This window comes from Pararge aegeria, chromosome 4, assembly GCF_905163445.1.
Source record: "Pararge aegeria chromosome 4, ilParAegt1.1, whole genome shotgun sequence".
NCBI classification, from domain to species: Eukaryota; Metazoa; Arthropoda; class Insecta; order Lepidoptera; family Nymphalidae; genus Pararge; species Pararge aegeria.
In genome coordinates, this window is record NC_053183.1 from 20,864,524 (window position 1) to 21,152,881 (window position 288,358).

Here is a 288,358-nt window from a genome sequence, read left to right on the forward strand (position 1 = left end):
TACCCAAGAACAGCTGAACACCCAAAAAAGTAAAAGCTTTCGTCTCTTGGATCATACGAAACAGGAATGAAACAGGAAGCCATAAAAAAAATATGAATCTTTAATATATAGTCTTCTGTGAAAGGAAATATACGGTAAACGGTAAACGTAAATGTTTTAAAAGCATGTTGTTTGTAGATACCTACATAGTTTAAAGGTGAAGCCTCAATCGTCGTCATCATCAGCCTATTAAAGTTCCACTGCTGGGCAGGGAGCCTCCCCTCTTATCCGAGGGAGGGTTTGTGAGTAGTTCAATGGCTAATAACTAATTAAAGCAGTAAGGAACCATCTCCTTGCGATTCCGACACGCACTTGATCAGGTTTTTTTTTTCAATTTATGCCCGCGCTTGGCCACAATCAATCTCAATATATCACAGTTATACCGTATAGCATTGATTAATAGCGTGTATCTGTAGCACTTAATTGTAGTGAAGTTGAATGACTTCTGTTTTCGCAGTGAGTTTTCATTTTTAGTGGAAAAGAACATTGAATGAAAATTTTATCTTTATGTACATATTTTATATGTAATGAAAGCATCAAAAGTGTGATCGACTTTGACTTTATTACTCTTAGGATTTTATAACTAGGTGTTAATAAAAAAATCGGACAAGACGAACGATTTAACATGTATGTTGTTCTAGTTGTAAGCTTCGTCGAGATACACACACCCACACGTACACAAACTTACACACACACATACACAAACACAGAATCTTGAAAACCAAGTAATTTTATAGATTATTATATACTTAAATATTATAATCTATATATCAATAAGTGGATCAAAAGCTTTGTACCCCTTTCTACGAAAATTGCGTGGACGGATGAGTATGAAATTTCCCACCCTTGTAGTTTATATAGAGATGGGAGATTTTTTTATAAGTTTTAACAATTATAGCTAGATTAAATTAATACGAGAAACATCTTATTAATTAAATGATTATGGTCGAATTTTTACCTGTGGGCGACCAGTAGTAATAATAATAAAGTATGAGCAAGCACTAAGCTCGAAGCACGTGCGGCTACACGTGTCTCGTTCTGAGTCACGTGATTTTAAACTTTACAAAAACTGATTAGAAAAGAGTTTAAAAAGTCTAACTAAGTAACTAACTAACTAACGCCAAAAAAATATTACAAAAATATTAGAATATATAAAAATAGTATATTCATTTGAACTGTATACAAACTGCTAGTAATATATTACATCAATGACAAACTATTAGACTTGTAGAACCAGACAGTTACTTGTGTAGGTTGATACGTCTCCTAAAAGCAAATTCAAGTTGTGTGTGATGTAAACCGGGGCAGTGGGACTGTATTAGACTCAACCCTAGAGCGGATTTCGCTCAAGATCCAGTCTTAACTGCAGGATATAACTGGGTCGGTACTTATAGTTTATTAAGATTACACAATCGACAATAATTACTTGTAAGTAGTATTTGTTTAAAAGTTGGATAGAAGCAGGCGTTACTTTGTGGAAATCCATGATATATTATGAAAATTAAGCTTTATTTGCTATACTCCGAGAAAAGCAGGTATGGTGTTATTTATGAATTATTCAATCCTTATACTCCACACCAAACAGATCTTCGGCAATGTACCCTCTACAAATCCTGTATATAAACATATCCTGAGGAAATTATAAATTACACCATACAGCTTCTCCTGCTTTTCGCGGAATATAGCAAATTGAGCTTAATTTTCATAATATTTGTTTAAAAGTACTAACACACTACTAACATAATATCTCGTAACACATGTACTTAATTTGCTTAGTTTGAAACAAAAATTATTCGCCACAGAGAAGAGCAAACTTTACTTTTGTAAATTATGAGAAGTAGGCAAACAAGTTTGAAATTAAAATTTACGTACGTTAGCCAATACGTTAGATATAGTCACTCCAGAAGCTTAGCAGCCCGCCCAGGTCGCCGAGTTCATGTAGTGACGCTGATGAGTGAAGGTGTGCTGCGCGTTGCTCTGCTACTCCTCTACATCGGAGCATTACGTTTGTCGGTGTTTCATCTGCCTCCATGCATGCCCTGCACAGAGGACTGTCGGTTATACCTAAAATGAAAAGGTATTTGTTTAATGGGCAATGCCATCTACTATTCTTAGTTTGATCCGGTTTAGTTGTAGTAGTTTGGCTGGCTGTTGGCATTTGCATTAGTCCAAAGCTTTTTATAAATATGGATATAGGCTTATAATGAGCCGGTAGTCTAGTATTTTACGACATAAGATCTAAATCCGATACAAACGGTAGTAGGTAGTAGTACACAAGCGCAAGTGCTGTGCTCTTACTAAGTTTCCAAAGGGACGTAGGAACATTGGCAATTAACCCGCTTTCCTTCATACTGCGTTGTCCTTAATCCGGGAAATTGCTTCGCTTAAACTTTGTTATGGCAGCTCGTGTACAATATACAGCTATGTGGTACGTATCTGGTGAAAACCTCTTCAGGAGCAATAGAAAATACTATACGAGTATAATATTAAAAAGAAAATTGTTAAAACTACCTATATTCTCGTTGGAGGCTACGGCCGTGGCTAGTCACCACCCGCTCGACAAAGCAGTGCCATCAAGCGATTTGGCTTTCGGCATGATGCCTCATGCCTCCTAGAAACCGATTAGGGATATGGGATACGATATATTATATACCATAACTCAGCCCGCTACTATCTTCGAGTTTAAAATCAACTACCACTGGGTGAAATTGCAGTCAAGAGCTAACTTGGAGTGAAGAAAGATTAATTTAAAAAATGCAGTAACCAATAAAATGTACAAAAAGCTAAATAAAAAATAATTCGGTAGATCCTAGGTAGGTGCAAGTAGGTACAAGTCATCGCGCGATTAATAACACTAATTCTACTTTCAAAAAAAAACACAAGTCAAAATTGGTTCGTCCGTTCGGAAGCTACGACGCTACAAACAATGCCACACACACACACGCACACACACGTCGTTGGTTTTTGCGTCGTGGGTTAACATAACAAATCTTCAGTGGGAAAAACACGAAATGCTGAGAAGGATAGACGGGCGCGCTGGTAGCGGCATACTCAGATGTTTTATTTTCCTAATTAGTATCTAATTATACTCGTATAAATAAATTAAGAATTTAACAAATGATAATTTTATCCTAAGAACTTTAGGTTTAAACTTAACTCTTTTATAATTTAGTTAATATATTTTATAACGTAATTAAAGAACGATTCCTATTTGAATAAAAACCTATTAATTCATCGTTCCCACCATGCCACCAGGCCACAAAATCGTTTTTGAAATGTAGTAAGTTGACTCGTTTTGGTATATATAAGAAATAAAAATCGGCTGAGCAAACAGCCGACTCGCCTGAGGTTATGCCATAAATAATCGGCATCGGAGCAACTACTGGAGTGCCGGATTCAAAGGATTAGTGAATAATTCCCAAGTTTCGAAGGAAAATAGTAAAAGGGAGTATGCGCGCCAATATTGAGGAATTATCTGGTTTAACAAGAAGTAAAACATTGTTTAATTGTTTTCACTGTGCATCCAGTTGCTACAGAATATGTTCTTAAGATAATTTTCTGCTGCTGAATTGAAGCCGTGCTTCCCTGTTGCGGGGCCCGATGCCGATCCCCGGCACGCAGTGGCGTGCACTTCATACATGCACAAATGCACTGCCTACCCTTAAATTTTTGTATAACTCATAAATGCGAAGGATTTTTCCATTTTATGCCATCTTTCTTCTTTATGCACGCCACTGCCGTCACGCCTATAATTTTTCACATTTTTAGTTCAAGCAATTAATATCAATTTAAGGATGAAGGCAAACATCGTGAGGAACACTCTGAGTCTGGTTTAAAATTCACAAGGGCATGCGATGGCTTCCAACCCGCACTGGACTAACTCGGTGGACTGAGGCCTGAGTCTTTCCCTACATATGTTAATGTACACAAATATACAGATTTGTCTGGCTGTGGTGGAAAAGCAAATTAAGCTTTTATATGATGCACTTCCGCAAGGTAACGCCTGCGTAAGTAGGTACACTCTAAGCGTTTTCTAATAGCAAATGACTTATGTTGGCTCTCCACGTGCGTACATGCTCACGCATATTCGAACTTTAGATTCCAGCCAGCATTGTCTCTTGCTACACTTTGTCACTTTGTCTCTAGTAAAATTATGCATAACCAACAAATTCAAGCCAAGGTGTCAGATGATAACGTACCTAAATCAATAAATGCTAGCTTTATAGGCCATTTCGGAAATTTATGGATTAAACCTAAGATTAAACATGTTTTTTTTCTACTTAAGGTAAGTAAGCTCAAATCTAAGACATCTTTATCATCATCCTTTGCATTTCCCACTGCTGAGGACAACATTCCTTCATCATAGGTAAAAGGAATATGGAAGTTGTAGGCTTTTTAATATTTACCACATTTCAACTTAAAACACACTTTAACCTCCCGTTAGAGTTTTCTTCTAATTAGATTAGCGTCAAAACGGACGGATATTGGAAGGAGACGTGTCAGCCTCAAGAGATAGCGTCGGAAGCGCAATATTACAGAGCAAACAGCAGCCAAATAAAAACTGGCCAACCTTCGCTGGCCGCTCGGATACCTAAAGATAAATAATCTAAGCTTGCTTGTCTAGCCAGTGCGTGTGGAGCCTGCATAACGTAGAATGGTTGCAGTCAAAAAAAGGGATGATGTAGGAAGTAGTGCTGCCGGCGACGCGAGGATAACACCAATTTCCGCGAAAGCCGAGAAATCACGACGTAGCGACGTGGCGAGCGACCACACGCCGCGCGAACGATCGCCTTTACGACCTCCGAGCAACGATTTAAGTTGCTTGTTTGTCATTTTCCACCTTTATGTACTTATACAATATATTTGGTAACGCAAGAATTTAATCTAGTTATAATACCTTCTAGGAAATAGTGTTGTCATCTAGTAGTCTTTAAATATTTATTTATTTAACTCTTTATTTGTACACCACTACACAGTTAGGAAAATAATGGATGAATACAGAGAAACACAAAGACTGGAGTAGAATACAAAAGCGGCCTTAACGCTCAGAAGCGATGCAGGCAATCTTAGGATTAGGACAGCAAGAGCGAGAACAAATAGGTGGTGTAAAATTATAAACCTACATTCAAATAACTACATACGGATACATAAACAAAAGATACACAAATAAAAAAAAGTGTGTGTTCTTATGTACACGCGTTAGCAGTTAGTTATTCTACGTTCGCAGAAATAGCGACACTAGAGCAATAGAAAAAAGGTATTGTTTGAATTATTGAAAGTCAACTGTCAAACCTTTTTAGAAAAACTAAAATGTTGACTATAGCTTACTTCATGGTGTCGGTTTTTTGTGACGGTGTGCACGAGCATCGTAAAACGCCAAAAGAAGTATAACTTCAAATATATATATATATATATATACATGTATATATATATATATATATACAATATACATGAAATTAATGAAAAAATTATTGCGCAAGATATTATGATTTAACTGCTTAAACAATATCAAGCGATTTTGCCTGTCGTATGATCGTAGGGAGAGCATTCCAAAATTTGATAGCTTTCACTGTGAAGGAAGGCTTACAAAAGTTTGTCTTGTGGAATGGCATGCTCAGTCTCAGCATTCGACATGATCTTAAGTCAAAGGGCGTTCCAACAAAGTTGAACTGTTCCTCCAAATAAGGAGGTGTTTTGGGATTAAATAACACACAGTACAGACTATAGTACTATCACTATAGTACATGCAGATCCCGATGACGGCGAATAGGGAGCCACTAGAGCTTTTGAGGAAATTCAGATACTTGGTCATACTAGCGCAGGCCAAATATGAACTGAAAAGCAAGATTTTGAAGACGCTCAAGTTTATTCAGTTGGTCCTCAGTAAGATTCAGATAGCTTGCGTCCTCATAATCTAGAATAGAGAGAAGGACAGAATGTGCCAACATAACTTTGGATACTTTTGGATCCTTAACATACCGTATAAATCGTAATTAACTTTCACGCCATTGAAATGTAAACGTAAGTGGATTATCCAAGTTGCCAACTTTAACCTGCTCTAAAACAAAGACCGCGTGCCACCTGACCACCTACATTCATTTTCCATGTGACCATTTAGAGCAATTGTTAGTGATAAACCAATAGTAGGTAACTACTTATATACGTACTTAGATTGAGAAGGTAGGGATTAAATAAGGATGTTGCTAATGATCAACTTGTTGATTATTTACGTTCTGACTCGAATACCTATCATACCTATAACCATGTTTTAATGTGTAGTTTTTGATACCAGCCTATCACACTGACTGGTAATTTCACTGAAACCAAGAAATAAGATAGATGGAACAAAGGTAATTGGTAGAGAAAAGGCTATTTTAGACAGATTTAAGGGCAAACAAAAGATTTTTGTTTAATTTGTACCACAATTCGGTATTTTCGTGCACAACTTGAATATTGTAGATCCCTGGCAAATACGTAAGTATAAGGTTTAATTGCAGAACGGCTAGCAGGAGATAAACAAAAAAAGCGCGACAAGAGGGAATAGGAGTTATTATAGTTGGATATTGTTTCCATTTGTAAGCCAATGCTCGTAGAGTTGATAAAGCTGTAAGAGAACATACAAGTTTATCCTTTTTCCGGGGAGTAAAATATCCCTATGCTAGCCGTGCTGTACAATGATAGTGAGTACGAAAACGAGGCTTAAGTACGAAAACGAGTTAAAAATTTGTTTCGGTACATTATTCTATGGAAAATTTTAGATCGGTACATATTGTTATCCTGTATCGCGTTGTTTAAAACCATTACGTGTTCTAACGACATAAGTACTTAAGTAAATAATAAATTTCAAAATAAAAAAGTACCATCACAACAAAACAATTTCGTCCGTTCATACAAATTAGCTGGAAAATCCCGACATCGTCACATTATCGTTCATTTTGCATTACATGAAAAAATAGCATGATTGGAATACAATGACTGCAAATAAACATTGAATAAGTACGGTATACTTACTTACCTACAAGATAATTAGCTATGATTTCTATTCTAGGCTCCCCTATTAGTAAATATACCTTATATACTTAACAAAAAGTCATGGAGCACAATTCACTAGTTTTTTGTACGCTTTGAAAAAAAATAATGGTGTCATTAATCTCAAACATATCGTGCTCTTATACAATAGCTGTGTGGTCCAAAAAAACAACATTAAAGTCAACTTAGGATTGTATTTTCGACGCAAAACCAGCAAAGAACTCTTGTTTGAAAAATGGCCAGTGAGCGGAACAAAAATTAGGATAGAGTTAGGATTTATAGGAAAAAAATATCATTTAAATAAAAGCATCATTGCAATTGCCCTCTTGTCTCCAGAAGTGATCCATACGTAATTAAAAACCTTACTTAAAATCGCCCTGATGGTGTTCCAAAAAAATATGTAACATATAAGCACATTAGCCTCATTAGCCAAACAAATATAATATTGTCTACACAGATTCAGAACATATAGAAACCGCGTACAAGACTAATATTGAAGCATCAAAAACCACACCACTTTTGTAGTGTTTCTAGAACAGGCGGTTAGTCACTTCATTCTATTTAGCAGTTGACAGTTATTATTTTACCTCTAATGTTCTAAAAATTTACCAAAAAATGGGGAAAATGAGAAAAGTTTGTGAGCTAGCAAAAATCTGCGGGTGTGAAGTGAGACGTGCGGGGAACTTTTTACTGTTTTTGGACACAATGCACTTCACGCAATTCTTTATTCCGTGATTCTGTGATGGTCTACGTACCACCATGGATACAGTAATTGAAGAAAATCTGAAAAGTTCTCGGTGCTATCCGTTGCATCATAAGTGGTAATTCGGTTTACAACAATCCTAAACTAAATTCAGTTCAGAAGTTCGCGCTACAAGTTACAGCTGAATTGTGGATGGCACTAATTTGATGGAAACTCCCTAGACTCAAACCTTTGGGGTTTAGCTTGCATATTCTAGACTATTTTTAGTAGCGTCATTTTGTAGGCGTCCGTTTAACGTCAAAAGTCATTTCGTTGCTCCCATCGCAGTTAATGTACTATTTTTTCTGTTCACCATTCATCATTGTTGCCGTACCTATTCATGGTGACCTGATTTCGTTACCAAATATGCCACATTATTTCAATATATTTACACTACGTGAAATACAGGCAATATACCTATTTCTATAGAGCGTAATTTAATACGGCACACATAATCGAAATTACTTATACTTACCTATTTTATTTTGATTGTTTACTTAGAATACAACGACTACTATTTTATTACGAAAGATTCGAACTTCGATACAGATAATAATTATTATTGTCGCCCTAAAAACACTCTGTCAGCTGTTATCCTGCGTTCAACGGCCTTCCTAGTGAATGGTAATTCACTAACAAAAATATTCTCGGAATTCGGATGTGGTAAAAATAATAGGTGCCATTATTATTATTCATTCATTTACCTAATGGACATAAATTCTCGATATGGGTACAGAAGGACCGAAAAAATTGTGCAGAGGTAAAAAAAAAAGCAGTAGTAAAAAAAATTACGTATTAAACAATACCAAGCAGACTTATGACTTATGTCCAGTAGCGAGTTTGTTTACTCTTGGTACTTTATAAAAGCGACGCAGTGCAAAAATTAACGTATCCGGTGCACTAGAGTGACATAAGTGGGTGATGAGTTCGGCCTTATTCGGTCAGTTGGAGTTGAGCTCCGAGGCGTACAGAAATAGTGACATTACGAGCAGCATCCAGACCACTTGGCCCCGTAGTAGAGACACCATGCTGTGTGTATTGTTTGCTAAACCTATACAGCAAATTAAGAACCTACGAGTATGTTCAAAAATATATATACCTACGTGCAACCTTAATATAACGTACCGCAATATAACGACTTCCTCGATTTAACAAATTCTTCGTAATCCCCTTGAATTGTCCATAAGAGTCAATATAAAATATACCTTTACATTGCGAACATTCTTTGCGTACAACCTCTTTATAACGAATTTTCAACTATGAAAAAAAAGTATGCATACCTCTAATTACCGAATTTTGCCAACTCAAAACCAATTTCCACAGATAATATAACTCTTAATCTTATAATGTGATTCATGTCTCGACATGTTTCGACACGCTTTTGTTTGTATAGTAATAATTGTTGTTTTGATGGAAAGTAATGTAAACACCTCTGCTCATCACTATTGTTAAAGATTTAAGTTAAAATGGCTCAGAAACGTAAAAGTTCTTTTACCTCTTTATAACGAATTTTAGACGGATATAACCTCAACATAACAAACCTCAGTTCAACGAATTACTTGATATTACGAATATTTTCTTGTTCCCCTCCGATTTGTCATATCGAGGTTGCACTGTATATGCAAATTAATGAAATTAGAAAAAAAAAACATTTTTAATAAAAAAATAATCATAAGCAAGTAATAAATGACGACCTTCTAAAATATATTGCTTTTCCCGAAGCCAAAGCCGCAGTTAATGCGTGAGAACTTCCCCCGGCACTTCACCATCAACTCCTTTATTGCGACAAACATAAATTGTTTACCAACTTCAATCATCGAAACGCAACCAGTGAAATACTTATTATTGTATAGTTCCGGTACCCATTCGTGGAATGTGTCAGTTTAACTTGAAGTATTGGTGCATCTCAAGTTACTTTAAAAGCAAAGTACCCCACAGTATTTGTTAAAAACCGTCACGAAAGCGGCCACGGGCAACAGCTAGTCTTTAAATGTCTTACAAAGGATGACGAGAATAAAAAGAAATGATCGGTTTAATAAAATATGGAAGCCCTACCGACAGAGGATGATCGCAGCTATTAATAGAGGTAGGGCAACATCTTTCAACGAACCGTCAGCTCCAGTCATACAAATGATGTGTACGACAATTATCTTGTTTGCTCCTCAACGAACTCTCAACGGATCTGTTTATTACGTACACGCACGAGTACCTGCCTACTGGAGCTTACTGTTTGTATACAGAGTTTTTTATTTTTATATCTAGCCATCTCCCCTGGTTATATTAAATACACACTCATTATCAGTTTCTATGCGGCATCGCACTGGAACACGCTTGGCGGCACGTCTTTGTCCATATTGTGGTAAGTAGCCATGGCCAAAGCTTCCTACCAAACAAGACTCGGAAAAATTATAGTGAGTTTACATACAAATCACTGCAGCAGTCATTTGTATGTAAACATAAATAAACCAAATTTCATGTGTTTTTGTTAAATTGACTTTGACAGCTGATCGGCGCAGTGGACAGCGACCCTTCTTTCTGAGTCCAAGGCCGTGGGTTCGCTTCCCACAACTGGACAATATTTGTGTGATGAACATGAATGTTTTTCAGAGTATGTGTGTTTATCTACATATTATAAGTATTTATATATTATTCATAAAAGATATTCATCAGTTATCTTAATACATGGGTACTGGTATCTTAACACAAGCTACGCCTACTTTGGGACTAGATGGCGATGCGTCTATTGTAGTACTATATATATATATATGAGTTATTAAGAAGGCAAAAGTGGGTCTAAATGGTTCGTGTGTTATTACACACGATAGCTGCGTCGCCAGTTCCATATTCTTGGCTGGACCTTGGCTGAAACACTATCGTATGTCTTCATAGTGCTGATAGCCTTAGCGGCTCGCACCTTTAACTTTTGGAAGCTATGCGAGTTTTAAGCAATTAAATATTGTGACTTGTTTTACGGTAACTAAACGAAAACATCGCGACGAAAATGCCTGAGTGCGCTCTATCCTCAAAGACGTGTGAGGTCTACCATTCCACATTGGCCAGCGTGGTATACTATGGCCTAAACCTTCCTTTTCTTGCAGGCGTCCCACGTCCTGCAGTAGGCCGAATGGGTTAATAATGACGATGAATACAAAATCAAAGTTACTAAATATTCCGTTAGTAGGTACGTACATATTGTAATCGGAATATATTGCAATCCATCACGCATATAAAGTTGCGGTTATTTATGAGTGCTGCGAGAGGATAGATGTAGGCTATTTAGGTTTACCTAATGACTGAAATGACCGGAACATTCCTATTATTTACGAACATGAACACACAGGTATTATTTGCACAAAATTACTGATTCCAATTTAAACTTAATATCAGTAGAGTGGTTTGTTTACGATGCAACTATCTTAGGGTCACCGCAGACAAGGGACAGGGCTTATGCCCTGACTCCTAACGTACCACCTTTTTCTAGCACCCATCCGTAAATTATATTCTTACATTATAATATGCAGAGAATAAAGAAGAAGCACGAATCTTAGTTTTTACAAATTTGTGAATTGGTCACACACAAAAGTCGATGAAAACAGTTAAAAATCTCTACCCAGCATCGATCAATTGTTACCGTCATCTTGTGTCTAGCGCCTAGGTACCATTTTGAACGAACAGACACGGAGGCCGGAGGGAGCAGTAAACAATGATGCGTGAATATTATACACGGACTTTTGTCAGTCTGATTGCACGGCTGTCCGACGGATGTACTTGACTTCGACGAGATGTAGGTCTGGTTCCGGACGGAGATATGACATACACTTGACAACTGCGTGAGTGACACAGAGAGACAGACATGACATGTCAGGCTGACAGCACATTCATTTTCACATTCGCGTTATCAATTTAATACGTAAGATTTTATTATGCGTAGTTAGTCTACAAAAAGACGTAAACTTCCTTCTCAGAAAGGCTTTTTAATCATTACATTATCATCATCATATCAAAAGTAAGGCCAAACAAATAAACAAACACACTTTTGCATTTTTTATATTAGTATTGATCACGTTTCCTAATGTAGTTCTTCTGGAGGCTTTTCCACACAATATACAAATATGTGTTTGTTATAATATACACATTATAATTTTGACATTAAGTTGCCACCAGCTCACCACTCAGCAAAAAAAATACGGCATCAGCTAGTTCCAAGTTGTAGATCTACGACCACGCAACAATAATTATAAATTCAAATTAATTTATTTCAAGTAGACCTAGTTTACGCACTTTTGAATCGTCAGGTCAATCTGTTTGTAGAGACTACCATCGGTTCGGAAGGCATATTCTTCCAAGAAGAAGCCGGTAAGAAACTGAACAGTGTTTCTCTTTCAACATCATCTGTCGTACGAGGGGTGTGCTTCCAAGCAATCACGGAGAAACCAATTTGAGGCATTTTTTTTTATAACCTGCAGTAAACCCTTCCACGTGAGAGCCCTTCCAATGCATTGTTATCATCATGAGGTAAGGTCGCGGTCAATGCAGTCTAACCTTGGAAGAAGAAGAAAAATTATGTCTACGACACTTATTTGGAATCGCACAAAACACGCGACAAACATACCCTACCGAAGTAGTTCGAACTGGCACTGCGTAGTATCGTAAATCAAAGTTCTTACATCTGGTGAACTTGAGCACGCGAGAAGCTGTTTCAAATTACTGCAACTGAAATACTTACATGCGATGTTGTTGCGCAGTTATATAAAATATGTAACGTCGAAGGCGGGGGAAGGTTAACAACTGTAGAGGTGCCTATAACAAAACTATATCTAATAAAGCGGGCTCCAAAAACGCAGCGTTGGTCGGCCCACAACGAGGTGGCGAGACGACATCAAACGAGTCGTCTAAAACTTGCAAGCATTTTGTCAGCAATAGAGTTATACAAATGTCGAATTCCTTGCCTAAATATGAAATGACTGCAGTATCACTGAATCAGTTCAAGAATAGACTGGACAAACATCAAAAAAACAAAGAGCAAAAGAAATTATATATACGCACCGGCGACAGCTATTCAGTCTATTATATATTAATAATAATAATAATCAGAGTCGCTGGGAGCCGCTGGAAACAAACGGCCATGGACCGTGGATTGTCTACAAGAGAACTATGTTCAGCAGTGGACGTCAATCAGATAAAGTGACGATAATGATAATGAGACCTCCAATTGCAAACCTCATCATTGCGTGTGAAAGGTTCGTGGCTATAGTTGAGGATCAAGGTTGTCGAGCAGGGTTAGGTTGTAATGAATAATTTATTACTAAAACATGATGTTAAACATCAAGGGCTGCTGTTCTCAAAATTAGGGCAAGGTGAAAGGAAAAATGGTAATCAACAAAAAAATGTCAAAAGTAGGCTAAGCGCTAACATAGTTAGTTAAATTGAAGGTTATCTGAGATAACCATATCACGCTATTCAATAAATAATATGAGACTCGGCCTTCGATCTGCCCACGCGGGGACATTGAAGGGCCGAAGGTCGTGTTAGGTGGACGCGATTCCGTAGAGCCAAGGGTAAGTTCACACAAAATTGTAACTCACTAGATTACATTAAATTATAGATAATCTATAATCTATTATTTTATAAATGAAGCATTATTGACATCGGTATATCTTGTTTTTTCTTGAGATGACAGCACGGAAGAAGTCACGAGTTTAATGTCGTAATGTATTTACAAAACAAAGAATGAACGTAAAGAGGAAAAAAATCCGTAACACATTATTTTTGTGAAACCTTAACCGGGAATATTTCTACCTCTCCGATTTTGCAACATTTCTCATTCATGCTCCGCTTCATCGTATCATGATGTTATGTCTTATAGTCTTCCTTGATGAAGATACTAGCTACCACAAAAAGGTTTCTTCAATGTTCCTGAGAGTAGCGCGTTCAGCAAAACAAACGTTGGTTTTCACATCCAATACGCACCGTTAGAAAGCCATTGCAAATGTCACCAGAACCCCGTGACCAACCCAATGATGCATCGCCCGGCCCCGTCGCTCCACGCATGAGCAGCCGCGGAGTTTTCTACGCGAGAAACCCGTGGCCTCAGTACAAGATTTTCGCGCTCGCAATCGATGAGTCGTTTTCGAGTATGAAATACTTGAACATCAAAGTAAAATGGATCTTTGTTTTATATAGTAATAATTGACGGATCAAGCCCATCTAAGGGTTAGTGTAAAACTATCACCTGTTAACGGAGCAACACTTCACAGGGCAAGCCAGGAGCCATACATCAATTTGGGGCGTTGGTGTTAAATCTCATGTACCTGAAATTACACCGACAACCATGCCCTTTGACCGGAATACTAGCAGCAGAAATAAGCATGGTGCAAGTACTTACCCGAACAAGATCTGTCACAAAAAGTCACTGTGTACTGCTACTAAAATTCATATGCATTTTTTTATAGGTCAAACATGCTTAGCATTAAGGACTACGTGGACGATTAAAATTATAGCTCTAACCAGGTTGCTTCTTTGATAGTTTTAAATGACAATGTAAGATGGTGGTAACAAAAAAACCAGCTAAGTTTGTTGTGGGCTTCTTCTTAGATCAGGGCGCATTTGGAACCCTCGTAACTTTAGTTTTAAGTTGACAAATTTAGTTATCGCCATCAACTCACTTCTATTTAACATGTAATTTGCGCATCAAAAGTGCCATCTATGTGCCTATTTGAATAAAGACATACTTTGGCTTTAGCTCTGGATTTTGACACAAGGTTTTGAAGCAAAAATCAGAAATACAGGCTACTCTAAAGCAAGTGTAATAAACCTATTTTTCTTTGACAATACAGAGTTTGATATGCGAAAACGACTACTCGATTACGAGCGACAAAATCTTGTACTTAGACTACCGGTATCAGCCCACACCGCACCGCGCCGCGTCGCACCCGCCACTGTGATGCGAAAGCGATAAATGGAGCGGCGCGGGTTGCGGACGCGTGGCGGGCCCTCACTCGCAAACTGCTGCAAGATGAAACAGAACCTACGGCACATGAGTACATGCGTGATATGAAAGTCTCTCTCTTTCCAAACTTTACAAGGTGCATGTCCACGGCACAATTCCTCTATCGGTTTAAGAAATACTTAGGCCTATTAATGGTGCGTATTATTATTGTCACATGTGATTGGCACCGAGTGGTGTTGATATATTGACGTATTCAGTTAGTAACGCAGCCATAAGCAAACATTATTGAAATACGACTGGTAGTACCTACGACTAGGTGCATTTGAAGCGCTGATAGCGCATTGCACATGCAAAGAAATCCAGGTGTCTATGCATTTCGTTTGTGTCATACTCAATAACGAGTTCACGTGCTTCTTGATGGGTACATCAATATCTACAAAGGATCTATAAAGGTGATGGATCGAGTACTCGTTTATTACTCGGTAACTGGGATACTCGGGTTTTTGATTATAAGGTACTCGTACCCAGCCGAAAGCTCGGCTTAAATGCCTCGTGATTCGGCTAACACGAGTCAGATAGTAAGGTACTGGGAATTTGTATAAAAGCTTTCAGTTTCCCTATTTTTTTTAGGTAATCGATAGGTTTAACAAGTGTTTTTTATTATTTTATTTATAGAAATTTATTCTCAGTTGCCGTTTTAAGAATTGTTTTAAAGTTAACTTACTAGGCAGAATAGTTCTTCTTTATGCTCACTTAAGAAAAAATCGAGAACGACACTTGCTTCCTGTATACGAGACTTACTTAACTTGCATAAGGACACTTGCACTATGTATGCGCGACTTACTTAATGTGCATAAACGACACTTGCTATCTGTATACGAAACGTACTTAACTTACATAAAAGACACTTGCACTATGTATGCGCGACTTACTTAACTTGCATAAACGACACTTGCTTTCTGTATACGAGACGTACTAAACATGCATAAAAGACACTTCTTCCTATATACGAGACGTATCAAAATTGCATGAAAGGCACTTGCTTCTTGTATACGAGACGTACTAAACATGCATAAACCACACTCGCGCACTGTATACGAGACGTACCAAACTTGCATAAACCACACTCGCGCACTGTATACGAGACGTACTAAACATGCATAAACCATACTCGCGCACTGTATACGAGACGTACTAAACTTGCATAAACCACACTCGCGCACTGTATACGAGACGTACTAAACATGCATAAACCACACTCGCGCACTGTATACGAGACGTACCAAACTTGCATAAACCACACTCGCGCACTGTATACGAGACGTACTAAACTTGCATAAACCACAATCGCGCACTGTATACGAGACGTACTAAACTTTCAAAAAAACACTTGCTTACAGTGTACGAGACGTACTTAACTTGCATAAAAGACACTTGTACTATGTATACGAAACGTACTAAACTTTCATAAACCACACTTGCTTCCTGTATACGAGACGTAATAAACTTGCATAAACGACACATGCTTCCTGTATACGAGACGTACTAAACCTGCATAAACGACAATTGATTCCTGTATACGAGACGTACAAAACTTGCTTGAAAGGCACTTTCTTCCAGTATACGAGAAGTACTAAATTTGCATAAACGACACATGCTTCCTGTATACGAGACGTACTAAACCTGCATAAACGACAATTGATTCCTGTATACGAGACGTACAAAACTTGCTTGAAAGGCACTTTCTTCCAGTATACGAGACGTACTAAATTTGCATAAACGACACATGCTTCCTGTATACGAGACGTACTAAACCTGCATAAACGACAATTGCTTCCTGTATACGAGACGTACAAAACTTGCTTGAAAGGCACTTTCTTTCAGTATACGAGACGTACTAAATTTGCATAAACGACACATGCTTCCCGTATAAACTTGCATAAAACATACTCGCGCACTGTATACGAGACGTACTAAACTTGCAAAAAAGGTACTTGCTTCCAGTATACGAGACGTACTAAACTTGCTTGAAAGGCACTTGCTTCCAGTATACGAGACGTACTAAACTTGCAAAAAAGGTACTTGCTTCCAGTATACGATACGTACTTAACTTGCATAAAAGACACATGCGCTGTGTATGCGAGACGTACTATACTTGCATAAACGGCACATGCTGCCTGTATACGAGACGTAATAAACTTGCATTAAATACACTTACGCCTTATATACGAGACGTCCAAAACGTGCATAAACGAAACTTGCTTCCTGTATACGAGACGTGATAAACTTGCATAAAATACTCTTGCTTCATGTATGTATGTATTCGAGACGTTTTCAGACAACTTAAGGAAGGTAAGATTTTTCTGAATTTTGTTAAGCCCTCTAGTGAAGCAGGCAGAAGCCAAGATACAGTCAAGAATAAGGAAATGGTGACGAAGCTAACGTGTGTAATATTACACGAACCATTTAGAGCCACTAAATAACTCAAAATCTATTTAACATAAACACATGAAATTTGGTTTACTTATAGAAACCCATTGAATTAACTAGAACCCCAACATTTATAAGCACACCTCAAACGGTTATTGAGATATTAACGTCTATAAATAGGAAAGCATCAGTAACCAAAGAATTTTACGATTTCGTAATAATATTATAGCGCACGCAATATTTTAACACCTAGCGCCTGTCACAGTTTCATAGCAAATACCTACTTACGTGTTTAATAATAATATATAATATTTAACAGAAAAGTATAAATAATAATTGACCGAACAAAGCTATGTTTTAGAGTTAGTTTCGGTGAAATCGCATTTGGTCCGTCCGTGTGTCAGAGCCCTTGTCACTTCCGAATTAAGGAACGTAGTAACACCAAAATCACAAATAATGTGTTAACGGTGCGTAGGTTGAGCCACACATCTAAATTGCAGTTTGCATCAAGTCTTCGTCGGCATACAGAAAGGCAATCAAAGCAAAGATGAAACAGTCCTTTGCAAGTAGGGTTGCCACGAAAACTACTTTCATTAAAACTTTCGTGAGCTATAAGTTTTCTCACTTCGCTTCTGGTTCGCGTCCGGACTGTTGATCCAGGTAGGATCAATTCATTCACATTAAGCTAGGCATGTTATCTTTATTTTTGCTTACTAGCTGTGCCCCACCATTCACTAGGGGTTCGAGCCATGTGCTAGCTAACTAAGGCAAACTTCCTTACTCCATATTGCATGCGAAAATGTGGTTGTTAGTTTGTCCTTCCTTTATGCCCTAACTTGGCAACCAAACAAATTGATTTTTTGCAAAGAGTCAGGTGAAAAGATAAAGGCTATATTCAATGCAACTTTTTATCCCAAGGAAACAAACCACATTGTAAAGAATTGTAATAAACGCGGTCAATAGCTAGTTGAGTAAATTATGTTGGCGTAAGTTAGAAGTGCGTGTTGGAGATCAAATTCGGTCGCATTGAAAGGAAGGCTGAAGCCCTAACCATGAGGCTAGTGTCCCGATAGGCTCTACTCGTACGTCCATTCCGATTTCCATACGCTAAACCTTTGAGTTACAGACACTTCAAATTGGCAGCCCTATAGAAGGTTCTCGTAGCTATCTCTCCGGGAGCATGCATAAAGGTACGGTGTCTGAACGACGGCGGTGTGGGGATCGATTCGCAATAAGTGGGAATCCGTGCCACGACTCCCGGCGCCGCCCGTGTAATAATGGAGCTGGTATATTGACGCTGCAGACAGCGAGGCTTATCTATAAACTTCACGTCGCTCAGCGTGCTATAAAACTGAACTAGGTATCTATGCTTGAGATTTCTAGTGCAATGAAACTATTCGCCAAAGAACCATGGTCGCAGGTAGGGCTGCATCGGTTGACAGATAAATAAATAAATATACTACGACAATACACTCATCGCCATCTAGCCCCAAAGCAAGCATAGCTTGTGGTATGGGTACTAAGATTACTGATGAATACTTTTATGAATAATATACATCAATATAATAGAATATACATATAAACACCCAGACACTGAAATACATTCATGCTCAATACACAAACATTTTCTAGTAGTGGGAATCGAACCCACGGCCTTGGGCTCAGAAAGCAGGGTTGCTACAAATTGCGCCAATCGGCCGTCAAGGACCGATGGATATTGGAGTCGAGCGGAGACCATGTACGTATTGGCGAACGTAGATTTTGTAGTCAACTTTCCGAAAGCAGCTCTCATCGACTGCATGCCAAAAGGTAGAATTTCTATTGCATAAAAAAAAGTATAGATGTCTTTTTAAATAGCGCAGGGAAAGCGATCTACATAGTCCAGCATACTGCAACTTAACTACTGTCGCTAGTTACTATATGTGGAGCCAGTGGACTGACAGACCTACCACAGTATGACATAATAGATACAGTACTTCGATGAGAGCTCGTGGTAAATGCCAACGTCTCATCGTCTAAACTGCGTTGGGAGAATATAATTCTGTATCAAACAGGCTACGTAACTCAGTCACTACCGAGGTCATTATGGTTCGTTGGACTTCTGTAAGACTCCGAAGTTCCGACTCTGCGTAAATATATACGTTCGAAATGATATTCCTCCAAATATAGGTAAGTTAGGTAAATCTTGGTTCCATTGCTATCAACATTAAATAAATATTACAATTTCTTCTTTTTTATAGCCTGTTAGCCTGTTAAGTTTCTTCATTCATTGTCATCACTCAAATGTTGAACTGTTGAATATATATTTTTTTAATTTTGATGGAGTGGGTTATCTTATAGGCCCAGGGCGCGGAGTATTTTAATATTATTGATTTAGTATGTTACTACTGTAAGCTTACTGAGTATTACCATGCTCGGCACGACCCGGAAATCAAACCGAATCCACAGTCGAGCATCCTAGACCAACGAGGCATTAATAGTAAGGTCAAACATATAACACACTTCATATAGCATTTAGAGTTACAAATAGCGTATAAATAGACAGGTCCGCATTATTTATGTATCGAACAATGGCAGGGAGATGCCGCGTGACACGATAACCCACTTCCTGCGCCAATCAATAGCGGCGCCGCGCGCTGCAGCCGCCGCCGGTGGGCAGGCCTAGCTGCAGGCGGAATCAGGATCGTAGAGGCACTGACCACACTAGTAAAACTACAAGACCTACTAACGACATGAACTTCCCTAGGTGGAAAGTGGCGAGTGTTGACACAGCATAAGATCGTACTAACCTGTTTCCTAATTTCTTTTTTTTTTATTCCACTACAAGTTAGCCAATGACTGCAATCCTACATAGGCAAATGAAGATGTTTAAAATGGCAACGGGCTAACCTGTTTTGGGTATTAAACCCCTAATCGGTTTACACGCGACATCGTACCGGAACGCTGAATCGTTAAGCGGCACGTCTTTGTCGGTAGGGTGGTAACCAGCCACGGCAGAAGCCCCCCACCCGACCAGACGACAGAAATTTTGAAATTGTAAATTCCAAAATCGTGCCTGCCAGGGATCGTGCCCGGGACCTCACACTTTGAAACCACAGGGCTTACAGCTGCGCCGGAGAGGTCGTCAGGGAAGTGTATGGCAGTTCAATGAAGCCCTGATTAGTTCCTATGCGGCATCGTACCGAACCACTAAATCGCTTGGCGGCACGTCACGTCTATACCGGTAGGGTGTTAACAAGCCACGGGAAAACCGTAAAAGAAATCTGGATAAATTCTGAAATTAAACTCCCAAACTGTTTACCGGGAATCGAACTTCGACTTAAGATCACAGCGCTTCCCACTGGGCCAGGAAAGTATACATGAACACTTTCACATATTTCAAGCTTAATTCATTTCGGAATAAAAAGAAGTATCATATATGCAAACACACAATACGGATCGATAGTCCGGAAAGTGGGTTGCCGTGCCACAGCCCGGCCTCACCGGGAGATGTCCCGGTGTAGTCAAATAAGAGTATCGCTCAGTGAGCCCGTAGTGGGCGACTCACCTCGCCAGGAGGGTTAAACTCTTCGTTTTTCTTAACATTAACATCGAAATCCTCATATTTATGTCCCAAATTAGTATTAACCCTCCTCCCATATGAGGGACTAGCAGCTGTTGCCCACAGCTTGTTGCGCCTTTTTTATAAATCCCACGGGAATCGTACATTTTTTCGGAACAAATCACTAAGTCTTAATCTAAGTCTATTGAAAATTTAATTCAAATTGGAAAATAACAAACATCCATACATCCATCCGTAAGTTACTGTAAGTTAATAAACGCTTTAATTTTACAACACCTTTAGTACAGATAGGTATACATTTGGCGGCCTTATAGCTTCGGAGCGATTTCGGTTAGATACCTTAAGAAAAATTGCATAAAAGACGGCTAAATAAGGACACATACTTGGTCTTGGTCTTTACTTTATTACGTGTGCGATATGTACCTTGTTACTACTCCCTGTTGCCTATACACAGCATTGAGCATTTGCCCCAGATTAATATGATACTACTAGTAGTGCCACTCAAATGTTTATTATTTAAGCAGTGCCACAATATGGAACCACATGACATCGCAGTTGCACATGTCAGTGACCACGCGGTTCTGCGATTTTTACACAGATGGCAGCACCCAAAAATTAATATTAAAATTCTACAATAGAGGTCAGTGGTATCACAGAATTTAAAATGGTAGGTACCTACCTAGCATTGATGAACAGGAACTAAACCCAACTAAATAGTACGCAACGGTGCGAAATTATCAGACACCTAACGTCTCAGTATTTTCTGAGGTTATAGTTGTTAGATTAGTTACTACTTACCAAAATTTTTGTGTGTAGACATAAAGATACTCCTTTGTATACACAGGCATATTACACGCCACGCCAAATTGACGCTTTTAACGAAATTAGGCGCGCAGCTGCGCTTCCAAATATATTTCTGATTATAGCGTGCAGATAGCTGCGGCTCAATCGCAGCTTGTGTATCATGCTACATATTTTACTGCATATTACCATAGCTCCTAACTCCTCTAATTATCATGGCAGTATAGATGTCAATGTCAATGTTACAGATTCGGTTGTGCATAAATCTGAACAAAGTTAAACTAAATTTACAGATTGTGTGCTGTCCTTTTCACAATGATTGTGACAAGGACAGCACACACAACAATCACATTTATCGTGATCATGCAGATGTTGAGAAATGTCAATTTAATTAATGCACAATTATTAAATACTATACAGAACTGGCGTCACTCTGTGAAAGGCTTTAAATCAGTATACTGTAACAACACTATAATTTTTGCGAAAGTTGTATATACTTGGTCCATATTTGAAAAGACATCCATGGTATATAGTGGTTCACATAACCACTATTACGCCAATGATGTCTTGCTTATAAGTCTTGTAATTTTCTCTGGTTTGGGAGGGTTCATCTGATGCTGGTTACCCACCCTACCGACAAAGCTGTGCCGCCAATCTGCTAAGCGTTTCAGGATGATGCAGCATAGACACCAATTGAAGTTCCATACTCCAAAAAAGCTTGCCCATTACAATCTTAAGACTGCATTATCACTTGCCATCAAATGAGACTGATGGACAAACTTGTGGATTAAAATATCTATATCCGTATTCATCATTTGTAACATTAGGGCACCAAAATACACCTGGTTTCCACCAATCTGGTTATTTAATTAATTATTTTTCAAGAGGATACAAGACAGTTATTCTAAAACTGTCAAAACATTGTATCAAAAATGTTATGTCTACATAATATTATTGTTTCCAAAATGAAAAACAGGCCTTTGGGTTTTGTTTTATTTTAGACTTATATTACAAAGGTTTAGATCCTTGATGGATACAACATCTGAAAAGAGGGAAAAAAAACATTATTAGTAAAATATGAATTAAGGCAATATAGTGTTCAATCTAACCAGGTGGTTCAAGGTGTGGCACTTTACTAGAACCACTTAATTGGTGGACAGGAGCCACCCGGACACACGAGTCTCAAGATAGTAAATTTCATACAAAAATTGAGGTGGAGTGACATGAATTTGCCATGTGTTGTTGGTTCAATTGCAAGCTTATTTCTGCTGACAAGCAGCTTTGCTGTGGACTGGCAATGAAGGGGGCAGTTGCTGGTGTAATTAAAAGCACATAAAGCTCAACATCTGCACTGCAGGTTATTGGGCACAGGGCAGCACTTTGTAGGATGTGTTTCTAGCATGCCATGCTAAGTGTTGCCCTGTTTATAGGCAATTTTTTGTCCATATACCATCAAATGGACCATCTGTTCAGAAAATTTGATCCAGCGTATTAATAGAAAAATATTTCTTACCACGCGTATTCTGTGTCCCATAGCTTGTGCAGGTAAGTTAGACTTGAACCTGGCACGAAGGCTGCCAGAGCTGCCGTGAGGCCGGGTCACTTTGCCCCAGATTGCACGCAGCTTAGTCTTCTTGCCCCGTGGCCCTCCGGGGATGGGAGTCCTCTTCTTTGCTCTGTATACATACACACACTTCTTGCCAGTGTAGAACATTGCATCTTCTCTGTTACGTGCACCTTCAACCTGGAAATATGAAACATAATTGAATATTTGCATAAGTTTATGAAAAGAAATATAAATATTTCATAACTTTATCAGTGAATATTTTGTCAACACTAGTTGTTCAGGTTTCAAATGTCATAAACCATCATTTAGAAATAAAATAATTTATTATTTTATTCCCTATAAATATTATGGATAGAATTGCTACCTTCATATTAATAATTTTAATAAAATACTGGTTGTACCCACCCATGCTTTGCTAAGACCCTGTTTCCCAAAGTAACTCAAGGAATAAATTATATACTTGAAACGCTTATAAGTTGTAACTAAGTGTAACATTTTTAAGTCAATTCAAGAGAATGTAATAGCTGAGTAAAAGTGTAAAAGTTAAGCAAACTAGAACATATTGAAGTTGATGTTGGTGTAGAATTTTTGAATAACAAATACTGTATTCTATAAAACTTTAACAATACTACTAATGTAATATTATTGTTTCTAGGTTAATTTTTATCTCATATTTCCGCTATATAATATATACGTATCTAAATTTTAGATACAGGCAACAATTACAACTACAAAAACATAACCTCAAAATTACATACTTTTAGGAGAGCTGTGTTTTCATGCTGGTTGCGAAGACCACGTCTGTACCCTGAGAACACTGCTTTAGCATACAGCCTTCCGTGGCGGGCCTTAGATGACACCTTACGAACGGCCTTTGGGGGCTCAGCGGGTGCTGCGGGAGCCGCCTTCGCTGCCTTCTCCTTGGGGGCTTTGCTTTTGGGCGCCTTCGCCTTGGGCGCAGTCGACGGCGCAGCGTCACTCATTCCTTAAACCCAACGTTAAAACCACTACAATAAAATTATCACGTATTGTCAAGAGGTTATGTTGACAGCTAAGATACAATTAATCTAAAGTTATCTCCATTCGAATCACCAATCCACTACTTTACATTCAGAGACAGTATTTAAATATTAATCGCACAACTGAAATGATCTATATTTTAAATAAATAAAAGGGGTTTTATTAAAATATCACAATTTTACTAAACTAACCGGACACTGTTTTGCTTGCAGAAATAAAAGAAAGAACCTGTGTTGCCAGTTGCAACCTAACAATTTAAGTCGTACTCAACCGGAATCATCCGACTCTATCCTAACTTCACTTCAAAATTGTTTTTTATACTTTTTTACTTCTAAAGTGTATGTTTGTTTCCTATGTTTTGGCCCAAGCGCCGAAATGGACACAACGGTATCTTTTTTTAACCGGAATATTAGCCAGGGCCCGTTTCCGCTAAACTAAAAAAATAACTTTTGTTACCTATGCATGGCTTATTAGCCAAAGATAGATTGCTTGGATTCTGGATGCAGGTAGGACTTTTTACCCGGTAAATGCTTTAAATACAGTGGAAATTTTATGAACAAAAGTACCAACACTTGCCGGCATATATAGTTTACGATAGTAAAAGCGATGGTCAAACCAAGGCGTGAAGTTACTGAACTGGGTATCGGAACCAGTAAGTTCTTGCTGTTTAAAAAAGTTTTGAGTAGATTCGATTTAAAAGCTGTTTTCTCAATAAAATACTTTCCATTAAGAAGGAAGAAAGTGATCATGGTCGCACTGACATGCAGTGCGATGATGATGAGTTTTAAAAAATTGGAAAAACGGGGAAAAATCTCATTCTGAGAACTCCCGAGGTGTGCGATGTTTAAGCGGTGAAAGTTACGCCAAGCCCAAAACTGTATGACGGAATTATTACTTTTCTAAACAAAGTTCGTCACAGAATATATCTTTAAAGGTTAACTCATATGTGAACTGAAGTTGCGGGGATCGCTACTAATTAAAGTAATGTAATTGACTCTGACCAACTGACTCTATGTGTGACATAGGTAATAGGTATGGTGCCTAAATGAAAAATTATGAGAACTGAGAAACTTTCGTTCCTAATAATTATTAAATTACACATGGTATCATGTAGCACCAATGGTAGCTGTTGGTGTTCGAATCAATTATGTAGAAAACTACTGAAATTGTTTTATCATATGGCAACTCTGAAGAGACGTCCTAAAATAATAGTTGTACAAACATTATACAACAGTAATTTTACCTTATTTCATTAATACTTACCTTACTTTAAAAATAATAACATTTTAAGTTACAAAACACTACATGTGTGTCGTTTTGTAAGCTTACAATTGGTTTAATTTTACAAGAATATTGACTATAATAAGAATTAAATTAATTGTAGTTTGACAGACTGACAGCTGATACCCCAACATGGTTATCTGTGAATTTGGATGACATTTTTAAAGTGTCTGATTTGGACCAATCAGAACAAACCACGAAAAGAGACGAAGCGAAGATGGATTGTGCCTATGTCAAATAATTAGTTTATCTCGAGACTGTATTGCTTTATTTCATAATTAGGTCTGAATTAATACAATTTTTAATTAAAACAATGGACTGTCTATCAAATATTAACTGGAACAAAGTCTCACCATGCCTAGTGTTATTAGTATTAGAAGTTTTATTAGAGTGTAAGTGGAAGGTTATATTTTTGTAATTATTTTCGGTTTATTCTCTTCCCTGTACTGTTAGTTAGTGAATTATGATATTGTATTGTGCCAAGGGGTCTTAAAATAGCTATTAATTGATTAATGAGTGGCGATATAATACTGTTTCCTAAAATAAAATCGAAGACAAAATCGTTCGGTTGACGAGATAGAATAAGAGCTTTGTGGTGATAGTTTCAGAATGCTCGTCACAAGCAGAGGTGAACAAGCATCTAGAGCTGGGCCGGGACTTCCTGGCCCGCGGGCAGCTTTCTGACGCGCTCACTCACTACCACGCCGCTGTTGGTAAGTAGACCACCTCAATCTAACAGGGTCTTAATAAAACAACCATTAACATATGGCGTTATTGTGTGTTGAAATATTTATAATCTATCGGCATTGAAAATAATAGAAATTTAAAATATCTTCAGTGTTTCATGCATGCATTAGTATTTCAAATCAATTCAGAAATACACCGCCTGGCTAAGTTTGTTGTGGGCTTTTGATACCAAAGCTAGTTTTGGAACCCTTATAGTTTGACTTGTAAGTTTATGAATTAAGCTATAATCATCATAATATTACTAACATGTACAAATTCTGTGTGTACACATCTCATTGCCTTCATTAGGGTACATTTGAATAAACAAATATTTGTTTTTTAAATTATTTGCAATAATGCATTAGTCCACAGTAACAATCTAAGCAATGTTATCGATAAGAAAGTTCATTTGTTGGTTTGTCTTTCCTTTTTGTTGCAATAGATGTAACTGTTTTTTTTTTTTTCAGTCTAAGATATAGCCAGTGAGTGACAGGCCACTATGTTACAGGTTTACTGATCCTCATCCACAAGCTATAAATTAATGTAGAATAAATATAAATATTCAACACCACCATATTACTACAGCTGCAGCCATTTTGTATTGAAGATTGGTATCTTTATAAGAAATACTCAGGCTTTCCATAATCACTTAGTATTAAAGTTACTATGTTGTGCTCTATTACGGACCAAACTAGAAACAAGTAGTTGCGTTGGACACCCATACAAAAGACTAATTTTAAATGAAGTTAGGTGGCCTTCCTGAGATACTGAAAGGATACCACCAATTTTCTTTTAGATTGATTTTTTTTAACTCCCTTGAGGTTAGACAGACTTGCAACCCGAGAGATCTACAGTGTTGTATAAGTGCCCCAGAAGCAAATAAATTTTCAAGCACTTCCATTCCATGTTCTCTGATTTAATTCAACATGTATAATGTTTAATGTCATCTTCCATTCATTTGTGTTATAGTTACCCAAAAATTATGTTGTTTCATCTAGTCAGTGTAAGTGGCCCTGCTGTGCTAACAAGATGTAGATAAAATAAATAAAAATGAAAAAAATAATATAAAACTACTCACAAAAATCACAAAATCCAAAGTAGGTCACTAAATCGTTTCTTTATTAGTAACAAGGTTAAGGTTGTTGTATGACATTATAACTAAGTAACTAAACATGAAAAGTAATGAACCTTGGAGCTAAATATGTTCAAGCTTTGTAGTTGTAAGTAATGGCCCATTGCCCTGAAAGGGCCCATGTAATCACTATTGTTATCTTTGTCTACAGTACATTATGCTTGTATGGGTTCAAATCCTAGGTCAGGCAGTAAATTATTTTGTATTTTTTATGTGCATCACAGTCTAATTTGCTAGAACCAATTATATTTAATAGTAAAAGCAACCTACACCCTATAAACCCTTAAACCCTCAGTCTTGCGAGAGATGAGACCAGTGACCAGCAGTGTGATAAAAATAGTTTAATGATGACAGTGAAATATTATTATTGTTACAGACATTAGTAATAATTATTTCTCAAAAATGACTTTGTACTGTATATTTATAATCTCTTCATTTTCAGAGGGGGACCCTCACAACTACCTCACATACTTTAAGAGAGGCACTGTGTACTATGCCCTCGGTAAAGCGAAATTTGCATTGCAAGACTTCACTAAGGTAAGATAAAACAATATTTATTAATACATTCGAAACTTACAAATCAAAGCAACACATATACAGTTAGTTATAATAGAATAAACCTCACAAATAAAAACTGTTTTTAAGCAAAACTAACCCAGTTTACCATTAACTAGACAGAAACATTAAGCATGGAGCTAAAGTACTCCGAAAATGAGAAACCCAATCTAAAGTGAAGTCACAGTGGTTCTTTTATTTTAAATAGTAATAGTTCACAGACAACACTGTTTGTGAGTGAAAACCCATCGCCTATACCAGAGCAACACTTTAGCCCTGCGGCAATAAATCTTAGACGCAGGTATTAAGCCTCATATGCCTGCAAATATATTATTTATGTTCTTGTACCCTGCATACCTTGTGTTTAGATAGCAATACTTTACATTTATGATCACTAATAATCAATAGATTATGAAGAGTAGCAATTTATAAACCAACTAAAAATAGAGATAACATTAAATATGCTGTGTTGCAGGTGTTGGAGATGAAGGCAGACTTCACGGCAGCGCGCCTGCACCGCGCCAACGTGTACCTCAAGCTGGCTCAGTACCGGGAGGCCAAAGAGGACTATCTGCAAGTCGTAAGTGTCCTCTTTGAACACTAACCATTTATTGCTTCATAACATCTAGGTAGCGGCTAATATAAGCTGTCAATTATCGATTTAAGCTGGGTTTGTTTTGGAGAATTCTGTTACGTTGGTAAAAGCGATGTAATTAAAGTTGTAAACTGATTGATTTGTAACTTTAAACGAAAACAAAACTGTGTCAGAAGCGAATATGGCATCCTCTATATAGTGTTTTTCTCAAACAAACGTAGACTACCTGTGTACATCTCAGTACATGCTTATACAGTTTATCTGAGTTGCGTATATATAGATCTGATGAATGTGGTAGCATTATTCTTTCAGCAGAAAGCATTCTTTGGGTAAATGATAAAATTATTATATTTTAAATGCAAACTAGAAAAAGCGCTGCCGAGCTGCTTAATTCGCGTGCGCGGACCGAATACTCCATCTTACAGAAAACGAAATACAGTACGAAAATACAGGTCTTTCCAAGATCTAAAAAACCTACAAGAACGCATTTTATCATCATTTTCAGGCATGAACATTAGTCCTTGCAATAAAAAGATTATTATCAAAACAATCCTGTGTAACCTTGCAATTTATAATAAGTTTTGGACGCATGGTTTAGTTTAAATAACGAATAATCTAAATAAAAATACATACGGGTTAGGTTATAGGCTATATGTCATTACGTTAAGACCAATGGGAGCATAGCACCAATGAAAATGTTTCATAATTGTGGGTGTTTTGCTCCTTTTGAGAGCTTCCGCTACGTGCGCTGCGTAAACGTTTAGAGTTTCGATAAAAACATGTATGGAAAACGATGTTCCCCTTTAAAAGTTTTAAAAAAACGTCCACCACAGCATATGCTTTCTTTTAAGGTAAGACTTATACCCGGACGTATATATTAAATCGCGGGGGACCGCAAGTATATATTAAATCCTAGTTGTATAATCGCATACCTTTAAAAATGTTATGTTCATTAAATAAAACAAAAATTGACACTCAATAAATTCATTATCACTGTGAAGTACGAACAATGTTATATCGATGTCATATTATGATAGGCGCTGTATCTGAACGAATGTTATTGTTTGGTGCAGAGATAAGGCTCTTGATAATGTCATTTTCATAGCATTGCAATTTCATACTCAATTAATAACCTGTGATTTCATCAGCTCATGTGTGTTCGTGCGATACTGATCAACCAATTTGGAACAACAAAGTATTTTACAACAATATTAAACTGTTGTACAACGGAAGTTGGTAGAGCGCATCCGTCAATGTATACACGTGAGACAATGTTTAAACTTGTATCAAAATTAAAGTAGATATTAAAGTTTTGGCTAGTGCTGTACAATTTGGCCGTTTAAACCGGCTATAAAATTTAACCAGGTTTATTAGTTCAACAGCCAACTAATTAACTTAAACTAACCAGTTAAATTAATTAACTAGTTAACCGGTTAAATCAGTTAACTAGTTAACCGGTTAACTGATTAACCGGTTAAACCGTTAATCGGTTAAAAAAAAACAAATTTTCTCACTAATATATTGAAAATTGTTACCCAGAATGATTAATTTGCAAAACATTTGTTAATAGTAAATAAATAATTTATTAGAGACCATTTTTAAACATCAAAAACAAATGATTTGTTACTATTCAAAATGACTCGATATTATTTAATAAATCTGGTGTTTATTTATTAAATATTAACAAATCATTTAATTATAAATATTAACAAATCCTCGGTCAATATTTGTAAACAAATCATATAATTATAAAATTATAAAATGTTTTAATTATATTTACAAGAAATTTCGCGATTTTGATACAGAAATATCAATAAGTTTGCTGATTGCGAATATAAGCAACTTCTTTTTTAACCGATTAACCCTTTAACCGGTTAATCAGTTAACCGGTTAACTAGTTAACTAATTTAACCGGTTAACTAGTTAATTAATTTAACCGGTTAGTTTAAGTTAATTAGTTGGTTGCTGAACTAATTAATCTGGTTAAATTTTATGGCCGGTTTAAACGGCCAAATTGTACAGCACTAGTTTTAGCTCACTTTAAAATAAAGTAACCCGCCAGGCGGAGATGGCAGTCAAGGACTTACTTGTAGCAAAAAAAAATGTGTACTTTAGACCACGCGACTGAACTAATACTTCTGTAGCTCCTTGTATGTGTATGTAAATATGTAAAAATTAATATAATTATATATCTATACTACTATTATAAAATGGAAAGACTTTACCCGTAAGATCCAAAAGTATAGGATCGATTTTAACCATTTCTTCGCCAAAAGTAAGCTAAACTATCACGAAGTAAAGTAGGCTATAATTTTCATAAATGAACAAATATTTTTACCGTCTCAGTTATGATAACGAACGTTTAATTTTATCAAATTATTCACAATTCATAACTAGTTATAATTTAAAAATGTTTTAAATATGATCATATTATTTTTATGCATATAACAATGCTGGCTGTATATCTGTTTACCTTTGCGCACGAAAAAAAAAGTCGTCTCGCCATTTTCCGTGATTAATATTTGGTTAATATTTTCGCTTTTTGGTATATTGTTAAAAATTTAAAGCGTTCAGTTTCAATTGGAAAGTAGAGCAATAGTGGATTTTACCCCGCCAGGAATAATAATTGAGGCACTAATCGCGAGTGAAAAGAATAACCCGTTTTGGCCTAATAAACTTTCATACTGTGGTAGCAGCACAAAATGGTCTGTTATTTTCTGAGAACGTATTTAGATATAAGCTTATCCCGTTTTCCTGGCAAGTGTTATGAAAATCGTCGAAATCACTTTAGGTACATTACTTGTTACACTTTCGGCTTCCTTAATACCGCCTCGATTGTAAAATGCAAAGTTACAAAACTAGATATTTACTATTACACATAACTTATACATGCTATTACACATAATTTACTATTTAAAAGAAGGACTTCATTTAAACAAAACATTTCTTATTAGATATTTTATACTATTTATTAAGTGAATTGAAATATTTCTTTTTAACCTACCGACATTTTTAAGATAATCTGATGTCGGATCGGATCGGATGAAAATATCGGTAGAACTACGCTTAAATTGAATGCCACACGTCCGTTTCGCACGTCCAATACATTCATATACATAAAAAAAAATGCATGTGTAAGAAATTTCTTTCTTCACCAACTTGTATCTCCGTCTCGATTTATGTCGCCTCGCACGTTTAAAAAATGAGCACGGCGGCGGTACTTCCCCGGTCGCGCTCTGTCGCAGAGCTCTACCACTACTAACGAAGCGAACTGCCGCCAGACGTACAGCGAGCCGCACAACGAGGAGGCGGCCGCCATGTTCCGCCGCGTGGACGAGCTGGCGGACGAGCTGCGCCTGGCGGAGGCCTACTTCCGCGGCCGCGACCACCGCGCCGCCGCCGAGCTGGCCACGCGCCTGCTCGAGGCGTCGCCCTGGGCGGCGGCGCTGCGCCAGCTGCGCGCCGAGTGCTACATCGCGCTGGTGAGTGCTCGACCTCACCCCGGAAGCTCAGCGGGCTTCACTGGGAAACAGTAAATGTTGTAAATGTAATACAACTATAGAAATAAAAGAAAAAAAAACCCCGACCCTACACAATGAAAATAGTTTTTAGTATTCTACTAGTAAAGCCCTTTCGTTTGATACCCATATTAAAAAATAAATAAATAAATATACTACGACAATACACACATCGCCATCTAGCCCCAAAGTAAGCATAGCTTGTTTTATGGGTACTAAGATGACTGATGATTAATTATATCAATAATATACATACGAGTAAATACTTATAATATATAGATGACACCCAGACACTCAAAAACATTCATGTTCAGCACACAAACATTGTCCAGTTGTGGGAATCGAACCCACGGCCTCGGCTCAGAAAGCAGGGACGCTGCCCTCTGCGCCATTCGGCCGTTAAAATATTGAGAGAGATGTGAAAAAAAATGTAATCCGTTTTTATTTCTGTTCGGGAAGTAGGATACCATTAATATAAATTATAACGCCAGTTAGCAAAACACGTGTACGTATGCAAGTAAAGCGCTCCGCATCTCAACGTTGAGCACACTGGGGACACGTGACAGGCCGTCTGTGTCCGCAGGACGACCTGTTCTCGGCGGTGTCGGACATCCGCTCCGTGAACCGCCTGCAGCAGGACTCCACGGAGGGCTACCAGCGCCTGGCCTCGCTGCTGTACCAGCTGGGCCACGTCAGCGACGCGCTCAAGGTAGGCTCACTGCACGCGTAGAGTTGTAGTAGGAAATTCGCTCGCTCGCAATCGAGGATTATTTTTAGAGTATATCAAATACTTGAACATCGGAGTGAAATGGATCTTATTTGTATCTGTTTAAAGTTCAAATTTGCGTAAAATTCCTCAGTTCTGGCTTTTGACAGAACTTTTGTTGTGGTTCATTTTACTTTGACTATACGGAGTTTGATTTGCGAAAACGACACCGTGATTGCGAGCGTGCAAATTTTAGACAAAGGCAGGGAGAATACGGCATCAAAGTTGGTCCGTCTGAAGGAAGTCACGAGTTACTCAGCAGAGTGAATTCCTGAAAACTATAACCGTCAATGTGACTTTAGCCCCACCATGGAAAATAGTACGAACCTCACGATCAGTGAATTGCACAGGATTCAGTGGTTGTTCTTTTATTCTATAAAATAATGCCTAGCATTGTCCATCTTTTAAAAAGAAATAAATAGATATACTACGACAATATAAAGCATGCATCTGTTGATGATTAGCTACCGAACACTCACTCGTGTTTAGTAGCCCGTATTACGCAGCAGTTGCATAAATAACCATCGCTACGCACACGTCGGCAGGAAGTGCGCTCGTGCCTGAAGCTGGACCCGGAGCACCGGCAGTGCTTCCCGCTGTACAAGAAGCTGAAGCAGGTGGACAAGCTGCTGCAGCAGTGCGAGCAGCAGGCCGCGGCGCGCGACTTCGCGGCCTGCCTGCGCAGCGCGCGCGCCGTGCTGCGCCTCGAGCCCGACGTCACGCTCGTGGTGCTCGAGGCGCGCAAGCACCTGTGCGCTTGCAGCGTCAAGGTGGGCCGCATTGTTTTTTATATCATTTATTCATTATTCAAATAGTACGGTCGACACCAATTACACTAATTACATACGCAGTAGATTTAAATAATACAGATTGAAACGAGAACAACAAAAAGCAAAAAAGAAAAAAATCATATATCATAATCATAACAAGATCATTAAGATAATTGAAATAAAAAAATTAGGACTATATTACAAAATATTGATTATGGTTGTAACCTACAAGGTGATCTTCGAAGCCTGTCTCTGTTTGGTACTGGAACTCCTAGTTGAGAAGAGCTGCGTATGTCGAAATTGGGCTCGTTTTTAAGTCACAATGAGACCATTCAAAAACGTATATACCTGGGGTCCTTTTGAAATCCAAAATGTCAATTTAACAACACATTTTCAAGGTTTACCAGGTGCTTAAAATCGAATATGATATTATTTCATAAACCAAAGATGGCTGCGAGATCAAATTGTCATTTTCAAGCTTTGCCGGATGGCTCATAAGGTATATAACATTATTTATGACAGCGGAGTCATAGTAAGAGGGTCCGTCGCTACCGCTCTTTGGGTACGCTTAAAGTATACCGGATATTCGGATCATTCCGGCCCGCGTGCATCTCATTATACACCCGCGGAATGATGCTAGTTTAAAAACTTTTCGCATCTACCCCATTTATGGTAAACTTTTAAAACATTAAAGGTAAAGTAATCACTTTCAACTGTAATTAAGTGACTAACTTACTTCAATATAAGTCGTGTACGCGATTTCTGTACATTTTTAATTCTGTGCCTTTTGCTTATTCGAGGCAAAGGTAATCCTAGTACAGAATTAGCTTGCTCGCAATCGAGGAGTCGTTCTCATACTATACCGTCGAAATAAAACGGACCTTATTTAAATCTTCTTAGAGTTTGAAAACCCGCACGTTTGATTTTAATTTCACAAATGTTTAAGACGTAGCGGAAGCAGGCAAATTGGAGTTTTAGTCCCATTGGCATAAGATCCATTTTAGCCTGCCGCTCACGTATATCGCGTGTTTCGCAGGAGGAGCTGTACGCGGACGCGTTGGCGGAGTGCGCGGCGGCGCTGGCGCTGCGACGCGAGCCCGCCACGCTGTGCGACCGCGCCGACGCGCTGCTCGGCCTCGACATGTTCGACGACGGTACGCGCACTGCGGCTCCGATGCACCGGGACATGAACCTGGCTTGAACCTTTCTCACTCTAAACGAACGGTGTATAAGGCCTTTCCGAAGCCGTCCGAGATTTCTAAAAGACGGATTGCTGATGGTCTCTTGCCGACGCGGCATTTCGACACAGGGTATATGGCAGACTCGATAACTTCTTCATGTCTTGGGTAATATTGGTAAAAAGATGAAAATCTGGCACCCTTGTAGGTCTGTCAAAATTCGGCCTCGCGGTGAATGTGGTAACTGATCTACTCCGCCGTCGATTATAGACATTATATTTACTTATCCTATGCATTATTGGGTACCAGCATAGTACCGAACACTTTTAAAAACTCCATCACCGGTATATAGGAGTCTTGTTCTGCCGCAACAATATTTCATTAAGCATATCCTTTCCATTAATTAAATCATGTATTTCCAATTTGGAACGCTCTATTTTAGTTAATCTCTAAATAATTAATTCAAATCCGTCGTAAGTTTTCTTTCCCGCCAAGCGATGTCGTCAAACTCGCGTCACCGCCATAGAGCATATAGTTTTGTTCGACAGTGTACTAAAGGCCGGTATTCCATTTTCAAAGCGCAAAGAGTATACAAACTGCGGTTCGGTGATATATTGAACTGGCGTGGTTGCAGCCATCCGCGCGTACAAGGAGGCGCTGGAGCTGGCGGAGGGCTCGCAGCGCGCGCGGGACGGGCTGAGCCGCGCGCAGAAGTTGCAGAAACAGTCCGAGCAGCGCGACTACTACAAGATCCTGGGCGTCAAGAGGTGAGCCCATCCGCAGTGCAGGACACAATTCGTATTTATTGCAGTAAAACACCATAAAAGTAAAACAGAAAAACAGCTTATTCAACAAACAAGCAAAAAATTTTAAATGTAAAGAGGCAAATTCTCCTGTCGATGTACCGACGCAATGAATTAAACAGACAACTTTTATTTGTCGCCATGAATCATAATAATAAAGTGTATAAATAAATTTAAATATAAAATTGCGTCAAAACGCTCGTATATTTCGAGAATCCGAGAGACTACGTGGCCCTCACGATTATAATTATTTTTTTAATACCCTAGCAATAAAATTCTTTATAACAATAACAATACCACTGTATTACAGTCTACTGATGTCACATGACTGATGAACAATCAATGTTGTTTGTTATTATTTGAATACACATGTCAATTTATTGAACGTGTAATGAATAAAAATTTAATTATGAGAATATTTTACTACTACAAGTGATATTTGTAATACAATCGAATACTTTTGGATTGTAATTTTCAGTTTTCTTTTGTTATTTTTTAGTTTTTCTTACATTGTTTGTTTGTATTTTTACTACAGTTGTAGTGTCGTTTTGTAGTAACTGCTGCAGCTTTAAGTTGCTAGTCACACAGAGTTTAATATGCATTGTGAACAGCTGTTGGTGTTCCTTTAATAAATAAATTCCCTATAATAAGGATGAGTGGGAATAGAGGAAAGAACTCGTCGACAACTGCGAGCAATAGTTTAGTAACAGAATTGTTACACCTAGTAGTATCTAACACATCAAGGTAGCCTTGTCAGTTATTTACACTGTAATTTTTCACACAACACAAAATTGCTTTGTCACCTGTAAGCTTTTGTTTAATAAATATTAGGCATTTTCTATTTGCTTAATTGTTTTCGGTCTGATTTGGCACATCGTCCGCCATCAAGTGAGATGGAATGGTAACGAATCACACAACATTGTTTTGAAATCAATTTTGATGAGATGGGTAAGAATATAGCGATGTGCGCGTGTGCGCAGGTCGGCCAACAAGCAGGAGATCGTGAAGGCGTACCGCAAGGCGGCGCAGAAGTGGCACCCCGACAATTTCCAGGGCGACGAGAAGAAGATCGCAGAGAAGAAGTTCATCGACGTCGCCGCCGCCAAAGAGGTAAGTCACCGGCACCCACCGCCTCGCAGCGTGTACGACGATAAACCCAGCTCGACACGGGGAACCTTCCAGTTTCATCAATGTCATGCCAAGATAAATTTAAAAAATAAACACATATTGTTTGAAATGGCGCGATGAACAAAAAGTGAAATCGTCTTGGATTTTTTATTGATTTTTCTGATTATCTTTGTACTCAATGGATATGAAACAAATTAAGTTCGACTCGGGAGCGCACCCTATTCTCGCGCTCTAGAAACGGATGTCGCGTGGGACTGGGCGGGTGTCACGTCTCGGTGTGCGCGCAGGTGCTGACGGACCCGGACAAGCGCGCGCAGTTCGACGCGGGCTCCGACCCGCTGGACCCCGAGGCGGCGCGCGGCGGCTTCCAGGGCAACCCCTTCCAGCACTTCCAGCACGGCTCGCCCTTCCAGTTCAAGTTCCACTTCAACTAGCCCCGCCCGCTGCGAGGACATTCTAGGGTAACTTTCAGACCCCGACGTCTCATACGGACCTCGAGGCGAGAGCGATAAAGCGTTACGTCTCATTGCTCCCTAACGGCATACCTATATCGCTGTGTCGAATGAAATCCTCGATTCGATGCCTTCTTTATTATTTACCGTGGTCAAAAAAGACTCGTGAATAAGGCAGACGTGCGTATAGCGGTATCGCTATCTTGTTTCTCTAGACCATGTTTTGGTGACGTCCGTATATGCGTCGGCACCGCTTTTCGAGGAAATCAAACTTTAAACAATCGTATCGTGACCTCGGTTCGACATAGTTGAGATTCCCAGAAACTAAGTTTAGCAGCGCTGGAAATACGACATAACGATGTTTTTTGCGTAAAAACACAAAAGAATAGTCCGTGTATTTGACCATTTATTGCTCGTCCAAATACAATCTCGTTAAGTCGGACCGAGGTCACGTTTTGTCTGATTTGTGATGCGAGTTATTAAGGTGATCGCTCGCATGAAAGATCGCTCCGAAAGACGGCGGAAGCTCTAGAGCGGCGGAAATCATAAAATCTGTACCCTTAGTGAGAATTAAACTCGTAGAGTCGCTTTTGAGTGTCCACACGTTATAATATCAGAGTGAAATGGGGCTTATACGCCTGGTTATACAGTCGTTATGTTACTACTCTTACACGGAATGTTTGTAGGATAAAAATAGTACATTATCCTCATCATTAGCCTTCTAACCTCCCGGTGAGTCCTCACTTAACACTGACACCCCGCCTTACCAATTTCTGTAACATTACTAATGATGACTGGGACCGCCGGCTCAATGTGCTGTTCGAAGCACGGGGTGGGGACTGCTAAGTATAAACTGCAATACTAACAACTAACAAAACTTCAGCTTGGTAGCGAGAATCAAACCTTGTCTTGATATAAATAGATAGATCGCTACCGGCCAGCGAGACACTATTAGGTACTTTAAAACAAGCAACATTTTTTACTCTGTCGTGACGGGTTTGGATTTCCGCAAACTATCGACGTTATTACATACGTTTAGTACGTAATATCGTCGAAAGTTTGCGAAAATCCAAACTACCTAAAATAATAAACCTAATTATCGAATATTAAATTTAGTAGTGCCATCCTTTTCCTACTCTTACCTGTTAAGGAGGATGGCGACTGATTTTATTATTCGATATCATTATAGATTGCATATAAATAGAAAAACGCGCCTGCAGACTACGATAAGTGTAAATATTGTACAGCCCCACTAACTATACATACGGAATATTCGGCATGCGAATCTAAGTCGGCCAGATTTGAATGTCACGTTTTTAAAAATCGATGGTGCATTAGCTTTTTATACTGAACATTCATGCTGAATGCATGGTGAATATTGTTCAAAGTGGCAAAGTAGAACCACTTTCCTCACAAAAATCTGTTCGAAAAACATATCGACTCATCTATATAGTTTTGTAGTACATATTTATATTATTTTAATAACTCAACACGTGGCTACTTTTCTATAATTTATTTAAAAAGTACTTCATTATTTAAAAGTGACTAGTTTGTTCGTTCGCACCCTTATTCCAGCACCAAAATAAATAATTAAAACGACTTAATATGTAAAACTAACAAAATTGTTACTTGCTGTGCAATACGGCCATATTAATAACTAACTATTTGGGAATGATATTTATTTCTATTCTAATAATGTCGAACTATTTATTGCGAGAGGCCATGACACATTGCCTTACACGTGTTTTATGAACATGAGTTATTTGAGAGGGATACTTATGCTATCGAGAGAAACTTCATCCTCAAAAGGTTCCTTGCCTTTTCGCCAGTTTAAAAGATAACTGCATTTAAAAGTGATTTAACATTCGTCAGTATCGACTCGAATTATTGAGCCTATCGTGTCAGGCACCCATATTTGGCGTTTAGCTCCTCACGATTCCTTTTAGTTTTCTGAACTCTCAGCTGTAAAATCAAGTGCTAAAATTCATCCATACTAGCACACGCAACATTTTTCAAACTTCCTAACTTTCCGGGGTTGTGCGTTTTTAACTTAATCTTTTAAAATGTCACATAACTTGCTTTAACTATATAGGAAACCATTTTGCGGAATCTTGCATGCGTGATAGTTCTACATAATGAATTAAAAGGCGGGTGAAGTCCACCAATCCGCACTTGGCCGGCGTGGTGGACTTAAACCTGAACCTCTCTTTGAGGAGACCCGTGCCCCGTGTTGGGTCGGTCATGGGTCGATTTCTTTATACGTCACATCACACATATCTTCCAATTTTCTCTACTCTCGGGAGTGATGGCTTTACAACGCATCTTTGCCAAGTTATAAAAGATAAAAAGCGAATCGATGCTAACGAATGTCATTTCACCACGAAGATTAAAAAAATCTTAATCAGAGTACAGGATCACAGATCCCTTTTATATAAATAAAAATACTTATATCGCTTTACATATGTTGCCAGTTACAAATCACGGATTGCTAGTCTCATAAGTGTGGTCACATATACTACTATCGCCTGAGCATTTCTATGCTGCACTGCATTTTTTGCACATGAATTTGTATAAAGTAGTTGCATTTGTAAGTAAAGGAAGTGTTGTAAAAGCGGAAACAAAATGCACTGTGATCGCCTGACCAATCAATAAGTAGCTCAAGCGATAGTGAGCTGTGTGGAGCCAGGCTTTATTCATTTAAATGGAATATATTTATCACAGAGTTTATGCATAATGTTTGTTTGATAAAAATTATAATGGCCAACCATAAATGTTCTGTTGTGCCGAAAAATGCATGTAAATAGGTTTATAAAAAAGGGAAACCGTATTTAACCGACTCCAACTGTATTATTATTTATTTTCTTCGTGAGCAGTTTTGAAGTCTCACTCACGCTTTGGTTTGTGCCCGAATCGTTTCGAGCTGGTTTCATGAGTTCGTTCGTTGGCTGCGACGAAAATAAAGCAAACACCGGCCTCAACACTTCTTCACACAGCAAATAGAAAAACCTTACTCAGTATAGGATCTTTGCAGCTCCGTCCGTTGGTAATAAAACTACCGTTCATTTGGAGTCGGTTGAATTTTAATTATAACTTATTCATAATTTGAGAGTTTTAATTTTCCCTTCGTTTTTTATTATTGCTAAGCAACGTTTGCGTATCGACCGGATAGATTGCGCTCGTAGGTAAGATTGAGCGATACCGCATTTCTGTTGCTGGGAGTTTTTTTTTTGTTATATATTTAGGTCACAATTTTCTCAATAGAATTTGTCCAGTCATTTGGTGCTCTCTCAAAACTATCATGGTAAACGCCAAACGACTGGACTCGGTGTAAATATATTATTCCAAAGTGCTTTTATAATAGTAATGGACGCGGTGAGTTTTGGAAGGTTCTTGAAAGAAGAAGTATGAAAGGTAAAACAAGTTTGAAATTACCAACTTATATCAAGCACCCTCCCAAACTTTTAGACGCCCGCTTGGAAAATAGAGCCAGTAAGTGGTGCCAATTTTGTTATTATTATCTCCTTGCGGTTTTTATTTACTGGCATCATGAAACAAATAATGCATATCGGCCAGTCAAATGCATTATTAACGTGCTTGTACTCAAATCCTATTTTGTCATTTGCTGTTTTGCTTTCTCACAAATCTAAGTTTTGACGAGGACAACACTAGCTCTAAAACTGTCAGTTTAGGATTTGTATACAGCTCCGTCGGCGTCACTAAGTGAGAAATTGTGAACTGATATGTAAAGGACAGTGCGCTATAAATAAAATAATTCAACGGTTTATTCCTTTATAAATATTTATTTAAATAAGTTATTTTGTTGAGAATCGACATGAAAACAAGATTGTAAATATTGTAGAATATAAGGATTTATGAGAAATTCGATTCTTTTATTTGGTTTACATCTCCTCTTTACGGTAACATAATTTATACATAAACATTTTTTAGAATCAGTCTTTTATTAGATTACATGCGATTTCAAACTCGACGTTTGATAAAAGATGTAAAGCTGGATATCGTACATAATGTATGTACCCTAGAGCCACCATTTTGGAAGAAATCCTTTAAATTGTAATTTGGAGCTTCACTTTGCCGCAGCACGGCTAGCACAGGTCGGAGACAAAGAATATTATTATAAATGTTATCCCTATACTATGACAAGGGATACAATTACTGTGTCCTTATCTATTTAAGCCCCTCCCACCAGCAATATCATCCTCTTCGGTCCTCCAGATAGATAAGGTGAGGGCAAAAAAGGTATAAAAAGTGATACATTTGGCGAATAATCACTTAACAATTACTCTTAAGTGTTTTCTTATGCCAACCCTATTAAAGATAAAATACCGACACGCGCATAGTACCTACGGTACGCGACGCTTCCGTAATCAAGTGACAGAAGTCCCTTGATTTTATTTTTGCATGTGGTGTTAAGGCTGTATCTGATTTCTATCAGTAATAACTATGGCAATAGTTTACTCAAAAACTATTAGCGTTTCAGTTTCACAGATGTCTCAGAGACAAAATAATATAGCTCTAAAACCTCTGAAGTATTATTTCGGTTTTCATTTACACGTTGTATGTTGGAATTCCGCAAAGTATCGGATTCTTAGCAATAGGTAGTAGTAGAGTTATAGTGCATCGCTGCTGGTCGCCCGCCACAATCTGGCGCTCCGGCCCGTGTCGCCGGCGAGGGCACGGGCGGCGCGCGAGATGTCGTTGGCGAGTCGGTCCGGGCGGTCGTCCCGCTGGCACACGTAGCGGTGCGGCGCCGCGCAGTCCTGCCCGCGGTACACGTAGCTGCCCCGCGTGGGGTCCGACACCAGCGCCAGGCAGCGCCCGTCGCCCGCGATGCTGGTCGAGTTGGTGCTGGTGGGCTCCACAGGCTTCGCCGAGTGCGACCAGATCCAGAGCAGGCCGGGGTTCAAGCCGCCCGTCCAGAAGTCTTCACCTGGATTATGGGCGGGCATTTTCATTATTGGTATGAGGTTATAGTTAAGTCGAAACTAAAGATGGAACCACACTTTTATGCGCTATTCTTTATTTATAGCCTGTATCATACCAACAGTGTCTCCAACTTAGTCGAGTAGACTATCAAGGATGATTGTCACAGTTATCAATTATATAGTTATCATTGAAACAGTTATTCAGTACTAATACACGTCAAAAGCAAAGAGTGTAAAGTGCATTCAGTCCCCCTTTCTAATTAAAATATCACTTGCCGTTCTTATAAAGTCTTTAATTTATTTAAAAAAAACGAGTGATCCTTAAGAAAATTGCAATAATGTATATCTACCAAAGTAGCGAAATGTTGCCTATAAAATTCATTACTTCGCGTACGCTAAGAAAACTATTAATGATACATAGCATCCTAATCCTAAGGTTGCCTAGCAGAGAACGCGATTATACGATAAGGCCGCCTTTTTTATATTACTGCGAACTTGGAGAGTTTGTTCTTTTTTGTTTATCTGAACTTGTTGTGGTGAATAAGTATGAAAAGGGTATTAACATACCTAATTATATTGTAATTTACTGTGAGATGGTGATAACATACAAAATTACCCGGCTGATTTGGAACTCTTGTAGCTTTAGGTTTAAGTTTGCGAACGAAGTTATCATCCACTTACAATTATGTAAACATATATTATGTACGAACGCTTCATAAGTGCCTGTGACAGGCCTATATGAATATATAATTTTTCAATTTAATGGGTTCTCGGCCTCTCAGCGTAGGATGAGCTCACCTCGGAGCGTCTTATCGGACAGCAGTTTGGAGTAGAAGATGTTCTTCTGCGCGTCGTCTGTGAGCTCCAGCAGCGCGGCGCGGGCCTTGCGGCACGCCAGCGACGCGCCCTTCCAGTCCAGCGCCGCGCGCGACCACGAGTAGCACGTGTTGCCCACGCGCGTGTAGTTCCCGGGGCACGGCTCTGCAGAAGGGAGCTCGGTTAAGCATAGGCACCAAAATGATTACAAACCAAAATGAATAGTAAAAATATTATAGCAATAATAATAATAAATAAAATTGCGATATTATACACAGTTAATAATAAGTAATAGTAATTATGTATCAAGTAATGTTACATTGCATTTTACGCCGGCATTAGGCACATGCCTAGAAACGAAAAAAACTAAATTACGCGGCCATGGTAAACCGGTATACGGCCAGGATCGTTCGCTACATAAAGTCTATATTAAAAATATAATTACGGAATATTTTAGTTTTAGAAAATTGAACGTTCATTTATCGTAAAAATATTTGTTCATTTAAGGAAATGCTTACTGTTTTTAGCCGCAAAGAATCAACGTATCACCTCGGCCAAATTAAAAATGGTTTATACATATAACTTGCAGTGAGGAACAAACTAAACTTAATCGGGTCATCGTAAATAAAGCACAAGTACGGTCATTTTAAATAAAGCACGCGCATGTAATGTCTTGGATCACGAGCCTTTTAGAGATGTAATAAGGCTACGAGTTGACGAACGCAGTATTGCCGATGGCACTGACGGTTACCCGGTTGGGACGCGAGCCCGGCCAGCAGGGAGTGCACGCTCTCCTCCATCTTGCGCAGGCGCTTCTCCACGAGGTCGGCGCGGTACACCAGCTTCTCGATGGCGCTCAGCAGGTACAGGTCGGTCTCCGTCACCTGCTTGCGCGCCGGCTCGTCCACGCGGTCCAGCGCGCCGGGCCGCTGCTGCTGCTGCTGCTGCTGCTGCTGCTGCTGCTGCTGCTGCTGCTGCTGCTGCTGGGACATGACACACATCTAACAATACCTCCCATGACAGCTTCGTGATCACGCTATGGCGAGTAATCTTGTGACATATCCTGTCTATCTTTGGCCATTTGTACTGCCTTGTAGAAGGTACGGACACCGGTTTCTCTTAGTTGATCTCCCCACCGAGCTGGCGATTGCCCCGGGGACGTTTACCTTCTACAAAGTTCTAAATTTCTTAATTCATGTAGGCCTATCACAGGCACTTATGAAGCGTTCATACATATATGTTTACATAATGTTTGTTATGTTTGTATGTTTACGTAAGGGGATGGTGATTACTTCGTACGCCAACTTAAACCTAAAGCTACGAGGGTTCCAAACGCGCCCTGGTTATATATAAACTTTGAACTTATTGAGCGACATCTCAAACATTTAATTTGGTAATTTGTAATAAAATAATATACAATTGCCCTTGAATGAATTAGCAATTTTGTGTAGCCTAGTAACCTGCACGAGTTTATTTTTGGTCCTAATATTTTTACAGTCCATTTTCTTTTTAAATTTTGTTATTTTTTATGGACATAAATTAAATTTGGAATTATATAAATACATTTCCAACCATAATAAACTTTTCAAATCCTCTCGTTTCACATCCTGTTATATGTGTAACATAACTAAGGATGCGCTGAAGCCAAAGTACATAGACGTGTTATAAATTATTTTCTTGACGCACAGACACGTAGTCTTCCCGTCTCAACGGAGTGATTGCGACTGACTGATGAAATAAAACATGTTCGAAACCTCGAGTGTGGTGTGACAGACAATATTATATTGCGCGGAATAAGAATGTAGTAAGCGCCAAATATTTGAATAGCTAGTAAATTTTTTTTTTTTAAATGGCTAATATGGGCACTGGATAATATTCATAGAAACTAAATATAAATAAATAAATAACGTTAATTATATCCCCTATATATTTTTTGTCACCTGCTTGTGCTAGCCCTGTAGGGATTTAAATATTAACGTTGTTCAAACCCGGGATCTCGAAGACCAAGCTGTTTATCTTATAACATAACATGTAATTATATTCATAAAGCTCGCTAGAATGTGTGTGTGACACTACCACCATGCTAAATTCTGCCGCTAAGCAGCATTGTCGCAATGCCGCTTAGCCTGGTCTGGTGAGAGGCTTAGACCGTGGCTAGTTACCGCCCTACCGACAAGTACGTACCGCTAAGCGATTTAGTGTTCCGGTGTGATGTCGAGTAGAAACCTATTAGGGGTATGACTACCATACTCCCTTACAGGTAAGTACTATCAAAGACTGCACTATCATTTACAGCCAGGTAAGATGCTAACTGCAGTCAAGGGCTAACTTGTAGTGGAATAAAAAAAAACTCTGAGAAGGCATGTTCCCTGCTATTCTAAGCGGAGTATGATGAGTCGGGAAGATAGTTAGTGCTTACGTAGCTCGGCTTGAACTTGTCCTTATAGGGCTTCGTGGGGCGGTTGACGATCTTGCCCCCGGCCGGCGGCGTGCCCTCCCACTCCTTGTACCCCTGCGGCGCGCGCATCGCGTGCGGCGGCTGGTTGGGTACCGGCATGGCGCCCGCTGCGTGCGGAGCGTGGCCTGGCGCTGGCGGTATGTGCCCGGGCGAAGAGGGGGCTGGCGGGGGCGGAGACAGGTACGGGCTGTCGAAACGCTCCGTCACGTAATAGCCCTTCGTTGACGGCAGCGCCATCACTCGACCTGGAAAAAAACCTTCAATATAACTCAGTGGCGTGCACAGGGTTTTGGGAGGGAGGATGGCATACAATTTAAAAATCCTTAGCTTTTATGAGTAAACATTTTAGGGAAGGCAGTGCTTTTGTGCACTATGAAGTGCACGCAACAGATGTCACTTGAGGTGCAAGTGTGCAGGGTACCGAGGTATGGTAATCGCCATTAACAAGTATCCTAAATGGAGTTCCCAACTTCAGTTATTAATTGGTAGAAATACCTTTACCTATTTCGTGATCCCGGTGAGTCCGGGAGGCGTTTTGCTAATAATTAGGTATGATTTGTAGTTAGAATTTCATTACCTTCGAACAGGGATATAAGACACTCAGGCTCTTTTATACCAGTTACACTAAAACAACCACCTGATTGCTATGACTGAGCTATAGATAAATCAATAAATAAACTACGACAATACACACATCGCCATCTAGCCCCCACAGTAAGCGTAGCTTGTGATATGGGTACTAAGATAACTGATTGCTTATATTTATTTTATGAATATAATATAAATAAATACTTATCATAACACAAACATTTTCTAGTTGTGGGAATCGAACCCACGACCTTGGACTCAGACAGCAGGGTCGCTACCCACTGCGCCAACCGGCTGTCAATAATATGGTAGAAATCACAAGCAACAGCATTATCTGTAACTCATTTAAATATATATATATACTTAGTCTCTGCAGGCACATTTAATTAAAGAAGAACAATATATGTACTGTACGAAAACGCATTGAAATAATATCAGTATAAAACTAACCTAACCTAACTTATTCTCCCGTTCTCGGTGTCAGGAATGCAAACCAAAAAGCCAAATTGGAATGACAAAAGTAATGTCTAACACTTATATATGTATAAAGCTGAAGATTTAGTTTGTTTCTTGAACCCGATGATCTCAATAACTACTGGTCCTATTTGAAAAATTATTTCTATGTTGGATAGCCCATTTATCCATGTAGGCTAAAGGCTATATCATATTATCACGTTAAGACCAATAGGAGCAAAGCAACAATGAGAAATGTTTTATAATCGGGGCTTTTGTCCTTTTTGAGAGCACCCCTTTAAAAGTTCTAAAAAAAGTCCGTGACAGCATAAAGTAGCGATGGACCGCTAGTTTAATATAAGTAAACACATGAAACAAAGTAGCGTACCATGTCGATCCGACTGTACTCGGGTCGATGTAGCCCAGTCCTCGAGCGCCAGGCTCCAGAGTCCGATCGGAGCCTCGCACGTGTCGTCTTCATCGGCTGGTATGGTGGAGTTTGAGGAGTTCACGCTGCCCACCAGCAGGGCTACACAGACTAGTAATATGGTCATCTGTAAAAAATAAGATCGACATTATGTGAGCAGCCGAATCGATATTGAGCCTCATGAGCGCTCTGTAAGCCTGCCAAACCACTGGCCGTCCTGTTTATTATAAAAATAAAAAGAGGGTACATTGCCAAAGATCTTTTTGGTGTGGAGTACAAGGACTGAAGAAATTATAATTACACCCTACGCGGACTATAGCAAATATAGCTTAATTTTCATAATATATCATGGACTTCCGCAAAGTAATGCCTGCTTCTATCCAATGTCCTGTTTATTTACTGATCTCTATATAGGTTCACACGTAGGAAGTTTCAGTTAAAATATCTTTCCGACCTAACAGACAAACAAAGGCTCTTGTATAGTTTCTAGGAAGTAGGTACGCACAAAAACTTGTAAATGTATATATAAGGATAAGGATAGCCAAGCAGATCAGAATACAGTTGTCATCACCTCTCCTCTTTCCGTGGGTATCGTACGAGGCGACTAAGGGAATATAAACAATCGACTTACTAGAAACGGATAAATTAAATATATCTGCTTAACGTCTGAGATAAGTGCAAAAATCCTTTGTGGGGATGGGTATATGCTTTTATAACACGATACCAAGGGTAATGTTAGATGTACCTTTACCAAAGTTTAAACAATGTATTAAAACACATTTAACCAATCGTGGTTACAACACGATTGATGAATTTCTTAACGACAAGGCTGCTTGGAAGCAGGCCACTCCGCTCATATCTCATAAAACAGAAGAAATTAAACTATAAACTATAATATTATGTTGGAAAGGAGCAATCTGCTGAGTTTCTTGCGACTCTTCTCAGTGGAATCTGCCTTCCGAACCGGTGGTAGAGTCACTACAAACAGACTGACTTGACGTTTCAAAAGCGCTTATAAAGTAGGCCTACTTGAAATAAATGAATTTTGAATTTTATAACTGAGACCGGGCAGCAGGGTGCTACTACTACCGTCTCTCCGTTGGGAGAGGCTTCTATTCCAGAAGTGAACTGTTGTGGGCTATTGATTATTATGAAGCAGTTAGCTACTTTCCTCAAATGGTCCCATATAATTACAAACCATGTAGTTAGGTACCAAGCTTTACGCAATCGAAAACATTACAAAACATTTACCACGTGTAGCAATGTACCGAATGAGCGGCCGTTATGACATAGTTATTATGAAGTTACTCGCACTAATAGTTGGGCACGTCCGTCGTCCACGGTCCATTCATCTCTTGGTTTCATAACAACACCTACTGAGTCATTCAAAGCACGAAAGTAGAACCGACTCGGCATCGACTACTTCGGACAATACCGGCGCGGATTTCGATTGCAATTCTGTGTCACATAATAGGATGTTAACACAACCTATATTGTGTTTGATTTATTGATGTGTTCACTTTTAAAACAGGTACCTAGCTAAATTATAGAATAAATTGATAGAGGTAGGAACTGGTGCATCGCTGCAGATTGCTCGATATGAACTTCACCAAAACCTTAATAACTTAAAGTGTATAAATGTGGTAACCTTGTCGAATTCCTCATAACTCTGCAGACCTATGTATTTTGTGATCCCGAGTGCACTGGAAAAGCTGCGTTAGTAGACCAGCTATAAGCTGACGACAACTAAGTATGACTGGCAGAGAATGTGGCAGAGAATGTTTACAGCTGTGACTAGCAGCAGGTCTCCATCGATTGATAACAAGGCCGAAGAACTATTCGTTCTAATAACATCATTAGCTATAGGTACAAACTACTGAAAATGTGAGAGAAGCCTATTGCATCTGTCATTTGGTGGATATGAACTTTTTCCGCAAGCCATGTTATATCCGCATCCTGCTCGAAGAGGCCGCGGGATAAGGATTCGCCGCACGGTTGTGTTTATGTCACCGCGATCGGGTCGCGAGGTCACGGCTGTGGCGAGTTGCGCAAGAGCGGAGAAAGTGCCGCGGCGGCCGCCCGCGTAAACAAGCACGATTTCACGATATCCGCTTACCAGTTGTCCGGGAATTTCTTTATGACTATACATCAAAAGGATAATGCTTTCGTAAAGCAATATTCTGCATCATCATCATTATATCAATACATTACCGGCCTTCTATAGGGTCTCTCAACGTGAGAAGGGTTTATGCCATAGTCCACCACGCTGGCCCAGTGCGAACATATTTTGCATAAGAGAACTAAAATTTCAAATACAAGTAACATTATCGAACCATCGCCAGTCCACTTCGGAATACAGGTCCCCTCCCAGAATAAGACGGGTTTAGCCACGCTATACTCTATCTTGCACAATCACAATATACACAGGGAAAGCGGGGCTCAGATAACTAGTTACTAGAAATAAGACTACCTTACAACTTGGTGCCTGCCTGCTTACTTGACAATGTACTAATTGTTTATTCCATGAATTTTCTTGCACAATACCACTACGTAGGTAATTATGTTATTTATGTATGAGGGTAATGAGAATATTATTAAATAGCATGGGGGTATGCATAACTGGCTCTACTGGAAAACAAATTATCTATTGGTAGGTATTGTTTTAAAAACACAAGGAAAATCTTTGTGGGACTAAGAATTGAGATACACGATTGTGTAAAGAATTTTTGAATTTAAGATGCATATTTAGCATATTATGTATTTTCTAGAGAATGCATTAAAAGTAGTTCACTTTATCGAAGTGACCTCTTAAAATTATTTATTGTAAAAGATAACTGTGATTCCGGATTTGCATAACTATTCGAATTCATATTTAAAGTTCATTTTTACCCTTGAGAAAAATAAAAATAACTTAACTAGGCGTTCTCAGATTTCCTGCCATCTCTAGATTTTATTTCAACAAGCCGCTTTCATAATGTAATAGCTAAAAAATAACATGTACATAAACGTCGTAAAAATATTATAATATATATTTAGGTACATCAAGGCTACTAAAGAATCAATTAGTTTCTTCGTGACTTTATTAACCACACAATTTCAACTCACAAACGATGGAATCATTAGAGAAAATGTTGATGCTGCTTCTGCCGACCTCTCGTCTTCAGAACCGGTGCAGTAGAGAGGTAGGGTTCCTACATACTTTTAAAGTACAGACTGGGCCTTATTAAAGTATACAGGCGTAGGTACTTCAAGTACATAAATAAATAAATAGAAATTAATTTGAAATAAGTAGATAGTCTTCTTTACATCTACGATCCATCGGGAAAATATCTTTACATATTAATAACTTGTGTGATCGATAAACGATACTAATATTAATTAGCTGCAGAGCACTATTGTTGAAATTAATAATCAGGAACATAATATTAATTACTTACGTTATTTGAATGTATAAGCAACGATCGTGTACGCTTCGCTGCGCACTCTCTCAAGTCGGGTACTTTTCCCGGGCGTCACACACGCGAGGTTTTGTCGACCACTCAAACACTACTGCTGACTGCAGCCATACGCCAGTCTAACGTGTGAGGACTGCGAGTGAATGTACATATCTTCACATCCTCACAGGCTTGCCGCAAATCAATCTAAGAGCCGGTTCTCAAGATAGGTTTAAAGAAATAAGAATAGATTGACCAGTATTTGGGAATCTGAGCTTAGCTAAATGTCGGGCGGTTTAGTCTTAGGTGTAGGCTTTAGTCGAATACTTCAAGTCGTCATTGTCTGCAATCTTAACTGTTGGTAATGCAGTCTGAAATGGCAACGGGCTAACTTTTTAGAGGAATCGCAGTTAGAAGACCCGTATGTCCTCATCGGTTTATACGCGGCATCGTACTAGAACGCTAAATTGCTTGGTGGCACGTCTTTGACGGTGCTTTTTTAATAGAAGCTCAGCATTCAGTTTCTAACCGACTACGTGGTTGTGAAATTTCTCCTTGTCCATGCTAAACCGAGCTATCTTCTCAAATACACTTATCTTCAAAAAATACACTTATTGTTCACCATATCGAAAGCAACAAAAACGCATTGTAGAAAGAAAGTGGAGGTACAATAGGCGGCCTTATTGCTTAAAAGCGATCTCTACCAGGCAACCTACCAAAGGACGTGAAGTTAAGAAGAAGGTTTTAGGGTGTACACAAAATAATATTTAATAAACATAAATTACCAGTTTTTAAATAATAATAAATAAAATAAAATGTACTTATAACAAAAAATATATACTTTTCCATATGTAAAAAAAAATCTGTAAAAGGGGTAAAAAAGTAAAAAGAATAAAAAGGAAATGATAAATAAATACACATACTACCACTAAGGTGGTATAAAGTGCTTTTAAGAAGAAGTATGGATAGGAATAGGTGTTGTAGGCGATCCATAATATTCAATAGTTTAATATTGTTTGTTAAAAACACACGCGTGTTGTATAACACTAACTTTCATCTGACGAAACCTCGCGACCCGCCGGAGAAAGTGGTCCATTCAGATGAAGTATCAAAGAATATTGCTATATATGTATATATGTATATTAATATAAAGCCACCGTCATAAAATGCCGGATCACATTTTTTTCAGAACTCTCTCAATATAGTTACCAAATGCAAATGAAACGAAGGTACACAGACGGACAGGCAAATTCACAATGTCACTTTTCTGGAGTTTGAGGGTAATGAAACTCGTCTTAGTCAACAGAACTTTAATAACAATGACATATCCATTAACACATATTAAATAATTTATAAATAGATAAGTAACAACAATTTTAACTAAATAATTAAGTATTGTAACGCTAAATTATTAGAATAACGTAATCACAATAGTCAGGGCGTTCCTTCACACACTGGCAGTGATTGTTTTACCATCGTTATTAATTAGCTAAAGAGAGTATTAGTACTCTGAAATAAAAAAAATGTGAAAAGTAGAAATCTTTGCTCATTGTACAATGTGCCCCAGAAACTGAACGGATGCGAATCTTCAACTGATTCCAGCACCAATTTTATAAAGATAACCTTTGAGCACGATCAGTAATTTTTCCCAGAATTATCACAGGCCTTGTAAGGGACAAGGCCTGTGGAAGGATTCTTAGAGCCTAGACCACGCTTAATGATTACTTCTGTATGTGTTGGACACAAATCTGTGAAAAACAGAAACACCAATTACCTACTTACCATCTTCGCAATTTCGTATTCTAATTTCAGAGCACAGTTAGTACGGATTTTGTTAATGTAAAAGGCAAAATCATTGTAAAAAACAAAAATCCTTCTTTAAGAATAATGTCTATGCCACTAAACTTTGGTCCTTCAATTTGATCCTATATAATGTAGGTATAGTGACATATTTGTTTCACTTAATTTAATTAAATATTACATTTGTATTCGTACAAAATTGACTAATATCTACAATATAAAACATAATTCTACACAACTAATGTATATTCTATTAACAATAAACATGTTTGAAATAAGAATTTTTATCTACACTTAAGAATCATAGAAAATAGTTTTGACATCTACTATTTACACATTTCTAATAAGTAAAATAACGACTTATAATAACGCGGGTAGAACGGGTCAGGAATCACTTTATATCTTTCGCTCAACGGTGTTTAATTATTTAAATGTTAGGAATAAATTAGATCAAATCATCAGTAACATCATCAGCGTTCCTTAGTCGCACAGGTCTTCTCTCTCATAGGAAACAGGAAAAACTCAATATGTAACATAGTTATATAAAAGTTTGTACATTCCGGGTATAGCACCTAGGACGTCAAGATATAACTAGAATAAAGAGGTTCAAAATATGTATATTATAACTTGAGGGAGAGAAAAGTGAAGAAAAATGTAGAGATCGGTTTTTTACATAGAATATTATTTTTACAAAAAATAGAGATCAATTGGGGAATGTTTTGAAGCTGCCCGAAGGTTGATAGAGGTTTCGAATGTGCGAAACGACGATGAAATCTTATTGTGTCTTAACTAAGTATTTCTTATCACCGATGTGTAGTCCCCCGCAGCACGCCAGCATGGCCAGCAAGGCAAGGAGACATATTTCCCCGGGGAAAGGATAAAAACTCCCCGAGCATTGGCGCACGGGTGGGAATAATGCACGGCCAGGGGTTGCCATCGGCCTGGCCCAGCTCCGGAAGGCGGTCACCGGTCAGAAGTACACCGTGAGGTTCATGTGATCCGACACGGCCGCGTTCGTGGCCTCCGCTAGCTCGCGCCGCTCGTCGCCGTCCTGCGCGTCGGATATTTAAAACAGATGCGGAAACATTTATTCATTTGGTAGAGGCAGCTGCACATATATCAAACAAATAAAATACGAAACCAAAATTAAACGGGTCACGGAATTCGGAAAAACTGTTGAAGGGTGCATAAGTATATTTCATAAGGAAACACCCTGTATAGAATATAAAATCAAAAGCATATTTATTTTTTCACACAAACTAATTCCAAACATTTTAAATGTTTGTTTATGACAATTGTATTGAAGATAAAAGACCGACACCGATACCGCTTTCTATCAGTAAAAACTATAGCAATGCTTTACTTAAAAACTACTAGCGCTTCAGGTTCACAGATAACTCTCAGTAATTAATGTACCTCTAAAGCCTTTAAAGTATTATTGCGGCTTTCATTAACACGTTGTATAACAATCTTTAGATACTATATACATAAGAAGGGACTTTTGGTCTCACTTCTCTAAAGCAACGGTAGACTACACCCTCGGGCTAAAAGAAATATTCATTTGAAAAAAATATGCAAAAAACAGAATTTCTTAATTCTGTAATTCAAAATATCAAAATGTAAATGGATATGAATTAATTTGAACAACAAAAAAAGAACATCTCCAGAGGCAGATAAGAAAAACAACTAAACTTAAACCATTATTAAAAAATTACATTGTCTTCATTTAATAATTTGGCAAAACGGCTATTTCTATCAGGACTCGGAATCGGTTTCAATTTGCAGGAAAATTTGGTTAATAACTGGTTTATCGTTTTACTGGTTAAATGATTAAACAAAGTATAATACTATAGGTTACCATTTTTAATTGAACGAATGGTTTATGCAAGTCACAATAGTCCCTTTGATTAATGCCTAGCCTAGTTTGTGATGCGTGTGCTAAAAAAATAGGTGATGGTAGACCCAGATATTAACTCCAAGACTGGCAATTTTAGGGATGGCAGATCTTTCATTAATAGTATTGTTGAAGCTAAATACCTAGTTTCTAAGCAGTAGGTTTATTTCTCAGGAATGTTATTCTTCCTTACTTATAACAAACTATTAAAGTATTAATTTTATAAATGATATCATTAAAGCCCACCAACCTGCATGAGAACAGTGGGGCTGTCCTCTATAACCCTGTTTCCCCAAGGTGTAAAATAACATAACTGGACCGAATCTTATACTGTATATTAAGCTTCTCTATAATTCATATTAATTGTTACCTTGAAATGACTCTACTACCAGTTCGAAATGCTGTCTTCGGCAGAGAAGACCACTGGCAAGAAACTCAATCGTTGCTCTTTTATTCAATCAGTTAAAACAAGACTTTTAACAACAATTACAACATTGTCGTATGTTATAACGCTAGGCCCTTTGATTTAAGACATATAAGATAGGTCAAAACACCAGCACTTTTGGAACAAGTTTGTATAGAAAAACCTGTCTGTAAAAAATAATGATAGGACTCCATATATTATGATACCCAAATAACCCAAAGGATATTAGAGATATACATATCTTATATAATATCAGGTACCACCATTAAGTACCAACAACTTTTAACAAATCCGTCACCAATATTTCGTTAAGTATACCGTTTCCATTAATTAAATCATCTATTCCAAATTTGTAACGTTCTAACTTCTATCACCATACTTCACTCAATATCTTTTTCTCAATTGATATTTAATTAATTCAAATCCGTGCTAACTTTTCTTTCCCGCCAATCGATCTTGTCAAACTCGCGTCACCGCCATAGATCACGTCCTTTTCTTTGAGAATCTAGTCTGTAAAGGCCATTATTCTATTTTCAGAGCACTATGAATATACTATCATTGAGTATACAAAGTATGTTCTGTTGTTATATTTTTCAGATTTATCCATAGATTTAGTGCTGTAATTCCCTATTCCTACTTCGCTGCAAATAACAAAAATGTTATTAATTACACATATTTTTAATTGATTTTTGTCGATTCTTATCATCTAATCATCCATATCAAGATGTTTAAATACAAAAAAACTTAATTTTTTAAGAATTTAAAAAGTGTCGGCACATTATGGGTACCTAACCCATAGTATGCCGACACTTTTGGTTAAGTTCACAGAAAAAGCATGCTATTTAAGAAAAATGATATGCTTGGAACAACTTATGACCATTTAAACGTTCTGACGCTTTAGATTACTCGTACTTATAGCATCGTGCGCAACAAATCACAAAAATAACTGAAAATGAAGATCGTAGGACCGGTTAATTTCAATCTATTGAGTTAAATGAAAAAGACGGTTTCTCTGTTCAAACGGTTAAAAAAACCGAAATTGAAACTTTATCCGAAATGATTCCAATACCAGGGTTGGAAAACGAAACTGATTTGAAATTTTTTCCGGTTTCCGAATCCTGATTTATATGACGTGTGGATTTAGTATTATTAAGTTGCTTAAGTAATAATGTTTGTAAGCTAGCTACCCGCTATAGCTTCGCACGGGTGCAATGCCGATACTTATTTGGGGCAGTTTAGAATAATAATACTTTTCCATAGTAGATACGTTGAGTTATTAAAAATTTGCCATGTAATCGCACCTAAAATATGTTTGTTACGACATCACATAACAAATCTTTGAGTTTATTTGCTTTTCTCTACTATAACATGTTTGCTTACCTCCTACTTATAAACTGCATTAAAATTTAGAATCCGTGTGAAACGGAAGCTAATTTGTTAGATACTTTGTAGAGATGCCACTCAGCCGGCGATGGTAAAAGCTATGCTGGGAGTATCTCTACGTAATCAAATGAAGAGATCTGTACCATAACTAGAGTTAACGGCATTACTCAACGAATCACCAAGATTAATGTTCAGATTGCTAGAGCGGGGCACAAAGCTCGGAGAACTGATGGACGTCTGGGTTCCAAGCTCCCAAGGTGCTGGAATGGCGACTCAACACCAGAAAACGCAGCGCGGCCCGACCGTGGCTGTTGGAACTCTGAATGTGCTATGTGAGCACGGACGGCCGGCGGTTGACGCGTCAGCGGACGCGGGCACACACCTGCGGCGCGGCGTCGTCCCAGCTCAGCTGCTTGACGCGCGCGGGGATGGTGGCGCTGGGCCACGCCACGCCCGAGCGGCCCGCCGCGCCGTGCAGGTGGTCGCTGAGCGCGCCGGGCGCGGGCGCGGGGCTTGCGGGCGCCACCTTGCCGCGCGCTGGAAGGCGCTGCGACTGTCGCGCCGCGCTGCCGTCTGCGGGCGGGACTGAGTATGACCGGTGCGACTGTCGCGCTGTACCAACCTCTCCGCGACAGTCGAACGTAACAATTATTTTAGTCACTATGCTCTGACCTATCTTGACGACCTACCTGGCGCAATGCTGTGAATTTAAGTAGTTGTAGTAGTGCGTTTTGAACCCTCCTAGCTTAAGGTTTAAGTCAAAGTAGTTATTGCCATCACTTCATAATTATTTAAACATCACACAGTCATAAGTAAGCATCATATACAAAATTGCAAATACGAGTATTTACAGACCCATAAGTTTTCCATATATTAAATGCATATTTGAATAAAAATATATCATCTAAAGCTGTGTGTCGCATAAAAACACGACAAGCAGTAAACGTCTGCGTTAACTTATTAAACAAATTCAAAAGAGCACGACAAGTGCCAATAATATGTATAGCAGTTCTCTTACTGAGCGGCTTGTCGAGCGGCTTGTCAGGCGCCCTGTCGCGGTCCAGGCTGCAGGTGGACGCGGCCAGGATGCTGCTGGCGCCGGCCGACACGCTCTGCAGCGAGCCGCTGCCGCCCGCCGCGCTGCCCGCCGACAGGCTGGCGGCCGGCGCGGGCGTCGCGCTCTTTTCCGGTGCCACTGCGACGGTCGCGCTCTTGTCTTTCACTTGCCTTCGGCGTCTGGAATCATGTAGAAAAAAGATAACCTTTACTATTTGCTTTTAACATACTTGTATCATTAGGCAAATTTTATCGCTGAAACTTAAATAATATGCTATTTTATAGTTTCCTAGTTTATTAGCCAGTGATTAAAATGCATGCAGCATTAGTCAGTAGGATCCAAGGAGCTGACTAGATGGAGGACATATTTTAGAGGTGAATTTAGCCTCTCGCTTTGCTACTTGTCAAGGAACATATAGCACAAATCACTTGTAACACTGTCATAATAAAAAAAAACTTGTGTCAAAAGTACAGTGCAGACAATTTTAACAAGTAGAGTAGAAGTTGTGTTTGCGTCCGAGGCGCACATCACATCACGTTTCCATATCGGTTGCCGATTCACAACGCAGGCGAATAGGCAACCTTACAGGTACAGTAACTGTGACAGAATGTGACGGGACTGTACTGCGGGCGCGCGTACCGGAGGCGGCACAGGTGCGCCAGCAGTGCCAGCAGCGCCAGCGCCAGCAGCGCCAGCGCGCACGCCAGCGCCGCCAACAGCGGCGGCCGCGCCTGCGCCTGCGCCAGCCGCTCCGGGATGCGCACCGACACCGGCACCGACGTCTGCACACATGCGACCCAGCCTTAGGCCCATTGCCCCCACGTTGGCTGAGGCATCGTGGTCAGCGTCCACGATGCCTCAGCCAACGGGGCATTATGAACATTTGTCAGACAATCAATAAATCAAGCGTCAGTTGAAAGACACAATCACTTATTGTTGGTACGGTACGGTATGGAGGGACACTCTTTTATACCAATAGTAGGTTAAAGCAATTATCGGGTTGCTAAAATTCTAAACATTGATTGGCGAAATCGGCCTTTAGTCTCCAGTGGAAGCAGCGCACTTTGAGTTTTTTTCCGCATCATCATCGTTACCGACCCAATACAGAGTTAAGGCTGTAGTTCACCACGGTGGCCAAGTGCGAATCGGTAGATTTCACACATCTTTGAGAGCATTACGTAGAGTTCTCAAGCTTGTGTTAGGAAACAGGTAATTACAGCACTTTATTTATGATACTCATTGACAGTATATTCATAGTGTTTTGAAAATAAAATAATGGCCTTTACAAGACTATCAAAGAAAAGGATATAATCTTTGGCGGTGACGAGAGTTTGACAACTGACAAGATCTATTGGCGGGAAAGAAAAATTAGCACGGATTTTATAATTAATTAAAATCCGTGCTAATTTTAAAAACAGATGAAGTGAAGTATGGTGATAGAAGTTAGAACGTTTCAAATTGGGAATAGATGATTTAATTAACTATATCGTAGTTAACGAAATATTGTTATTGGCAGAACAAGAGTCGTATGTACTGGTGATGGAGTTGTTAAAAGCTATTGGTACTATGGTGGTACCTGATATTACGTAAGATAAGTATATCTCTAATATGTTCTGGGTTATTATATATATACGGAGTCTTAGCATTATTTGATACGGACAGTATATGTAGCAAAGTTTGCTCTATACAAACAGCTGGTTCCAAAATCCTGGTGTTATAAGTGAAAATAGTAGTTGTGTTTGACCTATCTTATATGATTTGTATCAAAGAGTCTAGCGTAATAACATATGACAATGTAAAAATTTTGTGTATAAGTATTGTTTCAACTGATTAAATAAAAGAGAAACGGTAGAGTTTCTTGCCAGTGGTCTTCTCTGCCTAAGACAGCATTTCGAACTGGTAGTAGAGTCATTTCAAGGTAGCAATTAAAATGAATTATAGTGAAGCTTAACATACAGTATTTATTAGTTATTCATAAGAATAAAAACTTACTGCTAAGAAACTAGGTATTTGGCTTCAATAATACTACTAATTAATGAAAGATCTAAGTTCCATCCTGAACATTGTTAGTATTGCAGTTGGGTCTACCATCACCTGTTTTTTTAGCACGTGCAGATTTCTTCACGATATTTTCCTTCACAGTTAAAGCAATGGTTACTTCATAATTGCGTAAATTACAGTAAGTACTCGGAAAATTAGCGATGTATGGTGGGGATCGAATTCGGTCCTCCCTTTCGCCACCTAAATGCATCTTCCAATTTTGTCTTCGGTAACAAAATTGAAAGATACATTTAGATGGCGCAGCTGCATGTCTGAAAATATCATCTACATCCAAAATTGCTATACAAAACGATAGCTGCATCATATCCTTTTTCAAAGTCAAAGTCAAAGGTTGAGTACTAGTATTCGCATTTGATTTCGGTGAAGCTATGACGTTCTTTTGGAATACAATCCTCATCTCTACTCAAGGTCAAGTACTGGGTACATAAGAAGCCTCGTGCACGTGTGTCGGCACGAGCAGGGGTCGCACCTGGCGCGGCGGCGAGCCCGAGTCCACGGCGGTGGCCACCACGTGCAGCACGGACGCGTTGAGCGCGCGCAGCGCCTCCGCGCGCACGAACACCTCGCCCTGCGCGTTCACGAACAGCGCCCTGCAAGCACGAGCCGTCAGCACGGGGCCAGTACCGCCCCGGCTAGTTGGACAATAGATTATTGTCCTCATACAGAACGCATTTGACTTTAGGGCGTCAAGTCGTCATCGGTCAGCAACTATCGGAAAAGTTTCGGAATAGGGAGGCTGATATTAAATGAATCGTCGTCTGTTTTTGGCAGAGCAATGGAGAAACAATTCGAAGAATTCGTTTCGCAGAAGAAAGCTGTTTCTACCATTCGCATGTATGCGTAAAAATGCTTCATAGAAATACCAGCCATCGAAGCTGGAGCATATTTCTTTTTGTGATACAGAAAATAGTACACGCAGGCAGCTCGTGAACTCGGGACCTCGTAGTGCGTGGGGCGGAAGCGCGGCTCGGCACGGGGTTGACACTCACTTGGCGTCCGGGCCGCTGAGGTGCAGCGCCACGGAGTCCTGGCGGTCGCCGTCGAAGGCGTGCAGCGCGCCCACGCGCGCGGGTCCGGCCGGCGGCAGCTCGTGCAGCAGGAACTCGTAGTGCGCGTGGCGGAAGCGCGGCTCCCACTCGTTCACGTTCTGCACGGTGATGTTGATCCACGCGGTGTCGTTCTGCGGGGAAGCGACACAGTCTATTGATACTCTGTAGTTTTTTTCGAGTGATAACTTGCATCCGACATATCCAAAAATATCCAAAATTTTCAAAAACCACGACAAAATATCTCGTTCAAATCTTGGAATAACTTGGAAAGCTATCCTATGCCCATCTCCAGGCTAGCTTTACATATTTGTGATAAATTTCATTAATAAAAGAAACAAGCACACTTTCGCATTTAATCGCAGAATGAAGAAGAAGAATGGTGTCGATGCGTTCTTAGTAAATCTTGGATCTTACCGTTAAAATTATCTCTTGTGTAAAAAGAAAAATGGACCACGCTTACGTAGAAAACACCTATCTTAATTTGAAGGAACCCATCTTATTAGTAACAGAGAAAACAAAGATGGAAGGACGTTTAAGATATAAAAAAACAGATAAAGAAAGAGTGTTTTTCTTTTCTTGAGAAATTAGCTACCAAACAGTACAGATCCTTACGATGTCTTATATTTGATGATTGAAATCGGAACAACTAGATAAATAATCATTCTTAAATCACGAGCCTAACTAATTTTTAATATTCGCATCTGAAATGTAAAGAGTACACAACAGAAAAGTGTTTACGATAAAACATATTTTATTTCCTGTCCTAAGCAGAGAGTTTAAAAAAAAAAATAAAATTGACTAAAATGATTTCATTATAAAGAGACTGACTATTGTCATCAATGTTGATAACAATCAAGGACAACACGGTTATTAGGGAGAAAAAATAATTGAGGTCGTTAATTATCCACAGCAAGGGATGGATATGCTATGCTATGCTTTAGCGCCTCAAAAGATTTTTGTCGCCCAAAATCTACTTGTTGGAGAACAGTTTGGATTTCGCAACAATAGCTCTAAAACATAGGCATGTTTTATTTAAATAAAATTATTAATCACAGCCTAAACAAAGAAATACCTATTACAACTATATGTTTAATATAAGGCTAAAGTTTTTGACTTATTGAATCATAAAAAATGTTGGACAAATTGGAAAAAAATACGGTGTCAGAGGGAAGGCACGTGAGCGGATAAAGCCGTAATTAAGTGATAGAAAATTTAATATAGTATCAAGGTAATAAAATACAATAAGAGGGGTAGTATTCTATGACCCTTCCTTTTTCTAACTGATATTAATGACATTGCAAAGGTAACGAGCCAGCCTTATTGCTATTTGCGGACGATCCTTAACATTTTAAAATCACGCTTTGGAATATATAATTATTTAGCTAAGTACCTAATAGTGAATATAAATTAATTTTAAGGAACACAAAAACTATACAATTCGGTTACTCTTCCTATTACTCTGCCGATCAAGATTTAATATGGTGATACGAAAGTTAAAGAAGTTGACGCTTTAAAATTTTTAGGAATAATTCTTGACAAAAACAGTAATTGTAAGCTCACATTGATTATGATTATGTAAGTGTATGTGCGCACGGTATCAATACATGCGGCTTTGAGTGCATATTACGGATATGTACCATCCGTGTTTTTATAAGTGATGTTAGTTGAAATATTTAACTCTCGTGTAGCCAACACGAGAGTTAAATTGAAACAAATGATTGTCCTACTTTAATCCCTGTTTTCTGAATTCAAATGCTGGTAAGTCGAGTATAGGCGTTGCACGTTGTGCGATCACAAAGTCCCTCACCGAGTTGCCGTCCGTAACCATGACTTGGTAGTGGTAGCGCTCTGTCGTCTCGTAGTCCAGCGGCTTGCGCAGCAGCACTTCGCCCGCGCCGTTGATGGCGAACTGCTCCAAGAAGCTGCGCTCCGACACGTAGAACTGCAGCGGCGTCTGGAGCACCGAGCACGCTTTATCAACTCTATCAGCATTAACTTATGCGAATGGCAACCTTCCAGAAAAGTTACTTAGACGGAAACTATTATGGTAACCGACTCGAAGCCCTGCCTCCTCACCTCGTGCAGCGATCGGGTGTGGAGCGCTGTCAGCACGCTGCCCGGCGGCGCGTCCTCCGGCACCGACACCGCGTAGCCGCGCCGCGCGAACCGCACACCCGCGTCCGCCGCGTTCGCCGCCGCAGCGCGAGCCGGGCCTGCGGCTGCGGTGCGCCGCACGGTCACGGTCGCTAGAGCGTAGCGGTCAGCGTTGTCCACTTGAGTCGCCTGCCAATGGTTTGACGGGAAACCATCATTCATTTAACACTCTTGTGTCGGACTCGACACGGGTCGGCCTCCTACGCAGGCGCGGTGCTCTCACCTTCAGCACCACAGTGACGGGCAGCGCGTGCTGCAGCAGCGGCGGCGTGGCGGCCAGGGCGCCGCTGTCGCGGTCCAGGCGCAGCAGCGCCGCGCCGTCGCCGCTGGCGCTGTAGTACACGGGCGCGTTGATGCCCAGGTCGCGGTCGGCCGCGGACACGGGCCCCGGGGACAGCTCCAGGACCGTGCCCTGCCGGTGCAACACAGCCCCACGTGTGATGAGTGGACCAATTCAGACAGCCGACCGGCAACGACTGGGTCCGGCCGGTGCTGAATATGCTTTGGAGTTGTTAAAAATTCTAGGGATGAGATACTTCTGTAAGACGAGCCGGCCATTACTGTACAATAAATTGATCTTAATATGTCCATATGTTTTGAAATTTCGTTAAGCGCGACTTATTTAGATCCACATAGTGACATACAAAACAAAAATATCTGGTGTCGATCTTACATATTATGTGATCTTGGTATCTTGTTTGACTCTAAACTACTAGGTATATGATAAACGTGTTAATCAAATTGTGAATAAAGCTTCTAAGATGTTAGTGAGTATAAAGAATAAAATTAATTAATAAATAAAATAAATTGTTTTCGCCCACACTCATAGTACGATGGGATGGTAGCACGGGCACCATCGGAAAGGAATGCTAGTAGTTATTTCTTCATAAAAACCCAATACTATTCGATGGGCTGACCTCAGAATCGACCGAGGCAGTTAGCAGAGGATAATAGCAATGGGCACTCACGTCTTGCGCATTGTCCGGGACGACGGCGGTGTAGTGCTCGTGCGTGAACTGCGGGTTCTGGTCGTCCGCGTCCAACACCTCCACGCTCAGCGTGGTGTCGTTGTAGCGCGGCGGGGAGCCCCCGTCCTGCGCGCGCAGGCGCACCGTGAAGTTGCGCAGCGTCTCGTAGTCTAGCGCACGCTTCACCACCACCGTGCTGTCCAGCTCGCTTTGAAACCCCACGTACTCCTGCAATGTAGTTAGGTACTAATGTCAGGCAGTTTGGAGTGATTAATACAATTGTGGCATGCGGGCCGGGCTGATTGCAACACAGACACGAGTCATGGGGTGTACGTACCGAGGCGGGGCCCGGCAGCACGGAGTAGCGCACGGTGGCGTGCGGGCCGGGCTGGTCGGGGTCGTGCGCCGGTGCCGCCAGCAGCCGCGCGCCCGGCGCCGCCAGCTCCGACACGCGCGCGCGGTACGGTGCGCCGCGCCACGCCGGCGCGTTGTCGTTCACGTCCCATACGCGCACCGACACCGGCACCACGAAGCTCTGGGGATGTGGAGATGTAGTTTGCGAAAAACGATTCAAAACTAATGTTTTGGGAGACAGGGCCCAGGTTTTAGTTTTGTGATCCCAAAACTGTCTCCCTAGCCACCAAAAAGTAAATCAAGTGATTTTCATCCTTTACTTATACACATATACTTCGCTTCATATATGTCTCGATCTCTTCCGATTTTCTGCCGTATGATACGCAATTTACTTGGTCCGTCCAACATCTGTGGGTACGTCCGCTTGGCCTCTTTCCTTCGATCGATTAGAAGCACTTAAAATGAATGATTCAACAGTTTTTCTGGGCTTGACCTTAGATTATAAGCTTCAGTGGGGTACCCATATAGATATACTAGCAGGTATACTAAGCTCGGCTTCCTACGCCGTCAGGAAAATTAGACAGATTACTGACGTAGAAACAGAAAGACTTGTTTACTTTGCGTACTTTCATAGTGTCATGTCTTACGGGATATTAGTATGGGGCAAAGCTGCTGATGTTGGAACTATATTCATATTGCAGAAAAGAGCTGTACGGTCAATATATAAACTTAAATCACGTGAATCCCTCCGTGCAAAATTTAAAGAAATAGGTATCCTTACGGTAGCCTCACAATATATTTATAACAATATAGTATTTGTAAGACAGTTTCTTTATAAACAAAAAGTGGATATAAACAGTCGACTTACAAGAAATGGTCATAAATTAGTGACATCTGCATATCGTCTGCGGAAGGTGCAGAAGTCATTTGTGGGACTGAGTATACGCTTTTATAATATGATTCCTAAGGTAATTTTGGACCTACCAATGCATAAGTTTAAAGAATGTGTTGAAACACATTTATTACACCGAGGTTATTATACAATTGATGAATTTCTTAATGACAAGGTTGCTTGGAAGCATCCGGCTCCGCTTTCATCTCTCACAAGATAAAAAATGAATTTTAAAATGTAAATTGTTGATATTTACTAAAACATCTGATAATTATTATTAGTCCTGCATACATTGACGTTGCAGAGTTTGATATGCAAAAACGACTCCATGATTGCGAGCGAACAAATCTTGTACTTAGCCTACAGGCCTACCAAAAATCATGCTTCTGACTCACGACTGCTCCACAATAAACCCATGCGGTTTATCTGTGCATTGTACTCACGGGATCAGCGGTGTGCCGCCGGTCGCAGCGCACGTTGACGTACACGCTGGAGGGTCCGAGCTTCTCCTCGCGGTCCAGCGCTCTCCGCAGGGTGATGTTCTTGGAGCCCGCCGCCAACTCCACCGCGGCGTTCTTCTCCTGGATGTGCAGCGAGATGTCACCGCCCACCGCGCTGGGGTCGCCATTCACGCTTAGTGTACCTTACGATTAAAAATAACAACTAGAAACTAGCTCACGGTTTCTACATGGTACAATGTTTATTTTCAACATTCTAATATTAGCACACTTGGAACTGCTGCTTTTTGTAGAGGCTTTTGTAAGAGTTCTTAAATTTGTTAAAATAATCTACATTAGGCGCTAAATTTTGCGACCTCAGTGACAGAAAACCAAATATGTTTTTTCAGTACCTCAATAACAAGACAACTATTAAAATACATTATTTTTTGATCTTCAGTAGTGTTTTAACAGAATCTATAGAGTAATTGCTTATAGATGAGGTAAGGAGGTGAGAGGTGGATGATCCCAAAAATGATGACAATTTATAAGGATTGTAAACGTGTCTACATATATATTGCCCAATATAATGTTGATAAATAAAATAAATACAGTTGTTAAAACTTACCTATAATACTGCCTACTGGTGTGTCTTCACTTATGAAAAAGCTCTCTACAGCACCACCGTTCATCAAGTAACATCGACTATCCTGAATAGCTGAAAACATAACGGACATTAATTACTTATTACAAGCATTTTGAAAAACCTGTGCTTCGGAAGACCCAATTTCTGAAATGCCCATCAAGAAAAAAAAACTAAAAAAAACTAGTTGGCAATCAAAGTCAACACTAGATCTACTTTAGACAAAATACAGTGCCGTCGTTTTTTTTTAATTTGAAATGATTAATGATTTAGAGGTCGATTCCCTAAATTGTTAACTGATGAGCGTTTCAGAAACCGGGAGCAAAACTATGTTGGTATCTTATCGTAAATGCAGTACCAACATGTTATAAAGGTAATTAAATAAGTTAAAAGTGTGAATTGCAGCCAGTGGTGATCATAAAATACGTGTTCGTGACAAATAGCAACTAAAATATGTAAACCAAAAAAATGTAGAGCAAGAACAAAATCCGATTGGAAGTGCTATTAATCCGTGTCACGTTACGAATTAAGTTAATGGCTTCGTGAATGGACACCAACAGCCGTCAATAAATATAATGGATGCGAAAGCAGGTCATATTCGATCAACTATCAGAACTCTATTGGATTGAAATATCGGAAGGAGTTTTAATCATTATCTTCAAACTATAATCTGTCAGATGATAATAGAGTTACATAGCTTCCACAGCACGACGCGCTGCTTCCGGTTAAATTGCTGAATTTAAACCTTCTACTCTGTAGAATTTGACTTTTAAACCGGTAGTAGGAGTCTCAAAAAACTGACAGACCTGGCAATTCCAAATTGCTAATAGAAAAAAAATAGATTTTTTAAATTTAATTGATTAAAACAACTGAAGTTACATTATAACAGAAGGTCTGGTTTGAAGAATTGGAACTTGCATTAGAATCAGTAGAGTTAATAATTTAGTTCCTCGGGCGCCTAAAAAGCCAAGAAGAGGGACAAGCCCTCCCTAGCCTGGGTATACCCTCTTTAAACGGAGAAGTTCCACATAACCTTCGTCCTGCTCAAGGGTAGCCATAAAGATTTTCTACCAGGCCAAAAAGGGTTGATACTTCAAAACAACAGGATTATGAAATGTCCCGCAACGGAAGAATCAAAATCAGTTACCAAGGGAAGTGAATTGAGGTCGTTTAAACATCGGATTAATCTTTAACGATGAGAACATACAAATACTTAATACCTACACACAATGCTATTAAGACATTAGCAAGGTATTAAAAGCCTAATCATAATCACGATAGTTCACAATCAACAATAGAGTTTTCAGTTTTAACACAATGGCGTCAGTTGTATCTGAATATCATACAAACCAAATGATGTAGGATGATTAAGAGATAAGGTTTTATGCATTTTCATAGATGAATCGATGAAAATGGTTTAAATACTTATTTTTAAGACTTTTAAGTAATTTTATGTGGTTAATTCTTTTCTGCCTGTCTTTAGGTACTCTTGGATATATTGGTTAAATATTTTATGAAAATTGTTAAGACAAACAACAATAATTCATCGTAAAGTCAACATTTCGATGAGGGTTTATTTAAGTATTTCAGAGATAGAGGAAAGAACTCCTCAAGGGGCAGAAGCGTGTCACTCGCAATAGTTTAGTAAACAGTTCTTCGTTAGTTTTGATGTTAGTGTAATTTCATGTGGTCTACCAAACGTCTTGATTGGACACATCTAGCAATAGTTATAAATAACCCTCAGTTAAGTCCTTGAATTTGTTTGACGATAAACCTGATGACATATTGGAATAAGTAATGCTTATAGAGTTAAACGGTTGCACTTGAGTGAAATTTTTGTTCTGATCATCAGTCTTTCAGTCACGCCTGGCGGATACAAAATTCAAATCGAATCACTCGTAACCAAAAACTTTAGATTTAAAAGGGGATCAGGTGTCATATTTGGTAACTCTTCGAATAAGTCGCCAGCTGGTCGTTATGAAATCTCACAGGAATTTTGTTTATTTATTGCAAGTTTCCTACAGAGATGACAGGTTGACCGATAAGCAATTATCAGAAAAGCTGCTGAATAGAAGACAAGACGCTTGTTGGCACTAATAGCAAGTGTCGATCTTACATTGTGGCAATTAGTCAGCAGAACATTCGGTCAATCAAAATCTGTGGATCGCGAGGCCACCTAACGCGTGGTTTATACAGTGGTATAAGAACGTTTGCGGTGACAGGTTTTCCGTAGATATCAGTGAGGGCTCTATCGCCACCCTCCGTATGTATATTATATAAGTACGTGGAATAAACGTGTATGCGCCATGACTTCGGCGCTACCCCTGCGCGGTTCGTTGTGTGAAATCTGCAATTGTTGCTATTTGTATGCAGTTTATCATTGACAATCCATCAGCGTGTGACAATTAAAAACAGCAATTATGCGCGTTGCTATCTAGAGCGTACACAATCATAATAATTAAAACAAAAACTAGGTGTGATTAATTGAACCGTTTGATGCGGAGCGTATAGTGCGAGTTGCGTGATTACTGTGCGTTTGCAATTGTCATTTAACTCACGGCTACAAAACTGAAAGTAACACCTATTAAGATACAACCACACAGCACGAATATCCGCAGCAGAGCCGTAAAAGGATATCAAATTAACGTGAGAAATCAGCCACGAAGTAGTACTTCTTAAATTATTATATATGTATTAGTGCGGTACCGATATACGAATTATGTGAGGTGATGATGCTATGATGGTGGACTACTTTCGCAAACTTAAAATAAAACAAAAGCTGGTTTTTCAAACGCACCCTAGGATAAAAAGAAAGTCATAAAATCTGGTATTTTTTTTTAAATAACTTATTAGTTACCTTGACTACAACATTTAGTTATTAAAACATACTTAAAAATATTAATGAGAACCATTCCACTTAACCCATTTTTTTCGTATAATTAATACTTCATGTCATAATGGAAATAAAACAAGCTTATGTTAAATTTAGTATTTATTTATTTACTTGCGTCCACGCCTTTACATAGTCATGAGACCCTGTCAGGGCGTAGCAATAACAAACAGTTTGACCATTATAATTATTACAAATATACGATTTCAGGATTCTAATTAGTGTTAGTAGAAATATATTTGAGTAATAATAAGTTACTATTAGAGATCGTCAAGTTAATAAATCTATTTTAATATTAAATAATTGCTTAGCCAATGTTCCAAGGCTGCTTCATAAATTTTAGTTTTCCCTCGCGCTAATTAAATCTACGCTAGTGTTAAAAGAAGGATACTGTATGACAACTGTGTGAAACTAGTCAAACTGCAGAAAACCGTGCGGCTTCCGCAATGCACTGTGTCTTCAGTGCTTTTGAAGAAACGCATTCTGTCTTCTTTTAGCATAACCATTCCATAGTGGTTACAGAAATCTCTATCTTTGAGATAATTATAAAGAAAGCAAATCATACCAGACACCAGAGTAACATTACTCTCAAATCTCAAGTCAGGTCAACTTTCGGCATTTCCCGTGACCTATGGTCTTTTGATGCGCTGTGCGTGCAATTTGCGTATCTTCACACGGTTTGATAGCTAGGTACGTGATGTCCAAAAATTACGTAAAATGTCAAACCAATTTAATACTTTTTCTTCTTAAATATTAACGTGTGCGTGCAGTAATAGAGTAACTGTTATTTGTGTAATTAGACTGTTTTCAAGTGCCGCGGTTTCAAGTACTACAAGTACTCAGGTATACAATATAGACGTTGTTATGTGCATTGAGTGCAAAAAACTATAGTATTTTTATCAGTTTTGTGTCTACGATCTAAAAGGCTTACTTCGGGTGTTCCAAGTCCAAATCCAAAGTCAAGTAAAAGACACATAGTCTTTGAGCGAGACACACTCGATCCTCTGTGAGTAGGTACTACAGTACTACGTCAGTGCTTACTCTTTGGGTGCCTGCTGTAAACCGTAAGGGTTCTCGCTGACTCACCCCGAGAACGTATGGAGAGCGCTATTGCTGCGAGCGCGGGTGGCAGCGTTGATCCTGTACATCATTGCTAATATTCAATACTCTTACAAAATAATTATAATTTCTTATTTTAACACTTCAGTTACATTTTTGGAACTGATATAGGGAAGCAACTGGACTTAGGTACCTACATACATCTTCTTTTTGCGTAATTTGATACCTATATCGGTATATTAAAGTGTAGTGTCCATTTTATTTACGGTAATTGCAGGCGTTACAAATATTCTAAGTGAGACTGCAGCCAAAGGTGATGTGTCCTATATTGCAATGATAATCATGGCTGTACTGGATGCTTCGTAAGTACACTGTGCAGAATGACTTATTTCCCTCTTGATCCAAATAAGTAGGTCTGGTTTTTATGATATAATTGTAACTCTACGAAAATCACACATTTTGGCTGAACTCAATTATTATATAAAAAAGATCTGTTTTTATGCAAGATAATTTTATACAAGCAAATTATCTATTGTTGAATATCTTATCATAAAAAAGTACTTAGACGTAAAGTGTAACACTACGGTCAGCGGTTTCGCCCCGTAGAATCGGAATCGCAGCCATTTTGAATAGTAAATCGGCCGGAAGTTGCAGGGGGATTTATGGCGATACCATCGTCCGCTGCCCCACTTGTCTCGACACTCAACGCACCTGCCGTACACTGTTTCGATGAAGAAATTGCTTTCTTTCTCAATAAACGGAGAAAAGTCCAAGCGGTGCAATGGTTTTACCTCTTCATGATGTAAGGAAGAAAATATATTATTTGCCTCTATACCATTGCAGACACTTCAGAACGCATCGTATTCTGACTTTCTTCGGACACATGGCGTGACAATGTTTTATCGCTTCGTGCTACAAGCAAGGGCGGATGCTAAGAATAATAACAAGATGCTAAAAGTCAATGGAATAAGAAGAGCATGCGGGAGGTCACCCAAAGGTGCACCTTATACCTAGGTACTTCCTTTATATGAATGCATAAGAAACAATTAAGCCGTCGAAGGACGCCTGGCAATCCTAGGCAGAAGTAACTTTCTATACCTATAGGAAGTATGCTTAGTCGAAAGCAACATAATTGGATTTTTTTAAGATAAGAAAGTAATATGTAAACCCTCATACTGATATAATTGCGAAGGCTCAATTATTTCAATCAGTTTCTTACAAATAGTAAAATGTGAAGTGTCACCACGCCGACAACCGCCCTGATCTTACGCATTGATGTTTACATTAAAATTATTCTGATGCGACAAACCCACCGCATAAGACGTTGTTGAAACGTATGTCTTCTACTTTAGTTAATGCTAAGTAGGAAGGTACTTTCATTTTGGAAAATAATGAGCATTGAAAGTAGAGGTTGCGAGTAAAGTAATAATTAGACACGTCAATTTCGGAGTGCAAAATCATGGTATTTAATTTGGTCATATTGCGCCGACTGATCGGAAGTTACGTCTACAGGTGATCGGATAACGTAAAACAATAGACGTGTGATGGACGGTCTTTAGAGAGATCGTATCGATCGAGCTATTTCCGGATGGTGCAACTTTTCATTTGTCTTTTCTATTAATTCCTTACTAAGCTTTCTCTTACTATCCACATTAATATATCCACAATAAATTCAAATCAAAAGCCATAAAGAAAACAAAAAATATACATGTATTTCATAATTCATTTCGTATCATTTGAACTTGGATATGAAGGAACAGCCTCAGTATGTACGCAAAAATAAGTATTATTAAAAAAAAAAATAGTTATGGGAGTTTTTTATTATTGTTAACATTTAGGTATACCATAATATACAAATGTCTAATTTCGCAAAGCCTAAAATGAATCAGCAACGAATCCGGCACCATACCGAGATTATGTACCGTGTTTGTCACACTTCAACAGACCTAATCAAATACAAAAATAACCTTTCAAATGTCAGTTTTCGTGATGCCACTTTTAACACGTGTTCAAAGGTTAATGTACAAAGGAGCAGATCCTTTAATAACTAACTAAATAAGTCGTACACACTGACCATTACGCATGAAGCCCTGTGGTCTGCGGCCGGCAGGCTAGGCGGGGTCGCGAGCTGCCAAGCGTGTTTCCGCCGACTCACCGCCGCGCGCGAGTCCTGCGCTGACCGAGCATTTCCTTGACATTGTTGTTGTCTTGCTTTCATTATCATTATTTACCACTTGATCAACGAACTAAAATACTAACTACTACTAATACTACTTTCTTTGTGTACATACCACTTTTCTTCGTCCATTAAAAGTAAGATAAATAGAGTAAGTGCAATATCCTCCATGTCGCTAAAATAACTGCTGCCACCGGATAATAGGGATAGAATGAAGTAAAACTCGCGTACGAAAAATCTGAGGCTCAAAATGTACGGTTTGAAAAGAGCTCTTCGACGTAAGTACGGAATTTTTTAGAACTAAGAAAATCTGGACAAAAATGGAAAATGTAATGCGAATGAGAATTTCAATGGGTTTTTTGGACCATTACTTATAATCCTAACAGAGAACGGCTTAAACTGCTCTTCAAAACAAGAAGGTTCGCACCGACAATTTTCTGACTGCTCCAGAACTGAGAATTCTTAAGCAGAATACCGAAGCATTGTTGACCCAACAGTTGAACATTCTAACTGCTAGACCAACTAAGTAGGCAGCCATTGGCATTTAAGTATAAATAGGTTCCTATACCTTCACTATCTTTAATTACCTTTAATTTATTTTTTGAGGCTTTAATAATATTCATACCAAGATCTGTGAATCAGCAAACGATAACAAAAGAAAGTGAAACGAAACGGCCCACCTCAGCTGCTGCGAAAGGAACATCTATCGTCATTAAATGGCTACAAAATCGGATTAGGAGTTCGCTGTAGCGTTACGAATTCCTGCCTAGAGCCGGAAAACAAATAATCTTGCACACTGGTGACAAATTTTGAAACGGAGACAAAGAAGGGAGGTAACCAATCATTAATCCGTCCGAACATTTCACCGCAAATTAGTTGCGTTCTGACAATTTCGATATCATTTCATGCAAATCATAATATTAGGTCAATCTGCATGATTCGTTCTTTGTAACAGTTGTTTGTTTGAAATTATCATCTACAAAAGCTTTATGACTTCGAAGCTTTCTTTATTACGATGATTATGTTTATATAAACGCCTTCTACTAGTTACTTACCTTTTACTTCTACCCGCGATTTCGTCTGTGTGGACTTTAGAATTGGGTCTAAAGCTTCGCTCGTTAACAATTTTTAATCCTACCACGGTAACTATTTGAGAGATCGGTATAGAAATTAGATGTCCTTTTCCATAGCATAGGTGACATGCATACATAATTACAAGGTTGTCTGCCCGCGGCTTAGCTTGAAAACAATTTGCAATTTTCTCTCGGGAACTACGTAAGGAATCGGGATAATAGCCGTTGTTCTTTTCTATGTAAAAGGCTACATGCATGCCATATTTCATACAAATCCGTTCAGCCGTTTTTGCGTGATTCAGTAAAAACCATCCACACTTTAACATTTATAATATAGGATGAGTAGGATATATTATATTATATATTATATTATATATTATATTATATATTATATTATATATTATATTATATATTATATTATATATTATATTATATATTATATATAGAACGATTAATGATGAATGAATGAATGAATGAATACACTTTTATTGTACACCAAAGAAACAAAAAGTAGTTACAAAGATTTAAATACAATCAAGAGAGTACAATTTGGTGGCCTTATCGCTACATAGCGATTTCTTCCAGGCAACCAATGGCGTAAAAGGAAAAAACGTAGAAAAGAGGTAGGTGGTGCAATAAATAAGATTTAAAAATTATACAAATATATAAATATAAATAAAATATATATATATATATATATATATAATATAACTATAATATATGTATAAATATATTAAATATAAATACAAATAAAATATATAACATAAATATCTATATAAATATATTACATATAACATCCCCAATTAGTATGAAATACATAAATAATTCAAATTACACACTTAAAATGATTCGCTTCAGCGTTGTTCGGCTGAAAGAGACAAATAATGATCCTTCACTAGTTTCTTGAAGGTCCCAATCGATTGTGCCTCACGGATATCTAACGGCAAGGCGTTCCATAATTTAATAGCCTGAACCGTAAATGATCCGTTGAAGAAGGAGGATTTGTGACCAGGCACCCTTAAGACTAACTTCCTCGTAGAACGAAGTTCGTCTGGGAGTCCTACAAATTTAAACCTCTCTTTCAGGTAAAGAGGAGTAGAAGGATGAAACAAAACACAGTACAGAATAGAAACAATGTGCAAATTCCGGCGAAGTCTGATAGGTAACCACTTGAGACGAGACCGAAATTGAGAAATATGATCATATTTGCGCAACCCAAATATGAAACGAATGCTAGAATTCTGGAGTCTCTCAAGTTTATTTAACTGATCTTCAGTTAAGTTAACATAGCTTGCGTCAGCGTAGTCAAGAATGGGAAGGAGTAGAGTCTGTGCGAGCATAATTTTGGTAGGTATAGGAAGTAAATACCGAAGACGACGCAAAGAGCCTAGAGCTGCAAATGTCTTTCTGCTGATCTCATTAATATGGTACGTCCAACTTAAGGTTCGGTCAAGATAAATGCCCAAGTTCTTTACATTTTCACAGTATGGGACTGTGACACTATCAAACTCAATGGAGGGGAGGGAAAACCAGTCAATCCTTGAAATCTGCCTTCGACTGCCAATAACAATAGCTTGAGTTTTTTTTGGATTAACGTTAAGGCCATGCGCTTTACTCCAATTTGAAATAACGCGCAAGTCTTTGTTAATGCTAGCTATTGCGATTGGAAGATTATCAAAGGTTGACTGGGTGTAAATTTGGACATCGTCAGCATACATATGGTAGAGAGAAGATATATTCCGAGTAATGGAGTTGATGAAAATAGAAAAGAGTAATGGAGATAGCACGCCGCCTTGAGGTACGCCAACAGTAATATCACACCATGAGGAATGAGATTCCTCAGTGTGAATACGCTGCCGACGACCATGAAGATAACTATGAAACCAGTCAATCACTGATGGAGATATGTTAAGAGAACGCAACTGACTCAACAGAATGTCGAAATCTACCGTATTAAAAGCATTACTGAAGTCCAGCAATACCAGAACTGTGAGCAGTTTATTGTCCATACCCCAACGTATATCATCGGTAACTTTAATAAGAGCAGTAGCCGTACTATGCCCAGGACGAAAACCGGATTGGAATGGATTATGCAAGCAATTTCGATTAATGAAAAGGTTCAGCTGTTGGTAAATGAGCTTTTCAAGGGCTTTGGAAAGAAAGGGTAAAATAGAGATGGGACGAAAATCAGAGAAGCTAGCTGGAAGAGCCTTCTTAGGAAGAGGTATAACATGAGCGCTCTTCCAAGCCTCAGGAAATTTGGAAGTGAATACAGATTCATTTAATAAGTGAGTAATGACAGGAGCTATAACATCAAGAAGAGGAACCAGCATATTACGGCTAATATCGTCGCTACCGACAGCATTTGAGGCAATGGACAAAATGCTCCTCTTAACATCACATGCAGTAAACTGACTAAACTCAAACGGAGGATAATTAGAGGTTGGAATTGTAGATAGAGAAAGAATAGTACGCATTTTATCTGAACTATCAAAAGAGTTAGAAGGGTTGGAAAAATATTGATTTAAAAGTTCAACATCAACATGAGAAGGTGAAGAATTTCTGGATGATTTACCAATTCCAACAGTTTCAAGAAACTTCCAAACTCTGGAAGAGTCGCCGTTTTCGACAGATGTATGAATATGGCGTCGCTGTGCATCTCTACATAATGTATTGCAGCGATTCCTGATCTTATGATATTTTCTTTCATTTTCAGCAGATTTTTTGCTCTTAAATTTAGACTTGGCTAAATTTTTCTTTAAAATTGTATTTTTTAATTCATCAGTAAGCCAGGGCGCAGGTAAATGTTTAATCTTGACAGATTTAATAGGTGCATGTATGTCATACAGTTGTGTGAGTAAAGAACAGAAAATTTCAACTTTCACATTAATACAAGATGCGGATTCTACAGCAGACCAGTCAACATTACGAGCATCATCACACAATCGATCAACATCCATACCACCAAAATTACGTCGCAGAAGTATTTTAGGTTTATTTTTTGAAGGGCGCAGTTTATATGACAGAAAAATTAAATCATGATAAGAAAAGGCATCAGCAGAACATTGCCCGTGCTGAGAACAAGATCGGGAGAAGACACAATTATTATGTCAAGAAGAGAAGGAAAACAACCTGGAAAGTAATGGGTAGCCGAAAGGTGGGTAGGTAGGTAGGAAATGATCTCATTGGTACTACAAATAATACCCATGAGATGGTTAATCCTATATACGTATGTCAAAGACTTGGCCATGTTGAATCAAAGATGCAGCTACTAGATCAATTTTGTCTATCAAAAATACAAAGAGACCCGAAATTGAACCTGGTGTGACACCAATTAATGCTACGTTGTATGGCTACGTTTTACATCATTGTGAAAATAATATCCTGCATTTAATTCTGAATTACATGGTATGATAATAAACAAGGGGGATTGACTTTGTTTTATTTCAAGTAGAGATTAAGATATAAATTAATAAATAAGTTAAGTACCTAAGATATATATAAGTAACCACGTAGGATATAAGTATGTTCTACTAACCAATAAGTCTTAGTTACTTGAAATTAAAGTTTATTATTATTATTAGAAGGCTTAAGAGTTGAGTGTGTATTTTAATAGTTAGTGAGAGGATACATCAATTATTGCTTCCTTCTGCGCGCAGAACAGTGCCTCCGGCATCGTTAATAGATTACTAAGGTACCTAATTATAAAATTGTATCTACTTAAGTAAATATGTGTTTTTTCTATGAGATTACTCAGTTTTACACAGATTCGACTTCCTGAATTTAAACCAGTGCCTATGCCGATTAACGTACACTTTGAAACCTTCATATTTTTTCCTAATGTTTTTACTCATATTTTTTCTATGTTGTGTAGATAATTTGGAAAATACTATTCGCCTTCTTAAAACTAAAGCTAAGCTAGGCTACCTTGTTCTCCATTGCCACCAAATTGACACTTGAAACTAATATGTATTAAATAAGCTATTCATTCTTCAGCAACGAACTGGAAAACGTCGTTCCTCGCACATATTGCACAAATCATCAAAGAATTTACTCGAAATTTGTATAAAGATACATCTGTACATCCGTGATTTACGATCCCGGACGTAGTACCTACAAATAACTTTACGCTTTCGTCTGCTCACGCACTTTAATTAATTTAATAATAGTAATTTATTTCCACGCCCAGCCCATTAGAAATCACAATGTTTTATGATGTACAATTGTAATAACCTTTGATAATGTAAACGGACTCAACGGAAAACATTTGGTTAAACTTATTGTACCTAGGACTTTATTTTTATCTATACGACATGCCTACCATTAGTCTGACTTGATTGTTGTATCTATATTAACATCCCAAGTATAAAACGCAGGCCCCTATATTTATTTACACCTTGGCGACGTAATTTTTATGATAGTGATATATAAACCATATGAACATATACCTACAAGGGCCTTTAAACGAGCCACAATACTCCACTACAGCTGAAACTAGAGTGAAAATATACGAATGAATGACTCATTTATTTTTAGTTAGAAATCTCATTGCTCATTTTTTTATACTAGGTGGAGAGACGAAATCAAAGAAAATCTTTGAGTTTAGAATTTCTACGAGGGACCTGCCCTGATGTCGACGTCTATCGGTAGAGTTGGCGACCGTTATATTATAAACGAAATAAAAGGTAAATGAAATTCATACGGTTACGTGCAATACACATGGAAAGATTTAATTTCGTAATTTGCATACACTTAGGTAACAGTTAAGTAGGTACGTATTCATAACTTTTGAATTTTTAACCTGCTCGCATGACTTGCACTTCCTTTTTGCAAAATGACCAAAATGTAAACCTAGATACCTAGCTAATATAACAGCCACGTTGAATTGTTGGTGCAAGCTCTACTTTCTGGTTAACAGCTTCTCTGTCGAACATTCCAAAAAATACTATGCCTTTGATAGTTGGAGTCATCGTTCATCATCCACAACACACACACATCCACACAAACTTATCTAATAAATAGTTATTTATGTAATAATTCAATGTGGATGTGTTTTTGACGATTTTACTCCATATCTCCGTGAAAGGTAAACGGTATTGATGATTACTTTTGTTTTAAATTCCATTACAAGTTAGCCCTTAGCCCTGCTATCTGACCAGTCGGTAAGTGACGATGCGGGCTAAAATGTTAGCGCGCTAAACTATTGGGGGTATGGCACCTAAGTCTAATTGGTTTCTACGCGGCATTGTGGCGGAACGCTCAGCGGTACGTCTTTGACGACAGGGTGGTAAATAGCCATAGCCAAATCCTCGAACCCAACAAGTCATACTTGTGTTAAGACGTGTTTGCTCTCAAATTGCTTATATTATGTGTTAAACTCAAGTAGCCTATTCGTATTGCGCTAAAACGCGTTTAAATCGAAGGAAGTGGCGGCCCCACAACAATAGCACCTCCACCCAAGCAGATCACCCGTTTACCTTCCTTACGGCGGCGCGGCAGTGCGCTGGCGCCGCTCACCGCTCACAACTTGCCGATGACAATTATTATTGAAATACAAATAACCTGACGCAACTTCCCATTGCTGCAATATTCTTGCTAAACGGTATCCAAATTAATATGCGAATTTTCATTTAATAGTTCCTATAACTACCTACCTCCTCCGAAGATATCCGTATGTTATACCTATAATATCCTCATTTGAAGTTATTAGCATGGAGTCAATCAATGCATCCTCACTAGGTATATGTTAGTGTAAGGACATCTCATCAGTTCCCAATAACCCGTCAGTGTGTGGTTATCGGGGATCGACAAGTGTAGTAAGTAGAGCGTTTTAGAATGAACTCGTCCGGTGAAGTACCACCGCCGTGCTTACTTCTGCCGCCGAGCAGAATTGCTGTGTTCCGGTCTGAAAGGCGTGGTTGCCAGTTCCATTATTTACAGAGACATGAGACCTACGCCTCATGTTGATACAGACCGACACTTTGTAGGACGTTTTTGTGAAGTGTTGGTTATGATTTTCCACCGTTGATCTTAGCCCATCAATTATATTACTAGAAACAAAAACCAGTAGGTATTATGATTGAAATTAAATCTACTAAGATAAGAAGCATTTGTACACTTTCATTCATAAAACAAATTCTTTCTGAGGAACTAACGTGCATGTTGTTGGTACTTGAAATCATTACATTCATGAAACACCGTAATTCAGGTCAAGAAAAACGAAGAAGGTTTTTTGCTAAATCTAGGCAGGGCAAACAAAGAAAACATTAGGAAGGTAGGTACTTTAGAGGTGACGTGGCCCGTTAGTGCAAAAATACACCGTAATAAATGCAACGACCTGCGACAACAACCTCCTGGCTTGCTTTAAGAAAATAGTCCTTATGAGGAGTTCTATTTTCGTCTATCCATTTCAGGAGAGCATATTTACAGAAATAAGAATCAGAAAATGTTTTATTTAGATTTGCAGCGGTTGTTTGTCAATTTGACACAACGCATAACCAAAAGACGTCGATCGGACCGTGCATAAATGCCGAAAAATTGCAGCTTATGCGTTACAGAAATATTTCAAAACTTAGAAATGGACAAACATTATTGGGACAATTTCATATTTAAAAAAAAAATAATAACTATTTCAGTTTTATTAATTCCCAAATGATATTGGATTTAGGTTTAAGAGCTGTTCTTACCTAAATTTGGTAGCATTTAATATTATGGATGACTTAATGATTTCTTTAATTTTATGTACTTTTTGTGGTGTGCATTAAAAGTGTATTCATTCATTCCTTCATTTAATACGAATTTCCTTTATTTAAAATAAATACCTACCTTTTTACTAACGCCAATCGTTTATGAATTTCACTTACCCACTTCATTTTTCATCCTGTTTAGAAATCTATTACAAACTTTAAGAGTTAGAGAAGATTGCTCAAAAATTAGCGAAACATCAATTGGCGATGAACAGTGAGCGCGACCATTTGATTTCGATTCGCTGTTATAGAGACAGCCATCCGAGAGTGCCAGGATCTACCAATCATGGTCAGTCCAAATAAAGGCTGCGATTAAAGCCGTGATGCACTAGAAAGTAAACCATCAGGGCGGAGTTCAGACCAAAATAAATCTAGCTGGCCGCAACGCCCAAGCGACATCCAAGATTGGATTGCAAACACGGAAGCCAATGAGAAGAAATTCATTATTTTACAAGCTTATATTATGATTGCTTATCTATTATAAATGCGAAAATGTGATTGTTTTTGCTGACTTAACGCCATAACTAAGCAATCAATCGACTTGACTGTTAGCATAGAGTTAGTTGTAAAGACAGAGAGTAACACAGGCATTAGTGTAACAAATATTAGTTTAAAGTAGGAGAAGAGCTTTTTGTGACAGAGCTCGTCCGGGGAAATACTATCGCCATGCTTATTGCTGTCGCTAAGCAGCAATGTTAAGTGTAACGGACCTGGTAATTACAGGCAGGACACCGGGCGGCATGTTGAAGGACGTGCTCCATGCATGCCCTGTGCTTTCTTGTTTACTGACGATGGTTTTTCAATTACAATCAGTGGGTCATCTGCTCGGTCAATCAAATATTACAAAAAAGATTAACATCCCAGAAAAACAATTGGACGGAGAACGCGGGCAACAGCTGTACTGAATACATATCGGCATTGAAACGCCAAGAAAAATGAAGTGACCTCGCTGTGACGCGAGCAATGGCCGGCGGCGGCGGCGAGTGAACGGCCCGACGAGGCGACAACACCCCTCCCGGGCAGGGGGTGGGCTACCGTGATTCATGTGCTCAACGCCATACAGAACCCCATACATGGGACGATCCAGCGCTACAAAACTCTATACACACCAAGCAAAAAATAATACATTTACTCTACTCCATTCAGCAACGTTAGAGTTTGGATGGGGAATAGCAACAGTGGCGCAGAAATGGTAAAATTTGGATTGTGACACTTGTTAAAAAGGGAATTTTAGCGTACACTACAGATTTGCATTATTAGCATTGCGTATAAAGTACAAATACCTGAAATGGTGTAGACTCTACTTTAGAGTACGGTTGGCAACCCTACTTAAAACTTTTAGCTTATCATGAATGACCATAATGATATACGATATACGAAGGAAAAATACTTAGTTTCAAGCACTTCAAGTCATACTTTTTGTGCACATGATTAAGTACGTCGGTATTACACTGAGTGCAGTTTATAATTTTATTTAATTTGCACCACGCATGCTACATGCATCTACATTTTCTTCAGGGTTCTATCACGAAACCGCCTTTATCTAATGTTGCACTTATTTTACGCAAGATATACAAAGTTTCGTAAAAATCAATTTTGCTGTTTTGCTTTATGAATCGCATGGAAACAGTTCCCAAGCAGGTACCTACTCTCTATGTCCATCTTTAAGATATGTATCCACAGTTTCGTATTTATAATATTTTGTTGACTACACAAACATGGTTGAAGTTAATTCTCTCAAAAGATTTGTTGATGTTATGTTTATCCATTTTAGGGATTAATACAACAGTTAAGGATCGTTCGAGGGAATACCAAACAGATGCACCTGCCATTGCAGGTTGCATGGAGAGGTAAATGTAATACAGACATATCACATAATGTATGCAGAGGGATGTCCGATGGGCGGCAGTAAACGTTCATTGTTGTGTAGCCATGATAGCGCGCGAGCTAGTGGCAGAAATGTTTCATTCGTTGACAAGATATATCAACAAGAGTCACAGTTACCGACATAAGACAAAGAGTCGCGAAGCTAAAGTGGCAATAGAACTGCAACATAGCTAGGAAACCGATGGCCTTTGGGGTCCTAAGGTGCTGGAATGGCGATCTCGCACCCTTAAACGCAGCGTAGGCAAATCTCCGACGACGACATGGATAGTCATGGTAGACATGGATAGATAGTAGCTGTTAGGATGACATCAAGTGACGCAGAAAGCCACTGGACCCAAGCGGCACAAGAACGTATGTATATATAAAATGGGCCCAAGAGAGTCTTTAAGAAATAAATTTAAAGAAGTTAAAATTATCCATAATCAAAACATATTTGAAAATTTTATTTATTTAAATCTTCTATCTTCTATCTATCTATCTTCTTCTATCTATCTATATATATATAATGAAAATGGTCTTCGTTTGAGGCTCAATCACGCCTAAACCACTGATCGTATCGACATGAAACTACCACCATTCGATGCGAAATTTTTCCTAGATGGTTTATGGCTATCTATTTTTTGAATTCCAACATTCCTTCATTTTTTTATTGCTGTTTTACTTTTATGAACATTTATCCCGCTAATAAAAACAAAAGATAAGCATTTTCTCTTGATTCTTTTGTTTTCATGGATTTCAACAGAGTGTATTAAACGGATTATGGTTTTTTACATTCAGCTAAGAATCTACTCACGGTAGTGGAGAACGGCTGGACCAATTGGGTTTTTTTTTTATCTTCAGAATTGTCAGGAGAAAGTTTTGTATGTAAGAAAATTTTAAAAAAGCCCGATAAAAAGTTAAAAATTTCGATGATAATCGAAGAATTCCCATCTATATAGTCACTCACCACGAAATCTCGGGAACCATAAGACTTAGAAACTTGAAACTTGGTAGGAATATTACTTTTGCTATGTAGAGGTCAGCTATGAATAGATTTTAAGAAATTCATTCCCCAAAGGGGATTGCGGGGGCGTTAATAATGAACAATTCCCGTTTTTAAACTATAGCTCCTATAGACTTCAAATTTGGTAGGAATCTTCTGTAAGAGGTGTAGAAATAGGCTATGAACGAATTTTACGATAGCTCACCCCACAGGGGGTTGCGGGGGTGGGTATTAACAATTAATATTTTTAATTTTCCAGCTAAAGCTCCTACAAGCTCCAAATTTTGTAGGAATTTTCTATAAGTGATGTAAAAATGATTTATGAACAAATTTTACGATATCCCACCCCAAAGAAGATTGCGGGGGCGTTAACAATGAAAATTTTCAATTTCCAAGCGATAGCTCCTATAGACTCCAAATTTAGTGAGAGTGTTCTATATGTAATATAAAAATGATCTTCGAGCGGATTTTACAATGAATCACCAATAAGGTTCGCGGGGGTGGGTGTTGACAATAAAAAATTTCAATTTCGAAATATAGCTTCTAAAAATTCTAAATATGGTAGGAATCTTTTATTATTCACATAAAGAACATCTCAAAATGGATTTCAATAAAGTCTACTTCCGACAGGAATTGCGGGGGTGGGTGTTAAAATCTAAAATTTTTATTTCTAACCTGTAACTTCTACAGACTCCAAATTTGGTGGGGATCTTTGTGTATGTAGGGATATTCGTGTATTTCCTTACAACAATCGTCTTTTTGGCAGCGGAGAAAAAGACATTGAGAGGTTTCAAAAACTTAACTTTACATGTAGCTATCCAATCAACGGACTAAGAATTTTACATTCATTTTACTTTTGCAGACTACATAACCGACGAATTCTTTTATTGCGGGATCGCGGAAATGTAACAGATTAAAACGAATGCATTTTCCAAGCACATGAGATGTGGAAAAGAAATTTAGTTACTTATTCCAATAGAATTCATAAAAAACATGCACAATTAATTTTCTATAAAAAATTGATGTCACGGAGAAAATTTTAGTTAACAGAAAATTCGGCGCACTTGAACCTAGACAGATTTCAACTTCACATATGAGACTTGCAATGACTTTAACTTAAACTTTCAATGCTCATTTCAAATTTTTTTCTTCATGTCAATTATTATTAATTTTTGGAAGAAAGGCACGGAAATGTTATAATGATTGCACATTGAAAGTTACAATGAATATTAGTGAGAAAAATCACCTGGATGAAAGATACAGGCTAAATCGATGGAATTTGGAATTTGAGTAAGTCTAAACAATATCGATGCTTACAGTTCTATCCGCGGGGCCTATTTATGTTCATACAAAAATAAAAAAAAAGGAGAATAATAAAAATATGAAAAAAATAAATAAAAATGAAACATAAAATGTAATTTATTTCCTTTTTCAATTCGCCCAGCGAAGCGGGCGGGAAACGGCTAGTATATATCATATAACAAAATTTAAAAAGAAAGTGGACTAAAAGTAAAAATAAACTTACAGTGCAGTTACAGTTTACAAAATTAGTAATTCATTTAAGGGTAATTGTATATCATTTTATAACAAATTACGAGAATAAATCCTCAAGAGACATCTTGAATAAGTTTAAAGTTTATATAAAACGTAAGCTTACAGAATAATCCTAACAATGTTAAGGATTACTTGAATTGAATTGAAATGAATTGCTCTAAGTTCATAGCTCTTAATTAATTTACTGTAAGTTGGCGATGTCGAAAAAAAAAATTATCCGGCTAAGTTTGGTGTGGGCTCTTCTTAGACCAGAGCGCGTTTGGAACCTCTTAGCTTTAGTTTTAACGTATGCAGTTATCACCATCACCTAATATTAGTGGTAACATGTTAAATGTATGAACGCTTCATAAGTGCCTGTGATAGGGTCTACATGAATAAAATATTTATAATTTGAAATTTAGAATTCTGTATTTGGAACTCCTTACAAAATACCCAGCCGCTGACGTCCATAATGATGATGACGATTATGACTGATGAATTCACTTCCATCTCAAAAAATTGCTGTTTGAATAACCCCAAACCGAAACTGCCACCCGCTCTCTAGCTACGTACGACTGCCCTCGCTGCCGAGCGGGCCCGATCGCCTGCAAGAACAATGGACTAACAAATACTAACAGGCAACGAACGAGCCGCTCATTACGCTGTCCGGTGCCGGTGCCGCTTGTATCGATCTGGCGATATTGGGCTAAAGGTGCACTCATTCGAACTACCCGATTTTGTGATAATAGCCATTATAAATGATCGGCTTCCCTATTATGGCGTTTCACTTGTGGTCTATTGTTATTTGGTTTATGATTGATTATATACCGATTTCTACAGTTTATATGGAAAATTGTCTATGCAAATTTGTTACCAATACTTATAAATATATTACCGACATCGCAATTTTTCAGCCTGTAAAGCCGGCTGTTGTTAAATGCTGACTGAAGTTAAGAGAATATTCTGTGGTCACAACGCAGCCTCTAGAAAGCTTAGAGTAGGGTATTTTTAGGTGTTCCCGGTGCACCTTCGGTGATTGTAGGGGCATTTTAGTGTGTCTCAGAGGAGGGTCTGCAATGGCGGGCGCCGCTAGCTGGGTCGCAGATGTGTGCGAAAGCCACACCAGGCGAATGGTTGGAATACCGTGGGGTTTTAGACGGACGGACGAGTCCGACATAATCACCGTGCCTCGTAGGAGGCTTCGGAGGCTTCACTTTATTATTATATCCCCTGAGAGGGGATAATAATTATCGTATCCACCTGCTAAGACACGGGAACATTGAATAGGAGACGTTTATCTCCGATCATTATTACACATATTATTTGGTTATTATTTTCACTTGTGCGCCAGTGCTCTGAGAGTTGATAAAGTGATGGAGAAGATACATTTTTATCCTTTCCAAGGGAAGATAATTGTTTCCTGCCCCAGCGTAGCCACGAGACGAAAATGATATCCCCTGACAAGGGATGAAATTGACGTGTCCACCTTCCAAAGCACGGCAACCGGGAATATGTATATTTGGATTTTACTTCCTCTCGTTCGTTATTAAAGCTGTGAGAGAAGATAAAATGTTATTCTTTCGCTGGGGAGAAAAATGTCTCCTGGCCATGCTAGCTGCGCCGGTGAGCAGTCAAGGGCTAAAGACTGTTAGCGGCATACAAAGGGCACAGTACCTTGCGTGCCCGCCGGCGACGCAGAGAGCGCGAGCGCCGCCAGCACCAGCAGCGGCGCGGCCATGCTGCCGCTACCGCGCCGCCCGCATGCCGCCGCGGCCCCGCGCGGTACTCGCTGCAACAAAAACACCGTATCATCTACAACTTCAGGCAAGTTTCCAAGTACTGTCTCACATCTCCTCATTTTTTCTGTCAGTAACTACAGTATCTACACATCACCACATAACCAAATCAAATATAATATATTTACCTACAGCATTGATACGAAGTGAAGGTCATTGTGATCCTGAGTGCGTAAGGATAAATATGAAATGTTATATCAGCGAAACTTTATCATTTTCCTATGAAATTCGTTCGATTAAATTTTTAGTCTTGTACGTTAATGAATAATTGTGATATTTTTTTCTACCTACCCACATAAATAGATACAAAATTGTTTTGACCATCGTAGACATTTTTGTTACTTCTCAACACACTCAAGGATTTGCCTTGGCAACGAACTACAATCATACAGCCTTTTAAGTAGTGTTGCCCAAATGCAAGAACAAGACGAGACTTAGCCAGTCTTGGTCTTGGTCTTGCGCCAATACACCTGGTCTTGGTCTTGGTCTTGGTCTTGCGCTCCCAGTCTTGGTCTTGGTCTTGGTCTTGCAGCAAGAGTCTTGCAAGTCTTGCAATTACCTATTAGTCTATTACTATTTATTAAAGTTTACTTTAAATCTTAGAAAAACGTATTAGAATTGGAACATTGTGAGCTTGAATTAGCATAGCCATAGTAAAGATCAAGCAGATTAATAAATAACTGAAGATTTGATAAGAAATTCGAAAAATCAACTGACCTATATGTCGTTTTCCATGAAAGTAACTGTTTCTTAATAAACATTTATGATTTATAAGCTTACATTTGCTAAAACATGTAAAAAAACAAATTAATTACAATAACTTGACTGTATTTTAAAGAACAATACTTATCTGTCTAGAAAGAGATTGAACCCTCAACTTATAAGAAATTTAATAAAAGAGTTTTACGATTTATCATTTATTTGAATAAAAAATAAAATACAACACAAATCAACAGCTTTATCATTAGGTTATGATACTTTATATCAATTCTTTTGACCAAGAATTAATACAAAGTAACCATCTGGCTGACTCATCACTTAACCTATTTCTATGTTTTCTAATTACTAATGATGCTTTAGAAAATAACCTCTCAGCAGGTACTGAAGTTGCAGGTATTGAGAGAAAATCACGGGCCATTTTCGATAAAATCGGATACTCTGTCTCATGCGTCCTCCACCAATCTAAAATCACCAATCTGAAACTTATTTATTCTTTGGAACACCTGTAGGTACTCTTAAAATTCGAAATTATTTTGCATGAATAGTGTCAAATGTTATGATTTCGGCGCGGCGGCAACGATTGTTTTAGATTTCAAAAGAAGCCGCCGGCGCGTGTATCATAACCATGTACTTCCGAAAAGCGGCAAATTTCTTTGAGAAGTAAGTACAAAACCTTTGATGCCGCATTATCAAAGTGCCGATGGTTAAAACATAACTATGCATGCACTCAGTTTGATTTTAATAGATATTTTTTTATTCGCTATGTTTATGGTATTAGTCGTAATGCGCATAGGTCCAGTTTTTCATATTCTTTGATATAGTTTTTTGCGTCTCATAGAATTCCTAAGCGTACCTACCTACCTATACACCGAACTGTTACACCTAACTACTCCGTGAAATAGCGCTAAGTCCTAGCTGCAAGACGCAAGAGTCTTGCAGGCTATGTCTTGTTCTTGCTCAAGTCTTGCACGGTCAGTCTTGGTCTTGGTCTTGCTAAAAATACGCGGTCTTGTTCTTGGTCTTGGTCTTGCAAAAACGCAAGAACAAGACCAAGACTGCAAGACCAAGACTGAATTTGGGCAACACTACTTTTAAGTTTGTCTTTAAAAAGTAAAATTACAATTTAATATCGAATAAAAGAGTTTTCAGACGATTAAATTACTGTAAGGATCTTTTCGCACCAAATATACATTTATATAGAAATGTCTATTTGGTGCGTTGCCTCTATGACATGTCAACAAATCGTCCACGTTCTGTTGTAGAGAAATTGGTTTTTCTTCGCTTAGACTGCGAGAAGAAATGCTTGCTGCTGTTATAAAGCTAACTCAGATTATAAATTAAATAGAGAACGGATTGGTATTTCTAGAGTAAAAACGCAGATCTACGTTGCTGATCATCGCACTCCTGCTAACAAAATGCTTCATGCTGCTGCGAGAATTAAGGCTAAATGAATTACAGGTTTATTTAGATCAGAAACGGTCGTATATTTGTGCGCAAAGATGAAGATTCATCCTTTGTCTGGATAAGGGACAATAGTTCTTTGGATAAAATCATTTAATTTTGGTTTTATTACCTATGTCCTTTTTGATTTAAAATACGCGTCGTTAAAAATTTACTACCAAAATTTCCGCGGCTTACGTACCTATTCACAATTTTTATTCCCAAATATCGCTGTAATAATAACAATATCCATATCGTTATACTTGTATAAACTTGGCTCAATAGCTTTTAAGAAAACATTACACTTAAAACTTTAAAAAAAACGCTTGTATTATGTAAGTGTTGGTAAGTAAACCTAATGGGTAAATAAAGTAAAAAATAAAATTCAGTGTATCTACCTGTCATTAATTATAAAATATATACACATCGCCTTCTAGCCCCAAAGTAAGCGCAGCTTGTGTTATGAGAACTAAGATGACTGAGTAAACTTTTTATTTAGGTATACAGAAATACTTATCATATAAGCACCCAAACACTCAAAAACATTCATCACACCAACATTTCCCAGTTGTGGGAATCGAACCAACGGCCTTGGACTCAGAAAGCAGGGCCGCTGTTCACTGCGCCAACCGGCTGTCAATAATACTAATAATCTATTCAGTAATGCCCTTCCCTCTGCGGAAGGAAACCTGTGTTACAGAGGGTAGGCCCTGATAATAAAAAGGCTGCTTAAGAAATACATAGTGTATCGTACCGTACCGTAGGTGTGTGCGAGAGTATTTTTTTATTTCTTTGCATTTTCCTGTTAACAAGTACCTGAGCATGGACCACAGGAGACACTAGATCCTGCGGCCGGTTTCAGAGCCGCTGAGCATATACGCCTTATACCTTAATTGAAAGGTATATAGAGCTTAGACCCGTACTTACACAATATAAGATGACGGTCGCGTACAGCACTAACTGTAGTTTACCTTCATGAGACAGGGATCTACACATTATTTACTCCTTATGTAAACGATAGCCGTTTGTTAAAGCTATCGGATTAAACTTTTGCCACTACATTTTCTTGAAGCTCGAACTCGCCTACGTATTTTCAAGTTTAGTAGGGGCTAATGGGATTACTGCGTGCCTCGGGGTAATCCCATTGTTTAACGCTATTGTTCTCAATTCTTACTTTTAAACCACTTTGTAAATTATCCACAGAGTAGGTAAAGAGACAGCTACGAGCTCGTACGAGTATGTTACATTACTAATATGTATGGAGACGAGAGTTCAAACCGCATTGGATAATGGACGATCCTACACGGTCACTGTCGAATTTTAACTTAGAAGGGTAACAGACATCTGACATTGACCCAACGGGCAAGTTACCATAAAGCAGGCCTGCTTTCACAGAATACCGTAGTAGCCGGATGATGATCGTGCTTGTGGGGCCCTTCTGGATCACAGGTATCGGTGCGCCTTGCTCGTAAAGCGTATGGTATGCATTTCTCTGTTACCCTATATTCTATGATAGCAGCCTTACATTATATGAACAATAATAAAATTAATTCACAGCTACAAAAACAATAAATCGTGCTTAAATATTTATCAGTCAACGAAATCTTAAGATGTCGTGCGTTTGCAGTCACCCTATCTGCCTGATGTGGCAGATAATGAGTGTGGAGTACTACGCATGCACCTTCACCATGCAAGATTGCAAGGTTTCTCTTATGGTCAAGTACTCACTTGCCTATCTCTACAGAATGGAGAGACTGACAGATGGTTCATTCCAAAAAAAATTGATTATAAATATCTAGAACTGTTTTCCGTCCGTTTCAAAGTCGAGCTTGCTTCAGTAGCTCAGAAGGTTGCCCAGCCCGCCCATTGTTTCAGGGAGTATTTCAGAACAGCTAAGCACGATTGTAGCATTACGTGTATTGGTGTTAGTTTGGTTATATGAAAGAAATATCTGAACGATTAGACGAAGGCATACTCAGCTGCCAAATATTCAAGTAACGTGCAAGTCTTGGAACTACACACTACGATAAAAAGTACAAAGTTACCGTACGTCTTTGTACTGCAATGGTAGTCGAAGCGCCTATTTTACGAGGCGAATCTAGAAAGCGGAAAAGCATCAAACCTCGGGCCGCTGTCGCTAATTTCGCTTTCTTTCGAGACAATTTACATGTAACACTCATTGTTTGGGAACATCAGAGCAATGCGATTACGCGCAACTCGCGGTTGGCGACCTTGGGCCTTACATCTCAGGTAGATATATCTTATTTTCTTAATTATACTCGTAGGATTTGAGTCCTTTCTAACATCCATTTATGCGTTCATGTAAGATACGAAAATATTAACGCAACTGAAAACTGTAAAGAAGCAAATCGCTACGTTTTGGTTCCATGGGACATCAATTAGTTAGAGGTGCATACAAAAGTACAAAAACGGTATTGCTTCTGACGATGCCGATTGTCTGCTGTACCAAAAAGTTCTTCAGCATTAGTCAGGCAACCTTTCATTTTGGATACTCCGTCGCTGATGAACCCTCTCGCAGGTTTGCTGCGCCATGGTAATGCTGGTTGCTGTTTATTCTTGTTGGTGCATACATATCGCAGCACGTCTGTCTCGCAGCACATAACAGTGCGCGGTTCCGAGCGAGTTGCGGGGCGCCGGAGCGCGCAACGCGGTCAGCGCTCCGGCTGCCACTTGCTCGTTGCTACAGAGCGAGATGCCAATTTCGTCATTTTGCGCTCATGTGCTTTCGTGATTTCAGCTACTGTACGCTACGCAATGTTACTAAATGAAGAGGTCTTGTAGTACACATCAATTATAAACTACATGAATTAACACTGCATTTACCCTTTTTTTTCATTTTGACTCCCTACAATCTAGATTAAGTTGCATTAAATTTGTTGAACTGGTGCTTATTCTGCTGAACACTAAAATACAATAGTATGGTTAAAAACAATAACTAGCACGGCTTAGTTTTATTAGTTATTACTACTTCCATCTGTGGGCTCCACTCCAACCGCTCTTGGAGAACCGCCCAAATAATGTGCGTTTTAAACAATTAAATTTTACAATTACTTTAATTTTAGAAAATATAGTGAGTAAAAAAGCATGCATGCGAGTTCTCAAAGGCATCTGAAATCTACCAATTGAACTTGGCCTGCGTGGTTGACTATGGCCCAAACCTTTCTCCTTCTGAGTGGAGAGCAGTGCCCGGGAATGACAATGATCTCTTATGAAGTTGACGTTTCACTTGATGTGTGGAAGAATTTTGAGCGGGTTTGGAATGAGGGCCTCAGCAAGCTTCCTAGTTACAGAATACCAACTAGCATTAGCATTCCTAGATAGCTTCTCGTAAAAAAAAACTCGCTGCCCTTTTGCACATAAATGATCTACTGAAACCCGATATTTTGGGAAATCACCGTTAAAATTCCTGTGTATAAAAGTCCATTATGACCGATAGGCGATATGGGCATTTGCGGTCCCCACGCTACTAGAGCTGAGATTTTTTAAAATTGAGAACATAAGGAGTTAACAATAATGCAAGTGCAATATATATGTTTTTGCAATAAAGAACTTTATGGGCAGATATAGTATAGCACCAAATTGAAACTTAGCATTTGGCATTTGTTTTCTTTCTGTCATGTTATCACAAACTAGGGCTAACATCACTGGAAATCCGATCTACGTGAAAAACATAAAATATATAGTTGCTGTGGTCGTGAACGTTTCGACTTTTGACCAGTGTTTCGTCCCTATGGTGCGTGTGCATCCGTGACGACCCTTCAAGTAACCCAACCTTCTGTGCACTCATGTGTGCACTGCGACAGGTTCCGCTTCCTTTGCGACTAGCAATGACGGCACACTTTAATTCACAATAAACCGATATTTACGAAACATGTTTCGAAAGGTAACGTAAGTTAAAAATTTCATATCAATCCATCGACAACTTTTTCGTGTGATATGTTAACTTTTCAACGCACAATAATTCTAAATTGCAATGCCATAAATTCTTTACTATTTAAGAAACATTGACACGTGATTGAGTAACAAACTTCCACACTTTCACATTTATATTATCAGTAGGAATAAAGGCTAACTGCCTTTGCCCAGGCGGGTGAAATTGCGGGGCACACATAAAACATGAAATAATAACCGTTGTTGTACCGTAGTGGGTATTTGGACTAGTCACTATTTCCAGATAACTTTGTATAAGTGAATTTATAAAATATGGTGCATAAATGGTTAATTATTTCCCCCATCTATCAGTATATTAAGTAGGCCCGTCCGTTGTCGCGTTACGCTTCGTGGCCATACCATGTGCACAGGTACCCATCACGCAGCTAGGTTTCGAGTCGAGAGTTGAGACGGTTAGGGGAAATCGCAACGGTTAAGGCACTTCGTTTAAAACTAACTTGGTATAAGATATGTGATAGCGACAACTGCCTCGTAATAAGAATAACTTAAAACTAATATGACGTTATACAATAAAATTATAATAAGTATTTATTGCACCGCCTATTCTAATTATAGCATTCTTCTCGGACCGCCGATTGGCGCGGTGGGCACGGACCCTGCTTTCTGAGTCCAAGACCGTGGGTTCGAATCCCACACCTGATAAAAGTTTGTGTGATGAACATGAATCTCTTTCAGTGTCTGGGTCAGTCATCTTAGTACCCATACACAAGCTACGCTTACTTTTGGACTAGATGTCGATGTGTGTATTATCGTAGTATATTTTTTTACTATTTATACGACTTTGGGTGCTTGGACGAGATAGCAGAGAAGCCTGGTGATACTACACTTATAGCTCTATTGAGGAGTTTTTACTGGCTGCAAGTCCCCATAACTACTCCGTTTTCCCTAACGGAGGGATACGCATCGGGTATTTTCTCTGTATAAAAAAAAGGTCTCGATAACGCTGGAAAATCGCAGCTTCTCACTAACTTACTCTACTTATCTCTATGAATTATTAAGTCGATGGCGTACTACTGTATTTATGTTTCAGTTATTTTTCTCTGTAAATAACATTAAAAGGTTGGTTATTAATAACTTAAATTAAACTACAGATAATATATAATACTAAATTAGTTTTATCTGGTAGGAGACTTCTGTGGCGGCTAGTTAGGTACCGTCCTACCAGCAGACGTGTTTAAAAGCCGGTTATATAGTTGTTCTAGATTGGTTTAAATCCATTTTCCAAGATATAGTCTTTGCCTCATACCTACCTATTATTGGGTAAAAACTAGTCACAGTCTTGCTAATGAGTATAATATGACCTGATTCCTTGTTTTTTTAATCGGCTTAGCAGTTCCATAGATTACCTGCGTCAGGTGACCTTTGCTGCCGGTCACCTGGATAGGTAATCGGTGTTGGTCAACATTGCAATCCGCAAAAGCAACACTAACTTGTTAATAGATTAGAAAAAAAATATAAAAGTAAACAATCAAGAACTTTAGGAAATATTCACTTACTTAAGTTGTTTGAAATAATGAAGGTGAATTCAAATTATTGCAGTCTCCTTTCAGTATCCATGTAAACACTCACAATCACTGAATATAAAGAAAATAATATATTATTACTGTTATTATCAATCAATTGAATAAGTAATATTTTCTTTAAAAAGTTCTAATAGCTGACGTAGAACTGCACTTAAATTAAGTACATTATTTAACCGCGGTGCGCTGAAACAACAAATTCTAATCGAGTACCAATAACTGGCGGAGCACTACCAGCGCGATTCAATTTCAAACCACAACTGCACAACTGTTTGTTTCAGTAACAGCTTCGAACGGACTACGGTTACGGTATGCGAGCAGGAGCTTAAGCTGGGGTTACGTTTTTACGTTTATGTATCACGCTTGATTTTTTTCAAGTCGAATTTCAAATTTCTAAATTTGGTATAACATACATATTATTGACTAGGACTTTTAAGACTCTCTAATTAATTTGACATGATTAATAATAGTTTAGATCTTTGTAATTTTTATATCAGTCTTGTTATTTCAATAGTGTCAATTGATTTAAGATAGTATTATTATAGAAAGTAGGAATTATAGTAAGAACATATATTTTTTTTTTGCATTTTAGGCGGATTGTTTGTCCTTATTTTATCTACCAACATTGTAAAAGCAACAAGCAAATAAATAAACGAATTGAATAAATTTCAATATCGACACTAAAATTATAAATGCGAAAATAACTCTGTCTATTTATTCTGTTTATATATACTTTTTCACAACTAAACGATTCAACGGATCTTCATGAAACTTGACAAAAAGATAGATTATATCCTGGAGTGGCACGTAGGCTATCTTTTTTCTCCAAAAAAAAACCATGAAGGGGTGAAATAGGGGATTAAAGTTTGTATGAAAGTCCTATGTTTTTCAAGTCAGATTCGTGGAAATCGGCGTTAAGGTTATCAGCTTTAAATAAAAAAAAAATATATAAACAGAAAATCTCCCCTTTAGGGTGGTTAAATAGGGGGTTGAAGTTTAAGTTGTTTTTTTTATTGTGAAGACTACAAACCTGAAATTTAGAAAATACGTTACTTTTAAAGCATAGTAATCAGCCAAAGAGGCAATATACATTGGGATTTCATACTAATTATAATTCCATCCAACCTGACCTGTAATATGCAATAAATGAATTTGAATTTGAATTTGAATCAGTTGATAAAAGTTTTTATCTTATTAATATATATATTTCTATTTAGGGGTAGATTTAAGCGGTAAAAAAGGATTTGACAATTTGTATTAAAGTCCTATGTTTAGGTTAGAGACACCGCATTTAGGATAGTCTATAAAAATAAAAAATACTTATATGCCTAAACGTTTTTTTGGATATCCCCTTTTAAGGGTGGTATAATAGGGGATGAAAGCTTTTACTGATTTATTTTGATAAATTTTCTAAATTCGCGATAACTTCTAAATTAAATGTCCAATTGGAATTAATTAAAAAGTATTTTACTGCTACATAAGTACCTTAGATGATAAAACTATTTATTTTAATGAGAATTTATACTGCAATACTAAAAAAATTTAGAACACAAAAGCTACTATTGCGACTTAACTATGATAGCTAGTTATATTCCCTCGCGGAGTGTAGGTAGGTAATAATGTGTACTTTTATGTTTCATCAATAGTTTTAGCACCGCACGCCAAGAAATGAATTTTATAGACAAAATGTTGCTACTTTGGGTTACATTAATGCAATTTTCTCAAGGAACCCGGTATTTCTTTTAATTTCAGGGCAAATTAAAATTTTATCGCGGACGAAGTTGCGGGCAATCTTTAGTATATAATGACAATAAATTTAGCGCAATTTTTTTGAGTTCTTATCAGAATCATAGACAATATTATATAATATGAATAGTTAGTTCTAAGAGGATTTAAAATAAATCTGAAACAAATCGGATTCATCCTCTTTTTCAGCAATCTTTGTATTACTTGAATATGGTTTTTGGTATATTTCTGATGTCGTGTTGAAAATAACCTTTTTTAATCTGCCAAAGGCGAAACGTCACTACTGTCAACAGTTCTCTAATCCCTATGGCCGACAATTGTCAAATGAAGTTAAGAAGTCTAATATTTTTTGTTTTTCTTATTTTCCGGGGAAATTAATTAAATAGAGCTCTATTTCAGCAATGAGAACATTCCACGAAACGCTCCTTGTGTGTAATGATTCTATTGGATGCTAAATTTCTTCAACACAATGACGGAAGCAGCAATGGTAGATAGCAGTACAGAGATCAAGTGTTCTTTAAACGATGATGAAGCTCTCGGAGTTAAAGAAGAAACCGAAGTGATCGTCAAGCAAGAGTTGGTCGAGTGTCTCATTTGCCTGGGACGCAGTGGCAACTACTGCGAGCTGAGCACGACCACGACTGCCGGCGGAACTTCGCTGCAACATTTCCTTAGTCAATTTACTAACGCGGGCCTGAGCAAGTCTCCGAGCGCCTCCAAATATGTTTGCAAAACGTGCCTAAACCTAGTTAACGTATTGGAACAAGCCGAATTAGAGTACAATAAAGTTAGAGAGGAGTTTCATAATGTAATAAGCAAGAACCCACTGTTTGCAACGGATACGCAAGTCACTCTAGAAGTAGTTAAAAATGAGGATTTAGAAGTGTTTATTAATAATGAATGTGATAATGACTCTGAGGATGAGCCACTTGCACTCACTAAGAAAAAGCGTCACCGTAAAGTTGAAAAGAGAAAAAAGAAGCCTGCGACTGAGAGTAAACGCAAAATGCGACATAAAATAGTTGCTGACAGGTAAACTGCTTCTTTGATACAATGAAAATTTCTTCTCTAATTGCTGATGTTATTCCAAATTGCCATTGAATTTTAACTGATTTCAATGACTCATTTCATTTGAAATGGCTTTCTGTCTAGTTGTTTGCAATTATATTAGGTAAGGATCTGATGGATATGCTTGAAGAAAGAGTATGGTTCGCAAAAATGTCTGCTACAATCAAACTGCAATCAATACAATAGCCACAAATTCAGTTTGTTTTAAGCACATTATCAATAATTATCACATTTTTTTATTAAGTTGTGTAAGTTTGTAGTATTTTAAGAACATTGTAATGTGTATAGAGTTCAATTTTGAATAACAAAAGTATAAGCTACCAAGTTGTAACATTACATTATCAAATGAAAAACCCCTGAGACACACCAAATAAATACTAACAATTCTCAATAAATAATAGACACAGTGTAATTAATATCACTGTAATCATTGTTCTTTAAAGTTCTGACTAAATGGCAAAATTGTCTTAGAAAGTGTATACATTCTTTAGTAAATATATTTTCCAGATGGTGTTAATTTTGCAATCAACATCCTAAGTTCTACTAAATACATAGTTACAGGTTTTTTTTTAATGATTTATATATATTTGCAGTGCTTGGGAGTGCTCCGAGTGTGAAATGGGTAGTGACTGTGGTGGAGAAGCAGCCCTCACAGCACACATGCTGGTGGCCCATCTGAACTTACAAAAAGTAAAGAAGGAGGAGTCTCCTGATAGGTCAGTATTCCTCCTTATTAATATGTGTCAAACTTAATGGCCTTCTACCTTGTTTGGCTGAAATGGAGCTTATTATTTTATTATTTCATATTGGTTGTCTCAGTAATTTTTAAAAGAACTTGACATCTATGAGAATCCTGCAAATGAAATGTCTGTGTATATCATAAATGACTTGTTTACACTTATCAAAGTATCTAAACTGACAGTAGCAATATACATAAATTGGTATACTTTTAATTAATATACATAAAATATACAATTTATTTTCCAGGTCCCAAAGTCCCTCTTTGAACTGTCTAGACAATATGTTTAAAATGGAAGCAGATACATTTGTTGACGATGATGAGGATGATGATGATAACAGCTCCAGCTATGTCCCCGAGGAGATCAGCAATGGGAAACAGAGTAAAACATCCCATTTGCTCATCAGATCCAAGAAGAAAAGCTTTAAAAATATTGGTGTGAAGAAGAAAAAGGACCCTAAAGTAATGCACCAGTGCGACCAGTGTAATGCTAGATACACATCAATGGGTAAGCAATATATATGGAATAGACACTATATGTGTTTGTGTTTTATTACTTTCTGAGAAAACAATTGGACTAGATTCTCAAAATAAAGAAAAAACAAAAGAGTCAATTATTTCTATTTCGTATTAGCCATATGGTATTTATTTCTTCCATTAGCATAGCTCTTACGGCAGTGTTTTCAAAACTAAAACATAATCTATTCAAATAAAACACAAGATTGATAAAGCTGACACAATGTGTAGATCATATTTGTCGTACCTACTGAACCTACAGCACCGCATTGTGAGTGGCCTTTCATCTTAAGAGTCATCCATCGAGCTACATCTGCCGGTACATGTGCCGGCAGATGATGTCCGAGCCCGGCGGCTCACAGAGCGCTTTGTGTTGCAGTGCGCCTGGAGCAGCACAAGGCGAAGCACGACGACTCCAAGCCGCCCTACATCTGCGAGGTGTGCGGCGCGCACTACAAGCACAAGCGGGCCTGCGACATCCACGTGGCGCTGCACAAAGGTATGCACCCGGCGCTCCAGCGGGCCCGGGACGGTTCGTTCCGTTTTAGTCATTTTCGGCACGACAATATGGCAATATCGAGAAAGGCTCATGTTTCGGCACATTTCATTACATGTGGACAAAGATATATAGTGAGAGGGAGCTGCACATTGTATATCTACTGAGAATCATGCTCGTGCAAGTTGTGAGGTAGCGTGAGGTACCACACTGCGTAATATTATCAAAATCATTTTCAAGATTTGACTGTATCAAAAAGATCGCTTGTGATGGTGTAACCCTCATAGATTATTATTAAATATTATTTCATTTTACAAAATTAGAAAATAGCGTATAATTTTTCAGGCGCTCATTAAAGCACTGTGATTAGTTGAATCTATAATGACGTCATAAGTTTGCAAACATTGGTATTGCCATTATAAATAACCTCAGTACAAGTTTAACTTGGAGTTCATAATCCCGTGTGACCATGTAGGATGCAAGTACAGCAAACGGATTCTTAGAACGTACTTTCAGTGCATTTTCAGAACATTTTTCAAAGAAGTGGACTGGAAGTTCTTAATTTTGCAGATATAGATTATATTATAATCAAGCGTTGAAGTTGTGTGAAGCTGAACCATGCTTGGCAAGTTGGAGAGGCTGCTGAACCTATGCATACGGTTCATCTTTGGCCTGCGAAAGGATCATGTGTCACACTATCGTGCTCAGTTGAAGTGTCTACCAATAAGTACCCGTAGAAACTTGCACGCTCTTTCACTTTTGTTCTCCATTTTATGTTATCCTCAAACTCCACCGTTATTACAGGAGCGATTTAACTTTCTTGGTTGCAACGTTACAAGCTTTTTATGGGCTAAAGATTATAACAGATTGCACGTTCCTGCCAGTAGTTCGATGGCCTATGGTAACTCATTTACTATAAAAGTGGTAAATCTGTGGAATGAATTGCCGAGAGATATAAGACAGCCACAGACAGTAAACATATTTAAAAATCGACTAAAAGAATTTTATTTATCTGATATGATATAGTGTATGTATGTTCTTTTGTATGTTAATATATATATGTATATTATTTTAATAAAGTTTAAAGAATAAAATGAGTCTAGTATCAGTGTTCTCAAAGTTTACTACTATACTTTTTTTTACTTGTATCGTTATTACAGTACCTAACTATGAGATGGTAAAAAAGAAGCAGGAAAGTAACCTATTTTGCCCCGGGGGAATGTAGCGGCTAGTGTCCACTGAGGATTGTATCGTTGCAGGTATAAGCGATTGGAAGTGTGAAGAGTGCAACAAGTTGTTCCCCTCCAAGGGAGCTCTGCAGAGGCACAATAATATACATACGGGGAAACTCAACTATCAGGTAAAACTATGTTGCATTTCTGTCATATGGAATACGATTAAATCACGGAGACACGCACAGGAGAGCGGCGAGTAATCCCGGCCCACGTTGCAGTGCGACCTGTGCGGCAAGTCGTTCATCCACACGTCGTCGTTCAAGATGCACAAGCTGTCGCACTCGGGCGTGAAGCCGCACGCGTGCGACGTGTGCGGGCTGGCGCTCATGACGCGCTCGCACCTCAAGCGCCACAAGCGCGTGCACTCGGGCGAGAAGCGCCACGAGTGCGGCGTGTGCGGCAAGCGCTTCAGCGAGCGCTACAACCTGGTGGCGCACGCGCGCGCGCACGGCGCCGACAGCGCGCCCGCGCCGCCGCGCCGCCGCCTGTTCCGCTGCGCCTTCTGCCCCGAGCGCTTCGAGCGCCGCCACCTGCTGGAGCGCCACGCCGCCGCCGCGCACGGCCGCGCGCTCGAGCGCCCGCCGCCCACGCCGCGCAACACCATGAGCAAGCTGCTCAAGGCGCAGGCCTGCCGCGCCGAGCCCGCCAAGCCGCGCGCCAAGCTGCCGGCGGCGCCGGGTGAGTGACGTTGGTTGACTTTCATTTTTTGTAATAGTAATGCGCCGGCGATATTCATCATAGACTCGCACTCGCGATTCGCCTCAATTATTATTCCCGACGGAGTGAAATCTACTATCGCTCGGCTTTCCAAGTCAAACTGGACATTTTAAAATTGTTCATAATCACCCAAACTTAAAATTAAATTGATCATAATTGAGTATATCATATGAATATTTGTTCATTTAAGAAATGTGTACTATTTTTAGCCGCATAAAACCTCTTTCTTGGTCAAAAAAGGAATCTTTATTACCCGGTTAAATGAAAAATGGCCTATCTTCATACATATAACTCAGAGGGAGGTACAAACTACACTTATTCGGGACATCATAAATAAAACACGCGTGTCTCATAAGCTGGCTTAAATGAGACCCCGTTCCGAGCGAGCGCGACGAGGCCCGGTGTCAGTGGGAGTGAGGGCGGTGTGGTTGCAGCGGGCGAGGGCGCGGCGGGCGCGGAGGGCGCGGCGGGCGCGGTGGCGGCCATCACGTGGGCGGGCGCGTACGCCGCCGAGTTCGGGCTGCGGCCCGACTACCCGCACTGACCCCGCGGCCCCCCGGCGCGCGGCGTCGCACGTTACGCTTGCGGCTGACTTTTCACTCCCGAAATAATCTTCGACTGAGGACCATTTGGCAGTTTCGGACAGTTGCCGCCTAATTTATTCTTTAGTCAGCTTATTATCTTACGCCTGAAAAATCACCCATCAGTTCTTTAAATAAAAAAGTTGTTGAGCAAAAGGAGCTTCGTGGGAATGAGAAGCGAAGGAATGCATTTGTACTAAGTCTTAGTTATTCCGCGCCTAAAATACAATGTTGTATGGCTCGTCTCATAATGTTTACCCGGATTCTCTTGTGTCGTTCCCGAGTATCGAAACACCTACCTTCTGCTGAAAGTGTTGCTTAACATCTTCGTTACATCAAATTGGTCACATTTCTACAGCTGGTTGATACAAAAATAAATATCAGGACTTAGTATTTAATGTATCACTTTAAAAAGAGGCCCATTAAGCTCCTTTTAGTTTTGACTCCTTTAAAACTACAATGGTGAGTGTAGAAATGTCGAATGACTGGGTACTGAGCGAAAATTGTGAAAGATATTTATACGTATTTTTTAATTGTGCAATACTTGTTTATTTTACTCCATTAGAGAGTCCGCCACCAAACTAACTATATACCAGCGGAAGCTGTTTCGTGGCGGAGGTAACATTCTTAACTAATCAATTATACTACACTTTTTTGTTGCGTTCAAATGAGTTGTTCGTTATTAAATCACTCGTTGTATCTTTACTTCTTACAATAGTTATAGCACATTGCGGCGGGAACGGACATTTAAAACGCAGAGTTAATGTGAATTGAATGTTTGTTATATTTATATTCAGATGTCACTAAACAACAACCATAAGACTACGTGACGCAATGCAAATGCAAGCGTTGAATCGCGATTCTAAAGTATGTTTCTGCCTTAACAAGTGTGTGCCATGAAAGTTGAAAAGCGGTTGTGGCTAATATGACTTCTCATGTCCTGCGCACCGCCTATAACCCGTTCTAATTGATGACTGCATATTTTCAAATTTCGTGGACACATAGCCGCGACCTTAGTGTAAGTATTCAAGTGCACAAACGTGACCGCGGCGTTTCGATATATAATCTGTCCAATTCGTGTAGGTATTTTTTCCACATAAAAGGTAATAGGACTTCAACAGCACACATTTTTTTTGTCAACAATTTCTGAAATAGCAACTGTAACAGCGCGGGGGTGAGTTTAGATTTGCTTGCAGCAGCTCTGCATGCTCACTATATGTGTAGTCTTGGTGAATACGAGAGCGAGTCAAATTCCACCTTAAAACCATACTTAACAACCTATAACACACTCAATACATTTATGTCTACACTGACTGTGCGCCAGGTTAAAGCTTAGGTGCAGACGCTGCTGGCACCAAATTATGAAATGATCCGCACCGTCCGCTGCAGTCGGGCGGCAACCACAATTTTTGTTTCGTGGTCAAGCATTTCAGTAGCAAAGGATATTCTATTCTTTTCTAAATGTTCCAAAACCAGTCAGAATAGAATACAAGTCTCGAGTCATCGAGACAAAACTAAATTAGCACCTACCAACGCGACGTAGGACTCCATCGCACCTGTGGCACAAAATGATACCTACAGCGTTACAAATTATAACACACAACAGAATGAGGCATAAGTATACAGAACAGTCATTTGGGGAATAATTACCAAAAATGGGTGCGATGCGGAGAAGTGTGTAGTACCCCACTGCACGTGACGCGCGCGGTAGGCGGCCGGCTCGTTTTTGCTTGCACGCCGGTACCCTAGTGTGAAGAACACATACACATTACACATATGGTACAAGCACTAGTTAGGTTAGGTTTTTTTTTTTTTTTATACTCTTGCATTACAAGAGACTTTGATTTTCCATTATATTTCTTTTTATATTCTTTTTTATTATTTTTTTAAATATTTCTTACTAATATACTAAACATACAGACTAGAAATGATATCCAACTAATATATGTGTAATAATAAACGGGGATAACTTCTCCTATTCCATATTCCGGTGCTTTAGCAGGTGGACACGATAAAAATTATATCCCCTTATTCCCTGTCGGAAACATAAACATAGAAACAAACATACAAGGGAAGCTAATATAAAGCGTGTAAAAAAAACAGATTAACGCTATAGTTCATGTTACGTTGGTGTACTTGCAAACTTACATTGCGCTCGGCTTACAACCACGGCCTTAGATGAATACTGTACATAATAGTAATAAGAGATATGTTAGCCGACTATACTAGTTGAGTACATTATCACAATGTAACATAGACAAATAAGATATTTTATTTCACTTTACATTGGTTTTACAGTTTAAAAAGTAGCTAGGATAATATTTTTCTACTCGCTTAGAAGATGGTGCACACACTACTGTCTGAAATTAATGAGTTCAGGCATACTACAAAGGTTCTATGAACCTATTAAGCAAATATGTGGAGGCCTCAACTCCCTCGCTTGGCGGATACGTGAACTGGAATCAGAACAGGAGAAATCATACTTGAAATACCAGCCTATTGCCCTAATTCTAGGTACCTACTGGTTGATAGTTAGTCAATGAATTCATTTTTCTGTTTAATACATACAAGTTACATAAGTTAGTATTACTACAAATGAGTTATGGGATTATTCAATAGTTTTGTACAGCAAATTGTTATCATGTAACTACAGTTGTGTAATTTTAGTGAAACTTCAACAATGATAAATATTGTATACACGGCTGTGACGTAAGCATCGTGCGGCAAAAACAGCACAGCTGTGCTGGCAATGGAGCGCATGTGACTCCTTTTTGTATCCTAAAGAGCGGCACACACCGGGACAGTACGGCGGCATTTTATCTTCACCCAATGTAAATTGATGCGTACTAGGAACATTTACATTGAAATCTGCATGCTGTAACCCAGTGGTAAACTTTTCTTTTACGCTAGAACACAGCACAACTTGGGACTCGATTATCCGTCTCGAACTTTTTATCATGGCCCTAGTGTAAGATCAGTAAAACGTGACACCGGCGTTCGTTTACATCTGTAATTTAGTATGGCTGGCCTAATGTCGAGGTTTGACAACTCCATAGGACAGATTAACGTAACTTCGGCGTCACGTTTGGTGACAAACACTCGTCGCCTGCGTCCCAACAAGTGTATGCTGATGATAAGCTGTAGCAGCCTCAGAAATTGAATGACGTAATTCTCGGTAGATTTCTTATTTGTTCGGCATGGTCGATGTAGGTACTGATTTGTTGACGTCATGCGAGTTTTTCTTTAAGTGCTTGTGTTTTGTAAAAACGATTGCAGCTAAATATTTTGACATAATAAACTATGTTCTGAACTTGCGACTGGATCTGTAGCCCACAATATCTTTAATCGTGTACCATATTATTACGTAACTGATATAATAATAAAATTGATATAATTATAGAATTTATTATTTCACTGCCCATTCTCATATCCAGCGTTGATCCCAACTGTACTAGGTTCGTTTTTAAACAGACTTCAACTGCTAAAGCTATTTTGTTCATTCGCTCGTTCAAAAGAAAGGGACAGGGTTGCCATGTGTAAATAAATGGTCAATTTTGTATGTCTAAGGGCCGCCGTACACGGACTGCTTCAAGCAGTTGAGACCGACTGCTTAAAGCCGCGACCGCGCAGTGAACTATAGTCATTCATTCGCTGCCGTACACACGACTGCTCGAGCAGTCGCGACCGCTTCAAGCCGTCAACTGCATGATGAAATTCCATCGTGCCGTCGACCGCTCGCGAGCGGTTGCGAGGCATACACCGACTGCTCGAGCCGTTGACTGCGCTAGAGCAGTCGACAGCTCTCCGACTTCCCTCTCCCCCCCGCCCTTTGCGGCCTCGCGGCGTCTGTTTTCTCATTTGCCGGCTGTTTTTTGAACATGGAGGGCGTGTGCGATAGTGATGCCCTTATTAGCGCAATTAAAACGCAAGAACTTATTTGGAACTATAAACTTAAGGAACACAGCGACAAAATAAAGAAGAACAATGCATGGGCAATTATTTGTGCCCAAGTAATTGAGAACTTTGATGAAAAACCAGTTGAAGAAAAAAATCAAATCGGTAAGTAAAAAAGTCAGTCATTTAACACACACATTTATTATTTTATTTATTATTAAAAAACAGACTGGTAACAATATAATAGTTGTTTTGCTTCTTATTATATTTTTAATATTTAAAAGAATACAGAGGCTATGTTATACGGACGGCGCCCTTTTGATTTATATCATATTCCATTGCCAATCTAGTTTGCCTTCTTCGCTCACAAAGTAATTAGCAAATTCTTCACGGATTGTTGTTAACATAGGTCCACCTGGACGAACTTGCTGGGTTGAATGTATTATAGAATAAGGAAGACCCTCAAACGTATCCTCAAATTTATTTCCATCTCGTTGTTTTACGTAGTTGTGAAGAACACACGATGATTTTACTATATCCACTGCGAAATCAACGTTGACGTTGAGTGGTCTATGAAAGATCCGCCATTTATTAGCTAATATGCCAAACGTGCATTCAATATATCGCCTCGCACGTGATAACCGATAGTTAAAAATTTTTTTTTTCTCTGGTAAATTCTTGCCACCATATGGACGCATTAAATTTTCCTGCAAGCTAAACGCTTCATCCCCAATAAACACATTCGGTAATAACGGTCCATTTTGTGATATTGCAGAAGGTGGAGGTATATTTAACTTTTTTTCTTGTAACATTTTATATAGACAACTCTCTTCGAAAATAGTCGAGTCAGCGTGCCTTCCATATGAGCCTATATCCACGAAAGTGAACATATGATTACTATCACATACTGCTAGAAGTATTATCGAAAAATAATTTTTATAGTTATAATATGACGATCCACTTTGCGCGGGTTGTATTATTCTAATATGTTTGCCATCAACGGCACCGAGGCAGTTCGGAAACTGAGCATTTTTTTTGAAACCATTTATTATGTCTTTCCATTTATCTTTAGTTAGTTGTTCCATACACATATCCTTCATATGTATCCATATATTTCTGCAAACATCCCTCACTATCTTACCTATTGTTGTTGATGCTATTCTAAAACTATATTGCAAATCCATAAATGTACATCCAGTTGCCAAATACCTGTAAAACATATTTATAAATCAATCAATTATACTAACTTATATTTTTTTGTTGTTACAGCCATGTTAATACAGAAAAAATGGAAAACATTAAGAGATGGATACACCAGATATGCTAAAAAAATTAAACCAAAGAGTGGTTCAGCAGCCCTCAACATTCGGCCATATGCATATTATCAGCAGATGTCTTTTTTAAAGGCAATAATAGAAGATAGACCCGACAAAACAAATAGTTTACAAGAGAGTGAGCACACTGAAATTACGTCCGGAGAAACCGAAAATGGTCAAAATAAAATACCCAGAGAAAGAAACAAAAGAAAATTAACTACTAAAATCACAGATGAGAACGTCTTAATTGAAAAATTATCCAAACGTTTAGATGAAAAAACGCAGAATTCGCGCATTGATAATGAAGATGAAGATAAATTGTTTTTACTATCATTAGTTGGCGAATTCAAAAAAATTAATGAGCATTATAAATTAGATGCTAAGACCGAAATACTTAACGTAGTGAAATACTTTAAAGGGATGACAAATCACACATATCCTTCGAGTTATGGTGACAGGGGATATTCATCGTTTAATGATTATCGTGGACCATGGGGTTATAATACTGGCCCCTCTACCTCTACATCAGTGCCTGGTCCCTCTAGATCAGCAACCGGCCCCTCTACATCAATGGCTGATGACCAAAATTCTCAATTTGAAGACCTTTCATCATGTTCTGTAATGTCCGATGATGTAATTTCCAATATTTTTAATGAATAAAAATTTTAATAATTACTATATATTTTTCTTACCTCAATGTTACTGCTAGTCTTTCTTCAGGTTCGATACTTCTCCTCATAATTGTGTCTTCCCGTTTAATGTGAGACTTTAGTATATTATACAATTCATCAAACGAAGACTTTGACATTCTAAAATAGTTGAAAAATTTTTCTTCATCACTTCTAAGTTCCATAAACAAATGATGGAATTGTCCACGTTGTTCTCTTAATTGCAAAATTGGATGAACCCAAAATTTTCTCTTTTGACGTCGCCGCCGTCGTCTCCGCCTGAGCAGGAGCAGCAAAAGCAGTGCTTCCTCGTCAGAATCCATGACTCGACTGTGGTAGAAAATCAACTGCTCGAGCAGTTGAGTCGTAGCTCGAGCAGTCAACAACCGACAGCTCAAGCAGTCGACGCCGACCGCTCGAGCGGTCCGTGTATTTCACTCAGCCGCTAACTGCTCGAGCAGTCCGTGTACGGCGGCCCTAAGCCTATTTTTCCGCCCGTCCGTCTGTCGGAGCCCTTCTTAAGGGATAAAGTAACTTCAAATTCACAATTCCTTGGGGGAAACTTCCCCCCCATAACTCAGGGACAAGTAATTAAATTAAAAACCTCGACACAGCAAATTGGTGGTCCTATTAAGAGCATTGTACAAAAAAAAAAATCGGCCATCTTGGGTTTGCAATTTAACACAGAGTATAGTATTGGACAAGGCGAGCCCTTTCATTTGACACACATATTGCGAGATTAGTGAAAATATGTGTAATCCGCCATCTTGGACCGATTTTCATCAAACATAGCTAAGACCACTCCCGAATAATTCACCTTACAACAACAAACAAACTAATTGGTTCACTCGGGAACTACAATGCACACACACACAGACAATCTAACATAACACCACGTCGTTTTTGCGTCTGGGGTAATAGAGTACCATACTACCGACTATGTATCATTGATTTAATTATTAACTATTTAACTATTTTTTTGAAATTTTTTTCGGCTACATTAATTCACTTTGAGACGATCCAGTAGTTTTATGCGAATAGGTTGTATGATCAGATCATCGAACTTAGCCCGACACGGACAAAATGTGTACAACTGAATTAATATATGAATTTATTGATGTTATATAATCAATGGAATTACTGCTCTGTGCTATGGAGGGTAGAGGTAAGGAGAGTCATCTGTGTGTATGAAAAAGTGTCGTCAAAATTTATTAAATTAGGATGGCGCCACGTTTGCATCAGGGTAACTCTTAAAAGAAGCGCCAAATATAAATATTGTTAGAGTAGGCTTGAAAAATAAACAAGGAAGTATTGAGAAACAAGGAAGGAAGGTTATATTTACCACAATATTTTGTACAACGTCAGTTGTTGAAATTCTCAATAATTAACTACTTTAGTCGATAATGACATTAAATTTTTTAACTCGGCATACTTCAATTCATCTACGATTGCTAAATTCATACCATACCCTGTGCATCCACCAGCGCCATTGTGGAGGATTTTTGAACTGTTATTTAGCGCAACAACTGGACACTTTTTCAACTTTTCTCCCATATAAGATGACTCTCCTTACCTCTACCCTCCATACTCTGTGCTAAATTGGAAAGACAACAACTTCAATAATTTTGACAGTTCACACTGACAGCCAGATGGCAGTACACATGACACTATATGACATTAGCGATTTATAAGGTAGAATAAAAAAAAATTGCGTTCTAATAATAAATAAACCAATCCAATCGCTTGTGACTTCCTTGGTGATTGGTGCATGTCTGCAATATCGAGAGATAACATAGACTTCGTCGTTCGATCGTTTTTCTTTTTTTTATATATGACTAGCTGTTGCCCGCGACTTCGTCTGCGTTTGATTTGGTTTTTATAGTATTCAGTATCGCTAAGCCTTAAATGAGTATAGTAGTATATATACATATAAAATAAAATATATAAAATGTGACTGTCAATTAATTATAGACAAATAATTTGCAATAAAATAAAATTGCGACTATAATTAAAGATCTATGCTATCCAATCTCTTAAGTTGGACCAGACTGCTCACGGTGTGCCAATTTAATTTAAAATCGGTTCAGTAGTTTAGGAGTCCATCGCGGACAAATATCGTGACAGGAGATTTATATATATTAAGATTATAAGTTAATCAAATGGGCCGGCTAGTGTAATAAAGTTGCGGACACTTAATCTTATCACTGGAATCTTAGTTGCTAAGCCACCAGCTACTTGGTATCTTTTTAAATAAAGTAACAATATTTTACACTAGAATAAACCAAGAATCTATTAAAATGTGTAGTAAATACAGTGATGCAGAAGTTACAATACGCCGCGCTAAAAAGGACGATATGGTCGCTGTCGCCGACATGGTACAAGTAAGGAAACTGTTAGTATTTACTATTTGTTTTTGATAGTAGGTACATCAATACTAAAGTCGAATGAATTGTGCTTTACAGGAGCTTGCTGACTTTGAGAAAATGCCCGATGGCCCTAAAATTTCAGCTAAAGGTTATTTTAATCAAAATTTGCTTAAGTACATGAAATTTCAATCGTTACATCTGCCAAGACATTGAAAGCAAATAGCACTACTTGTATAGTGTTCACTTATGGCAAAAATATGAGTGAGCTTGATAATTTCACAGTATATATATACTACTAACAATTAAATTCAATTGTTTGTCTGTTCATAGATATGCAAAGAGATGGGTTTGAGGCAGATCCACCAGCTTTTAAATGCTTAGTAGCAGAAGTTACAAAGGAAGAGGAAACATTCATAGCAGGATATGCTCTTTACTTGCCTATATACTCCACTTGGGAGGGGCGCTCCATGTTGTTGGAGGACCTGTATGTGAAAGCCAGTGAGCGTCGACTTGGCATAGGCAACAGATTGTTTGATGCTGTTGCTAAGGTATGACTTGTCTACAACTTACAAAAGCCCTTAGTTTAAAATTTTTAATCATCTTATATTTGACCATACATCACTGAGTATTATACATGCAGTCAAATTTTGAATTTCTTCATGTAGGCCTATCACAGGCGCCTTCTTCTTCTTCTGTTCCTGGGCCTTTTCCGCACTTGGTTGGTCTGGGACTGTCCCTTGTACGTATCTCACAGGCGCCTATGTCCATACATATTTTTCCATTATTGTGCGATAGGTGATGATAACTAAATTTCTTAACATAAAACTTAAGCTAGGAGGGTTCCTAAAGTGTCCAGCAGCAAAACACCACAAAATACTTATAGTAAACCATTTTGTTGTTCTATTTAATTTTGTATGAGACCAGATGAAAAAAGGCTAGACATAGTAGTTATGTGGTAGATGTCAGGCCTACTGGTCTTAAAAAAAAAAAAAAAAAAATGGTTAATATTGGATTTTTCAGGAAGCATATTCTGAGGGTTGCTGCAGGGTTGATTTCCACGTTTTGGAGTGGAATAATGCAAGATCATTTTATGAAAGCAAAGGAGCAGTAAACTTGACAGGTTCAGAGCAATGGTGCCTGTACCGCCTCACAGGAGAAGCTTTACTGAAGTCAGCACAACACGGGCGGGAGAAATAAAACAAGACAAATAAGTGCACTAATAGTTTTAATGTAATATTGTACATTTCTCTTCATAACTAAGAGATCCATTTGTATGTTGTTATAAAAAGTTGTTTTTAAATAAAGTGTTTGAAAAATGCACTACAACTTTATATCATTTTTATAATTAACTTTACTATATACACCTATTAATAAATGCGCATTGTTCTTAGATCTATTCCTTCATGAGATTGCTACAGTGAGAGCCCAAAATTGTGCAGATGATTGAGTGTTACATAGTCTATTACAATAATACTATGGGTAGGTCAGATACAATAATAGTAAAATTTATTTCACATTAAGTTTTTACCCTTTGTGGTCTGTGTTTTACCACCTTCTGGCAAAAAATGTTGGATAGCCTAAAGGTGGCCTAAGACCCTAAAAATATTCTGTTTAATCATTTTCTTACTTTATGACAAGTGACAAAGACAATTTGTAATGAATTGTTCGCCTTAGAAAAGGAGAATATGCTATCAGATGTTATTATATGGTGAAATAGGCCCTTTTAAAATGCCTATAAACCATTGAGTAGTTTTCGAGTGGGCGTATATATATACATACATACCTACTCGAAAAGAAAACTACTAATAAGGAAGTTTTTAGTTTAAAGCTTAAGTTCTTCAACAGTTCATCAACGCGCACTCCTACGGCGCGTTTAATCAGTGTTACTGAATTTTTGACTTTAAATCACTGTCGTATAGGTCCATTCTACTTCAACCTTGTAGTGCCTCGAGACTACACATAAGACTGCGGTTGCGACCGTGTCATCGTCTCATACCTACTAAGAGTACGGAATACATTAATAGTGTCAGATCTCGCATTATTTGGGCTTCCGTAGTCATGCCCATAAAGAAGCTTTTACCGTATTTCGTTGTAATTTAAGAAATATTTAGTAAAGAGAATTTAAAGGGGTGCAAATAAATTTTAATAACTCTCTTAAAGGAATAAAGGAGAAAATAAATAAAGCGTTTGAATGGCTTTCATTTGACTACGGAACCTTAATAAAGCCTACAGTTTCCAACAGCTGTTGGCTACTGTTGAAGCTCAATTGGTTGCAAGTAATGCAAAGTAGCCGTCAGGTTTAGGCACTAGTGTCAAAGGAACTTGCATTAATTAGTTCTGTCGGACGAGTCGTCTCTGCATTTGCATCTAGTTATAAAGTTACTAAACAACGAGGTCTCATTAGTTATGTATCCAGTTGTAGAACTTGCTTCGACAAGTCCATCAAGTGTAACTAACTTATTATAAACAGCCATTACATACACATCAGTGACTAAGTATCGTTCAGTCGAAATTGTTTAATTAGATATTTACATGCTAAGTAGGTACTTTACTTTCTACATTCGCCTTACGCTTAACTATATATAACCTAGCCTTAAAATTCTTAAACTAACTTTTATTTTATACAAATTAGTAATTACTTATTACTTTAGAATCCAGAGACCTATTAGGTGAAACGAGAATAAGACTTGGCAGTCGACTATTCTTTATGTCGAGTCTAATAATACTGATCACCTTGTTAACACATACAGTTTCATCTTATTCAAAAATACAACCGTCATACAATGATTCCTTAAGACTGATAAGAAGAATTGTACCCAGATCAGCGAAAGATATCGAATGATAACTTTACCTTCATGATAATCTTCTGTAGGTATAGGTACCTACTTAACAACATAATAAGTAGGTACATTTAGGTATTCATGTAATGCTTAAACGGCTTTTAGTAATCGTGCACGTTGACCATCACAATAGCTGAATCAATTGATGTCTCGTAAAAGGTCTAAAAACAACACAAGCTTTAACACAAAAGTTATAAATTAGCCCTTTCTTGCTTCTGATAGATCCTGGTGTCTATGTCCTTCGTCGTCAAGGGAGTAACGGCCGAAGTAGGGATACCGAGCACATCGATACTGTGGAAGTATCAGGTTGCAGGCTGACCCCATCACAATGAAACCTATAACTCGGTATTGGTAGGTACTTGTATCACGGATATGCCACGTTTTTAGTATATACTGAGGAGGGTTAAGTAATAAGTATTTTTCACTGAAGTATGCACTGCCATATGATCGATCGATCGCTCCATTCGAGCCGTGATCACTTGGAACATGTTCTTTAGAAATGAACATACGTTCCTGAAGGGATAGGTTCTTGAATGTAGAATTTCTGGGCAGTCATACAAGGAGGGCGGTTCCCAAGTCCTCTGGTCTTAATTGTTTGCGTCTGCAAGCAATGTCCTCAGCAATGCTACGTGGAGGCCATGAGCTTCGCGTGCGCTGTCACGTTTCGTTGGTGTAGAAATCCGCTGCCTTCCTCTTCTTCTCCGCTGCCCAGACCGTACTGAGGAACAGAGACACAATATTATGTATATTTTGGCGTAATTTTAATAAACCTAAGTTTTTAGTTAATCTTAATCTAGCACAATGGATCGCACTACTCAGTGTCCAGGGACATTTCTCAACTACGCGGGAGATATTAGATACAGTGCACAAGTGAGTGCGCAAACACCGGTGCACCCTTTTCCTCACAGTCCGGTGGGACGGCAGCTCCGACACGACCGGGAAGAGATCAGGCGTCCGACAGCTTAACGTTCTTTCCGAGGCATGGGGGTGAATTACCGCCAATCCAAACTAAGATGTGATTACTATGTGCCCATATAAACTTAATTGTAATTTATTATTTTATTAATTGTATTGTGTTATTTTAACATTGTAGTTGCCAATATTTTAATTGTACCTACTAGTAACAATTTAAAATTTTAAACACTACCCTGAAAATATTTTGCATGCCAATTTGGCGTGGTACAGTTAAGATCTGCATATATTTTTTCTTGTAACACCTATTTACCTGTATCAGCAAATAAATAAAATTGAATTGAAAAAAAATTGAATAAGAATTTCTTTATAGATACACCCAAAACTACTCATTGGCCCCGGACCTCATGATCTGCAGTCGGATATGCTCGCCACTAGACCAACGAGGCAGTCAAACGACTACAAAGAGTGGTACACCACTACGAGCTGTGAGCGCGCGTTACCTGTAGCGCGTGCAGGTAGTGTTGCTGCGCGTGGTGCGGGCCGGCGGCGCCGTGCGCGTAGCCGTCGTAGCCGGGCGGCGCGCTGGGCTCGCTCTTGATGCTGAACAGCGACGGGTTGGACAGGAAGGCGGGCGCCGCCGGCAGCGCCAGGCCGCCGTGCCCCGCGTACTGCGCGCACTGCGCGTGCGCGTGCGGGTGCGCGTGCGCGTGCGGCGACGGCGCGGGCTCGCGGCCCTTGGCGCCCGCCGAGCCCGCCATGGCGGCCGTGAGCGGCAGCGGCACCTCTGCTATGCTGGGCTTGCTGTCTGAAATGTAAAGGACTGGACGTTAGCTGGGGAGCTCGTCAAACTCTTAATTATAATTTGATAAAAGACAAAGTTCATTTACCCCTTGTCGCCTAACTTGTGCTTGGCTATTGCATCCTTATTCTTTACACAGATGCAAGATCCTTTTTTTGCATTGTAGCTATTTATTATTAAGGAACTACTTAATAGTATAAAAAACTAAGTAGGTACCTACTACTGGTATTGCGGTTATTCTGAGTACTTAGGTACTCCTGGCGGACCCAACTAGTGACTAAATGATGACCTCGTGCATCCTGAATCCCCGCACTAGATGATCCAGATCTCGCGTTCATAATGATGCTTGAAAGTAGCTGGAACTCACCGTCAATTCCAGGTGAGCTGTGGCCATCCTTTTTGGCGCCATCTTGTGGCTTGACGCCGTTCGCTGACTTCTTGGGCTTTCGTTTCCTTGTTTGTATCCCATCTTTTCGCATCGCTAAGGGCCTGTCGATACAAAAATAAATTTTTAATTCAAAGCCTTGAGGAGTAAGTAATTTAAATCTGTGTAACGTAAATACAAAGGATGAAACCTTATAGATACGAGTGTAGTGGCCTTAGAGAGTCCTAAAGTATCACATACCTAACCTATTAAATCGTGGGGGAGCTGTAGTACAATGGCCAACATTAGAAATTGTAACATCTTTGATATCCTGCGTCTTACTCTGAACAACAGATTGTTCAGTGTTCGAATTATTGTCTGTTACAATTGTAGGTAGGTAACTAAAATTAGCTTTTCAATAAACAACCCATTGACATCTTGGAGATGTCTCTTAAAAAGTTAAAGTTTGTATTAAACGTAAGCTTACGTATAGAAACGTCCTATTAGGAAATAATAGAAAAGCTGGGGTGTGAATTAGGTACCTATTGCTCTAACCAGGTTACTTGTCTAAATGACAATGTAAAATGGTGATATCCAAAAAAAACACCCGTTTTTTCCGCACACCACAGGACGCGTTTGAATACCTCGTAGCTTTAGTTTAAAGTTTATCAATATATCTATCGCCATAATCTCGCTTTAGGTACACATGTAATGTACGCAACATGACGGTCGATTGGCGCAGTTTGCAGCGACCCTGCTTTCTGAGCCCGAGGCCGTGGGTTCGATTCCCACTACTGGAAAATGTTGTGTGATGAGCATGAATATTTTTGAGTGTTTGGGTGTTTATATGTACTTACTTATATTCTAAGAATTGATGTATATAATTCATTAAAATATCCATAAGGCACCTTAGTACCCATAACACAAGCTACGATATATAACATGGGCCCAAGAGAGTCATTAAGGGATAAATTTAAAGAAGTTAAAATAATGACGGTGCATAGTCAGTACATATATGAAAATTTAATTTATGTCCATAAAAATATATCAAAATTTAAAAAGAAAATGCACTGTAACAATATAAATATTAGAAGCAAAAATAAACTCGTTGTGCAGTTTACTAGGCTACTCAAAATTGCAAATTCATTCAAGGGTAATTGTATATTATTTTAACAAATTACCAAATGAAATCTTTGATTTGCCTCTCAATAAGTTCAAAGTTTATATAAAACGTAAGCTTACAGAAAAATCCTATTATAACATTAAGGATTATTTAAACGATAAAAAAGCTTGGGTGTGAATTGCTCTAGCTTCATAGCTTATTTAAATTTACTGGAAGATGGTGATAACAAAAAAATAAATTTACCCCGCTAAGTTTGTTGTGGGCTCTTCTTAGACCAGGTCGCGTTTGGAACCCTCGTAGCTTTAGATTTAAGTTGGCGAACGAAGTTATCACCATCCCGTTACAATTATGTAAACAAATATGTATGAACGCTTCATAAGTGCCTATGATAGGCCTACATGAATAAAGAAATTTTGAATTTGAATTTGAATTTACGCTTACTTTGGGGCTAGCTGGCGATTTATATAAAAAAAGCATTCTGTAATACATAACTGTTAACTTTGACTTCACAAATTGTACCCATAACTGGATGTATAGGTCAGACAGACGTGTCGAAACATGAAGGTACCTAATCTATTCAATCGGCTGGAAAGAAAAGTTTTGAAACAGGACCAATAATAACTATACCAAGTACCAAGGTAGAGTCAATTACGCAGTTAGGCAACTTGTTTTAGGTTAAGATGGTACGCGAATACCTTAGACCTTTTTGTAGGCTGGCAGAATTTAAATTTATAAGTTTTTGACCGTGAGGCTACCTTACTTCAGCTTAGATAACGGGGTGGTCAATAGTGATTAGTCTGTGCGCCACTGACGTCGTGAAGTGAGACCGTGAAATGGAGACAGCGTCTTCGCCGAAGTGTCAGTGCTTTAAGATGATGCATAATTAGATCTTCCGAATGACGTGCTGATATCGCCGCCTGCATGGCTAGCGTGGGAGGGAGGCATCTTTTTCCAAATACAATTTTATCTTCTCTGACAGCTTTATCAACTCTCTCATCAGCACACAAGAGGAAATAATATCCAAATACTAATATATTTGCAAAAGAGGCCCCTCCTCTAACCGCAGGTGTCGAAGGAGGCAACTGAGGGAAATTAAAAGGAGCGGGCAGCGTTCTCTTTACTCTTACTAACATCTACGGTAATCTCGAAAACTCTGCCCAGTGTTCATCCGCTAAACCTTGTCTTGGGAGAAGCATTTAGTCCAGCAGTGAACTTTCATAAACTAATTTATACGTGCCTTAACTGTTTTGGCAGGTGGATAATAGTGGTAATTTCATTCATTGTCAGTGGATATCATTTTGTCTCCTGCCAATGATAGCCGTGAGGTTGTAGAAGAGTGCAACCAAGCTATCGTGACCCACGACAGCGTGAAGCCGCTCACCTGTTGATGCCGTGCAGCTTGTAGTAGAGGCCGCACGCGTTGCACACGGGCTCGCCGTCGTTGTTGCGCCGCCACAGCGTGGTGTTGCGCGAACCGCAGTTGGTGCAGCACTGGCCGTGCCGCCGCGCCGCAGACTGCGCAGAACACTGGGTTCACCTCACCGCACACCGCACGACACACGCTACACCGCACAGCGCTGAAGCATGTGCTGAGCTCAGCAAGTGCAGTGTATAGTGAAATGAATTGAGTTACACTTGCCCCGAAATAATAAATTATAGCTCTTAAAGGAGTGCCGCCCTTTTCAACGGAGAACATTGTGTTAAAAGATGACTCTACTTTTATAGTTACTTTTATAGTTACTGGTAAATCTGTTATTTACATTGGCAGATACATAATACTACTTACTTATTGTATTTTGTAATTTGTATGGATATAAAGATATGATTAATAGGTGAATAGCAGTGCATGCATGCATGTAGTTTAATGGCCATGGTTGGGTTAATAGAATAACTCAGATGTAGAAATCTCTAAACTAAATTAACAGGTTTCAATGTGGCAAAGTTTACAATGTCAGAAAAGAAAGTACCTACTTTTGTAAGGCTTATCAACTTAGTTTAGAGATAATACGTACCTTTATGTACCTACCAACCTGCAACTCATTATGTAATTACGAAGTAGGTAGGTATATATAAACATTTTTATGTTTCATATCTAAGGTAAATATGCTTTATCGTGCGTCTCTATTTCTGCGCATGATTTTTAACTAAGTACTTACTTATTAATGAGGTAGGTACGTGCAATGGATATATATATGTAGGGAGTCTATAGCCATCTTAATGGGCCACTTTTGAGAGCTGTTACTAATATCTAACGATGAGACTAGACTTTTCAATAGGTTAAAATATAAAAATAATTGATACTGCCTAGGGAAGATACCTAAACAACTTAAGTAAAAGACATAACAATGTTAACGAAAGAAAATATTAACATGTCATAACAGGAATTACGCGGCCATTGCCTACTTACCTATGCATGAAATGTCAAAAGTGGGCCATTAAAACAGCTGGACTTTAGTGCAACAATCTTAAAGAAAACAGTAATAGGTTGCGCGTATCCGCAATGCTATCTACCTGTAAGATTGCTGCGACATAAAATCCCGTTTATGTAATATGCAGATAAGCGCCCTCCACCGCCGCTACACAGACTCCGCGAGATACGGAGACGCGGCCGATAAATCGGAGATGCAGCTACGCTACGTATAGAGCATGCTGCACGAACGCGGCGTTGTTGCCCAATGGCACGCGGCGCGCGCGCGGATTGGCCGCCGCGGGGCTCTGCTACACCCCCCGGCCGCGCACCGTGAATAGAATAGATAGCGCCGCGCCCATTCTTTTATTATGCTCTAGGGCAGTCGCGGTGCCATCGGCTTCCAAAGTTCAATCTCCCCTTCCCAACCTCATCTGACTCTAACCAAAATGAAACTTGATTATATTCGTACTTTACTGGTAGGAACTACTTAAATAATGTGCAGTGCACGTTATATGATTTTTTTTAGTTACTTTTTGAAATCAATTACTAACCCGTTGGGGTCTATTGCCGATCGTAGCTTTAGATTTAAGTTGGCGAACGAAGTTATCACCATCCCGTTACAATTATGTAAACAATTATGTATGAACGCTTCATAAGTGCCTGTGATAGGCCTACATGAATAAAGAAATTTTGAATTTGAATTTGAATTTGAATTTGATATCCCAGATCTGACCTACTAGGGTTGCCATGTTTTCATTAAGACAAGATCAAGAATCTACCAAATCGATAGTCATTTGTATGCCCGAGATAAAAAGTATCGTACGTCTGTCTCCGGAAGATATCTTTTCGAAATTTCGCCAACATCATACCAGTACACCCATGCATAGATGGCGAATGCAGTTTTATAAAGTCCCCCTTTAACGTGACCTTGACACTTTTCCAGGATAAAACGATCGATTCAAGATTAGTGCAGTGGCCAAATAAACCAAACGAACATACAATTATAATATTGGTATGGATGAACTTTAATAGGAAATTTTGGAATGGCATTGAACAATATTTTTTCTCATAAGATTAGCTCTCAGGGAGTTTTTTATAGTTCCTCTGGGGCACCAACGTAGATATGTCGGTATCGGTAGATACAGGATCTCTTCACCTTATTGAAAATATCTTAGTTTTGTAGTGCTATATACCTAAGTATGTAGGTACCTTCTTCACGTAGGTATACCACATTTAACTATGCCATGGCAACCCTATAAATTTGCAAGAACACTTTGTTCACTAAATACGAGTCACCAAAATGAGGAAGCCCTATAATTTTAGGGTCTACTCCGGAACAGAGTTGTCAGTTGTCACGTACCTACAAACGTATTTGCTCGGATCCGGATTCGAGAAATACCTTTGTATTTGTCGGATCCGTGCCGTGCAGTAGTGTTCTAACTAGCGGTCATGTCAGCTACTGTACTGTGTGACTTCCCTGACAGGTTGCTGATCGGTTCCTTAAGGAGCATTGCATGATTGCATTTATCTTGATGGTAGGTGCTTGTCGCAAATTGTTTATGCAGATATAACGTGGCAACCGGCAAGCAAGTCGCACTGTACCTACTGGACCAAGACGCGCGGCACCACGTGCCACGCAGCCGCTTGGCGCAGGCCACACAGAGGCTATGACGTCTGGCGCTGAAATGGCACGGACGTCGATTCGCAGAGCAACACTTCGCAAGGCATGAAAGGAACACGCCCTGCAACGTGCCGTCCTGTGTCCTTCAACCTGAGGCAAAGTTAGGTATTAAGCCTCTTTGTGCGTACCTATAACACCGGCAACACGGACTTCAGACCGGAATACACCATTGCAAAGATGCTGCATACTGTTTGTGTTATTTCCAGAGATTTTGTATGAAATTTGAATGGAATGGCAAGACTTCCGGGCCACGACAGCGCAGGACTTCTTAGGTAGGCGTGTAGGTATGTGTGGACTGCGCCCTGGATACAAGCGTCAAGCAGGCGGCTAAGAGATATTCAGGAATACAACTTAGTTTACTACAAATTTACATAGCGTTACGATGTTGACGTCACAACCACATGTGCACACAATCACAAGTCACAGTATTAATTGCAATCGTGATTTGTGATGTCAACATCTGTGGATGCTGACTTGTAATGTGCGTATTGAAGATTTGTGAATCTGTAGTATGTAAAAAATGTAAAGGACATCGTACAATCTGGATGTCCCAGATTGCAGCAATGTTTATTGCAACAAACGCACATTAGATACGCACATACACGTCTGCAAGACGTTTCCATTGAAGCGGCGACGAGTGAAGGGACAATGTATGTACGCGTGCATGGATTGACCAATCAGTATTTGAAGGCACAAGCAAAAAAAAAGGTACAATCTGAACGGTTTTGCATGTCGGTATGTTTTATTGTAACGCTTAATAGGTACAACGATTTGAATATAGATTTACAAGCATCTACTTAGGTTTCGACTTTCGTAGCTACATAGCTACGAAAGTCGAAACCTAAGTAATTCAAGAAGTAAGTAATTCGTTACTTACTTCGTTACTACTTAGAAGTAGTTACTTACTTCGTTACTACTAAGAAGTAAGTAACGAATTACTTACTTCTTGAATAACTAAGGTTTCAAGATAGGTCATAAGGGTCATATATATTTAACCATGTTTTTATTTTATAACTATCTAAATCTGCTGCAATTTTGATGGGGTTTTTGAATCTCACTTGTAACATATCAATTTGGACCAAGTTTAGAGGGCTACTGGAGTTAGTATTTTTAGAAATCTTTAATTTATTCTCTTTAATTCATAATGGGTATGTTGAACATGGCTAATCCTTTCCCCTTTTACAACAAGCGAACCATTTAACCTTCCAAGCAACTGTTTAGATTAGGAGGTTGAATGGCTTAAGAATTAAGTATTAAGAGAGGCACGTCAAAATGATTAGTCCAATCCGCAATTCCTCGTCTCCGCTTCAGTGGCGACACCTTCGAGGCTTCGTGGCGTCCGCCGCGCGCTCCATCAGCCAACTTGCACAACTCAGCTTATTCTAAAAGTGGTTCGGGAACAGCCAAGAGTAAACGGGAGAAAAAGATTTCGAACTGGAGTGCTCGAGCCACGGTCTCTCCAAATATCCTCGATATAAAAATGTCTTTCGCCATTTCTTTTAACATAGCTATCCGCTAGGTACATCTACTTTTAAATTTCTTTATAATTATTCCTCAAGAAACGCACGCAAAAAACTAAGTGAAAACAAAATTGTATGCTTGAGAAAAGAGTATAAAAAGTAATCTATACTTCACAAGTTGACATATTTGTTAAGTGCGTAATTATAAGATGGGGTATTAGTTTAGTGTTAATGCCCATCAAAAGAGCACATGGAGCGTCTAAGTTTGTCTCGTAACATAGCTTGAAGGCTATTCAACAATGTAGGTATATATTCTTCGATAATTTGACCCCTAGGCCTACAAGAATATCTAACTACTGGTCCTTCGGAACGCTGCTTCGACCCGTAGCAACTACTCGTGTTTCCGACCGATCCCCGACGATAGTTTTGGAGAGACCGTCGAGCTCTTTGCCAAGTAAAGTGGGGAGCGGTAGCGTGTAGTCCCTAGCAGGCAAGCGCGAGTAGAAGTGATTAGATCGTGCTGGGAGGGTTAACTAGGGCTCGCGGGACAGGTGGGGTACATGCACTAGTCTACACGCCACCGACTCACCTTCTTCATGCCCCTGGCCATGCCCTCCACACTCATCCAGCGCTGGACGGAGCCGTCCTTGTAGAAGCGCGTGAGCAGCTCGGCGTCCGCACCTGCCGCAAACAAAGCGTTACTAGGGGCGCTGGCCACTCACCAGCCGCTTGCTCGGCTTGACCAACGGCCGGTTGACGCCGTTGATCTTGTGGTACAGGCCGCACGCGTTGCACAGGTAGTGGCCCGTGGCGTCGCGGCGCCACAGCGGCGTGTTGTTGGCGCCGCAGTTCACGCACTCGCGGCCCTCCTCGTACGCCTCCAGCACGCCATCTGCGCGACCACACGTCACAGTCTGCCGCGCCCGAGCGAGCGAGCGAGCGCACACTGCCCGAGACCGAGCGACTTCCTAATTTGACAGTGCACTTTGGAACAGCCATCATTGAATGACATTACGGCTTCAGCAAACTAACATAGGTACTATTTATTAATCTAAGACAATAAGATGATTAGAAGCAGAGCTCTGTCAGGCAGTGGGGCGATTATATACGAAAATAAATAATCTAAATTATCTCAAAAACACTAGAATGTAGGTTATAATATGATAGGTTAATTGATATTAGCTAGGTACTTATTATCTATGCTGATTAATACTAGGTAGTTATGGATATCTCAGCTTCGCTGATAGTTTGTTTGGTCACATTGTTATGTCGCCGCGGAGACGAAGTTACAAAGTTGACTCCCTTATCAGTTCCTAGAAGGTTTCAAACAATAACAAACGGTAGTTCCACGCGATACTGTCCACCCAGCTAGTGCGACCGCAGCCCTTACTATGTTCGTTTGTAGGGCTGGCTTTCCCTATCCAGACACAAAAGGGAAAATAAATATCCGTGTCTCTTAAAAATTGTGTCATGGTCTTCCACAGGGCAAGCGTGAAAAGGACGGCTCCATTTGCTTGCCTGTCAATTATTTGGCATGTGGGCAATGCCTGCTCGCCTAGTTGAGTTGCGTTTGATATTATTGTGGTCGATCATCCACAGCCTATTCATGTCGCACGGGTGGGCACTGGAGCTCAGATTTATAGCTGTTTTTTTTGGCTTTTTAGTGCGAATACAAATTTTTGCTGTTCGAAGTATTTGTCGCCGAACCAGTGGTTGCAAAATTAAATAATTTGGCTGGATTTATTAATTTTCTATTAAGTAAGTATAAGTATTAAAAGTCGCATATTCAACCAATGTATTAAAGTCTTCTACTCTTGTTCAGTTTTTGATTTTTTTTAATAATTAACGCTTCATGAAAGCCGTTTTTAACTTCATATGAACACAATACCATTACAAAACACGAGTCTCCTCCCACACTGAGAAGGGACTCCACACGCCTCAGGCATGCAGGTTTCCTCACGATGTTTTCCTTCACCGTCATAGCAAGTTAATAGCATAGGATATTTTAGTTCCTTAAAACGCACATAATTTAAGAAAAGTTATAGGTGCCTGCTGGGATTCGAACTCGGCTCCCTGAAAGTGAAACCGAAGTCCTAACCGACGCTCGTGAACGATTTTTATACGTAAGTTATGTTTGTTTATTTTGGATTACATTGTGTGCCGTCACTTGTCATACTTGGCCAGTACAGGACACTAACTCAAATCAAAGCACACCCATTGTTAGATGCGAAATGTGAAGCTGCGAGCTGGAAACAGCGCCAACCGAAGACGCCATCGCGCGCCGCGCCAGCCCTGGCGGAATAGCGTCATCGTTCCGAATGCGTTAATTTGTGTGCTGTATGCAACTACACGAATCTTGATCTCACATACCTACAGTGTATTTACCATTGTAATGGGGCGAGCGATCGAGGGGTACCTACTAGTCGAGATATGATAAGTAGGCAGCATACCTACATAACACATGGCCTTATGCTGATAGTGGAATTAACATTTTTGTTATCGCCGGTACAATACTGGCTTTCCTATCTACTTACTTTATTTATTACGCAGTTCTTAATACGTACTTACTACGTTAATATAGTATTTAATAGGTATAAGTAGTTACCTACCTAGATATGCAGGTATATGTTAGCTATGCTCTCGATTATAATGGTCTCATACTTTTAACGTAAACCGCTAACAAGGCACTACCGTGTAGTTTGCAGACCGCAAGGAAATTATGAAAGGTACACTAATTAATGCCTATATTGAAAAAAACATCATTTTAACTTAACAATAGCAATGTAAGCAAAACTGTACCTAATAGTTTAAAGACTGTTGGCGTAAGATGAAGGGCAAAGCCGGTAAGAATCTTGCTCTACCCTGTGTTACCTCAAGAGTCAGGCAGGGGGCGGATATTACATAATCTGGTCATAGGATAGGGGCCGGTCTCTTAACGATGTTATCACACGTAGGACCGACAGTGCACGCTAGAGCGGTTGTTTAAAAACTTATAGCGTTGGTATCGTCCGCCAACCTACTTAATAAGGTTCAAATAGCGTCGGATAGCTGGCACTCCCGGAAAGTGCGAAATAAATGAACAAAATGATGAAACACCGAGGAGGGACATAATAAACAAAACAGTTACTTTCACCATTAGCTACCCTCAGTACCCGTGATACGAACGCTCACAATTGTAGAGTTGTTTTAGAGAGTATCAAAACACTGGAAATGGGACCTACACAGATACTGACCTCATTTCACAGGTGCGGTTAGTCCACAGCTCGATACTTACGAAACGCTCCTATATCGGAATTAATTATTCCTCCTGAACAAGGTATTAGATTAGAGTAAAATATAAAAGTTTTGGTCTTTTTCGAGATATATGAAAGTTATACTATGTAGATTTAAACATATTAGGTATGTAAAATGTTATGTTTAAAACAATCCTCATCGTAATCGTTTAAAAATATTTTCAATTCATCAAGACGGGTATAAGAGTAATCAATTTGAGATTGCGCCCTTTCATTAGTTACGGACTACTAAAAGTTAGACCGAGTCTGTGAATAAATCGAGTAAGATGTGTTAATGAAACCATTAAACAAATTACATTGCTAATTAATTAGGAAAAATATTATCCTTCAATTCAGTTTCGTAGTAGGTATCTGGTGTGATTATTCGTAAGCGTATGTCGGAGCAAGTGCCCTGCCCGTGCCCGGCCAGTCATTGGATATACACATTTTATCCTGTTAGCGGTTAATAATATTTTGCTGCGATAGCGCGCGATACGATGTGGTTGGGATTTACCGCTCCTAACAATTAAATCAGTCGCAAACATGTCGTTGTGTACTGTGTAGATAACAACAATAAATAGGTGCCCACTTGAAGTTTCCCTGTTGTGTTCTTTATAGCAAGGTTCAGGGAAAAAGGCGCAACGATAACGGCTTCAATACCTATCTATTATCATTGTCAGCCCACAGACGCCCCACTACTGGGCACAGGCTGCGAGGGAGGATACGAGCTTCGCAAAACTGATAATCAACTGCCTTAATCTATAATACTTTTTGTCCGCGCTACACAATTGTTTCTTCTGTATAGATGGGAATCCAGCATGTACCTACTTTTAGGGTAGTGCCTACTGCTTTAAGTAGCTACAAAATTAAAATAATATCGAAATAACTACATTTGATAGTGATGGTTCGATAATTTCACTGAAAAGTACGTTTTAAAATTAATTTTCAAGCCTTTTTGTTCTCGGCTTATCTTCAGGAAAACGCTACTTTCAAACTAACATAGGAAGAAGCCCTTTTAAGTTTGCCCTAGGATCGTCGACAACGCGGGATAAGGGAAACAGAATCTCTACGCGCAAAGATGTCAAGTTCGTTTATCTAAGTCCCTTATGAATGTGAAACATGAAAACTTGAAATGGCGTATAATATTAGGTAATAAATGCGACGACTGGTGAAACCCGGAACAAACTCTAATGTAGTTTGAAATAAACTGTCAGTCATGTTACAACCCAATGTTGCGACCTACTGAAAAATATTTTAATCCATTCTATGGAAGACTTGTTTTATGTTTTGTAATGTTAATTTTGAGGCAAAAAAAAAATGTTGATAAAATAACTATAAACTGTCAGGTAAAAGACACCCTGTGTCGATTTTAAGTAAATTAATCGTACTATTTTATATTAAGTTGCACGGTGGGATAACATTATCTACCATTTAAATCTTTATTTGTATATGTTACGTCAATGCTTGGTTAAGGTACTATATATCCACTTTCTACCTTCGTTCTGTTACCTGGATTTTATAAATGACCGTTGACAGTAAGGTCTTTGACCCTTTGGCTCCAAAATACATCTTGGTTGTGATCGATTGCTAACGGTCGTAAAAGGTCACGTCATTTATGAAATTAAGTGACCCAACCGATACATTATTTTATTAAATTGCTTTAAGAATTTCAATTTTAAAGTGGCTGAATGAGGGTTCTGTATGTTCTAAATTCCGAGATGAATTATTATTTTTCATTGTTAAATTAAGTAACAAAAGTTTTAACCAAGTGTGTCTGTTAAGAAAACTATCATTGAGATGAATCAGGTCAAACCTATATTACTTTTAATATCGGTAAATTAATGCTAAGACCAAGGGATTACAAGCAACTAGACGGTTCCTTTTTAAGCAAAGTTTGTTTTAATTTTTTTACTTGGTCCTTGCATTTTTGTAACAAGTACCATGCTCGCTCAGTTCTGTCGGTCACTCAGATAAATATTTCGAATAGCAATACAAAACCTAATTAATTTGTGTAAACCATATGAACGGTCTGATTAAACATATAACATATATCTGGTTCATAGTTCTGTTTAGTTTAATTTAGTTTAGTTACCGATATTATTATTGATAGTTTGCTGGTTTGATAGCGGCGTGACTCATTGGCGACAGATATGTTATCGTCTCGCAGCCTGCGGATAAACATCGCATCACATCGAATGCTGATGTGGGTACTGCACTTTATATTCTTGCTTACGGAAGAAAAAATAAGTTACAGAGATATACACATAGAGCAGGGATTACTGTTTGGTGGCCTCATCGCTACATAGCGATTTCTTCCAGGCTCATTTATAGCGAAATCTCGCTTTAATTTGCCTTAAATCGGCTAAGAATTATAAAAGTCAATGAGGCTGAGAGTTATCACAAGTTAAAAGCGAGCATTCAGTTGCAGATTACTACAGTTAATATTTACAGCGAATCAGTGAATAAGCGATAGCTCGCGGTTAGTTTGACGTCAAGCAAGTACCTAGTAGCATCATGTTTGTTCCGATTATAGAAAAATATGACGCACCCTCCATATACACACTTTATTCGCGTGCTCTTAATGTTATTGTTTGTTATTTTCCCTTCCATTATGGACCTGTGTCTAAGTAGATAGGAAAGTAATTTACTTTAACCTAAGCCATTTCCTAGTTAGTTAATTGTTTGATTTTGGATTAACCGATTAACCATTCGATTAACTGACAAAGGATATGTTAAACTACAACAAGGTTTTACCGACAGGCATTCTGTTCTTATAAAATAAAAGTGTCTCTTAGTTTTTGTCGCGACTGTTTGTTGATTTTCAGCATCCCAAAAAAGCCGGAACCCCAACGGGTATTTGCACTAAATATTATATTATGTAACCTATTCATGAAATTTGAAATTATATTTAGTTTTCAAGACGGGACCTCCGTCGTGACCCCGATCCATGCAACAGTGTTGAAATATCCACAAATCCCATAATACTATCGTGGTATGTAACTACCCGTTGAACTATTTTAAAGAAATGTTGGTTAATCACGAAAATCTCAGTTCAAAATCTTTAGTTAGCAACGAAGTATGACCAATTTAAATCCTCTCTATACTCAATAATATTAGCTTACGTTTTAAATAAACTTTGAATTTATTGACAGTTATCTAAAATTTTCGTGTAGGTACTTAATAGGTATATAACCTATACAATTAGAAATAAACAGTAATTATATTTTAATACTAGATTGGCGTTAACTGCTCTACAAGTTTATTCTATTTTATATTAATATGTAATATTTAATACACGTACATTACATTTAAAATAAGTAAAGTTTATTCATAATATAAAATTTCAGAAAACGTAACCGTTTCGGCTATTTGACTTGTGATTACTGGTAAGGGTATTATTTGGTGTATTTATCAGTTAGTTAAGACTTTCTTAATTAATGAGCTGAAATCATTACAAGGAAAAAATAAAATATATAAGTAGGTAATTAGGTACATTGACCGTTTTCGTGATCAGCACTGAGGTGCCTAGCTGTTTGTCCCTGTACGCTATCACACTGTTACCACAATAATTCAATGAAGGCCACTCATATGTCGTGTTTTCGGGACGTGACAATTATTTGCTTGGTCACGATGAACTTTTCATCGGATTTTAATTCGAATCAAAACAATGGAGAAGCTTCTCTTCCTAATATCTATCTAAGTACTTTTAGGTATTATTAAAATAAAGCGTCTAAGCGCTCGATAGTACGACAATATTACGCTCGCAAAATTTTTGAGTTTATAAATACTGTTATGACAGAGTAAAATATTTTTTATTTTCCTTGTGTTATAGCTCTAATTCGTCCACAGGTCTTCAAGCAGGTCTCTGAGTAGACCTGTCAGGATTAGCGAATCTTAAACCCGTATAAAAGAGTCCACTTTGCTTTGACGTTATGGATTAAAATACATGTTATGTGACCCACAGAGTAAAAAGCACTACATTACATTTACATATGCACCACTAGATGGCGCTTAAAGCTTCGCTACCGTAAAACCCTAGCTATATTTTCTAAACTAAATTTGAGAGTAAAATTATCTTGTTATCAAATTAGATCAAAGTTGTAAATTTACAATAAAAAGCCAATTTCAAAATTCCGTGTTTCGTTTGACGAAGTATAAACCACATCAAAATTGATATCCATTTGATTGTTTTTTTTTTTCATGTATCGTGTATTCTGTAAAGACACCGGTTGAACGTTTTCATGCAAGAACTGTCAAATTTCTGGCAACGTTGGTGATGTTCTCATTTATGTTCCCCAGGTGTAGGTACGGTGTATAGCTAAGGTTTCAACAAACGTGTTCTTAACAATAAATTAACAATTTTGCATTGAAAAGAGAGTTAGTGTATAGTGACAAAATATCTGATCCTCGCTAATATCAACGTTCCGTTCACGTTAGCCTCAGTTAGGTATAACCTAACCTAACTTATACCAAACAGCTTACAATACGTGGTACAGGGAGGGTGGGGCTGTGTTACCGTATGCTGGCGGCCGCTGCAAGGCGTCGTAGGGCGCGCACCACGAGCCCATCACCATGTTCTGACCGTACAGCCCGCCGCCCACGCCGCCCACGCTGCCCACGCCGCCCACGCCGCTCACACCGCCCACGCTGCCCACTCCGCTGCTGCCTGCAACACAGCGATTGGTTAGTATTAGCGGTGTCGACCGTTTTTCAAAGTATAGCAGAGTGTTTCAAAACAATCATATTTTAACATTTCCCTTTGATCTTTGATGCCTAAATTAAAATAGTAATTTAGATTTTTCTATCATCTTCCATGACTAGCATGTTAAAAATATAGTTTCACCAACTCTTAGTGATTAGTGATGAGTTGGTCAAATGTAGATGTACGCCTAGTCGTTAGTGAGAACGAGCATTAACACATACCTCATGTGATATTTCAAGATCATATGAGGCCAGCTTTCACACTTTGAACCGATGCTTCTTATTAATATTCTTTAGTCTTCAAATTACATACAATTTACGAATCACTGATGTACATATTGTGCTTCAACATTTTTTTGAGATTTCTTGTCAAAATGGCCTACAAGAGGATTATATTAAGGCCATCCATGTATATAAATAATACATTTATTGTATTTTTTTAAATTACAGTCGATAAAAGTGATTAAACTCAAAGCGCTTTAGGTATGTATAATAAAAAAAAATCTCTGCAAACGAAGTGTTAATATAGCCAGTTGCCATTGAGTAAAATTTATTCACTTTCAAATAATAAATAAATATAAATAATATCAGGCAGAATTAGTGACCGCAGATCCATGGCTGCATTGGTCAAAGTTGCCATCATCATAACTCGTGGCTGCCTTCGAGGAAAAAGTCACCGATTCGAATACTGTCGGTTCAGCAGTTAATATTTACTTTAGAATAAGTTCAAAATCAAAGTTTTCAAATAACATTTTCTTTAAGGAGACCTCATTTATAAGAACTTTTGAAACTAGTGACTCTACCATCAGTTTGGCATGCAGATTCTACAGAGAAGAAGCCGGCAAAAAACTAAGCTGATTGCTCTTTTTCAACATCATTTTACTGTTGTATGAATATAATAGGATAGGTAGGAACTAGGAAGGTATGTAGGTATCTCTAAATTCATAATTTAGTAATTCTAAATAAATTCCACTAATTAATTCAATAAACCAGTTTTAGGTATAACATATGATATAAATTCCGATAACGGCACAAAGATGTAACGACATAACATAATGTGTGAGATAAGTGTTAATTATTATAATCACGATAGTTATACAGTGATTTAAAATTTATTATAATAGACAAACCTGCCATTAGAGCAATGTTGTGCAGCCAAGATTGAGGTATGCAACTTTCCATATCGAGGCTGATAGAGGCACAAAGAGGTCAGGAGTTGCACGACTGAGGTCGCGAGGTAGAGGTGCGGATACGTGTCCGCGGTCAGAGGTCAGCGGTCGGACTGCGCGCGGTCGCAGCGCGCCTCCTCGGCTCTTATCAGTGCTGATTCACTGAGCCCTGCTGTTGCGATAGCCGCAAGGAACTTGGCCTCAACATCACAGCTCATTCGCAACTTAGAGATCAGTGATCACCATTCGGAAGCATGAATCTTACCTTTGCCTACTGAATATGAAAAAAACTGGGAAAATCTAAACTACCCCCCGTTGTCGCTGTTACAACCCTTTGTCTACCAATCTCTATCGCTCGAGGAATACACGACTCGTACCTTTATGGTTCCATTTCACCTTCTATTTTAAAACGAGATAACTCGTGAGCTGACATCAAAACAGATTTGTCGAAAACAAGACGATGGTGCGGCGACGGGGAAGTCATATCGTTCTGGGAATTAACGCTTATTAACGATGCCATTGATTCACCGCCTGTTGTGTTTGTTATGCATTCGCTTTTTGCGGCTTCCAGTGCGTAAGTACAGATAAAGAGTGTGCGTGAGACGCTGCTCTAAACAACAACGATCTGTACCATTTCCCAGAAAAGATAAGATAGCCCTTAGAGGAGGATTTTAATTCCAAATAAACTTCAATCTTTATGAAAACCGGAACCTGCCACATTAGTTATTGTTAAATGGTGGTGCTGAGCTACCGATGGAACCATTCATCATTTTACGGAAATAGCTAGGTACCTTTATTACAGGTACAATGAGACAAAACAGCCAGACGAAGAAATAACTTTAGGCTACATCACTGGTGAGTGATAGTCAAGTGGGGAAAACAGTACCTATAATCTTTGAATCCGTAAGACAACAAAAGTAGCCGACATATGCTGATCTGGAATGCAGATTGGGTGGGACGTTTACCAGACCCATGCGAGACGACGGACGGACGGAGCCGCAGAGCGCTGCTGCGACGAGCCCACCATAGTAGGTTGCCGCCCGCCACGCAGCCCGGCCGAGTGCTGAGTGCCGCTGCTGCGGAGCCTACCGTAGGAGTCGTGGTGCGCGGCGTGGTGGTGCCACGTCTGGTGCGGCGCGAAGTGCGCGTACTGCTGCAGGCGCGTGCCGCCCGCCACGTAGCCCAGCCCGTAGCCGTCGCCGCAGTCGCCGCCGTACGCGCCACCACCGCCGCCGAACATGGCGCCGAGTCTGGGTGCCGCTGCCTAGGCGCGCATAGCTGGCTGCTGCGGACAAGGTACAGCTCGTTAATATGCATCTAAACACAATTCATACGGAAGTAGCCGGGCACGGTATTTTCTAAGTAAGTATCCAAGTCTTGTTCAAAGCGAGAACTGAGCTGATGGCGTGTTTTAGTGCCCATCCAAGATTGTTACTTTTCTATCACTTCTTTTGCGATTGAAACTACTAAAAGTTTAAAGAACAAATAGCCGTAAAACCTACTGGAGTGCCCTGATGGGTAACTAATGGACGTCCACTGCTGGCCACAGTAACAGCCTACTCTTACAAACGTAAGAGTCGCAGTGAGCCATTTCTTGTGGACACAAACTGTCAGGTACTAGAAATTATAGTGTTTCAAAATACAGAATTAGTGATACTTTTACACGTGGTGTACCTTCTTGTATAACCTTTGTATTAAGTTGGGCAAATACCGTGGCAACAGATTCATTGTATGATTTAATTATTATTTAAAGAATATACTTTTACAGTACACCACATAAAAATACAGGAAAATTGTAAATAACAAGTTCACACCATGCATATAATTTGGTGGCCTGACCGCCACATAGCGATCTCTTCCAGGCAACCAATGGCGTAAAACACGACTCAAACTAGATATCACAGTTTACATAGTATCTATCTTCGAATCCTTCCGGCCGTTTTAAATACCTGGGTGTACCTTCACCGTTGCCCATAAATTCAGTAAACGTATATTGTTTCTGATCACGTTTAAATATTGCAAAATGCGGGCAGAGTATTGACTGAATATTTAAGATAAGAACCGGGTATTTTTCAGTTGTTTCCGAATTTTAGGCCATGGCCACAGATGTTTTAAGCGAATCGTAAGCCCGTGTGAAATCTCCTAAAAGCAATCCTTCACATTAGCTTTGTGCTAGAACTTCACGCACAGGTACGCTTGTTTAAACATCATTAGATATTTATTTGGCCTCAATATTTACGAGTAGATTGCGTTATACATTTAGTTGGTACCCTTTAAACCTCTTCAGGTATAGCTTTTGTTTCAGATTTATATCGTAAATTGCTACTTAAAATGTTAAGTAGCTGGTATGTTAATATTGAAGTCAGTTTGGATATTTTATCCACTAATTTTAGGAAGTCCATTGTTGATTTAACATTTTATTTATTTATTTTTGGTAATGTTATGTTATGGCTAGTTAAATGTGAATCGCATATCTACATAATATCCTATCGATAGGTTTGACCGAATCACTTGCAAGTTTGCACATCTATACTATAGATGCATCCCACGCGATGAACAATAAAACAATCTAGGTATCAGGTGCGTTTAATAGTATTCAAAACACTATCTGCGCTTCAAAGGTTCTTAGAAATCGAGCACAATAATACAATATAACGATGGCGTCCACCATATCAGCTAAGCTGATAGTTGCGCGTGCGCAGTGCGCATTCGCAGATAGATCACGCACGCGGACCGACCAGCACGTGCCTCCGAAATACAAGTTTTCATGCGATTATGATACATATTACTTTAAAATAAAGTGTGGTCTAATTCTCGGATGTGCAGCGTAATGTTGGTTTGGTGAGCGTCTTACCACAGTGACTCAGTTACCTAATATCGCACGAAACCGTATCGTTTCGACAAGTGCTCGATTGCACATTTAACGTGTATTCATAACCAATTGTAACGTAGGTACTTAATTTACAAATATTAACGCCAAATCTCTTATTTTTATAGAATTATGTTCTATACGACCCTTATATATGCCTTTACAATAGTCGTGTAATTTTAGTAAGTTAGTTTACTACTCGAGCCCAGCAACCTTGTCCGCGCAAAAGGTGTCTCAAATACCAAACAGTTTTTAAGCACCAGTTAGCGAGCTCTCATAAGGGCACAACTTAGATCAGTACCTAACATTTCTTGATCCTAACCAATCCATTCTTGGTTTGGGCCCAGGAATTAATTTAGGATCTCGCAGTAAAACATCCTCAATATCATGGCAGTACTCAACTATAAATGCAGGCTCTAATAAGTTAAATGTACGTAATTTAATAGACCAATCTATTAATTAAAAGTTATTAGTACAGTATATATATAGTATGTATATACAATACAGTATGTATATACTGAAGTTTATTAGTACAGTAGCATAGGGTTTTCATGATTTAATCGTTTACCTCGTTAGTCTAGTGGCAGCACATTCGATTACGGATCTTGGTCCTACCCGTGTTTGGCCGTCCGTCCCGTTTCCTTTCAAAAACATGTGAAAATCGCGTAAACCTACCAATGCACATTGAAGTAGTGTAGTGGGCCTCTAGGAGCGTCTATTTTGATTAAGAGGAGGCCTGTGACCACCAGTTGGACATGAATACGCTGGTTATGATGAATCACAAAAAATCTCAGGTACATTTCATATTGGGCTGATATGAAATGTAACTGATTTAACTATTTATTTCCAATACCTAGGTGCAATGGCTTCAGAAATATGACCTATAGCCTGAAAATATATCCCTCTTTGACTGAATAATTATTTTAGTTACATGTTATTTCAATCAGTTTTTTATAAACCATAAATTAGTTTACTTTTGTCACGGATAATATTACCCTGTGATGTATCGGTGACACCTCACTATGTTTTATTACTCAGTTATTGAAGTCGGTGTTCGCTTACGGACACATGGTGACGGGAATTTGTTGCTATTAGAGTCGGGATCGCTCGAGGTGAGGATTTATGTGCGCAAAAAACAATCCCAGATGTGCCGTGCGTTGTGCGATGTGCGTCGCGGAACTGTTGCGTGCGTTGCGCGGCGCGGAGTCGCTGTGTGGGGAGCGATTAGGAGTTTATTTTTTAGAAAAGCACTCTGCTGTAGAAACATAATGGCGAATAGCGTTGAATAACAGCTAATAGCTCATAACGTGCAGCTGACGTAAGTGCACTTATCTGTCAGTATGTCGTATTAGAAGACGGTTGATTCTTCCTGCTACTCGTCCGGATAACTTTATTGGTTCAACTTCGTATGGAAGCCTCTCGAACATATTCTAGGGTTTGATTAGTACCCCAATTGAATGATAATAAAAAGTTATATAGGTATTTTCTGCTTTTGTATACATTTATAAAAAATACTAAGCGATATGCTCAAGTAGTACGTAGGTAAGAACTTATGCTAAAACTGCGAACTTATGTTTCGTCATCTATCTTCAGATCCTCGTACAATTCACACCACTTATGAGGGTTCTTTTTTTTATTTTTTATTATGTATTTATAGTAGCGTATTTGTATGTTTATATGTTTGTATATACTCCTATGTATGGAATATATTTTATATTTTTGTACATATCTTTTAAACGTTATGTTTAATATGTATGTACTATGTTTTATGTTTATTTTATGTTAATTTAGTGTAAAATCCTAATATTTCACAAATGATTGTTGTACCACCTACTATTTTGGTATAGCATTTTCTTGTATGCCTTTGGTTGCCTGGAAGAGATCGCTATTTAGCGATAAGGCCGCCAAATTGTACGTTCTACCTTATTGTGCTGTTGTATTTGTATCTCTGTAAATTTTCTCTGTGGTGTACAATAAAAGTGTATTCATTTATTCATTCATTCATTCACTTAGCTGGTAAATTATTACTAACTCGATATAATCATCCAAATCGGTTCAGATTTGACAGTAAATGAAGTTAAGATCGCAGAAATTATAATAAAACACCTCTTATCAGTTCGGAGTTAAAAGAAGTATCTAAGAGGGATTTAAGTACAATGCCTATGATGTTTTAGTATATTAAACATATTATATACTCAAATTCAAATTCAAAATTCAAAATTTATTTATTTCAAGTAGGCCTAATATAAGCACTTTTGAAACGTCAAGTCTGTCTGTGTGTAGTGTCTCTACCACCGGTTCGGAAGGCAGATTCTGCCGAGAAGAAGCCGGCAAGAAACTCAGCAGTTGCTCTTTTCCAACATTAACAATTTACATTTTACATTTCAAAATTCATTTTTTTATCTTGTGAGAGATGAAAGCGGAGCCGGATGCTTCCAAGCAACCTTGTCATTAAGAAATTCATCAATTGTATATACAAGTAATCAAGTAGGTAGTAGAACGCTTGTACTCTGTAAATGTTTTGCTGATCCATCACGTACAAGTGGACAAGCTTTCGACCTAGCGGTTTTACGATGCTAAAGATAGATGGTGAGGAAAATAATCGTCTTATTGTGAGACAGGGCGATCTAACGACACGGCAGCTGAGGTGATGAGCGCGCGGAATGTTCTTAATAGCGCACAGGGACATAACCACCTTGGCACATTCCGGGGAGAGGTGTCGACTGTCGGCGGGAGATTTACAGACACATAAATATCTTCGTCTTCACCCACGATGTTGGTCGTCGCGGTAACCATAGTACATTAAAACGCTTTCCGGACATATGATGCTGCCGAACATTTAAGAAACAGCTGATTGGTAAATCTGCTTGGCTATTCAATTAGAGCAGAGCGACGCAATCTGTCGCCCGCCCAAGATAAGTCTTCTGTCTCCTAGTTGAATGTCGTACCCGATTTCTAAAAACTTTTAAAAATGCAAAATGATAAGAACATTATTTAGTTTTCCATTTTGCAGTTGACATCGAATTTCTTGAAAATATATTTTGTCTTTTTGTGAAAACATACTACATGGTACTTTCATTTGCTTCCCACTAATCAGGTTAATATAATACAGCTGTAACTTATAATTCGAATTACTAAAACTTAAAAAAAACTCAAGCTCACGGAATTATAAACGAGATCATCCCCCACCGAAATAAAATATCAAAATAGGTCAAGAAACTATTGCCCAAACGATGTGTAAGTAGTTCCAGAAGTAGATTAATCAATTAGGGAGTTTCTAAACTGTCGGACTTTTTACTAATTTCACAAAATAGATAGCACCCACCTACTACACCCCATGTGGGTTCCGATCAACACAGTTTATTGCAACGGTACCCCTATGTGACACACGTAGTCGCCTGGAGTCCGCAAGAGTAACAAAAAGTTGTAATTTTCGGATAGGTAATGTAAAATTTTACAAAATGATGAGTTGGGTACAGAACGTCAAATACTTACGCACCTAAGTCAAATAAGGCAGCAGGCCTTAGAAATCGTGATGCTGACACTATATGTCTTACAACTGTGCGGTTTAAAGCAGAAAAGAAACCGGCGACATCTAATTTTGTACAAGCCACAGCCAAGTAACGCACACTGCTGCACTATAGAAGCTGCACAGACAGTAGAGAGTGGAGACAGTACTCATCTCCACTGAGGCAGTACCGGGTAGCCACTCTGCGCTGTTTCCGCAAGCAGTCGCCATATTTCAGCGTATCTGGTCGGCGCTCTACGACAGCTGGCGCACGCGTCTATCTCCGCGCCATTAGCGCCATAACAGCTCTTATCAGATGCGATAACAGGCTCTATCTCTCCCACGCAATTAGCAGCCTCGAATCGATGGCTCTCGTAATTGGCGACTCGTTCACATGCGGGGCCGATTTAGATGCCTAATGGGGCATATACGTTTGTACACATAACCTAAATTAAATTGCCAGACCTTCCTTCCGAAACATGACGTGATGCGTACGAGGCTTTTTATTATGTCTCTATATGTACTTTGTCCTTAGAAACCCTAACACATTAATTATATAAGTGAATTGGTATCCACGAACTGGTAAATAGCAAGATGGTAAGTAAATATTCCTATTGTAAAGACAGCGTGTGCAAAATTGACAATGTCGATGCTTATTTCAGAGGAGTCAAGGTATCGATATTAACCATAAGTAATAAATGATATTATCAGTACATCTGTGTATCTGTTTGTTTATTTAATTGAATGAAATTTCTCACACAGATTAACGGTACCCGCAGGAATTTTCATAAAACCGAACACTAGTGTCATATGTAAAACTGTCAGTCCAAAATAATAACTGCTGCTTTTATGTTTCTATTTTGAGATAGAGATAGCTATATAAAACGCTGTAAACAAGCTACAATGTAATTGCTGCTCGATAATATTGAAATTTGAAAACCCTTCTCTGGCCTTTTTTATCGAAGCGAGGAGAGTCGCAACAAACAGACCGACTTGAAGTGTCAAAGTGCTTACAAAGTAGACTAACTTAACTTGTAAACGTTTTTTTGTAAAAATTTGCAATGATCCATACTAAATTGCTTGCTGTTGAAAAAGTCCAACGCTAATTTGCTCGGAATTTGTTTAAAAAAGTGTATGACTACTATCCCTATCTAAACCCGTCATTATATATTGTATCAGGTATGGTGGGTTTGGATACTAAGAACAAAAACGTAAACGCCTGTCTCTTACACTGCTTCTTACTCCTTAACTATAAGGTTGACAATCCAGGTGCACCTACAATATGCCCGTTAGCTGTGCGAGTGCCTGGTCAAACGGTACGAACTTGCAGCGAAAGATTACCACTATTTTTACTTGATTCGTTACGTACTTACGTATTTTGCGCACTCTCGTTGCTTAATATGCTCGGCACCAACAAAATGACATATTGAATAGGTATAAGATTAGCTAAGTTCATAAATTATGTGCATCTGTAACTGACTTAGTATAACGTTTTGGCTAGTAGTACTTGTACTAAGGATATAAATAAATAAATAATAATATTATAAATGCGGAAGAGTGTTTGTTTTTCCTTACTTTATACCTAACTAAGCAACCAATCGGCTTAATTTTTGGCATAGAGTTAGTTGAAAGCACAGGCTGCTTTTTATCCCAGAAAACTAACGGTTCAGGATTTCGTGCGTAATGAACGCGGACGAAGATCGCAAGCAATAGCCAGTTAATAATAAATTGCCATTCAAGATGACTGTGTCAGAGCGCATTAGTAACACACATCGGAATTATGTTGCCGTAGAAGTGACGCCGAACAAAAACTGTGCATCAAGTGAGTGCACCTGCGTCGACCACTTGACACCACATGCACCGCAACCACTTCAACTGTGGCTGCGGCTGGAAATGATGCCTTACGGCGACGACTCAAGGCGTTTATAGCACAAGGGTGGACGACTATGAGAACCGTCACTTTGAACTGCCAGGACTGTTTTTTGTAAGAGAACTACGCCATGCACCGTTATTAGTGTCCATACTTATGTCAGGTTGGGTCATCGAAGTCAAAACCGACCAGTAGGTATAAATCTCACCTACGGATGGTGATTTGACAGTTCCGACAGAGACGAAGTTGCAAGCGCACAATTAGGGTGTATACTATTAAGTAATACCGCTTATTTTTGCTGTAAAGTGAAACTGCACGGAGGTACCCACTCTGTGGTGACCTTAGGTGCTAGCTCAAATCTTGACATGTTACTCAGAGGGTGTGAAATAACGGGTCGTACTAGAGATATATCTTTAGAGATAAAGGCAAATTTCCTGATATTAAATATTTTTATTTGATACTAACTTTTAAACATCAAGTATATTAGTTTGTATTAATTCTATCACCTATTTGGAAAGTCGATTTTGTTTAATAGGAACAGAGAAAAAGCGGTCAAAAAACCATTATTTAGTTTGTATCTCATCAAGCAAATATAGTAGTTCAACTACTATATTTGGATATTATTATACTAGTAGGAAGGGGTGACTTTATTTTCGAGCCAAAATGCATTTCGTGCGCAATTAAGATTGCAATTGCGGGACATTCATATTCATTACATTACTGCAAAAGCTTTTGAATGAACAATCTACGGAGTGCGGCGATGCGAGCAGCGTCGGCCGACTGCCAGCTCGATTGATGGGTTATTAATGTTATCGATGTAGGCGCAGCAACAGATATCTGGAAGTAGATGCCATCGTGCCACGTAATGGAGAGATAAATGATAATTCACTCGGCTCGAATATGGAGCAGCAGACGGATATCGCAACGAATAGATCACAGAGCACAGCGGAGCGGAGTCGGCGCATGTGAGCGGACTGGAGTGAGTGCGGAACATTGATTGATTATCGAGAGCGATACGCCAGATACCGCATCGCGTCACCTCCGCGCAGGGCTGCGACTCGCGCGCGCCGCTCGGAGCCAGTGCGGGTCTGCCCGCCACACGAGAACTGCTACACTCAGGGGAGGCGAAACAGCATCACTAATATGAATATTCCAGCGCCGGACCAAGCCAGTACAAAAACATTCAACTATTTAATATACTTAAATCTCAACAGTGAAAACAAATTTTCAGAGCTTCCTTCAAAACTTGTTAAACCTGTTTGATCCTTAAATCAAAAGATAGATTTTTCAGGCAATAATTACTTCTTATTAAATTAACAACACGGCTACAGCGGTTCACCGAAGCCTACAAGTTCAGCAAGAAAAACCAAGGAGTGGTGAATACACAATTATGTTACATTGCTCTGTCGGTACGATCTCTCATGCCGATGCTGCTTGTTTAGTGTGAACCCGTCTTTAGTGGTTATTATCGATGCAATTTGGTTGTCCGTTGCTTTTGTTTTTAATTCGATGTTGTTTTGGTCTGTCCCGCTTTTGAAATTAGTACTTTTAGTCGAAGCTACCAACTTGGTGTTTATTTGAATTTACTATTAAATTAAAATGTTCGTGTGTCGTGTCTTTCAAAGACTAGTATATATAGTCTTAACCGTTACCTACCGTACCGTTGAATACGGTTAATGTTTAAGACGTTCCGGCCGGTCTCAAAACATCAGATCCTCATCAAATATAAATGTGAACTAGACCTACATCTTATCAAATGAAAAAAGGACTATCAAACCGGGGCAGGATTTAATCATCACAAAAACTTGTTGAATTGATATCCACTTCCTTCTGGGAATCGGTTCATCATCAGCTTTAGCTTATTAATATCTGACTGCTGAGCACAAGCCGCGTTTTTCACGGTAGAGGTATTGCGTAGACGGTGCAGTGCTCTATGCGGAGTTTATAGTAAACAGATTATTGGTGGTGTGTGAACCCTACGCGGCGGAGTGCGCGCGGCGCCAGACGCTCTCAAGTGCGCTAAAAGCGCCGCCGCCTTGCCCTAGGTCAGACGCCACTCGCCGTCGAGGACACGCTGCTTCTCGTCAGCGATCAAAGCGCCTCCCGATATAGGAGCGGCGGAACAAGCTGGCCAACAAAGCACATTCAGCTTAAACTGTTACTCTGTATCGTACCGTACTCGTACCGTAGCAACCAACAACGTTAAAGTTTTGATCGGCTTAAGCATTATAGTAAAATCATTATTGTTACGGACATCTGATTGTAATTGTAATCTGGGTCCCAGTGTTTTTACTTAGTTTATGTAAGTAGGTACCTATAACTTGACTCAAACATGATTATTTCCATTTTATATCATCTGTTTGACTTTATTCGGACACACAGTTCTGGTGGTACAAACGCACATATTTGACGTTTCAAAAGCGGTTATTAAGACACACACACTTTTACCTTCTTTATAACTTAAAATCTATTCAACATAAACACATGAAACCCCTTAGATTAACTGGAACCCTAAATTTCATAAGTACAGCCCAAACGGTTATTGAGATATTCACGTCTTAAATTATGCATTCTTTCTATTGACTGACATATTCCACAATCTCAAACCTTACTAGATGACCTAGAAAGTTGAAATTGGGTGAACAGCTTAAAAGTTGTGTGTATACAAAGGAAATCAATGAATTTTTCGATTACGTAAAACCTATTTCCTTAAAATTGATTTTTATTAACACCTTGCGCCTGTCAAAATTTCATAGCAAATACCTACCCTACCTACGTGTTTAATTATATTTTACAGTAAATTATAATTAATAATAAGACCGAGCGGAGCGATATTTTAGAGTTGGCTTCGGTGAAATGGCATTTTGTCTGTCCGACCGTGTGTCACTTCAGAATTAAGAAACGTAGTAATACTAAATCACAAATATTATGTAAATCCCAAAGTTGAAAATGAAATAATTAAATCAATCATCAATCCTGCGTATATAAATGCGAAAGTTTATAAAGCTGAATGGATTTATGTTTGTTATTGCTGTTTCACACAAAAACTTCTAAACGGATTTTGATAAAACTTTACTTAAATTTATATAGATTTTATATAATAATAGGCTATAGTTTATGAAGATACTAGCTGATTCCCGCTTTATTCGACCGAGAATATTTTTATTATTAGGAAATAATATACCTAGCTTGAAAGTTATCACAGACGATCTTTCGCAAAAACGTGCCAGATAAAACATTATTTTTGATAAATTGGTTGTAAGAGTCTGTGATTTACAAGAGCCCAAATTACATTTCATAGGGGCTTACTACCATCGCTTAAAGCACTTTTATTTTTCCTATACTGTAGATGTTTTTGCTAGGGCAAGTCAAGTTTGTTGGGCAAATAATCACTGGATTCCCCGGGCATCTAGCAAGCAAAGCGTTCAAGAGTGAACTTAAACTTAACTTAACCGCAACACGGTTTGGCCGATTTTAACAATTATTTATCATCACCGGGACCGACGACTTAGCGTCAGCATAGTTTAGTGGTCTTTATCTCGAATATGTTGAATTCATCACCATGGTAACGACTTTTTTTTGGTTTTCAAATTCAAATTCAAATTTAAATCTTTATTTGCGTGATTGCAGGTTAACAAATTTGATCTTATACTAAAACATAACAAGTTACGTGCTACAATCTGCCATTCTATGGCATGCAAATTATAATAACACCTTAATTATAAAATTATTTTTCCAATTTATACTGGCATTTATATTTTTTAATGGCAATATTTGACGGACCAAGCAACGATTGGTGAGTAAAAAACCAACGCCTTTAAATTGATGAACACGTCGCAGGACATACAAGAAACACGTCCTTCAACGTCGTCCTGTGTCCTTCAACCTGAGCCGTAGGTGTTCAGCCTCACGTGCCTGTAATTACACCAGCGATCGTGCCCTTCAGACCGGAACACAGCACTACAACAATGCTGCCTAGTGGCAGACATATGCACGGTGGTAGTACCTACTTCTCCGGACGAGCTCTGACACAATAAGCTCTACCTACTTATGGGCAGACTAACAAAAACGTAAACGAAGTTGTAAATGATTGCGCGCAATGTGCCCGTTACTCGCGATTTACGAGCGGAGGGCGCGGGGCGGCCTGCGGGGGAGGGGGCGCGCATAATGTACGTGCATCATTTTCGGCGCATAAATCGTGGCGAGCCCGAGCCGGCCTCGCGGGGACTAATGCATCGCATAAATCCAGCTAGCAACTGGCCTGCGCTGGAATTTAGCGCACATACTAGTGGCTCCCGCAGCTCTGCCTAAATGAAAAGATGGTGAGGCTGCTTTTGAACCCCGTCGCAGAGGCGACACATTGCCGTGAACTTAGGTGTGTATCTGTGCGTCTATGTCGTCTTAATGCAGGAACAGATGAATCGGTTCAAGATAGCTATTTGACTCCTGTTTTAGTAAATTGGCTAGATGTGTTCTAGGTATGCGTTCGAATTATTGGGTAAAGATTTCGTGGTGATTATACAACGTGGACATAGATGGTAAAATAAATTAAAAAAAAAACTGTTTTTGCATTCGAACGGACCGCTAAAGAACCTTCGCCATAACATTTCATCCTAGGAAGGAATTTATTTTCTGTGACTTCATACAGCAACATTACAGTTTCATTCTGCAAAATAACAGAGATTTGGTTCCTTAGCGCGTATTCGTTGTGTGCTCTAGCGCTATTGAGTAAGTACAAAAAATTGAAATCAAGAATTAACAATAAATGTATAAAGTGAGTAAAACCTAACCTACCTGTTAATTTAATAAATTGTAAATAACAGTCCGCTTAAGAATGTGCAATATTTTGTAATGCCTCTACAATCACGTACGGAAACGGTATTGAAGGTTGCCTCTGCAATAACAAAATAAAACCACGAATTATTATCTAAGCACGAAGTAAAGAATCAATTAAACATAGCACCGGTAGATAATATATCTAGGCATTTTAATGCATATAGACTGTACAACAAACGAGGTTATAAAGTCTTCGTACAGTACAATGACATTGAATTTAACGAGTCAGCACGACAGACTGCTAAAATTCTAAGTGTTTTCGAAGTTTTTGCTGAGATGGTAGAAGTTTAAAAGTGTTTGTTCCTAATGAATGACTTTTTTATATTAGTTATACAAAATGTTATCTTACATTCGTAATATAATATCTTTAATGTATATTTACTTAAATCTATTAAAAAAACTGTTTCTATCTATGATTTCAATATAGCCGTCTCCTAAAAAGGTCATTTGATATTTTATAGAAAAACATAAAAAGACTTTGTTTTTAATTTTTGACTGTAAGTCTGGCTGTTTATCCAGGCTTGAAACAGTTCAAAGTTTATTTATTAAAACTCTCACAGGCAGGCAAAATACCTCATTTTTATGAAAACAAGAAGTTTATCATATGGAATCAAAGTACGAGTATATCATGGGGAAATTTTATTCTCCAGAAACTCTACACTACGAACGAAGTGACAGGCATAGTTTTATGATATAACGTAAAATATACAAATAAAATATATTTATATTTTATACGAAATCGAAACGAGTGGAGTTCCTAGCTTAATACTGTATACTCTCCGCGTATTTCTCTAATACTAATACCAACAGCGCCTCGCGGTTTCCCTCGAGAGACGAATGGTCGAAGTATAATTAGACACAACAAATCTAAGCAAAACGTTTATGTAACTGAAAAAAAAACTGATATGTATTACTTATATTATAACACGGATGAGGCTACAGAATAGGTACAGCCAGTTTTAAGTAAAATTTATTAGTGGGAAATTTTTTTGTACCTTAAATTAAATCCATAGGTAGGTATTTTAACTTTGTGTACTAATACAAAGTACATTAGTGTACAAACACTTACGAGCCGTCATAAAGCTAAAGTTGGGCAATCAAGTCGTAAACCAACTCGCTAGCAACCTAATGAACAATCATAAACTTGTACCTCCCAGTACAGACTAAAGGTAAATTAGACACGAGCGCCAAAAGTCTGAAATTAATGGACTTCAGCGTTGCCTAGGTACTAAAGTAAGTAGAATTCACAGAAAGAAGAAATTTAATATATTGAGCACTATTTTGAAGTTCCGTTACCAAAAACAAAGCACCTAAACCCATGTATAATGAAGGAATCTATTCGGTTTACTTAAAGTTTTGTTTACGATCTTTACATAAAGCCAATTGAAAATGAGCTATCATTTTTCCACTTGTAACTACAATTCAGGTTGCCACTACTATGGCTAAAATATTAGTGACCTTGGTAATAAAAATATTTCTTAAGAGTAAAACCGTGCCATTAAATAAAATAAGTATATAATTAATAATAAACCAGTGGCTTATAACTTTGAAAAAACAACCGGATCTGAATCGATTCTGTAATACATAATACATACATACACTGACACAACCCCGAAAGCATAATAGTTTTGTGTTTGCAAAACTACTTTGCTGTATCGTGTCCTAGACATGCCTTCTCTTACCCAATATATTTTCGAGCTCCGTCTACGTTTCCCCGGGTCTGCGGCGCAGGTGACCGGCGGCGGTCACTTACCGCCTCGTAAACCAGCTTGTTAACCCGCTTTATTACAATTAGATTAGCTACTGCACAGTGGTTAGGCAAGTAGTTTCTAGCTACATAGAAGGTAAACCGAATTTCATCATTCTCGGCCTTTCAGTGGCCCACGGTTGGGCACGGGCCGCCTCTCTCGGAGCAGAGGGGAATCCTGTACTACAGCGTTAAGCTCTATTAGAGCTACATCAGCCGGATAAATATTGTTTATGACAGTAGGCCACTTTGTTTCTGAAAAGGTCAAGTGCGAGTCTAACCTGAATTATGCGTTTTAAAATGTTATCAACATCGACATGTGACTTTTTTCAGACTTAGATGATGCCTGATGCTTAGATTTAAAAGAAAAAATGGAATTTCGTTTAAGTTTGAAAAATAGATCAAAAGCCTTCATGTCAAGCCTATTTTATCTTTTAAAGCCTAGACAGGGAATTCTGAGGGATACAAACAACATATATCTAGCAGGCTGTGCTGTGACAGACGGTCAGACAGACACGCAAGTTGCTAGTCTCATTTTTCATTGAGCTTCATAAATAGATCCCTGATTAGATTGTTTTGAGGTGACATCAGATCACTAAGGCGTGATTTCACCGCTGAAACCAATCGAGCTAATCTCAGGGTGCCAAATGTGAGATTTTCTACCTATGTTTACTTAGTCGCGTGAAAAATATTTTTTTACTGTTTCCCAGTATTGTAAATAGATGGCGCTCTATCGATACCATATAAATCGTAGTCAACTTTGACGCGATCGAGTCGGTAAATAAACTCAGGCTACTCAGGAAATTGGCTCAGATAATGTAGCAGTTTTAACATTTGAGCGTATAGCAAGAATTCGTTTTATTCTATTAATATCAGCCACCCAGAAGGGTCGGGAGAGCGATTCGCAATAACATAAATATAAACAGGCTAATGATTCTATTTATGTTATTCACACATGTATGGTTATCTCGCTATCGAGATTAAATTAATTGCAAAATAATGAATAGGCTTCTGAGCTTTATAAATAACATATAAATTATAATACTTTCAATACATAAATAGGTATCAATACTTTCCCATATAAAAGTACCTATCTGATTATTATTTGGTAGCTGTAACTACTTATGGTAGTAAACTGTAAAGGTTCCGCTGTCCGTCCGTCCGCTAAGTCCCCCGTTACTCGCCGGCAGCATGTACGTGACAACGGTGGTTCAATTTCGTATTGCTAACTGCCTCGTTGGTCTAGTGCTGAGTATGCTCGACTGCAGAGCAAGAAACCCTGGGTTCGATAACCGGATCAGGCACATTAATAGGTATTAATCTATCTAGAAATTCTTAGTATCAGTCTAGACTTTGGATATGGGCGGTGATTCGTGGGCACGTTTAGCGGTCTGTCCTGCTCCTGACCTCTTTCTGCTCTTGTCGGAGCTGCCGTCATATAAGCCTCTGATGATCTTGGTATAAATTAGGAAAACTATTAAATTTTAGAGGCCAGGTGAGATGATGCGATCTCAGTCTATTTAGAAATGATCTTTTCTTATTTGACCCGACCGTTAGCGTTAAATTTTAAATTATTTATGTGGATTTTTTCCTGAGTAATTACCGTAAAGTTTTTTATGTCCCTCAATGCAAAACCATTAGCTAATTTGAGTAAGTAGGTTCTCCCCCTTTTTAGTTTTATGTCCTTAAAAGCCTCGTAAACCATTCTCCGCAGTTCCCCATTATCTTCTAGATTTGATTAGACCGCTCTTTGATTGACGGCGGTGTGCGAGTGCTTTTACTAGAAATAAGAACTATTACTTTATTGTACTTATTAATAATTAACTAATAATCTTTCCTGCAGAGATAAAGAAAGTCTGGTGATAGAAGCAAATTAATATTTTTTATTAATATGCAAATCGTAGAGATCGCAAACTATCGGAACGAAATAATTGTAATGGCGGATGGTTAAGACACTTGCGTCGTAAACTGTCATTATCTTGGTCGAAGTTTTAAAATGCTTTTAAATATGTTTCACTCGCTGGACAGCTTATCTGGTGCTAAAGTCATGGTAACGCATATTTGAGCTAGTTATTCTGTGCGAAATCTCTACAACTCTACAAGTCTTCTTTAATACACCAATTGATAAACTGCCAGTTATTACAACTTGGTATATGTCATTGGAAATTGTATGAAAACTGTATTTTAGATGGTTATAATTTAGACACATGTAATATAGGAATTAAACTACTGCAACTGTCTAGGGTAGGTATAATATATATGTGTTTTATATGGGCCTTGTTACCTGATACAAATAAATATTGGATATATATATATCCAATTAAAATAGCTAACATATTTATGTGAAACATTTACTAGCGCACCTTAGAAGTAAAGCCAACTCATATATCGATACAATAGATGGCACAACGCTTTACTATGCTGTCATCACAAAATACGGACAAACAGGCATACATCAATATAATTGCGTGCAGGTATTTGTATGGAAGTTTCAACAGATTATCACGTTATGCAAATATTGCGCAGTTCAAATAATTACGTACCTATGTAACATAAAGAAATATTAAGATACCTCTTGCCTAAAAACTTATTATGAGATTCAAACATTTTTCTTTTAAACTGCCTGATAATAAATTATATCGAATAACCCAACTGGGTACTTAGTTGCCTATCTATAGATATAGATAGTGACCTACTAGCCTAGGAAGGTACAATAAATACCACCTACATGTAGTACGGCAGGTAAAAAATATGTTCGAGTAGTATTCAAAACACAGTTTTAATGTTCCATCAGATAAATACAAACAGCGAAAACACCTGCCTTTTAACAATTAAATGACTTATATTTGTCGACCAAAAGCCAAGTAATGTGTACAGTACCCTATATATATAAATAATGGTCGGGCGCAGTGCGAGGGCCCCGCAGAGCCTCCCCGCCGGCCGCCCCGCCCCGCCCACCGGCCGCGCCCGCGCCGCAGCCTGCGCCGAATAATGGCGATACTACACTGATGTCGTAAGTTACAGGCGCGCGAGGAGACCACGCGATGCCACAGTGCTACGTTCATTAGTGTATTGAAACCATTCCACCTTTGGGCGTTTACCCTAATAATCCATTCTAATATTATAAATGCGAGTATGTTTGTTTGTCCTTCAATCATGCAGAAACAGGACAAAGGTTTGACGCGATTTTTGGCATAGAGATAGTTTATGAGCCGTAGATTATTAGATGAGGCATGGGCTACTTTTTATCCCGAAAAGCAAAGTTCCTGTGGGAAGATATGCTTACGCTTACGTTTTGTCCTTCAATCAAGTAACAACAAACAAACTGAAAGCTACTTTTGGTCCTGCAAAAACATTTAAACATGAAAAATCGTCCTTAATTCATGTCCCAAAAAAGTAGCAGCAACTCCTTTATTTTTGGTATATAAATATTTGAAAGGACGCAGAATAAAGGAGACACAAGCGACCTGAAATAGTGCACTGTTCTGTATTCATAATCAGTATCCTATTCTTCCTGACAAATTTCTTCAAATTACCACGCGAGCGAAGCCGCTTGTAAAAGCTAGTTTTCTATATTCAAAACAAAAACTTATGTTCTAACAAACATCAGTGTCCTTGTCTTCATAAACATAGTGCCATTTGTGACTGATGACAGGAATTACAAAAATCGATCGGTTCTGTTTTCTCTTTGTTACTAAAATATTTTCGTCATACAAAAGATTCTCAATCTAAAATATTTTTATAATTCGTTTTATAAATCTAAAGACTTTTTATAGCTATCGCATGCGACTTCGTCCGGGTTCGTTTTAGTTTTTAAAGCATACCGTGACAACATTCGAGAGATGTAGCTACAATAAAAAAAGTCGATTGCGCCGGGTAATGAATGTTAACTGGAGTCAGTAAATGGATCCTCCCTTTGGAGGATCCATTGTTTAGTTACGAATAAATTAAAAGAGACGCAACTAAAATACTTGTTCTGTAAAAAATATTCAATGGGTGAAGTTCTACTGACATTTTTTGATTCGCGTATGCTTATACAAAATCGGTTGAAGTTTTTAAAAAAAACTAACCGAATTCGGTGTAGCTCTAAAATAACTGTTTACTGTGTACTTAAATTTATTAAACTCGCGATAACTTATAAATTAAATGTGCGATCAGCAGGAATTAAAAAGTATTTTGAGCTATGTAGATACACTTGATGATAAAACGATTTATTTGAATATGTAAGAATTAATACTGCGTTACCAATGTTATGTTTTGTTTCTACCAGCGAACAAATAATAAAATCACTAAAGCTGCTATTGTGACTTAACTATGGCAGTGAGATATATTTACTCGGGCACTTCTTGGTAGGTAATAATGAGTACTTTAATCATTTCGAACATAATTTATATGTATCTCAGCGCACGTCAAGTAATAACGTTTACAGGCACACATTTTATTCAATTTCCTTCAATGAATTATAGCCTATGTTACTTAATGACAACTTAGGTTTCATTCGGTACAAACAAACAAACTAAAATATAATAAAAACTTAATTCTACCTTTAATATTAGTCCGTACATTGTGATAATTTGTTTTCATCCTCATCCTAGATAAACGTCTTCGTGCATTTATACATTATCTCGTGTGCCTGTATCGCGACTTGATACAGCACAGCTACCGCGCGTGTAACATTCATATCATTCGAGTTTTTTATAAAGCTCTCGCTCAAAAGAGCCGCCCAGTAGCACGCTGAGCGGCGCGGGGCTTCTTAGTGGAACTGTCAGGAAGTTCACTTGTTGTTGAACGTGTTCCAGTCTAGACCAGTCTTACTTAGCCACACATATTAATAAATCAACTCATGTGAAATCTAGTATTGTATGTCAATGTGTCGTTAATTATTATTTCCAACGTACTTAATCCAATATGTTATGTTACATCGTTGTCTTATCCTTGAAATGAAAAAAAAAAGTCTTAGTGCCATATAATATACCTACATAAGCTTCTTTATTATCACTTTATAACAACTACGGTAATATTTTCTAAACTCAAAACTGACTCTTCCGCTGATTCGGAAGTAAAGCTGTGCCTGTAAAGCCAGACAAGCCGGTGAGTGATCCGGCAGTTACTCTTTTAGAAAATCTATTATTACTTTAACTTGTATCAAGGGAGGCGGAATTTTTTACGCATCTTGATCGTGTGTAGCGTAACCTTGACTTGATAAAAATATTTAAATCTATATTTAACTTTCGCTTCTTCAGGGTTTGAGTATTATTAATAGACAGTTTTGAGGATGTTAGGTTCGTAATTAAAGTGCGTTGCTAGTAAGTCAAGGTTCAACCAAAGTAATAATCAAGGTAAAATATAAAATAATTGACTCGGTGAGTTAAAGCATTTTAATTAGGATTTGTTTATTGTGTAGATACGACGGTGGTCATATAATGGTAGCATCGTTACGCGGGTTTACGACTCGCAGTGTTTGTACAGCCGTATTGCCGCCGTTTTATGAGCTTTCGCGTTTTATTGTAATCAGAAAAAAATTGAGACAAATTACTGGCGAATGATTAAGTACCATAGGCTGAAAGATTATTTTAATTGATGCCGTAGCGCAGACATATCTTGTGTCGGAACGTTAATTGAAAAATTTGACAGTTTATCTTTAATAATTTAATGAACTTTTAATTTGTACAAGCTTTTAACTGAGAAGTATGTCTTCTCCACTCTTTCTCTCGGCTCTCTGCTGGAATTTAGGGTTTCTATGTAACTTTGCGATAATATAGTACTATGGGATGATGGTCATAAGATCACAAGATGTTCACAAAGTCTCCACTATAAACCAAGCCCACCGATTTTCGGCTTGGACATGAGAGAAGCCGCAAAAGAGATAAATTTTACTAAAGATTTCTTCCTTTTTTCGATTCCTGAGCCTTGATTACCAAATTAAAGAAGGAAAAAAGTCATTTCTACAGTTTTCTTAGTGAAAATGTTATAAAACAACGTCACGAGATGCCCTGCAGTTGTGAATTATTCAAGGTAATAAAAGAGGCTGTAAATAATAATAACCAATTAAAAAATGCTTTTGTTTAAAGTAATAGTTGACGGACTGATGGTAATGCAAGGAACTCGTCCTGTGACGCCGCCCTGTGTCCCTGAACCTGGGGTGTAGGAATAGTGCGCCAAGAACTGTTCCACATCAAATACTAATTATGATTGACGACCAATTCTGTCAACTTCACTATACGCTGCGCTCGCACGCTCTCAGAGATATACCCTCACATTGAATCCCTTAAACTGTACCTGCGCGGCCACATGTGACTTATTTCAGGTCAATACCACTTTGTCTCGATCACTCGTACTGTACTTACTCGTTACGTGCGATTTGGTAATAAATTGTGTGCGACTTTAATTGTAGTCTAATGGCATCCTGTGGCCGTCCAACAAAATAATTTCAATAACAAGCGAGTTCGACGGCGGGCACGTAAAATGCAAATCCGTCGCCGCGACATGTGCCCGCTTGTCTTACAACGTGTTCGTGGCGGGCGGACACGCAGACAACCGCCGGGCCCAGGCGTAGCATAGAACGCGCCAATACCCGTTATGGATATTATAATATTATCGCCGTGGCCGGTACTGCAGACTAATGATAGAATTAGCCAGTTGAACACAATTTGTAATGTCCTTTATCTGTGGTATCGAAATGTAGATCTTCATAAAGTAAGGCAAAGGAGAGGAAAGACATGAGTAAGGTAGTAGTATGCAGCCATAAACGCTATAACCATCCTCTGAAGCGTATCTACTGGATAAATGTGTCAATGTGTTCTATGTGACATTCTATGTTTTTTTTGCAACAATGCTCTCGCTAATCTCAATAATGGTTCCATGCAAAATATTCATATGCACCAAAACCCATGGGCTTACATAATTGTATTTTGGAGTTGTTTGAAAATACAATCTTGTACATAGGCAAGTATATGTATTTAGTTATTACGTCAGAGTTGCATAAATAGCTATTATCTTTTCAGCTTACAGAGCAGTCCGTTGACATCAGTCCATGCGACAATGACCTAGCTATTATCCTTTTGCGTACTAATGTAGTTCTTGATTTTCCATATTTAACAATGTTTCATTATTTATATCTGGTGTTTGGTTCTGGTTATGTGTACGTCACTGCCATTTTATTCAAAAACTATTAATGTCACAAAGCTAGAATTAAAAATTATCTAACATATAGAGTAGGCCGATACTTTCTTAAATTTTTATGTTTTTATTTATTTGTAATTTGTAACTTTATTTGGAACTTTAAACAAACTAACTCCTTATTGGGTTTTCTGACGTGATTTAAATTGCATTTTATTGCTCCAACCTTTTGATGGAGTCCGTGGTAGTCTAAATTAAGTTTATGAACCTAATTGGGCTGAATGGATACTTTTGCTTAATTACTCGGTATTTTTCCACTTTGCCATAGTCAAAAAAAATAACAAGGATGCAAGTCATTTATGTTGTCCAACTTCAGCTATTATAAATTTTTCCCCTGATCAAACTTAATAAAAGGCAAATATATTGTTCTATATGCACCATATAACCGTTATCATTTTGTAACTAACAATTTTCCTACGCAGCTTATCAAAGGGCCACTGATGGGTTCTGTGTCTCACAGTGGTTCTTAGTATAGTTAGGTTGGGCTTAGAGTTAAACTCACCATGCTACTTTAATGTGGCTTGGCGTGTTATTAATGATAACTATCATATTAGTAAAAATAAGCGAGACAAAGTCTTAGAATGCTTTTCGAACAACGCTAAATCCCTAATTCCGGTCGAGCATGAAATTTGATGAATCGAATCCGAAGGCATTCAAGTAACTTTGTTCCCCAACTGGGAGAGCTAAACGGAGCTCAAGAAAGCAGCCAACTGCCAGCAGCCAAAAAAAATTGCTATAGACAGAAAAAAGTTTATACGCAGCTATTTGGTGTAATGGGTTCCGTAGCCTAAGCGTTCCAGCGGGACCCTAATACTGAGCCTTCGCTGTTCGTCTGTGTCGGCGGTTACAGGTGAACATGAACATTAATAGGTAGAGTTTAACTAGACTGCCTCACCTTTCGGTATTGGACGGATTTGGGGTTAGGAAATTGGCGTTGTGAACTCCGTGCCTTGGAAAGCAGCTTAAGTCGTCAGGACTATGGTCGCTGAAGCTCACCAGATTTTTGACTTTGATTTGATGAGGATGACATTTCTAATAGCCAGTAAAACATGTCAGTTAGGTGCTGTTGAGGATGAGTGTTGTGCCGCCAGCACCTCGCTGGCAAGTGCCGGTGCGCGGCAGCAGCGGCGTCTGGGCCGCGGAGGAGTTATCGGGCGCCGACAGCGGCCGACACTTTCCCATGCCTGCTTATCGCGGGCCTGCATTAGCGGGCGCTGGGCGGCCCGCGCCGGCCGAGTGGCGCCGCCGCTCTTAGCGGCTACAAGGCAGCTTTTTTTGTCGAAGCGTGTAGTAGGTAATTAATTGGGGCGGCTCTCTGTGGGAAGCGGCCGGCGAGTGCACATTCGCGATATCATAGGTGACTTTTCCACGTGTCTCGTCACTGCCTCCATTATTGACCCCCATTGATGACACAAACGAGAATAATAAGCACTTATAAAACGTATCTATATACCTATATATCACAACCGAAGTTTTTTGAAAATATTTACTTTGACAGCAAGGATCCTTTGTACCTATTTACTCATTTCTTCTCTAGTTAGGTATGTAGGTATAATTTCACTCGCTGTGATTTATTACTTTAAGATAATAATGTTTTAGGGCACCTAAAATAATGACTTAATGTATATACTATAATGACTTGTCGTACTATGACTATCTCATAGAGGGAAGAGACTCGTGCCCTGTAATGCCGGGCCATTACAGGGCACGAGTATAATAGGTTGATAGGATGATGATAATGATGACGGTGTTAGATGTATTTAACTTCAAATGTACAACATAAAATACACAAAGCATTAGTAAGTAATATGTTTACTTTCAGAGATTACAATACCCGAGTGAGCGCACACAAAAGGCGCTTTCACGGGCCCCTAGACAGCATTGTGTCTGCCCATTGTCCGCGCGTTGGTTTACAAACAAGCTGTCGGCCGCCCGGCGCTAGGGGACGCGCCCCGCCGGCCCAGCGGCTGCCGGAGATGCGATGATAGCCGGCTAATTGCTGCCCCGCCTTATCTGCGCCCGTCCCGCACTCCACTCAACTCATTATCTTAATACCTTTCTTATTGACTCCCTGTCTGAAAGTAGGGTTCAGTTCCCGGGCCACCGTCCAGGGAGAATCCTAGACGATCGCCGCTGTTTGGATCAACTTTACCGTGTCCGAAGACAAGACATAGCTCAGGCTGATGATAATGGACTGAATAATGTTTGACATATTTAAATGGCAGCACAATAACAAAAGTACCATGTGATTACTACCAGCTTAGCTGTTTGTTTTACCACTTATGAAATCTCAAAGAAATTGATTGCCCAAGTTTTTCTACATTTGTTTTTTTTTCTTGCTTTGATGATTTTAGTAACACCCAATCCCGCTGATAAACCCACGGGGAATATCCACAGTGCCAGTGTCTGTTGCCACTAAAACTGCTGATTAGCACGTAGCTGCATCGCCACTGCCAGGTGAGATCCCCGCCAAGCGCTAACTTGTTATCGAATTAATAAAAAATATCATAACCGAGTTGTATAATCCATAAACGTCTCTCCCGCTTCTGGCCCGCTCCGCCGCCGCCGGTGCGAGGGGGACAGCCGAGTTCCTTGTTTGGCTATTAATATCACAAAAACAAGGGAGTGGATTAACACATTAACAGGTCCGGTGTCGCCGGCGTAAAAGCATTCCCGGTCAATGTCGGGGAAAAAAATTGGTGACAGGCTCTGCGCGGGGCCACGACCACGCGGCGCCACAGGTGCCGAAAACTAATGGACGTACCGAATTACAAAAAAGCGCCCGCAACTTTACATTTTTAGTTTAATTTTATTCTTTGTTTGATTATTTCGCACTGAAATCCAAAAGGGTCTGGAGTTGACTAAATTAGGAGTATTGGACTTAGGAGTTACGATGTTACGAGTATTGGAGAAAATAACCATTGGTTTGGAATTATTATTGGAATTCGTAGATATTTTTCATTTTACAAGGTGATCAATTTGGTCACCTTGAAACTAAAGGTTGACAATGTATGTAAGCTTTTAAATGCAGGTAAATATGAATGAATTTCATTTTGTTTGATTAAATAAAACTTTAAAGAACTTTTGAGTTCATTTCAATTCATATGTTAAACTCTAGGTCAGGTGGGTTTGAGTTGTAAACCGGAATCAATTTCAATCCAACTTAAGATTTACTTCAGTGTGCTTGTCTAGTATAAACTAGACAAGCACACCAGCCTATGAAGATAAGACCAAAAAGAAACTTGTATCACCGCAATGGACATGCATTTTTATTAAAATAGCTTCATGTAGTTTTCAGGTTGTGTAATATTAATAACTTAATGTTCTTTGTCAAGTCTGTATGTGCGACTCTATCACTACAAAGACGCGGGGTGAAGTAGTGTTCTAACGTATGACTATCACGTTCGTGGCCCCGAGTCGGGGCCGTGTGCAGGCGGCAGGGGTGTACGAGGGTGCGGTGCGGGGAGGGTGCAATTAGTAGGGCTTGTATCGATGCCTTCGAGCCGCACCAGCGATGTACATTAGGGTTCAATATACATTAGGCGGCATGGATTTATTGTAGCAGCGACTTTACGACTGCTAGATGGTCGGCGCGGTGGTAGTGGCGGCCTGGCAGATATACCGCCGAGCGGAAACGTGATAGTCTAGGCATAAGTTGTGCTGTCAGTTCAGGGTGAAGTGGGGCGAGGAAACGAACCCTACTGATTTTAATAGTACCTAAAGGATGTCGGCATTTACCATGATAACAAAGGCATTCATTACCTCTTCTTTATAATTATTAAAAGCGTTTTTACTGCGTACCACTGATGACTCTATGTTGTCAACAAAACAACATGTAATGTGTATTCCAAGTAGGTCAGTTAAGTTTACTTTACAGTAGGAATAGCTTATTCTTTTATAACTTCCAGACTTTCCGTTTAAGGTGAATTTAAAAAAAGCATTAGCTAATCGCTTCTATGTATGTTGGTTATTCATTTAAAAAACTCATTCATTAGATTGACTTAATTCATGTTTTACATTGAGGTATGTTCACTCAATTTCTTCAATAAAATTTACAAGTTTATTACCATAAATACTGCGTCCGCATCCATCCTTCGTCGCCAGAGCCTGATCAACGTCATCACGACATAGTTTTATCCTTATGAAGGTGTAATCAAGGACTCTAAATACGACACATCTGGTTTAAGTTATCGAGGTGTTAAGTTTAATTAGCTATTTGCAACATTACAACAAGATTATGAAACATATTTGCCGTTTTGTTTAGATTAATTAATAGGTACACCAAATTGTTAGTCGCTTAGACAAGATTAAGTCATTTCAAAAATTTAATAACAGGTTAGTCTCATCGCGATTACAGATTATGGACTTTTTCATATCCAAACCGCGTTTAAACAGTACGATGATATTGACACTCCGACGCATAGACAATCACACGCTGACACGCATCCAGGCATACACAGTCAGACAGACATAAAAACATAGGCAGTAACACAGAATTGTAATAGAACAAAAGATTCAATTAGGTATAATGTGCCTACAGTACAAATTAAATTAGTATTCTAGACTGAGACTTCATTTATTTTGAGACCATCTTCGAGGATGAGGAGGAGGTCAATTTAATGCACAAATTATATACCTAAAGTATCATTATATGTACTAAGATGAAAATAACTGTATAGTTAACGTTTGCATTCGTGTCGACACATTATCGTTAATTTGAACCTCCTTTCAAACTTAGCGTAAGTTTTCAGCACAGGTCACAGAAATAACTCTGTTTCCGAACGTTACGGTGCCTAAGAGGCTCATTGCTGCACTGCACTGCACACTCTGTTTTACTAAAGTACACAAAATATAATGTCAATTTACTATAATTCGTATGTAATAATAAGTCAAGCGTGGTGATGTGCAAATGTTGCAAATGTAAATTGTTGCCATAAAGATTGTCAGTTCACGTATCTCAGTTGAAACAATGTACGTAACAAAATGTATTTCAGTGTGATAGAGAATCAATTTCTTGATTTGTGAAAGTCATATAAAATGACAGGTCAGTAATGTGATGCCGCATTGCATTCGTTACTAGAATAAGTACTTCGATACGTACCGGGAACAAAATACATTTCGACGTATAAACTATAAGTTCGTAAATCCATTCTGTAATCGGCTCAAAAGACCATAGGAGCTTTTAATACAGATAATTTACATTTACTATTAATAAACCCGATAAGTGAGGCAATACCGAGTGGTATTTTGGCCCCACAATTACCGCTATTGCTGTGACGTCACGCGATTTACATACTTTCTCGGGCTCCTCGATAAGTAGGAAGGATTGGATCGGCGGAGTGGTTTAATTGTGGTGCGGCGGGGGGCGGGAGGGGCGCGGAGGGGGCTGGCGGCGGAACACGGAAAGGCTTTCGAGGCGGCGCTTCTGAGGCTACGCTCGAGTAAACCCTGAGGCCCACGGCGCGCAGAGCGGTGCGATACCAAGCCACAAGAGCGCGGTGACCCATATATTTTCAGCTCAACCTAGTCAAAGTTAATAGTAGATACTATAGAAACTAATTATGCAATTAAAGGTTTATGCTAGTTTTCACACTTGCACCTCTTAAAACTTTGTACCCCCACAAGTGTTAAGCGAGACGGAGGGAGTGCAGAAAGCTGAAATGTATAAATTAGGTGGAGGTAACACATTTCTGTAGCTAAATATATAACATTAATTATTTGCATGTTAACTGCCAATGGTGCTTATTCACGCAAGGAAGTAGTGCTATTCTTTTGTTTTATATTTTTTGTGGAAAAAGACAGCACTATTTTAACCTGCAGATTTAATTTTGTAAAGACAGTTGTGTACATATCAAAATAATAACAATCTTTGGACAACGATAACGATACGAAACAATGTTTTGAGTGCTAAGTACCAACAAACTAACAATTAATGAAAGATTCACTGAATTATTGGTAGGTGTTGGGGAAGGTTCAAACTAACATTATTTTAAGTTGCGGTTGAATTGCAACTGCTGAGTCACTACATGATGTAAATAGAAATAAATACTTTCAATAGATTGCCCATAAATTAAAACTGGAATTATAATAAATTGTGTCTAAATCGATTACTATTGATACTTTTTGAATTGTCAATGTTTAACCCAGAGGAGTATCTGGGCATTATTGCTGTAACCGAAAACGATTTCTGTAAAAAAGAAACCGTTTTGCATTATAGAATATGTCACCTGAATATCTCATAGTAAAATCCTTTATTCTTTCATTATATGATATATCATCTGAATATTCGCATCGTAGTGATTAGATAGATACACTTAATGCACATATAAAAGGATGCGTTCTATCATTGTGAAAAAGTAGTGGATACTAACCTATACTCTATTACCTATACTAGTATTTAAGTAAATACAATAGATACTCTTTTAATTTAGATAGAAAGCTATCTTTATTATACCTATCAAATATTCTACTGATTGAAAAACAATAAAGTATGTCACACACGACGTCCAGAGCGCATCCCTATCGCGGCGATAGCGCCGGCGCCCGCGCCTTCGCATTCCGCCGCGCTAAGGCGACCCGCGGACGGTGGGCTGACACCCCTGTGCGGTCGACGCGGTCAACTGCTGCGAAGGGGCTGTCCCACGCTGGGAAGGAACGATATCATCCTGGCAACATTCAACGCGGGTATGAATTGCATAGATATCAGCTAAGGTAAATGAAAATTAATACAAAAGTGGAAAGAAGTAGACATAATATTATTACTATTTACGATATAAAATCAAACATACTATCAACAAACCTGAATAGAAAGAAACCGTAATCTCTGTGTCTAATATAGCAAAATTACTACAAACTTTTAACTCCCTAATTTGTTATGAAATTGGATAGGAACTGCGCGTGAAATGTATTTTGTGTCATCAAATTTTGCAGATTTGAATGAGAACTAAGAAAGATAGATAGAGAGAAGAAAATTTAAAAATTGAATTGAAAACGGGGAAAGTCGTAGAAGAACTGGAGTAACTCGTAATGTTAAATGCGTGTATTCAGCGAATATGAAATGGCAATGAGCAGGGTCAAGAGCTTGAAGAGTCGTAATGTCGGGCTCTGAAGCTGTGGGCTAGGACGCGGAATACTAAACACATGATATGAAGCGAATCAGTTGGAGATAGTCGACGTCCAGTGCAGTGTAAAATTGATGAATTAGGAGTTATTTCAGCAAGAGGTGCCCATCGAATGAGACAACGACATCGACGGCTTCTCTTGTACCTATGTTTTATAATGAATTCTTTTGTAGCCCGTCTACAAACAACCTTAGCGGCTCGTCTTCAACGGTTGAACCGATGTCCCCAGACCGGCGGCGCGGCGGTATAATGGAAGCCGCTGCGTCGTATATATTGTGTTCCCTTGTAAGCACTTCCCTGATCCCTGCGCCCGCGCCGATGAATCATCAGATCGACACCGATCGATTTAACCACTGATGACGCCAACGGACTTCAAACCATGTGGTGGTTCTTTCTGTTCAACCCGTGTGTTTGGTACGCTAATATTTAACGATTTAAATAAATTTGTTTTGGATTCGTTCTAGAGGGTCACGGTGCGTGCGGCTATGCTAGTCCAGCACCTAGGGACTCCCAACAAACGACGAAAAAACCTTTCTAATTTCAAATTCAATATCCAATAAACCAAACTAAAATCTGTTTAAACACAATTACAATAAGTTACTTGAAGTAGGCCTACTTAACTTGCATTTTTTAAACGCAAACGCAACAGTTTAATCAAAAATTAAATTTTCAAAGTCATCATTTTTAAATTCTCAGCTGATCTACTACAATCGTGTCGTATTAATTTCATGCCAATTTATATACAAATGTCTGCGCCATAGCTTTGGGTAGGCTGGTAATGAGAGCCTTTAGCCGTTTGGGGTAATTCTCGCTCCGTGTCGAACATAAAAGTGAGATTTTATTTCGCGATTACGATCTTAATATCGCCTTCATATCGTGATCCTTTGGAGTTACGTTTTGTCGAGAGTGTTCGAGATTGTTATTTTGTTGTGAACGAGTTATCGAGTTTTTCTACTTACCGACGGCGCCTTGTGAATTTATGCTTCACTTAGTCTATGTGCTTTAATAAAGTAAATAGGAAAGTGGACTAGATTGCGTACTAAATAATAGTTGTTATGCTAAAGTTACATTACGCTTATGATTTTAAGAGTGCTCGTGTCATTTGTGTGCCGACCGGTGTGAATGTATATTTCAACACATTCCTTTCGTCATAAATGAGTTGTTGTCGCCTTTTAGCTTCGCTTTACGCGTAATAATATCTATGTGACTAAATAGCCGATCTAGTACCGCGAAGAAATAGACGATAAATGCTCATGTAAAAATGATTTAGTTTGGTATCAAATGAAAGGCCTCATTGTGGCGAGGTACCTAGGAGGTTGGTAATTGGGCTCTAGTTTTGGAACTGTGTCTTCTTGCCTTTTCTGAGTGAGTAGAGAAGAAATAACTTTGTATTTAATCCGTTTTGACTTTGTCTTATAATATATGTCATTGGCCTTTTTCCGGCCAACTGCGGCGTACCTATGCAGGTACCTCCATTTGTAGCGCCCATAACGTGTTTGCTCGCTATCAGTGCGGCGGCTCGCCTTTGTTCTTCGTCATTAATTATTATTCGTGCACCAACCTACTCGTATGTAGTGAGATTAATAATTATTATTAAAGCGAAAACTTCTCAATGTGTCAGATAAAACCAGAATAGTCCTACTGAGATATGTCAATATGCCACTATAAAAAATCTGTATGGGTTAAGTTCACTCTACTATTACTAACCCGGCAGGGATATTGGCATCAGGCGTCACAGCGCAGACCGGCCTTGTCACACATTATTTAGGACAATCACCTTTTTAACCTACGACGCAAAAACAACGGGGTCTTAAAAGTTTGACGTGTCTGCGAGTGTGTCTGTCTGTGAATAGTGTTTCTTGTTTGGAAATTGAATTAGACGGGAGTGTGCTTTATGTTTAATGAAAATCGGTCCACGATGTCCGCCGACATAAAATGGCGGATAACTAATTTTTATACAAAATTCCTCAATATGGGTATCAAATGAAATGGCTCGACTGGTAGTATAACCTACACTATGTTAAAATTCGTGGGTTTTAAAAATTTTAAGAAGTTTAACAGCTTTATTGATGCGGCATGATGTGTCTAAGCTCCATATACCTTTCTTTGATGATTAAAGCTCTATGCTCAGTAATGGAGCATTACGAGGCTGCTGGTGATGAAGACCGTGAAAAGCTAGACGTTATACATAAAAGTACCTTTAATAGAAAATCAAAATCGTTTGTTTAAAGTAGACCTATTTGAAAGGTTCTTCTGAAATGTCAAGGTTTTCTTTTCATAGCTAACTCTACCACCAGTTTAGAAGACAGAATTTACTATAAATAAACTCTGTAGTTACTGTACAAATATGATTATAATATTGAATGATATATTTACTAATTTCTTGTTCCCATGTAACTTACTTGTGTCTTTATGGTAATAAATAACCAATTTTACCCTTAATTTTGTGTGCAAATTAAAGAGGAGTCGTTTGCTTCCATGCACATGATACGTAGAGAAATTTAGCAATTACTGCTTAGTGGCTTGGAACTAATACCTCGTGCACCAACCAAGTAAGATCAACAATATTCAGGGGAATAATTACATTGTCAAACGAAACTACAACGAAGTGCTGAAATGCGATATAATTCAAGTTCAAAGCAAAACTTTATATATTTAGCGCGCGACTTTGTTACATTTCAAGTAATTGCTGATCTTTAAGGGCTAGCTGTTAGGATTAGCATTATGAACATTTTTAGTGTCATGAACCTATCGTAAACAATGAGTTTTTATATATATATAGGTAGTTACTTGTAAATATTGTCTAACTCCTTTGTCCGGTTTTCACTTCACACAAAATTCTAATGTTCCACAACTCTAATAGCTGTTATGTTTTTGAATAGGATTAAACATATATATATCTTCACACTCACAGTGAAGATTTCTCTCCAAATATCAGATGATATTTACCAAATCCGGGGTAGGGTCGCCAGCCCTGCACCTCGGGACCCCTATGACCATGTGAGCTGTGTCGCAAACTTCAGCTTCACAGTTCGTAAGTTATGTTGTTTCAAATAAACTAAAATAATTGCCTTCATTGCAGAAAACATATAATGGAATGTCTCTGGTATCCGCGTGTCCCTTTGTAACGGCCCCCGCCAACTAACGCCATTGGACTCTTGTCTATACAGGTCTCAATGGTTGTTGGATATCATCCTCCCATACTTCATCTTTTTCGCAGGGCATCCTTGGGATACCACAGTCAACCTTGTGCTCCACTTTTATTGTTGGTTTGTTAATACCTAGGTAGGTATAGTTTTAGAGTCTGTAGGGATGAAACATACGTACTCATGCGCGAAAGTCCACCTCCAGACGATGATGATAGCTTGTAAAGACCTTTTATAATGTTTTAATTATTTGAGAACTTGGTCGAGTTCCTGATTGTGTGGTCATTCTCCTTTACTCTACTATTCAGTGTACGACGCATTACAACGCATATACCTAGACTCATTGCAACATTTTCTACAAACCTTAAACCAACTAACTTTCTTTAAAAAACAATATTATTTTAATAGTAAACGGAAAAAAAGATTTCAATCACTTTTACATCCAAATTTAAAAACAAATCTTGGTTTATTAATGCAATCAATACATGGAAAATCCATCAAATGCACTGTTTGGAATATTTTATTAACATTTTAAATTACTTATTCAAAAATAGTTTCAAAATTAGGGCTGCTTCAAGGAAGCGTTTGCGCTTGTAAATTATAAATTTCTTTATAGATAGTTTTTTTCCGATTTTATCGAACTCTGTGACGCGTGTGTTCGAATAAATCGGAAAATGTTTCAGCTAGCTAGCTCTAAACATATACTAGTCATAATAACATCAACGCATTCCGCACTCCCACGCACACATTGGTGTCGCATGATACTTACAATAGCTTTTTGATAACACATGCACACGATAATGGATCGGCGCAGGTTCGAGTCCACTCTGAATTGAAGATCCTCACTAGGTTGTCATAAAATCCCCATGCATCCGTTTTATTTTCATCGTTTCCACGTCGGCCGCCTTTGTAATTACTTATTTTTTCAGTTTTAATAAAGTGGGATATAATTAATAGCTAAATATTTCAATTTCAAGACAATAATACCTAGTCATTAAAACATGTAGTAGGTATGTCGACGCTGTTTCCGGAACCCTAAATGACACGTCACGACAGCTATAAAATGCTATCATAGCGTCTACTTACGTCTTATAGCGTGTGTAATGCGAAAATCCGTATCAAAACCGGTGCAGACTAGTAATTTTTCAGAAAAGTTTTAACATCGTAAAAAGTCTTAGGACGATATGAATAGGCCTATAGCTGTAAAACATCTTAAACCGGCTTAGGAAGGATACTAGCAAAATGCAACTAACGCATTAACGCCCAGTATAAATTTTTGAGAACATTAATTTTATCAGTAGGGTAGTATATATTTAGAAAAATTAATTTTTAATTCTTTACCCTTCCGCAGTTCAGTCAAGAGTTGGTTTTTGTGTACAGCCGCACAGCCCGACCGCGGGCGTGTGTAGTCAACTGTCACGTCACAAGTTGACAGCTTACAGCCGCCCACGGCATATTGTCATTTGTCCGAAAGCGCTGCCTAGCTATCCTACCGCTGGGAAATTACTTTGATTGCAGAGCGAGACGAATACAACTGCCAAATGCGACCCAAGTTGATTCAGAATAATCAATACATCTTAATAAATTTTTCAGATGAGATTTACTTTACAGGTTGTGATCGTATGTGTGTGCGTCTGTCTGTTAGTAGTTTGGATTATTGTGAGATGATTGCGATAATTATTATATTCGTTAACTCTAAAAAACTTCAAGTCGCAATATGTCTAGATCGAGGCCTTAACTACCATCGCTTGGACCAGTATTCTTTTAATACTGTTGATGGTTTCTTTAAGAATTATAATCCTTATTCTTATATTTTTATAATAGTTTTATAGGCCTCAGTCTGCATCTAATAAACTATTGTTAAAAATATTACTGCTTTTATCGATATCAGTATATACTTAAACCCAGCGAGCAGATATCTCAAACCAACTGTATTGAGTATTTTAATTATATTCACCAACGCCAACTCAACTCTTAATTTTTACATCTAAATTTGTTTTTAAAAATTGTTTAGAGGTTCCAAGGAAATCATGATAACATAAACGTGACATGTTTAAGGGCAGATTTGACAGTTCTTCAAATCTGTCGTTTTTAGCTGACTATAAAAGGGCTGTTCAAGCAATCCAAGTATATTCGAATGTATTTTTATTGTTAAAAAAAAATGCATATATGCAATATATGAAATAAATGGTTAGTTATTTATAGTTCCAGACGAATCTCTGCTGTGTTATAAAAAGAGTACCTAGTTGATTTTTATCTATTATTTTTTTTTTCCTGCTATACGTTTCCACAAAGTTAGCTAATAAGAAGTCAGTTAAATAATTTCTCAACTGTATGCTAAGTGGTGTTAGTATGGCGTGCTGTGACAGCTTGCTGGCACACTCTTACAGAGATTTACTTCGATTTAGATTTAAGATGAATAGCATAGCATTTAAACAAAAGCTCCGAAAGATTGATCTCAACTCTCATTGGATTGCTTTGTATTTAATAGATAATATTGATTGATTATATTTATTGCCGTATTATTCAACTAAGTACACCGTGAAAACAGTCTATCAGACAGACATGTGCCGATCTAACCTTCAACAACAAAACAAATAACTCAATAAATGTATACTATTTAACAAATGAAAATATTTATAAAACGTGAAAGTGATTTTAATGAATTTTAAATAGAATATAAAATGAAATAGTTAATATTTTACTCTTTTATCAATAAATAATAAAAAAGATTTTACTTCAATCGCGCATAAAGGTTACACGCACACACTTTTTTTTATTTTTCCACACTCTTATTGACTGCCCCACTGGTTTAGAGGATACGAAAAGTTTACTTAAATGCTCTTTACACAGCTCGCGAGGCAGACAATGCTCGCTCGATATACTTCATGCTGCTACTGTTATTGTTGAGAAGAGATTAATTATAAACCTAACAATAGTTATGAGCACCGCCACATAGCTAGCGCTCCACCGCTCTTTTCTATTATCACGATCTAACATTGATGTTTATATATGCGCCACCTCTATTTATGTAGCTTCGAGTGGCCTACTAGGAAAAATATTACCTTTAATCCTGAGTCGTGTTTTTCCTAGTAATTTTTCTTCTTTGTATAAAAGGGACAAAGGTTCTCTGTCGATAATTTTTGCTCCCTCCTACCCGTACTCGCTACCCGCTCCTACCCGCTCCCTACCTCCCTGTTATAAATGTGTTATATGTATATGAAATAAAAATTTGCCCTTATATGGAATAAATGGCGTAAGAAACATTTTTAGCGATTAACATTTTATTTTACCTGACAGTCTAACTAAAAAATGTACTATATTTAGGTAATACATATTATTATGTAATAAAGATAACTAAGCAGTTAACGTTATCAAGTGTATTAATTAAATGATAATCGTGTTTTTGTACCCGTATCACCAGCCTGCACTCCTAGGCGTTTAGATAACGACAAGCTCCGTGCCATACGAAGCATCGCCGGTAGCTGCTGGATATAATAAGTACCCAGCGAGCTACATAAACGCAACAAGCAGCCCCTCATCCTTATTCTCACTGGGGGTATGTACAGGCCACGAGGAGAAGGCTTCGCCACTAATTTCACTAAAGTTAGGCATGGCCTAAATCGAATACGAATATGTCTATAAAAATAAAAACGTTTTGCGTCTTAGGCGTCAACTATTGGTAAACGGTTGATGTGTGTCTAGAAATCTCCTTAGATTAGGCGTTGTCTTGTTTGTCAGAAAAATGAGATAAATATAATAATAGTAATAATTGTTACCGACGGCAGGAGTAGGGCGAGTAACACAGACTGTAAGGAAAGCTGGCAAGGTGTTAGTGATACAGTATCGGTTGTAGGATATTGACGTTTTCAGAGCCAAATGTCAACTGATCATTATCTTCTGCAAAATATCTCTTTTCCCTTAGTCGAGGCGTTAATGTTTGAGGAGTTCTCCTGGCACTTAACCACTAGCTCCTTTATTCGAAAGCAAATGCCCAAGATACCTACATTAAAATTTACTCAGATTGCTATAGGTGTGCATATCATTTTTGAAGAGTTCCCTCGATTTTTCATGTCTGAAAACCTACTCTGAAGTAATATGTAAGAGTATGTAATACCATCAAAGACCTTATCGAAATTGGAAATAGATAGTCTTATGGAAAATGCAAACATAGAATACAAAATATAATCTGCTTGAATAAAATTCTTCCACTATATACCGACATATTTTAATAGCTAACTTACAACATAAAATTGTTATGTTCAGTAGTAGGAACATATTATTTAAGGTATAGTGGGAAGGTAAAAAAATATGGAAAAATTCAACATGGCGGCTTAACATATTCTTTACAATAATGAGGTAATTCAGCGACGATTCCAAACAAGTATTATCGAAGATTCTCATGATAACAGATGATTTCATTAGTAATAATCTAATTATAAAAAGCTCGTTTTATGGACGAGGAGATGTACTACCTTTATTTATGTTTAATTTAAGCTTTATAAATATACATGTTCCGAACGAGGAGATCTAGTGCCTACGCAACAGAGTAGGTATTTAACGGTAGTTATTTATCATCCACGAGAAAAGCCTGCTCGACACGCACATACATGCTTGTCGAGCAAGCTTGTAGCATTTACACGTTCCAATTTTCTTGAATGATCCCGGAATATGGCAAACGCCCAAATCAGTAGATTGTGTCGCTTGTCCGAAATTAATTCATTTGTCCTGTGCTTTACCGTTGATAATGATAATTGTCATAATTGTTATTTTATTTGTTACTTAATTTATTTCAACCTTCAGAATATACATACAATTAAATCACTGTAAAGTTGAAAACCGTCTCAACACGATGAATCTAGTAAATATACGTACGTTACTTAATAATTTTCAAAGTTATTTCGTAGCTAGAGCTCGCTGGTCCAAGTTGGCATGTTACTCAGTACTTACATTACGATAAATGCGGAAGGAATCTGGTCACTAACCCATAGTCCACCAACCTGGCCCGGTGGGGATTGGTAGACTTCACTGATCTGATTTGGAAATATTACCAAATAGGACTTATGATTTATAAAGTAGGTCGTAGGTACCTAGGTTGTTTTAATTTTGAGCATTTTTCGAGCTTGTGTTTAATGGCTCAAACTAAACAGTTGCATCGAGTGGGTTAACTGCACGTTTAATTTGATGGTGATAGTAATCTGTGGCACAATCTACAAGGTGTCAGAATGCACCTGAGGCAGTTCGGAAGGATAATTAACAAGCATTAATTACGCACCTCCTGGGCTAGTGGGAGCGGTTTATTTCGTGACACTTGACAAATTATGGCCCTTGTTGCACGTACAAGTAGGTGACTCTAGCAGAACTCAGCTTAGAGAAGCTTCCGCGCCGTTTTCAAGTTGGATAAAGGATCTTTTAAACAGTTCCATCGGCTTTTTCAAAGATTTACGGCAGATCGTAAGGAAGCCGGCATTAAACGTAAAGTTTTAGAAAAGTCCTATTATTATAGTATAAAGGCCTACGTAATCGATAAAAAGATTGGGTGTGAATAATTGCTCTAACAAGGTTGCTTTTTTAATTATTTTAAATGACAAATTGAGATGGTTATACTAAAAAAACACCCAGCTAAGTTTGTTGTAGACTTCTTAGAACAGGACGCGTTTGGAACCTGCTAGCTTTAGTTTTAAGTTTACGAATAAAGTTATCGCAATCATATCACTACCACGCGCACATTTCTCACGTAATGTAACCTACGCATCATAAGTGCCATCTATGGGCCTACTTGAATAAAGATATTTTTGACTTTGACTTTGTAGGTTAGACGGGATCAACTAAGCAGATTTTTTATAATGTACAATATTGGCATTGATCAACATTAAGATATTATTCATTTATTAGCTTTTCAAGAGAAGCTATTACACATAAGAGTAATGCCGTATTATGTAACCGATATTGCTCTTTGAAATAGGTAATTCAAGTTCTATCAACTTTTTTTTATAATAATAATTGTCGGACAAGCCTGTGATCCACCTGATGATAAGAGGAAAACCAACGTCTATGAATAGGGCAACACTAAGCGAGGTATGCAAAGAGCCCGTCCCGCAACGAGTCCATCAGCAGCCTGTAAATGTACCGGCCCCCACGCCTTTCAGACCATAACAATGCTGCTTTGTGGCATAAATGCAGCAAGGCGATGGTACTTCCCAGGACGAGCACTGTCATAAAAAGCTCTAGTACTACAATCTATTCGTACCTACTCCTTTAATTATTGTCTGTTTTCAGAATGGGGCGCAAGGTCTTGGGATCACGTGCTACACGGTTAAAGTTTTAAATCATCATTCATTAACTGGAGTTTCGGAAGTTCGGAAGTTAGGTAAACCTTCTTGCAAGTACCTTCTCCTCAAATTTAAAACCTCCTTTTCATAAAGTTGGCTTAAATATTTGCGAGACACTGCTCTACTGTGTTTTCGCACAAACATACAAGATTTAAATCGGCAAAATCTACCTGCTACACTTACTTGAGCAAAGGATTTAAGTGTTACCGATACTTACGGGCTTAAGCTAAACAAAATCTGATATCCCAATCTCGGAAACACACAGATCAGAGTAAGCTTCTTAAGTCCGTGAGATGGTATCGAGCGCATCCAGCCCCTGTGTTGTAACGTGCAGTGGTAACGAGAGCGGGCGTCGCCGGCGAGCGCTATCGGCCCGATCTCGCCACGCGAATAATGAGCAGAGTGGCGACCGAGACGGCGTTGATGCGAATCTACCGGTCGGGGGCGTCGGTGTTGCGGAAGTATCGGCTTTACTCGATGCAAGTGATCACCGCAAACAAAACTCTTCGTGAAATGAAGTGTTTAAAGCACGCAGATAACTTGCGCCCTGGAGACTGGGTCTACCATTTCAACGCTACAGAACAGCACGGACAGGAGTTCAATGTAATATTATTATACATATAGAGTAGAGTTTTTCGGATGTTGATGTGTAGTATCTTTCCTGACCAAAAATTCAAAATTCAAAATTCGAAAATGTTTTATTCATGTAGACCTTATCACAGGCACGTAGCGTTCATACATTTAACATGTAACACTAATGTTAGTGATGGGTGATAACTGCATTCGTTAACTTAAAACTAAAGTTAGAATGGATCAAAACAACCTGGACAAAGAAGAGCCCACAACAAACTTAGCCAGATTTTTTGTTGTTTTCCCCATCTCACAGTCGAGTTAATGTTGAGCTATGACGTTAGAGAAATTCATACACAAGCTTTTTATCATAAATGCAATCCTTAATATTATAATAGGATTTTTCTAAAAGCTTACGTTTTATATAAACTTATTAAGAGACATCTCAAAAATTCATCTGGTAAATTGTTATAAAATGATTTACAACTACCCTTAAATGAATTACTAATTTCATGCAGCCGAGTAAACTGCACTATAAGTTTATTTTTACTCCTTATATTAAAGTTGTTACAGTCGTCCACTCTATGTAACAAACTTAGCTTTGAATCTACATAGATCTGCCAAATTTGCATGGATACCTTGTCAAATTTTCAGTTTATTCTCCGTATAGCGTTACTGATGTAATAACATGGATGTGGCGTTCATTAACATAATCATTGCGGAATAGTAGTATTGCAGCTTTCCTAAGTTGTTTATTTCTTAAACAGTAAAATATCTAATATTGTATATCTATGATGTTGCCACTCAGCTAACAATATGTGTGTGGAAGACTAGGTACGATTATATTCTGATATGAACGGATACCTAAAGTAGCGAGATATTTTGTGAGGAAACGATACAGTTAGTAGTGACACATCGCAAGTAACCATTTTTTTACTACAGGCCCACATCCTGTGCGCAATAAAATGAAGCCTCCAAGGATCAGTCACGACAACGGCATTGTTGTGCAAAAACCCTTATCTCCGTTCAGGAATGCCATTAGCGGGCGCACGAGCCACGCTTGCGTCACGCGGCGTATTGAGCCGTCGCGGGTGGGGCGGCTAATTGCGCCGCAGAGGGAGACGGAGACCGCCGGAGAGAGAGAGCGCACCCCTAAACGAGCCACCATAAATAACCCGGCCCCAGCGCGCAGGCGCCACGCCACCCCTGTAGCGCGACTGCCTTACGGTCGGGCTGCGACCCGCTGTCACCCGCCCCAGCACAGTGACGTGCTGTCAACATATTGATCCGACTAATTGGCGTCGCAACTTATCATTGAAATGGATTCTTCGATAAACGAATCTACTTCCTTTTCTATATTACTGAAAAACGATTGATGAATGGCTTATCCTGATAAAAATGATGACATCTCAATGTAAAATACTTTCCTACCGACTTTGACTGTTGGTTAAATTCAATTTGTGCGAATGGCTGTAGTTTATAATCAACCTATAATAAATACAATATAGAAGCGATTTCTAACTGTCATACCTAATATTCTAGTTTGATCTCTCGCTAAACTGTTACCTGCCATCTTCTACATATGAACTATAAGCCCCATGCAGTTTAGTCTTCTGATTTAGTTTCAAAATATCAAATATAACTAGCAACCACGCTTCCAGACACTCATGCCGGTTTGCTAGTAGATAATCACATCACGAAGGGTTCAAAATGATAAATTTTAATTTTTTCTCATTTCTATACTTTTTAAGTTGTATTTATGTCGATGAACACAATAAACATATAAATGCCATAATATATAAACTTTATTGGTAAGTGAGACATTTTATCACTTACCAATGTTAGCTGTGATAATCATTGCATTGCATGAACAACATTGTAGTTTTGAGCACCCGATGTAACTACTCGGTAAAACTCGCCTAAAATACGACTAAGTGTAGCCGATAGCAACGCTGCTTATATTAAAAAAACGTTGAGCTTCGTGGGCCTCGTTACTTTACAATTTTTATCACAGCAATGGTTCGCTAAAGTATCAAGGCGCTCATACTCGTAAGGTAGGATATTTATGCAGTGACGTCACGAAATGTTAATTTTATAGTGTCGAGACTGATAAGTCGCGCTACACGGGTCGCTCGAGAGAGTGTAAGTGCGAAATGTCTGCGAGACTCCGCTTTTTGTGTGCTTTACGACTCGAGAGGGTTGTAGGAAAAAATTGGAGACGAACAAAAAATAAAAAGTGGTACTAATGCGTCGACGCGATATATCGCGCCACCTCCGCCATTACACCGCGACTGACAACTGACGCGACGCCGGCGTTACGCTGCAACTTTTGTTGTTTGACTTCTGTTTATGTATAAAGTTAACAATCCCTGTTAGGATGACCAGTGATTTGATACATTTTGGTGTAAATCTGTTGACAAGAGTACAATCATTTAAACCGATAAATACTTTTTTTCCACCAACCACAAAGTGGATAATTTTAGGGTAGGTACATGTATTATTGAAATCGATTCTTCGCTACATATATATATATGGTATTATTTAGGGAGCTGCATAAACCAGTTGATTTTAGTAATTGGTATGTCAGTAGGTTCCTCTTAATTTTGGAGGTGTCATTGGATTTGAAGCGTCAAAAAAGTTCAAAAGCCTTCAAATTATTAGATATAGCGTACCTAAAGCCTAAAAGGGTTGTTAATTTTCTATGCTGTGGGAATAACATTGAACTTGCAGCAGAATTAAATTTAAATAAACAAACTTACATAAAACCTTATCTCGTAAAGACACTAAAATAATTTATAATAACAGGTACAAAATATTTAAATAAATGTATCATCTAAGGATCATATCTTCAAATCAAAAACTTATCTGCGTTACAAAAGGTATATATGTATCTACCTATAATAGGAAACTGTCTGTGTTGAAAATAGAGCCATTTTTATTTTATTTATTGATTAAGGTCGTTGTTATAAAATGAAAGTTATAAAATTACTTTTAATTTATAACATTTCCTCTTATGCATTTGCTTACCTGGAATAGATCGCTATATAGCGATAGGCCCCAAATTGCACCTAGTTCTCGCTTAACGCTTTATTGTGAAGTGTATTCTTGTGAATTTTCTGTGGTCAATAAAAGTGTATTCAATCATTCATTTATTCAATGCCAGCTCAATTCTGATTTGGTGGGAGGATTTCACAGCACGATCGATTAGGCGAATAAATCGATCTGAGAAATATTGGTTTAATTAAACTGCCACGGGGTTGTAGGGAGGTCAGCATGCTTCCATATTAAATCTGCATCGTCAATTGTAGCAGTGTCCTCAGGTGTAGCAATTCTCTATATCAGCTAACTACTCAGCTGATATAGAGAATCTCCTAAGTAGGTAGAACCGGCATTGATGGGCCGAGATAAGCCGGCACAGCGGGTCCGGCGGCCGGAACTTGCGATATATCACGGCTCTACGACCCCGCTCTATGTGTCATAACATTTGCGCTGTTCAGGTATATTAAGGATTTAGGGTACCGCACCACTAATGGAAAAACTGCAACGACGATAAATAATCCTTACTAATATTATAAATGCGAAAGTGTATTTTCTTGTTGGCTTCCTGTGCCCTGACCAAGCTTAGTACCAGTCAACTTAATTTTTATAAACTAACATAATATAAGCCCCGTGTATATTAATTAGTAAGGTAGCTTACAGATACTTTTACAAAGTCTGTCTGTTCGTATACAAAAACAGACGCGATTTGACTGCCAGAATATCTTATAAATCAACCTTTTTCATTTTCATTCAGATTTTTATGGGTAATCGAGCAGCAATTCAAAGGAATGAAAGAGATCGCTTTAGCAATAAGACCGCCTTTGTACGCCCTATTTTCTATTCTGTTTTTTCTGTATTATAAGTGTTTACTTTATATAAAATGTGTTAATGCAATACAGATTTCAAACAAACGTCCACAAATTCATCTGTTACTTATACTTTAAAGCTTTGTTATAGGTACTTTTTTAATAGATATTACTGTAAATTAGTTGATGCCCGCGACTTCATATGCGTTGTAATTTTGATACTATTCTGTGAATGTGATTTTGGCACAAAATTAGATTTTCTTGGTACGCGCTGTTGGAAGATAGGTAATTCTAAATAATTAGAATATATTTAAATGTTAATAAAAAACCTAAATGGGTTTCTTACATGATGCTTAGATACCTACCTATCAAACCAGTGTACGAAATAAACCTACTATTCCGTATGAGATACAAAATTATAAATAATTAATTACTTATTAATGTACATTTATTATTTTTAACGATTCGATCATAATAATAAGGTACATATTCAATAATATTAAATCACAGATAAGGAAGGTCGTAAATTTGTTATTCAGCAGCCTAGCGGCCATTTATTATACCTTATAATATCTGATAAGTTGTTTGTTATCTTTATTGGTCACACCGTACCCACAGCCTCCCTCTAGCGGCAGTTGGCGAGGAATGCTAAACACGAATCATCAGGCTATAAAAACATTATGATAAAAAATATAATATTTTATTTCTAAATAATAATTGTACTTCTTTCCCGCGCCTACTGAACCTGCGATTTACAAGATATTTATATATTAGAGGCTATATAAATAAGTTAGTTCATAATACACTTTTCAAAGAAAAGTTTGCAGGCTTTTACGCAGTCGGGTTTCATTTTAGCAATATAAAACTCTAAATCTTAAGAAACTACTGAAAAAAATAGTAATTACACACGGATGAATGATATATTATACTAGGGGACCAGCGCAACTTCGACCGCGAATGAGCCGACTTAAAAAAAAATTCATATGTTGTCGCCGACTGTTTTATAGAACTTTAAAGAAACAACAATTCCGACAATTCCTATAAGTATACTTACACGTTTGGCGTAACGTTTACCGTTCACGCATCGCACGCATCAGAATCTCTCAAAAAGGATATTTTTTGCAGTTTTTGCCTGAGATTCCAATTTAAATGAATCCTAGCTAGATCGATTTATCGCCCCCGAAACCCGTTGTATACTAAATTTCATGAAAATCGTTGAAGCCGATTCCGAGATTCCAAATATAAATAAACAAGAATTGCTCGTTTAAAGATGTACTGATTTATACTTCCTACACAGCAGAAAAAAAAATCGTGGAAAACCAATAGTAGGTACTTCAATAATAATGACGTTAAATTTGGAACAAAAATTGCTACTATCTACAAATGTTGGTACCTACTTGTAGAATAAATCGCGCTTCTTTGTCATTGTATTCAGTTGTATCGTGCATTTGACGTGCGCACCAAATTCACTAGGTGCTGTCTTGTTTTACGTATCTCTACGAATAGTAAACAAGTGATTAGGGTTTAGGGTGACAATCACATAGCCGCAGTGAGTAGGGCTCGGGCTACGTGCGGAATTCGCACGCGGCGCCGGCGCAGGTACCCCCCCGGCAGGAGCAGCGCCCTGTCGCTCGCAGACGGCATTACTCACTTGACAACACGACCGAGGCTTGATTGATTTACATTGCATTTTGTTCGTATTTTGGAGCCGGACTCGCGTTGATATCTTTTGTTCACGTGACTGCATCGCGCTCTCACGAGCTACGACCAAAATGTACTCGTAGAACGACGATTAATAGTTAAAGCCATCATAAATATACAACGAGTGACCAATATATTAAAATGCACATAATGTTAAGTGTGTTCCCAACGTAAGTAGTTTGGTGCCATTAAACATACCTACCTGCTGCAGCTGGTTTATGGATCTTCTCATTAAACTTTTCAATTTGCTACGGCGATCTCAACGAGGGGTTTAATAAAGTTGATAGAAACGTTTAAGGTACCTTTTCTACCTACATAGTCCTGCAGTTTAGTTGTGCAATTCTTACGAGCTTATATATTTTATAATATACCTATACATCGCTTCACCCTCGACCAAACTTTTACATGGTAATTAGCTCGTCGTTACAGTAATCAAGACATTTGACTACGGATCACGATTATTTTATGTATATAAAGAACATTTTAAATAATAAAATAATATTTACTATATATACTCCTTGTTTGTGTCGTTTTCCACAGTGGTTCTCGTTTAAAAGAGTACGAACATAATTGTAATACCGTGTATTATATATCGTGTACAACAAATGAACGGCGATGCCGACACCATCCTAAAGTCCACTTCTGTGGGCTTGAGTCGATTCCGCTGGTCGTTCGATCGATCGCGTGAGGCATCAAGATCGTTATCGATGCAATCGCCGACTCGGATACAATCTTAATCGAGACGTGTTATCGCGTAGAGATCTTGTTAGCGATGAATATTTGTATACAATGAGGCGATGAAGTGCTACGTTCGATGCGTATCGATGGGTGCCAGATGATCCTTGCACGTAGTTCCTACCAGCTGAGCTCGCGGAGTTCGCACTAAAGTTAGCTGTATGCATCTGCCGCTGTTAAGCTTTTTGGATACACTTTAGTTATATGCAAATATACTCTTATCTATTTATACGGTCATTTGGATGTAGACATCCCTTATTCAGTATTGACACTCATTTTTGAATAAGAGAAATGATTATATTTTCAATATCTTTCAGCATTTCAGTTAGTTAACAAAGTAAACAAAAGATTAGAGTAAAACCTCAATAATTCTAATAACCTAGGTAGATATATTTGAATTTATGTGATCGTTGTTTTAATTTATATAGAGCCTAAATGTTTTAGGTTCTTTATCATATTAAAACAAAAACAAGTTTTTTTTCGTTAAAACAAATACGCTCTAATAATAAGTTTAAACAATAAACGACGAATCGCAGCAAACCTATCTTCTTACCCTCGCATCGGAAGGAGTTCCTTATTATTTTTGAAATCGAGTAATAAAAAAAGCCAGCCAAGTGAGAGTCGGACTCTCTTACGAAGGGTTTCGTACCATCTATAAAAATGGCAACAAAATCACTTATGTTGTATGGAAGTTAAATATTTATTTTATTCTGTTTTTAAGTATTTGTTGTTATAGCGGCATCTGTGGAAATTTCAACTGTCTAACTATAACGGATCATGAAATAAAGGCTGGTGATAGACGGACGGACGATCTTAGTAACAGGGTCCCGTTTCACCCTTTGGATACGGAACCCTAATAATGATTACATATTTTGGAATCTATTAATGTTTAACACCTAATTAACTTATTCAGCGAAGCACATTTCCGGAATTAATGATACGAAGTCTACTTTTTTCCTACCCTATATTGGAAGTATTTTTAGTTTAGATTTTATGCATACGTAACTAGCATTTCCTGCGACATCGCCCTCTTTGACTTAGATTTCTTTGATAAGAGTTCATTAGCAAAACCCACCAAACAACAATAGTGCAGAGTGGTAAGCTCTCTCGTTTGAGACGATCCCTTTGCCCAGCAGTGGGACATGACAATCAATCCGGTAATGACGATGAAGACATTAAAGATTCATAAGATATTAAAATGCGGAGGTTTGTCTTTTTTATTTATGACCAGCTCAATCACAAAGGATTTTTTATCACGGAATAAAATCCGGTTCGTAAAAATAAACTTTGTTACCCCCCTATCCGTACAGTTTGGCAACATTTTGCTTTGAGAAAGCCCGTAGCTTGACCACCTAAGATACTTTTTAGCCCGATGAAAAATAAATGGTAGGTACTCGGTGAATTTTCAAAAAAATACGAAAACGACACAAAACCGGACGAATTGAATATACATCAGATCGTAGTTTAATAAATAGATCGTAGTTATTCTTGAACGAAATTGGCCGCCCATGACCGGGTAATGTTCTTACTCTCACTCCAGTACTCTTCTTCGGACCCTCACGCTTTCACGACGCTTGCCAGCCCTCTCGGATACGCTGCAAAGTCCATTAATGCCAACAGTACTAGACAAACGCTTCTAAATATGAGGTTCTAAGTTACTCCTTTCATATATTCACTTTGCGATCTCGAGAGTCATTATAAAGCTGCTATAAATCATATATGTGGCTGTGGCGCGGCCGCCGTACGCGTCCACCAAGAAATAATTTGAGCGCCAGCCGCGGCAGCATGACAAGCTACGCCAAGGAGTCGTTTGTTACACACAAATGCACTACCTTTTATGCTAATGAGAAGGAAGAATTAAGTGCCTGTTTTTAATGATATCATAGGATTTTTAAAGTTACGTGTTTTACAGTGGGTACCTCTTATTAGTGCAAACATCAGGTTTGTTTTCTGACTGTGTTATGTTCAGTGATTTGCTGATTTTTTGAAAAGGACATTTGTTATATGATTAAACTAAAGTTTTACTTTTAAAGTTTACTTCAGTTTTGTTGTTGACTTCAATTGAATGAGCGAAACGAAAGCCCTTTTAAAAGATCAAATAATTATGTACTTTATTTAGCTTACTTATTTCTTAGAACGTACAAACCTTCTTCACGAAAATACCATGGACCGATTTTGTAAACTGAAAGCATATTATGGTCAGATAAATCAAATGAAATGAAACTGTTCTGTTCATTTATTAGTAACTTTTGCAGATGGGTTTTACAACAATGCAGGACTTAAACTTTCGCAATAGTGAATGAAAATAAAATATCTGCCACCTAACTGCCAATTATTTAATTATTGTTGACCATGAATATATAAAACAAGAAAAACAAGTGAAATTGGTATTTATTTCAATAAAATGATGAGTTCTCATTACTACCAAACACTTTTGATCCATTACGGATGGTTTATGATTTTAAGTTCTAAAGAACATACTGTTTAAGTTTTAATTTTCATTGGTCCAATAAAGTTTTGTGTGTGTTAAGATATCTTAGGTGTTGCAATACTTAAAGAACAACATTTTATTTCGAATTACCATCATTTGTTGGTTTGTCCTCCTATCAAGCAGCGAGTTTCGCAATTGAAACGTTAGTAAATAAAAGCGGTTAACGTCGCGAAGTTTGTTAGATATAAATGTACATTATAAAATAGAAGTAATAAAAAATATGGTCGGCAGTGTTGATAGATCGGTTCGCAGCCCCGCCGGCCGGCCGCTTATCGCCGCCCATCGCAGACATAATCATTAAAATCTGGTATCGCGAACCAACTGTTCATTATACTCGTCAATAACACATTAACATTCGCCAAAATATTCAATTTACATTAATCTTGCCGAGGCTCGTAAACCACTACCTACACTTTATCCGTAGGTACATACGCATAGTTTAACACGTAAGGCATTTCGCAAACGATGCGTGAGATCGTAAGTTAGTTATATGTACACGAGAGCCTATTTGTGTTGCACAAATCATGCGTTGGCTAACCAACGATGGTTCTAAAGGGTAACTGGATAGGTGAATGACTTTGGTGAGTCTTGTAGTTACATTGTTAGTGTTTTCAGTATCATATTCTTTTTTTATCTACTTTTGTGGTGTGCAATAAATTATAAAAGTATTTTCATTTCTTCATTCATATTATTACTATCTTTCAAATACCAAAATTTCAAAAACTTTTCAGCCTAAATGGTGTGGACGGTGTAGTAAAATTTAGATGGTAGATTATTTTCTGCATTTTCTATTCTCTTGATCGTTGATCGACCGATTATATAACGAGTTTAGCTCCATATAACCTTTAAGTCATACCCAGGAGAGGGCTCTAACCCCTCCGTAAATCGCTTAGGAAGACTGTTTCCTCATTTTATTTCCTAGCATAAAAGGTATCCTCTGAGGGTGGTTGAAGTCGGCGCATTGTTTCAGCCCAACATCGGTATCAAAAAGACAAACAGAATCACTATCGCATTACTAATGTAAGTATGGACTTCTCGTGTAATTTGCTGAATATTGCTCATAAATTGACTAGAAAGCAGTGTGGGCGTAGTGCATTTGTCTATTTAAGTACCAATACAAATATCTGCCGCATGTTAGGGTTCCCTAATGAAATAGTTAATTCATAATGCAGATGTTCCATTGATATTATACCAATATTACGTAAAAAGTTCAAGGCAAACCTTGGTTCTCATTTTCAGAATCACTTTATGAAGTAAAATTAGAATGCATAATTACATTGCGTTTTTTATCCTCACCTTGCAACTAAATGTGGACGCTAGTTCAAGAATGGCACTGAGATCTAGTGACATTAGCAACCGCTTCCAGACGATTTATGAATATTTGCACTTAATAAACAATATTTAAATTTTAAACAAAGTAGGTTACTTTACCAAAATCATAATGGACGAACAGCTACATATCAATTGTTTGTTGATTGTTAACATTTAAATAATTATTGCGTATTAGTTGCCAAAAGTTACAAACAATCGAGATTAGGTAACTTATTGAACGATACGTAAATTTATGCAACATTCATAGTTTTGAACAACAAGTTGCTCGTCGTTATTGGCCTCATAGCGACGTCGCAATTCATTTACAGTTATTTCCGTAACTGATGGGGACCGAGTTTGAGGTAGGTAGGTGTATGGTGACTAAATCAGACAAAAAATTCTGTTAAGCGATGTATAAAATAAAACGGCTCGTTTGGGGAATATAATGAATATGTTTTTAAATAATGAAAGCTACGGAAACAGCTAATGATGTACAAAAATATGTTTACGCGAGCCCGACCGATACACATTTTATTGTTTTAGATATATATTAGTGTTAGTATGTAAATAAATAACCGTAATTTTGTCATAACCATACTTACAACTAATACAACAATTTTTCTTGTAATGTTACCACAAAGGAATTTGCCTATCAACCATGTATGTGAGCAGTCTTTGCTATGTTTCAAGTAAGGTATCAACTATTACACCTAAGTAGGTCTAATGTCTAATTTGATAGTGAAAGTCTGCTTCAATCTACTTTCTGTGTAGGTACTCGCATTATTCATATTATATTTACTCGTGCCGCTAGTGTAATACTTCGGTGCTAAACCGTCGTTTTCAGCTTCAATAATGATCATACAATTGATATTTAGGTCTATTTCACGCTCTTGTGGACTTTCATTGACTTTCATCGCAATATGTTTTTTTAAACGTTCCCCGTGTTTCATTTTACGTTCCATCTTAACTTCAATTCATCGAAACGTAACTTAGATGTACTTAAATTTCATACAAGTTAACTAAAAAGCAAATAACTGAAAGGCAAAAAATCAATATTTTCTACAAAATTTTCATGTCGGTACTAAATATAACTGCACCTTGTAAATTTCTCACTAATCAGAACAAAGAAAGGTACGTAGGTTTCGAGAAAAGTAATTTATTGTCTAAAAAAATATGAACTCGTCTGTGGTGTTATTTGAAATAGTTAGCGTATAAACTTTATGTTGTGAGTGTATGTGCCGGTTGCAGGTTATTAGGAATAGAGTTAATTTTTGTCCCATAATAGTAAGTCACTACAGCGCTAGTCTATACTTGCGCTGTGAAGTGCCTAACGTCGCCTATGGGCTAACGGGCCTGAACCGGCAAGGAGCTTTACACTCTTAGCTCCAAATGTCCACCTGCTCTATAAAAGTGCCAAATTCACTTTCGCTTTCTGTAGCGGCTGTCACACGGCGCGCCCCGACTGGCCGCACATCGCCCGCAAGGCGCCGCGCGCCGTACGGGCCGCTCACGTCAACAACGATGGATACCCACAGCTGGGCGTGGTTCTTTGTAGGGATTACCACACCAACGTTAAGGCCGCCTGTCTCTCACCTATGTGCATTTTAGGAACCATACGTTCATTAGTTTTCAAAGCTATATTTTCAAAGATACAACACAACAAGCCGGCCATGGGCTTGTTGTGTTGTATCTCTTAATCTGGTACTTCTATGGGTCTCCTGATTTTTATTAAAACTTTCCTACAGTTAGCTTTCTTATGTGGTTCATAGTTCTCTTCAAAGAAGAAGTGTGTAAAATTTGCGTTCTTAGGCTCGTCGTTGGCACGCTGCGTTCGGTGCGGGTTGATAGATGTGCGATCGACTCCAAAAATAATTTATCCCTCCGCTAACAACTTTAATAATTAATTAGCGCCTAACAACATCACAACGTGAGTGAACACACGCAAAATTACTCCTTAATATGAGTGGCTAGAGCATACATTAGGATGTGTAGAGGAGATAGCTGGGCCGTGTTGCCTTAATTGATGTTTTTTTCGTAGGCAGTTCCGCGCCGTTGGCTCACCTTCCCTTTTAGCCCGTCGGCGCGCTGTGTTCGCGGCACAATCGTTTTATTTTATCGCGGCATTAAGTTGTAATGAGCACTATTTAATGGCGAGTCGTGTGAGATACGTTACATTTATAAATAATATGAAATCATTATCCATGTCAGCGTCTGCTTTATTGTTTGTGACGCCCACGTGGGTAGTAGCACTAATGAGTAGGCCCTAGGCACGGAACTATCAGGATTTATTCAAATATAAAAAAATAAGCATTGTACAAAAAAACATCTAATACGAACTACTTGTATTCAAAACTATTATGTTTAAACAAAATTCCGCATTCCTGTGCATCCCATATGCTTGGCCGTAGGTCAATTCGGTTATAAGCGCGTGCAACTTGCACGCTCTACACAACTACTCAGTTTTTCCCCACGGATTTGTATTTCTCAGAAATTATCTCTTGTCAAGTACAATTTCATAGTTTTGATAAAAATTATATTAAACAATGTGTACTTTTGTATAGGCGGCCTTTGAATGACTAAGCGCCTTAACACCAAATCCTACCCAGAATTTCTAAACCTAGGTCGATTTTTAGAGAACACATGTCTTTTACTCACTGTATTCACAGCAAAAACGAACATAAATTTTGATTATTCTTTTAGGTAGATAAAGCAATACGCTACCGACAAAGTTGAATTTTCTTTATTACGTACCTTCGTACAGCTAAAATAATAACTCGTTTTAACACGAAAACTGTATTATAATTCATATATTTGATACGAAGATGTTACAAGAATATATTTCGGTAACAAAATAAATAAGTAGTTAAGCAGAGGTTCTCTGATTTTACATACTTGGTGCCTACTCGGCCTCTTTCGATAGCAAAAAACGAAAGCCGGAGAGGAAACCTGCTAAAGTTATAGTTATTAAAACTTGAAATGATTACAATACACCTGTACGAGGTAAAAATTGTTAGCAATATTATACATGCGAGAGTGTGTATGTTTATTGGTTGTTTGTCCGTTTCAAAGCAAACATTTTTGGTGTGGAATACGTTGAAAGCTCGGAGGGTAGCACAGACTACTTGTCCCTCCCTGGAAAAGAAAGGGTTTCCACGGGATTTGTATAAAATCCGTTATATAGTATTTTAATAATTCAAAATATTGCTAACTGAAGGTGAATAGGTGTTTTTATTTATTAATAATGTTATTGTCTCCCCTAAATACGAATAAACACCCTGACACGTCTGTTTGCCGTGTTTCTGTTAATTGTTGAGTGGCCGTGTTGGGTCGGCTCGTGTTCTGGTCCGCTGGGCTAATGAGACGCAGGCCCGGCGGGGCGGCGGGGCGCGGGGGGCCGTCACTTTACTACTTTTTTATTTCCCATACTCTTGACACCAACAACTTTTTTCCCAACGAAAGGATTTTTTTTGTTTTTATTAAACGTAATTCGTTTGTATTGTTAAAAATGTAGTGAGGTAGAGTAGCTTTTGTAGATTGAATTCAATGTTTATTTGAACCTTCAAATATTACAATAAACTTTACGTTGCTACCCTCAACAACAGTCAGTTCAATTACATCGCGAAATTAAAGATCGGTTATCTTCAATTTACGGAACGAAACTTAATCCTTGATAGGATACGTTTAATATACGAGCTCCATGCGGATAAAGTGCCAATTATTATACATTGCTACTAGTTCTATCCACAATTGCAACTCAATACTCAAGTTTTTGTACAATTGTAAGAATAGGTGGTTTACAGATTCCTGAAATAGGTGAATCTTAGATATATTATCATTAATCTGGCGACACGTACATCATATCCTAAATAATTGTGATGAGGCTCAACAGATACCTCATCGCTCCCTGCAGAGCTGATAGGAGTTGATGGACTAACCATGTTGCACTTCTCATCTAATCTCGGGTGCCGGCCTGCCTATCGGTGGTCAACGTGCTTGGTGACGACCTCGTTTGAATCTCACGAGTGCGACACACTTGGGGAAACCGACGGAGTTTTGCTTTGGCCACCGGACCGTAATGCACTCGATATAAATATATAACAAGCCGATAACGCCACTAGACAAAAGCCTCATAACGTTTTAAATAGAGCCTACCTGAATAAACATGCTAATGATAAAATATATAGTTTTACCATCATTGCTAACTTTCTGATATTGCTGTAAGTAGGATTTGAGAAACTAGACCCCCTTTTTGCAAGCTACATTCACCAAATATGTTTCGGCTTAGGTTACCTACTTTCCCGTGTTATAAAACGCCCGTAACAATAGTCAATATTATAGTAATACTAGTTAAATCTATCATAAGATTGGATCCCTGCCTAGGTAGTGACAGAAACATCAATAAAATCTATAGCGTGAAAAGTAGGCAGGTCGCTCTCGCACGAAGGCTATTTAAACAAATTACATCTCTATCACTTACACAATGTCGCACGTTGAACTGCAAGGTTGATGGTTCAGGAACCAAAACAACTGTCACTGAGTTACGTATAGTATAACACGATCACTGCACACTGGGGGCACGGAGCGAGCACGGAGCAAGGGAAGTGAGAGCACGGATGCGCGGAGCACGGTTGGGACGTGCGTGCGGACAGAAGCGCGGGAGGCGACTGGCGGCGGCGGGCGGCGCCTGGGCCGCCATTGGCGAGGCGGGCCGGGAAATTCATTTCCATAAATTAGCGTGGGCGGGGGGCGGGGTCGGTCGCGGCCTGGGGCGGACCGCCCCGCCGTGCGCAACCCGCCTGGTGCATCAGCGTCCACACATGCCCCGACATACACATCCGACTTCGTTTTGAAGGCCCTGTTTGCTTTAGAAACTATTTAAAACTTGTGAAGTGACAACTAGGCATAAGTAATGGCAATTTAATAGTTAACTTATACTTACTTGAGTTTCATGCTGTTGGAACAAACAAAGATTTGTTATCTTCCTTTCAAATATTTTATCAACTTCTGAGTTCGAGGCTGGGGCCAATTTTTTCTTAAGACGACTATTGGTCAAATTTTTTTTTCAAATGACAAGTAACGCTTAACTGCGTTTTGCAGCTACTGTTGGGAATTTAATTTCTCAAATGAGTTTATCAACGCGTCCGTACCGCGGAAACCGCATGGGAGGTGCGGTCACCGGTAGCGTGGGCGCTGGGCAGTGGCCACTAGCCGTGGCCAAAGCGTCACACCAATTAACCCTAAATTATTTAGTTTCCAACTATTAAGTAGTTGCAACCATGTTTTCAGCGAAGTTTTTCAAAGCGTATTTTTTTTCATTCCCAGTGACTTAACTTATACTATTCGTTACGTAGTATAACTACTCAAGTTATGCACCTATTTTGCTCAATACTAACGCACCTTACCTAAATATCCGTGTATATAGGTAGGTGCACGAGGCAGGGGACAGGTCGGCACGTCTGTGGCGGCGCCGCGGATGTTTATAGGCTCGCTCGCTAATGAATTGGGTCGGCGTAGTTCTAAATCAATCGCCGTTAATTGCTACGCCGTAGCGGCTTATCCCGGTGCGCCCCGCATGTCCTGCGACGCGACGTGGCGCTGCTAATGACGCGCGTACTACATGAACACGTTAACTGCACATTGTAGATTGACATTTTAATTGAATTATTCCAAACTACTTATTCGATATTCTGCGCCTCCAAAGGGTGGTTTGTAGACGCTATTGGGATAGGAGTTCGTTTGAACTTCAAAGGTCTTTTAATCTGGTCAAACATGAGACGTACATTAACCACAAAAACTCATAATCTTAAAGTAAAAGGTTTGTATTGTAAAGTATGTTGTGAAGTCAAAACCTCCTAAAGATGCTCCACTGTCGTGCAAATTGTACATAGAGAGCGTATTCTAGAAAATCTGTAGGGTGTTGCTTATGAAAAATAAAGAAACTAAACAAGTAGGTAGTTGTACTCGTAATGTTATTTGGATATCAAGAAATGCCTCGTAGTGCCGCCTGCTTCTATCCGAACATCAGTTAGGCGAAGTCGGAATAATGATTTATTAACTGCAAGCTACATCGATTTTCCTCATTCCACTAAAGTAACATTAAAGAAAATAGCAATCATGAAAATGCTTAGCTTATTTCTTAAGTTTTACGTAAATAACTACCAAAATGTTAAATAGGTAGACATATGACAGTTCCTATTTTTATCTTCACCACCATACATCTTAAGACTAATACCAAAAATAAATAGAGGTATATAGATTCAATGCATTTTGTTGTACGTGAATAGCATATATTTTGCAAGCTTTCATTTAGGTAAGTTTCCGTCTTAGTTATTAGGTATGTGTGGGTCAAATCACACAACAGGATTTGAAGCCCATATCCCTATGCCATAGTTCGGTTGTTTGATGAGGTACACTTTTGATTCGGATTACTATGCATGGTAGTGAAATACTTAATATCATTCTAAATCCAACATGGCGGACTGCCATCGGATCGGCTGATGAAATCGGTATCAAAAAGAAGGGTACCTATTAATTCGTTTTGTATATTTTGTTATTTTATTTTCACTTAACATTGCAGTTTGAGCACAATAGATATATATATTTTATTTATGTTTGTACCTAGCTTTATTGTTACTCTATAAAGGTACTACTTTCAAGTTTGCTTAACGTAAAGGGTGTTATTATTAAAAAGTAGCTGATACCCGTGACATCGTTCGTGTGGATTAAGGGTTTTTATTCCCGCTGGAACTCTCTTATTTCCCTTAATAATGTTATATGGCAGCTTATGTTATTTTCCCTGCTAAAGGATTTGATGCCAAATTTCACCCAAATCTTATCAGCCGTTTTTTCGTAAATGAGTAACAAACGTCCACACTTTCAAATTTAAAATATTTCTAGGATTACAGTTATCTCATAGTTTTAAGCTTTCTTGTTTTTGAAATATTATATTAATAATTAAAAACAATCAGCTAAATAAACCGAGCAATTATTTTCAATCATTGCTCATTTCGTTATATTAGAGAGCTATATATAAAGCTAAGAACCATCACTTTGCTTCATTAATAGATAGATAGATTAGTAACACTTCATTTTACAGAAATGCATTAAAAACAACACACATACAGGAAACAATATTTACACAAACATGGGTATGCAAAGGCGCTAATGTTCCACGAGCAAAGTCCATACGCAATGTCAAAAAAATAATAATATTAGGAAAACTGAAAATAAAATGAATTTAATAAAATATTTAAGAAAATACCTCATAGAGCAATGCTTTTATTCCTTAAACTATTCTTTTAATATTGAGAGTCCCCATTAAAATCGGTTTCCCCCAAACTCTGTCTTGGTTTTAGGTACATACGTCTCACTACCGTGTAATACTCATGTAATGTACGCATCAAAAGTGCCACCTATGGGCCCACTTGAATAAAGATATGTTTGACTTTGTTACATAATATAATAAAATAAAATATTATATTATAAATGGAACATTATGTATTGTGCTGAATAAATTGAAAATGAAAGTTCTAGGATGAGCTCAAGACCTGGCGGACTCAAGTAACGAGTAAACACATCTATTTTTAAGTTAAATGAATATTATTACTTATTAGGTGTTTGCAATACGGACAGCTTTACGCGGCACGGAGGAAAGTTGAAGGCCAAATTAAAACATCCAGGTACTGACTCTATTATCGGTTGCTTGACTGAAACATCAATGGACGTAGCCATTAATTGACTCAAAGGCTGACTGCTACCACTTTCTCAAGACAGAAAGCAGAAGCTTCAAGGTATTACCACCTACTCACAACAGATTCCTAGAACACATGAGAAAGCGACCGAACTACGCAAAACTCATGACATCACTCACAGTTTAGAAGAAAAAGACAAAGGGCGGCGATAGGTACCTCAGTACTCAGCGGAGCGCCTTACTTACGTTCTCGGTAACCCATTGACACTACTACGGGGAGAAGCGTGGGAATGAACCAAATTCATCGTTGTACATTTTTCAAAGCTAGGTTTAGGTACCTAATTGTTTTAGGATTAAGATTAAATTCGCCGCCAGTCGCTCTGGTATTTTTAGATCACGTAGCTCGGTTTAAGGTATAAACAATGCTGGTATGCGTCATTAAAAAATATATGTATATATTTATTAGGTTCTTCAACTCTAAGTTAAACTAGGCTAGCAACTAACACATTAAAAGAACATTATGGTGTGAACCTAATAACTGGCAAACTGGCATTCGTAAATAATACAAGTGCGGGTTCACAAGTATATGTCTATTATACTTTTAGAGATTTAGTGAACTTGTGCATTTGTCTGTTTAAGATTAAACTTTAATAAGCAGGTGGAAGATTATAAGGTAACATAGGATATTTATATCCTTCTGGGCCAACAGTTAGTTCTGAAAATGGGATGTGAAGTTCGGGTGACAATTATTTCTAGTGATTTAAATCTCCAGTTAAATTTCTAATTTTAAAATTAATAGAAGACATCCATACCTAAGGAAATTTTTGCAATACAATACAGGCGGTTTAGGGGCCCTTCGTATGCCCCGCTTCGTTAATGCAATAATTCCAACAACCGTTAATGAATTGAGTCGCAGGAAACCGTTGGTAACGCTAATCAGAAAGAAAAGGATCTTTGTGAATTAAAAATTTGTAAGATTAAACAACAAAGTCCTTAGTATGATTAGATTGTAGAAAATAATTATACTCCGGCGCTTTTATGGCCCAAGACTAACTTCAGAATGCCCCGGGAAAATGATAAAGGCCAAAGATGCTTAACTTATCTGTGTCAATTTTCATGAAACGCTTAATCAAAGGATCAACGTTGGGTTCAACGGTTAAGCCTGTCTGTTAGGTAACAAAACTTATAGAAATTAACTGTCTGTGATTACAATTTTAAAAAGTATAACGGATTATGTCAATAATAGACGGTCTTAATATACCTACTTACTTTTATCTACATACCATACAAAGTTCGCTAAATACAGGTACCTTTAATACTGTGACGTTAGACGTTCAAACGTCACGCGTCAGGCGAGTTATCGAACAGTGTCATTCGAAAGCATTTCGATAACAGTGAGTTGGAATGACACTAATTGAGTTCGGATGACATTCATAATAATTATTATTGATAACCTCTGGTTGTTAGTCGAGTCCCGCCCGGGACTCCGTGAGCTGCGGTGACCATCATCGAGCGATGTGCAATGCGTGAGATGTATCTTTAATGTTTTATACGATTATTTGCAACAGCAGATCGTCTGCTCATCTGACTCTACTACCCAGGGTCTGAAAGTATATGCTACTGCCTGCAAAGAAGAGACAAAGAAAAATCTATTGTCACTTGACATAAAATATTAGGTAAATATAATAACACAAATTATAGTAATTTATTTATTAGGTCTTCAAGTTGATGGATTATAAAGAAAAATATAATATATAATAATAAAAGTGTATTTGAAATTGAATACATTTTCTTTTACACTATAGGTACATGCAGTAGTCAATATAAACACAGTCATGGTAGCATTCAATTCCTACGTAACCACTAAATTACGCTAAGGTATTATTTTTTGGGGCAATTATTTAGTTCCCAAAATAAATTGGGTAACGGCGGCATGTAATGTTGATGAATAATTTTACTGTAGGTACTTATTAAATCACTCGCTGTTTCAGATTTTTTTAATTTTCAATCGCAATGATAGTCTCAAACATGCAAAAAAACTGTTTAACTAAGAAGAAAAACAAAAGATAGCGACAACAGATTGCGGTGTGCGCTAATAATGTACCTATTCTGACTCTTGAAGTTTTAATCACCCACTATTTGAAACTCTCAATCACGTAGGTATTAGGTATTTAATCACAAATGACCGTCCCGGGGTCTACTCCAGTTTCGCTTTTCCTATTATATACTTTTATTTCCCTACCATAATTTACTGCAAATATCGTGTAGCTTAATAGCAGCACCAAATAATAGTCGATAGTGGTGGGTAAGCAACACTGGCCCAGGTCAGTGTTTCTGTATATTTTCAGATGCTTTACGATATAAGCCACGATGAAATTATAAAAATAATTTGATAGTTTTAATAAAATAGTTTTGCATTGTACATGTATTTAATATATTATTTTCGAAAGTTATAGACCACCTGCGACTGCGAAAGTTGTTTTTCTTTGTTTGTTTAAAGCTAGTTAGCCTTTGTAATATTTTTGTCACTATCTAAGCTAAGTACTTTGTTATTATGAATATAATACAGTTAAGAGGCATTCACTAGTTCGTCTCAGAAGTCGCCCACAATGCGTTTTACTCATCGCAATCCGATTAGTGGCTCCTAGATAACGCTCTACTTACCAATTGTTGTACAGTAAACGGGCCTCAGACCCGAGTGCCTGTTGTCGAACAGCTCCGCGTAGCTTGTATGGCTGTAAACAACGTGTAATGCGCCGCTGTGCGAGCTGTCGCCAGCGCCTTATCAGTGCGTTATCAGTGACTCAGTAAACAATGCCGGTGCAACGCGATGAGCGCTTGTACGATTACGCTTTTGAAAATTTAATAGACTACCGCTCCACTGCTAACAAGCCTGATAGGAACTGATGTTGCGGTCTGGTGAGGCGGCGCGCTAGCCCTATGCACTTAAGGTTTGAAAGAATTCATATTATAGACGATGGGAAAAACATTCCTGATTCTTGCGTAATAGAAACGAGGACGGATAGCGCTGTGCATACACATGACATATAAACCACCTAAAAGGCTAGGGTCCTTGCGATGCCTCGCAGTGCAATAGTAAAATAGTAAAGGCAGAATTAGATCAAATAGTTCATGAGCACACTATCTGTATTTGGAGGAAACCTTGAAGTTTATTTTGGTCGGTCGGTCGGTTAGGTCGGTTTTCTAGAACGGCGACCCATCGAATCCTATGCTTCAAGCTGATTTTAACGGTGAGTAGTGGCGGAACTTGGAAACAGTAGCAGAAGCTACTACACATAACATTGCTAGCTCCGGTGCGGTGGCTATCTACTGATAAGTAACGCTATAATGTTACTTGTTGTTTGCAACAACACGTTTTTCCCGGCTTTACAAAATTAAAAGGTAAATGTTCACCACCCAAGGAGAGCTTTGTAACTCCAGAAACTACCTCTCAGATAAAAATATAAAGAGAATTGCAGGTTGCACATTTCGAGCAGTTGCAGTATAGTGTATGTCCGCTAGTGGGCTTCCACCGTGTGGGGAAAAAAACTGTCCAAACAATTATTCCTGTGAGAATAAATCTACCCGGCAAAACTTATGGTATAAAGTGTAAGAGTGTGGTTGGTATTACGTAGGTACATTAAAAGTTATAGGTCGTTATAAGTACAGCAGTAGGCCCTTCCCCACCGCAGGAGGGGTCGCCTGTTTGGAACGAGGCAGACCCTCGCGAGCCGCTCCCCAGCCAGCCCTCCGCACAGCGAGCTGCCGTGACGCGTCAGCGGCTAATGCGGGGGCTTGTAATGGAGGCATGTATCGTGGAACTACAAATATTTATATTCCATTCAGCATAGACATTGTTTTCGTGATAACTCTAAACAACTCAAAAACCAAAGCCACGGTAAAGCGCGGAAGATACTAAAACAGCCTTAGGTGGCTGTACTTTTTGTTATCAACATCTCCCAATATTAACCAAAAGTACTTTAAATCCTAATGAGAGCTATTTATTTCCTAATAAATATTTCCTGATTGGAATGGGATAAGTTACATGCCATTTATATGCAATCGCTCAATTCACAGTCTCCTGATATCCTATAGGAGCGAATGAGAAGCGGATATACTGTGAGCGAGTTATTTATGCGAGCGATGAAATGACACTTGATGAAATGAAATTTAATATAAAATATATTTCCGATACGCCAATAATAAAAATTGCTGGAAACTTTTCTGCGCAGGCAAGGCTTTTTTTCACTAACAATGTTTAAGATGTTCTCAGGCACACGTTATATTTTATTATCTTAAAGGCGGTGTCTTTATTCAAAAGATTTAAAAATAGCAATGAACTACTCGAGGTCGCCTCAACGCACATAACGTTTCATAAATTAATTATGCGTTTGCTTTTTTCTTGAATTATTATATTTATTGTGGCTACGGAAATTAGATACTTCACTTACGAATTTGCGTAAGTAGGCATACAATTGTTCGCGGAACAGTAATGAACGGTTTCGTTGAATAAAGCTTATATTAATTGTTAGTAGATTGTGTTCTTAACTACCGACATTCAAGGCGACTCATAGGACTAAGGACCAACAATTTCTTAATGTTTTGAGCAACCATGAAAGACCTGTTATATTTTATACTTACTTAAATCTAAAATATATACCTAGATGAACCCTAGTTTATTTCTCTCGCAGTTTTTAGACTCTTTCTATTGATTGTACATCAGCATAGGTTTAAGATTAGTTTGAACTTTATACCCTTGCCTAGCATTCCGAAGGTTTTAACGTTAATGGGACATCGATAGTGCATAATAAATATATTTATTTTGATAGCCTAGTGGTTAGGACTTAAGCTTCACCCTCAGGAGGGCCCAGTTCGACTCCCGGCACGAACTTCTACCTTTTTTAAGTTATGCGCGTTTTATTTAATTAAATATCATATGCTTTCAAAGGGACAGAAAATATATAAACCTGTATGCCCTTGCAGCTCGCCGTATTATTTCTAATCAAGAGTGAAAAGCATCTGGTAGGCAAGCGTGCTCCATCTAAGACTGCATCTGCTTTTTTTTAACTATTAAATTGTTACATAATGTAGATTTTATGAAACATAGGTTTAAAATAAACAAGCACCCTTTGTAATACCATGACCTACCCTCTGGAACACAGGTTTTCCTTCCGCAGAGGTTAGGGCATTCATGTTATATTTGTATCCATTGTTTTAGCCTGTATAAATGATTATTATTATTATCTACATATATATTATATACTACTTTACCATCAGGGGTACAGGGTGCAAGCGTCAGTCAAAAAAATAAAATAAAATGGATAAACGTGCTCACAGGGACCGGGTAGGAAGATAGGAAAATCCAAAGTCGTTGCTTAACTGTCGCGATTGATTTTTAGTATCGCAAGTAGGTGGTATACTTCCTTTCCTGCCACCTCGGTACCACCAGGTGCCGAGCTACCATAAGAAAGTATTCCCGAGTGCAAGCTACTGTACACAATAACTAGCCGCAATCAGGTCATGTAAACGATTGCGTTAATGAGATTGCCTGCTCGAGAATGAGCTCCACACCCTGTTGCACCAAAATATACTCTTCGACCTTCTAAATAAGAGAGGATTTGTAACAGCCAATGCGGCTGGGACACGGTAATTACTCCTGCTGCCGTTCCGTTCACGTCACTCATAAACTTTTACAGCGGCGATTGTGTACCTACTTAATTATTATTAATGAAAATCATATTCGAAAACCAACTTCCAAAAGGACTACAATTTATAATAATTTATTTTAAGTAGTAGGTAGTACAGCTTTTTGTGGCAGAGAGCGTATGACGAAGTACCGCCCTAAGAGTAAGCACTCTGCCGCTAAGCAGCATTGTTGCAATGCTGTGTTCCAGTCTGAAGGGCGTCGTTGCCGCTGTAATTACTGGCCTTAAAACCTATGCCCTAGGATCATGGACCAATGGCGGCACTCTGTTTTAGACAATGGTTATTCACTCAGGTTAGTTATTCACTACTCGTCAAGAGCTAGTCAGAGTCGTGCGCCTGTCCCGTTCCACGTAGTAATGATACATGCTACGAAGGGAGGGATCCAAGATGAGTTATCATAACTAGCACGACAGGCTTTTCTGGTAAACCTTCAGTAGCCAGCCTGATTTATATTACTAGCTAGGTCAATTAATGAAGTGGCAAAGAGAAAGGCACATAGCTCGGAGAACCGATGGACGTTGGAATGGCAACCCCGCACCGTTAAACGCAGCGTTGGTCATCCCCCAACCCGGTGGACAGACGACATCAAACGAGTCGCGGGGAGCCGCTGGATACAAGAGGTCCAGAAACGTGAAGTTTGGAACACCCTACCTATGTGATAACCTACTTGATATAATTGAATTATAAATTTTGAATTTGAAATTCTTACAGTCTCAATTGTCGTTAAATGAAATAATAGTGCGTATGTCAAAAGTATGTGTGGATGTGCATTCGAATCTGTACCTATCCCAGAAAAAGTTAAAGAAAAACGAAACTATAAAGTGTTCTCATATACCTATACCCTTTAAAAAAAATTTATAACACAGTAAAGGTTTTTTAAAGTAATTAAATACTTAGGTGCTGTAATATTTATCATGAAATGGTCCGACTCTGTACTACCTAAATTGCTGCTATTTGAATAATTTACACAAGTAGCTAATATATTGTAGAATGAAAATAAATTGAATTGTATAGAAACATTAATAGAAAAAAAGAAGAAGTTTGTGAGTAAATGCTTTTTCCTAAAAAAAAAAATATTTTTATATTATTTCGTGTTAAGTGATAAACGTTAAAGTTCTTCTGACTACTAATACACAAAAAGTCTTATACTAAGTCGTAAAGTACAATTGGGTAAATTAAGTAGGTACATATACTATCTTTCCCACAACATTTAAACTGAGGGCTAATCTTGTAGTGGGAACGGGTATGACAAACATAATCCTTGGAGGGTCATAATGCAATACCTACGCAGTACATGGGTATACCATCATCTTAATTAAGGGATTAGCACAACAAAACAAGACTAAAAAGTTTGGATCGAGCTCTCTTACTTTAAATATAATGAGTTTGAAATGCTCAAGGGTACCTACCTATGGGGACGTCGGATCTTGAAACAATTACATTAGCGATAAGCGTTTCTGTTATCTCGCGTCACTCTGATTCGGGAGGGGTAATTATTATTGATCTTTATTTTAATGACACTTTTGGCTGGTTCTTGCGATGTTCATATGTTTACGTATGTTACGTTAATTTTCATTACATATTCATTTGGAAAAATATTTGCAGGTGGAGGATAGAACTCAACGGAATACAGAGAATTATGCAATTTGAGCATTAAATACATTCACACAAAAATAGCACATTGATTGATGTTTTGTGTTTTTTTATCTAGTATGTACCTACTTGGTTTTAGATTGACGTTTCCCCGAGACTCGCGCACCTTAGCTTCGGAGATGGTATGATTGAACAAGACCTAGGTGTATAATGGACTCAACGTGGTCGCCCTGGCGGGCCGCTAATGCCTCAGTCCGCCTGATGTCCTCGCGAGCTCGCCGAGCCTCGTAACAGCCTGCTTTAATAAATCGAGCGCTCGATAAGCGGCGGCGCTTTGAGCCTATTCTATTATTTCATGAGCCGATAAAAAAGGAATAAAGGCTCCTAAACGCAGGAATGTTGTACATTTTTGTTTTAGGCGGGCGCCGGCGCCGGGCGCATTAGTGGCGCTCGCCTTACATCAGTTACACATTAGCCCTTCGCGCGCCGCCGCGCCGCCCGGAACGCCGCAACTGCGCCGCGCCGCGCTCCGAAACCCGCTCTGTTGCGAGCACGTAGGGCTCCCTTTGCCGTGCTCCACGTCTCCACTTACCGAGTATCGTTCCGAGGGATCGCGGAGGCATCGTGCGGTAAAACATCGCATCTGCAATTGAGGGCGGGCGAGTTTAGCATCTCGCTCCGGGGAGCAGGGCGCAGTTTCGCTCGGCCGCGGAGCGGGTCAAGCGCCGCGGTCCCGCCGGCCGCCCGCCCACTTATCGGCGACACAATTTAGTGGATGTGCGTAGCTGTAATATATGAAGCGCGCGCGCGGCCGCTAATGACGCGCCCGCGCCGGCGGGGCGGCCGCGGCCAGCTGCTTATCAGTGACAGCCAGCGCCGATACCGCGCCGGCAGGAATGCTCCAGCAGCGCCCGACAGCGCCCGTCGTTGGGCCCCTGGCTCCGGAGGGGCGCGGGTGACGTCAGCTGACATCGCTATTATATAAATACGTTACGCAGGAGACCGGGCAATTGATCAATGCACCCACTAGGCTGCGAGAAAGAGTCGCATGTTGTGAACAACACAAGTAAAAGCTCTACATTGATCCCGTCGATGTCAATGTAGAACTTTTACTTTGTGGATCCTAAATCAAACTAAAAACCTTGACCCTGAGACATAATAATATTCTATTATCTTTTATTAGTCCATTTGTCTCAACATTTGGACTACGGGCTGTGAGCCATCGGCAGCAGATTATTAAAAGAACATGAATCGATCCCCAAGCCTCCCACTTATAAGAGCATATCACTGACTACTGCGCTAGGGAGGTCGTCAAAAAGACGTTATCGTTGTCGTTGCTGTTGCGGTTCTGGCGGTAAGTGTTATTATGATAGTGCTTGTGCTGTTGTTGTTGAATAACATTTTCAATAACCGCGGCCATTGCCACCACACACACCCACTACAGCTCACGAATAAAAAACGCATTCTAACCCTCCGCATCTTCTGAACCCAATGAAGAGACAAGACATTATTATAAAAAGAGCGCACTGAACTTGGTTTTTTGTGTAAATTAATAACTGAATACAACTGAAAAAATAATCAAATCTCATTTGTTTAGAATAGAATAGAATAGAATTTGTTTATTTACCAGAGCAACACAAACAGACTTACATACGGAGTAACATAAAATTTTGTACTTAATTATTAATAGCTTAAGTCTATGATGTGTCGTGCCAATAAAAAGGTTCTGACTCAGCTTAATGTTCCGGATACTAATGTACCCATTTTTTTATTTCGAGTAGGCTTACTTTAGAAGCAGTTTTTAACCGATAAATCTGTGTGTGAATTGTTTGTATTTGCTCCACCACCGATTTGGAAGCTAATTCTACCGAGAAGAAGCCGGCAAGAACTCTAGTCTTTTCCAACGTCAACAACTTACATTTTAATATTCATTTTTCTATCTTGTGAGAAATGAAAGCGGAGTCGGATGCTCCCAAGCAACATTGTCATTAAGAAATTCATCAATTTTACAGTAACCTCGCTGTAATAGATGGGTTTTAATACATTGTTAAAACATATGCATTGGCAGGTCCAAAATTACCTTAGGAATCATGTTATAAAAGTAGATACTCAATCCTACTAATACTGGTGCACACTGCACCTTTCGCAGACGATAGGCAGATGTCACTAATTTATGTCCATTCCTAGCAAGTCGATTGTTAAACAAATTGATCTCAATCGTCGTGCTGAAAAATACTATATTATTATAAATATATTGTGAAGCCACTGTAAGTATGTACTACTTTAATTAAACTTTAATACTGTATAAGAATTTAATTAAAAGAGCATTGTAAAGACATAGTTTTTAAGAAATCAAATTTGCATGCCGATCGATGGCCATTGTAGCACTATTATATTATTGTACCCACCAACTATGTAACTCAATCTGCAAATAAAGAAATTGAAATTGAAATTAATTTTTTTCTCGGAGGGATTATTATATTTCTACTCCGCATAAATCTCCAGTATCTGGAGCCCCAAGCCATTCATAAACATATACTTGGCCTTGAAACCGCTATTTTTATAAGTGCTAAGAGATAGTGGGGAACCATGAGAAGACACGTTATTTAATAAGTATTTCCTCTCTTTCACGTAACTACTGCTGTTGGTAACCTAGAGGCATTGGTCTAGTAAAAAGGACGGTGAGGGATATCTGTCACGACATGACATACCTATGTATCCTTGATAATGATCAATGCAATGATCAGCAAAACTAAGATTACAATTTCTTCGACTGATGTGCGGCAAGGATCAGCAGCAGATTAGTCCTAGTGAAATTGTAATCTTAGTAATGGTTTTAGCATGTCACTAAAAACATTACTATTAGCATTTATACTATGCTATTAGCATTTATATGTATAATATTTATCATATTTTTATTACATATAATGTTTATTGACTTAATTAATATGTATAATAGACTTATAGCAATAATTAATTTTATCTTCTAAAAAGGCAGTTTCCGAAGTTGAGGAAGATCTATCATAAATATTAGCCACCAGCTCCCAGACTACGTATTATGATATGCATATAGCATGGAATAAAGTTGCTAATGATCTCAATTTAAGCATTAAGATAAATAATCTCGCAATTATCGGCCGCAATACGTGTACCCGCGCAACGACGCCTGAACTCTTTTACGAGCTTGCGCTGCAGCAACATAAAGTTTTATATGTTCTCGATATTGTGTTCATTCAAGCAGGCATTAATCGAACAATGTGCCAGCGTGGTGGACTACGGCCTGGCCCCTGCATTATCCCGGTAATGCGTTGATATGATGATGATGAATGAGCTAATAGTGGTTAAAAGCTTCAGTGGTTCAACGACATAGGAAGTGGACTTAAACATGAAAAGTCGTAGTTTCTCATCCAAAGTTGAACTGCAATGCATTAAGCACGAGGCGTGTGCTTGTACATCTACTCGTACGTTTGTTGTGGGCTCCTCTTAGTTGTTGTTGCATGTTGTTATCCCCATCATCTCACAATAATGGAAACATATATGACGACTGATGGCCGACTGGCGCAGTGGACGGTGACCCTGCTTTCTGAGCCGTGGATTCGATTCCCACAACTGGAAAATGTTTGTGTGATAAACATGTTTTTCAGTGTTATAGGTATGTTATAGGTATTTATGTGTATTATATTCATAAAAAAATATTCATCAGCTATCTCAGTACCTACCCATAACACAAGCTACGCTTACTTTGGGGCTAGATGGCGATGTGTGTATTGTCGTAGTATGTTTATTTATTTATATATGTATGAACGCAAAGTCAAAGTTAAAGTAAAAAATATCGTTATTCAAGTAGGCCCATAGGTGGCTTTTGATGCGTACACTACATGGTAAATACACGGTAGTAAGATGATGGCGATAACCACATTCTTAAAACTAAAGCTACGAGGGTTCTAAACGCGTCCTGGTCTAAGAAGAAGCCCACAACAAACTTAGCCGGGTGTTTTTTTTTGTTATCACCATCTCACATTGCCATTTAAAATTATTAGAAGAGCAACCTGGTTAGAGCAATAATTCGTAAGTGCCCGAGACAGGCCTACATGATTAAAAAATGTTTGCATATGCATTTGATGCCTTAAAACCTAGGTCTCAGGTCGAAGGACAGTATATATAGGTATGGTATGTGTTCCGTGCATGCCCGTGCATGCCGTGCAATTGTTGCTCTGTTTATAAGCGATGGTTTTCATGTTATGGTGATTTTATTGCTAACTCACAAGACGGGTAACCGACGGGGAAACTACCACTTTATTTCTTGAACTAACTGTGGCATGCGTACATCGTCCGCGATTGTCACGGTTTTCGGCATACAACGGCATAAATCCCGTGGGATTTGTTTGTTTTCTTGGATAAGTAGCCTATGAATGAATGAATGAATGCACTTTTATTGTACACCACATAAACTTATAGTAAAATTATAAATAAAAATTTAACAAAAAGTATACAATTTGGCGGCCTTATCGCTACATAGCGATCTCTTGCAGGCAACCAAAGGCGTTAAACATAGCTGAAGAAGAGAGGTAGGTGGTGCATTTAAATAAACATGCATATATTCCTATATATATCGAATGTCCCTAGGTTATGTCAACTTTATAACAAGTTCAATGTTGAAGATATACATTGTGGTTCTCTGGCCGAATTCCGGAGATCAATGGAATAAGCTTTAAGTAAAGTATAATAATTTAATTTATTTTTTCCTTCCTACACTCTATACACTTCCACCTTGTTTGTGTAGTTGTAAGCTAGTTTACCGCTATTTATTGCATGCGGTGTTTACCTGTAAGTAGATTTACATTTTGTCTTCATACAGTATAAGCTAGTTTAAATTGTTTTTTTTAAATGTAAAGCTGTTGGTAAACAAAAATAAAAAAATAAAATAATATATATACACATATAGTATAAACATATAATAAACTTACAATAAAATATATAGATACTGATAATAATTAACCTATATAATTAACTAGTCTGCCACGTTTCGCTGAGGCACATTGTGATTAAATGGCTGAGAAAAATAGATAAAAACAACCCTTGATGAGAGTTATATATCATGCTAAAATTTCAGCCCGAATATTGCAGAACGTTTCGTGATTTTGAAGCGTACACAAACCAACATAACATATAGATATGTGTTTTAGCACTAAAGATGTCCCTCCTACTTCCAGAGGCAACCAGTATTATTAGGAAATTATAAATAGTTGCAATCATTGACTGCAAATCTTACATAGACTCTTCCGCACTTAAAGTTTTAGTAGTAGTAGGTACCTATTAAAGCATTTTGTGGCCAAGCTTGTCCAGGGAAGTCCCTACTACCCCCATGCCTATTTAAGCTGCTAAGCTGCGTTCCAGTCCGAAGGGTGTCATTTCATAGGATGTGTTCCTTGCATGGCATTCAAAGTGTTCCTCTGTGTATGTAACACATTATGGTTTTTCCATCATTAGGTTACCACAGCTTGGTCCATCATTTATTACAATAAAAAAACCTTTAGGATGTTATCAACAATTATAATTATATAAATAATTTTAACGCCCCCACAATCTCCTCTAGGGCTAAAATATTTCGAAATCTGATAGTAAGTGACCTTCATTTAACAAACATGAAACTTTTATTAAATTTTAAGTCTGTGGGAATTTTAGTATAAAATTTTCATTTCTTTTCATTAGCACCCCCGTAACCGATTTTGTGATTAAAACTTCATTCAATACATTATTGTTTGCTCGTAACATAGCCAAAAAAAATTCTGTCCAAATTTCATGTCTATAAGAGTTAAAATTCAAAATTTAGTTTTTTATGATTTTTTCTGATCATTAACGCCCCCGCTATACACTTCGGAGATTTAACACTTATAAAAAAGTTAGCCTATCCATTAAGTCAATGTATCCTCTACATGGATGCAAAATTTCAATACAATCGGATGTATAGTTTAATAGTTTTAACGGAACAACCGTAAAAAACTCTATAGATTTATATATTAGTAAAGATATAGATATAGATATCAATAATACATAAATATATACAATATTGTCAAATCCCAAATAAAACAGAAGGGAATAGGCATGTTAAAGTTCCAAAGATTCAGACAAAAAATGATCTTTAACAAGTTTTTTAAAAATGATAATAGACTGTGCCTCTCGGATTTCAAGAGGCAAGGCATTCCAAAGCTTTACAGCCTGAATAGTGAAAGATCGGTGGAAGAAAGATGAATAATGTAGTTATGAACCCTATTTTTACTATAACTCTTCGTTCCACTTTTTACTTGCCATAAATCTAATTAATTGTTTATTTATTTAAGGCGTAAGAGAAGGACAAACAAACAAACATGATATCCAATAATATTAGGAAAGATTTTAGTTACCGTTATTTGCGTTTGCCACTTTCCGTGCGTAATTTCATTGAAATACCACTATTTGTTGAACTGACCGCTGCACTGGAGCTAACAAGGAGTTATGAAGTCGATGCTTTCCTTACATTTACATAATCTCTGAAATTTTATTTAACGCTTTAACGACAATTTCGTTGTTCCCATGTGATTATCGCAAAATCCATTTGAATATAATCGAAGACAGGCACAAATGACATACACGCAACTGCACTCTGCTTCGCCCATAAATTAACATTAACGGCGCACGACGTGAGGTTTTATAGTACGAGTAGGCAGTTGGAGCTGCATATAGCTACCTACCCGTGCGGCGGCGAGTGGGACTGCACGCGCCTGATTGGTTGCACGCAATATGAACCTTCTGAGGGTTCTGCAGCAGAAAAGGCAAACCAGCAACCATGTGAGGAAGCTGGGTACGCTTATAGGTAGCTCTAAATTGAAATACCAGTTCAAAATGCTTTATTCATGAAGGCCTATCACAGGCACTTATGAAGCTTTCGTACATATTATATGTGTCCATTATTGCGAGGTGATGAAGATAACCACATTCGTTAAATTGAAATGTTCCCTGCTCTAAGAAGAGCCCAAAACTAACTTCATCACATCAACTGAGAAGGGACGTAGTCCACCACGCTGGCCCGCTGCGGATTGGTGGACTCCACACACCTTTTAGAACATTATGCATATACACATATGCACATACGATGTTGTCCCTAACCGTTGAAGCAAGTGATATTTTAATTCGGTACTTAAAACGCTCATAACATAGAAAAGTTAGATTCGAACTAGGCCCCGCGAAAGTGAAGTCGACCTCTTCCCCAATGAGCTATCACAGCTTCCCGTACAACTAACTTAGCCAGCTATTTTTGGTTATCACCATCTCACAGTAAATTCATTAATTAGCTATTAAGTTACAGCAATGAATGGGTATTCATAACTTTTTATTGTTTATGTAAACCCTAATTAGGGTATAAAAATATTGTATTAGGTTTTTTAGATAGTAATCTGCACAATACGTTTATTTATTGATTTTATCTATTTTCTTTTTAAAGTCCACCAGATTCAATTCCTCATTATTAAGTTTTACAATGTTTTTTACTTGTATATTCATCTATTTACCGGGCACATTTACAACATAAAGTTTATACAAGTATTTATCACATAAATATCTGTGTTGTGGGTCTGTACTCTATAACCCCTGTCTTCGCAAGGAATAAAATAAAACAACTGGGCCGATTCTAAAACTGTATATTAAGCTTCTCTATAATTTATATTCCTTGTTACCTTTAAATGACTCTACTACCAGTTCGGAATGCTGTCTTCGGCAGAGAAGACCACTGGCAAAAAACTCTTCCGTTGCTATTTTATTGAATCAATTAAAACAAGACTTATAACCACAATTACGAGTACAACATTGTCATATATGTTATAACGCTGGGCCCTTTAATACAAGACATATAAGACAGGTCAAACATAACTACTGTTATCACTTATAACATCAGAACTTTTGGAGCAAGTTGTTTGTATAGAGCAACGTCTGCTAACGTTTTCCTCCCTTTAACTTCGTGCCTTTCACCGAATGTGATGTTAAGAAGAGCATAACATTAATCGCTTCGAATGCTGTCGGTACTGACTGCGTTAGCCGTAATATGATCATTCCTATTCTTGGTGTTATTTCCCCTATCTTAACCCATATTCTAAATTATTCAACTTTCTGTAGCGAATTTCCTGATGCATGGAAAAATGCTCAGATAATTCCTCTTCCTAAAAAGGCAAATCCCGCTTCTCTTTCTGATTTTCGTCCTATATGTATTTTACCTTTTCTGTCAAAAGTTTTGGAAAAATTAGTCTACCAACAACTAAGCCTATTTTTTAATAAACATTCTCTTCTCAATCCTATGCAATCGGGATTTCGCCCTGGTCATAGTACGGTTACAGCTTTAGTGAAAGTCACCGATGACATTCGTCTGGCGATGGATAGTAAGAAGGTTACAGTCTTGACTTTGCTCGATTTTAGTAACGCTTTCAATACTGTTGACCATGATATCTTGCTTAGTCTACTGCGCTCCTTTAACATATCTCCATCGGTGATAGACTGGTTTCGGAGTTACCTCAATGGTCGTCGACAGCGCATTCGGTCTGAAGAGTCTTTGTCTTCTTGGTGTGATGTTACGGCCGGGGTACCTCAGGGTGGCGTGTTATCTCCCTTACTCTTCGCTATATTCATTAATTCGATCACTCAAAATATATCTTCTCTCTACCACATGTATGCAGATGATATACAAATATATCGCCACTCAACCACTGAAAATCTTGATTCTACGGTGTCTGCTATAAATATGGACCTAACTGTTATTTATAATTGGAGCAAGCAATATGGACTGAAGGTTAATCCTGCGAAGTCGAAATCAATCATAATTGGCAGCCCTGGAATGATTTCTAAAGTTGATTGGCGTAACCTTTGCCCTATTCTTTACAACGGTGTAGCTATACCCTTTTGCGCCTCCGTTAAAGACCTTGGCATACATTTGGATCAAGATTTTTCATGGTCCACTCATATTAAAGAGCTAAGTAGGAAAATGTTTGCAACCATGAGCTCACTACGGCGCCTACGTTTTGTTCTCCCGATCCCTACCAAAGTTATGTTGGCACATTCTCTCTTTCTCTCTATTCTAGATTATGCGGACGCAAGCTATCTGAATCTGACTGAGGACCAACTGAACAAACTTGAGCGTCTCCAAAATCTTGCTATTCGGTTCATATTTGGTTTGCGCAAGTATGACCACGTATCTGAATTTCGTCAAAAGCTCAAGTGGCTCCCTATTCGCCGTCGCCGGGATCTGCACGTACTTTCGCTTCTGTACTGTGTGTTATTTAATCCCAAAACACCTCCTTACTTGAAGGATAAGTTTAACTTTGTAGGAGCGGCATCTGACTTAAGATCTTGTCGTATGCTGACTTTGAGCATGCCATTCCACAAGACGAAGTTTTATAAGCTTTCCTTCGCAGTTCAGGCTATCGAATTGTGAAATCGATAATTGCTCTCCCTACGAACATACGACAGGCAAAATCGCTTGATATGTTTAAAAATGCAGTTAAAGCTTATTATCTTGCGCAATAAGACGACTGGTTTTTATTTTTATATCACTATTAATTAATATAGCTTTTCAGAATATATATTAGTTTATTATTTTTAAATTTATTTATAAATATTTTATTTTATGTTTTTATTTGTGTATATTTTGTTTATGTATTCGTATGTAGTTATTGGTATTAGGTTTATAATAATTTTACACCACCTATTTGTTCTCGCTCTTGTTGTCTCCTAATCTTAAGGTTGCCTGGCAGAGATCGCTTTTTAGCGATAAGGCCGCCTTTTGTATTCTACTCCAGTTTTTTTTTTTTTTTGTGTTTCTCTCTATTCGTCCTTTATTTTCCTATCTGTGTAGTGGTGTACAAATAAAGAGTTTAAATAAAAATAAATAAATAAATAAACTGTCTGTTTAAAATAATGCTAGGGCTCCATATATGATACCTTAATAACCCAAAGGATATAAGAGATATACTTATCTGATGCCACATCAGGAAGTACCATAGTACCAACAACTTTCAACAACTCCATCAACAGTATAATATACGACTCTTGTTTCGCCACAACAATATTTCGTTAATTATATCGTTTCCATTATAAATCATCTATTCCCAATTAGTAACGTTCCATCCACAGTACTTTGCTTATCCCCTTTTCTCGATTCATTAATTTAAATCCGTGCTAACTTTTCTTTCCCGCCAATCGATCCTGTCGAACTCGCGTCACCCGCCACAGATCCTATATTTTTCTTCGATAGTCTAATAAAGGCTATTATTCTATTTTCAAAACACTATCAATGAGTATACCAGCTATCGTTTCGTCGTTATATTTAATATAATCATCGGTTTTATCATACCTAGATAGAATGCTGTAATTACCTATTTCCTTATACATGCATGTTTCCTCCGCTTTTACCGCTTCTACACACACACAGTAACACACAATAACATTCGGTAACGTGAGTTTAATACACTTATTTTTTTCGTTAAGAGCTAACCCTATTAGCTTCAAACCATTGTACTACTTTAGTTGTCGGAGAGAGATCCTTATAACAATAATATATTTTCTGAGTTAATTTGCTACAAATATTATTATTGATTCAATTAATTTAATACAGCTTTAATAATAATGGATAATAATGTGTCTAATTATACTGTTGGTCAACCAGATAGTAAGGATAATAAAAAGGCTCTTTTATTTTGTTTATATTTATTTTTGTTAAGAGCTAAGCCCAATCCTCGAACCCATTGAATAAAGAACACATACGCGCACGTCTCATTTTAAAACCGCGGAATATTGCTCGCTCACATTCCTTCCCATTTTCTGTGAACGCTTGAACATAAGAGGTAAAACAATTACTGTCACCGTTTGTTCGAAAAACCTATGTAAAGTGGAGTGGTTTTTGATTATATGTCGTGTATACGGTTTTTGTATGTTCTTAATTCTGTGCGGTACTACTTCAGCGACAGAGTTGCTCTCTACATAACTAATACGATAAATGATAATTATTTCCAACTTGTAAGAAATAACTTATTTTCAGTAACAAAATGTATTTCTCACAAGATAGAAAAAATATTGTATAACTATGAACAAGTTTAGCTATGCGGCCGACATGGTTCTTTTGAGCCAGTGGACTAGAGTTTCTACAAATTAGTGAACAGTATGCTGGGGTGAATGGACTCAGGTAGAACTCTAAAAAGAGTGATTTTCTTGTATTTAGGGGAAAGAACAAAATTCCAGATTCCAGAAGGAAGAAAATTCGATTATGTTTGCGGATGCGCGTGTTGATGATTTTTTACGTGATATTCCGAAAACCTGCCGCGTCTATGATGAGCTGTGATGAGTGGCTATGACGAGGCTGGCGAGCACCACCAGCACAGTCCTCAGTACATACATTGGCATGTAAGCTGGATTGCCCACTCTGGAGGTACATAGGTTACATACATCTGTATTCCTAACATGCTATGGAACACGTCCAAAATAAACATTTTGTTGTTATTATTAATAATATATAAAATATGATGTTGGAAAAGAGCAACAGCTGTCAGCTTATTTTGGCAGAATCTGCTTTCCAAACCGGCGGCGCGGTGGTAGAGCACAAACAGACAAACAGTCTTAACGTTTCATTAGTGCTAATAAATTGCGCCTATTTGAATTAATTGAGTTTTGAATTTAAGCGTTCCAAAATCTTGAACCTTAATAGGTTTTTATTTTCAAGTATCACGAACTACACAAAGATTATATTTTTATTTTGGAGCAATATAAACAGATACCTAAGAAGCCCTAATTAGGACAGAATAAGCGCAGTGCGAGCGAGGGTCTTGTAAAAATGTAAAAATAAACCACAAAGCAGTCGGGACAGCCGCCGACCGAAACCAGCTCCAGAACGACTTTACAACTTTACGACGGGCTAAAGTAAAACAACAGCTTGTAAGATTGCTTACTGTAGAACTCGTAACGCCATCTACTAGTGACCGGGATAACTACTTAACAAATCTTAGCGCCATGACGCGCCGCTGCTTAAAAAATATGGAGCTATTAAAACTTTCAACTCTGTTCACTTGAAATTTTTAAATATCAATATCCAACTATTGTCTGTCTGGAAATCAGCATAAGTGAGTTTCCATTAAGAAAAGGTAAAATATTAATTCTGATTACTCCCTAAAAAGCCACTCTCTGGTAAAAAATTAATTTTAAATAAAGTTTTAAATAATATTCAATGAAAATAGTTTTTAATCTGTTTAGATATTAATATAAATAACAATAATGTTTAAAGTAGGTTTCGGAATTCTATAATTTGTTGATTCGTACGCCATCTATGGATAATGTACGGGAGCATTAGTTCCATAGGAGTGGATAGATGGCGGTGTGGGTCGGATATAATCGTCAATGCCACCATCAGCAACTTTTCTCATTTTGTTTTAAATGTTATGAATATTATCACGTGCAGTGTTCGGAACATGCGTTTGGTGACTACTGACTGTAGAATTTGTAATATTATTAAATCATTCAAATTAGGTAAGTAGGTATCTACTTACCTAATTTGAGAAAGTGATAGGAAATAGGCACAGGAAGTTATCAAATCGCACACCTTTAACAAAAACTTTTTGAACTCAAAAACTTGTCAAAAATCTTCTCTTCTTTAGAGTAGAATTTCGCTTGGTTGGCTATCCTACGCTGAGCCGTTCATTAATAGTTTTGCAGCATTCTATTTTCTAGTAAAAATTTAGTTATAAAACAGTTTGTAGCTTAACCTACAAGTTAAGTTTATTCGATACGAGGGTTGGTGTTGATTATAAAATAAACGAAAGAACACACTTGGCAAGATTTTTATTAACAGTATTTCACCCAACAATAAAATAAATTATAATATAACGTTATTTCAATATACTCTCAGACCAACCTTTTTTACAAAATGTTCGCACAGCATGTCGAGTAGCCATAGCTCCTCCTCAGTTGACACACAGACAATACAAGTGGCCGACTCAACACACGCGCGACATACTGACAACACAATCATAAGCAGCCATACACGGACGGGTAGTGTCGGTAGGGTAGGGTTTCTCTGCAGATACAGTAAAACAGAGCACGTCAGTAGTTTCAGTTTCCTTGCCCCAGATACCCGTCTCGTGTGCGGCTGGTACATAAATATTATATTAATAAATTCGTCATATTTTTATCATTAAACTAAATATCTCTTAAATGCTACTTAGGTATATGTATATGAAAATGTACAAAGTGCCCCGCGCCTGGGTAGCCCACAGATAAATAAAATTATTTCTATGTACAAAATAATTAATAAAAGTACCTATGTCTAATTATTGTAAAACACAGCGACGTTTGGCAAACAAAAAAGTATTAGCAAATGCTTTGGTTTATCAGCTACGTATAAAGGAAGTCCTTGACTATGTCGGGTCAACTCTTATCTGCATCTTAAAGCTAGGCGTTCATATTATAGGAAACATTATTACACTTAGGTGTATCATTGTCATCAAAAGCCTAGTATTGTACTACTTCTGAGCAAAGAACTTCTCTCTCGTAAGACCTGAGGTAGGAACTTAGACCACGCGGCACCAATTCGGGATGGTGGGCTTCAATAAATATTGTCATAATATAATATGTTATAACAACGGGCACGGATGCCCGTACGTGTTCTCTGTGATACAGGAGCAGACAACACCTTTTAGATTGTAATTGATCCAGCGGTAGGGGGTCAAAAAGTAACTATTCTTAAACAAGTCTTCAAAATTATTCAAGCATTTTCATGTATTCCTTAAAATATAGATAGATATTTAGTATTTACAATATTATACACTTTTTAACTCACAATAAATATTACAAATTGGTGTGCCGATAACGTTATCATTCCGAGTTCTGACTGATGCTAAGATAAGACTGTATCGGTATGTCTTACGAGCTGTAGGTACCTACTTAACGTAAGTACATTAAACACTGGTGTGGCGTTGTGCTGTTTTTAATATTTCATACTTATAGGTGTCTAGATTTAGATCTTAACCGAAATCTTTCCGATACATACACATGGACAGCACCTATCTGATTGTGTGCTTGTGTGCTGAGAACTGCACGAAATAATATAATCGCAAGGAGCCGCTGGACGAGGAGATGTTCATTGAGACCTGCACCAGCAATGGGTATCGGTCGGGACGATGGCGGCGATAATATGACAATATATAATACTAATCGCTACTACTCGAGAATACGCTAAAATTATCACTGATCGGGCTTACTACCGAGTAGTGCCGCTAAGGAGAGACCTCTGGAGGCGCGGGCTGCTCGAGCACAACACACAAAGTCGAGAAATCAACAGCTCATAAGTCGCAGTTTTTAATGTTGTACCAACTTTGAGAGATACAACGTAATTCAAATAGCGAAGTGACCGAATTAGATAAGGTTGAAAAAAGACGCTTTTCTTTGTCACGTAGGTAGGTACGTCGAATAAATGTGTATTAAACCTTATTTGTATCATAGCACCGTAGAAATTATATCACGATTTAATTGGTTTAAACCGAGCAGGATTGGGTGTCTGTGGAAATTGGTCCATTGTTTTATGTAGAGTGTACACATTGAAACCTTTCGATCGCCGCGCGCAGCGCGCAAGCCGAGGTTACGACTCCCTACATTACTAATTTTAATTCCAATCAAGAAAACTGACTGCTTTTATACCTTATTTACTATAATGACATCATTTTCTTATATCTAGATAGGCTCCTGTTGCAAATATTGCATACATTTGTATTCATCAGAAGTGGGATAGCGGCTCCAGCGCCGGACGCGCGGCACGGCTCAGCGGCGCTAGCGCTGGTAACCTGAAACACGAGCACAATTAACATACTGATACAATAATGTATTATGTTTCTTTACATTTTAAGGGTATGGGCTCGGGATGCTAGAGATAAGCAGAACCGAGAGATATTTATTATATGAGAGACAACTCGAAAAAGTGTCCAAGGTATGCAAATAACAATACCAATGGGCACCAAGCCAGTGCACTTTACCCCACTGCGCTGTGTAGCAACGAGAATGCTAATAATTTAGCCGCTGTTAACACAGCGAAGCGGGCTGAGTTGAAAAGTGTAATGTTTTTAAAATAAAGATATTAAGAACAACAAATGAAACGGTCCTTGTTTAATTTAGGTACTACTCTACCGGGAGACCACACTTTTTCATACACAGATATGGCTATAACTACAACTCTACCTTTTACCTATTTTTATTAAGTCAAGGAAATCGTAAAAATATTTTCTCGAGAACACTCTAGTACTAGATTCGTCTTCAACTCTCCTAGTGTAAATTCAAGTGGAAATGTTTTTCGTTTACTGGAAGTTTTCCCAAGACTATCTTCACTGCATGGATAAAGGAACCAATGGAATAAAACTTAGTTCCTGTAAGCTATTATTATCTATTTAGAATTTCAGAAATTATATTTTCGGAATAATTATACCAATAATTGAATAACTCAATGATAAGGATATAGCTGAACGAATTTATACACAATTTGGCGCTATAAGACCATGGATTAACATTTCACGGTACACGTGTTATCTCGGGGACCGGAAAGCAGTATCCTGCAGACGCGGGGGCGGCGCGGCCAGCACTGCAGGCGAAGCTGCGGGGCCGGCGCACGGCGTAGTGTCATTCATGATAGCTACTCTGTAGGTGCTAACTAGAGTGTCGAATGTTTTTATCAACCAACATTCAAGATATTTTTAGGTAAGAAACGAAGTTAAAAACTCTATTATCTAAATACCTACTGTACCGGATAAGGGTGCAAAGTGGAAAATAAGTAAAAGATAATAGTGTAATAGGATAGTATGTGTTAGCACGGAAAATAATAATTTAGTTTCATAGGAGGCATGCAGAAAAGCATGACAAGGCGCTTAGAAGCGATAGTGGAGCACAAGAGCAAGCTGGGACAGACAAGTGCAGTGCGGGCGCCGTGCGGGCTCCGTGCGGGCCTACTCACAGTGCGGCGCGGCGGGCGGCGCGCGCGCGGCCGGCGCCAGCAGCAGCGGCGCCGCGCCCTCCACCGCCGAGTACAGCGGAGGCAGCCCCTTGTGCGGGTGCGCCTCCACTGCGACACACAACACGTCACCACTTGCCTTACTCATTCTGATATCGGGCTTGGAGGCCGCCTGTCTCATGTCACACATGCTTACGATATCTACCCACCAATAGGATCGCTTCGATTTCTATTCCTTTCTTACGCTAGAATTTATACGGCGGAAAGTTACAACAACAAAGCGATAGTATTGGTGGATACATATTTTTTTATATTTTTTTGTCTTTCGATTTTAGAGCAACAAAAAAAATATTCCTGCACTACACTGTACTGCGTCGCCGGTGCACCCGCGAAGGCGTAGCTTTATATTATTTTCTATGTCACACATGGAGTCTGATATATGCACACTGATGCCTACGTAATGCGGGGACACGGGTCGCCAGTGGCCCGGCGCGCCGCAGTGCCGCTGGCGGCGCCCTACGCCCACGTACCGGACAGCGCGCCGCCGGGCCGCGCGCCCGCGCCGCCGCCCATGCTCTTGGGCTTGCGCTTGCGCGTCTGGATGCCGTCCTTCTTCATGCTGAGCGGCCGGTTCACCTGCGGGCACCCGCACGGCGGGCATTAGCATTGCGACTCACGAGCACTAAACCTTCACTACCGATCGAACACATGCATTACAATCGAGGCAGGCGAAACGGCGAAGGTTTATCTCCAGTAAGTTCTATCTCGCTTCGTAAATGTTAAAAATAATGTTTATTTAATTATCTACGGGAGATTTTTTGCCTTTCACACTTAAATTTATAAATAACTTTGCAGTAAATGTGATTAAACTGGAAACATTTAGGCCTTCAGGGCCACGTTTAGCAAGTTGTTGACACTTAGTGTGGAGCTGCCGTGGGCTGCTTTCACTGTTCAAATAGCGCATACATATCGTCAACCCCACGATTAGAGGAGTGGCGCTGCGCACGAGCGGCAGCTGCCCCCAGCGGCGGGGAACTCCTCGTAATCTCCCGCCGCGCTCCTATCATCCTTTAAACAAGCGTATCTGGCCGCGTGGAGATAATTGATAAAAGATTATTTATCTCATTACGAATATTCGTGGGCGCGATGATAATTCCCTATCAGTCGGTAGCCCCGGCCGTTTATCTCGAGAGATTAGATGAGACCCTGTGTTTTGATTTTTTATACAGGCCCAATATTTGCCGAGGAGTTCCCTGATAACTGCTGCAGAGCGATTAGATACCTTCGCGCCACTCCGCGCATCTAATCGAGCCACGTAACCCGCCGCAATCGACGCGCCGCGATACCGCGAGCGTATCTGTTACGCTAATTGTCAACAGCCCATCGTAGCAGCGAGTCCATTCATAGCTTCTATAACATCTCAAGCTGCTCTAGTTTCGAGCAGCAGACTGCATCGTGCCGTGGGCTGCTTTAAGAAAGTTCCCCACTAACCTCGTCACACGCGTTCCCAGTCAGATAATGTGTAATTGGTCTCTCGAGCATTATATTATTACTATTTTCTATAACCCTACGTCTGAATCAGTATATTTTGGTGTTACAAATGTATTTAAGCATCGCGTTTCGAGAGTCGTTAGTTGGGTTGTCGTTATTAGTTTGAGGTCACTCACGTTGTGCAGCTTGTAGTAGAGGCCGCACGCGTTGCACACGGGCTCTCCATTGTTGTTGCGCCGCCACAGCGTGGTGTTGGACGTGCGGCAGTTGGCGCACGTCACGCCCACGCGCCGGTTGCCGTTGCTGGGCTGTGGAGCAGTAGTGTTAACCAGCGACAGGGGCGGACCAACGTAGCAGTAGGCATCGGACGTGCCTTCTAAGGGTCTTTGAATAAAGATATAGTAAACTTTGATCGAGCTCTTGCGAAATCTTAACTAGGTAATGAAATGATGATGTCTCCTGGGTTTAAGAAATAATTCCGCGAAAACGACCCGAGACTCTCAGAGACAGTTCAACATCATCGTCAAGGAATCTTTGATGTAAATAATGTGTGATGTAAGCGGGTACTTGTGGCCCCGGGGTGGCGCACTCACCAGCGCTTGCTGCGGTTTGGCCTTCTGCCCCTTGAGCGGCGGCCGGTTGACACCGTTGATGCGCGTGTACAGGCCGCACGCGTTGCACAGGTAGTGGCCCGTGCCGTCGCGGCGCCACAGCGGCGTAGCGGCCGCGGCGCAGTTCACGCACTCCTTCACGTCGCCCATGCCCGCCATGTCTGCCGGAGGGAAGGGGGCTTGGCAATGTTACTCAGCAGGAATATTATCAAGCTTATGCTTTTTCAAGTATGGTCTGACAATAAAAAAACGGCAAATGGGAAAATAACTTGAATCTGCCAATTTTTGATTTAATTATCCGAGTTTAGCTTTAGTTTAGGATACCTAAATATTATTTTTGTCTTCTGAATATTGAATAACTCATTCTGGCCAATTATGTATCTGAGTGCAACGCACTGGCAGTCGCCATGTGGCCGCGTATTGAGGTATCTGAACTTGCGGCCAATACTAACTGGGGTCGAAGGAGTCGTCGACGGGCAGCAGGTGTTGCGCCGGCCACGCCTGCGCGGGGTAGCTCTCCACCAGCAGGCCGCCCTCGTAGCCCGACACGGGCACGTACTCCACGCCGCCCGCGCCCGCCAGGTAGTGCTCGCCGCCCACCTTGTACTGCACCGCGTTGCCGTGCGAGTACAGCGTGACCTGCTGCGCGCCCGGGCTAGGCGGCGCGTCGTAGGCCGCGCCGTACACCACGTGGGCGGCGCGCGTGCCCAGCGGCGACGACGCCAGCGTGGGGTCGCGGTACAGCAGCTGGCCGGGCGGCGAGTCCTCGCGCGCGCCCGCGCCGTACAGCGTCAGCAGCTGCTCCTTGCCGTAGTAGCCCGCGCTGGCGTACTGTGGGCTCTGGCCCGCCGCGTAGCCGCCGTGCATGGACGTCACGGGCTGCAGGCTGGCGTACGTGCCGGGCCGCGCCTCCGCCTCGCCGCGCGACTCGTACTTCACCTGTGCGACACGGGGCCGTGAGCACTTCTTCCGACTTCGATATAATAAACCTACCGTGGTAGGTTCAACTGTCATATTTCTTGGGCGTCGATTATATCGGTAACGAAAAGTTTGCGTTGAAAATAGTCTGATATTCAAAAACGAACGCCCCGTCGGATCCGTCGGTTACCTGTTGGTAGGCTACGCCGACCGCCTGCTGGTTGTTCAGGGCGGTGGTCTGGATCATCTCCAGCGCCGAGGAGGCCACCGCGTGCTCGCCCAGCACGTACTGGCGGGTGTCCGGCGCGGGCGCGTCGTAGTGCTGCAGCTGGTCTTTGTCCTTCTGCAGGAAGGCGTCGTGCGCCAGCTCGGGCGGCGCGGCGTCGGGCGCGGCGGGCGGCGCGCGGTACCGCAGCGCGAGGCCGCGCGGGGCGGCGCGCGCGTAGGGCGGCGCGGCGCGCTTGTCTTGCGCGGGCGCGCGGTAGGGCTCCGGCCGGAAGGCCAGGTAGCGCGCCGTGTCGGCCTCGGCCTGGCGCAGGCGCTCGTCGTCGTAGTGCGAGCGGCCGTCATCCGGCAGGCGCGCCGCGTAGTGCAGCAACTCGGTCGGCTCGTCCTTCACGGCGTCGTCGCACTCCGCGTCGGTGATGAGGCCGGCCGCCGTGATGGTGCGCAGCGCGCGGCGCGACGTGATAACGGACATCTGCTCCGCGCCGACCTCCGCCGCCGCCGCGCCGCCGGGCCCCTCGACGCCGAGCCCCTCGCCGCCGCGCCCTTCGCCGCCGGGCCCTATGCCGCTGGGCCCCTCGCCGCCGTTGCCGGGCTCGGCCTCGCCCATCATGTCGGACCGCTCCTCGTGCTTGACGAGCTGCAGCGCTTCGTCGCTGTCCGCCTCCCGCTGCTCCTCGTTTCGCTGGATCATGCTGCTCACATTATCCATGTCTGATCTGCAACGAGAAGGTCACTTAAGGGAGGGCCGACGTTCTGCCATCTAGTCCTTATGCCCTCTTAAATTTTTTCTAACCAGATTGAATGGGCATGGTGTCTGATTTTAAATGCGCTCGGCTCGGTGACAAACGTTATGCCTATTGCCTCGATTATAAATACTCGATTTTAATCGAGGCTTTAGGCATAACGTTTATAACATAATCGCTAAAATATTGATTTCAATTCATTCAACACAATGCAAATTGTTACATTTATAATATAATATTTTAAAAAAATTGATTTATGTAATGTAACGTATGTACAACCAGTTTGGACGCAGCCAATGTTAAAATGAAATAATTCTATGAATTTAAAAAAAATTAAGTAAGATGTAAGTAGATCGTAAAGTAGAGAAACCGATTTTATTCTCAATATAAAAACATACATTTTCTCCATGAGGTATTTTTTGAATATTTTATTAAATTATTTTCATTTTCAGTGTTGAAAAATTGTATGTTTATCTCAATATGAAGATTTTAAAGATATATATATGGACGGAAAAGTTGAGATGTTTAATTTTTTGAAATAAGAATGAATCTCTTTTATTTATATGAAATTTTACACCTTTGTTTTTTTTTGCACTTTAAAAAACTTTGTACATTTGTGCTATTACCCCATAAAATAACTCCTTATCTAAACTTAACTGTAACTGTAACTGACTTAGTATACGTTTTGGCTAGCTGTAAGTATACTAAGGATATTCATAAATAAATTAATAACTAAATAAATAAATAAACCACGCGTGTGTTAGGAAATAGGGAATTACAGCACTTTATCTATGATAAACCCGATGAGTATATTAAATATATCATCAAACCATAGTTTGTATAACCATATGTTGTTTGATGGAGTTGTTAAAGTTGTTGGTTTGTTACTATGGTTGTACCTGATTTTGCATCAGATAAGTATATCTCATCCTTTGGCTTATTTAGGTATCATTTATAGAGCCCTAGCATTATTTTATACAGACAGTTTATGTAGCAGAGGTTTTTCTATACAAACAACTTGTTCCAAAAGTCCCGATGTTATAAGTGATAATAGTAGTTATGTTTGACCTGTCTTATATGTCTTGTATCAAAGGGCCTAGCGTTATAACATATGAAAATGTTGTAATTGTGTTTATGTCTTGTTTTAATTGATTGAATAAAAGATCTAAGTGCCAGCCTGAACATTGTTAGTATTGCAGTTAATATCTGGTACCCGACTACCATCTATCTTATATTTTTTTAGCACATGCGTATCGTACGTAATATTATATTAAAAGTAACTCTTCGAGAAGTGGTCGGAACCGTTGTGATCTATACAATCGGTTACAAAATGGACGAGTTTATTTTTAGAATCGGAACAGGACTGTTTACGCACGAAGTTCGGTTTAAAGTCAACAGTCAATTTCCTGAACCAAGCACAGGCAAACAAAACAAAGGCTTTGACCCGGAAAAGCCGAGGCGGCGGAAATGCAAATAGGGAACAAGTCTGCGGCGCCGGCGCCGGCCCGGCCGGTGGCACATCATTATGACATGTAGATATCTCTTGAAAAGTTAAAAGTTTGTATTAAACATAATATTAAAGGAAAGTCCTATTATAGTACTAAGGACTACATCAACGATAAAAATTATTACCAAAAAAAAACACCCGGTTAAGGTTGTTGTGGGCTTCTTCTTAGACCAGGGCGCGTTTGGACCCGTAAACTATGTTCTATGTCATATTTTACATGTAATGTACTCATCAAAAGTGCCATCTATGTGCCTATTTAAATAAAGAAGTATTTGACTATGACTTTAGCATTTTGCGATCCCTGATGCTCAACATAAGAACTTTCCAAAATGTAACGTTGCTGCAGATTTTATGACTTTAAATAAATAATTATAGTGATCCATAACTAATTGACTTCACATAAAAATACAAATAGGCACAACTTGAAAACCTTTTAATAAGTTTAAAGTCCTTCAAAATATTATTTTCTAGTATAGACAATCAAAAGCACCACACCGCTGGCTCGTTTTGCCGATGGCATGTTTAATAAAATAAAAATGATTGTATACGTGTTCATGTAACTATCTATAAGCCTTTAGCAGAAAAGACATAACTATAAGATCATTTTGAATGCACAATTCAGAGTCGTTATAAACTTATAGCTATACACCCTGCGACCCTATGTTTGTGAGCTTTGAGCAAACATGCACTAACGCCTGCCCTCGTATACCAATCTAGGCCTTTACTCGTTCCAATAAGGTGACTTTTGAATTCCTGATTCTTGGACCGAAGTTCAGGAAACTTAATTTGAACTTAGGTAAGTGTGTTTAGAGTACATTTTAGGCTGCACGGCGACGAGGTTTCCGGTGTTGTAGACTAGAGCTGCGGAGGTTTATGGCCGTGCGAGCAAACACACAAACACACGCGGCGCAGCGATCGAGAGATAACACACCGGGCCCTAGATCTTTGATAAGGGCATATTAACACAATATTTATCGAGCTCAGAGCTTGCCATGGGCGTTGAGTCGTTGAACTGACACAAATGTTGTAATTTATAAATGAAAATAAGCTGAATAAAGTAGACCCTAAGACTCAGTGCAATGGAATTTAAAAAAATATTACAAAGTGTTTTAGGTAGTCTTAACAAGAAGAAATGCAGTTGTTCATCGTAAACAACATTCTCAATAGCTAATAATTAGAAGCTAATAATTTGGTTCTAAACGGAAAAAAACCGAGTGTATAAAATTCACTTTACCTAATGTTAAACACGTGAAAACCACTGTACTACTTATTACGTCTTACGTTTTTCTAGGAATAACGTTAGATTCTAAAATACAATGGGGCCCTCATGTAAATATTTTATCGAACAGGCTTAGTTCTGCTGCCTATGTGGTAAAGAAGATACGCCATATGACCGGCGTAGAAACTTCTAGACTGGTATATTTTAGTTACTTTCACAGCATTATGTCATATGGAATTTTAACATTAGAAGTAAGAATAAACTTACAGTGCAATATACTAGGTTACATAAAATTTATAATTCGTTTAAAGGAAATTGCATACAATTCTACACTTAACTACCCATTGACATCTTGGAGATGTCTCTTAAAAAGTTTAAAGTTTGTATTAAACGTAAGCTTATAGAAAAGTCATATTATAGTGTAAAGCACTACGTAATCGATAAAAAAGCTTGTGTGTGAATTGTTGCTCTTCTAATGATTTAAAATGACATTGTGACATGATAAGTATGTTGTGGGCTTCTTCTGAGACCAGGACGCGTTTGGAACCCTCGTAGCTTTAGTTTAAGTTTACGAATGTGGTTATCGCCATCATCTCACTACCGTGTAATTCTTATGTACGCATCAAAAGTACTTACCTACTTGAATACTTAATACTTGAATAAAGATATTTTTGACTTTGACTTTGAATAATCGTGCTCTGGGCACCGCGGGTGGTGCTTAGTAGTCGCCTACTCACTGACAATTTCATGAGAGGAAAAGTGCAAGTAAACTTTTACAGCTTCCGACTATGTCCCGCGAGGAATAAGTCATATGGCTTCTGTGAACCAGCGGCGCTATAATCTTTTTTGCTTACCACGGAGGAGAACAATGTATTCTTCCATAGTTACATTTTAAATGTAGAGTAGAAATGTGAGATTTTCATTTTTATGACTTGTGATTAAATTAAGATACCTTTAATCATAAAACAACACCAGGGGCGTTTCCGGGGGATTGAAAAAAAAACCCAAGTCCCTGTGCAAATTTAAAAATTAGAAAAGCAGCGTAACACGTGGTCATTAGTTATAATTAGTTTAGTTATGATGAACGAACATAGTCTGTGCTCAGGAGAATATAAGCAATTAGCGGTCGTTCTTTTTTAACATTCTTTTCTATGTATTATTTTGTTAGCATTGTTAAAGGTGAGTGTCTGTTATCTTAATAATTTGGGAGAAGTCTATCAAGAACCTCTTTTGATGGATTATTAATTATATCTTTGCATTTTGCACACCTCTGATGCGCGTTAGTATTTAATATTATAAAAATAAACAAGCACTGTGAGTTAACGACAACATCCGCAACCTCTTACCGGCCCACTGCTGGCCACATGCCTCTCTAATAGGACTGGCTGTTTGAGAGCCCGCTCTGCTTAGATTCGGGCTGCTGAGTACGTTTCCCACGCAAAACATAGTCCCTTATAGAATTTATTTTATTTACAATATTTAATTTCATAGCAATCAAAATGAACAGCGAAGCTAAATTGTGTCATTAAAACCATTTTATGTTTCAATTAAATGTTAACTTTTGGTCTGACCCGGGAATCGAGCCTAGACCTTGAACAAATTTCATCACAATCGAAGTGAAAAGCAGAGTCGGATCTACTTCTGCTACTTTTAAAGCAGCAACGGTACAATAGGGGTTGCAAGTTTGTATGAAAATCCTTGGTCGTCGAAGTTAGAGACACCAACATTCGCACTTAGGTTAATAATTAGGTATTTGGTTTCAATAGAAAATATATAAATGGGTTGCTTAGACAGGGGTGCGTACAACAGACGGGAAGTTTCAAACGCGGAAACCGGCGCAGTAGAAAAAGTAAAATAGGGATGATTGAAGGCGGTCACATTACGACGAGAGATACGAGATACACGGATTCATTAATACTTCGTTCACAGTACTAATCCGCAATTTATTTGTATAGCTATAAACGCTAAAAACTGTCTTTTTGTCTGTTTTTTGCCATCTTCCGCATAAACTATTGAACTGTTCTAACGGAAATTTGGAATTTTCGGGTAGCTTTTCAGCTCTCAAGCTCACGGGAAGTCAGGAATTCTAAGCAGAAGAAGTAACGGGCATGCGCTATAATCATCCCGAAGTGAACACTAAGTACTGATATTATATTTTTACATGCTTATATTTTTAAAAATCAATAAATTTTAAAACTTTGCTTTTATAAATCAGATGTAGCATTTTAAATTTGGGAGCGTGTATATCTGTCTGTTCTGTAGGAGGCAGTTGTTTTACTTTTCTAGGGAAATAAAATTTAAAATAAAAATAAAAATGGGTGAATTCGCGGGCTACAGTTCATTATAAAACATCATTATTAAATTCATTCATTATTCATTATTATTTGTGATTTTTTTACATTTATGTTATTGATGGAATATAATACTTATGTTAAAGGTTCAAGGAAAAAATGTAAAAAAAATATTTAACGTAAAAAAATAGCTATTCACTTGTTGTTTGTATGCAGGCTGTTAGATAAATGAAATGCTTAAAATAGAGTTATAAGAGATCAAGCAGTTCAACATACCTAGGGAGGCAATAAACGGGCGGGCTCTCCAAGGCTGAATCACGACGCGTGTGACAATTCATATTTACACTAAGTAAAAACTTATTTAAAACACATTTTTAGAACCACAACTGTTATAACATTGGAGTCAACCGTATACGTCATTAACAAAAAAAAACTATTTTTAATGTGGACAAGTGATAAACTCACCTTAAGTTTATTTAGGTTAGTCGAATTTTCCTTAAACACGAACTTTAAACTAAAACTCGAGCTCCGCGCCACGCATCGCGCTCGCTATCAGTCGCAGTCGGCGCGCGAGTGTTATCAGCGCGGCCGCGGGGCGGGGGCGGCCGCTGCGTGCGTGCGGCGCCATTGGTCGCCTGTTTTCACTATTTTCTGCCCTCGCGCTGGCTAGCCTCAGGGGTCGCCGCCTGCAGCTACGCGCACCGCACCTCGGCCTGCAGCTACGACCGACATATCCCTTCGGATACATTCAATTGTACTTTCTAAATGTCATACGAACAATTTAAGTAAGCGTACCTAGGATTTGATTCATATGTCTTAGGAAGAAGCAGGCGATAGTTTGCGAAAACCTATAATTTACAACGAATAACTGTAACATTTTAGTAAAAAACTTCACTGCATTCCCTGTATCATATCTTAGTGATACTTGAAAGTATGTATATTGCGTACGTATATTGCGACAGTTATAATCTGCCTGCACTCTATTCTTTCGACACTGCGCTGCACAGAGATCACTCACATCTACTGCTCTCGCTCGAGATTTTTTCCTCTATCTACAAAGATCTCAAAAAAGACACCCACTTTTAGAAAACAATTTATAAAAGATTATACGAAAAGGTATACCTGAATTCCTGAATACTTGACCCTAAAATCTGCAGACGGCAAACGTATTGACGCTATCGATATGTGGTGCTGAAGGAAAATGCTACGGATCCCATGGACTGCATTTCGGACCAATGCATCTATACTTGCATTCCTCAAAATAGAAACAAGTTTCACTACCATCTGCCTCAAGCGAATTCTAGAGTACGTACTTCGACCACATTGCCAGGATAGACGGAGATAATCTCGAAAAACTTGTAGTCACTGACAAAGGTGCGATGGTTGGACCAGATTCCCTGCTCACTGGACACTACCGTCTACGATGCTCTCCAAGTTTCTGGCGATAGAAAGTAATATCGTGAAAAATAAAGTCAAAATATCTTTATTTTGACTTTATTTTTCACGATAGTAGTAGACTGGTTCTTTTTTTTCACCTGAAAAAAAAGAACCAGTCTGGCAACTTACATCTCCTGCAAGAAATTTCTGGTGTAGAGGTTTTATAAGTGATCATGTTATGATGCTAAGCAGAAATTTGAGTCATAAAGTTATTGTCTTCTGTGTAACACTTATTTTCATAAAATGGAAGTCATTACGTATTAGGTGCATTGATCATCAGAGTTTAAAACATAACAAAACTGCTGGAAACATCGATCTTAAAACACTTTCTAAGGAACCACCACCGAGGAATGCTATCCACTAATTTTATATGTTTGTTCGTTTGTCCTTTCTTTACGCCTTAAGTAAGCAACCAATCGACTTGATTTCTGGCATAGAGTTAGTTAAAAGGACGGAGAATAACGTTGGCTAGTTTTACCGGAAAACAAACCGTTCCTACGGGATTCGTAGGGAACCATAATAAACGCGGACGAAGGACGCTCGCAACAATACAGACCATAAAAGTTTCAGTTTGATTACTTGATTTATACCTAAATGTTATATTTCTTAGTAAATAATATTTGGGAGCGCGTTCGCTGCGATGTGTAAAGTCAACAAAAAGTACGATTTGGGAGCCTGCGTTATCTGTTGTGTTGCCATGTCGCCGTGTTTGCGCAAACATTTATCCTACATCGCGTTCTGCCAATTCCTACATCGCGTTTTTCTACTTAATATTTTTATTTTAGGTCACTGCTGCTTGTCAGAGATAAATAGGTGCCTTTTTTTGCGAATCGTGAGAATGCGCAAGAGTTTCTGTCCGCTGTGCGCTTCTGTGCGTGACTCTGCATCCTGATATTCTGTTCATTTCTGCCTACCAAGCACCCAGAAGCCTTGTAGCCCATCTCAACTGTAAAAACTTTCTTTTGCTATCTCTATACCACAAAAGTTCAGAGAAATTCAACAAACGTTGAGTACCCGAGATTTTTGAGCAACGGTTCTAACATCAGCAATTATGATGCTAAATCAGTACTTTCTTGTAAAATTGCGAGTTTTTCATCTGAAGATAACTTTTACGCTATTTCCTCTGGATATCACCGCAAAGGCCTGATCCGCACCGCAAAGGCCTGGAATGCCCTCCCATCTTCCGTCTTCCCTGATACCTATAATCTGGGTACCTTCAAATCAAGAGTGAATAGGCATCTTCTAGGCAAGCGCGCTTCATCTTAGGCTGCATCATCATTTACCATCAGGTGTGATTGCAGTCAAGCACTTGTCTATATACTTTAAAAAAAAAAAAAAAAAAAAATATCAGTAACGTCGTAGCTACTTGGCCACGTTGTAGTATCTACCTGTTGGGACCCACACCTAGATGTTGGGCGCTTATCGTACACCACATTTAGCAGGTAGCTATTTAACTGCAGTGGCTTTGTTTCTGTTGTCTCCGTATCACGCAAATTGTCGCCGGCTTCTATCGAGTATCGGACATCCGCAATCAGATCGCTCCAACTAATCAAGCGTGATAATCTGTAGATTATTCAATTAGTGTCTATTAGCAGGTATATCATTCGCTATATTGTGATTGTCGTGAGGTAATTTTATGTTATCATAGAAAAAGTAAACCATAAGTTGTTGATAGTAATCTCTGTGCATTTTAAATAGATCAACTAAAGATAAACCTGCTAATTAATAGTTCTTGCAAGTTAAGGCTCATTTTAAACTTTCTTTACCGCCAATTTTACATTCAAAGCGATTAATATATAGATTGTTCATTATCTGATTAATTAGTATTTTTTCCCCTCGCATTGACGCTCTACAGCTTCTCTGTGATATTTTCTACGTATGAAGTATAATTGTCGTGCGTTAGGTACTTTTGAAACAGCTTGAAGCACGTTTGAATTGTCGGTCACCTCGTAGATTGGGTTTTTGATGTATAATTTTAGAGCCTAATTTTTAAAATGTTGGACTCTCTATTTATAAAAAACAACTATCATGTGTTGATGCTAAAAAGATTTTGATTTATAAAGGGATCAAATGCGTTATGTTTCTTGATTCACGTAGATGAAGAACGTCAAGCCTGCTATTGCTCAATTTTCTTGGTCGGCTGCTAGTCGTCTTCATACAGAACGCAATTTGACAATTGATGCTAATAGTGTATAGGTGACGACAGGTCGCTACATAGCAGCTGTCGGGGCTACTACACAACACGCCTCAGCGATAGTTTTTTGAATTCGCTGCGTGTAGTGAATAGTTGGAACTGAAGCCGAGGAGTGGGGGGCGGGCCTTAGGGGCGAGGTGGCGGAGAGTCCGCGGGTCCCGCCGCGTATCAGCAGTAATTAGAACGATGATCGATGCTTCGAGCCGGCTGATAAGATAGCACACCACCGGCGCATTACCGACTTATCGATCGTTTTTATTGTAATTGTAAAAGTATTATTGTTTCAAACCAACATTAATCATATAAATTTGAACATAAAATCGATGATAAACAAGCCCTAGCTAGGTATTTACCGCCCTGTGACTCGTGAGTCAGCCGACGATCGTATAATTAAACTAGCGCTTTATATACTTCGCAGAAATAGCTATTAGTAAATAGGATTACGCTCATTTATAAAACTACATACATACACGACACTCAGCGCAAGTGTACACTGGACTCTCGTGAAGTATGAGTACACGCGTGAAGAAAACTGAACCTGAAGAAAACCTTTTCCTTTGGATTAAGTTTAACATATTTTTCCACTTTCAGATATCGTGGAAAATTTCAATCTTCAACGGTATTTTATTTAAAGCATAAACTCTATGTTAAATATAAACTTATATTACTAGCATAAAGATGTAATGTCGCCCTTCAGGGTCTTGCTTTTTTGCCTGACATCAAGATAATCGCCAACAAGTAGGTAAATACTGGTCTACTATTGGCCACTTTTTTGAATTTATGTGAATTGGCACCGGTTGAAAAGCCATGTAGTCTGTGAGCGGCTACGATTACGATACGGTTAACGACTGTAGTCTCAAAGGCCTTCCACAGCTATTGCTCCCTCGCCCGGTGCGTCAGCTCCGCTGCATGTGTGAGGGATAAAATGTATGCATCAAAGTTGTGGAGGCAAGTCAATTTCAGAGCTGCATCCGGATGTATGATTACAGAGATGTGTCCAGTTTGTGCCGCCACACTAGGTCTCGAGCTTCCGCCTCCCTCTTGTGCTCATTGTCCAGAAATGCAGTTATAAAGTATCAAACAAACAGCTCTGAAAACGTTTATAACAATTAAAGTTATCTGCCCTGAATTAATTCGTAAACTGTAGCTTTCATGCGTATCGTTCGAACTACTGGGTGCGCTTCGATCGATGACGGCCACGATTAGATTGCTCGCTGATACCTTGCGTCACTGCAGCCACTCCGCTTAGCTGATTGCAAACTCATTATTTGGAAAGCCAATATTACAACACCGTGTCTACTGATTGTTGTAAGTTGTAACTCCTTAGTATCGCAGTAGAAATGACAATTATTTCAGATTGAGGACGTAAACAGAAGATATCGTTACACAGCGGTCAGGCTGTATTGTAGATTTCAACGTTCTTGTTAGAACAATTCATTTTCTCTATCGTAACATATTGTGATATAATGTGAATTTGTTTTCTGTATTTTATTTATTTCGTGAGAGGGAAATTCGTGAGTGCTGACTTCAAAATTACTAGAGAGACTTCTGTCACACATTCATGCACATTTCCATCTGTGAAAGACGTAGAAGTCCTTTGTGGGGTCGTGCACTTTTATTTTATGATGCCGGAGGTGATTCTTTGCCTACGAATTCATAAATTCAAAGAATGTTTTAAAACTCATTTATCACATACTATGATATTGAAGACAATTGATAAGTTACTTAATGACAAAACAGTTTCGCTCTCATCACCCGCAAAATAATTGATATAAATGATTATAAATGTTGATGTTGGAAAAGATTAACTGCTGAGTTTCTTGCCGGTTTCTTCTCTGTAGAACCGGTGGTAAAGACACAGAATAACATACATACTTGACGTTTCAAAAGTGCTTATAAAGTGGGCTTATTTGTGGCCAATAGTCTCTTGAATCGTCGTTGGAATGTTTACCCTTTTTATGACTTGAGTTAGTTAAAAAGTTCTATGGAAGGAAACTTGTTATATTATGTTTTCGCGCCGCTGGCTCAGGGCCCCTGAAGCATTGTTATCTAGTGGGTACTCCACTTGACAGCTCCGGCGGTCATACATGCGCGGGGCTCTGTGATTCAGCGCTCAGACCGGCTTATCTCTTGTCACATATGATGTTACAAGATCGGTTTATAAATAAATATTGCTTACACCTTAGAGTTGGTAGAAAAACAACAACATGAGTATTAAAACAGCGAACCTTTCTATGGTAGAGATACGATCGATCGATCGATACGATCATCTTCTTCACTGAGCTATTTACCGCACGTAAGTTTTCCGCTTGTCGTATGTCGAACCCCCCCGCAGATCTTGCTACTCCAGCTAGCTCGTTCTAGAAGCATAAGGCCGCCCAGGTTGCCGAGGTTCCGTGAAAGAGGGTGCAGAGCCCTGGTAGCTTTTGCGTTGGTCTGCCGCGCGCTTGCACTGCAGCATCTCTCAATGCAAATGAAAACTCAAATGCTAAATGGAGAGAAATAACTAATGGCCTGTTCGAGAAACACTACTATATTGCAAATCATATTTTGATGCTTTAGTAGAGATATATATATCGTACAAATTATGAACATCCAGTTAGGCTATAGCCTAGCCTGTAGTTAATATGCTAAAGTTGATTTGTTGCTTTGTTAAGGCGTGAAGGAAAGACAAACAAACAAACACACTTTCGCATTTATATTATTACCAGAGCCTGTGTACTAGAAAATCGATAGTTTCTTAAACTGTAGATACCGATAGGTTGGGCTATCGGTATCAGGTGACATTATCACAAGAGCGCGTGGTTCGGCAGGTGGGCGGCGCCGCGTGTCAGCGCCGACAGCTGACAGCGCCACTCAACAACTGACACTTCGACTGACGCGGAGTACAAAACATTTCAGAAGACGTCTTGTCTGCTGTCTCTCAGCGACGACATTGTACCTACTTGTCGTTGTTGTATGAGGCCACTTGTTTAATAAACCCACAGCAAGCGATTTATTTAAAGTTGTACGTAGTTGTGTAAAGTAAAACATGTATTTTTATGACAAAACTCGTCCGAGGAAGCGCTAAGGCCATGCTTAACTCGGCCCCTAAGCAACATCGTTGCAATGTTGTATTCCGGCCTGGAGGGCGTGGTTGCCGGTGTAGAAGACACTGGGGCTTAGAACCTACGCATCAGGTTGATGGATAGAGCGCGGTACAACTGAACATATTTCTTGTATGTCTTGCAAAGTGTTGTTATGTTTATAAACGTTGTTTTCCAATTAACAGGTGGGCCATTTGCTTGGTTGGACATTAATTTAAACTGGTTTTCTTATTTAGGTAACTGATTTAAACTGTCATAGAGTGATTAATTTTCTGCCCTAGACCAAATTTGCGGAGAAAATGGAACGCGGAACGCCGAGCGTTTCCAACAAGCGGCCTTAAAAAGTCTTTCCCGAAATGGACAAAACAAAACTCGCCGGGCAAAGAGCAACGCAGAAGCAAAAAATACAATAGCTGGTAGATTAACCCTGGATTATAATTCTTCAAGTGTGCGAAATTAGAGCAAATTAGTGGCACCGTAATGTAGAATGACCCACAAGTTGAAGAGGCTTCGAGCTTACTAAGGTAGATTGAACAAGTTATAAATACCTGTGTCGAAGACGTTGCCGTTACGTTGTTGGATTTCATCACACGACTGCAATTGTTGATAAATAGTTAAAGCTCACTCGCCTGCGCTTTGTGGTTTGGCTTTACTTGTACGGCCAGTAATTTGTCGGCCGACTGGCGCAGTGAGCAGCGACCCTGCTTTCTGAGTCCAAGGCCGTGGGTTCGATTCCCACAACTGGAAAATGTTTGTGTGATGAGCATTAAGTGTTTTTCAGTGTCTGGGTGTTTATATGTATTTTTTAAGTATTTATGTATATATAATTCATAAAAATATTCATCAGTCATCTTAGTACCCATAACACAAGCTACGCTTACTTTGGGGCTAGGTGGCGATGTGTGTATTGTCGTAGTATATATTTTTTATTTATTTATTTATAATTTTCCAGTTATGTTCAGATTAATCTCCCAAACTAGTAAATTACATAATATGTAGGTTAACACTAACTATGTTAAGACTAAATATTTCTTCGCGAAAATGCTCGTAGGGTGTCATGACTGCACTCGTAACGTAATAAGTAAATAAGAGCTTCAGTAACTCCTTGTTCCATAGATTAAGATTATTGATTTTGGTATTGATAACAAAAAACCTTAGCAACTGATGGTTAGAAATAACAAAATTCTTGATTACGAAAAATTCTAGTTTAGCGGTACAAAATTATGTTTGTATAGACGTGACCTTATAACTTTGAATTAGGCGTTTCACCTGTCATGGCGGATCACGAGATTTCGCAGTTTTATTAATTGAAAATAAATACCAAGCTCAATTCGAATATAAATAAAAATAAGTATTTTATAATTTTCCTTTCTTACTTTGTAAATTCTATCTGTGAAAACTTGTAATTGGCTATACCTGATTACTTTACTTTCATTTTTTTTGTTATTAGCTGTAAGTTTTCCTGTACAATAAAATAAAATAAAATAATACATAAATCACATATCATTAGATAAATACAATATTTTAGCGATTCTTTGTTTCTGTCACCATGCCTATTGCAGTATTGGTGCGGTAGGTCTTGAGTCTGCCTAGTAATCTGTAATTGATAAATAATATGAACGCTATATAAGCCATAATTAATCATTTTCCGCGTATAGACGCGTGACTCTCAGATTGTTTATCTACCTTAAGCAAAGTTTCAAAACTAATTATTTTTGATATCCAACTTTCTGCGATGTGCGTTCACATCATCGGCATTAAGATTTTATGGCCGGTACCGAGTTAGCCTATTAAATATAGCTATAATAATTCCATACACACCAAACGTATGAAGGTTTGTGTCAATAATATACAGCTCGTTGTAAATAAGTCATTATCACACTAATACGCCTCATATCTAGCACTGATAAGCGACAAGGCGTGAATTATATTATTCGCTTAGTGTTATCTACGAAAACTTTGTTTTGTTTCACAAGTAGGTATCGATCTGGCAAACGTTGTAAGGGCTACGGGAACTATGAGAACAAATGAGTCGCCATTTATATCGCTAGTTATGAAGAAGTTTCTATATGGTATTATTAAACGGTAATAATATACAGTATACCTACTAATATTATAAATGTCAATGAAAGTTTGTTTGTTACGCTTTCACGCAAAAACTACTTAACCGATCCTCATGAAACTTTGTACACATTGTTTTGAAAGTATTAGAAGTAATATAGGACACTTTTTATACCGACATTAAGATCGGTTCCTTTGGGAGAGGGGATGAGTGTTCTACGATTTTACCCCATAATTCCGACAAATTATAACCGATTTAAATAATTATTTTTGTACTATAGAGGTTACAATATGTGTTTAATTTTGCCCAAACTGTGGTTGGAGATAGAGGACAGAACTCCTCAGCGGACAGCGGCAAGCCCGTCATTTAAGGCTTAGCGATACTGAATACTTTAATTTTTTTTAGATCTGTAACTAAATTTAATGCCACATCAAAAAACAAAATCAAACGCAGACGAAGTCGCAGGCAACAGCTAGTGTTATATAATTTGCAGATTGAAAGTAAGAGGTTGGTACGCAAAGTTATTTCCCGTGACTTTTAGATATTATGAACATATAACTTACCACAATCATTTTATTAATATTAACGCTCCAAGCTTTCTTAAATTTGGATTAAGTCAAAGTTACTGTTAAAAGGAGCGATATGTATTTGGACACTTCGGTTCGTCTTGATTTAACTATACCTTAAGTTCGTTTGTCGGATGTTTTATAGACACCGTATCTTAGATACATTATCCGCCTGTCCGTCTATCGGAATGCTATAAACGAGAGGTTCTCAACCAGGTTAAAAGCCAGCGGCGCACTTACTAGTTAAGAAATCTGTCACGACACCTGCGCCCCAGCCTAGTTAGTTAAAATAGATAGGTACTTGTTAGTGAGGTATATCGGCGCAAAAAAGTACAACATCCTCATTATGAAACTAGTAAAATGTTTAGCAAGAATATACAATATACAATATAAATTGGACAGATGACCTTGATAACACCAAAAGTGGCTGGAACCGGCTGGACGAGAAAGGCAGAGAACGGTGGTTGGCAGCGCGCTCTTGGAAAGACCTATGTTCTGCAGCGGATGTTTGTGGGCGCTTGATTGTGTTGATGAATATAAATTATTTCTTGCTTTATAGTTGAATAACAAAGTCATTTTTTTCTTATTTGAATAGTAACGATTCGACTGCTTTAAAACACTAAAGCGACCTAGTAGTCATTGAGTGTTACAAAGCGGTCGCGTTGTTTGTAAATTCATAGCTGAGTCCTTAAAACCGCGCTGTCATAGTATCGTGATACGAAAACTCTAACTCAACACTATAATTTCATTCTGCTTTTCGTTTTGGGTGTTTGTTTATCTCCGTTTGCATATTCCTATGTGAGTTGGCAAAAATGTGAGTGGATCAAAACGAAAGATTGCAAACACGCGAAAGAGGTCCCACCAGACATCAACCCACGACTAAAAACCAAATTACTGCAACTAAACCGAGTTATACTAAGGTCAATTGTAGGTATGATAACAGGCCAATGCTCATTAAACACCCACCTTTCCATTTTAGGTATAACTGACAGTCCTCCGGTCAGAGCATGCATGGAGACGGATGCAACACCGATACACGTAATGCTCCAGTACAATGGAGAAGCAGAACAACGCGCACCTTGGCTCCTCAGAAACACTCCATGAAGCACTCGGCGAGTTGCTAAGCTTCTGGAGTGAGAAGAAGAAGTGGTTTAACGCACCTTACATTCGAATTTAGTGTTTGTAATCACACTTTTTGGGCTTTAACTTACATTATCAATGATAAAGTTAAGGATGATGTTACATGATTTAAGTAGAAACGGCCAGCTGAAACCGAGGGCGCACTGATTGAATTTATTGTCCTAGATTAGGACAAAATACTTCTACTATTTCTTGGAAAACTTGACGCAGAGCAAGTTCTGCCTTGTTTTGAAACATAAGAGGTACTCGAGAGCCTCGTCCTGCGGATGATAGCGACAGGGGCTCGGTTCGTCGACCCCGCCGCGTGTCGTCCTATCGCTCCTTAGATATGCAAAACGTTATCTCATTTATCTTAACTAGGTGTTAATGTGAGATTGCCTATCTTAGGGCTCTGATAATCGTATCTACCGTAACAGATACTGTATCAGGTCGAACAGCTGACGTGCCTGCGACGCGACTATCGCCAACCTTGCTGCCGGCGATTGGCGGAGTGGCTAAGGTGTCCTGAGTCACGCGGCTGTCTGTTTGCAAGGATTTCCGCGTAAAGGCGCCCCTAAATGAGTAATTTCCTACGTAAATTCATGGCAAAGCTCAGCGCGGCCCGTAATGGACTACTCACATAAAGCCGTTTCTAATGTTAGTCAGGTATGTCGTAGTTTATGATACAGAATTCTAACATACGGGCCTATGCACATCGATTATCACCTAGTAATTTAGGGATATTTGCAACTTGGGCTATATTTAAAAAACCGTCACCATATTTTTTTGACGGTCGATTGGCGCAGTTTGCAGCGATCCTGCTTTCTGAGTCCAAGGCCGTGGGTTCGATTCCCACAACTGGAAAATGTTCGTGTGATGAGCATGAATGTTTTTCAGTGTCTGGGTGTTTATATGTATATTCTAAGTATTTATGTATATTATTTATAAAAAATATTCAACAGTCATCGTAGTACCCATAACACAAGCTACGCTTACTTTGGGGCTAGATGGCGATGTGTGCATTATCGTAATATATTTATTTATTTATTTATTTATTTACACAAGAGAATACACAAAAAAATATATATTAGGTACGCAAGGTGTTATTAAGTATGAGCTCTTATGACGTAAAGTCACGGCAGTCGCCATAAGCTATTCTCATATCTAACCCAATCTACCCGCCTCGTCTAAAGTTCTCCGGTAGAGATATTCGAGTTGGAGACTCGGTTTCGCAACCGTCATTTTGAACATAGGAATGTGTAGACTCCTTAAGGCTCGTATGTAGGCCGATCGCAGCGGGCTGGGTGTGTTGGCGAGTGACGTGATAAGCGGAGCAAACAGACGACGGGCAAATATTTGTAGGCTTCGGAGTCGAGTGGGTACCCCTCCCGCCTCGCCGCGCCCCTCCCGGGACTCTGCAGCTAAGCCGTATCTGCGGTGGCTGAGATAGGGCGATACCATCCCCGATATGCAGTAATTATCAGATAGAAGGCCCACAGATTTGATTACGAGAGCGCGTATCTGCGCGACTCATTACCAGCGCCGCTCCGCGCCGAGGTACACTGGCAGGCTCCCCGAGCTGGAGGCGCCCGGGGAGTGCACGGCTGCGAGGGGGCGCCGCCGGCGGGCCTGCGTCGCGGATTATTGATGGGCGCCGATCGAGCTCATCACGACGTTATCAGTTGTTTTTTCGTGGAACATTTTCCGTGAAAAGCTAATAAAGTGCGGGAGTGTAGCGGGGCGCGGGCGCGGGTGTGTGACGCGATAAGCCGCCATATTGTTTCAGCGGGCACCCTCCCCTCCCCCGCCGCCCCCCACGCGCCCCTCGCCTCGGAGTCACGTAGAGCCGCCGTGTATGATTAAGCAAGTATCCACTCAATATTTCCCCGCAGTGAAGTGTTGCTCGAAGTACTTGTACCTACATCATCATCGTCATCAATTCAACTGATTGACGTCCACTGCCACATCGCTCTTTTGTAGGTAGTTCCAAAATCCGCGATCCTGGGCCGCTTACTTTCGCCGCGTGTACCGGTGCAGGGTCGCCATTCCAGCCCCTTAGTAGGCGACCACGTTTCAGATTCTTAAGTCATCACTGGTCGTCATCACGCACTGTTTATACTCCTCGCTGCAATTAGTTTGGCCTCGTAGTCTGGTAAACTCTTACACAAGTTGTTAACATTTTATGCCAATTATTCAAATCGTTTACAAAAATCACATTCTAGACAATTAAACCTATTTAGCAGGATATTAAATAAATAAATAAATATACGACGACAATACACACCACGCCATCTAGCCCCAAAGTAAGCGTATCTTTTGTTATGGGTACTAAGATGATGTGATCAATATTTTAATGAATAATATACATAAAAACTTATAATATACATATAACACCCAGACAATGAAAAAACTTCAAGTTCATCGCACAAACTAAAAATGTGCCGCTTACCATACGGTGAACGTTCACCAGTTTCTGCGATTCATGGAGGCTCGTTAATTCTATTAAATAAAAATTTAAAATTTAAAAACACGAACGAAATTGCGAGCCTCTCTGTTGAACGGACAATAGAGCTAGCCTTGGTCGAATTAGAGCAATTAATAATTGTCACTCTATATAGACCACCCTTGTCTAACTTTGAACTTTTTGAAAAGGTAATGGATGAAGTGTTATTTAAAATATCAAACTGTAGTAAAAAGTCAATTTAATACTCATGATGAGTTTGGGCATTATGTTAAATTGTTTTCCAGTAATTTTAAGCAATTCCTACTTGGAAAAGTCGCGATACATACAGCATAAAATAAATAATAGCAGTAATGTTATTAGAACTACTTGGATAATAATTAACGAGGAGAGCGTAGAGTACCGCCGCGTAATAATAACTCTAAACTCAATGTAGATAATAAAGACAGAACATCGGATTTCGAGGTGGCTACTGCTTTTGAAATCTCTTTTACAAACATTCCTGTCCAGATATTGAAGGATATTGAAGGATAACGTGCCTGAGTGTAATAACGCATTGACATTCAGCCATGTCAATGGCTCTGACGTTATTAAAGCCTTTACATTAATATCCATTAATAAACCAACAACTTGTGGGGCATTTCCGTAAGTTTTGTCAAATCATTCATTAATATCGTTGCACCCGATTTAGCATTAATACTTAATAACTCCACAGACTGTGGTGTGTTTCCTGTCTTAACGAAATGTAGTAAAATAGTTCCTTTGTTTAAATCGGGTAAGTACTACTGACCCCCACTAACTTTAGAACAATATCCGTACTACCCACTTTCAGTAAAATTTATGAAAAACTTAACGGACATAGAAACAAAAAATTTAAAGATGTTAAGAGTATGACACTTTTTAGCCAATACATATTTAAAAATTTGATGTATGCTCACACAAATATATCTAAATTTAAGAGAAAATGTGACTGCAATAGTTTGAACATTAGAAGCAAAAATAACTTTGCACTTGCAGTGCAATATACTAGACTACATAAAATAAGTAATTCATTTAAAGGAAATTGTTTACAATTTTACAATAAATTACCAGTTGATATCTTGGAGATGTCTCTGAAAAAGTTCAAAGTTTGTATTAAACGTAAGCTTATAGAAAAGTCTTATTATAGTATTAAGGACTAGGTCGACGATAAAAAAGCTTGGGTGTCAATTATTGCTCTAACCAGGTTGCTTCTTTAATAGTTTTTAAATGACAATGTTAGAAGGTGATAAAAAAAAAATAACAACCGGCTAAGTTTGTTGTGGACTTCTTCTTAGACCAGGGCGCGTTTGGAACCCTCGTTGCTTTAGTTTTAAGTTGACGAATTTAGTTATCGCCATCAATTCACTCCTATGTCATATTTTGCATGTAATTCACGCATCAAAAGTATCATCTATGTGCCTATTTGAATAAAGAAATATTTGACTTTGACTTTGTGAACGCTCCCGGTATTCACCTTGTTAATCACACAGACATCATTAAATAAATGTGACATATTCCAACATACTCGTATTTGTTAGAACAAGTGCTTAAGATCTTAAACCACAACAAATGTTTTCGTCGTTTCAACTTAGTCGTTTATTCAGAACTCAGGGCTATTCAGGGCGTTTTTGTCACTCGACAGCTAAATTCGTGATGACTTTGCAAATTCGTATTCTCTATAGCACTGACAGATGCGGCATACCTACTCACTATACGAACTGCATGTTCGGGCTAATTTGACATTATGCGGTGATGTTTGCTATTCAGTAAGGTAATTATTTGCCTCGATCGACGAATTACTCCCCTTCGAAGCTCGTCTATAGTTGTCAAACAAAAAGTTCATCAAGAGCAATCGAGCTCTGAATTAAAATATTTAAAGTGTATAAGATGACATTTACGTAAAATAAGTTATTTGGTTACATTTTAGTTAATTAACTGCTTAATTAAAACTATTATTAAACTATTAACTATTATTAAAACAATGGCTCGTTTATTCATATTCAATGATTTATTAGAAAACGCAATCGATTGTATTGAAAGCCGACGCCAATTAAATGAGATTCGTAATTTTTAATTATTTCATATGCACGGAGACTTAAGATTTTAAACTAAGATTTTCGTGGTTAATCAACATCTCATAAATAGATTGCGTAGCAACAAGGGGGGGAGCACCCAGCACTGGATAGAGCTACATGACCGTAAAGTTCTCTCCACCGAACGTCATTATGTTCCAAGACTGGTTCGTGAAGCGATTGAAATTCGGAAGCACAAAAACTTCAATCGTGAGGACGGTTTTATATTAGCAAGTGTGTGAAACCCAGTGTTAGAATTATGCAAACCAAGAAATCATCGTACAGCTTCTTAATTTAAAAGTGACGTTGTCAGTGTAGTGTGTCGAGCAGTTCGTGAAATACCGACAAAAAGAACACGAAAGCGGGTAGTCAGATTCTGGCCGTGACATCCAACTTGACATCTCGTACCTACGCAGTCCCGTCGTGACCACGATCCATATAACTGGGTCGAAATATCGACAAATCCAAAATATGATCGTGGTATGTCGGGTACATACCACGATCTAACTACTTGTATATTTAAGAAAAACAGAGACTTTGTTTTTAATTACCGGTTGTCGCAAGAGTTGATCGATACTATATTGAAAGATAATAAATATTTTATAAAAGCACCTCGGCGTCACCGAAGTGCATTAGCCAAAGTAAAGGTTAGTAAATAGTTTTTTTCTTAGTACCTAACCTTTCTTTATTTCTGTTGTAAATGTAATTTTAAATTAGGTAGGTACCTACCTAAACAGTTATTATGTACACTCTCTTTCTTTGCCAGTGGAAGTGATCAAAGGATATGTGGGAAGAATATTAATTCTTACATGTCGCAGCCTTCGGCTTCCCGTTGTATTTAATCATCAAAAATTCAGATAAAATTTTTAAAGCCTGAATAAAAAAGTAATAAAACACTCAATCATAGAATTAATAGGAAATGCCTACGTGTGTTTATAAAAGAAGGATATTTGAATTCGAAACTCACTTCACTTCGCAAGTGCGTGCCAGATGTTTAGAGAATATCATATCAAGGTCATGTGAGATCGCTTTCGAAGTTATCTTTCTCACTAAAGTGAGCTTCGATATAGAGGTGGCATTATTTAGAATATAATAGCCTTGCTGTAACAAGTCGCACCAATCGAGATTTCTACTTACACTTTTGATTAGTTGTCATTTATATTGTTTATTTATTTTAGGCTGCCTTACCTGTATTTCCAGATACGACTTCGCAAATGTTATTCCTGTAATAATAGCCAATCGAAAGACAACCCATCCATTAAAATCAGCCTCGTGAAAACGTCCGCGGCATCTCCTTTCTCCTCCTGGCGGTGACGCGCTCTGAGCACGTAGCGCTACGGGGCTACGACGCCGTAGCTGTTTGTACAGCGGAACTCAATGTTTTATGTATCAAGTCAATTAGTTATCAAACTTTCCGATACCGCAATTAACATTTCACAAACATTTCTCCTCTTACTTGGGTAAATGCTCGACTCTGGCGTCTTGTAGTATAATAATAGTTGCTTTATATAGACAGATACCTAAGCTACCTTATATTGACCTTTTTTACATTTGCTTAACTTAAACGATGCATTAGTATGCAGCTAACACGTCGATACGAGGCTACTATAGAATGATGAATATCTTCTTTCTTTTTTTAAGTTGAAGTGGTTTCTTGAAGCAGGCCGCTTTGATCTCTCGCAACTTTTTTCTTGCCGATTTCTCCACCGTTCAAGCTGCTTTTCAAACCGTAGATAGAATCAGGACAAATGACTGACTTCACGTTTCAAAAGTATTTATGAAGTAGGCCTATATGAAATCATATTTTTTGCATAAGCATTTATTTAAATGTCGGTTTTTTTTATGAAAATATAATGATTTTACAGCACATTCAAAAAGTCAAAGTTAAAGTCATAAATATCTTTATTCAAGTAGGCCCATAGATTGCACTTATGATGCGTGAGATTACGTGAGAAATGTGTACGTGGTAGTGAGATAATGGCGGTAACCATATTCGTAAACTTAAAACTAAAGTAAAAAGTCCACAACAAACTTAGCTGTTCTTTGTTATCACCATTTCAAATTGGCGTTTTAAATTGTGAGTAGAGCAACATGGTTAGAGCTATAATTTACACCCTAGCTAATTTATCGATTATTTTAGTCCTTTATACTACAATGGGACTTTCCTATAAGCTTACACTTAATACAAACTTTGAACTTTTTAAGTGACATCCCCAAGATATCAACGGGAAAAGAAAATTAAAATTGAACAATAGTATTTGATATCTATTGTATATATTGACTTAAAGCTACAATTAATCATGTCAATTTCTAAAATAATAATAATAATAATAAATAGGGTTAAGCCTCGTCAAAAAGCCTCAAAGCGTGATATTTAATTTTAGCTAAGAGATTCGTCATTTAAGGCGTTTTTTTCTCTAAAGCGCTTTATCCAAATCTAGAGAATGCTATCTAAAAGATACAATTTCGAAATATCGACACCATTAGGTACGCTCCTATTTTCGTGTAAGTATTTCAAAAGAAACTAGCCCAGCGGCGCTTCCAGTCGGCTCACTGTGGGCTACAGCGCGGTGAGATTACATGTAGCGTATACACTTCCTCGGTAAAGGAGATATTTGAGGATACCACTTTTCTGGTTTCTTATCACTCAACCAGCATTCAAGATGCGGTGCTAGTTGGTTAGGACTTCGGCTTTCCCCGGAAATCCCCGGAACACCTCTTACTATTCTAAGTTAAGTGCCTTTTAGCAATTAAATATCTAACGGTGAAAGAAAACATCGTGAGAAAATCTGCATGCCTGAGAGCTCTCCATAATTTTCTCAAAGGCGTACTTATTTTAATATAATCTCTTTAATCCTGTTTTTAGGTACCTACATCAATTTCAGTAACGGCCAGGTAGGTACATAATCACCAAAATAACAGTTATTTATATAGCTGTAAATAAATATAAACCATTTATGAGGTTCCCAATAAAGTTGTGTAAAGATTATACTAGGTACCTACCTCATATTAGAGGCCGTGAGAGATAACGTCCGATAGTGTCGCATTGTGTGCGATACGTACAATACCTACTATTCAAATCTAATAAGAATTTGGGTATTCACCTGCAATGGCTGTCTTCATATCCCTCATTTACTGATACTTGACGTAGGTACCTTAGTCTACGTCCCGGTTCCCCTGAGGGTACCGCTACTACGGATCTTGCCCGTGTCTCCCCGTGGTGGTCAGGGAAGGGCGAGGACTAAAATGTAAATTGAAATACGTAGTTATCCAATGATCGGTATCATTCTTTTAGGGTTCTCGTTTTAAAACAAGAAATGATTGTAGTGGCTTATCTGATAGTCTGATACAAACCTAGTGTAGGTACATAAATATATCCGAAAAGTACACAAAGGAAAATCCTACTCGTTGAGTCGTTGCTTCCAAGCATAGTGGTAAAGAACATATGTATTACTAGACATCCCTGGGGCAGAAGTGAACACAGTGGCGCAGTGCAGACGAAATATAAGAGTGAGTTACCGGGTTCGATTCCTGACAGGGACAATATATTAATTTATAATTTCTACATTATCTATGGTCTGACGGTACGGGTTTCGGCCGCGGCTAGTTACCCTACTGCTCAAGTGTTAGCTCGTTTAGATAGCAATTAAAGTGCAGGTTTGTAAATATACTTAACTTCCATAACCCTAATAAGTTACCCGCTGCCATCTTAGACTGCACCATCAAGTAAGACTGTATTTAGGGGACAACGACGAGCATGGTGCAAGTTTGTAAGTATACCGTGCGCATAGAAATCTTAATTACAGGACACCAGAAATGTCATGTCTGTACCCGTCACCATTTCGCTGTACACGTGAAACAGAGCAGTCGAATTTTAACAAAACATTAGTAACTGTTAGCGACTTTATTGTAATTTTTAAAGTACATTGCCTCCTATACTCTGAAACAACTAGTACAGGCCATCGTGTAACAGAAATCTATGAATAACAGCGCGTGCGCGCACGTGTAGGGGTACGGCCACCGGCCGTCGTTCGTACTTAAACTGGCTATTCATAGGCATTTTAGTGTGAAAAAAAAGTTCAAGTGGCCATTTGTCATTTATGCGATTTCTTGTGTTCATAGTCGGCAGCCGCTAAAGGCCTCTCGAAGTGTTCCGCTTTTTCCACTGGATGGACGACCTTGCAGTTAGTCTTCTTATTAAATTAAAAAGGACACGGAGATTTGAAACACGTTTAGACACAGAGAGCAATATTTAAATAGAAACGGGGCGATTCACGTCGATTTGCTTGTAATCGCCGGACAGGTGTCCCTCGCCCTGAAGACGAAGGCGCAGCACGCGGACTCCGGAATCGGTGCCACACTCGAACGACGGCCTTATTAAAAGATTTGCCTAATTCGCACATTCGTAGACGGCCATAGCCTATGAATGTCTGCCCACTGCTGGGCACAGGGCTCCACAGGCGAGGGGGTTTGAAGCGCAGAGGAAGCTCGCCGCACCCATGCGGTGCATGCCGGCTTTAACTTGAAATGAATCCACTCGCGTAATTATAATATGGTGATTTATTAAAGGTGTACTTTCATTTCTTATATTATATTTACATAAACATATCATTGTCATCGCTGCGATGCGCTGCGAGCCGCAGTAGCCGCAGCCGCAGTAGCCGCAGCCGCACATAAATAACATCTATCAACCCGACACGACGCGGGTTTCTTTACATAATATTCACTCTATAAATCATCTTTTGATATTGCCTACTATAATATTTATTATTTAACATTATAAAATAATATATTTATTTCTCTATCCGCCTCCGAATACAATCACTTAAAGCGGAAACATAATTTGTGAAACGCGACGCGATACTGCCATAGAGCGTTCGACGCGCTTCGCTTAGTGTTTATTGCTTTCACGCACACACGACACGTGCGCCGGTCACTCCGCCCGCCCGTCACAGTACACGGCATGAAGAGATGTAACTGTTGGATTGTTTCCTACAACTTCGACTAAGTGATCAGGGCAGCGACTAGCGATGACTCCATACATACATGAAAGTAACAGCAATAAATCGACGTTAAAAATATGGCATAGTCATCGGCACGCGACGCGTTTCTAAAATATGTTTCCACCCTTACAGAATAACTTAACTTTCGATCAATAACATTGTACATATGAGCTTAATTCGGCTTAACACTTAAATAGAGAGGTATGAGATTAATCAGATCTTTGCATAAAAGTCCCTACAGACAAGCCAACTTTTGACTCCAATTTAGGTCGGCTATGACCTTTCCGTAAGTAGGCACAGCACAAACCAAAAAATAATTCCGATGCTAATTAAACAATACGTACCTATTTAGATTATATTATGTAATATATGATATTTTATAAAATAATTTAACATTATTTGCAAGTGAGATTCGCAGAACTTGAACTATTATCTTACCCCCCGTTAAACATGCTTTGCGCTTCTTTGGAATGGAAAGAAGAATATTCATCATGTTTGACATGGCTAAGATTTTTTTAAATTGTTCTGTAGATGGCATTACATTACATGTCATTACACCGGGGCAATTTTTGTTTTGGGTTAAACTATACGTATTCGTTTTGGTTCTAGTCGGGCCGACTCTGTCGCTTACATCGAAACATTTCGACAGCCGACGTTATGGCATATATAAAATCTAGATAGCAGATAAGATAACAGTCTGAACGAGAGACTTTCTCGCGATGTTACCGCAACTGTTATCGAGTAGGATTGTACTTTACTTGGTATATTATGCAACTCTGTTGCGCTAACACGCGCGAGAACTCCTTAATTCGGCTTAGCTTGTCGTTAAGCATGACCATTCGCTTAGTATGACCACCACGAAAACATAATGCCAAGCATTTTGTCGACTTTGAATCGAGAAAACTGTTTCTTTCATAATTTATTTCAACTAGTATCCCGCGAATATATTTCGTGGCGGTCACGCTAGGATGCCCGATGCAGGATTAAAATCTTTCCACGTGAACCAATAGGTTGCAATTGCACCCGTCGTGTAGGCGCGTCTCTCCGGCCGCTCGCAGTTCAACGAGCTGCTGGACGACGCCACATCGCGTGCTTGCACTGGAAGCTAACACCGCCGCCCACGGGCGTGCAACGATCTACACATGTTTAATTCGATGTTTTTCAATAAATTTGCATGTAAAAGCCCTCGAAACTTGCTCTCCCCACCGGGTGCTACATAAGTGGTATATTACCGACGGCGGGAAATATTTTTACTTTGTAGTCTGCAGTTCTGCATTAAAGTATTGGCAGCGGTAAAATAGGTCATTTTATGAGCAAATATATTGAAAAATATACATTGTTGCTGGAAATGCTTCAAGCACCAGCTTTTGGCGAAACATTAGTTGAATGGGTCGATCAAGTTTCAGCGCCGCCGGCTCACATATAACATTTAGAACTACTTCTTGACGAGAGGCTTCACGGTGTAACAACTCTGTGCTGGTAAACTAACTAACTGGACCCGAGTAAACTAACATGACGTCGCCACACTTGGTACTTGAACCCTAGCACAGGTTATGTCAGTATGAAACTCGTTCGCTCGCTCGCAATCGCAATGTAATGTCAGCCTAAAATTGAGCTTAACTTAAGTCCGTCGACATTTCTACATCAGCGCTCCCAGTGGAAACTTTAAAATTAAATATCGGCTGGACTCTATCGTATCGTTTAACTTATTTAATTTAATTTTATCATACAATGCATTTTAATTTACAATTGACAAATGAAATTGAATTTATAAATTAAAATCAGTATTGCGATTGCGATTTGCCTGCCATAGCATCCAAATGCATGCGAATGTTCAGCATTCAGTAGTCGCAAATACTACTTCTAGCTACTAAGACCAATAAAGTACTAGATAGGCAACACTCACTTATGAATGTAATGGAAGAAGTGTCCAGTTTTGTTAACACATAACTATGTATTTTCTGTGGTAGGTACAATGTGTAAGAAATGTTCCATCTTTATTGTTTTTCCAATTTATAAGAGTTATTTCCGAATCAAAGGTAAGTTACAAATTTGTAGATGTGAACTAATTTTCACGGCCACTTCTCAACGACCGACACATATCTGGTATATTATTGATCGAAACTGAACGGTCACGTCCACAAATCGATTGCACCAACTTCGACGTAACGTTTCATCTACGGAACCTGCACTGAGCGCACGTACGGCCGTTTTCAGTTCGAAAACGTCTGGTAGTTTCGTATCGCTAATTTATCCAATAACATATGTGAAAATGTCTACCGTAATGTCTTACAACTATAAATTCGTGGAATGCGTTTCGAAGTCATGGAGTTTAAAAATATAACAATATGAGCACGCAGGCGGGTATCCGACGTACCGCGCCCGGACTGTGCCAGCGCCGTCGGGACAAACTCCGTCGGCACAACTTACAAGCTACGGTGTACTAAAGTAATATATCTATATAGGAATGCGACACGTGGAATGCCGGGGCACAGTCTTATAGCATTAAACGTAGGTATAAAAATATTTGGTAACGCGGTCGGGCGCCACTCGCGGACGCCGCCAGTCTCGGGGTCGGTCTGCGCATGCGCCGCCGATACCGCGCCGCTATTGGTCACTAGCGACTCTTTGGTCCTCCGCGCGCCGAGCGGACTCCGGGCGGGCTCAGCTGCCCAGCGACACCACGCTGGCGCGCTCGAAGCGCTCGCCGGCCTCCGCGCGCCGGAACTGCTCGTAGTAGGGCTGGCTGTGCGCCGGCGGCGGCTCCTCCAGCTTCACCACCGGCTGCTGCTGCTGCTGCTGTTGCTGCTGTTGTTGCTGCTGATGCTGCTGCTGTTGCTGCTGGTGCTGCTGCTGCACGTAGTAGCCGAAAGAGAGCGGGGAGTGCACCACCGTCGCGTTTGCCTTCACGGAGTCCACTGGAATGGAAAATATACCCACGTTATAGCTAACAAATAACCGATAACTACAATCCGGTCGACTCTTCAAATATGAAATTTCATGAGCAACTAAATCTAATGCTTTTGTGAGATCGATAGTATTTTGCTTTTTGTAAGGGGTTATTGGAAATTTATAGTAAACAGCTAGTCAGAGGCAGGATTTTAATCTTTTTCAAAAAAAAATAAAGGATACATTTGGATCGTACAAATTAAGTCTGTTGTTAGGGTACCCCGCTTAATATTGTATAACCATTTAAAAAATTGTAAAAGTCATGCAAATCCGCACACAAAGGCACAGCTAAACAGTAAAAGACAAAGACTAAATAGTAAAAGTTTTCAATAAAACACAAATAAAGTTTTCTCTTAATAGGTGTTAGGTACACTCAGGAGGAAAGAATCTCGACTGGTGACCGGGAACTTTGAGCTTGGAACGATGTCGTCCAAAATCCTAAAAAACCCCAAATGCTATTTGTAGTTTATTTCCTAATTATTTTTGAACGAAATAATCAATCTAGGTCAAAATTAATAGTAACTGTCGTGACGACTATTTTACGATCAGCAGTACTTACATTCGTTCTTAATGTTATTTATTTTATTCTTCAGATTTGTAGCGCCCTTGGGTTTTCGCTTTCTCGTCTGAAATAAATTAAAGTTCATGGTTAAATTAAATGTTAGTACCACTTCATCGGAAATTGTCCAAACAGAGGAGTCTTTCATTCTTTAAAATATTTGGGACAGGATGCGCTTTTAAGTGTGGTTCATCATCATGATCGTATCGGCCGATGGTCGTCGTCTGCTGGCGATAGGACTTTTGTAGGAAATTCCTAAGGCCACGTTGTCGGGCCGCTCGTTTCCAGTGTAGTTTCGATAAATATCAGGTCGCTAATGTCAACCCGCTCCTGACACACGGACAGTGAGACGCGAGCTTGCACTCGGTGGCCGGAGGCGGTTGCGCTGACCTGGATGGAATCCTTCTTCATGGCGAGCGGGCGGTTGATGCCGTGCAGCTTGAAGTACAGGCCGCACGCGTTGCACACGTTCTCGCCCTGCGCGTTGCGGCGCCACAGCGACGTGGTGCCCGTCTGGCAGTTGCTGCACAGCACGCCCGGCCGCTTGGCGCCCATCTGCTGCGGGACACTACGTCAGCGCGGGGCCGGCGGGCGCGGGCTAGCGCAAGCTGCGACTAGTGAACGGGGCCCGTGGATCATGCGAGAATGCAACATCCGCGAGACATAAGAGAGAGAAAGCTCCACTAAATTGAGATTTCGTAGGGAAGCTTTGCAGAGGAGACGGATTCTTATTCGGCGGATGCTGAGAGACCGAGGTCTCGGTAAAAATCCACATTGCGCAGGATCCACGGGCCAAGCGTGGTTATGTGCATGAAGTGTTTAGAAACTTCAATTCATTGAATGAGGAATCGAAACTTAACATCCCGGTGGGTCAGATTTACTCATAAAATGCATTATTGGGATTCAATGACTATTTTACTAAGTTATTTTCATAAAAATGCATCTAAAACAAAGAAATGCATCTACAGACGTGCCATCAAGTTGGCTATATATTATATAAGAAACGTACAAAACAATCGGCGCATCTGTCGATGTTAAGAATCTATTAACAGAAAAGCGATATCGATGGAATGAAGGTGAGATTGATGAAGAGTTAGTGTGTATTCGATTAGCAGAAGCATATGCATATGAATGCATGATGTTAGTTATAGTGAGATGAATAAATTTAATGGTAGATTTAGGACAGGACGAGGGTAGCGTAAACGGCGGCATCGCACAGGAGTCGCGTCGCATGCGCGCTCAACTGAACAGGCGCGGATCCGTTGGAGCATCGTGCAGTCTGCCGCTGGCGGCAACGGGCGCCAATCGCTTATACGGCGTTTTAGAAACGGCTACAGTTAATCGATCATCCTGCAGCGATGCGAAGACTTTGTTTTTCGAGACTTGCAGCGCTACATCGCTACAGAGCTTGCACGATCCTCCAGCCTCACGCTTGCTAAGTCGAGAGTGGCACCGAGGGCGCGGGGCGCGGGCGCGGGGCGCGGGGTGCGGGGCGCGGGGGTGCACGTACCCCTTTCTTCTGTTTGGCGTAGTCGGGATTGCCGTGCGCGGCGTGGGCAGCGTGGGCGGCGGGCGCGGGCGCGGGCGCGGGCGCGGACAGAGCGTGTGCGGCGACGCCGTTATACAGGAAGCCCTTGTAGAAATCCGCGCCCGGCGGAGCCCTCTCCGCGGCCACTGCAACAATAAGGTCGGTCAGCGAGGGCGGCGCGCGGGCGCGGATCTCGCGGGGAGTGCGAGTGCGTACGTCGGGCGCGGGCGCGGCGAGCGCGGCGTGGCGCTGACGTACCAGCCGCCGCGGCTGCTTGAGCGGCCGGTTCATGCCGTTCATCTTGTTGTACAGGCCGCACGCGTTGCACAGGTAGTGGCCCGTGCCGTCGCGGCGCCACAGCGGCGTGTGGATGGCGCCGCAGTTCACGCACTCGCGGCCCGTCGTGAAGAACTCCGTCTCCACTGCGGCAACAACGCGCGTCACTGAGCGCGACCGCCGAGCGTACGCGCCACACTCTCGTGTGTCTAGCTCTCTGGCGCAAGGCGATTCATTACTACGTCATAGGAATGAATCAAAAGCCACTTAATCTTTGGCCATTGACAAAACTAATAGCGCATTCGACGTATTTAGAACCAAACTAGATCTTCCCGGTCTATTAACCAGTAGGTACCTACCTAATGCATCTCAACCCTGTTAGAAATGCGCAAGTTTGTGCGAAAAATTAACAAACGCTGTCGAATATATCCCTTAATACCTATTTTCATCAAAATCCGTTCTTCAAAATACGTTTTACAGCAGAATAACGAGGGAGTCTTTTAATTTATTGCCCGGTCATTAATATCTCTCTGAAAAGTTACGTCAACCAGTTGCTTAAAATAACAATCACAGTTTTGGCTAGGGCGAATCAAAAATGTATAGATTACACGCAGTAATAACGTGAGTAATTAGATAAGTACAATTGGTAAAGCCTGATATTTTTCAGTATTAGGTACTCTACAAATTAGCCCTTGAACCCTTGCAATCTAAAAATGTCAAGGGACGATTACTAAATATGTAAACCCATACTTAGAGTTGTCCATATGTATAGCAGGTATATGATATGAAACATATAGTCTTCTAAAGTTTACCAAAACCAAAAACTAAGTTTAAGCAATATGATAAAACACATTCAACAGCAAGGTTTCTAAATAATTGATGAATTTCTTAATGACTGGGTTGCTTTCAGCACACCGATCCGCTATCGTCTCTCGCAAGACATTAGTAATAATTGTAAAAATGCTGAATTTGGAAAAAAACGCGTAAGCTGAATTTCTTGCCGGCTTCTGTTCGGTAGAATCTGCCTTCCGAACCGGTGGTAGAGTCGCCACGTACAGACAAACTTGTTGTTTCAAAAGTGCCTTTAAAAGCCTAGGTACTCGAAATAGGTAAATGAACTTTGAAAAGCTGCATATCCAGAAATTAAAAAAAAGCTTAGATTAATTTGTACGCGGTCCTCGCAAGTTGTATGTGCGATCCTACTATTATTTGTCAACGTTTCGTTGATAATATTTATTCGAAGCAAACGTACCTACCACTAGTACACTATTAGCGACAGCAATGTAATCGGATCTCATAATGTGTTGAACTGTGAGAGCCGCGCCTGCGGTGTCGCGTTGCGCGCACATGGCCTACGACCTGCGAGGCGAACCGATTCCCGGTCGGGCCCGCGATTCTGAGCTATTTGGAGTTTCGTACCAGCCCGAAGTGGCGAGCGTCGTGCCTCAACGAGCACGCGAAGCCAACGCTGCCGGGTAGCATCACTAATATGTGTCATATAGCAATATTTGTAAATTGCCCTCGGTTGGCAGGCTTCCTCTTTTACCATAGAGGAATTCAGAGTTTACACCTTTCACGTAGCTACAATTTGCAAGCTCTAAGAAATTTTCTTCTTCTTCTTAGAGTGCCGACTCCTTACGAAGGCTAGCAATAATTAGGGCTATTTTCTTTTAATGGTTATGAGTGCCTCTGGAACAATGCTATTCCGTATACGATCTTTCCAAGGTATTCTTAGCATACGTTTGCACACCCACATCTCGTACATTTAGAGTTTCTTGGACATGGTATGTGTCAGCATCCAAGCTTCTCTCTACTTCCTCTTCTCTCATATTCCAAGGGAAAGTAAGGAGTTTTATGACATCACAATAACTTCTTCCTCTCCGAAGCATGACATTATTATTTTTATTTATAATTTAGTGCTGGTATTGCCAATTTCTTCGCAATGCTTAACAACTTTTGATCGGACTCAATTATTTAACATCGTGATCCCGAATCAAAAATGCTATCTAGATGGTATACCAAAAATATAGTTTAGTGAGACTTAATAAATAGATGGTGTTTTAACTGAAATACGCCTAGCACAGATATAGACAACTCTTGATCTGCACGTGGCGCAACTCCGCTGCGGCGTCGCTGCGTGCCGAGACCGCGCGTGCGCGAGCAGATGTCCGCGCTCCGATAACGCGGTTGCTTCACTCTCATCACTACTCGATAACGATGCGAGACACGATCACGCGATGTGACTAAACTGACGACGAGGCAAACCATCTCCAACCGTGTCCCCTCCGCAACACCACTGAACAAATTTGAACAGAAGTTTGACGCGAGCGAAGTCGCGAACCTAGCTCACAATATTTTGAAATGTTTACATAGCAGGTGCGCAGAGCATTGAACCACAAGCGCACCGTCGGCCAAACCGTAAAGTGCTGAGACCTTGACTTTACTGCCAGTCCGCAATAACGCAGTGTAAACAAACGGGGCTGCGCACTTCCTTACTATGCGCTGCGGCAGAGCGGGACGGCTGCAGACTCCTCATTCTCTGACTCTTTGCAGTCGTAAGCGCGATGGACACTTCGACGAGTCACGTTATTGTTTAAAATCCATTAATGTATATACAAACTACGAGTCTTCATTCATTTAACTCTTATCATAAAAATTCGAATCTTGAGCCCACAACTACAAAGAAACCAAAACTCGACTGAACTAACATGTCATGGCATCAGAGAGTCGTCACAGCCAACAGCCATCTTGCATCTTTCAAAACAGCTCATTTCTTCCTATTATAAAATAAAAATAAAACCTATTATACAAACCACACATTTGTGGCATTTCATCGATGACGGACACTTGAACGCGATCCCAGCAGCGATTGGAAACGGAACAAGAACATAAGCGGTCACGAACGATCCTAGTTAAATAAAATCTTAATCATAGGAAAGGCGCTGCTATGACGTCACTAGGCGAGTTTGTCCTAATGGCTAATGGTGTCAGTTGGGTCCTAACGGCGCCCAGCTTTCCGCTACCGATAAGCACGGGCCGGAGCGCTGACGCGGCCGCGCGGCACTCTGGGTGCGCCATCGGGGAGCCCTCGAGGTACCGCACAGCACTTAGCCCTTCAGGGATTTTATTCAAGTTGTCAAGGTTCCTATACACATATCGATTACTCGCAACCTTACGAAACCAAGGCAATTCAGACAATCTGTTATAAAAAAAACTAAGCGATGACTAACAATAATATAAGAGTGCCGAGAACAAAATGATCACGTCAAATATTGACTTCCGGGACGACGTAGCGAATGTATGCGAAATATGAATGCATCAATGACAGACAATATGAATACAACAACAATATAAAAGTGTGCTTGGGTAACGAAAATACTTCCTGAACAAATATTATTAGTGAAAATTGCAACCTCGACGTTTCAAAAGTGCTTATAAAGTAGGCCTACTTGAAATAAATGAATTTGAATTTGAATAAACTCGAAACCTTAGTACTTGTGGACTGGCTCGAAACGCCCGTCTGCCGAAATAGATGTAGAATAGGCAGAGCTATCACTGACATCATGTTCTCTCTACTGCGCAGGTTCTTTTTGAAGGTGTAAGGCGGAGAGTTCGGTGCACAAGTTTCAAGGTCGGTGCGGTACACAGTTCTATCTCCGATGAACTCGCTAAGCTGGGACTCGTTTAAGAACTGCAAATCTTCCTATATAAGTAAGGTTTAAGATACAAAGATCATATTTTTTTGTTTGTAAACTCATAGTGTGTAGTTTACCATCATTTCTTTCGAATTTCAAACGCTAATTAAATATTAACAATTTTTTTTTTGTCGTGAGTTAGCAAACGACTCTATCGATATTGATTTATGCCATAACACAGTGTCAAGAAAATAAATTTGAACATTTCTTTTGAAGAGGAAAAAATCAGTGACACGGGACAACGCAAGGATAGTGTTTGACAACATTGAACTTTTTGTGACACTTTGGGTGCGGCGGTGGGGGGCGGGACGCGGGGTGCGGGGGTCGCCGGACGCCGCTGTTTGCGCGGCACGTGCCTTATCCACAGCCGTATAAGGAATGCGATTTTAATGCGCTTAAAAGGGAACGAGTTTATTTGGAAGAGCACATTGTTTTTTGTGGTGCGGGCCTATGCAAATAGCGCGCCGGACATCGCGTGTCCGTCCGCACGCGAGCCCGCTCAGCCGACACCTACGACGAGTGCAACAAGCCATTTTGTTCATCCATCGACATCCTCGGGGAGTTTACACGAGCTATTATAACACAAGCATTAGCTATTTTGGTGTTCCGCCAACATGTCAACCAAAGTGTGACGTCGTGACAACTTCATTGACTTGCGGCTATAAAAATAAGGAGAAATATTGAAAAAATACAAAACCAATGAACCCTTTACTAAGACTTGCGGAAATAGTACTTTCTGGTCTAGTTTTCGCATAATGAATGTGTTTCCTATGGAACATTTATAACAATGACACCAGTACACTATCCTGTTATAATCCCAGTAAAAAAGCGGTTTAATAATAGCTGCTTTCTCATTTTTTGTGAAATTTAACAAAAAAAGGATAGCGATAAGAAATGATATAATAGTTATCTAACTAAATGATAATTTTAGAGCTTCACACTTCTGAGATTGTACCAAAACCCCTAAAAAGTTCGCCGTAGCACTTAACTGCATCGGAGGAACATTTCAAAGAAAAGCCATTAATTATCAAACGGGCTACAAAAGTGAAATAAAACGAGTCGTTTTGCTGTCGAGGACGGACGAAGGTTCAAGTGGTTGTGTGAAGAGCGCCCCGCGGCAGTAGTGCGGGCGATCGAGCTTATCGCGAGTTACCGAGTTACGGAGATGAGTTAACAGTATCGGCCCGGCGAGGTTTATGGCGGGGTATTAATAATGAGAATTTTGACAGCGGGCTATCGCGTGACCCCCCCAGCGTCCCCGCACGCACACGCGCGCAGCTCGCACACAGAGCGCATAATCTCTGTGCGTCCGCCATAAACAGCATGTTATGCTTGTCAAAGCTACACGGCGTCTGGTGTCAGATTTCTTTTTCATTCACGTTCACGAATGCACAGTTGAGTTGATCACTATTGCTGTGAAATCTGTTAAGGGAATAGGGAATAGCGAACGCAAAGAAAAATTTATAAAACATTTTTATGGGGGATTTTTTTAAAACTTGGAACCGAAACTGGAGGTTCGTAACATAACCTGCTGGGCCAGCCTCAAGGCGCACAGCCCGGTAGAACGGCTGATCTAATGTTAAAATATACGCATATTATAACATGACAACAACCGCAAAACTAAGTTTGTCAACTTTACCTATCAGGTATCTCTTAATGTGTACCAACTAGTAATTTGAATCTGGAAATCAGTGATTTTAAATCTAATCGTGAATTAAAATAGTCAGATATTCGATTTAATATATTACTGTCGTGACGTCAGATGGTGAAGTAAATATAAATTGAAAAGGAACCAAATTGGGTTTTCAGAGGTGACAGAATGATTGTCGATGTATAACAGAAAAGATTAAATGATGTCAATAACCAGCACAGCTTTTCAGAATAAGTACTAAATAAGTGTTATTAAATTAAAGAACATTAAGTACAATAATTTTATATTAATGAAATAAAAAATTCTTATACATTTCTTCATCAACTGGGAATTTGACATAATAACTTCCTATCTAAATAATGTCATGATTCTTATATATTTCACATTTAGAGTCATATACCAATATGGCTCTAGGTGTGAGTGAGCTCAATTATTTAATATTAATCTAAAGATGTACATGGCTGCGATTTGTATCTGCACCACTGCCAAGGTCAGGCCTCAAAACAAAAGACTGCGTGACTCACTGCGTGCATTGTGCAGAGGTCGGCCACGCGTTAGCGCTGCGCTTGCGCATCATTACGTTTTAATAATTTCAGTTTTATTTCGATGACTTGTGTCGGTTTAGTTTTAAATAAGTCACAACCAAACAGTCAAGAAAGCAGGCTCACGCTATAAGCACATATGAAACGTCAAGTCTGTGTATTTGTTGTGATTCTCCCAACGGTTGGGAAGGCAGATTCTAGCGAGAAGAAGCCGGCAAGAAACTCGACGAAAAATTTTAAATTTATTATTATTTTTTCTACCTATGAGAGATGTTGACGGATTCGGATGCTTCAAAGCAACCTTGTCATTATGAAATACTTCAATTGTGTAGTAACCTTGTTGTAATAAAAGTGTTCAACACTTTGTTTTAACTTTAACATTGGTAGGTCCAAAATTACTTTATATTATGTAAAAATCAATCCCACAAATAATTTTTTCGAACCTTTAGCTGAAGATATGTAGATGTCACTAATTTATGTCGATTTTGAACAGATCAGTTGTTGATAATATCCGATTCTCCATTTATCATATTAAAAAAAAATTTCTTTAACTACATTTGGTAACACTGACCTAGGTAAGATAAATCCACACGTTTACGGTTACGGTTAGACATTGCTAAAACAAACTATGGTAACCTCAAAGATTGTGGTGTGATCATTACCTACCCAGAGGTAGCACAACACTTAAATTTCCATTTACTTAATTCTAAAATATAAAGTGCAATATCACTAAAATTTATTGCAAAGAAAATTAATAATTTTAAACATCGTCGAAACCTTACATGCGAGCTGACGCTGAGGTCATACATGTTTTATGCAAAAGTCGCATCCAAATCAGCTCGGTGGTCTGCCGAGCACAGGGTAACAAACAAATGCACGCAAACATTATCTCCTATTATGAAAAGGTGTCAACTCCTTCGCGGGGATTTGTATACAGGAGCTCTATACGCAGCGGAACCCTCATTGCAAATACGCATCTCTGAACTCTTGACATTGTTGTCGGAAAATGTCGTTAAAGGAATACATTTTTTACGTACACATTTGAATGTTCCACAAATTAAGGTGGTTGCCGGTAAGTCATTTTATTTTCTAGGTTTTACGATAATAAAGGCTGCTAAGCTTACGAGCTGAGAGGCTGGTGGATGCGGTCAACTGATGCCTTCTTCCACCTTCTACAGTCCATAAATCCTGAAAACAGACAAACACTACCATTAATACAAGAAGATGAGATGAAAAGATTGACGTTTCCTGTATCGCCGTAAAAAACAAACAGTTGCCGCAGGCGCTTTGGCTCGCTCGTTGGCGAGGCAATATCTCATTCAGGCACTTATTATTCCTCACCAAGCGCGATTGAATATCTCTAGATTATCAGCAATTATTGTGGTAGGGCATGAATTGTGATTGTGACGAATTCGGTAGTAGACCCCGGGAAGGCCACTTAGGTCTGTCTGTTTGTTGGTATGTTTGGCTCAATTTTCACTGATCTTGTTTGAACTTGGCACAGAGATTAGACTTAAATTACTTTGATCCCGGTAAAATACTGGAGGACAGATTCCACATAGTTAAAAAAGACAGTTACCTTTATACCTACTTATATATATAACTCACTACCAAATTCGATCTTGACAAACTTTCAAAGATTAAAAAAAACATGTAGGCCTACCACATGCACTTATGAATCGTTCATAATATAATAATGTTTATGTAAACATTATATGTATGAACGATTCATAAGTGCAAGTCAACTGTGAGGTGCTGGTGATAACCACGTTCGCCAACTTTAACCTATAGCTACGAGGGTTCCAAACGGGGGATATTATTTTTGTCTCCTGCCTGTGCTAGCCCTGCTGGTGTAAGAAGAGCCTACAACAAACTTAGCCTGGTAATTTTGTTTTGTTATTACTATATCACGGTAAGCAAATATTTAGCTATCAAGTTAGAGCAAATCATACCCAATTTATTATCGCTTAAGTAATCGTAAATATTATAATAGGATTTTCTATATCGTTACGTTTTTTATAAACTAAGTATGAACAAAAAGATCAGTTAGTCACCTGGAAGGTTTTTTTTCGGTAATTTGCTATAAAATAATATCTAATTTCTTTGAATTAATGACCTATTTTATGTAGCCTAGTAAACTGCATAGTGAGTTTATTTTTAGGCCCTATTGCACGACTCATGATGCGAAGCATCAGAGAGTGCTTTACGAATTGTGTAAGAGTGCAGAGAAAAAAATTTTTTTCGCCTCATTTCGGCGGCTATTTTTATTATTATAGCCTTGTTAGTTCACGGAATCAAAATATTTTGCATACTATTGTCGAGATAATTTAATGGAGATTAATTCCATACTTTTAAAAAATTGATTTACTGCAATAGAATTGGAAAAAAACACCAAAATAGGTCAAAACATTTTTCTGTCCGTCATGTGTGAAACCCGAAAACAGTAACTTGTGAAAAATCCATTATTTTGAGTTAAATTTAAAAAAAAAAAATCTAATCGACGATTGTAGGTCACTGAATGCGAATGATTAATTAATTCAGTGTAGTTTAAGTGCAATTAATAAAAAACGAAAACTGCAAGACTGTATATCTATATATATCCATGTAAAATTAACATGGATGGTGATATATCTATATCTATAGATATTATGTACATTTTATTCCACCAGGGGCGCCTGTGCATCACTTTCCTAATACAGCTGTTTTAATTTTTTTTTTCTTTTTATTTTGCACGACTCATGTGTTTTTTTTTTTCGTTATTTGATAATTAAATGAGCATTATGAGTCGTGCACTTTTGGATTTTCCAAATTTTTCTTTTTAAATATTGTAATATTTTTATAAGTTTCACCCTGGAGATAGACATAAATTTTTAAGCCCAGGCACATAAAGAAAAAATACAAGAACGAAGTCGTGGGCAGTAGCTAGTTTTATATAAACCACGGTTACTGAGCCGAACGCCTTCGCACTGGAATCAGTTAACATTTAAGAATACAGCGGGCTGGCGCTCTTGTTGCGCTGATTGTCGAGAAGTTTCTGAATATTTTTACGATACAGTACGTATTGTACTTTCTCTTGCATTGAACAATTTTCGCAAAAGAGTGAGTAACGCAAGTACGGAGCTGCGACACTGGAATTCTATTATTTCCGACGTCTTATCTGCCTTATCTTAATGCTCGATCCTTTTAAAGTTGTAATCCTTCTTTGCACACAAATACGCTTACTTATTTTAAATTTTACCCGATTATTGAATTTCAAGGAGTGCATGAATCAGCTTTAATTCAAAAGTCAAATCTTGTAGCCGGCGTCATCAGGCATTAATCACCTACCGTATATATATTATATAAAAGTAGGTACAATGTAAATACGTTTAATTTAATTTAAGTGCAATTCAAAACTTGTTATAGCTACACCGAAGGTATATTTTTAAGAACAGGTTTACCTTTCTGTTCATACAACAAAATTAAAGTATGTATAATACATAATATCGCTTTCACTAGCTTTGCCCCCTTGATTTCACGAGCGCCGACGATGAGCTTACTAATGTAGATTTTTTTTAATTGGACGAGTACTTCTAGACGTACCTACTATAATAGAATAAAATGTTCGGCTTTAAATCTAGTAAAATAAATATATATTGTAAACCTTCATTCGCGTAATCATTGTCGATTGCACGGCAAATATTCGTGTTGGGTAAGTAACGTAGACTCGAGTCATTTAATAAACTGGCGACTCCCTACGGAGGTTTTAAGGAGAATTTAGCATTCGTCGGTCACGAGTACGAGACAGGTAAAAATGAGATCCAGTGCGGATTGGTAGGGTTCACTCGCGCTTCAGAACATTATGGAGAACTCGCAGGCGTACGGGTTTCCTCAAGATGTTTTCCTTAACTGTGGCAGCAAGTTATATTTAATTGCTTAAACGCTCATAACTCCCAAATGAATTGAGTGCGTGTAGGGGATCGAATTCAGTCCCCCGAAATGGAAGCGGAAGCCTCTAAGCCCCTTCCACAGGCTACCACCGCTTCCGCTTCTTAAAAACGTCCGTTATCGTTAAGCGGCGTGGTGGGTGTGTGCCCACCGGTGGGCCGCCGCTAGGATAGTGTCCGCACTCGCCTGGTACTGGCCGGCGGCCAGCGCGGGCGCGTAGAGCGCGGGGCGCGCGCCGAAGGGCCCGCCGAAGCGCGCGCTGAAGGCCGGCAGCGCGCCGCCGCCCGGCGCCTCGCCCGCCTCGCTGCCCTCCAGCTCGTCGCTGGGCGCGCCGCCCGCCGCCGACACGTAGCTGGGCGAGCCGCCTGCAACACGAGAGCCTTGACACCCCGCCTCGTCCACGGACACGGGCCGGCAAGGTGCAGCACGTGCTCCTTGCATGCCCTGTGAAGTGTTGCTATGTTTATAGAAGATTGATAAGTGGAAAGCGTCGGGCGTACGATCTCCTTGAGCCGTCAATTATTACTATGAATCAATTAAAATAGCGCAGCTTCGAGGCAGACATAAGCATATTGGTCTGCTCTATCTACTACTGCTGGCCGTGTTGTCGATGTATCGGGTCGGACGCAGAGAGCAATGTTGGTACGCACCTGCGCTGGAGCCGCCGGCCCACATCTGCGGCTGCGCCAGCTCCACGTTGCCGAAGTAGGGCGAGCCGGCGCCGGGGTGGTAGGCGCAGCGCGAGAACACGGCGCCGCCGCCCCTGCGGACAGGCGCACGTCAGCACTACTTTTGCAGATGCAGGATGAGTCTTAACATCATTTCCGTGCTGGCCACGGGACTAATTTTCGCGAGATCTCAATAAATGTTTGAATCGGGAGTATCGTTTCATGGCCAGCACGTTACACATTTAATGAGAGCACGCTCTATATCCTATGAGTTTGTTTTGATTGATGGATTTCAGGAAGAAAAAACCTTCTAACCTACACGGGTTTTCCTTATGCAGAAGGTAGAGAATTCCTTATCTATTCCATCATTTTGAAACCTGAATAAATGATTATTATTATTTGTCAGTGCCCTATGCGACCCATCGATGGCCATCACGCCGCCAGTTCCACGCTCATCTGGCAGAGCCGTGCTCCCGATATGGCAGAGACCTCGTGGATGCGTGACACATACTCCCTGTAGGTACCTACACTTCAGCGAGGTGACGAACTCGCAGCTGGCACGGGCCGGTTGCGACTGTGCCGCATGGGTAAGCCGAATCTTCATAATGCAGTCTAAACAATTGGCGTGACGAAAAAGAGAGACACACAATTCGACACTATTTTCTGTATGTGCCGTGGAAGCCGAACTACAACCGCAACTGTATTCGTTTTTCTCTACTTCGCCTTTTTACCACCACTGCACCGCGAAACACCACGCCAGTGTACATCTCAAATATCTATATCATATATATAACTAAGTATTGCCTTGTTTCCCACCTCCCGTCCATTGGTTTTAAATATTTTAACCAAGTGAGCATTACTTAAAAAACAACATGAAAAAGAAAACGCGCGCCTTGAGGCGATGAAAATTAAGTTATTTGCATATTTTCTAGCAGTCCACAGTCTGCGCTCTGCGATAGACCGGTTTTTTATAAACATTAACACTATAACGTTTCAGAACTGCCGACGTGGGTATTTTAATTGAACAGTGATAACAATTAGGTAGGTGTTTCTTTAAAAATTACGTGAATACGACAAGAAGTTCACACTGGGTGAACAAGTCATTTGTGTGTCACACGTGTCCTATACGGGCACGGCGGTGGGCCCGGGGAGCCGACACACTTAGAACAGAATAGGTGATACTTCGTACGTGCCTATATGTACTTATTGAAATTGATTTTATTATAGCTATCTACAGCCCTCAAGCTTCAAAGGTAAAACGCTCAGCTGACTACTAGAACTCTTAGGTTTGCAATAATTGTACCCGTTACAGGCGCGCGTATGTGAAACGTTATTCATAGTTCGCTATTCATATGTGAGTAGTCGGCTGAAGGAGCTGTATTGTTGCGGGAAGCGAAGCCCCTGGCAACGCGCATGCGCGGGCAAGTGGGGCGCGGCTAATGGCGCGGAACCGTTCGGAAGTAGCGCCTTATCTGCGGCCCGCGCCCGGCGCCCTCGGCCCGCTTGCATACGTTACGCCGCGCTTGTGACTCGAGACTCGGGTACGAGGTCTTATGAGACAACAACTGCAAGCAATTAAAGTACTTTCCCTGTACTCTACTACTGGGCGGTTTGTTGTCAGTAAGAGTAACAAATAGGTGTACTTATATGAACGAACGAATACACTTTTATTGCACACCAAACAAAACTAACAACGTATACGACGCAAAATGACTCGTAGGTATGTCAGCATACACCAAGATACTCAATAATTGGATGCCGATGCCGTTTCGACTCGCCCGTGTACTTCATGGTGACAAAATAGCAATTTGTTTTCAAGTAGGTTAAGTTTGTTGAATCTGATGTAAGTAGGTAGGCATCCAACTTTGTAATGAGTATAATGATTAATGACTCAACCAATTTACAGATATGGGACTGGTCACTAGCGTCTCGGTAACGTAAGGAGTGTTAGCAGCCATATATGTCGCTGCGAATGGTAGGTATTCGCTAGATCGTAGGTATAATTCCACTTCCTGGATCGATTCTCGCGAGCCACGTGTCCGGAAGGCGCCGTGGGTCGCGGCGTGGGCCAGCGAGCCTGTCCGTCTCGGCTGCCGCGGCCGCAGCCCCAGCCGAACAAAGCGCGCGGCGTCAGGCCGGCGTCACGTGGCGCGGGAGCAGCGAACAATGCGAGCCCGTTTACGACGCAACTCGACCCCGGATATAATAAACTTATTACAACTGTAGCTGGCCTCGATCCGCGCGGCCCGACCGCAGTTTCATTACACTTGTTCAGTGTTCGCAGAGTAAAGCGTGAATGAACGAAACTAACAGCTTCGAATTCATAATAACTACTTTGGAGCATAAGAATAAATATGATTTTGTTTGATTGGGCTTTGGTTAACGCACCATCATCAAATCTTGAACTAGCTTTTGTCCTAGTTTTGTTTGTTTCGTGTGGCATTTTCTCCCCGACCTGTTTTATCCGATGACGTCAACCTAACGATGTCTTTTTTCTTCCTACGACCTATCGTTGTTCTTACCCATCTACGCTGCTTTCTGACTAACTTTCACCAACTAAAGGTTCAGGAGTTCTCAACATAAAAAGCTTAACAGGTTTAAATGGTGAATGTTTTAAGTGTTTTGACTGAGACACATAAACAAATGAGCAGTCTCTAACAATAACTACCTACTCGTGTATCAATATTTTATTAAAGTATAACATATCTAAATATAAACCAATCCAACAATCCTGGAAACTTAGTAGTTTTGCTACATGCTTGAATGCGCATGTTTGAATGTAATGGGTCGCAGCTCCTCGACATGGTCATAACGATGCACCCGCAGAAGTCGCCGACCCGGCACGAGCGCGGTGTAGCACGCGGGCGCGCACGTGCCCGCCACGCCACTCGTAGGCAGCACCTGAGTGCGGGCCCTTACGCCGTCTGTGTTTCGTGACCTAAGTTCTTATAGGTCATCCTACCTATTAGCATCAGAGTCACCGACGTAGTGTAGGGAAAGCGAAACAGCAGCAACGAGCGAGTCACATAGTGCGGAGCAGCAACGCTCTATTAGTACCTATCCGGTGTTGGTCGGGAAACTTTCATCTACATCATGAGGCGGGCAGGCGGCTCCTAGCAACACGCAAGGACTTGTTAGCACATATTTAAAACCTAGTAGAAGAATAGCAATCGTGGGATGGAAAGAAGTTTTCGCGCAGTAATCGTCGCAAATTCCAATGATGACGGCAGATCAGAATACAGTAGTCACCATCCCTCCTCTTCCCACGGGTGTCATACGAGGCGACTTAGGGAATATAACGGAGAACGGGCACTCAAAACAATTGTTTGTAACCACAGATCGAGTTAGTAGCATAATAATTATGACTCTCAAGACAACGTCTGGATGTGAGGCTATGGCAGGCACCTATTCAAATATTGCTTTGGCATAAAACAAAAGCGAAATAGTCCCTTTAAATTCCTTTGTGAAACAGAGGCATGTGTGAGACGGTATGTGGTCTCAGACGTGCCATTTTAGAGCTCGGCACAGTCATGCGTGAAACTGATGACGCCGTGTAAGACGAAGATAAACATTCGCTCGTGAATGTACCCACGTCGATGGAATCACGAAACGCAATCTTAGGTCTACTCGTCTAATTATTCAATGAAATTTACTGTTTTCCCACGGAAAGCGATTGTTCGATTTCACGTTAAGATCAGTAACGGTAACTTAAGAGAGAAATACATACCTACGAATGGCTGTTGATACTTTATAGATACCAAACATATGCATTGGCTGCCGCCGAAGCCGCTGCCTGACGTTAGCCATCCGAGCCGTGTCAGCAGCCGCCACGTGTGGAGCCCTGCTCGCCTCGGCTTCCCGGAACGCGGCCGGCGCGGCGTCCCGCGGGAGTGCGGTTGTTGTTTCTGCTAGCCGCCGCAGTGAGCCACCCACGGACGGCAGGCTCCCGCGTCAAACCACTAGGGACCGTTATCAGCTCGCGCGCACCGGAAGTTATTTCATCGACACAAGTCGGGCAAGCGAGTCGTGCCCAAGGACCGGGCAGCTGTATTGTCTCGGTAATTCCCATATTCGATTTGCGATTCCGAATACGCAGTTGTAATGAGGCTGTATAAACTAAGTAAGTATTTCTATGAAAAGGTACCACTCCCACGGTAAACACTTCTGGTATTGAGCATCTAGAGATCCACTCAGTCAAGAATAATAACAAATATTTAGTACAGCTGATGATACGTGTTCATGAGAGAACACCGAGCGAAATGGAAGCAATGTCCAAATTGAAGCATAGTAGGTATTGTATTGATTTCTAATCAGCGGAGGAATGTTACTACCTATATGGAAAATTTATTTAACAGAAGTTTAAAGTCGCGGGGAACCGCTAGTATATAAAAAAACGTACGTATAATTACGTCAGCTTCCATAATAATTTGATTGAACCAAATTAGACCTTAGGTAGGCTGATTGTAAACTGACAGTGGGTGTTTATCAAACGATATCTTATTAAATATGATAGATCCATACTCATTCATGATTTTATTAAGAACTAGCTTTTGCCCGCGGCTTCGCCCACGTTTAGTTAATTTTTGATTTGGTAAATTTTAACTACAAAGATTTAAAAAATAGTCTTGCTGCTAATAGAAAAATATGAACATAAATTACTTGAAAAATCAGGAACCTTCAAATTTCTTTTCATTTCCTATTTGAGAGCCTTTGGAGTTGGAATCTTTAAAATTTGAGAAACACGTATGTCGTTATTTTTAATCGGAAACCTAAAATCAAAAAAATATTATAAAAGCAGTATTCATACAAACTTTCATCCCCCATTTAACCCTCCTAGGGTTGGAATTTTCAAAAATCCTTTCTTAGCGGATGCCTACGTTGTTATGACCATCTGGGTGCAAAATTTCAGCCCGATCCGTCAAGTGGTTAGAGCTGTGCGTTGATAGACCGGTCAGTCAGTCAGTCAGTCACCTTTGGCTTTTATATAATATAGGCGTATGTAAAATTTATTTATTGGTGAGATGCCGATAGCAAAATGAATTAGCCGCTGAGTTTACGATGGGTTTCTTCTCAAACCAGGCTTGAGTTTTCGTTTAATTTGACGTGACAAATTGTTAGTCTATACCTACTGATCTGTTTCTTTGTATGAGAGTACTCTTTAACTAAGTGTCCGATGATAAAAATGAGGCTATAATATGTTTTATTTCAGTAATAACAAGTCTTCAGCCTAAAATATAAATTAACTAGCGGTCTCTCGCAACTTCGTCTACGTCAACCTTACTATCTTAGTAATATGTGGTCGCGTCCTGTTTTTTAGAAGTTTATGAGAAACTATTCCCTCTTTCTTATTAATTACTTCCGTCTCTCAAAAGGATATTTTCTGTTGTTTTGAAAACATTTCTCAATGAGTAGCGTGTCGTGGTAGCTCTTGGTCGTAGTGTAATATCGCCTTAAGCCTAATAAATAGACACACAAAATTCCAATTAGAACCAGAAGTTTTCGAAATTAGCTCGTTCAACCAAAAGGCGGTGATGTTGACTTTAAAATGAATAATTTTTAAGTTAGACTTAACAATTACTTATTCGTTTTGTGAGAAATCGCGGTTAGTATAGATCAATATTCCTAATTCTTTCTAATATTGATTAATTGTTATGTTTTTACTTTTCGTTGTGTTATTTTTTCATATTTAAATCGTGTGTTTCATAAATAAATTGTGTTTATTTGTGTATAAAGTAGGTACTGTACAGTGCCTGGCGGCCGCAAAAGAGCCTGAACAAACAACTCGTTTGGAGACACTTCAGTCGACACTCAAGAGGGCAAAAAATAAAGAAACGATCCGAAGGGCTCTTGGAAGGTGCGAAATGGCGCGGGCGCCGCGCGCGCATTGCGAGTTCCGGCGCTGAGCTAAATGCTGTTGCGCAAGTTACGGCCCTGCGGGGTGACATGCGCAATAATACTCCTCACAGCCCCAGCAGGCTGTAGCTTATAACATTGTCTTATTTCCATACATTTTCGGTGAGACTCATCGAAAAAACAAATCAGTGATATGGGTTTAATATATCTGCCATATTTCTAACAGATTAGCCCGCTACCTTCTCAAGACTACTTACATACGAGGATATCGGATAGGTGTGGCTAGACATCTTATGACCGAAAATTCACGGATCGGGGGAGGATTTCCTAACAAAGGTTTTGTTTCGAAAATCTAATAAATTTAAATGAGGGTTGAAATATTGTAAGACAGCTACTTGCTTTTAAAGCTTTGGTGGTGCTTAAAATGTTTGTATTGATTGCTGCAGTCTGCGTCTGTTGCTGACGGGGTGTTCCGAGCAGCAGTGCGGTGCCGCCGCGTGCTAGTGCTAGTGGCGGTTGGGCGGCGCTCAATTAACTGGTTTATGTAACAACACTCAGTTTTCCTGCTCGGCCGGAGCGCTTGTTTACTGCGCTAATTACAACGAGGAAAATTCCGATGTCAAACGTATTGGCCGCCTCTGGCCGCAAAAGTATTTGAGTCGAGATGCTGGAGTAGGTCGGTATTTCATGTTCCACAAATGCTGAAACATCAATAATGTTTCAGGAGTTATTCATCTCCGAAGGAGTTCAATTGGGCTTGAAGCTATTTATATGTACCTTCGTTTTGAAGTATTGTTAAAAAATAATGTCCATATTTATATTGTCAATTGACTGGGTGCGGGCTTCGAATGCCATTTATGTGGAAGGTTTGAGAACTATTGAACATCGTGGTATCTACAACCCATAAGACTTGAGCAACCAGTGGGCTATGCGAAGCGACGCGGTGGATATGGAACTAATAAACTTATCGAAATTTGTACGCGGACTAAGTCGCGGGGAACCGATAGTAACTTTACGGGATAAATAGGTATTTTTTACAAAAACTGGCTTACGAAACAATGAGTAAAAATACATAGGTACATTTTATTTTCCGATATTAGGTACAACATACAAACAATTAAGATGAAAAGATCCGATCTTCAAATTTCTATGACACGTATTAGGTTCAAAAAGAAATTGTATTTAGTTTGTGGCGGCTCCGGAGGCGTTCTATCGAAATCTACCTACTCTTACTCGTTTGTTAGTGGATAGGTAAAAAGTTCTCATCTTGGATTGGTTTCTTACCGACATCGCTTCCGCAATATTCGAAAATAATTTGTCAAAAATCTAGCTTAAATTGATTATGATTGCATCCCATAAAAGCGGCCGCGAAATCGGTGTTACTTCCGAACCTACCTACAAAAGCACAAAAAAAATCCTGCGAGCTTCAGTCTCCGAATCTGGGCACGATTAAAACAATGAAGCCCCTAAAGTATTACAAGTATTTTTGCTGCTAACAGAACTATCGACAAGTAATACGTCGTAATAACAACGCGAAATTTAATTGCGTTGTGCAAAAATGCCCCAGAGTCGCTTCGCGGAGCGAACGACCGCTAACGCTGACAATTCCCACGCGCGCGGGCGTGGGCGGGGCCGCCTCGGGCCTGTGCTACTTGCCTCTGCGTCAGTTGAATACGATATGCATTGTCAATACATACCGAATAAAAGTATGAACAGGACCAATGAGATCAGGAGCTTTGGATGTCGAATCGGAAGCTCCGACGAAGGCCTCATACATCGGCGCACGCGTCGATCTAGGTATTTCTTTATGTGCTACAGAGTCGCAACGCTTGAATTTACTAGGCATTTGTACTAAAGTTCGAATTGAAACAGATGATTGCGTGAGATAGGCCGTTTATTGATATAAGGGTTGCACGCTATGCTATCGCGCACCGAGCCTCAGGTAACGCAGGCGTCTGGCAGAGATATTCTGTATCTCACTACCAACCGAGCTAAAATGAACTTAGTTGGAAGCTCGGGTTTCAGAAAGCAAAATACGGCTGTAACTTGTTATTTGGTGGCACCTGTCCACAGTGGCTAGCCAAATTTGTTGTCAACTGAGATATAGAACGGGCCAGCCGGAGCCGTCGACTCACTCCCGTGCTGTTTCCGCTCCCGTTTATTGATATCGTTAGTTCATTAAGAATAATTTCCAGAGGAGCACTTCCTAAGTCCCACGCTCGAGGGGCAGAGCACGCGGCGTGTTTGCTCGCCTGCTTAGCGCATTTGCTATAAATTAATCCCTACATCGTCAAACAGGATATGTTTGCCGACACACAAAAAGAGGGTCGTTAACGTTTAGCTGAACCGCGAGGAGGTATCGCGGGTACCTGAGTGGGAATGGATCTCACCTGCCTGTTTGTTTGACTGGAGCACGTCAATTCGCATCTAGAAGGTAATAGGATGTGTACAATACTCTTAGCTAAACTTTCCTGCCTACCTTTGTCTATGTCGGGCAGAACCCATTAATTTCGGTGTTAGTCATCGCGCGCTTTGATTGAAAATTAATGAGGTACCAACAAGGTAGCGATCTATGCAAACTTGTTGTCTAAATCTGATCCGCAAACTGAGAAAAAATTTATGTTAGACTACCTATCTGCAGTTGGCATCTGCCCCAGCTAATGGGTGATGACTGATGATAGTCGTGTAAGTACATACGAGTATGTACTTTAAGAACTAAGTAAGGTCCTTACCAAATGGTTGTTTTCGATAGTAACATTAATTCAGCTTCTTTTGTAAAAAAAGAATTGTGATCATACTTGTAGACTAGAACTTAATATCACCTTATAATCATATAATCATAAAAACAATGTATGGACGTAAACTTAACTGAATAAAACCATTTTGAATCTTATAACTTTAATCAGTATCACACCCCTACACCTAGTATCTATATCTGATGACGCTTCAGAAAAGTAGCTCGTAATGAGAATATAGGTATGTAAAAGCTCTCGCACGAAGTCAAGGAATGTACGGCCGCGGAGTACAGCTACGTGCGCGCTAGCTGTAGGCTATTGTGCGGCACGGGGTCACGCTGCGAATTGGTCGCGCCGCGCAGCATTCGCACGAGGACGCCCATATACAAGTTTAATACTCCCAAACAAAAAAGTTCCGCTTTGGTATTAGTATTAGATATAGTTACCGGTTCTTTCGAGTGAGGGGATGAAGGTGCCCTTAATCTCAAAGTATTATCCTTCTCCTATGCCAATGAAATACAAATACTCTTGCAGTTATAAAATTAGGTAAATAATAGTTATTTATGCAACTGTTGTATAAAAAGGAGTATTACAACACGATTGTCGGTTTATCGCACGAGGCGAAGCCTCAAAGTTGCAAACAAACTTTATCTACGCCCATTATAGGAATCATGCCTGATGCCTCATATGAATGAAACTGTTGATAATTAGATATTAAAAAACTCATGTAATAATCTCCTTACTATTAAACCAACTTGTACTATTAAACAAACTAAAAATGTTTTCATACACTTTATTCTATTATTCTATACAACAGCTGCTTAAATAACTAGGTATTTTCACATTCGTACATTGGCACGTTTAGGACGCAAGTATCCACCGCATAGCTAGGCTTTATATATTTTGCGTTCAACTAGGTATATAGAAATTCACTATTACATTACCTACAGGAATATGTGAGGAATAAGTTAGGATTATTAGCTATCTATTGAAATATATAAAATTAATTGATTGATACCTGTTAGAAGGTAAGTAGATTAGATTCATGCATTATTTGTCATTTTTCCCTTACGTTAGCAGTCATGTAGCTTTAGCCGACGGACATTGCGAGCGTTCGGCAGAGTAAACTCGAAACATAAACTCGAAAGTTGGTATATCATACGTGGATGATAATAAGCTGACGCCCGACTGGATGCGACGACGCGACGGCAATGGGAGCACATCTTCCTGTTTCGCTATTCATGTTTAGGGGAGGAACCTCCTACAAAACGAAATCAGTGAAAGCACTTGCAGTATGTCAGGTGTGTGTTAGCCGAACTTGTTCCTAGTAGCGTGATGTATCACGCCAATATACCTGAGTGTTTTGCTGTACCTACCTACTAGTAATAATGTTGGCACATTACCACCCACGCCTTCTGTACTAACCGTTGATACTGTAGTCTCTAGCAGAGTATTAACATAACAAGTAAAAAATATAATACTTTCAGTTATAGTGGTAGGTACCTACGCGGTTCCATTCTAGATGATTCCGTTCGAGTGACAATATAGTAGGTATAATGCTATAGTACAAGTAAGCAAGCAACAATAAATGTCTGTCCGTGTAAACAACGCCTCCGGCGCGGCGTACGAAGGGCGAGTAGCAACTCCACACGGTGCCGACTGCCCGGACGGTCCCGATTCCAGTATTCACACAAGACACGCTTGTATCCGTGTAATAGCGACAGAGTAATATGGAACTTATTTCTCTAGTTTTAAAGCTCAATTTCACCCCAGCTTCTACAACCATAGTTGGTGAAATAAAACTCAGTAAACCTATAGAATTTGTGATTCCAGAATTAATTATGTTTATTTAACTACGACGTTACATTTCACTGACAATCGAAAACAAACCCAAATTTAGTAGTAGTTAGTATGTTAATTTTATACTGAGCTCATAAATCACGTTCTTTCGAATACTTATATATAATTACCAATTCATGCGGACGTCATTTGTTAACTTTGAAATTTATTGATAGTACCTGAGTAACTTTGTAAATTTGACTTTTTCGCTTCGCAACTCTGTAACACGTGTACAACATGGCAGACGAATGCTCCTAGACTCTTTCGTATCTCCTCGTTATTTTGTTCATAGCAAGTTCAATACATCTCACACGGGGAGACGAAGAGTTTAAAATGTTAAACTATCATTTTTTCCTACTAGTTAAAACGTCAAAAGCCATTACATCCATTTTCTCTATAAGGTGAAGTCTACAATAACGTAAGTCCTTACCAACCTAATGATAGACAGATGAACGGTTAAGATTTAACAAAAAAAATTCTTAACATGTTTTATTGTATGTTTATCCTGGTTATATTTTTCGTCACATGGATGCGCTAGCCACTTGTACATAAAGAGCGCACAGCGCGCCAGTGTGACGCACGCACACACGCACATGCGCACGCGCACACAACTGGCGCGCGTGTGTGCGTAGCGCCACTAATTGCCGCGATAACAGCGCGAGCCCCAAACTGAACTCTACCGACCGTTGCTTTCAATTCAATCGTCCAAAACAACCACATTTAGTACCTACTTGTACATAGCAATTACCTCAATAATACAACGAGTAAATTCGGATTGCGCCTCTTAGGGAAAGTTACATCATATCTACATAATATTAGACTTATCAATAAAAAACATTTTATTCACTAATATCTAATCATGGACAGCTCATAAATATGGAACGCTGAGCAAGTAAATAGGTACATCAAGTCTAGATTAATAGAACTTTTACTTAGCAATGAAAACAATATTACGTTGGGATGTAGGTACCTACACACATATCTGGATCCCAGCACCTTCGGTGGCTCGTTAAGGGTGAAAAAAGCACTTCACATGCATATGATTTGTATGAACTATGAACAAGTTAACGTTGGCATACAGAATAATTGCAGATTCTTTTTACTTTTTTAGGTTAAAGAAGAAGTAGAACTATATTCACACCTACATATTACCAATGTAATACCTATTTTATACTTCTACGTAGTACTGTATGTTGCGCTACAAAATAATGCCGGTTACAAATAGCGGGTCGTACCGACCTCATACACTCAGCCAAGCGATGTCTCACTATAACTATGATGCTAAGTACTAGCTGCTACAGTGCGTTCCAAGTACTTGGGCACAATAAACTTGCCGCGAGAGCGGTCCCGACGGCAACGACGAAACTAATTACGTGGCTCGCCTGCCATAAACATAAATATAACACTCGCATAATTGGTAGTTTTATTTATCACACTTATTATGTGAACATTTGTGAATATGTTTTGGTCAACAGATGGGTTTTCGTAGCGGATTTAAATTGAACTTGGTACACAGATAGGTCATATTCTAGAATAATTATAAATATTTATAGGATACTTTTTATCCGGAAAATATTTAGTGTCCGCGAGAACACGAAAATTATTTTTTCAAGTCGTAGTTAATTTAATTTTTCATCAAATTGGTAATAAATATTTTCGGGCCCACAGTGGCCGTAGTGCCGCTTATCGCTCGCAGACCGCAGAGTCACGTTATTTTTAATTACTTATTAGTCGCGACCGCAGCCCGTTACCGACCGCATCGCCGAATGTGGCGACACTGTTCCGAGAACATGGTTGAAACAATATTACCGTTCACTCTTAGGGCATTCATGTAATTATTGTATCCATTATTTTCAGCCAAAATAAAATATTCTAATTACTACTTTATGGACACCCTATTCCTAGATAAGAAGAGTTGTGAACTCGCGTGTTCCGGGCAAGTATCTACCACACACAAGTATGAACCACCTAATTGTTGCGAAATTTGCGAACAATGAAAGCTGCGCCTGATCTCAGCAATTCAAATATTCACTTTATTCTAGTCGAACGGCACCCCGCGACTTCTTCCGCGTACAACGTTCGATGAGTTTGCCATACGAACTTTCTTCCGCTATTCTACACAAAATACCCATTACTTCATTTGTCCGCTCGCAAGAGTCTGAGCGTGATGTTAATAAGGTATCCCGGGAGCCTCAATGAAGAGTTGAGCTATCAAATGCAAAAACATTTTACCATTATTCCATTAATTTAATCAAAAAAAAAATTCAAAATTCATTTATTTCAAGTAGGCCTAATATAAGCACTTTTGAAACGTCAAGTCTGTCTGTTTGTAGTGATTCTACCACCGGTTCGGAAGGCAGATTCTACCGAGAAGAAGCCGGCAAGAAACTCAGCAGTTGCTCTTTTCCAACATCAACAATTTACATTTTGCATTTTAACATTAATTTTTCTATCTTGTGAGAGCTGAAAGCGGAGCCGGATGCTTCCAAGCAACCTTGTCATTAAAAAAATCATCAATTGTATAGTAACCTCGCTGTAATAAATGTGTTTTAACAAATTCTATAAACTTGTGCATTGGCAGGTCCGAAATCACCTTAGGAATCATATTATAAAAGCGTATACTCAATCCCACAAATGATCCCTGTACCTTACGCAGACGATATGCAGATGACACTAATTTATGACCATTTCTTGTAAGTCGACTGTTTATGTCCACTTTTTGTTTATAAAGACTAATATGTTGTCTTACAAATACTATATTGTTATAAATATATTGTGAAGCTACAGTAAGTATGCCTATTTCTTTAAACTTCTCACGGAGGGATTCGCGTGATTTAAGTTTATATATTGACCGTACAGCTCTTTTCTGCAATATAAATATAGTTTCGATATCAGCTGCTTTACCCCATAACAAGATTCCATAGGACATAACACTATGAAAGTACGGAAAATAAACTAGCCTAGCTATTTCAACGTCAGTAATCTGTCTAATTTTTCTGACTGCGTAGGCAGCCGAGCTTAGTTTACCCGCTAGTGAATCTATATGGGCACCCCACTGTAGCTTATTATCCAAGGTCACGCCCAGAAAAACTGTGGAAGTCTCTATTTTTAGTGTTTCACCATTTATCATTATATTTTTATAAATTTTCTTTACATTTGGTAAGATAAATTCGACACACTTTGTTTTTTTTGCATTTAAAAGTAAGTTGTTAACTGTAAACCAGTAAGTTGTTAACTATAAATCAATTAAGTATTTCAACGAACGGATGTTGAGGAAACCTACAAGCCTTGAGAGTTTGCCATAGTTTTCATAAAGATCGTGAAGTCCACTAATACGCTGTTTGCCAGCATGACCCGCGAGCCGGCGGGACTCTACTCGCTCCGAGACCCGCGCCGTGTAAAGATGATGATGATTTCAGAGGATGTGGTGTCTGAGAGTTCAGACCGCAGACGTTCCACTATTTGTCGTTATAAATTCAATTTGATGTATTTATATTGTTTCAAGTTTGGAATCCCATTAAAGACCCAATGTGTTGCTTACTGATCTACGTGTAGGTATATAAGGGTGAAGTAAAAATTATGAATACATATTGTGTTTAGCATGGTTCAATTGTGTTTTATGTACGAAATGACTTAAATAGCACTGTCCTACAACCATTCAAAGAAAAGCCTCCTTCTCACACCTAAAAAATGTATCCTGAATATATAACAAGGCCTACCTACTTTTGTGATACAAAATCTTAAAAAGGGCATACCTTCCAATTTAGGGCATTTAAATTTTTCTCAGGTGTTTTATCCATTTTATTCATAGATACTTCCTTAATTTATTTGTAAAGAAAGTAGGTACTATAGTACTGAATAATAGTTTGTATGTTAGCCAACATATGCAATTTTTCTAATGTAACCTACCGCGCCACCTTAAGATATTAACTTAAATGGCTAAAAGTTAGCATATCTAATACCACGTAGGTAGTATCGATTAGTAATCTTAAAATTATAAAGTTTAATTTTTCACTTCACCCTAAATCCATACTATACACCATAATATGTCTGACTGTTTGTTTGTTACCTTTTTCACGACTAAACGGCTAAACGTATCTTAGTGAAACTTGGCAAGGAGATAGATTATATCCTGGAGATGGATATACTAAGGCTGTCTTTTGTCTCAAAATGTAATCTTGACGGGGGTGGAATAGGGGATGAAAGTTTGTGTGCAAGTTCTATGTTTTTGAATTTAGAATTAGTATGTACTCGTAAATACCTACATATTGTATTTAAATAATTATAAACTCCAAAGTGTGTCTATCCGTCTGTTTGTAGCCGTCCACGGTACAAACTTTTGAACTGAACTTAAGGACATTTGAAGTTTTCCGATAAGAAGCTTGCTTCCTGACGGGCATATGCACCACAGGGAATCTTCTAAAGTCCAAGGGAAATTAGGAATTCTACGAAACCACGACATCCGCTTAAAACGCCCTGATGAGGTGCACATCACATGTAATATTATAAACGTGAGCGTAGGTATGTATTCCTGACTGAGTGTGACCTGATAACGTATAAAACATGGAACTGCTTTTCAGGTATTGCTGGAGACACGCGGTCCCGGATGAGACGAGGGAGCTGGAGGCCGGGGCGCGCTTGAGTGCGGCTACTCCGCTATTAAGCGGCAGAACTCAAGAGAGAGAGAATAGCATCCACACCGACTGGACTGGTCGGCTGCTCCCTCGAGACGCAAGGTCAGTGTCGCAATGGCGCGGCGCGAGCGTGCCGCGCGGCGGGCGGAAAAGTACCAGTTCGAGCGACTGCGTGTCGCAACGCGGCGCGAGCACGTGCGCACCTCGCGCAGCGGCACGTAGCGGCAGTCCGATAAGTGCGAGAAGCAGAATGCACTGCGGGGTTTTGAAATTGAAACATTGTTGCAGTTAACACTAGTTCTCGTAAATTGCAATGCAGGATCACGAAATAAAAATAAATTAGCTAAACACTGGTGGCGGTGGTGGCGGTCCAAGTAAACCTCCTCGCTATAAGATGGACACGCAGAGGGTGGAATCTAACAAAATACCATAAAAACAGTATATTTGGACCTAAAGCAGCCACACCTATGGTTTATATGGTTTATCAAACCGTTACAAAGACTCGTAGTTACTACTTAGACCTGTATGCTGTTGGTGGATATGGAAAATAACGTTTTATTTCTTGGCACTTCTAAAGGCGCTAGTAGTGCTGATCAGGTTACTATAATTAATCAAGAACCCTCGACTTTCCTCTTTCCGCCATATTAAACAGATCTACATTTAGACGGGGTTTTCCTTTGATTTGGTAGACAAGTCTTATTTTAACTATTCGTCTTCAAATCTTACGATACAAGGATGTTTAATATCGACCGATTTCTAAGCTTTCTGTACTGCCAACATAGTTTTACACACGCAGATCAGATCAAATTAGTTTACCTAAGAATATCAAATGGTAACAGAAATGCAAAAGTTTAAACTTTATCAATTGTACCCACTTTTAAAAAGGAAATCTTACTTTTCATGATCTTATAATGAACCATCGAAGTTATAGCGGTTTGTTGTAAATATTATTAACTTGCTTGCTTCTCCATATTTTGGTAGCGTAGGTACTCTGTTCTGCCCCAGGGATCTATTCTCAGTCCAGTAGTATTTAACATCTTTGTTAATAATACCGTTGATTATTTGTTGAATGCTGCTTTAAAGTTAAAGAGAAGTATGTCATCAACTCGTTAAATTGTTCTATTTGATATTAACAAGGTGGTATGTATGGAACTGAATCATAAAATGTTATTTTGTTTCATTTCACCGAAAAGTCCATCCTAATTAATTAGTGTACACTAGTTAACATCATAAAATTCGACAGATCACTTTTGAATAATGCATAATAATCAATTCTGGTCGAAAATTAATGATATCCCATCAACCCTGGGTAAAAAAGGTATCCGTTCAATATTAACAATCTGGGTGATTGTTTACTTCCTACAAAAGGATTGAGGTCTAAATAAGCGCCACTTTCTGTAAGGGTAAAGAACACAGACAGTATAAGTTTTTTCGCTCCTTAGATTTGAATAGTCGAAATATTTACACAAAGCACGTAACTTATGATAAGCAGCTCGACATTTGGACTTGGCTGGTATCAAGTCGGCCCATCGATGGCACTTATGATGCCTAGGTACCTACATTACATGAGAAATGTGTAAGTGTACATATGGTAGTGAGATGATTTCAATAATTATATTCATAAACTTCGACTTGGTTATGCAACTTATCTTATTTTTCTTATCTTCAAGGCGCAAGTTTCTGTTTTAACACTGTAAGGTCAATATGTCTTACTCTCATAAAAATGTTGCCTGCGGGTAAATAGTAACCAAGATGGGATTTAGGTTTTGCAAATGGAACCCACGAGTCTTATAAGGATTTTAGCAGATTCTCATTGATTTTAAGAAACTATAAAGCAAATAGACCAAAGTTACCTACATCTTGTTTCAGCTCATGGAGTAATTAGGTACGCACTCATAAATTATTATTGATTAGAAATGCTTACGTTGAATGCAAATAAAGCAAGAAATCGGGAGTAGGCATCGAAGAGGTAAACAAGTCGCCATTTGTTAATAGCCACAAACAAACGGATCCAGAGCCCATTGTTTGGACTCTTAAGGATAATAATTGTAAGCATGTGGTGACTATTATTATTTGTTATTAGTATATATATATATATATATATATATAACAGACACATTAGGTCGAAGCACAAGTTCGATTCGAGGAAAATTACTATAACGACCTCTATTGTTCTTGGCCACATTAGCCGCTACGGTTTTAAAATTATAACAATATATTTACTTTTAAGTTGTGCCCGAATATAATGCCTACCTACCTACCTACTTTTAAAGTGTCAGAGCTTTGTTTGTGTCACTTTTTAGTTCTTTTGCCAACAGTTGAGGATGGTGATTATAAAAACTATTAGCAACTTCATCGTAGTAGCCTCTCAACCGCCCACAGAAGGTTTCAGGTCAGTTGTTGAGATATTTTTGCGTAGGCAGCAATAACGTATCTTTTACATTTCTCCTATAGTAGGTTTTATTGTAAAAATAAAGTTTTTTGTTATTTCTTTAGAGTTGATGGGGCTGGCATATCCGTTTTGTGTAAAAGTCCCAAAGAAATAAAGATTAAAAAAAATCATAGTGGCCAGGTTGAGTAATTAATCAAATAAATTTAAAAATGTATCTCCATTGCCGTCGTCGTTAGGTATTTTTAAACGTCTGATTTTCACTGTTCATAGTTTGATAGTTAAATTGATAATAATTTTTATATTTTCTTAAAATGCTATTTATTATTTATAATCTTTATATACGAATGAAAAATTATTTATAGAATGTTTTATGTTTAACCCCAAGAGATACCCAAAACAAATGCGGGTTGGTTACCAAATTGGTTATCAATTAGCCCCGTTTTTAGGGCAAGTTGTAACCTGTAACATGCTTGGGTTAATAATAACAACAAAAATGAATAAGTGGTTCAAATTACTAATTTATATCTATCGTGCCATGGAAGGGTTAAAATTTCAGCAGTCCATTGATAAATGAGCACAATTGATAAATGAGCTAACCTCGGATCTAAGTTTTTCTTAAGCAGGTCGACTTTTTGTTGTTGCAGATATTATCTCTGTTTCATCGATGCTAAATCTACAAAATGCGATTGTAACTCTGCCGCGTGTTGTTAATGCGATAAATGGTCAAAAGTAGACATGAAGACGCACGTTAACGCAACGCACTATACCGAATATGATTGTATTCTTGATGTAAGTGAACTATTGCGTTCTTTTTGACAAATAAATTTCTTGATTCCTTTACGTGTCAATAGCTCAATCGCAACGGTAAAGCGTCTAGTGATTAACAAGTGACAAATCCATGAAAATATACCACGTATATGTCACGGACAGCGGTATCCGCCGCGTCGGAATGTTAACGTCCCATGGCCAGCACATCAGTGTTGCACAAGAATATGCCGCGCCATGGGAAAATATTGTATCAAATGTGTTAATACACATGAAAACAGAAAAAGATGTACCTACCTATAGACAGTTTACAGCAAAAAGATAAGTATTATTGAGAGTAGCTCAGTCGGGTCGGTCAAGAGTCGGAGGCTTGGTGCGGGGCACTCACCCGTCCAGGTGGTGGTGTTCCTGCGCGTAGGGCGGCGGCGGCACGTAGGCGTCGTAGTGCGCGCGGTAGTCGGCGCGAGGCGCGGGCGAAGGGCTGCGCTCAGCACTGCGCCGCAGGTAGCCGTCCGTGGATCCGCCGCCCTTGAACACCTCCTCCAGCTGGTAGGCCGGCGGCTCGCGCGGCGCGGGCCGCAGCTCCTGGTAGCTGCGCGCCGGCGACAGGCCGCCGGGGGCGTAGCCGAACGCGGGCGGGCTCTCCGCGCCGCTCTCCGCCGCGCCCTCTGCACACACACACACGCGTCAGGCGCCGCCCAGTGCTCGCTGGCCTTCGGGCGACGTGAGTGGCGGCTCCGCTCTGCCTACCGCTTACGTTATTCACCTTGTTATGCTACTTTACGGATTACTGTACCGGAGTTCCATAGTGAAACGCACAACAAACTACTATGGAATCCGTCCGTCAATCGGTATGACACAGTTTTTTTATTTAGAAAACATTTTAAAACCATTCGCAATTTAAAAGTACGTAATGATTAAACGCTCCTAATTAATATTTTCAGTTTGAAATAAAAAAGCAAATGATGGTATTGAGTTTACCAACAAGTCACCTACCAACATTAACGTCAATTTTGTTTAGCCGAAACATTTATGCAAGAATTACAAAATGAACACTAATGTGTAGTTGACTTACAGCAAATACCATAAATCAAAGTTAACTTATGAAATGGACTAACAGATTGTATATCAATACTTTTTGTTACTAATCTTGTAGAGACTGCTGGTAACGATTTTTTTAATTTAAGTATTTATAATCAATCAATCTTATCAAAAATCTTAAGGTGGCAGATTGAATTGAGTAGTGCTGTCCTTATCTACAAGGTAGAATAGAAAGAGGTATGGATAAGAGATTGCTTGATTTTGATAAGATGAAGATGTTGATTATTTATTAATTACGAGCGGATATCTTCCAACTTCTGTTGTGAGAATTGTTTTGATGAATGATACATCAGTATCACTAGGTATATTGGTACTGCCCGATAAGCGATAACTAATTATCTATCATGCGCTACTGGGAGGTAGGTTCCTACCTGATACTTCATCGTGCGGCTCGCATATTTGTAAGGGCACACAAATATGCGAGCCATTGTATCATTTTTTTATATTCTACTAGGTATTTCTGTATTAAGTACGTATAAAAGCGATCGTTAAAAAATTTATTATTATCGTTTTCCGCAACTCGAACAGAGCATTTGGTAAAATAACAGATTCATTATTAGTATTACATATTAATTTCATATCAATGTAACCTTTGATCAATTAATTTCCCTACCGTCGCTTAGTATATTTACGAGCAAATTACTGCAATCTCAAGTCATCACGTAAGAAAGTACAGCGTAGGTATCGGTACGTGCCTGCCCGGCAAGGCGCGCTTCTCTTACCTTTGGTGCAGTTGTTATTGACTTCGTTGATGAACGCGTCCAGCTCGAAGTTCTCGGAGCGGTGTGCCCAGTGCGCCTGCGCCGGCCACGCGTCGTGCAACATCGCTGCCACTGTCACTACTACTACTACTCACTGCCGCGTGCTTCCCTCGCGGCGCTCGCGAGTGTACTGCGCGGCTGCGCGTGCGCCGCCGCCCCGCCCACGCTCCTCCCGCTGCGGAGCTGAGCCTCCCGACAGCGGCGCGGGTGCGCATGCGCCGGGACGACACTTGGCCAGCGGCCGGAGTGACATTTACTTACTCCTGAAATCTCCCACCGACATATGGCTCGATACCCTGCACCGTTCTTGATTAAATCTGACACATGGTAAATAGCTTGTACCCTGCCATGGGAATAAGATACTTTTTACTCCGGAAACTCCAGCGTAACGTTCCCAGATATTTAATAAAAGATAGCCTTCGTTACTCACGCACGGTTTTTGCATACAGATAGACAGAACTTGCACCTTAGAGACAGTGATTTAAAAAAACGGTAAAAGCCTGAATGAAGACTGGGAAATACCGATACATTCTAGTTATAAGTACGCATACTCTTACCAAAATTTTTATCACTGATATGCTCATTTTTTGCAAGATTTTACACAATTGTATCATTTGCCCCATTATTAGGGTGAGATGGGGCAAATAACAACAATTCATAAATACCTAGCCGGTCGCCGGTCGACAATAAGAATTTATAGATGTAGCTGCAACAACAATAATGGTGGTCGGACATATTAGGAACATACCTATATCAGGGATTAATTGATTTCTCCTTCATTATCACCGTCTCATTATCTAGTAGGTATCTTGCTACTTACACACATTTTTGCAGTTCTTCAAAATTATAAGTTGATAGGTCATTTATTTTATATAAAGTAGCGTTAAATGGTTAAGCGGGTTTTGTTATTCTACTACAAGTTAGCGCTTGCTACACCTGCTGGCAAGTGATGAAGCAGTCCAAGATAGTGGTGGGCTAACCTGATTAGCATTTGGCTCCCCCAATCATTTTCTACGTGACATCGTACCTGAATGCTAAATCGTATGGCAGCACGTGTATGCCGATAGGGCGGTAACTAGCCACGGCCGAAGCCTCCCACCTAATGACAGGGAAGCGCAAATTCAAAATTTATAAAATTCCTCTGTAACTGAAAAGCACTTTATATGCCTTGAGACAAAAGTAGAAGTAAGTAATTATATTCATTACGCAATAAATTATCAGTTTCTATTATTTTACATAGATACAATTACACCTGTATTCCAAACTAATTTCTTTAACATCTTTCTGAAAACACAGCTCGGTTTCCTGAGGCGCATGCTGCGGCGCTAAGCTAGTCGCGATACGCTATCAGCAGCACGTGCGCGCCGCTGCCGCTGGTAGCTACCGTCGTGGCTAGCGGACACCAGTCATTTGCCCCTTAACGGTTTCAAACACTAAATCGCTTAGCGACACATTTTCGTCGGTGGGGTGGTAACTGGCGACGGCCGAAGCCTCCCACAAGATCAGACCCGCTAAAATTCAAAAATTACAAATTCCCAAAATCGTCCTCGACCGGATCGAACCTGGGACCTTTCATTTAAACCACAATGCTCAGCTGCGGAGGGAGGGTGTCGAAATTACACGTTAATTTGATCCATATAGCTTTGCAACGTGTAAATGAATTACGAAATTATATTGAAAGATGCATGAATAAATTTCATAAGAAGCACCTATCAAATATTGAATCATTTACTTATGACAACCCTGTTGAAAATAAAAGACTGCGCGCGCATAGTACCCACTCTTGGAAGTTTGGGAGACTATGCAAGTGTGCGGTGTAGCTATCGGCCTATGTATCGGCCGACACTAAGGACATACGTTGTTACGAAACATCTACTGCACGTTTATTGTGTTTGAAAGTTTATAAATTATCTTATCTCTACGCACGTAATTATTATTAAGGACCTACACTTGTATAGTGATAAAACTTTTTAATCGGCTATTGACAGCGGCAAACGCGACCTAGTAGCACTTGCTACGTGTTAGTCAATTTTGCTGGGTAAGCAACGTTGACCCAAGTCATTAAATTGATGGGTGACCAATTTTGGAGCTTCGGAGGAGACATGCGCATGCGACAGCCGCAGCTCCTACTACGAATCGAAATCGTATATTCTATATTGAATCGTAATATAATGTGCTGTGCAGAGGGCTAGACACATTGCAAGGTAACATGTTATCATTAAGTGCTTGCATATCGTTAAGTGTTAAGTGAGGGGTATGCGGCTGTCTGCTTACGAAAGAGTGCTGTCCTCTTTCTCCTCAAACATCTTTGTGTACTTAGGTATTTTAGGTTCTGAAGTCTCATGTCATGCAATGCGCCAAAATATGCTAATTCGGGACCTTGTTACGTATACAAACTAATGATTCAAGTCAACAGCAATTGAACGCAGATTATGATTCCACGGCATCACTGATCCGGGGAATAAAAAATTATAAAACTTTATGAACGAAAGTAATAAATCAGCAAACGATAATAATAATGTCCGTCGTCGCACTCCAGGGCGTTGATGGTTCCGCGAAGCGACCGCGCGCTATAAACCCGTCGCGCGAGGCAGGTCGCGCGACACGAGTCGTCGCTCGCGCGGGTATCGCCTCCCGGGAACCTATAAATTGTATCGCATTAGCGGTAAGGGCGCTGTAAATCTGTGCGGAGGCAGATTTTGTCGCTTCCGAGTATCGCGAAGAAAAAAACGGCAGTGTGAGAGCGCGGCGCCCCGCGGCGCTGCCACAACAAACAGGCACAACGCTGCTCTGTTGTGACGCGGGGATTACGCGCCCGCCGCGCCGCCCACGAGCCGCAGGCGACTATACACCACCTCGGGAACAATGGCCGCGCCTGATAGCCGAAACAAAGGGATGCATTATCTGACCCTCAATGTGGAAAGAGTTTACCATGTGGTACTCCCAAACAATACTTGTCTGCACATTCGAACATGCCCTCTCGAACCGTGCAGCCTCGCCTTCGTGCAGACTAGTCCGAGATTTCGAATATAACATTCGGAGAGGTGGGTCCCTATTTTGAGTGTGCTTAGTTAGGATATGATTTAAAAGGAATATCGTGGGTGGACGGAGTCTGAAAGTAAAATGACGAACGAATATAAAATTCGTTTATTCGATGTTGGCCGAATATAAGGCTGATAATTTATAGTAGCCATTGCTCGGTTTGACACACAGCGGACAAAATAGCGATTGCTCTACTACCATTGGACAGCACCTCTCATTAGATATATCATGTGTAAAAGCGGAATGGATCCTAGCATTCCTATCGTACAGAAATCCATTGATTGCCGGCGAGTCCGCGCCGCCTGCGATAAGACACGTGGTGACGTCGCCGCGCGCGCCGCCTCGTCATGACTGCGCACTAACCTTAGCTAACGACTGAATCCGCTGTTTTGATATCAGGGCATCCGACAGGTGGAGCAGCGCGGCTACGGTCGGACAGACCGAACGTCTTTTACCCTAGGAACTACGTACGTGTCGCGGTGGAAGCGGCGGCGAATCGGAGGACGGTACCTTCTCGGTTAACCTGTTGTATTTGAAACTGCGTAAACCCATTAGCGTATTAAGGCTTACGGGAAATATTCAATTGTGATTCGGTCTTAGAGAATGCAAGAGGTATTAACCCTGCGGAGGAATTAATACGATAATGAGTTCGGGGAAGGTGATGGGAACCGCGAGCATGCCTAATACCCCGCACTAAATACCTGCACGGTTCTCATTATGTCGCTAGATAATTTCCGTACCTGCCGATTACGCTTTCTCGTGAAAATCGCTAGCTACGTATACTAACTTTTATATACGTCCTAGTGTTGACTTGATTATTTGAATATTCATCACCTTCTAAATTGATATTGAAATCTAGTAGGGACTGCAGGTAATGAAACACTAAATGCGAGAATGTAATAACGGGCCAAAAGCCCCATTCTGTTTTCCAACACCAATAACAGGTTCATGAATCGTACAAAGCGCAACCGCCACAATATGTAATCAAAAAGTAAGTAAAGTGGCGGTGGCTGCCCAACTAGCACCGTGCGAGCAGCGTAGCAACGTGCGCAATTACATTGGGAATCTACAGCCGAGTAAGATGGTAAATGATTCGGACCGACTTAGCGAGGGTCACGTTCTGTATTGCCATTTTATCACCAGAATTATTCTATTTAATAAAGGTCTGTATTATTCGGTGCGAGATCGCTTTGCGTCTTGGGATACCAGTGAGGCGTGCTGCACCACTCCATCTTAGCAACGCATCGCGCTGTATCCTCATCTCTTATTCGACCACGTCGTTCTTCAAGCAGAGCTCTCCATCACCGAGGTGAGTCGCTTTAAGCTTTTTTAGGAGGTCCATAATCTGCGACTATATTTCGGAGCCCGTTCGTAGTGCGTCTGTCTTTATGACCTTTATATGCCATACACTTATTATGTATGTCAGAAATCTTTATATCATTGTTATCGCACATCGTCAGGCCCTTTCACGAAATATGTTTAGTGGCTTGGTATAATGTAGTCCATCGAACTCAACAAGACCGCTCATACGAAGTTCTCCCAGTCAGGCGGAATGTAACGATTGACATCGCACAGCGAACGGGCCCTGGCGTGCTAATGAGAGTTAATTAGCAATGTAACGTTACATTAATGTTGTTTACAACTGTTTTTATATCATTATAAGTAGGTGACTAACATACCTATAGTATTCTAATTCTAATTAGCAATTAATGTAGCCTTGAAAAACAGTGGCCGGTTCGTGAATATGAACATTGAAATGCGCTTCTTCTGACATTATTTGAATCCCCGTAATGCTGCAATACTATATTAAATTGAAAACTGAATATTAGTTTTGAAGAACTACGGCAAGCCATGCTCCGGGGGTGAGTTTTCCGTGGCCGCCGGAAGTGGCCCGTCGCCGCCGCACTCTGACTCACGCTCCCGGAATCACATCACACACAACTGAACAGAATGGCACGCCGGGTAAGGCGCGCCGAATTGTTGGCTCATTATTCACTGCACCGATACATAGCTCACTTGCTTTGCACAGAACGACACACTGCTGCCCTTTGACAGTGTATGACTAATAAATTAATTGTCCACGTTTTATATTTTCAAATACATCAGGACTTCTTTTACCCACGAAAACCGAGGAATATATCTCTCGAATTTGTCCTGGAAAATTTCTGGAATTAAAAGCTTCGAGGATGGGTGAATGATGTGGTTTCATTGAAGGTATCTACTTACGTGCAATAACAACATTTACTTATTATTTTGGTCAAATAATCTGAAAATGTATTTCAAACTACCGCCCGTACTAGCTCAATCACTGATCACTCATCATTAGCAGAGTCAATGGACAAACACAGTAACGGTGCATTTAATATCTTTCGTAATTAGGTGTAATGAACAGTCACCCGGCCCATTAGACGAGGCTGACGACAAACACGAAATGTGTACCGGAGGTGCTTTGATTTCTTTTAAGTCCAGGACTATCTGAGTCGTCGCCGCGCGTGATGCCGGAACTAATGATATACTCAAATTGAACTGAAAACATGATACGAGGTAGGATATACTTCGGATACTTTTTATTCTGAAATTCAGCACAGTTTCCTTGGGTGAAAGTTTTTGATGAATTTGAATAATTATAACTCTATAAAATCTATCTATCTATCCGTATATATAAAATTCAAAGGCCTGACTGCTTGATGAATCAACGCACAGCCTAAGCCGCTGGGGTTAGAGACTTGGAATTTGGACAATAATTTTCAGTTATGACGTAACCGCGCACTAAGAAAGGAATTTTCGAAAATTGGGGTTTAAATAGGGGTTTAAGGCTTGAAATATGAGTATCCTAGTTTTAAGAAATTCTTCCCCCAATTGAGTCAAATAAGGAATGAAATACGACTGAAAAACGAACGCACAGCCTAAACCACTGGTCCCCGAGACATGAATTTAGGAGGGTGTAATCTTTATACAGATTGTGTATCCACGAAGAAAGATATTTTTTTAATTCTACCCTTAAGAAAGTTAAATGAGGGGTTGAATATTTACCTATAATAAAACTGTTCGTCCGACATTTAATATTTTTTGGAAATTTTAATCAGGGGAAACTAAAATATCAATAGAGAACCCAATCAAATTTTTTTTATATATTTATTTCTGTCTATCCGACAGAAAGACAAAAATCTAATTTGTGTGTGAACGGATTTGAGTGCCACTTAGTAACGACGTACGACGCTACATTCTTCTAACCACAAACTTTGATCATCCATCTATTTACTGACTTAAGATTTAATTTAGTAACTATTATGTATAAATAATACGATATTGCATAGTAACACGTTTATTGAGCTAGGTAGCAAAACTTGACAGTCCATGTGATAATTAAACTACCCACTTGGTTTTACTTTTGTTAAGAAAAGGTAAACAAATGATGTAGATACTTATATATGACAGTAACAAAAAGAAATTTTTATAGCGGCGTAGCCCCGCAACTACGGGTGGCAATTTTGTATCAGACAAAATCATTAATCAGAAGTTGTAGATGAGCGGACGGGGGACTACTAGTACCAGATGTTATGTTATTATTTGGTGCCAAGATATAATACTGTCCATGTTCATGTTGAACATATTAAAAAAAACCGTCACTCAAAAGATTACGATATGGTCGCGGTTCCATAAGCTGAATTATCTCTTTAACCTTTCGTGTAGGTTAAATTGTGTAGTAAAACTGCATAAAATTTGGAAGACAGGTAAAAGTCTTTTGTTTTAAATACTTTAAGCGTTAAGTTTACGTATTTTGATAACAAATCATTATTTTCGACAATATGACCAATAAACATGACCTAAAGATTGAATATATTCCTTTACTCAATCATAGTCCCTACCACCACCACCACCGTGGTGGCAGCGTTCGTAAGAAACGATTACCTTCGACCGTTTTCTCTCCAACTTGCTTTGCAAGTCTGACTACCACGAAAAGGTCTCTTGAGTTTCAGGTTATTATATAGCCTGTGGCACTCAAAAATAATGTGGCTTTATACCTACTGGTGAAAGAATTTTTAAACTCGGTTCATAAGGTCCAGAAATTAACCCTGACAACTTTTAGCAGTAGGTACATGTAGGTAATGTGTAAATCTATTCCTGTCAAAAACATAATTGATGCTAAAATTTAAAGCCAAGTTCCATGTGAAGAATATGGGTGGTTGTCGGTTTCGCCGAATGCTTTTAATTATTTCAATTCAAAGTACAATATTATTTTCTTTTTTTGCTACAACAATGTTTGCTATGCAAATATATAACTACTTGAATTTGAACAGAAGAATGATTAACAAAAATCATATTATTTAACATAAATTGAAGCGTCATGTTTGACTTTGCTAGTTTTCGCATTCAAGTTATTTTATGTTGGGCGCCAACTTATCATCTTTATGTTATACCTACTTACGTTAATAAAAGTATCAAATAGTGGGTGATTATAGTTCCAAGAGCATATATATACATATTATTCGTCAATGCCTCAGTCGGTTGTTGAAAAATGAAGTATAATTAGAATTAGAACTAAGTAAGTACCTGAATGTATACGATTGACAAAAACTGCAAAAGTGTAGTATTACCATTATTATCACCGGTTAAAAAAGAACAAAAATAAGTATTAGATTAAAAACTATTAAGAAATAATATTACATTAAAATTTAAATTTACAATAAGAATAGTTTTATTAATCTTCAATGAAGGAATCAGTCCGATACAAATTTATTTCTAGAAATTTCTAGGGTATCGTAAAATATATCAAAGTCAGGGTCGGCCAGGTTGTTGTTACTATTTACAAGACGATTAATTGGAGCGAATCTGCCTAGATTACTATTTTAAAAATGCGGCTCAGGCTATACTGCTCTGAAAGACACAAAATGTAATTTTACCCAAGTTATCTCTAAGATCTTCTTTAGCTGAACTATTTTTTCAATATTGCATCATCATCATCATCACATCAACTCATTACCGGCCCACTACAGAGCACGGGTCTCCTTCCACAATGAGAAGGAGTTAAGGCCGTACTCCACCACGCTGGCCCAGTGCGGTTTGGTAGACTAATAACCCTTTGAGAACATTCTGTAGAACTCTCAGGCATGCAGGTTTCCTCGCGATGTTTTCCTTCACCGTTGAAGAAAGTGATATTTTAATTACTTAAAACGCACATAACTTAGGGAAGTTAGAGGTGCGTGCTCGGATTCGAACTCGGCCCCCGGAAAGTTGAGCCGAGCTCCTACCCAATGCGCTAATAGTATTGCTTACGATTTAATAAAAGTGTGGTTTGCCGTCAAGCATTGTTTATTTTTATTGTTTTTATACGTTGTTTTTACATCTAAATTATTGATTATTTATAGAGCCTTACTGCATCAGTGCAGTGAGATGGGTGCCCACAGTAGGTGCTGCGACACTATTCAGGACAGCTCATGTCCCGATCCAAGTCATGAAAGCATTATCGGTAAACATGTGCTGGATCCCTACCACCGTGCCATTGCACGACTGCTGCGTCCTCGTGTTGTATGCTTTGCAATCCGCACGACAATGTACGAGCTCGTCAGCTCGGCACTTCGCTGCGAGTCGGCTATGAGCGTCGCCGCTGAGGGCGGCCGGGCGGTGCGGAGCGGGGGCAGCGGGGCGCGGGGCGGGGGCGACAGTTTTAAATAAATAAGATATTAATATTTTGAAGCGCAGGCCGGAGGTCGCGCGCCTTATCAGTGCGCCGCCCGCCCGCCCCGCGCCCGCCCCGCGCCCCGCGTGACCCTGCGGCCCGCAGCGACGCTCGCAATTACCAGCGTTCAACGATTCAAACATAATAGCCATGTTTATATTTATAACCATTTAATGATGTAGGTATTCGGTACCCCGGTGGAAAGACGGCGAGGGTGTTGTGCATCTTGGACCTATTTAATGCCTCACCGACACGAGCTCGATTGAGTTTGCTGTCAAGAAATCCTCAGTATACGGGTACGAGTCGGTTCTATTACTGGTTCTGCGGGCCAGCCGCGAGTCTAGGATCAGTCAAGCCTGGCGGTTGAGCGCGCATTCAGCCGCCGCAGCTGCCGCGAGAGCCATTCATTGCCAGGCATATCGCGGGCAGGCGGCGTGCGCGGAACGCTTTACGAACCTTGTCGAAACGACTCACTATCGATATGTAACAGCACTCCTTTGGATTACGAGCCACGATATATTAACGGCGTACTGCGGCATTTCACTAACCACTGAAAGGGCTCGCGAGCTCTAACAGCTATATGAACGGCGCCCGGCAGTGGCTCATGAATTGGGTCGTAGGGACGCTGGTGCGCTCGTTGCAAGCCCGACAGCCGAAACTGTCTTGCGTTAGGTTGACGTAACCGGCAATCTATGACCCCGGCGTAAACAGCGTTATCGCGCTCGTTTGTACGACGCGGTGGAACTCGCCGATAGCAGTCTGCCACCTCACAGTCAACTCGGCGTGCTCAGCCTAGTCTAGGCTGAAAGCCAACTCCCAGTGACAAGAGAACTGACCACAAAACTGTAGCGTTACTGACTAACTGACTGAGTCATAGACAACGAAAGCCATTGTGGCCCCCGGGCCTCCACGCTACCTAACTATATGGCACCACACGATCCTGCATCGCACTATCGAACTTACAACAAATGAGGGGGAAAATCTTTCTATTGCTACGGTTGAGGTGGACATCACCATCGCTCACGTACACCATAATAAAAGTATAAAGGAATCCTATCTCCCACTTTTAGGTAACTTAGTCTTACAAACTGGTATAACAGTTTACCCTGAACGGTTAAACCACTTATGATATTTTGATATATTCTGTAGCACCTGTAGCACCGAGCACGCGAGATCAGCAAGGTTAGCGATCTAAACCGACCGGTGGTAGAGTCACTACAAACAGACAGACTTGACGTTTCAAAAGAGCTTATATTAGGCCTAGTTGAAATAAATTAATATTGAATTATTTTGAATAAAAAGTTAATTTGAAATACGCAAATATTAGTTAGTTAGTTGTAGTCTGACGTTAAAAAAAAAAATATAATATATATTAGAATCAACTAGGGTAGATCAACGATATACCTTCTTCACGAAAGGATAAAACGAACCTTTATAGAATAACGCCTAATATATATCACCTTGTTTTCAGTCTGTCTGTCAAGACCATGTTCTGAGGTACGCGTGGCAGTTAGCGTACTCCGCAGGTAACCGCCGCCACCCGCACTGCAGCAGAAGAGCAGTTGTGGGACGTTTATTGGCCGAGGTCTGCAACCCTTTGGAGCTGCCAGAAATGGATCTTCTAGGTCAGAGCATCCCAGAGATACTTACGGCCGCTTATGTCGTACCATATTGTACCTACTTCCCGTTAAACAAGAAAGACAGAAATCAGAAAAGCGTAAATAATAACAAAAAAAAAATTGTATTATCTAAGGTATCTTTTCTTAAAGAAAATATAAGAATTCTAATCCTTATTAACTGATATTATAAATGCGAAATGTGTCTCTTGGTATTTTATACGATTGCAATAATATAAGGTTAAGTGATAATGCAGTCCAAGAATAGCAGTTATACGAGTATTAAACCTTATCCCTATGTTGTGTCTGTTTTTATGGTTTTTCTTTATCTGTTTGGCTCAAGCACTGCACCCACCAAGACGGAAAACGTTCAAGGTCCCGGGGGACTATTACAAACCGATATAACCGCCACGAAGTCGTAGACCACTGTTAGTAAATGAATGCAAATTCAAATTCAAAATTCATTTATTTTTAGTTGGCCTAATAAAAGCACTCTTGAAATGTCACATATGTCTACTTGTAGTGACTCTATCACCGGTTCGGAAAGCAAATTCTACCAGGAAGAAGTCGGCAAAAAAACTCAGCAGTTGCTCTTTTCCAACATCATTTTACAGTTTAACAATCATTATTCTCTCTTGTGTGGGATGAAAGCCGCTCCGGCTTGCTTCCAGGCAACCTAGGCATTAAGAAATTCATCAATAGCCTCGATGTATTAAATATGTTCAAAGTTATACTTTTTTATTATAAATAATTTTGTTTTATTTACAAAGGTTAAATTATTATACATATATCGCGAAGCTACTGTAAGTATACCTACCTATTTCTTTAAATTTTTCACGGAGGGTTTTGCGTGATTTATGTTTGTACATATATTGATCGGAAAGCTCTTTTTTGTAATATAAATATATAATCTATATTAGTTGCTTTGCCCCATAGCAAGATCCCGTAAGACATAACACTGTGAAAGTAAAATAGACAAGCCTAGCATTTTCAGTCTGTAAACTGTCGGATTTTTCTCACTGCATAGGCAGCTGAGCGAAGTTTGCCCGCTATAGTCTCTATATCGCCACCCCACTGAAGCTTACAATCCAAGGTCATTCCTAGAAAAACTATGGAATTCTCCATTTTGATCGTTCGCTTCTAAAGTAGAGCAAACAGAGGACGAGTCTTAATCGCGATTGGCTTCTATACCATTGTTATAGGACTCTTAGTCGTATGAGGAATAAACTTAAACAACAAATACCGATGCCAGCCAATTACAAAAAAGAAAAAAAAGAGCGTCAAAAATGTTAAAATCGACGGTTCATTTGATTCCTAGTAGGCGATTGCTGCATACACCACTTTATGAAGTAGGTACATAATACAATATTCCGTACTTTGAGTGGTCGGCATGCACCATTACACGAGTACGTATCGGGTCAGTGAGCATATAGTATGTGGTTTTATTTACAGATTTTATTTGGAATGTTACCGAGGATACTTATTTAAAGTAGACAAATAGGTTCTAAGGTTATCAAGTTTTGGTTTGGTACTAAAACATAACAACAGTTTAATGTAAGTACTTACGTATTAATAGGGACGTATTTTACTTTAGTAAATAGAAGATGTTGACTACGGTAGGGTAATCTGTTTAATACTCTATGGGTGCATTCAAGTAGGCCCATAGGTGGCCTCATTACATAAGAATTACACGGTAGAATATATATTTTATACTATTGTGAAGCCTCTATTGTGCCGATTTTGATACTTTCGATCGCTGGCTTACACTAAGAGTCAGAAGGATTCACGGTTATGTAAAGCAACCATAGCTATACATAATATTTAGTGTAGTTAAGCCCTAAGTGAGGATTTCGCTGCTGTCTGCTGAGAAGTTTTGTTCCTCTATTACCAAACATTTACATCAGATCTACACGAAATTAAAAAAAAAACTAAACTGATAATGCAACCTATGGTAGGTATTTGGTGTTTGTTGTAAAATCGTCAAAACACTCTTCCCCTCTTTCAACAGAGTTATGCGGAATTTCGAAGTTTCATTTGAACATATAGTGGTATTTTAGGGGCAAAAGTACAATTTCGGTTTCAGTATCGATTAGATTTATTTACAAATAATATCCGACCCATTACAGTTTTTATAAATAAGTAGATAATTTGTATGTAAAGATGAAATGTAATAAATACGTCAAGTTCAGATAATGTCCATAACGTTTGTCAACGCATTGCCTCCAGCCACTGACCTCCATTACGCCACAGTACGCTGGACAGGCTGTGCCATACGAAATGGCAACTTAAACATACGATAGGATTGTGCTGTCCTTTGGCGACAGGACTCATCGACTCTCTCTCTGGTAAGATTTATCCGAAAGTGAAGCTTTACAGTTTAATATCTCTGCACTGAGTCTGTAGTAGGTATGAATGTGAACGTTGTTGTCACACGTAGGTGTTGGTTATGCGGTAACGCTGAAATGGCTGAATAGACCTCAAATGAAATTTAGCTCTCACACGGACGAAGCTGCGCGAAATCTCGTCGTCAATTAATAACATTGTCAAACAAAGACCAAAACGTCATCCGTGCCTAATACTATGTGCCCTTCTGTCGGCGCGCTAATGTCGCAACTCCGCTGAGTTTTCGTAGAGAAAAGTATTTTCCATAGTACAATGCAGCGACGCGGGGCGCGGCGGGAGGCGCGGGGGGCGCGCGGGCGAGTGCGCTGCCGCTCTTATCGCGCCCCCGCCCGCGCGCCCGCCCCGCGCCCCGCTGGCGCCCGCACCAGCCGAGCTAAATGTGAATCAGGTCGACGGCTCTACAAGTTTTCTACACAATATGTGACACGTCGATCGCTACACGCATGTCGTTCCCTCTCGACGCTCACTGCTATTATTCGTTTCGTCGCTAGCGTCCCCGGCGACCAGTGCTAACGAAGCTTCCTACAGTTTAGACTGATAAGAAACTTTCTTCCGATGAATTTGCAAAGTTGTTCGAGAAATGATCCCTTAAACGTCGCCGTGATGACCGAACATGGAACCGATCACCGACGGACCGGATTCACCGAGTGGAATAAAGTTTCGAACACTTAATACTGTTCTACTGTAATATCCACAAAAATCTTAGTCTTGTTTTTGAAATGTCTATGAAGACATTCAACAAGCTTTGACCGCGTGTAATTTACAAGCTGTAATTCTGAATACCGATGGAATTTCCAGGTCAAATGTAATGACAGTATATCAACGTATATCATCTCACACTGCTATAGCGGGAATTCCGCGGGGATTTCGCAGGTCTCTATACGTGCCGTATTGTAGTATGTCCTCTGGGCCAAAACAATGGGGAATCCGAGCAAGTGCAGCAAAATCGAGTCACATTAATAATTACCTGTTTTATCTTCACAAAAAAAAGGGTCAGTGCCGTTTGGAGCTCGGCATTCAATCCTGGGTCTTGGCAAGTCCTCTAACACTCTTCGCCCTTGTAGCACTCCCAAAACACATAAAGGAAGTACACGCAGTTCCGTGGCTCATCTAAGCGAGTACAACAACCGCGACACCACATAAAGGCGAAGGGGCGCAGGGAGGTGCGCCCTTGCGGCCTGCGACTCAGGCTAACCTGCTGGTCGGCAGTCCCGGCTGCCAATGCCGGAGCGCGCCTGGGAACGCCACGACTATGTCGGTAGCGCTGGATTCCTCTCCTGGTTTGGACACGTATAGCACATAGCTCTCTACGTCG

General features: G+C 39.2%; 11 protein-coding genes across 23 annotated transcripts; 4 read left to right on the plus strand and 7 right to left on the minus strand.

Annotated features, from left to right (window-relative positions):
- Nucleotides 1-22,531: 22,531 nt before the first annotated feature.
- Nucleotides 22,532-24,467, minus strand: LOC120623438 (60S ribosomal protein L35a). Its single transcript, XM_039889466.1, has 4 exons — nt 24,331-24,467; nt 23,878-24,104; nt 23,066-23,296; nt 22,532-22,594 (listed from the first exon to the last, which is right to left on the minus strand). The coding sequence occupies exons 2-4, from the start codon at nt 24,100-24,102 to the stop codon at nt 22,571-22,573; spliced, it is 480 nt and encodes a 159-aa protein (XP_039745400.1). The 5' UTR covers nt 24,103-24,104; nt 24,331-24,467; the 3' UTR covers nt 22,532-22,570.
- Nucleotides 24,468-25,627: 1,160 nt separating this feature from the next.
- Nucleotides 25,628-40,923, plus strand: LOC120637636 (dnaJ homolog subfamily C member 3). Its single transcript, XM_039909546.1, has 11 exons — nt 25,628-25,812; nt 26,023-26,133; nt 27,721-27,815; nt 28,309-28,413; nt 31,710-31,910; nt 32,530-32,655; nt 33,258-33,482; nt 34,519-34,636; nt 35,295-35,427; nt 36,444-36,573; nt 36,879-40,923. The coding sequence occupies exons 1-11, from the start codon at nt 25,734-25,736 to the stop codon at nt 37,023-37,025; spliced, it is 1,470 nt and encodes a 489-aa protein (XP_039765480.1). The 5' UTR covers nt 25,628-25,733; the 3' UTR covers nt 37,026-40,923.
- Nucleotides 40,924-41,671: 748 nt separating this feature from the next.
- LOC120637569 lies at nt 41,672-50,264 on the minus strand. Its single transcript, XM_039909405.1, has 6 exons — nt 50,166-50,264; nt 46,690-46,855; nt 45,222-45,505; nt 43,554-43,755; nt 42,785-42,967; nt 41,672-41,991 (listed from the first exon to the last, which is right to left on the minus strand). Exons 2-6 carry the CDS (start codon nt 46,853-46,855, stop codon nt 41,672-41,674), a joined length of 1,155 nt encoding a protein of 384 aa, XP_039765339.1. The 5' UTR covers nt 50,166-50,264.
- A 2,668-nt stretch (nt 50,265-52,932) lies between these two features.
- On the minus strand, nt 52,933-85,363 carry LOC120637570 (protocadherin-16-like). Its single transcript, XM_039909406.1, has 14 exons — nt 85,299-85,363; nt 65,264-65,353; nt 64,642-64,841; nt 63,290-63,487; nt 62,953-63,180; nt 62,208-62,396; nt 61,907-62,113; nt 61,638-61,784; nt 59,771-59,961; nt 59,251-59,371; nt 57,360-57,502; nt 56,682-56,899; nt 56,046-56,236; nt 52,933-53,013 (listed from the first exon to the last, which is right to left on the minus strand). Exons 1-14 carry the CDS (start codon nt 85,360-85,362, stop codon nt 52,933-52,935), a joined length of 2,268 nt encoding a protein of 755 aa, XP_039765340.1. The 5' UTR covers nt 85,363.
- A 9,761-nt stretch (nt 85,364-95,124) lies between these two features.
- Nucleotides 95,125-103,569, plus strand: LOC120637577 (zinc finger protein 771-like). The gene is made up of 7 exons (XM_039909413.1): nt 95,125-95,850; nt 96,480-96,602; nt 96,874-97,133; nt 97,521-97,640; nt 98,897-98,997; nt 99,091-99,550; nt 100,024-103,569. Exons 1-7 carry the CDS (start codon nt 95,267-95,269, stop codon nt 100,131-100,133), a joined length of 1,758 nt encoding a protein of 585 aa, XP_039765347.1. The 5' UTR covers nt 95,125-95,266; the 3' UTR covers nt 100,134-103,569.
- A 465-nt stretch (nt 103,570-104,034) lies between these two features.
- Nucleotides 104,035-106,058, plus strand: LOC120637576. The gene is made up of 2 exons (XM_039909412.1): nt 104,035-104,229; nt 105,334-106,058. Exons 1-2 carry the CDS (start codon nt 104,049-104,051, stop codon nt 106,038-106,040), a joined length of 888 nt encoding a protein of 295 aa, XP_039765346.1. The 5' UTR covers nt 104,035-104,048; the 3' UTR covers nt 106,041-106,058.
- LOC120637575 (protein ALP1-like) lies at nt 104,228-106,529 on the minus strand. The gene is made up of 2 exons (XM_039909411.1): nt 106,073-106,529; nt 104,228-105,273 (listed from the first exon to the last, which is right to left on the minus strand). Exons 1-2 carry the CDS (start codon nt 106,369-106,371, stop codon nt 104,388-104,390), a joined length of 1,185 nt encoding a protein of 394 aa, XP_039765345.1. The 5' UTR covers nt 106,372-106,529; the 3' UTR covers nt 104,228-104,387.
- Nucleotides 106,530-108,143: 1,614 nt separating this feature from the next.
- Nucleotides 108,144-109,734, plus strand: LOC120637615 (thialysine N-epsilon-acetyltransferase-like). The gene is made up of 4 exons (XM_039909503.1): nt 108,144-108,429; nt 108,511-108,562; nt 108,745-108,962; nt 109,435-109,734. The coding sequence occupies exons 1-4, from the start codon at nt 108,346-108,348 to the stop codon at nt 109,609-109,611; spliced, it is 531 nt and encodes a 176-aa protein (XP_039765437.1). The 5' UTR covers nt 108,144-108,345; the 3' UTR covers nt 109,612-109,734.
- Nucleotides 109,623-183,059, minus strand: LOC120637614 (GATA-binding factor A-like). Of its 5 annotated transcripts, none has more exons than XM_039909499.1 (8): nt 182,887-183,059; nt 130,238-130,430; nt 127,795-127,944; nt 120,729-120,898; nt 115,837-115,970; nt 113,336-113,457; nt 112,670-112,974; nt 109,623-111,972 (listed from the first exon to the last, which is right to left on the minus strand). In XM_039909499.1, the coding sequence occupies exons 2-8, from the start codon at nt 130,386-130,388 to the stop codon at nt 111,880-111,882; spliced, it is 1,125 nt and encodes a 374-aa protein (XP_039765433.1). In that variant the 5' UTR covers nt 130,389-130,430; nt 182,887-183,059; the 3' UTR covers nt 109,623-111,879. The 5 variants fall into 5 exon arrangements, with proteins under 5 accessions (XP_039765433.1, XP_039765435.1, XP_039765431.1 ...); XM_039909501.1 differs by lacking the exon at nt 120,729-120,898 and adding an exon at nt 120,596-120,687 and having other exon boundaries at nt 130,238-130,433; XM_039909497.1 differs by having other exon boundaries at nt 130,238-130,433.
- A 25,105-nt stretch (nt 183,060-208,164) lies between these two features.
- LOC120623274 (transcription factor GATA-4-like) lies at nt 208,165-218,966 on the minus strand. Of its 2 annotated transcripts, none has more exons than XM_039889197.1 (7): nt 218,683-218,966; nt 212,609-213,362; nt 211,953-212,439; nt 211,483-211,661; nt 211,066-211,197; nt 209,929-210,034; nt 208,165-208,244 (listed from the first exon to the last, which is right to left on the minus strand). In XM_039889197.1, exons 1-7 carry the CDS (start codon nt 218,742-218,744, stop codon nt 208,231-208,233), a joined length of 1,734 nt encoding a protein of 577 aa, XP_039745131.1. In that variant the 5' UTR covers nt 218,745-218,966; the 3' UTR covers nt 208,165-208,230. The 2 variants fall into 2 exon arrangements, with proteins under 2 accessions (XP_039745131.1, XP_039745130.1); XM_039889196.1 differs by having other exon boundaries at nt 208,188-209,509.
- Nucleotides 218,967-237,966: 19,000 nt separating this feature from the next.
- On the minus strand, nt 237,967-275,052 carry LOC120637728 (transcription factor BCFI-like). Of its 8 annotated transcripts, none has more exons than XR_005659451.1 (10): nt 274,264-275,052; nt 272,829-273,108; nt 254,205-254,317; nt 253,741-253,919; nt 250,752-250,815; nt 243,722-243,885; nt 243,446-243,609; nt 242,326-242,493; nt 241,936-242,002; nt 241,271-241,345 (listed from the first exon to the last, which is right to left on the minus strand). XR_005659451.1 is itself a non-coding variant. In XM_039909695.1 (9 exons), the coding sequence occupies exons 1-9, from the start codon at nt 274,364-274,366 to the stop codon at nt 241,092-241,094; spliced, it is 1,431 nt and encodes a 476-aa protein (XP_039765629.1). In that variant the 5' UTR covers nt 274,367-275,046; the 3' UTR covers nt 237,967-241,091. The 8 variants fall into 8 exon arrangements, 6 of the variants coding, with proteins under 6 accessions (XP_039765629.1, XP_039765628.1, XP_039765633.1 ...); XR_005659452.1 differs by having other exon boundaries at nt 242,326-242,490; nt 274,264-275,049; XM_039909695.1 differs by lacking the exon at nt 243,446-243,609 and having other exon boundaries at nt 237,967-241,345; nt 242,326-242,490; nt 243,680-243,885; nt 274,264-275,046.
- Nucleotides 275,053-288,358: the final 13,306 nt, after the last annotated feature.

What these genes read in the sequence shown, in the direction of transcription:
- LOC120637576 (XM_039909412.1), top strand. Translation starts at nt 104,049, where the DNA reads ATGGAGGGCGTGTGCGATAGTGATGCCCTTATTAGCGCAATTAAAACG. An exon ending in TGAAGAAAAAAATCAAATCG is followed by an intron (nt 104,230 to 105,333) that starts GTAAGTAAAAAA and finishes TTGTTGTTACAG; the next exon opens with CCATGTTAATACAGAAAAAA.
- LOC120623438 (XM_039889466.1), bottom strand. Translation starts at nt 24,102, where the DNA reads ATGAGTGACGCTGCGCCGTCGACTGCGCCCAAGGCGAAGGCGCCCAAA. An exon ending in AAAACACAGCTCTCCTAAAA is followed by an intron (nt 23,297 to 23,877) that starts GTATGTAATTTT and finishes TCATATTTCCAG; the next exon opens with GTTGAAGGTGCACGTAACAG. An exon ending in TGGGACACAGAATACGCGTG is followed by an intron (nt 22,595 to 23,065) that starts GTAAGAAATATT and finishes CCCTCTTTTCAG; the next exon opens with ATGTTGTATCCATCAAGGAT.
- LOC120637728 (XM_039909694.1), bottom strand. Translation starts at nt 274,366, where the DNA reads ATGTTGCACGACGCGTGGCCGGCGCAGGCGCACTGGGCACACCGCTCC. An exon ending in TGGCCGCCGGCCAGTACCAG is followed by an intron (nt 250,816 to 253,740) that starts GCGAGTGCGGAC and finishes GTCTGTTTTCAG; the next exon opens with GATTTATGGACTGTAGAAGG. An exon ending in AAATAACATTAAGAACGAAT is followed by an intron (nt 241,346 to 241,935) that starts GTAAGTACTGCT and finishes TTTCCATTCCAG; the next exon opens with TGGACTCCGTGAAGGCAAAC.
- LOC120637570 (XM_039909406.1), bottom strand. Translation starts at nt 85,362, where the DNA reads ATGGCCGCGCCGCTGCTGGTGCTGGCGGCGCTCGCGCTCTCTGCGTCG. An exon ending in TCCCGGACAATGCGCAAGAC is followed by an intron (nt 62,397 to 62,952) that starts GTGAGTGCCCAT and finishes TTGCACCGGCAG; the next exon opens with GGCACGGTCCTGGAGCTGTC. An exon ending in GCCGCTCGACAAGCCGCTCA is followed by an intron (nt 56,237 to 56,681) that starts GTAAGAGAACTG and finishes TCCCGCCCGCAG; the next exon opens with ACGGCAGCGCGGCGCGACAG.
- LOC120637636 (XM_039909546.1), top strand. Translation starts at nt 25,734, where the DNA reads ATGGACTGTCTATCAAATATTAACTGGAACAAAGTCTCACCATGCCTA. An exon ending in TCACTACCACGCCGCTGTTG is followed by an intron (nt 26,134 to 27,720) that starts GTAAGTAGACCA and finishes CTTCATTTTCAG; the next exon opens with AGGGGGACCCTCACAACTAC. An exon ending in ACGTCGCCGCCGCCAAAGAG is followed by an intron (nt 36,574 to 36,878) that starts GTAAGTCACCGG and finishes GTGTGCGCGCAG; the next exon opens with GTGCTGACGGACCCGGACAA.
- LOC120637615 (XM_039909503.1), top strand. Translation starts at nt 108,346, where the DNA reads ATGTGTAGTAAATACAGTGATGCAGAAGTTACAATACGCCGCGCTAAA. An exon ending in CTGTCGCCGACATGGTACAA is followed by an intron (nt 108,430 to 108,510) that starts GTAAGGAAACTG and finishes TGTGCTTTACAG; the next exon opens with GAGCTTGCTGACTTTGAGAA. An exon ending in TGTTTGATGCTGTTGCTAAG is followed by an intron (nt 108,963 to 109,434) that starts GTATGACTTGTC and finishes TGGATTTTTCAG; the next exon opens with GAAGCATATTCTGAGGGTTG.
- LOC120637569 (XM_039909405.1), bottom strand. Translation starts at nt 46,855, where the DNA reads ATGACCATATTACTAGTCTGTGTAGCCCTGCTGGTGGGCAGCGTGAAC. An exon ending in AGTACAGTCGGATCGACATG is followed by an intron (nt 45,506 to 46,689) that starts GTACGCTACTTT and finishes GTTTTTTTCCAG; the next exon opens with GTCGAGTGATGGCGCTGCCG. An exon ending in ACAAGTTCAAGCCGAGCTAC is followed by an intron (nt 43,756 to 45,221) that starts GTAAGCACTAAC and finishes CAGCAGCAGCAG; the next exon opens with CAGCAGCAGCAGCAGCAGCA.
- LOC120623274 (XM_039889196.1), bottom strand. Translation starts at nt 218,744, where the DNA reads ATGAATTGTCACACGCGTCGTGATTCAGCCTTGGAGAGCCCGCCCGTT. An exon ending in CGACGACTCCTTCGACCCCA is followed by an intron (nt 211,662 to 211,952) that starts GTTAGTATTGGC and finishes TCCCTCCGGCAG; the next exon opens with ACATGGCGGGCATGGGCGAC. An exon ending in TCTACTACAAGCTGCACAAC is followed by an intron (nt 210,035 to 211,065) that starts GTGAGTGACCTC and finishes GGGTGCCCGCAG; the next exon opens with GTGAACCGGCCGCTCAGCAT.
- LOC120637575 (XM_039909411.1), bottom strand. Translation starts at nt 106,371, where the DNA reads ATGGATTCTGACGAGGAAGCACTGCTTTTGCTGCTCCTGCTCAGGCGG. An exon ending in AGACTAGCAGTAACATTGAG is followed by an intron (nt 105,274 to 106,072) that starts GTAAGAAAAATA and finishes TATGTTTTACAG; the next exon opens with GTATTTGGCAACTGGATGTA.
- LOC120637614 (XM_039909499.1), bottom strand. Translation starts at nt 130,388, where the DNA reads ATGTTCGGCGGCGGTGGTGGCGCGTACGGCGGCGACTGCGGCGACGGC. An exon ending in TCAAGCCGAGCAAGCGGCTG is followed by an intron (nt 115,971 to 120,728) that starts GTGAGTGGCCAG and finishes TGTTCTGCGCAG; the next exon opens with TCTGCGGCGCGGCGGCACGG. An exon ending in ACTACCTGCACGCGCTACAG is followed by an intron (nt 111,973 to 112,669) that starts GTAACGCGCGCT and finishes TCTGTTCCTCAG; the next exon opens with TACGGTCTGGGCAGCGGAGA.
- LOC120637577 (XM_039909413.1), top strand. Translation starts at nt 95,267, where the DNA reads ATGCTAAATTTCTTCAACACAATGACGGAAGCAGCAATGGTAGATAGC. An exon ending in CATAAAATAGTTGCTGACAG is followed by an intron (nt 95,851 to 96,479) that starts GTAAACTGCTTC and finishes ATATATTTGCAG; the next exon opens with TGCTTGGGAGTGCTCCGAGT. An exon ending in TGCTAGATACACATCAATGG is followed by an intron (nt 97,134 to 97,520) that starts GTAAGCAATATA and finishes TTTGTGTTGCAG; the next exon opens with TGCGCCTGGAGCAGCACAAG.